This window comes from Leucoraja erinacea, chromosome 9, assembly GCF_028641065.1.
Source record: "Leucoraja erinacea ecotype New England chromosome 9, Leri_hhj_1, whole genome shotgun sequence".
Classification (NCBI taxonomy): Eukaryota; Metazoa; Chordata; class Chondrichthyes; order Rajiformes; family Rajidae; genus Leucoraja; species Leucoraja erinaceus.
The window spans coordinates 6920366-7167180 of record NC_073385.1 but is presented as its reverse complement, the minus strand read 5'-3'; the positions used below and the strand labels follow the sequence as shown (position 1 = coordinate 7167180).

General features: G+C 44.4%; 1 protein-coding gene across 1 annotated transcript; it reads left to right on the top strand.

The window, feature by feature from the left end:
• The first annotated feature begins 6683 nt into the window (after positions 1–6683).
• Positions 6684–214144, top strand: si:dkey-288a3.2 (protein phosphatase 1 regulatory subunit 37). The gene is made up of 11 exons (XM_055640097.1): positions 6684–7077; positions 18039–18136; positions 50197–50242; positions 53394–53494; positions 67082–67201; positions 69830–69980; positions 72974–73129; positions 76764–76876; positions 105335–105476; positions 109095–109261; positions 211766–214144. Exons 1-11 carry the CDS (start codon positions 6861–6863, stop codon positions 211979–211981), a joined length of 1527 nt encoding a protein of 508 aa, XP_055496072.1. The 5' UTR covers positions 6684–6860; the 3' UTR covers positions 211982–214144.
• The last annotated feature ends 32671 nt before the right edge of the window (positions 214145–246815 follow it).

The following is a 246815-nucleotide window of genomic DNA, read 5'->3' as shown; positions in this document are numbered from 1 at the left end:
TCCATAAAGACTCCTCACACCCTTGTAATGGACTGTTCGAACTACTTCCCTCCGGCAGACGTTACAAGGCCTTCTACGCCCGAACCTCCAGACTCAGGATCAGCTTCATCCCCAGAGCTATAGCGGCTCTGAATGGGCCCTGCTGAGTGTCCCCCACCCCCCATGATCTGTCTCCCTCAGATGGTCACGTCGCGCAGACACATCTGCACTTTAGTCTGAACTGTTTTACTGGTGTAATGTTATTTTTACAAACCATGTTTCTCGGGATATCTAAATCTAAATTTTATTAGTTATTTAAGTTATGACATCGGATGGAAGCTGCATACCCAAATCTCGTTGCACTTATGTGCAATGACAATAAAATATATTATTATTATTATTATTATTATTATTATTATTATTATTATTATTATTATTATTATTATGCTGCTTTAAATCAAAGATAGACACAAAATGCTGGAGTAACTCAGTGGGACATGCAGCATCTCTGGAGATAATTCTACATGTCCACCCCCTTTGATGTCTCATTCTCACACATTACACTTTATATCTGTATCTCCCTCTCCCCTGACTCTCAGTCTGAAGAAGGGTCTTGACCCAAAACGTCATCTATTCCTTCGCTCCAGAGATGCTGCCTGTCCCGCTGAGTTACTCCAGCATTTTGTGTCTATCTTTGGTTTCTAATATTCTAAGGTAGATACACACAAAATGCTGCAGTAACTCAGTGGATCAAGCAGCATCTCTGCAGAATAGGAATAGGTGACGTTTTGGGTTGAGACCCTTCTTCAGAGCTTCTGAAGTTGCTTCCTACGCATTTTGTCTACAAAAACTGAACTCTGCTTTTTTTGTCATTCCTACCAGTTGATGACCACACTTTTCCAGTGCCATGTCGTAGCCTATTCACTGTGCACGCAACATGCTCTGGATCTAATGCAAAATAAAGAAAGCAAATTCATATTTAATGTAGATAGACATAAAATGCCAGAGTACCTCAGCGGGACAGACAGTATCTCTGGACAGAAGGAATGGGTGATGTTTCGGGTCGAGACCCTTTTTCAGACTGAGAGTCAGGGGAGAGGGAGACCAGAAATTTGGAAGGGTAAGTTGTGAATGAGACAGATCAGCACAGGCGATGATCAAGGAAATGTAGAATTGTTCATTGTTGACTGAGGGTATATACAGTATATTCGCCAGGCTATATATATACAGCTTTAAGCACAGCTCAGAGAAATGTCACAAGGTATTTTTATTGAAATTATACTGTTACTTACAGAGATAGTGAAGTTCGCGACTACAAGCATAATCAGACAGGTTATAATGTTCGACCAAAGTGATGAAGCAACTCAGTGGACCAAGCGGTCATGTTGCAGTTGTATAAGACGTTTGTGAGAACGCATTTAGAATTTTGTGTCCAGTTCTGGGCACCATGTTATAGGAAAGATATTGTCAAGCTTGAAAGAGTTCAGAAAAGATTTCCGAGGATGTTGCCAGGACTAGAGGGTGTGAGCTATAGGGAGAGGTTGAGTAGGTCGGGTCTCTATTCCATGGAGCGCAGGAGGATGAGGGGTGATCTTATAGAGGTGTACAAAATCATGAGAGTGATAGATCAGGTAGATGCATACAGTCTCTTGAGGACCAGAGGACATAGATTCAAGGTGAAGGGGAAAAGATTGAATAGGAATCTGAGGGGTAACGTTCTCACACAAAATGGTGGGTGCATGGAACAAGCTGCCAGAGGAGGTAGTTGAGGCTGGGGCTATCCCATCGTTTAAGAAACAGTAAGACAGGTACATGGATAAGACATGTTTGGAAGGATATGGACCAAGCGCGGGCAAGTGGGACTAGTGTAGCTGGGACATTTTTGGCCGGTGTGGGCAAGTTGGGCCAAAGGGCCTGTTTCCACACTGTATCACTCAAGGACTCTATGACTCTAAACAGCATCTCTGGAGAAAATAAACTGGTGATGTTTGAGTCATAACTTCCCACCCGAAATGTCACCTGTTCCTTGCTTCCCGAGATGCTGCCTGACCCGCTGAGTTGCTCCAGCACTTTGTGTCTACCATTGGTGTAAACCAGCATCTACAGCTCCATCCTACACAGGTTAGGAGGGTCATTGTTAAGAGAGTGAATAGCGATGAGGAGCCATTTGAGGATGGAAATACAGAAGGGATGGATTAAATAAGAACAAAAAGTGCTGGAAACACCAAGTCAGAATACATTTATTTTGGAAATATTACCATTTTAGGTCAAAGTTCCTTCATCAGAATTGAGTTTAAAGTTACAGAGAAGATGGCGGGGGATGGATAACGTCACCTGTTCCTTGGTAGGTGATCCATTTGTGATATTGGCTCTGCTTTCCCCTCTCCACTAACATGGCCTGACCTGCTTGGCATTCCTTAGCAGTATCCGATCAGTGAGAGTGAAATCAAGAGTCAAGAGTGCTTTATTGTCATATGCCCCAGATACAACAATGAAATTCTTACTATGTAAATAGACACAAAATGAGGGAGTAATTTAGCGAGTCAGGCAGCATCTCTGCAGAATAGGAAAAGGTGATGTTTTGGGTCGAGACCCTTCTTCAGAGCATCTGCAGTCCTCTCCTGGACATTTTGTCTGCAAACACTGTACTCTGCTTTTCTGTCATTCCGATAGGGGGAGAAGGCAGGAACGGGGTACTGATTGTGGATGATCAGCCATGATCACATTGAATGGCGGTGCTGACTCGAAGGGCCGAACGGCCTACTCCTGCACCTATTGTCTATTATCTATTGTCTATTGACCAGATGTTAACCACTTTTTCTACAGTTTTCCAGTGCCATGTGCTAGCCTGTGCACTGTGCATGTTACACACTCTGGATCTAATACAAAGTAAAGATTTAGGTATGCAGGGATGATGGAGACATTGACGTGTTTTATTGGCCGTGGCATTAATGTGGTTGGCCCTGGATTAACTGTTGGTGATATAAACACCTGGAACCTTGAAGCACTTGTGTGTTTCCAGCATTTTAATTTAGTATTTCAGACGGCCTACTGCAAGTTTTTTTTTTAATTTTTATGGAGATATCAAATCTGGTGATTATTTACACCAGAATTAGCAGAGAACAGAGATCTTGGAAATTATCCATTTAATGCAGTTACAAAATTGGAAGAGGTCAGAGTGAGGAGGATGTTACAATGTAACAATGGCAGAATCAGATTCTAATATCCCTAGTTAATGAAAATTATAAACTGTGGATGCTGGGTTTCAAAATAAAATTATAAAATGCTGGAAATGTTCCACAGGCCAGACAGCATTGACCTGCTGAGTGTTTCTGGCATGTTTAAAACAAATAATTCCAATACCCATTTAAATTGTTTTTAATAACACTAAACAGCAGGATAATATTGAAAAATGTGATAATGCAGCAATTTGAAAATTAAATTCATCTTGTTTATCAAGTTCCTCTGTGTATCACCTACATACCGTGAAGTCTCACATGAGATATTATAATGCCCATGAATATTCGAAGCATGATGTTTTGCTTAAGCAGTTAGCACTGAGTTTCTGTCCTGGGCCTCCGCCATTGTCAGTGAGGCCAAATGCAAATTGGAGGAACAGCACCTCAGAATTTGCCTGGGCAGCTTCCAACCCAGTGATATGAATATTGATTTCTCTATCTTCAAGTAACTCTTACTTGATAAGAAGATTGAACATCTATTACTTAATAGAAGATTGAACATCCCCTCACTCTCCATCCCTCCCCCACCCTAGGCGTCGTACTAGTTTCACTGTTGTCCTGTTGAGTTTCACTGTCTGTATAACTCATTATCACCTTCCACCACAACCAACAATGGACCATTGTGGGCTCCACCTTTCCTTGATCATCGTTGCTTTTTGCATATCTTTCATTCATTTGTTCTATTTAGCTTCTATATCTCTTGTTTCTGTTTCCCCTGATTCTCAGTCTGAAGAGGTGTCTCCACCCGAAACATCACCTATTCCTTTCCTCCAGAGATGCTGCCTGACCTGCTGAGTTATTCCAGCTTTTTGTGTCTATCTTCAGCAGTGAGTTAAGTTTTATGTAAAGTATCATTGTTGCTTTGTAAAACATTGTGAAATTAAGATCAGAATGGTCTGTATCTTTTCATGTAAATTGCTAATTTTGTTCAATGGTTTTCTTCCAACTCCACTTTCTTCTGCCCTGGACGCCTAGATTTTAACCAATGGTGAAAACCTGCAAAGGGCCGGATCACATTCATTGTTGTGGCTTTGAATGGGCCACATGGAGACCTGAGCTGTAGATGTAAGAAGATAGACACAAAAGGCTGGAGAGGGACAGCGGGACAGGCAGCATATCTGGAGAGAGGGAATGGGTGACATAGAAACATAGAAACATAGAAATTAGGTGCAGGAGTAGGCCATTCGGCCCTTCGAGCCTGCACCGCCATTTAATATGATCATGGCTGATCATCCAACAGTATCCCGTACCTGCCTTCTCTCCATACCCTCTGATCCCCTTGGCCACAAGGGCCACATCTAACTCCCTCTTAAATATAGCCAATGAACTGGCCTCAACTACCCTCTGTGGCAGAGAGTTCCAGAGATTCACCACTCTCTGTGTGAAAAAAGTTCTCCTCATCTCGGTTTTAAAGGATTTCCCCCCTTATCCTTAAGCTGTGACCCCTTGTCCTGGACTTCCCTAACATCGGGAACAATCTTCCTGCATCTAGCCTGTCCAACCCCCTTAAGAATTTTGTAAGTTTCTATAAGATCCCCCCTCAATCTCCTAAATTCTAGAGAGTACAAAACAAGTCTATCCAGTCTCTCTTCATAAGACAGTCCTGACATCCCAGGAATCAGTCTGGTGAACCTTCTCTGCACTCCTTCTATGGCAATAATGTCCTTCCTCAGATTTGGAGACCAAAACTGCACGCAATACTCCAGGTGTGGTCTCACCAAGACCCTGTGACATTTTGGGTCAGGACCCTTCTTCAGACTGAGAGTCAGGGGAGAAGATATCTGGAGATATGGAAGGGGTAAGGTGTGAAAACTGATGGAGTTGGGGAGCAGGAGGAATTACAGAGGGGGGAAAGGAGAGAATGTGTTGCAGAACTCTCATCGGAGAGAGGAGGACAACTTCAAAGTAGGCATATCTTGAGGAGATTTCGCATTAGAGCAGATGAAATGTGTAGGAAAGAACTGCAGATGCTGGTTTATACCGAAGATAGACACAAAATGCTGGAGTGACTCAGTGGGACAGCCAGCATGTCTGGAGAAACAGAATGGGTGAGGTTTTGGGCCGAGACCCTTCTACAGACTGAGAGACAGGGGGGAGGGAGTCTCGATGTAACATTCAGTACAAGCAGACATTCAGGAGGAGGCCAGGGGAAGAATCTCTTGCCAGAATATCAATTGAATCCATCAAAGCTCAAGACATTATAGAATATGAGGACAGAGATAACAGCAGTTGATGAAATACAGTTTCAAAGGTTTTTGAAATTCACCTCAAAGAGTGGTGCTGGCAGTATCTTTGAACATTTTTAAGAAAGATACTTGATCAGCAAATAAGTGAAAGGCTACATGAGTAGACAGGAATGTAGAGCTGATGTTACTGTTAGATCAGCCATGATTTTATTGAATAGTGGTGTAAGCTTGTGACACCAGCTTGTATATGTTTAGTTTAGAGATACAGCGTGGAGAGAAGCCCTTCACCACTGAGCCTGTGACAATCTACAATCACTAATTCAATGTTATCTCAGTTTTGCATCCTACACACTAAGGACAATTTACAGAAGACAATTAACCTACAAACCGGCATGACTTTGGAATGTGGGAGGAAACCAGAGCACCCAGAGAAAACCCACGCGGTCACAATGGGAACGTTCAAACTCCATACAGACAGCACCCATAGTAAAGATTGAACCCGGGTCTCTGTGCTGTAAGGCAGCTACTCTACTGCTGTGCTAACATGCTGCCTGTAGGTGGATTCATATTTTGTTTTCCTTGTATTCTTTCAGATGAAGTCGCATTTCTCAATAAAACCTTATTGTAATGAGTCGACTCGAACACACAACAAGATAGAACACACGTTCATTAAATCTACATACAGCAAGGATCTGCAGACATCTCTGAGCTGCTACTCATTCTAACTAGCATATGCAGGCACTTGATAATATGAAGCACATAATAGGCGGAGTCGCTACTAACAAGCACTATAATGGCTAGTATGAAATAGCCAATCTACAGTTATGAAGTTTACGAGTCAAGTCAAGAGTAAAGAGTGCTTAATTGTCATACGCACTGGGAACTAAACAATGACATTCTTATTGGTAATAACTTTACAGGCACATTAACACAACACCCGAACTATTAAACATACAAAATGAATAATACAACATATGGTCCATACTACTAGGATAAGCAGACCATAATAGAGCAAGGGATGGCGTGTTCTCGCGTCAACGTGTCTGGATCGAGTTGTTGGTGGAGTGGGCAGCTGGACGCCCTGCACCACCCTGGGACTCAAGTGGACCAGGCGCTGCCTTAAACTAGCTTCAGACTCAGACGTAAAACTAATTGACCTGGGACATTCTACGTTTTGTCTCCCTCCCCTTTTGAATAATGGTGCCGCACTGGCTGTTTTCTAATCTAGTGAAACGCTCCCAGCTCTCGAGAGTTTTGGAGCATCGCCTATTTCACTCACCTCTTCTGTTGAGGCCATCTCCGGTGCACATAAAGGGGAAGGTGTGGAGCCTCACAGACAACTCAGTTCACCTGCTTCAGATTGATTTTAAATTATTAAAGAGAAGCAAAGGTATCACATGGAGAGTGCGGTGAAACTAGAGAGTGCCTGGCTGTGTTTTTTTTCCCTCATCAGACCATGAGCAATGAAATGAGCGCAGCAGAAGATGTCCATGTTGAAGATCGTCAAGCTCCCGTGCAGTTGGACAGCATGGGTGTCAAAGATGACTGCACCGGGCAACAAGAGAGAAGCCCAAACAGCAAGTGGAAAATTAAATCTAAAAAGCGGGTCTCGTTCCCTTCGGGAGAGGAGATTGTGTCGGGGTCAGTGGAGCCCTTGAATCCGTGGAAAGCTGGTAAGTACAGCACCCCTACCATACTAAGACTTTCGACTAAAATTGCATCAACCTTTACCAAACACCTCCAGTTGCAGCAAATGAGATTTGAATCCTCACCAACTTTTATTTGTATGGAAAGATGCAAAGTGCTGGAGTAACTCAGCGGGCTCAGGCAGCAACTCTGGAGAAAATGGAAAGGGGGACGTTTGGGGTCAGGACCCTTCAGAGTGAGGCCACACACAAACTGGAGGAACAGCAGCTCATATATCACTTGCGTATCTTACAGCCCAGCGCTGTGAATGTTGAATTCTCTAATTTTAAGTAACTTCTGTTAACACTCCTCTCCCCATTTAAGTCACATTGGTTGTTTAACCAGTTCCACAGTTTGCAAAAATGTATCCCTCTTGAGATCACACCTTTCCTAGCCAACAATTGGCCTACCGGAGCACCTCCCTGCCTGAGGTCATCTGTTGCCGGCCCTGATTTGGCCTGATCTTTTGTTGCCTCAAATTTGTTCTTTTCTCCCTAACCCCCACTCCTCACCCCATTTTCAGACTGAAGAAGGGTCCTGACCTGAAATGTCACCGATCCTTTTTCTCCAGAGCTGCTGCCTGACCCAATTTTGGACCCCATATCTGAGGGAGGATCTAGGAGGGTTTGTATGAGAATGATCCCAGGAATGAGTGGGAACCGAGATGAGAAAAAGATTTTTCACACAGAGAGTGGTGAATCTCTGGAATTCTCTGCCACAGAAAGTAGTTGAGGCCAGTTCATTAGCTATATTTAAGAGGGAGTTAGATGTGGCCCTTGTGGCTAAAGGGATTAGGGGGTATGGAGAGAAGGCAGGTACGGGATACTGAGCTGGATGATCAGCCATGATCATATTGAATGGCGGTGCAGGCTCGAAGGGCTGAATGGCCTACTCCTGTACCTAATTTCTATGTTTCTATGTTAACATATGATGAGTGTTTGACGGCACTGGGCCTCTTCTCGCTGACGTTTAGAACAATGGGGGGGGGGACCTCATTGAAACGTACCAAATAGTAAAAGGCCTGGATAGAGTGGATGTGGAGAGGATGTTTCCACTAATGGGTGAGTCTAGGACCAGATGTCATAGCCTCAGAATTAAAGGATGTTCCTTTAGGAAAAATGTTCCCCATGTTGGGGGAGTCCAGAACCAGAGGTCACAGTTTAAAAATAAGGGGTAGGCCATTTAGGATTGAGATGAGGAAAAACTTTTTCACCCAGAGAGTTGTGAATCTGTGGCATTCTCTGCAACAGAAGCCAGTGGAGGCCAATTCACTGGACATTTTCAAGAGAGAGTTAGATTTAGCTCTTAGACCTAATGGAATCAAGGGATATTGGGAAAATGCAGGAACGGGGTACTGATTTTGGATCATCAACTATGATCATATTGGATGGCTGTGCTGGCTCGAAGGGCCGAATGACCTACTCCACCTATTTTCTATGTTTATATGTTTCTATGAAGGAGATGAGGGGGAATGTCTTTAGTCAGAGGGTGGTGCATCTGTGGAATTCATTGCCACAGAAGGCTGTGGAGGCCAAGTCAATGGATATTTTAATGCTGGATTAACTTGTGTCTATCAAGGGAAACAGTGACGGGGTTGGGCCCGTGTGGATTTGAGGCACAGGGTCTGCGTTGATTTTTATTGAATATTCTCCAACATGTTGTTTTCTAATCTTACTCCAATATGCATGGATACAACAAACACGTCTGCAATTATCAGACATTACTACTATAGTGAACATGTCATCTTAGAAAGGCAAAGTGCTTGATTATGTTGCAGATAGTTTCTTCACAGCTCAAGGAAACATAGTACAAATAAAGTACTAGGGCGGCACAATACCACAGCAAGTAGAGGCACTGACTTACAGTGCCAGAGACCCAGGTTCAATCCTGACCAAGGGTGCTATCTCAATGGAGTTTACATGTTTTCATTATGGTCATGAAGTATTCAAGAGAGAGTTAGATTTAGCTCTTAGGGCTAACGGAATCAAGGGATATGTATAAACGGGTCCTTTTCACAATGGCAGGCAGTGACTAGTGGGGTACCGCAAGGCTCAGTGCTGGGACCCCAGCTATTTACACTATATATTAATGATCTGGATGAGGGAATTGAAGGCAATATCTCCAAGTTTGCAGATGACACTAAGTTGGGGGGCAGTGTTAGCTGTGAGGAGGATGCTAGGAGACTGCAAGGTGACTTGGATAGGTGGGTGAGTGGGCAAATGTTTGGCAGATGCAGTATAATGTGGATAAATGTGAGGTTATCCATTTTGGTGGCAAAAACGGGAAAGCAGACTATTATCTAAATGGTGGCTGATTGGGAAAGGGGGAGATGCAGCGAGACCTGGGTGTCATGGTACACCAGTCATTGAAGGTAGGCATGCAGGTGCAGCAGGCAGTAAAGAAAGCGAATGGTATGTTAGCTTTCATTGCAAAAGGATTTGAGTATAGGAGCAGGGAGGTTCTACTGCAGTTGTACAGGGTCTTGGGTGAGACCACACCTGGAGTATTGCGTACAGTTTTGGTCTCCAAATCTGAGGAAGGACATTATTGCCATAGAGGGAGTGCAGAGACGGTTCACCAGACTGATTCCTGGGATGTCAGGACTGTCTTATAAGAAAGACTGGATAGACTTGGTTTATACTCTCTAGAATTTAGGAGATTGAGAGGGGATCTTATAGAAACTTACAAAATTCTTAAGGGGTGGACAGGCTAGATGCAGGAAGATTGTTCCCGATGTTGGGGAAGTCCAGGACAAGGGGTCAGAGCTTAAGGATAAGGGGGAAATCCTTTAAAACCGAGATGAGAAGATCTTTTTTCACACAGAGAGTGGTGAATCTCTGGAACTCTCTGCCACAGAGGGTAGTTGAGGCCAGTTCATTGGCTATATTTAAGAGGGAGTTAGATGTGCCCCTTGTGGCTAAGGGGATCAGGGGGTATGGAGAGAAGGCAGGTACGGGATACTGAGTTGGATGATCAGCCATGATCATATTGAATGGCGGTGCAGGCTCGAAGGGCCGAATGGCCTACTCCTGCACCTAATTTCTATGTTTCTATGTTTCTATGTATGGGGAGACAGCAGGTATGGGGTACTGATTTTGAATGATCAGCCACGATCAAATTGAATGATAGTGCTGGCCTGAAGGGCTGAATGGCCTACTCCTGCACCTATTTTCTATGTTTCTATCTTTATGGTTTCCATCAGGTGCTATGGTTCTCCCCCTCCCCTCACATGCCAAAGGCGAGCGGGTTGGTTGGTTAAAAACCCCACTGTAAATTGCTCCTTATGTGTAGATGAGAGGTAGAATCGGACAATATGGAAAGAATAAAGATTAGATTATTGTCAACTTAGTCAAAATGGGTGGTTGATGATCAGTGCGGACCTGTTTCCATGCAGTATATATCTAACAAAAGTGAAACACCATCATTACACATCTAAACTCATGTTCCAAAACTGTATTCATTATGACAAGGCTTTTGTCGTCGTCTTTTGACGTGGGACGTTGCGGACTCAACCCGAAGAAGTGGGGCTTCTCGGACTCTGACAAGTACAACTGTGGAGAGGTACAGACAATGGCCCACCTACTGACTTGCGGCGGAGAGGCATGCACTGTGGACGATCTCCGCAGCGGCACAGATGCGGCACTGGCTGTGGCAAAGCGATGGCCAACACACGAGCGAGCGTTTATTTCAAGGGATTAATTATTTTGGTGCAGAGTAAATAATGTATCTGATCAGAAAAATTTTAGTTTAGTTTAGTTTACTTTAGAGATATGCGCGGACACAGGCCCTTTGGCCCACCGAGGCCAGCGATCCCCATTATTCTAGTACACACTACACTCCAGGGACAATTTACAAATTTTACCAAAAACCAAATAACCTACAAACCTGTATGTCTTTAGAGTGTGGGAGGAAACTGGAACACCCGGCGAAAACCTACGTGCTCACTGGAAGAACGTACAAACTCCGTACAGATAGCTCCCATAGTGAGGGTCGAACCCGTATCTCTGGCTCTGTAAGGCAGCAACTCTGCCGCTGCGCCACCGTGCCACCCTAATGTTGATTGTTTTTATTGTCAGATAACAACATATATTGATAGAGTGCAAGCCTTTAGTACTCACTTTGCAAAACATAATTATGAAGTATTTAGACATATGGTAAAACAGTAATGTGAGCTGTTGGAATGCTACACGCCGACACACTGAAAAATTATGAAACACAAAATGATTTGAAAATTAAAATCAACCTTACGCATCAAGTTCTTCTGTGTATCACCCAGATACACTAAACTCTCACTTGGGACATGATAAATAAATATTATAATGATGCTTGAATATTCAAAGCAAGATTTTTTGCTTTGGCAGTTAGCACCAATTTAGGTTTTTGATCAAGTAATGCAAAATAATTGTGAGACTGCAGCAAATTATACAAAATCCATATAAATGATTTTGACTAAATTGAAAGGTATAGCGAGTTCACTAATTTTCCCTTTAGCTGCTAAACTCTTCCAAAATATTGTCATATAAATCATTCTTTGCTGTTTGTATGTTTCATTGTTGACTAAGCCTGAGCGATCCCTTTACATATTTATTGTTAATTTTCTTCTGCAATTCTTTCTCCCCTTCTATTCCAGTGACAGATCGTTACATTGCTGGGTATATTGTTAACCCTCCAATGTCTTAACCCCGTGGTTCTTTATCATGACTGAGCCTCGCTAAGCGTGAATATGCCTGCTCAATCCTCCATGTATTTATTTCCAGAACAAGTCACTGAATAGCCACGTGGAGTAAGGATCATTGTTAATTTGAATCATATGGTCATAGGGTCATCCAGCAAGAACCAGGCCCTTCACTCAATGGGTCCTTGCTGGTGATGAAGTTCTTATCTGCACTAATCCCATTTACCACACTTCACCTGTAACCTTTTTATGCATTGGCAATTCAAATGCTCATCTAAGTCACTCATGTAGTATGTTCCAGTTTCGAACCACCCTGTGGGTGAAAAGATTTTTCTGCCACTTTCCTCCAAAGGTCTTCTTTCTTCCCATAAACCTTTGCCCTTTAGATACTCTGGTATGGGGAAATATTTTCTACTATCTATGTGTAAGAAGGAGCTGCAGATGCTGGTTTAAACCGAAGATAGACACAAAACGCTGGAGTAACTCAGCGGGACTGGCAGCATCTCTGGAGAGAAGGAATGGGTGACGTTTCGGGTCGAGACCCTTCTATTTCCTACTATCTATGCCCCTTATAATTCTGTGTGACCTTATTATGGCCCCTACTCTCTTTCACTCTAGGGAAACCAAACCCAGACTATCCAGTCTCTCCCCACAACCAAGAGGCTCCAGCCCAGGCAATAAACAGGCAAATCTCCCCAGCCCCCTCTCCTGTTCATTCACCTCCATCCTACGACGTGAGACCAGAACTGTTTGCACTGCAGCATTGGCCAAACCAATGTTTTATAACCAATGTCCTCTCCTCATTAGCCCAGGGATTTTTCAGTCATGTATTGAACTCCACACTCTTCCCATTCAGTCCCTCCTGCATTGATCTAAGTTGAGCAAGAATCAAGAATCTATCTCTGCCTTAAATATATCCATTGACTTGACCTATGCAGCCTTCTATTCCACAGATTCACCACCCTCTGACTAAAGAAATGTCTCCTCATCTCCTTCCTAAAATAATATCCTTTAATTCTGAGTATGATTTCTAGTTCTAGGTTCTCCCACTAGTGGAAACATCCCCCACATCCACTCTATCCAAGCCTTTCACTGTTTAAATGACAGAATGCAGCAGATTATCCTCTGAATCAAATCGTTGAGGTGAAAGACTGGAGAATATTTGGCAGTGACACTCCGTAACCAAAGTGGAAGAGAAAATCTGTTCCCCAATGTTGACTTCCTTCGTGTCCTTGATGAGTTGTAAGAAATGTTACATTTTGTACAATGTGTGGAGCATACAGGGATTCAAGACACACAAACTCTTGACACAATGCTGAATAGCTTTGGCACTTAGGTTTTCCAGCTCTATGGTGTATGAAGCAAATTTGTAGCAAGCATTACATAGTTTAGAAATTAAATAATTCAGAAAATTAATCAAAAACCAATTCCCTTAAATTATTCATTTATAAATCTTCATATTTATTAATTTAGTAATGCACTCAAATGAAATCGCAAATCAATGTATTAATTGATAAATATGCATATTTGTAAATTAATTTCTAGATTAATGCAATTCCCACTACAGCCTATTCCCATTATAATCTTTCAGTTATAAGTCTGCTTTTGTGGAAGACTATTGGAGCTTATCCCTCAGTCTTTCTTCTCATGACACATTTTCTCAATATGTTATGGAACATTTACTGTGGCATCGTAATGTGAAACATCCTTGATTCCCAAAACAAAAGGCATTCTTCCAGTGGCCACAGAAATCTGTCTGATTCATTGCTCAAAGTTTTATTTAACTTCCTTTAATAACTGAGGCAGAAGTTCCTTGAGATGGAAACACAGAACTCTTTATTTACAACTGTTCCCAGGCAACAACAGTCATAAATTATTAAAGAAAAGAAACAGTATCATGTTTCGGGCTAAAGGGAACTTCAAACCAAATCATTCCATTCACACGCCGCATCTCAGTTTTCTCATAAAATATATTTCTAAATTAAATGTATAATTAAGATTGTGGTCCCCTTGTGAGTGCATAATGTACTGCAATGAAAGGAATTACTCCAATGCTGGGCTTTACAGTAACTCCTCTTGATAGGATTGTTAATGTAACAATATAATCAGGGTATGTTATAAAAGTAATGGACTAATTAGGCTGTGGCAGTAATCTGCTGCACCAGAGATTTGCAATACTTCTCTCTCATATTGAAATCAATAGGAATAGTAAATATGTACAATGTACAACAGCATGTGGCATTGCTAGTTCGCTGTAGCTTAATTTCCAAAGTCCTTCACATGTAATCCATATCAGATCAAGAACAACTTGTTGTTACACTTTTTCCATTGTCATTTTTAATCACAGACTTCACTTTTAAACATGGGATTTTACCATATTTATATACAAAGTGCCAACAAGGTGTGTGTGTGTGTGTGTGTGTGTGTGTGTGTGTGTGTGTGTGTGTGTGTGTGTGTGTGTGTGTGTGTGTGTGTGTGTGTGTGTGTGTGTGTGTGTGTGTGTGTGTGTGTGTGTGTGTGTGTGTGTGTGTGTGTGTGTGTGTGTGTGTGTGTGTGTGTGTGTGTGTGTGTGTGTGTGTGTGTGTGTGTGTGTGTGTGTGTGTGTGTGTGTGTGTGTGTGTGTGTGTGACAAACAGCACACCAAAGAGACACAACTGTGTATGAGTCTGAAGAAGGGTCTCGACCTGAAACCTAAAAGATTTCCCCCTTATCCTTAAACTGTGAAACCTTGTTCCCGATGTTGGGGAAGTCCAGAACAAGGAGTCACAGTTTAAGGATAAGGGGGAAATCTTTTAGGACCGAGATGAGAAAAAGATTTTTCACAGAGAGTGGTGAATCTCTGGAATTCTCTGCCACAGAAGATAGTTGAGGCCAGTTCATTGGCTATATTTAAGAGGGAGTTAGATGTCGCCCTTGTGGCTAAAGGGATCAGGCGGTATGGAGAGAAGACAGGTACAGAATACTGAGTTGGATGATCAGCCATGATCATATTGAATGGCGGTGCAGGCTCGAAGGGCCGAATGGCCTACTCCTGCACCTATTTTCTATGTTTCTATGAAACGTTACCTATTCCTTTTCTCCAGAGATGCCGCCTGACCCGCTGAGTTACTCCAGCATTTTGTGTCTATCTTCATTATATATATTTATAGAAGATAAAGAAGATGGATCCTTTCATCAAACCATTCTATTAGAATCTCCGCAAACATGACAAAAATGGAATTTCAACCCACAAAAAATGCTGTTCTGCATATAATACTCTCCAAATGACTGTGAAATGAAATCTGTGTTGGACCACTGCTGTGTGTGCTGGTTTTGTTTTGATAATTCTGCCCATTCAGGTGGTAGCATTACCCTGCCTATAAATAGAAGATCCTTTTGCCAAAAAACTGTCAACTAGGAGTTATTCCAGCTCGCTTCTTGGGGGTGAATATACCTGCGAATGGATTAATTGAAACAGTTCCATCTTTTCACATGAACAAGTTGTATTTATATTGCAGTTTTAGTGTTGTTCCAAAAATAGTATTCCACTCCACTGTGATGCTGAAGTTGTGAGGCAAAGCAAAGAAACTATCTCAATTTTCCCAAGATAGTCACAAAATGCCGGAGTAACTCAGCGGGACAGGCAGCATCTCTGGAGAGAATGCATGGTCGACGATGGGTGAAAACGTCACCCATTCCTTCTCTCCAGAGATGCCGCCTGTCCCGCTGAGTTACTGCAGCATGTTGTGTCTATCGTCGGTTTAAGCCAGCATCTGCAGTTCCTTCCTACAGCTTATCAATGTTCCTATTGGAGGCAGTCTCATTCTGTTTGAGATCGATAATCAATGCCACCAAAGGCAGTGTCAAATCAAGAGTTGAAACATCTTGATTGATTAATACTTTAATATAACATGTGAAACTCTTTGTTTTGCATGCCATACACAAGGTGTGCAAAGAGTTGTCACGTAAAAGGCGCTGATAAAATTACAGAATTCAATGTAGTCCACAATGGTCCTACTTTGTTCTCCTCAGCTCCCCCACACTGGGAACCTGTTTGTTCTTGGCAGCCTGTCCTCGACCGACCTCCAGCATTCACTCCGTCTGTCCGTCCGACCTCCTTTTTTAGCAAAGGTGCACTTGACCATTTAAAAAGTGCGTAAATCAGTACTTTAATGTTTTGGGTCAAATACTACAAGATGGAATTAAATATGTATGAGTGACATTATCACATTTGATCAATTTAAAACCTGCCGAAGCAAAACACTTAGTTGCTGGAAAGTACTCATTTATCCAGCAGTATCAGAGGAGAGAGAAAGAGAGTTAATATTTTAACCCATGGATAGCCTTATATTGGAACTGGTGACTGGCAAAAGTTAGAGATAAATAGTAGTTTTAAGATGCAAAGTGGAGAGGAAAGAAAACAACTCAAAGATCTGTGAAACAGTGAAAGGCAGGTTTAGTTTAGTTTTGTTTATTGTCACGTGTACCGAGGTACAGTGAAAAGCTTTTGTTTGTGTGTTACCCAGTCTGCAGAAGACAATGCCTGATTACAATCGAGCCATTTACAGTGTGGATTGTGATGATGCGTGGCAAGTGCTAGTTGTGGAACAAGTAAAGAAAATATCCATTTTCATTTCAACTCATCTTTTATAAAATCTTAAATCCTGTTTACCATCTCAGATTTTCTAGTTTTGATTAAACAATAACTCTTTCTCTCAAACCAGATGCAGTCTGGCCTGTAGACCTTTTCCAGTATTTGCTGTTTTTTTGTACACTTTTCAAACCTCTTTGGAATATTTAAAAAATCTTTATAGAACATACAGGCACTCAGGCCCATGATGTCTGTGCTGATCACAATGCCAATTTAAATTAATCCCTTTTGCATGCACGTGATCCATATCTCTCCATTCACTGCATATTGATGCGCCTATATAAAAATCCTCTTAGTTGCCACTATTGTATCTACTTCCAGCATCACCCCTGGCAGCACGTTCCAGGCACCCACCCTAGGGTTGCCAACTGTCCCTTATTAGCTGGGATATCCCATATGTTGAGCTAAACTGGTTTGTCACCATATGGGACCGCCCTTGTCCCGTATTTGACTGCTACTACTAGGGTCGAGGGGACTGTCGGGTCGCAGCGCCGCGTCCGGCCCCGCCTCACCCGTCCCGACATAGTGCAGCCCATGGAGTGCAGTAGCAGCAGCAGCAGCGCCTCGCCTGTGGCCCCGTCGGTCGGCAGTCCAGCCAGCTGTCCGACCTTCGGACCTTCGCTTACTGCCGACACCACCACCCTCCTTCTCACCGATCATCGGTTCCCAGATGGATGGGGTGCCGGCCCCCGGGCTAAAACTCCTCAGTTGGCCCGCCGGCTGGGCTTTGTGTGCAGTCCAGCACCCGGGCCAACTCATCATTCAGCCAGCCACGGCCGAGTCGGTCAATGAATTCCCGTCGGGAATTTCTCTCTTATTTTGACCTTTTGTCCCTTATTTAGGAGTGAGAAAGTTGACAAACCTACCCACCACTCTCTGTGTAGGAAACTTCCTTCCCCCCCCCCCCATAATTCTTTTGAACTGTCCCTCTCTCACCTTGAAGCTATCACCTCCAGAGATCCCCTACGCTTTCTCCAGAGATAGCTATAACTTTTTCCAACCTGGGAAAAAATATTTTGGCTGCCCACTCTAACTATACTTCTTGTTATTTGATAAACTTCTATCAAGTCACCCCTCAGTCTCTGGTGCTCCAGAGAAAACAATCCAAGTTTGTCTGAAGAAGGGTCCCGAACCAAAACGTCACCTATCCACTTTCTCCAGAGATGTTGCCTGACCCACTGAGTTATTCCAGCAAGTTGAATGTGTGCACGTTTGTCAAATCTCTTCTTATACTCAAACCCCTCCAATACAGGCAGCATCCTGGAGAATCAGTTGCTGACCAAAGAGCCATCAAGTTGTTTAGTTCAGTTTTAGCTTGGAGATACAGCACAGAAAGAGGCCCTTCGGCCCACCAGGTCCACGTCGACCACTCATTAACACTATCCTACACACACTAGGGACAATTTTACATTCATACCAAACCAATTAACCTACAAACCCGCACGTCTTTGGAATGTGGGAGGAAACCAAAGATGTTAGAGAAAGCCCATGCAGGTCACAAGGAGAACATACAAACTCCGTACAAACAAGTACCCGTAGTCAGGATCGAACCCGGGTCTCTGGAGCTGCAAGGCAGCAACTCTACCACTGTGCCACCATGCTGCATGAGAATATTAATCTCTTTTTTTTTTGTTTTGCTTCAGATGCCTGTGTTACAGTGGAAGAAATCATCACATCTTACAACCTAAGCTGCAAGAAGCTCAATGTGCAGCCTATCCACAATCTGTTGACACAGTTGCAGGTAACTTCTGACAATTTACTCCACATCTTGCTCCATCAGGGATCATGAACCGTATTGAGGAAGAGGTCAACAGGAACCACCTTCGCCACTTTTGATGACCAGGTTATGACCAGGCCACATTTAGAGTATTGTGTTCAGTTATCGGGCACCGTGTTATAGGAAAGATGTTGTCAAGCTGGAAAGAGTACAGAGAAGATTTACGAGCTTGTTGCCAGGACTAGAGGGTCTGAGCTAAAGGCAGAGGTTGAGTAGACACTTCTATTCCTTGAAGTGCAGTAGGATGAGGGGTGATTTTGTAGAGGTGTATAAGATCATGAGAGGAATTGATCGGGTAGATGCACAGAGTCACTTGCCCAAAGTAGGTGCATCAAGAACAAGAGAACATTGGTTTAAGGTGAAGGGGAAAAGAACTAATAGGAATCTGAGAGGTAACTTTTTCACACATAGGGTGGTGGATGTATGGAACAAGCTGCCAGAGGAGGTAGTTGAGGCTGGGACTATCCCAACATTTAAGAAGCAGTTAGACAGGCCCATGGATACGACAGGTTTGGAGGGATATGGACCAAATGCTGGCAGGTGGGACTAGTGTAGCTGGGACATGTTGGTCTGTGTGGGCAAGTTGAGCCAAAGGGCCTGTTTCCACACTCTATCATTGTATGACTCTATGACTCTATTAAGTCAAGAGTGTTTTATTGTCATGTGTCCCAGACAGAACAATGAAATTCTTACTTGCTGCAGCACAACAGAATATGTAAACATAATAAATAATATAACGAAAACTCAGAAAAAACAGGACAAACAATAATAATAATAATAATAATAGTCTATTGTAGTTCAGAGCTTATGAGGTTGTAGTGTTTAATAGTGTTTAAGAAGGAACTGCAGATGCTGGAGAATCGAAGGTACACAAAAAAACTGGAGAAACTCAGCGGGTGCAGCAACATCTATGGAGCGAAGGAAATAGGCAACGTTTCGGGCCGAAACCCTTCTTCAGACTGAAGACCATCGGTCTGAAGAAGGGTTTCGGCCCGAAACGTTGCCTATTTCCTTCGCTCCATAGATGCTGCTGCACCCGCTGAGTTTCCCCAGCTTTTTTGTGTACCTTTGTAGTGTTTAATAGCCTGATGGTTGTAGGGAAGAAGCTGTTCCTGAACCTGGACATTCAAGTTCTCAGGCTCCTGTACCTTCTTCCCAATGGCAATGGTGAGATGAGTGTGTGGCCAGGATGGTGCGAGTCTTTGATGATGTTGGCTGCCTTTTTGAGGCAGCGACTACGATACGACTCTATTTAAACTGTTGCTTTTGAATTTTGTGGCAAGAGTATGGTTATGATGTTAGTTTCAATGGACGTTGCATTCCATGACCACTTTGTTCCCAAGCCTATGATCATTTTAAACTGTCTCGCGATCTGAGCGTCTCTGATAACAGATAATTGTCCCCTGGTTCTGGAGTCATCTGTCTCCACTGATAATCCAACCACATTAATCTGTGGTAATCTTTCCATACATGTAAACAACAATATTTTACTTTGGATACAAGAAACTGCAGATGCTAGTTAAAAAAAGGCCAACATAAAGTGCTGAAGTAAGTCAATGGGTCAGGCAGCATCTCCAGAGAAAATGAATAGTTGGAATTTCAGGACGGGATCCTTTTATATTTTACGTGGGAGAAGAATTTTGCCTCCTGGATTCCACAACCTTCAAGCACATCCTTCCTACATCTCCCCTCTCAAACTTCTAAACTCAAGTGAATTTAAACCTAATTGACTTAACCTCTCTTCATGTATCAGTCCTGCCATCTCAGAAGTCAGTCTGGTCAACCTCCACTGATCTCCCTCCTTTCCTCAGATAAGGAGACCAAAACTGCACACCCTACACAAGATGTAGTCTCACCAAGGCCTTGTATAATTGCATCCTTGCTCCTGCACCCGAACCCTCTCACTATGAAGGTCAGCATACGATTTAACTTCTTAATTGCTTGCCACATCTGCACGCTTACTTTCAACATCTGACGTATAAGAACACGCAGGCCTCATTGCAATGATCTATCATCATTCAGATAGTAATCTGCACGCCTGTGATTGGGATAGAAGTAGATAACCTCACATTTATTCATATTTTAACACAACTCCATTGCACTGTGGGGTAGAAATGCAAACACGTGGAGCCTCAGTGAACTGCTGGATCAAGTTAAGCTCCAAACTCTCATTCCATCCCTTCTTTCTGCATTTTGTTACTTTTACTACCTCCACACTTACCTAGGTATGGAATAGAATTATATTAAGTATTTGGTTCAAGTTGGGCCAGCCAAACCAGTTCAGTGCTTCACATATTTTAGAAAGTTTTGTTTAGTTTAGAGAGTGTTGGAGTGTTTTGCCCTCCCGGCAATACAGCATAGAATGGGTTCACACTGCACGTTTAGAGAGGTCATAAGATCATAAGTGATAGCAGTAGAATTATGCCATTCGGCCCATCAAGTCTGCTCCGCCATTCAATCATGGTTGATCTACCTCTCCCTCCTAACCCCATTCACCTGCTTTATCCCCATTGCCCCTGACACAAAGATGAGGATTGAACCCATGTCAATGACGCAGTGAGGCAGCAACTCTCAGGGTAATAGCATTTTCAGTATTGGATAGGAAAACATGGCAAGACCTGGGCTGAAGTTTGGTTTGGTTTGGTAGAGTTGTGTGTTGCATGTTCAGTCTTAAATTTACACTGTATTTTCATTGAACGTTTCTTGCCCTACGATCATCGGGATTAGCTCCCTGACATGATCATTCAACAATTACACCAGATAACTCTTTAATCAATAAAGAAGGGTCTTGACCCGAAACATCACCCATTCCTTCTCTCCAGAAATGCTGCATGTCCCGCTGAGTTGCTCCAGCATTTTGTGTCTAACTCTTTAATCAAGATGCCTTCCCTGGGATGGATACTGCAGACCCATCCCCACCCTCTCCACTTGATTACAATTATGTCTTAATAGTCATCAGTGCCTAAATCTGTCTTGGTGATAGACACAAAGTGCTGAGGTAACTCAGCGGGTCAGGCAACATCTCTGGAGATAAGGAATAGGGTCGAGACCTTCCTTCAGATATCAACCATCTCAGATAATCTTAAAATATATACCTCCAACCTGCTATTTGAGGATCTGCACAAGAATACATTTACACTTTCTATCCAATTATGAAAGAATTCAGACAACGAAGCAATAAACTAACAAAATAACAAAGGACAAAGGACATTTATTGTCATACACCAATTGGTGTAGTGAAATTTGAGTTGCCATTTGCAGCACACCAATAAAAATAACACAAAACATTAAAGAATTTAACATTAAACATAAAAAAAACATCCTCCCACAATGGTTCCCACTGTGGGGGAAGGCAACAAAGTCCTGTCCTCTTCCTCTTGTTCACCCCCTGGTCAGGCCTGTTGAGGTCTCCGCAGTCGCCGCGATGGCGGCCCGATGTTTTCAGGCCCTCTCGCCGGATGATGGAGGTCTGGCGTCGGGAGAACACTCTCAGCGGCTTGGAGTGCCCGGCTGCTTCCTCCCTGGAGACCGCGGCTCCCGAAGTCCACAGGCCGCGCTGGTCGGCGCTCCGATACTGGCGATCTCGGTGAAAGATCCCAGGCTCCGCGGTGTTTAAACCCTGGAGTTTGTTTATTGTTTATTGTTTATTAGCTCAAATTATTGTTAACACCAGGTATAATTAAACATTGAGCATGCAAATAATTAAATGCCAATAGAAAAATATATATATAAGAAGGAATTATAAAGTGGTGCGACATCAGGGATAAGGTACAATACTTTATCTCTAGCTGATTTTAAAACGAAGTGCACTGGACCAAAAAGGAATAGGGTCGAGACCTTCCTTCAGATATCAACCATCTCAGATAATCTTAAAATATATACCTCCATTGCTATTTGAAGGATCTGCACAAGAATGCATTTACACTTTCTATCCAATGCGAAAGAATTCAGACAACGAAGCAAAACTAACAAAGGTGTGCATAGGACAAAGGACATTTATTGTCCAGCACACCAATTGGTGTAGTGAAATTTGAGTTGCCATTTGCAGCGCCACCAATAAAAATAAGCCTAAACCATTAAAGATTTAACATTCAACATAAAAAAAACATCCTCCCACATGGTTCCCACTGTGGGGGAAGGCAGCAAAGCCCTGTCCTCTTCCTCTTGTTCACCCTGTGGTCGGGCCTGTTGAGGTCTCCGCAGTCGCCGCGATGGCGGCCCGATGTTTTCAGGCCCTCTCGCCGGATGATGGAGGTCTGGCGTCGGGAGAACACTCTCAGCGGCTTGGAGTGCCCGGCTGCTTCCTCTCTGGAGACCGCGGCTCCCGAAGTCCACAGGCCGCGCTGGTCGGCGCTCCGATACTGGCGATCTCTGTGAAAGATCCCAGGCTCCGCGGTGTTTAAACCCGGAGTTTGTTTATTGTTTATTGTTTATTAGCTCAAATTATTGTTAACACCAGGTATAATTAAACATTGAGCATGCAAATAATTAAATGCCAATAGAAAAATATATATATAAGAAGGAATTATAAAGTGGTGCGACGTCAGGGATAAGGCACAATACTTTATCTCTAGCTGATTTTAAACATACCTGAGAATAGTTGAGAATACTTGAGTCAGAGTATAGAAGTGAGATCAACCGACTGACCAAATGGTGCCACCACAACAACCTGGCTCTCAACAGCAGTAAAACCAAGGAGCTGATTGTGGACTTTGGAAGGGGAAGGATGAGGACCCACAATGCTGTTTATATCAATGGTGGAGAGGGTCAAAAACGTCAAATTCCTGGGTGTGCATATTTCCGAATACCTTTCCTGGAGCCAGCACCCTGATGCAATTATAAAGACGGCACATCAGCGCCTCCACTTCCTGAGAAGCCTACGGAGATTCGGCATGTCAAAGAGGATTCTCTTGAACATCTACAGGTGCACAGTAGAGAGCATACTAACTGACTGCATCATAATAATAATAATACATTATACATATGGGCGTCTTTCAAGGACTCTGAAGGACACCTTACAAAATTTAGTAAGCAGATTACAAAACATGTACATCAACAATACCCAATTCAGAGAGAGAGCAGCGGCAGCTAATCGCGCCAGCGTTCACTCTCCCTTCCAGCAGCCATCTTGGAAATGGAACAATCAAAACACATTTTAACATTGAACATCCACCAGAGTGACTCCTACACACTCACAGTGGTGGAAGGCAAAATAAAGTTCAAGTCCTTCCCCTAGATCTTCCTCGGTCGTGGGCCTCGAGCCCCCGTTGATGGGACGATCTTGACTCCCGTAGCCAGCGTTCAGGCCCTCCGCGTCGAGGCGCTCCACTCCCGCATCGGGGGGATGTCAGCTCCCCCGCGCCGGGCGATCGTATCTCACGTCGGGGCTAGTCGAGCCCTCTCCGCGGCGTTGGAGCACCCGACTCGGCCTCACCCGAGACTGCGAGCCCTTGATGTTAAAGTCTGCGGTGGTCACGGTGGGAGCGATCCCAGGCAAGCGACCTGCTCCGATGTTAAATCCGCGCCCTGGGGTGGGGGTCACGACAGTCCGAGGAGGCTTCCAGCTCCAGCGATTGTAGGCCGCAGCACCCGGAGAATGTGATCCGAAAATTGATCACATCTCCGGGAAGGTAAGAACATGAAAAAAAGTTTCCCCCACTCCCCTCCCCCCACATAAAACACATAACTATTATTATCATTGCACTATATTTGTTAATTTACTGAGTATGTGTGCCTGCGTATATATATATATATACATACAGTATATACACACCAAACATTTTTTCTCTGTTATGTACTAAGTTTACACATTCTGTTGTGCTGCAGCAAGCAAGAATTTAATTGTTTCTGGGACATATGACAATAAACCATTCTTGACTCTTGACTGAGTTGATATCAGTCGGTGAAGTTGATTTAGGATGAACTTTTTAAAGGGCCAACAATTGAACAGAGTTCACATCCTTCATGAGCGATGATGAGTGAATTGCTTGCATTGCCTTCCTCTGGGAAGAAAGTGTAAGCCCTTTAAGACATCAGGTTGCTATCCATTCTTCTTGGATCCTCTGCTCTTGGGAAAACTCGCTTAAACACTGACAGATGTAGATGGATTCACTTCTTTAAATCCCCATGACCTCTGAAAAACTGTGCTTCCAAGTGGTGTACTTATATTTGTCTATGAAATGGGTTTTAATTTAATTTATAATTTTATCGTAGATAATTTCTTTCTTAATTAAGAAATCTAGTTTAATGTTTCACCCTACCATGTGATAAAGAACTTCCATTATAAAGTCCACAACAGGAACTGCTCAACCAAGCCTGTAACTTAACTCAGAACCAAGGGATGACAAGTGAAGGCAAATAACTAAGTATTGAATTTCAGTGTTAAAAGTTAAACTGCATATGTTCAATTTCCTAGGAAATGTAACTTTAATTCTTTATGTGGATGTAGTTTAGTTTAGTTTATAGATAGAACGTGAAAACGGGCCCTTCAGCCCACTGAGTCCACACTGACTTGCGATCACCCTGCATTAGTTCTATCCGACACTCTAGGGACAATTTTTTACAGAAGTTAATTAACTTACAAACTGCATGTCTTTGGAATGTGGGATAAAACCCACATGGTCCAAACTCTGTACAGAGAGTACCATAGTCAGGATCAAAACAAGTCTCTGGCGCTGTACAGGAACTCTATCATTACTGTGTTGTCTACTGTACAGAGAGCACCCACTATCTCCAGGACTCGACCTACAAACATCGACCTCATTGGACCCTTAAGTCTCCTGTATCTGCACACTGTGCTGTATATAGAAAGAAACATAGAAATTAGCAACCATTCGGCCATTCAATTTCAAAACTGTGTTGTCTATCCCGTATCTGCCCCCATATGATCCCTAGATCTCTAACTCTCAATATAGCCAATTTCTAATTCAAATTCTGTGGCCCACAGTATCTCCAATATTCCTACGGTTTTATCTTCAATGGACTGTGAGCTGGGGATACCTACAAACATCGACCTCATTGGAGACGTTCAGACTATCCTTAATCGGACTTTACTGGAGTTTATCTTGCACTATTGCCATTATCCTGTATCTGCACACTGTGGACAGCTTATATAGTCTTTTCACTGGCTGGATAGCACGCAACACAAAAAACCTTTCACTGTACCTCGGTACACATGTCAATAATAAACTGGTAAACTAAACTAAACTAAACTAAACCGGAAGGTGAATTATATTCAATGAAATCAATGAAAAAATACATTGCGGGGAGATAAAAATGCTGGAGGAACTCAGCGGGTGAGGCAGCATCTCCAATCTGAAGAAGGGTCTCGAACCGAAATGTCGCCTATTTCGTCTCTCCATAGATGCTGCCTCACCTGCTGAGTTCCTCCAGCATTTTTATCTACCTTCGATTTTTCCATCATCTGCAGTTCTTTCTGAAACAAAAAACAAATTGTGGTCTTTTTTAACATGAAGCAACTTTAGAAAATGCTAGAAAAACCGTAATAACAACCATAATATTTCTTTCTGAAGACACATATATCATTGGCAACTGCAGCATTAATTATTAATCCCGAACTGCCCCGGAACTGATGAGGATATTAAGAGTCAGCAACGTTTAGTCGGCCTGGAGTCATAGATAGGCATCAGATTTGATCCACCCCTGAAGATGATTAGTGAATCAGATGGGGCGCATGTGTGGCAATCTGGAACTAGCTACCCTTGACGATTCAAGGGTTTACTTTAAATTTCATATTTTTTATTAATTACTTTAATTTCAAATCCACTGCTGCCAATTCGGGATTTGAACTCACATCTCCAGGGCAACAATCCAGAAACCTGTCTGGAATTTAACTATTACGTTACCATAATCTGCAGCTAACAGTTACTTTGTGAGCAGTGGATGGCTTCTTAAATAATATTGGAGGTTGGGAGAGAGATCTAGTTCTTCCCAGTGTCGATCTCACCGGAAGGTTGAGTAAAGGGGCTGTCCCACTGTATGAGCTAATTCAAGAGGTGTCCTAAATTTAAAAAAAATCTAACTCGTGGTAAGTACGTAGAATGTACGTAGCGGGTACGTCGGAGCTCGGGACGTCTCTTAGCGTCTCGTAACACAAACGGCAGGTACTCGGGAAACGCGGTAAGCTTGGGAAGACTCTTGAAGATTTTTCAACATGTTGAAAAATGTCCACGAAAGCCCCGAGTACCTACGAGCGGCTATTACCGTAATTCTCCAAGTTCGAATCAGGGCAAACTCGGGAGAACTCTTGAATTAGCTCGTACAGTGGGATAGCCCCATAAGGCATTAGCTTCAGCTACAGAGCACACCACTGGAGCCTTGTTCTGCATCTGATTGACTCCACACCATGTTCATAAGTTCATAAGTGATAGGAGCAGAATTCAGCAATTTGGCCCATCAAGTCTACCCCGCCATTCAATCATGGCTGATCTACCTCCTAACCCCATTCTCCTACCTTCTTCCCCATAACCCCTGACACCCTTACTAATCAAGAATCTATCTATCTCTGCCTTAAAAAAATATCAATTGACTGGCCTCCACAGCCTTCTGTGGCAATGAATTCCACAGATTCACCACCCTCTGACTAAAAGAATTCCTCCTCATTTCGTCCTTTTATTCTGAGGCTGTGGCCTCTGGTCCGAGACTCTCCCACCAGTGGAAACGTCCTCTTCACATCCACTCTATCCAGACCTTTCGCTATTCGGTAGGTTGCAACGTGGTACCCCTTCAGGCAGACGTGCACAATCATGCATGCCTGATGCGGGACACCATTTTGGAACTCTGAGGGGGCTCAGAACCACCACAATGCATGCACCATTGATCCCAGCCTCACCCAGAGAGCCTTCAATAATGCAGCAATCTCTCTTTATTCAGATTGACTTGAAACCCCCTCATGCCATGTTCCAGCCCCCATTCCTTTGACCCCGTGGCAAGAGTGTTACCTCTGAGCCAAGGTGATACTTGCTGCAAGCAGGTTTAAATTAAAGAATTGATATTAATTCTAGCAGTGTGAAAATGCACAATACACTTACCAATTAGAATATATTTTTAATGTCACGATGTACCGAACGGTGTTTTGCATACCAATTCACGCTAGCAGAAAAATAACCGAGTTCAGTGATTTTATGCCTTTGAAACTCCTGGCATAAAACAAGAATTCAGGTCTGAACGGGTGGCCAGCTTTTCACACACCTATTACCAGGAAAACGTGTTTCAGGCACTTGTATTTGTTCTCTTTGTGAGAGTTCTTCTACACCTGTGTTCAGGTTTAATGGGAGTTCCAAGCCAATAGCAGTTTTCTCACTCCACAGTCTAATCAGTGCATTACTCAATGTATCAAGAAATGTTCACACTGTATTATATTATCTTAGAAGTGCTAATGAGGGAACCAGGCAATAACAGGCTAAGCACATGTAGTTAAAGAGTGAGATCTTTGGGGAGATAAAAAATAGTGGATAATGTAATAAGCGAAATGAGAAACAGTAAAGCTGCTGGGAGAGACAGTATTTCAAATGAAATTATACAGATTGCAGATTGAAGAGAAGTATTAACACCTTGTTTAATGAGATAATCAGGGCTGAAGTACTCACAGTGGAATTGAATATAAGTCACCTCCTTTTCTTCCTCTGTTTCAACTCCAGTTTTGCTCCACCTTTGCATCCTGCACGTTCAGTTGTCCTTTCTTTGATATTAATTGTTCAAGTGGCAAGATTGCAAGTGGGGGGGGCTTGGTGAGGTGAATTCATTTTGTGGTACGTTGACAATAATGGGGAAGGAACAATGGAGGACCCGGCATGGGGGGACCGCTGTGAGGGGGGGGGGGGAGGTTACTTTGTCACTTTGTAAGCACCCTTCATGTGGTGACTATTTGTATACCTTGGGCAAATTATTTCACTGTTGACTTGTCACAAGTGACAAAAAATATACATTCATTCATTCATTTTTCAATTGCATCGCTACGAGGCAAATTCATTTCACTGTACCTTAGTTGGTGCATGTGAAGAATAAATTTGTATTGTATTAAAATTCATTCCATTATGTACAAAGCAATTCAAATACACGGTATATGCCTGAGGTTGAAGCGAATAGGATTTAAACAGAAAATGCTCCAAACTCTCTGTTGGTCAGGCAGCATCTGTGGAAAGAGAAACAGAGTAAACTTTTCAGGTTATATACCCTTCGTCAGAACTGGGAAAGAGAGCAAATAAGTTATTTTTAATTTACTCTACTCTCTACATCTGAAGCCTAGTTTTCCAGTTTGCATGGCTAATGTAGAGTCGTTCACCATGAAAATCTTCCTTTGAGTTTTTAGTGTTAGAGATACAGTGCAGAAACAGGCCCTTCAGCCCACTGAGTCCACGCCGACTGGTGATCCCCGCACACTAACACTATCCTACACGCATTCGGGGCAATTTACAATTTTACAGAAGCCAATTAACCTTCAAACCTGTAGGTAGATTAAAATGCTGGAGAAACTCAGCGGGTGAGGCAGCAACTATGGAGTGAAGGAATGGGTGACACTTCTTCAGGCCTGTAAGTCTTTCAAAGACTTCAAACCTGTAGGTCTTTGGCGTGTGGGAGGAAAGCGAAGATCCTGGAGAAAACCCACGCAGGTCATGGGGAGAATGTACAAACTCCGTCCAGACAGCACCCGTAGTCAGGATCGTACACTGGTCCCTGGTGCTGTATGGCAGCAACCATGCCACCCCAATTTGGATGGTCATTTTGTGCATTCTGATTAAAAAGACTCCTCAGTCGACAAGTGTTTTCAGTACTCATTTGCTCCAAACTTTACACAAAGTGACATTGGCCTTTTTTAAAGGTACCAAGCAAATGAAAGCTGTTAGACACAAAAGGCTGAAGTAACTCAGCGGGACAGGCAGCATCCCTGGAGAGAAGGAATGGGTGATGTTTCGGGTCGAGACCTTTCTTCTCGACCCAGAACGTCACCCAGGAAGAAGGGGCTTGCCCCGAAACGTCACCCATTCCTTGTCCCGTGGAGTTACTCCAGCATTTTGTGTCTACCTTCGGTATAAACCAGCATCTGCAATTCCTTCCTACGCAAATGAAAGCCATTGGTGAGTATGCCTGCACAAATCTCCAGCTGTGAATGACTATACAAGTTTAAACCAGTGAACCTTCCCCATCATCATCACCACTTTGATAATTTTTTTCCCCACGTTTGAAGGTTTTTAAGAAGAACAAATGGAATTTCAATACAATCCCTAAAACACCTCAACCATCTCCTGTCACTTACCTCAACCCTGTGTCTGAACTAACCATGCATACTAACACTAGCCAATAAAAAGTGGGGACAACTACATTTCTACATCTCTATGGATCGAGCGAAGGAAATGTCATTCTTATATGTGAAAAAGAAAAGGAAGCCCGATCATATAATGATTAAACACTAGGACCAATAAGAAATGTTCATGGGCAGACAACTACAGGTTTTTCCTACATCCTCTGCTGCTTTAGCCATGGACGAGACCCAGGACAGAGAGGTCAGGTGGGAGGGGGAGTTGAAGTGGAGTTTAGCTAGGTTATAAATTTCGGCGAAACGACGCCCATCCGCTTGGTGCTCTCTGATCTGCTGAACTTACTGACGCAATAGATGAGAGTTGGAAGCCAGGTTATTCTATCCCCTATTTTATGCAAGAGGTTTGTGGGAATAAGCATAATTTCCAAGGACATCTCTCTGGACTGAAATCCATTGCCTGGACTTGTGGGAATCCTATAATGCATCCTGCTTTGGACTTGCTCCTTGGGCTTTGACAAAGCCATAGGTGAGATCTTTAATTCAATGATTCAATTATACATTATTGTCACATGTACCTGGGGACAGGGAAATGCCTAATTTTGCACACAACCTGGTGAAATCATACAGCAAATCTCACCAACGCAGTTCACAAATGTCGCCACATTTTGGCGCCAATGAAGTTAGAAAAGTTCACTGAACAGTCCTATCTACTGAAGATAGACACAAGAAGTTGGAGTAACTCAGTGCACCAGACCGCATCTCTGGAGAAAAGGAATAGGTGACGTTTCGGGTTGAGACCCTTCTTCCTATCTACTGGCTGCCGCCGCCCCCCCCCCCCCCCCCCCCCCAACCCTGCTGGGACCCCCCTCCCCCCCCCCCCACCCCAGCAAGGACCCCCACCCATTATTGTTGGTGCCCCCCACCCCCTGCCCCGCCAGGTCCCCAATAGTTCTCATTGCCCCCCCCCCCCCCCCCCCCACCTCCTCCCTGCTGGGATCCCATTGTGCTTGGTGGGCACCCCTGCCGGGTCCCCTTCATTCACAGCAGTCTTCCCCTCCATGGACATGCAATGCAAGTGAGCAAGATCCTCAAAGGACCTGCAAGACAGCCACTCTTTAATAAGAATCACGGCCAGCATTTATCTCAGTAGGTCCAAATGCTTAAATGATTAGTTTTGTATAGAAATGCAGCGTACGAACAGGCCCCTTGGCCCACCGGGTTCCACGCCGACCACAATCACCCAGACACTAGTTCTTTCCTGCATACCAGGGACAGTTTACAGACACCAATTAACCTACAAACCTGCATGTCTTTGGAATGTGAGAGGAAACCGGAGCACCTGGAGAAAACCCACATTCACAGGAGGAACGTGTAAACTCCGTACAGTCAGCACCCGTAGCCAGGATCGAACCCAGGTCTCTGGCGCTGTGAGGCAGCAACTCCACCGCTGTGCCACAGTGCCGCCCCAGTGATTAAGTTTAACTCAATGCTTAAATTTCATAAATCCAGATTTAATCTGGAATTTATGCAGTGTGCATAGTTAAATTACTCACTTAAATTGAATTATATATAGTTCATGTCTAGAACATTTCTCATTTTCCATACTTTCTTGTGACAAAGAAGAGACCATGCAGGCTATCGAGTCTATGTTGGCTCCAAGTACATATTCATCAGTCCGATTCCCCAGTTAATTTCTCCGTAAATTATTCTCTTTCACTTATTCTATTCCACATTCTCAACAAACTCTCTCCCCCAACTGTGATTCCCCTGTCACCCATCCTTCTCAGGAGCAATTTACAGAAGTCAATTAACATGCCTACCAATGTGTAAGAAAGAACCGCAGATGTTGGTTTAAATCAAAGGTAGACACAAAATACTGGAGTAACTCAGCGGGCGAGGCCTCTGGAGAGAAGGAGTGGGCAACGCCGGATCGAGGAAGGGTCTTGGCCCGAAACATCGCCCATTCCTTCTCTCCTGAGATGCTGCCTCGCCTGTTGAGTTACTCCAGCATTTTGTGTCTACCTTCACCATGCCTACCAGCACAGCTTTATGACGTGGGAGGGAACTGGAGCACACAGTTAGCCACGTTAAGGCACATGGGATCTGTTTTGTCAATATTATTAGTTCGGGCGTCAGGGGTTATGTGGAGAAGGCAGCAGAATAGGGTTGAGAGGGAAAGATGTATCAACCATGATTGAATGGCAGGGTAGACTCGATGGGCAGAGTGGCCTAATTCTACTCCTATAACGTATGAATTTATGAACCCAAAATTGGCTTGTGATTAGAACTGCAGGGTTGTTTTTATGACTAGAAGTCTATAACCAATGTTTATGAGATCAGTGCTGGCATCTTAGTTATTCATCATATAGATAAATGACTTGGATAAGAATGTCTGTGGCCTGATAAGTAAGTTTGCTGATGGCATGAAGATTCAGGCCCATACGAAGCTTTTCAAAAAGGGGGGTGGCATGACAGGATTACAAAAAACTTAGTGAAATAATGTGCGCGCTGCGCAAAGCATGAAGTTTTTAGATGCTCTCTGATGCATTCTGAGCCTTATTTTGGAGCATTTTTGCACCAAATTTATGATCAATATTTCAGAAATGAACAGGAACCTGAGAGGTAGCTTTTTCACACAAAGGGTGCTGGGTGTATGTAACGAGCTGCCAGAGGAGGTGGTTAAGGCTGGGTGGGTGACATGTCACAGAGTGCTGGAATAACTCAGTGGGTCAGGCAGCATCTCTGGAGAAATGGTATAGATTATATTTCGGGTCAAGACCGTTCTTCAGTAATATTCATGATGTGACATGCATAGACATTCCTGAATGTTACCCAAACCATCATGAGCTACTTTGTTACGGTGCTTGCCCTCTCCTATAACATCTCTGCTGCCTTGGGTGATGCAGGACAGGACACAAGCTTTGGGACACGGTGTGAAGCTGTTGCCGTCTGTCCCAGCCTGGTAAAAACCTGGATGGTGTGGATTTGGAGAGGATGTTTCCACTAGTGGGAGAGTCTAGGACCAGTGGCCACAGCCTCAGAATTAAAAGACATTCCTTTAGGAAGGAGATGAGCAGGAATTTCTTCAGTCAGAGGGTGGTGAACTGTGGAATTCATTGCCACAGACAGCTGTGGAGGTCGTCAATGGACACAATTTTCAGGAGGAGATTGATAGATTCTTGATTGATGCGGGTGTCAGAGGTAATGGGGAGAAGGCAGGAGAATGGGTTTGAGAGGGAAAGATAAAGTCATAGAGTGATACAGTGTGGAAACAGGCCCTTCGGCCCAGCATGTCCCATCTGCACTAGTCCCACCTGCCCATGTTTGATCCATATCCCTCCGAACCTGTCCTATCCATGTACCTGTCTAACTGTTTCTTAAATGTTGTGATAGTCCCTGCCTCAACTACCTCCAGCAGCTTGTTCCATACACCTACCACCCTTTGTGTGAAAAACACACCCCACAGATTCATATTAAATCTTTTGCCCTTCACCTTAAACTTATGTCCTCTGCTCCTCGATTCACTTACTCTGGGCAAAAGACTCAACCATATCTATTCAAATCATGATTTTATACACCTCTCTTAGAACATCCCTCATCCTCCTGTGCTCCATGAAATAGTCCCAGCCTACTCAACCTTTCCCTATAGCTCTGGTTCTCTAGTCCTGGCAACATCCTCATAAATCTTCACTGTGCCCTTTCCAGTTTGATGACATCTTTCCTATAACATGGTGCCCAGAACTGAACACAATACTCTGAATGGGGCCTCACCAACTTCTTATGCAACTGCAACATGACCTCCCAACTTCTATACTCAGCCTGGCCCGCTGAGTTACTCCAGCAGTCTGTGAAACGTCACAGAACAGGGCAAGATTAGCAAGTTTGCTGGTGATACAGAAGTGAGTGGTTTTGCAGATAGTGAAGATGGTTGTGAAAGATTGCAGCAGGATCTGGATCAATTAGCCAGGTGGGCAGAGGAATGGTTGATGGTTGCATGGTTCCTTGAAGGTCGTGTCGCAGGTATATCAGGTGGTCAAAAAGTATTTTGGCACTTTGGCCTTCATCAGTCAGAGTATTGAGTATAGAAGTTGGGAGGTCATGTTGCAGTTGTATAAGACTTTGGTAAGCCCGCATTTAGAATATTGTGTTTAGTTCTGGGCACCATGTTATAGGAAAGATGTCAAACTGTAAAGAGTACAGAGATCCCCATCCTGGATCAGTCCAATCAGGGTAGTGTCATCTGCAAACTTGATAAGCTTGACAGAGGTGTCTGTGGAGGTGCAGTCATTGGCGTGGCAAGAGTAGAGGAGAGGGGACAGTACGCATCTTGCGGTGCTCCTATGCTGAGCGTTTGCGGGTCAGAGATATGCTTTCCCGCCTCACATGCTGCTTCCTGTCTGTCAGAAAGCTGGTGATCCACCGACAGAGGGGTTCAGGCACAGTCAACTCAAAAAGTTTGGAGCGTAGAAGCTCTGAAGAAGGGTCTCGATCCGAAATGCACCCATTCCTTCTCTCCAGAGACACTGCCTGTCCCGCTGAGTTACTCCAGCTTTTTGTGTTTATCTTTGGCGGAAAAATAAATGACGCAAGGAAGCTGCATAGGTGCGTTTGAGTGGGGAGAGAATGCAGCAGATGGGACATAATGTGGTAAAATGGGAGCTAGGAATAAGAGGAAAACAATTGATTTACTTGTAAATTAGCTATGTCTATTGGGCTCGTACGCTGGTACATAACAAAAACCTGCATCGCTTTGCTCAACTCTAGCGAAAGGCTTTCACCAGGACTACAAGAAGCAAAAGAAAGAACATTTCATATGCAGAACCAAAGTGCTGGAGTAACTCAGTGGGACAGGCCATCTTGCTTTTGGTGATGTACGACCCGATTTTACCCATATAGTTCTCTCCAGTTATGTCTGCCTGTCCCGCTGAGTTACTCCAGCATTTTGTGTCATCTTCGATTTGAAATGGCAATTGCAGTTCTTAATGTACACAAGGTAGATGCAGTTTTCCTTACAAAAGCTTTGGAGATTAAAAGCTCTTCATAGGTATGTTACAAAACCTACCTGAATCGTGGCTGAGCATCTGCCCTGCCCTGTGTGCGCGATTTTGGCGCTGTTTAGAGGGGGCGGGTTTAAAACGCGATTTTTACTAGGCTGTTCCAATCGAAAATGTTCAGCCTAGTAAATCATTAACGGAAAATCGCTGAAAGACCCCGTCGCAAAAGGTATTATTAGTTTTTTATGGCCTCGTATAATATTTTATAGTAGTTTTAAAAATCACTCTCTCAGTGACGCAACCTCTCGCAGCCCCAGGATTTTATTTCTCCAAACAATCCAAAGGTATGTACCTTTGTACATTAATGGGCTTGTATATAACCCTGTAAATAAAGTTTCACCAGTGAGTAGGATTTTGGGCTCTTTAAATCCCTGCAGTATTTTTCTGGGCCTTTGAGGGCACAAATCCAACGCAATGTGAACGTTCTAAACCAGCGCGTTCACAGGAACCCACTAGAAAGCTGATTTAAATTAACTTTAATTTACAGCAAATTAACACTAAATTCCTTCCATTTGGCCTATAAATTGATGTAAATGAGATTTAAAAATCATGTTTTATTGTGAATTATTTGTGAATATTATTTGGACACTTGGGCTATTTAAAAATGTTAATCATTTATTAAGAAATGGATAGATGTTTGAAGTTTGAAATTGAAGTTTGAAATTAGCTACAATTGGGAATTATATGCTTTAATTTCAGGTCATCCAAGTAAGATTATTTTATATTTGTTTCAGAATGCTTCATCTATGGCTGAAAATTTCATTCAGTTCTCTTAATTTTTGAAGGTTATGTGCTTTTGAGTGGGATCACAGCTTTTTTGCATGATAGACATAATGTAGGGAACATGGGAGCTAGAGTATAAAAGGAAAACAATTTTTTTACTTGTAAAAGTGAATTAGGTCTCAAATTGGGCTTATTGTACGCTGGTACATAACAAAAACCTGCATGGCTTTGTCAACTCTGCAAAAGGTTTTACCAGGAGGTACAAGAAGCACTAAAGAAAGAACAAGGCATATGCTGCTCCCAAACTGCTGGAGTAACTAAGTGAGACAGGCAGCATCTCGGGAGAGAAGGAATGGGTGATGATAAAAACCCCGAAAGACACCCATTCCTTCTTTCCAGGTTGATGTTTTAATTTTCTGAGTAACTCCAGCATTTTAAATTTCAAAATCTACGATTTAAGAAATAAATATATCCATTCCTGGTCCTTACAAAGATCCATTTTATTCTCAAGAGCATTGGACTATTTCAAGAGCTCTTCACAAATTACACATCGGTGTATCCCCACCTGCCACTGATGTACAAATTGGCGTAGAATCCCTAGACACAAATTTTGGAGTATCTCCACCACACCCTGCCCCCCCATGCCCAGTAGCGGAAGGACCCTAGGCTGTGGTCCTCCCCCACCGAGCCTTGGCGTTGGCTGCACCGAGCTTCAGTGCGTCCCTCAGCACGTACTCCTGCAGTCTGCAGCGGGCCAGTCGGCAACATTCCCCGACGGACATCTCGCTCCGTTGGGAGGTCAACAAAGCTCGGGCGGACCAAAGAGCGTCATTCACCGAGTTGATGACCTTCCAGCAGCATCACAGTCTCTGAATGCAGCCCTGGGAACAGTCCGTAAGTCACAGAGTGCTCTGTGACAGAGCTGTTCGAAATAAATCATGTCAGGGACACTTGCAAACCTCTCCAGACTGTCTTTGCAAATCCACACTCTGCAAAGAGGTGGGCAACCGTCTCCTCTCCATAGCAACCGTCCCGAGGGCAGCGTGCGCTGGTAGTGAGGTTCCGATGGTGCAGGAAGGATGTGACTGGGAGGGCTCCCCTCACCGCCAGCCAAGCCAGGTCTTGGTGATATTACATACCATGGGGGGGGGGAATGTTTTCCGTTAAGGGATACCAAATAAGGATTCACTCCAACCACCCAGCAGTCACACCGTAAAGCAAGGCATTGTTTTCACATGCAAAGTTCTTTGTAACAGCTAAAAATGTATTATTCTTATTGCAAGCTGAAAATACTAAAGGCTGTTTGTTACATTGCTTAATAGAGTATCATTGCACAAGTGTCGATGGAAGCATTTGCTTGTCAATGTCAATATCCTCCCGTAGTGTAACTAGCAACCTGTATTCTTAAAGGGACAGTGGTGTCTGATCTTTGTATAAGGCATTGATGAAGCCGCATTGAGAGTATTATGTTCAGTTCTGGGCACTTGTTATAGGAATAATGTTGTCAAACTTCAAAGGGTGCAGAGAAGATTTACGAGGATTTTGCCAGGGCTAGATGGTCTGAGCTACAGGGAGAGGTTGAGTATGCTGGGACTCTATTCCTTGGAGTGCAGAAGGATGAGTGGCGATCTTATAGAGGTGTATAAAATCATGAGAAGAATAGATTGGTTGGATGCACAGAATCTCTTGCCCAGAGTAGGTGAGTCGAGGACCAGAGGACAGAGGTTTAAGATGAAGTGGAAATTATTTAATAGGAATCTGAGCGGTGACTTTTTCTCACAAAGGCTGGTGGGTGTATGGAACAAACTGCCAGAGGAGGTGGTTGAGGCAGGCACTAGGCCAACATTTAAGAAATTGTTAGACAGGTACATGGATAGGACAAGTTTGAAAGGATAATTACCTAACATAGGCAGATGGGACTAGTGTAGCTGGGACATATTGGCCGTTGTGGGCAAGTTGGGTCAAAGGACCTGTTTCCACACTGTAAGACTCTATGACTATTACTGTGGGAACCCTCTGTCCACTATAACCAGGGTCGACTGCCTCAGAGGAAGTGGAAAAACAAAGTTCATTTGACTCACTCATGGGTAGGAAGATTAATCAGATTGATCATGTTTTATTTTATAATTTCATGAATATTAGGAGAATGAAAGATAATTTCACCTGACGTACATCTGTAAGGAGCTTGACAAGATAGGAAGTAAGAGAATATTTGGCATGGGCTGAAGAACCCCACATCTAGGACTCATAGTTTCCAAGCAACATTATCACGTGACTGAGTTGAGGACAATTGGCTTCACTGCAATTGAGAATCTCTGGAATTATCCACCTTTGAAGATTGTGGATGGGTAGTTATTGAGTATGTAGGAAAGACCAATTAATCGATCCTTGGAGTTTTGGGTTTTGACATAAGGAAAAGAGTGGAGTTGAACACATGTACAGTTTAGTTTATGGGTACGTGTATCGAAGTACAGTGGAAAGCTTTTGTTGCATGCTATCCAGTCAGCGGAAAGACAATGCATGATTACAATCGAGCCAATTACAGTGCACAGATACGTGATAAGGGAATTACATTTAGTGTAAGGTAAAGCTAGCAAAGTCTGATAGAATAGAATAGAATGCCTTTTATTGTCATTCAAACAAACAAAAGTTTGAACGAGAAGTGTGTTGGAAAGAACTGCAGATGCTGGTTTAAAGCGAAGATAGACACAAAATGCTAGAGTAACTCAGCGGGCCAGGCAGCATCTCTGGAAAGAAGGAATGGGTGACGTTCCGGGTTAAGACCCTTCTTCAGGGTATCGACCGGAAATGTCACCCATTCCTTCTCACCAGAAATGCTGCCTGTCCCGCTGTGTTACTCTAGCATTTTGTGTTTATATAAAGTCTGATCAAGAATAGTCCGAGGGTCACCAATGAGGTAGATATTAGTTCAGGACTGTTCTCTGGTTAAAGTTGAAATTAGCAACAGTGTTGAACGGCAGAGTAAGTTTCAGGACTGATTTATTTCTGCTTCATTTTCTTAGATACTGAGATGGAACTTGGCAGAATCATCGTCTCTTTCCTTCCACAGCTGCTGCCTGACCAGTTGAGTTCCCACAACTTTTTATTTCTTTGCTTAAAATGCCTGCATCTCCAGGCTCCTGTGTCACCATTGTACTCATTCCGAAGTCTGGGCCATTGATCTGAATGAATTGAGGCCTCACCGAGGCTGCTGATATATATATATATATATTTTAATTAAGTGAATTTGGATTTAAAATGATTACAATTAATATGAGGATGATCAAATAGAATCGCCCAGCTGGCGGCCTGCCGGTTTGACCATATGTGAATCCAGACTCACAGCAATGTTGCTGGTTTTTAATGGGTCCTGAAATGGCCAAAGAGTTTGAGGGTAATTTGTGACAGACAGCAAATAATGTCCTTCCCATGATGCCCACCTCTGTGAGTGAACAAAGAACCTAAGCCCCATTTATAGAACTTCCAAATACCTTGTAGCATTGTATTTATAGAAGGTATATAATGATTGGAAACGCAGTTCCGAAAGGTAAAACGATTTAGCTGGGATTTTCGAAATAAATTCAGCGATTATAAGTGAATGCATCTTTAAAAACCATTGCCCGCTTTATGTTTAACCTGCCATTTACTATTTGCAATATGACCAGCTGTGGGGAATGAAACATCAATAGACTTTTAGGCTTGGCACAGCTTGAAATAAACTTCTGAAAGTAGACAAGAGAAATCCTATTTTAGAGCAGTTTCAGTTTAACCACGGAATGGATCTGCTGTGAATTTAATTTAAATTTAAATTTAAAGCACAACATTAATAATTGTGTGTAAAGGAGACTGTGATATTTGATAATGCTGTTTTAAAGTCATAACTATGGAGGCCATTTTCATTTGGGATTGGATACAAATTTGTAAATGGAAATTTTATTAAATTTTCTATTCTCCTGTAGTCATTTAAAGAGTAGTCAGATGCAAGTGACTACTGCTAACAGTTAATTTGAATATAAATTACTTCATGATACTAGAAATGGCTGATATATTTTGTGACAGATTGTTGGACTCTAAATGCGCAGGGTTTGCACTTGATTGTCATCCTTGACTGACGCTCAGCCATAGCTAGTTTTGTGGTGTGAAATTTGTCACTTAGCGATCAAGTTAGCAGACAGAATATTGTGAGTGTGTGTTTGTGTGGGACTGTATGTTGGTGCGGGGTGGTAGTGGGGGTGGGGAGGGCCGTTAGTTGTTTGTGTGCGTATATGTTTGTGCGCAAGAGGGTGGGGAGTGTGAGAGACAAAATCAAAGCCGTCAAACTCAATCCTTGCCCAAGAAAAGAGTTTCAGAGCGATATGCCGTGCAGTAGTCCTAACAGTTAAAATAGTAGTCAGGAATCTGAATTGGAGAAGGGAATGGAAAAAAACATCGGTATGAGTTATTGAACCTTGGAAATTTGGTGTAGATTTTTTTTTAAGTCAATGACGTACTAACTACCATCTTGACAGATGACTACAGACCCATTTCACAAGACTTAACTGAAATTTACTGTACTAAGGTGGTTCCCGATTTAGTGTGAGGTTTTGCATACAACACTAAAGTAGTAGAAATATTATGATGGCCATTTAAAAATTTTGTGTACGTTTTAATTTTGTAATGATAAATTAAGTTGCTAATTTTGGCTCTGCTCTTTGTAGACACTGCAGGTTTAATTGCTAATTGTTAACAATGAATATATTTGCATAATAATAAGCTTCAAATTTACATCTTCAATGTGTTTCTTTCAAAGGATACATGATAAAAAGGTCATGTTGTTTAAATAATTCATGCATTATTGCAATAAAGAAGCTATTACTGTATGTGCCTGCATATATATTGACTTTTGAAGCAGAAATATTCAACCCTGTGGAGAAATTAATTTTTACAGCTTATAGCATGCTGGCGTGCATTTTACTGACTAAATCATCATTTTCTATATGAGATTTCTTTGAAGCTTACTCTCATAAGCAAGTTTAGGGATTCATTGTCATTCTGATCTGGCAACAGAGTCAATGGTGTCCACATTAGGAAAGCTGTATCATCAAGCCAATTTGAAGCAAGTCTCAATCCAGTTCCCGATGGACATGAATCCAATGCACAAAACTGTCCTGGTTTTGGCACTTAATTCATCAATCTCAGTCTGGGCTGCCAGAGAATAGAAGACTGAGAAGAATAGAGGTGTCACAAAGCTGCAGAACAGGGACATTTACGAGGTCATAATTAACATCAGTCAACCCTATTATACACCAAACTGGAGATTACATTATGTGACTGGAGCCTATCCATTATTTGGATGTATAATACCCTTAAGTGAGCAAAAATCTTGGAATTCCAACTGATATCTTCACAAATGTCTCTTCTCTCCGTGAAGTTAAGAAACCAATGATTAAATGAAACCTAGTTCACATAATTGTTTCCCAATTTGAACATGGTACCTAACCCTGGGAAACACAATCCCTACTTGGGACTATAGATTTTGGAAAATCACCCACACGAGAGATGGGTCTTTGGGAGGCATGTGAAATGTGTGGGACTTGGAACTACTAGTAAGTAGGCTGTTGTGCGGTTGGCAACAGGTCGTTGATTTTTTGTAATGGATGTATATACAAACGAGTCAAATAGGCAGAAAATTGAGGCTTTATGAATCAGATAATGAGACAGTTTTATACCTTTTTTTCACTGTCATATGCGCCATCAAACTATATGATCCTTTGTATGTGAACACACAGCAGTGAAATCTTTCTGTCAGCGGAAGGGGCTAAGTCACTAATACTTCCACAAAAGTTGTCAGTGCTTTATCATCTTCTGCTCATACTTCAATATGTACTTCAGCACATGTACTTCAGAATATGTACGGAGAGAAATGTCAGATGGGTTTACACCGTGTCAACTTAGGTAGGAATTATCCTAAAGGGAATACTGTTTCAATTTAATTGATAGCACCAGTGGGTTCTCTTACATGTTTTGGCATCATTAGCACCATTGTAAAATTGCTTGCATTGACATAGTTGCCATCCTTCATGTAAACACCTTATGTCAGAAAATATGCAAAGATTGCAGAAAGTTGTCATCAACATATTTTGATTAAAACCTTCCGTACACCTATGTACGGGAGGATGGGGTGGAAAACTGTGAAATATTGGAATGGATCATGTTACTGATTAGGCAAGGTGCTCCACAGAGATTTACCAGCTCATAAGTTTCAGTTTTGCGACTCATCTAAAAACCAGGAACTGTTTCTGAGCAGAAAGGAAAGTTGAGAAAAGTTTCAAAATAGAAGGGTACAAAATGTCAATGAGTTTCAATAAGACTAAGAGAGAGGGGGGCCGCTCATGGAGCAGAGGACAAATAATTAATAATTCAACTGTACATCTTAAAGCAGCGGGAATTGGAAATCCACTCTGTGAATGCATGGAGGACACAAATTCAACTATGGTTCAATAAGGAACTGAATGAGTATTTGGGGGAAATTAAAAAAAATCACAGAGCTATGGTGAAAGATCAGGGGAATGGGACTGCAAAGCTAAATGCTGACATAGTCAGCGGACCGAAAGCCTCCTTCTCTGCTGTAACAATTCCGTGATTTTATCGGAAGGAACTGCAGATGCTGGTCTCCATCGAAGATAGACACAAAAAGCTGGATGAACACAGCGGGTCAGGTCTCTCTGTCTCGACCTGAAACATCACCTACATCATTTTCTCCAGAGGTGCTGCCTGACCCGCTGAGTTACTCCAGCATGTTGTGTCTATCTTCTGTGATTTTATATATATTTTTCCTATTCTAGAAACAGTTGAACCCAGTAAAGATGAAAAAATGTTTAAGAAGGAACTGCAGATGCTGGAAAATCAAAGGTACACAAAAATGCTGGAGAAACTCAGCGGGTGAGCGAAGGAAATGGGCAACGTTTCGGGCCGAAACCCTTCTTCAGATGAATAAATGGTTATTTGAAAGATGATGAGTTAGAATAGAATAGTTTCTTTATTGTCATTGTAACATGAACCATGTACAACAAAATTTAAAAATGTCAGCCAGTCAGTGCACCATTCAAACATTTCTAAAAGCTAACGATACATACAAGGTAAAATATTAAAAGATAAACAACTAAAATAAATATCACGAAAATAGCACGCATACACACCCAACCCTCCATCCTTCTGTCGATTTCACAGTGTACCACAGTCCCTTAGTATGTCTCGCCCCTGCGTTCCTTGGCGGCTACATTTAGTGCTTTTATAGCAGTGGGGTAAAAACTGTTTTTTAGTCTGTCCTTGTCCTTGTCCTTGTAGATCTGTACCGTCTGCCTGACGGCAACAGTTCAAACAGGGAGTGTCCGGGGTGGGAAATGTCCTTTATGATACTCTGGGATTTTTTGGTGCAGCGGGAACTGTGTAAGTCCTCCAAGGTAAGGAGAGGGCAGCCGACAATCCTCTGGGCGTTGTCAATGGCCCTCTGGAGCGCTTTCCTCTGAGCCGCTCCAGAGTTGAGGTTGTTGGAGAGCAAATTGAAGGTGTCCCATTCACACTGCCGATCTTATACAGAAGGGAACTCAGGTTCTCTGGTGATGATGTGCATTGTTTTCCCACTGATGAGCAGATCCACAAGGTGATTTCATAGTTTCTGACAGAAGCATAACGCACGGTCAGGCTATTTTATCAAAGGGACAATGGAAAGGCAAACCAGAGACAATCATATGATGGTCACGTTCATTTGCTGATTGAACAAAGCTCATTGATGGAGTTTAAGAATCTGGCGTTTCTTCTGGATAGTGAATGATGAAGGACTCCACCACACCTCAGGAGTATTAGCAGATGGCTATGCTTTGAAAGGATTATGTGAAGAGATTTTATATTAATTTTATCGCAGAAAGGTAGGTTTTTATTAATCAAAATTGTGTTTCAATGACTTTACTTCAGCAGATTTACAGAAGATATTTACTTTAGTTTAGGTTAGTTTAGTTTAGTTTACCGTCACGTGTGCCGAGGTGAAACGCTTTTTATTGTAGGTTATCCAGTCAGAGGAAAGACTATACATGATTACAATCAAGCCGCCTATAGTGTACAGATACCGGCTGAAGAGAATAACTCATAGTGCGAAATAAAGATATTTCTGAGATCCATCAAAATGAATATTATTTCTGAATGTAGAGGCTTTTTTTTTTTTTGCTGTTACATCAAGTTCTGAGCTACCTTCACTCAATTTATCCATTTAGTAGTGATGCCTCTTGCCACCGAATAATATCTAGTGTGGTACTGGGTGAAGGTGCTACAACTGCAGTGAAGAAAGCGAATGGTATGTTAGCTTTCATAGCAAAAGGATTTGAGTATAGGAGCAGGGAGGTTCTACTGCAGTTGTACAGGGTCTTGGTGAGACTACACCTGGAGTATTGCATACAGTTTTGGTCTCCAAATCTGAGGAAGGACATTATTGCCATAGAGGGAGTGCAGAGAAGGTTCACCAGACTGATTCCTGGGATGTCAGGACTGTCTTATGAAGAAAGACTGGATAGACATGGTTTTTATACTCTCTAGAATTTAGGAGATTGAGAGGGGATCTTATAGAAACTTACAAAATTCTTAAGGGGTTGGACAGGCTAGATGCAGGAAGATTGCTCCCGATGTTGGGAAAGTCCACGACAAGGGGTCACAGCTTAAGGATAAGGGGAAAATCCTTTAAAACCGAGATGAGAAGAACTTTTTTCACACAGAGAGTGGTGAATCTGTGGAACTCTCTGCCGCAGAGGGTAGTCGAGGCCAGTTCATTGGCTATATTTAAGAGGGAGTTAGATGTGGCTAACGGGATCAGAGGGTATGGAGAGAAGGCAGGTACGGGATACTGAGTTGGATGATCAGCCATGATCATATTGAATGGCAGTGCAGGCTTGAAGGGCTGAATGGCCTACTCCTGCACCTAATTTCTATGTTTCTAACTGTGGGTGGTGTCAAGGATTATGAGGAATAAGTGGGAAAGTGGAGATGAAGCCATGATCAGATCAACCATGCTCTTATTGAATGGTGGAGCAGCCCGAGGGGCTGAATGGCCTATTCCTGCGCCTACTTCGCATGTACTTGGGTTTTTAAATGGACAAAGAAAAAGTTAGACTTGATCAGTGTTCGGCTGTTGAATTCCAGGCAGTTCTGAGGAAGGGTCCTGACCTGAGACGTCACCAATCGATTTTCTCCAGAGATGCTGCCTGACCCGCTGAGTTACTCCAGCAGTTTGTGTCTATCTGACGTTCCAAACGTCATGTGGGTATGCTGTGAAATTAGGGGTCTAATATTTGAACAAAGAACATAAAACAATACACCACACAAACAATTGTTTAAGAAGGAACTGCAGATGCTGGAAAATCGAAGGTGCACAAAAAAGCTGGAGAAACTCAGCGGGTGCAGCAGCATCTATGGAGCGAAGGAAATAGGCAACGTTTCGGGCCGAAACCCAGCTCCATAGATGCTGCTGCACCCGCTGAGTTTCTCCAGCTTTTTGTGTACCCACCACACAAACAAGCTCTTCAGCCCACAATGTCTGTACTGATCCTGATTCTGATTTCAAGTCTTATGAACATGGTCTCTACAGCTCTGCCTGTTCATGTCTCTGTATACATGCTTCTTAAATGTTGCTATTGCATCTGCTTAGATCATAAGATCGTAAGTGATAGGAGTAGAATTAGGCCATTCGGCCCATCAAGTCTACCCCGCCATTCAATCATGGCTGATCTATCCCCCACCATCCCTGGCAGTGTGTTCCAGGCACTAACTACTCAGTAAAAAAATTGCCACGCAAATATCCGTTAAACTTTCCCTTCCTTACCAGAAGGCAATGGCTTCCAATATTTGATATCTTCACTTTTCCTGAGGTAAAAAAATAGTCTATCAGGTTCCCCCTCAGCTTCTGACACGCCAAAAAAAAACCCATCCAAGTTTGTCCAATCTCTCCTTCTATCTAATACCCTTTATTCTTGCCAGCATTCTGGCAAACCTCTTCTGCAGCCTCTCCAAAGTCTTCTTATCTTCCCTGTGACATGGAGACCAGAACTGCACACGATACTCTAAATATAGCTTGACCAAAGTTTTATAGAGCTGCAAAATTAACCTTCCTGACCTCCCAGTTGCGAAATATTTTAATTCTCATTCCCACTTCTACACAGACATTTTTGTCTTAGGTCTCATCCATTGTCATCGTGAGGCTAAATGCACATTGGAGAAACAGCATCTCATATTTTGCTTGGGCACCTTACAGCCCAGTAGTATGACAATGAATTTCTTTAACCTCAGGTAGCCCCAGCATTCCCTCTCTCTCTATCTCTCCCCCATCCAAGTCACACCAGCTTCTCGTTATCACCCACCAAACAGCTAACAATGGCCTGTTTCCTTTATCATAATGACTTTTTTGCATATCTTTCATTCATTGTTCTTTATTTCTCCACATCATTGGCTGTGTCTCTCATTTCCCTTATCCCTAACCAGTCTGAAGAAGGGTCTCACCTTGAAATGTCACCCATTCCTTCTCTCCAGAGATGCTGACTGTCCCGCTGAGTGACTCCAGCTTTTCGCGCCTATCTTCGGTTTAAACCAGCATCTGCAGTTCGTTCCTACACAACTGACTTCCTGAATTTTATGATCAATGCATTGACTGATGAAGGAAATCTTCTGACTGATAGATGTGCTCGGGTCAGTGATGGTGGGGAGAGGGTTTTGAGAATGGTATTCAAATCTGCCAATTTATCCTGGACAGTGGACTCCACTAGGCCCAATATCAGACTTTCCCTGCATAAGATTAGACTGATACGATGAGAAAGTCAACTCGGAATAAATATTTTGCTTTACATTAATGTTTTGTATTATTTTGAAGTGTGTATGCATTATATTTCACATTTTAAAATTAATAATTTTAATTTTTTAATTTTAATGGTTTTCCATTACTTCTGAATGGCTGAAGATCGAGCTCTAAGCCTAGCTTTACCTTCCTGTGGGCCTGTCAAGGATATTTGGGGCAGTCTCCCTCCCGACTGTGCCACTTAGGGTCCTATGACTATCTGGGACACAGTTATAGCCCTGTCCCAAGGTACGAGTTCATTCCAAGAGCTCTCCCGAGTTTTAAACAAATCAAACACATGGTAAGCATGGAGAATGAACGTAGCGGGTACGTCGGAGCTCGGAGGCGTCTCTCAGCGCTAACGGCAGGTACTCGGGAAGACTCGCTAACGGCAGGTAAGCACGGGAAGACTCGTGAAGATTTTTCAACATGATGAAAAATGTCCACGAGAGCCTCGAGTACCGACGAGAGGCCATTACCGTAAATCTCTGAGTTCGAATCAGGGCAAACTCGGGAGAACTCTTGGAATGAACTCGTACCGTGGGACAGGGCTTTTACACTCCAGGATGTGATGTGTTGGTGGGATTGGCACTCTGCTTCTGGCCCAGATAAATAAAGGTAGTGATGTGTCACAATGGTGCAGCGTTAGAGTTGCTGCTTTACAGCGCCAGAGACCCGAGTTCAATCCTGACTACGGGTGCTGCCCATACGGGGCTTGTGCGTTCTCCTCGTGACCTGTGTGGGTGCTCCAGTCCAAAAACATACATGTTTTCAGGTTAATTTGCTTCGGTAAAATTGTCCCCTCATGTGTAGGATAATGTTTATGTACGCGGTGACCACAGGTCAGCATGGACTCAGTGGTCCGAAGGTCCGGTTTCCGCACTCTATTCTAAAGTCTGAAGTCTAATGGGCCTGTCCCACTTAGGCGATTTTTTAGGCGACTGCAGGAGACTATGCAGTCACCACATGTTCGTGGATGGTTGCCGGGGAGTTGCCTTCATGGTCGTGAGGAGTTCTAGTCGCAGCCTCATTATGGTCACCGTGAAATTTTCTACATGTTGAAAAATTAACGGCGACTAGAATGAAGCCGCCATGGAGAGTAGCGAGAATTCTCGTGCCGTAGGTGGGTCGCCAGGAGGTCCTAATGGGTTGCCAGGAGTTTGAAGGTTCTCAGAGGTTCTCGTAGGTTGTAGCTGGTGCTGACCAGTGAATTTCATGGGCTCATTGGGAAAAAAAGGTAAGCAGTAGTTTTCAGAGCCAAGGATAACCGACCGGTAATGTTAAATGTCCGCTGAGCTTCACAGCCGTTTATCTCTGGCTTCTTAAAAGTTGGCTCCACTCCTTCTCCCCCCTCTCCCCGCCTCTCTTAAAGGGCTTACCGTACACTGTGCTTTAGCCATCTTTTTACAGCGCTGACCTTCCTGTTCATTGTGGCGTGTGTCTGTTTCACCTTGGCTTTGTACCCTGTGAATTTTTTAGACAGTGCTTCTCCCCGCTTGCCCTGTCCCCCGCCTGCATAACGGGCTGGTGAAGGAAGCGATGTGTTAGTGTGTGTGTGTGTGTGTGTGTGTGTGTGTGTGTGTGGGTGTGTGTGTGTGTGCGTGTGTGAGTGTGTGTGTGTGTGAGTGCGTGTGTGTGTGTGTGTGTGTGTGTGCGTGTGTGTGTGTGTGCGTGCGTGTGTGTGTGAGTGTGCGTGTGTGTGTGCGTGTGTGTGCGTGCGTGTGTATGCGTGCGTGTGTATGTGTGTGTGTGCGTGTGTGCGTGCGTGTGTGTGTGTGTGTGATAAACAGCACACCAAAGAGACACAGCTGTGTATGAGTCTGAAGAAGGGTCTCGAACTGAAACCTAAAAGATTTCCCCCTTATCCTTAAACTGTGAATCCTTGTTCCCGATGTTGGGGAAGTCCAGAACAAGGGGTCACAGTTTAAGGATAAGGGGGAAATCTTTTAGAACCGAGATGAGGAAAACTTTTTTCACACAGAGAGTGGTGAATCTCTGGAATTCTCTGCCACAGAAGATAGTTGAGGCCAGTTCATTGGCTATATTTAAGAGGGAGTTAGATGTGGCCCTTGTGGCTAAAGGGATCAGGCGGTATGGAGAGAAGGCAGGTACAGGATACTGAGTTGGATGATCAGTCATGATCATATTGAATGACGGTGCAGGCTAGACTTGACAGTAGCCGGCAGTCTGCTGAAAAATGGCCTAAGTGGAACAGGCCGATAAAGATGCGATTGGCATAGCTGGGTGGGGAGAGCGAGACAGTATGATCCAGCTTATAGTTTTGCAAAATGGCATGCTATTCACTAGCTCAGTACTATGGAGATATGTTGAACTTAAAACATATTGTAGTTCACAATCTAGCACAGGCTTTCCAAGTCACATTGCACAGAGTGAGTTGGAATTCAGAGGATTCTATTTTAATAGAGAGAGAAAGAGTCAACAGTGTTTTATTGCCATATGTCCCAGAGAGAACAATGAAATGCTCATTTGCAGCAGCACAACACAATATAGATACATAGAAACATTAAAAAATAGGTGGAGGAGCAGGACGTTCGGCCCTTCGAGCCAACACTGCCATTCAATATGATCATGGCTGATCATCTAATATCAGTACCCCATTCCTGCTTTTCCCCCATATCCCTTGATTCTTTTAGCCCGAAGAGCTAAATATAACTCTCTCTTGAAAACATCCAGTGAATTGGCCTCCACTGCCTTCTGTGGCCGAGAATTCCACAGATTCACAACTCTGGGTGATTTTTCTTTCCTCATCTCAGTTCAACTGGCCTACCACTTATTCTTAAACTGTGACCCCCCTGGTTCTAGACTCTCCCAACATCGGGGACATTTTTACTGCATCCAGCCTGTCCAATCTTTTAAGAATTTTATGTTTCTATAAGATACCCTCTCATCCTTCTAAATTCCAGCAAATACAAGCCCAGTACACCCTTTCTTTCATCATATGTCAGTCCTGCCAATTAACTTGATGAACCTGCACTGCACTCCCTCAATAGCAATAATATCCTTCCCCAAATTAGGAGATCAAAATTGCACACAATACTCCAAGTGCGGTCTCACCAGGGTCCTGTTGCACAACTGCAGTAGGACCTCCTTGGTCCTAAACTCATATCCTCCTGCAATGAAGGCCAGCTTGCCATTAGCTTTCTTCATTGCCTGCTGTACCTGCATACTTACTTTCAGTGATTGATGTACAAGCACACCCCATGTCTCATTGCATCTCCCCTCTTCCTAATCTGACGCCATTTAGATAATAATCTGCCTTCCTGTTCTTGCTACCAAAGTGGATAACCTCACATGTATCCACATTATACTGCATGTGCCATGCATCTGCCCACTCACCCAACCTATCCAAGTCACCCTGCAGCCTCATAGCATCCTTCTGGCAGCTCACACTGCCAACCCACTCAATATAGTATACTGTAAACAACATAATAAATGAGAACAAAAAATTCAGTGTGTGTGTATGTACACAGACTCACATATATGCATACATACACACACACACACACGTATCTATATGTATATACATATGTGCATACATACGTGGAATTTTCTGCCACAGAAGGCAGTGGAGGCCAATTCACTGGATGTACTCTAGCGAGAGTTAGATATAGCTCTTAGAGCTAACGGAATCAAGGGATATGGGGAAAAAGTAGGAACGGGGCATTGATTCTGGATGATCAGACATGATCATATTGTATGGTGGTGCTGGCTCAACGGGCCGAATGGCCTACTCCTGTACCTATTTTCTATGTTTCTATATACATACATAAGAACACCCTTTATTAAAATGATAAACCAAGAAAGGTCAACAGACATACATTTCTGGTACAAGGGTGAAAGTAAATGGATCAGATGACACAACGAGAGAGGAAATTCCTTGCTAAGAAATAAAATCAAATTTCCACGTTCATTGTCAGAGTCGAACATTTTCAGATTTTACTTCAGATTTCCAGCATCTCAATTCCTGGAACAAAGCTTGTACGTACAACCTCCGCCTGAGAAGCAACTGTGCTATTAGCTCTGCCATGGTGGCATCGAATGAAGTTTGCCTTTCAGGTATATATTCCAAATATCATATCTCTTGTTTCATCTTTAGGAAATCACCGAGGTACAACACTGGATCACATGTTTAGATCTGAAGGGTAAGTTTGGCTGCTTGTATCTTCTTTGCCTCCACAGGTACAAATCAGCATAATATGGCCCGAATTTCCCTCTGAGTTACGTCTGCACTTCAAGCAGATCAGAGATGGTAAATAGCGGGGGATGGATTATTTGTGGCCACTCACCTGAAATCTGTTGAAATATGTCTGAGTGGGCAGCACTCAGCACGGTGGCGCAGTGATAGAGTTGCTGCCTCACAGCGTTTACAGCGCCAGAAACCCTGGTTCGATACCGACTACGGGTGCTGTCTGTACGGAGTTTGTATGTTCTCCCCGTGACCTACATGGGTTTTCTCCGAGATTGTCAGTTTCCGTCCACACTCCCAATATGTACAGGTTTGTAGGTTAATTGGCACGGTATAACGGTGAATTGTCCCTGGTGTGTGTAGGATAGTGTTAATATGCAGGGATCGCTGGTCGGTGCAGACTCAGTGGGCCGAAGGGCCTGTTTCCGCGCTCTATCTCTGTGAACTAAGCTAGACTAAAAAGGTCTGAACTTCATTTTTCAAAGGAAAACCATCAATCTCCTTTTAAGTTTAATGTTAAATTACCCCTTGTCCCGAGGTAATCTGGAGTTGATGAGAAAGAGGGAAATATAAAGAAATGGGATTCATCTAAGATTAGTGTAAATGTAGATTTCGTGGGCCAAAGGGCTTGTTACCGCGATGTCTCTCTCTATGCCTACGATTCAATGAGTGCTTTCACAGCCCTCTAAGGTAGAGAATTCCAAAGGTTCATTACTTTCTGAGGACCAAATATTCCCTTCATCTGGGTTTGGACACGCTAGAGGCAGGAAAGATGTTCCCGATGTTGGGAGAGTCCAGAACCAGGGGCCACAGTTTAAGAATAAGGGGTAAGCCACTTAGAAAGGAGATGAAGAAACACTTTTTCACACAGAGAGTTGTGAGTCTGTGGAATTCTCTGCCTCAGAGGGTGGTGGAGGGCGGTTCTCTGGATACTTTCAAGAGAGAGCTAGATAGGGCTCTTAAAGATACTGGAGTCAGGGGATATGAGGAGAGGGCAGGGACGGGGTACTGATTGGGGATGATCAGCCATGATCACATTGAAGGGTGTTGCTAGCTCGAAGGGCTGAATGGCCTACTCCTGCACCTATTGTCTATTGTCTATCTCAGTCCTGAGTGGCCCAAGATCCTGAGATTGTGATCCCTGGTTCTAGACGCTTCAGTCTGGAGAAACATCCTCCCTGCATCTGCTTGGTCCAACCCTGTAAACATTTTGATAGTTTCAGTGATCTCAAAAGATCATCTCCCATTAAGTCAAGTCTTGGGATTTCGACCAGTTTTCCCAGATCGCCCAATCTGTGCTTGGTTTCACCGATATATAGGAGTCCACGCTTGGAACAGCAGATACAGTCGATGAGGTTTTCGACAGTGTGAACTGTGAAGAGGATGTTAGGAGGTTGCAGGGTGACCTGGACAGGTTGAGTGAGTGGGCAGATGCGTGGCAGATGCAGTATAATATAGATAAATGTGAGGTTATCCACTTTGGCGGCAAAAACAAGGGGGCAGATTATTATCTCAATGGGGTTAGGTTAGGTAAGGGGGAGGTGCAGCGAGACCTGGGTGTCCTTGTACACTGGTCACTGAAAGTTGGCGTGCAGGTACAGCAGGCAGTGAAGAAAGCCAATGGAATGTTGGCCTTCATAACAAGAGGATTTCAGTATAGGAGTAAAGAGGTTCTTCTGCAGTTGTATAGGGCTCTGGTAAGACCACATCTGGAGTATTGTGTACAATTTTGGTCTCCTAATTTGAGGAAGGACACCCTTGTGATTGAGCCAGTGCAGCGTTGGTTCACGAGATTGATCCCTGGGATGGCAGGACTGTCATATGAGGAAAGATTGAAAGGACTCGGCTTGTATTCACTGGAGTTTATAAGGATGAGGAGGATCTTATAGAAACATATAAAATTATAAAAGAACTGGACAAGCTAGATGCAGGAAAAATGTTCCCAATGTTGGGCGAGTCCAGATCCAGGGGCCACAGTCTTAGAATAAAGGGGAGGCCATTTAAGACTGAGGTGAGAAAAGACATTTTCACCCAGAGAGTTGTGAATTTGTGGAATTCCCTGCCACACAGGGCAGTGGAGGCCAAATCACTGGATGGATTTAAGAGAGAGTTAGATAGAGCTTGAGGGGCTAGTGGAGTCAAGGGATATGGGGAGAAGGCAGGCACAGGTTATTGATTGGGGACGATCAGCCATGATCACAATGAATGGCGGTGCTGGCTCAAAGGGCCGAATGGCCTCCTCCTGCACGTATTTTCTATCTATGTTTCTATGTTTAGAGACGTAGTGTGGAAACAGACTCTTCGGCCCATCGAGTCCATACCGACCAGCGAATCACCCAACAATATCAGACACACTAGGAACAATTTTGCAACTTACCAAAGGCAATTAACCACTAAACCCGTATGTCTTTGGAGTGTGGGAGGAAACCGGAGAAATTCCACGGTGTCACGGGGAGAACGTACAAACTCCATACAGACAAGCAGCCGCAGTCAGGATTGAAGTCGGGTGTCTGGCCCAGTAAGGCAGCAACTCTACTGCTGCACCACTGTGCCGCCCTCTGGATGGCTTATTGACATCTCTGGATTGCTGGTGCAATGATAGACATGGTGGAGAAACACAGTACTGCAGATGCTGGTTCACTACTTGCTGGCCTTACTCAGCGGGTCAGGCAGCATCTCAAGAGAACATGGATAGGTGATGTTTCAGGTCAGGACCCTTCTCCAGACTGATTCTCATTCTCATGCTATTGTATCCCAAATGCATTGACAATTCCTCAATATTTTCCTTTCATCACTGGAGCCTGAGTTTGAATACAGTCAAAAATAAAGAGAAGAATCTCTCTCTGACAACTGTAAGATGTGCAAATTAAATTTGGCTTAGCATACTTAGATATAATTTTGTTGCTTGTGTGTGTGTGTGTGTGTATAAAGCTGTCTCAGATTAAGCTCTAATCATTATTAATTTACTAATCTTGTTTAGAGAAACCACACAAAAATAGAATTTGAGAATCGAGTCTCATAGGTGTTTGCTTTGAATTGAAGTTACGACGTTATATACAAATCTGTTGCTTAAATCTCTCATACGACTGTACACATTTATTTTCCAGGAGAAAAGTTAGACTATGAGAGCTGTGAAGCACTCGAAGAAATCTTCAAACGCATACGTTTTAAGATGATTAATTTGGAGTGGTCAAAGCTGCATGAGGATGTAAGGACATCGATAGTTTCCATTGATATGCTGGTTCCACTGTTGTTTCGACATGTACATTTAGGAAAGGTTTAGAGGCATATAAGTCAAATGTGGGCAACTCGGTCTTGGATAGTATGGACGAGTTGGGCCGAAGGAGCTGTTTCTGTTCTGTACAGCTCCAAAACTATACGATACTGTTTGCAACCGTCGTTTGTAGACCCACCAGTTGAGAAAAAAATGGATGTATAATGCTGCCGTAGCCCGATGGCACAATGTACAAATTTATCCCACTAATCAACGTTAAAAATCAAGGGACAAACCAGGCTGTTTTTTATTTTCTCTCCGGGCAACATAAGCTGTGAGTGTGGCTGGAAGGACTCTCACTCTCAATCCCTATCACTGACCTGAGCACTGACTCTGGGGTACACAAAAATGCTGGAGAAACTCAGCGGGTGCAGCAGCATCTATGGAGCGAAGGAGATAGGCAACGTTTCGACCCGAAACGTTGCCTATCTCCTTCGCTCCGTAGATGCTGCTGCACCCGCTGAGTTTCTCCAGCATTTTTGTGTACCTTCGACTTTCCAGCATCTGCAGTTCCTTCTTAAAGACTGATTCTGGGGTATGTTCCATTAACAAATTGTTGATAGTAATTGTCGTGGTTTAGAGACTCAAAGTTGAATAAGATGACACAGACACGGCGAATTCTTCAAGAAGACGAAAGCCTTTATTTGCAAACACCAGCTGGACCATTCAGAGATGACATCACCTGTCCATTCTCTAATTGCTCTCCGATTCACAGAAACACGCAGCTTTTATTTCACTCTTTCAGCCTTATCTCTGCTATACTATCTTTCATGCTGCACTCCTTTGCATCAATCTGTCTTTGATTCTAGTATTCACTGTCTCACCACCATTACGTCCGACTTTGGTTCAGTCTTATTAAACTTTACATTTCCCGTCCATATCTCGTCCCTCACTCGCCACTCTTAAAATGAACTTCCAATGTCCCAGCTTGTCCTGTCACCATTATGTTTCAGTTAAAGCCAAGGCTACACAAGCCAAGGCTACCCACACCATATTACATTGTTCCACACCAGGACATCTGAAATGTCCTCATTATTCAGGGAACGGGGGTTCCCCTCCTCCACCATAGATGAGGCTCGCACCAGGGTCTCTTCCATACCCCGCAACACTGCTCTCTCTCCCCATCTCCCCACTCGCAACAAGGGCAGAGTCCCCCTAGTCCTCACCTTTCACCCCACCAGCCGTCACATACAAAAAGTAATCCTCCGTCAGTTTCGCCACCTCCAACGTGACCCCACCACTCGCCACATCTTCCCATCTACCCCCATATCTGCCTTCCGCAAAGACCACTCCCTCCATAACTCCCTTGTCAATTCTTCCCTTCCCTCTCGTACCACCCCCTCCCCGGGCACTTTCCCTTGCAACCGCAAGAGATGCAACACTTGTCCCTTTACCTCCCCCCTCGACTCCGTTCAAGGACCCAAGCAGTCGTTCCAGGTGCGACAGAGGTTTACCTGCATCTCCTCCAACCTCATCTACTGCATCCTCTGCTCTAGATGTCAGCAGATCTATATCGGTGAGACCAAGCGGAGGTTGGGCGATCGTTTCGCCGAACATCTCCGCTCGGTCCGCAATAACCAAGCTGACCTCCCGGTGGCTCAGCACTTCAACTCCCCCTCCCACTCCGTCTCCGACCTCTCTGTCCTGGGTCTCCTCCATGGCCACAGCGAGCAGCACCGGAAATTGGAGGAACAGCACCTCATATTCCGCTTGGGGAGTCTGCATCCTGGGGGCATGAACATCGAATTCTCCCAATTTTGTTAGTCCTTGCTGTCTCCTCCCCTTCCTCAGTCCCCCTGCTGTCTCCTCCCATCCCCCCGATCAGTCTGAAGAAGGGTTTTGGCCCGAAACGTTGCCTATTTCCTTTGTTCCATAGATGCTGCTGCACCCGCTGAGTTTCTCCAGCTTTTTTGTGTACCTTACATTGTTACATAATGGTTTATATGTTTACACACAAAGATACAAATATATTTATTAAGAATACAGATACAAAAGTAAAAATAAGTAAAAATAAACAACTTTGTTTAGAGCCTTGATTACTAGATAATTGTTAAGTGCTGCAAAATTAACAATCACGTGAGTCTGAGAACAATAAGCTGATTACGTAAAATAGCTGACATCTGCTGGCTATGATAAATGTCTTAATTAATTCTTCTATAACTTCCATATAATGCAGACAAATGCCCCCCTGCTCTTGTGGGCTCCTGCACTATCCTCTTCTGGTCTTTCGGGCACACTGGGTGCTCACAGTAATTTCATTCCCTGTTGTGATGGACTCCTGATAATATCCTTCCCTGTTGTTTAGTTTAGTATAGTTTAGTTTAGTTAAGTTTAGTTTAGTTTAGTTTAGAGATACAGCACGGAAACAGGTCTTTCGGCCCACCGGGTCCACACTGACCAGCGATACCCGCACATTAACACTATCCTACACCCACTAGGGACATTTTTTACATTTACCAAGCCAATTAACCTGTACGTCTTTGGAGTGTGGGAGGAAACCGAAGATCTCGGAGAAAACACACGCAGATCATGGGGAGAATGTACAAACTCCTTATTATGGGGACAAAGGAAATGGCAGATGAGTTGAACAGGTACTTTGGATCCGTCTTCACTAAGGAGGACACAAACAATCTTCCTGGTGTACTATTGGCCAGAAGATCTGGGGTGACAAAGGATCTGAAGGAAATCCAAATTAGGCAGGAAATGGTGTTGGGTAGACATATGGGACTGAAGGCTGATAAATCCACAGTGCCCAATGGTCTGCATCCCAGGGTACTTAAGGAAGTGGCTCTAGAAATCGTGGACGCGTTGGTGATCATTTCCCAATGTTCTATAGATTCAGGATCAGTTCCTGTGGATTGGAGGGTAGCTAATGTTATCCCACTTTTTCAGAAAGGCAGGAGAGAGAAAACAGGGAATTATAGACCAGTTAGCCTGACATCGATGGTGGGGAAGATGCTGGAGTCAATCATAAAAGATGAAATAGCGGCACATTTGGATAGCAGTAACAGGATCTGTCCGAGTCAGCATGGTTTTACGAAGGGGAAATCATGCTTGATTTTAATCTTCTGGAATTTTTGAGGATGTAACTAGGAAAATGGACAATGGAGAGCCAGTGGATGTAGTGTACCTGGACTTTCAGAAAGCCCTTGATAAGGACCCACAAAGGAGATTAGTGGACAAAATTAGGGCACATGGTATTGGGGGTAGTGCTGACATGGATAGAAAATTGGATGACAGACAGGAAACAAAGAGTAGGGATTAACGGGTTCCTTTCAGAATGGCAGGCAGTGACTAGTGGGGTACCGCGAGGCTCGGTGCTGGGACTGCAGCTATTTACAATATACATCAATGATTTAGATGAAGGGATTCAAAGTAACATTAGCAAATTTGCAGATGGCACAAAGCTGGGTGGCAGTGTGAACTGTGAGGAGGATGCTATGAGAATGCAGGGTGACCTGGACAGGTTGGGTGAGTGGGCAGATGCATGGCAGGTGCAGTTTAATGTGAATAAATGTAAGGCTATCCACTTTGAAAGCAAAAACAGGAAGGCAGATTACTATCTAAAGGGTGTCAAGTTGGGAAAAGGGGAAGTACAACAGGATCTGGGAGTCCTTGTTCGTCAGTTAATGAACAAGGTGGCAGTGAAGAAAGTGAATGGCATGTTGGCCTTCATAACAAGAGGAGTTGAGTATAGGAGCAAAGAGGTCCTCCTGCAGTTGTACAGGGCCATAAAAAGTCCACACTGGAGTTTTGTGTGTAGTTTTGATCTCCAAATTTGAGGAAGGACATTCTTGCTATTGAGGGAGTGCAGCGTAGGTTCACAAGGTTAATTCCCGGGATGGCGGGACTGTCATATGCTGAGAGAATGGAGCGGCTGGGCTTGCATACGCTGATGTTTAGAAGGATGACAGGGGATCTTATTGAAACATATAAGATTATTAAGGGTTTGGACACGCTAGAGGCAGGAAACATGTTTAAGAATAAGGGGTAAGCCATTTAGAACGGAGATGAGGAAACACTTTTTCACACAGAGTTGTGAATCTGTGGAGATCTCTGCCTCAGTGGAGGCCAGTTCTCCGGATACTTTCAAGAGAGAGCTAGATAGGGCTCTGAAAGAAAGCAGAGTCAGGGGATATGGGGAGAAGGCAGGAACGGGATACTGATTGGGGATGATCAGCCATGATCACATTGAATGGTGATGCTGGCTCGAAGGGCCAAATGGCCTACTCCTGCACCTGTTGTCTATTGTATATTGCCAGTTCCCGTAGTCAGGATCGAACCCGGGTCTTTGGCGCTGCATTCGCTGTAAGGCAGAAACTCCACCGCTGCACCGTGAGTTTAGTTTAGATAGTCTATTATTGTCACATATACAAAGGTACAGTGAAAAGCGTTTTTGTTGTGTGTTATCCAGTCAGTGAAAAGGCTACACATAATTACAGTGAAGCCATCCACATTGTATAGATTTAGAAACATAGAAACATAGAAATTGGGTGCAGGAGTAGGCCATTCGGCCCTTCGAGCCTGCACCGCCATTCAATATGATCATGGCTGATCATCCAACTCAGTATCCCGTACCTGCCTTCTCTCCATACCCCCTGATCCCCTTAGCCACAAGGGCCACATCTAACTCCCTCTTAAATATAGCCAATGGACTGGCCTCAACTACCCTCTGTGGCAGAGAGTTCCAGAGATTCACCACTCTCTGTGTGAAAAAAGTTCTTCTCATCTCGGTTTTAAAGGATTTCCCCTTTATCCTTAAGGTGTGACCCCTTGTCCTGGATTATTGGATTAAGATAAAAGGCATAATGTTGAATGCAAGTCTGATCAAAGATAGTTTGAAGGTGTCAAATAAGGTAGATGGGAGGTCAGGACCGCTCTCCAGTTCATGAGAGGATGGTCCCGTTGCCTGATAACAGCGAAGAATAAACTGTCCCTGAATCTGGAAATATGCTTCTGGAGAAGAGGGAGTGACCGGGATGAGACTGATCCTGGATTATGCTGCTGGCCTTGCTGAGGCAGGGTGGGCTACTGCAGCTTCCTTCCCTGCCCCTGTGGAGTCTGACAGGCCCAGGACAGAAAAGGCAATGTGGGAATGGGGGTGAGGGGGTGGATCGTGTAAGGCGCAGGAGACTGAGCGGAGGTATTCAGTAAAATGATCGCCCAATCTGCACTTGGTTTTGCTGATATGCAGGAATCCACACCTCGAACAATGGATGAAGTAGATGAGGTGCAAGTGAACCTCCTCTGTAGATGAAGTTGGAGGAGGTGCAAGTGAACCTCTGCCTCACCTGAAAGGACTGTTGGGGTCCCTGGATGGAGAAGAAGGGGGGGGGGGGGTGGGGGGATAGGGACAGGGACAGGTGTTGCATCTCCTGCGGTTGCAGGGGAAGTTAGCTGGGTGCTTTGGGTGGGAAGGGACGAGTGAACCATGGAGTTGCGGAGGGAGCAGTCCCTGTGGAAAGCGGAAAGGGGTGGAGATGAGAAGTGACCAGTGATGGGATCCAGTCGGAGGTAGCGAAAATGTCAGAGGATTATGTTCTGTATGCGACTGCTGATGGAGTGAAAGGTGAGGACTAGGGGGGGCTCTGTCCCTGTTGAGACCTGTGGGAAGCGGAGCTGAGGGATATCGAGGAGACCCGTGTGAGGGCCTCATCTATGGTGGAAGAGGGGAACCCTCATTCCCAAAAGAGGCCCCAGATTTGTTCTGTACCTTTTCATACTTCTTGTTTCCCTCTCCCCTGTCTCTCAGAAGAATGGTCTCGACCTTCTCTCCAGAGATGCCTGCCTGAGTTGCTCCAGCTTTTTGTGTCTCTCTGGTGTAAACCAGCACCTGTAGTTCCCTCCTACACATCAGCTTTCACAATTGCTTCTGCACCCACACCGATTTTATTTTTGTCTTTAGGGGACCACTAGAGGGAGTCGACAATATATTAGTCGCGTCTGTCAAAGGAATTCCATTTCTGAAATGTCTTGTTTCAATGTGGATGAGAGCACCCGTACATAGCATGCAGTCAAAACAATAAAATGTGGTCAATACTCTCATATTCCCCAGTTCAATCTGTCTGCTGCCTTCCTTGTTTGTGATTTGGCAACTGAATAGGCTACTGGGACAGCATATCGAAGCCAATTAACCTACAAACCTGCGCATCTTTGGTGCGTGGGAAGACCCTGAAGCACCCGGAGAAAACCCATGCGATTACAGGAAGAATGTACAAACTCCGTACAGACAGCACCCCTAGTCAGGATCAAACACGGCTCTCTGGCTAAAAGGCAGCAATTCTATTGCTGCACCACTGTGCTGCCTCAATGCTTAGCTTGCACCTTTTCCCACAATATGGCACTGACAAGTCATCCTCATGTTCTTTTCCCCATCTTGGCTTCATGTGTCTGTGCACTTGTTGGAGGGTAGGGACATGTTTCGTCATGGGAGCAAGCTGTTGAGTTGTCGCAGGGGTGCTGTCCGTGAACCTCAAGGATAACAGTGTCACCTTACGTAGAGAAGCTCTAACTGGGAGCCCACTCATTGCATCCACATTCTGGTTATGTTGTCCACTCTTGTAGGTTTAGGTATAGGTTGATTATAGTCATGTACACTGAGGTATAGTGAAATGCTATCATGTCAGATCAGATAATACTACACTTAAATAATGTCTCATCCAGTGGTTCTTAACCTGGGGGTCGGGACCCTCATGGGGTTAGTTTTGGGATTTATCAGGTCATAATGAAGAGGTCATAAATAACTTATCTATTTGTTGAGCCCATTTTTAGGAACCTAACAAAGGTACATACCACATACATTATTTTGTTCGCGTATGTGCGTACATATGCCAAAAAAGTTAAGAACCACTGGTCTAATCAAACTCAAGTACAATAGGTGCAGTGTAGGAAAAGGTACATAGTGCAGGATGTAGTTCTCAGCATGTACTTCAGAACATTACTGTATGTCCTTGCTTATTACTCATACAGATGTCCATCTCTGCACTCAAGCTGAGACCATGGGAAGCATCCCTTTGGCCTCACCAAAAAACCCGGCAGACCCTTGTGGGCGGCAAAGCTCATAAAGTTCTAAACATGCAAGGATTTGAGGAATGTTGTCATTCTATAGATGATAGCTAAACATTTATTCATTGTGAATATTTTTTAATTTGCTTTACAAGGGGATTGAGATGCAAAGCAAACCGGCAACTCATCATCCTGTGCGCAACGTGACAAATTAACATCCAATGCATGGACGGCACAGAGGATCAGCAGCAAATAGACAATAGACAATAGGTGCAGGAATAGGCCATTCGGCCCTTCGAGCCAGCACCACCATTCACTGTGATCATGGCTGATCATCCCCAATCAGTACCCAGTTCCTGCCTTCTCCCCATATCCCTTGACTCCGCTATCTTTAAGAGCTCTATCTAACTCTCTCTGAAAGCATCCAGAGAATTAGCCTCCACTGCCTTCTGAGGAAGAGAATTCCACGGATTCACAATTCTCTGGGTGAAAAAGTTTTTCCTCATCTCCGTTCTAAATGGCCTACCAAAGTTGCTGCCTCACAGCGCCGGAGACCCAGGTTTGATCCTGCACAGAGTTTGGACATTCTTCCTGCGACCGTGTGGATTTTCTCTGGGTGCTCCGGTTTCCTCCCACATTCCAAAGGCATGATGGGTTGTAGGGTAATTGTCTTCTGTAAACTGTCCCTAGTATGCAGGATTAGTGTATGGGTAATCCCTGGTCAGCACAGACTCAGTGGGGCAAAGGGCCTGTTTCAATGCTCCATCTCTAAATTAAATCTCTAAACTAAACTAAACTAAACTAAACTAAACTAAACTAAAACATCAAAGAACAGGAGCAATGAGTTTGCTGAATCATATTGAGGAGAAAGTTATGGACCCAGCAGCATTTGCTTCAATTCTCGGAACATAGCACTTTGTCCAATTCCACATCGTTTTAGGATTCAGCGACTCATGTAGACTTTAAAACTTTGATTAAAGATGGCAAAAGGAGTCCAACATAGTTGAAGAAAGAAACAAAATGCTGGAGTAACTCAGCGGGACAGGCAGCATCTCTGGATAGAAGGAATGGGTAACGTTTCGGGTCGAGACTCTTCTTCAGCCAGTCTAAAGAAGGGTCTCGACCCGAAATTTCACCCATTCCTTCTATCCAGGGATGCTGCCCAGATGCTGCCTGTCCCGCTGAGTTGCACCAGCATTTTGTGTCTATCTTCGGTTTAAACCAGCATCTGCAGTTCCTTCCTCCAAAATGGTTGAAATGGTCCTGAGCAGTCCTTTAACTTTGTCAGGTTAGATAGATTGAGTATTGGCAAAGTTAACTTAACACCTCACAGAACGGAGTCCTTCAGCATGCATCTGATAAATAAGGTGGATGACATCTAGATTAGCAAAGGCACCCGTTTTTTTGCAAAAGTGAACCTGTTTTTGGAATCTGCAAAATACTCTTTCGAGATTCTCCTTGTGTTCCTGCTGTCAATATATCATCTAGCTAGGCTGCCACAGGTAGCAGACTATGGATCAAGTCATCTAAATATCATCACACCTCGAACTGATATTATCCAAAAATGAACCCTACTGGAATATCCAGGTTGGAATGTGGCTTTGAATTTTTGTTTGACTCAATCTACTGATAATCTTGTGAAATTATGACATTTATTATGATCTGTCTTTAGAACATAGACCATAGAGTATCACCTGTCTCTCTGTGCGTAATCCATATCCTTCCTATCCTCTTAAATGCTGCTATCCTATCTGTGATAGCAGTGCATTCCAGAGTTGGTGATTGAGGCGATCCATCTCCAAGCTGAGCAGAAGTTCATGTCAATTAGTTCTCGGAGAAGAATTGGGCCATTCAGCCCATCAAGTCGAGTCCGCCATTCGATCATGGCAATCTTTCCATCTCAAACCATTCTCATGCCTTCTTCCCATGACCCCATGCCACCCATACTAATTAAGAATCTCCGCCTTAAAAATGTCCATTAACTTGGCCTCCACAGCCGTCTGTGGCAATGGATTCCACAGATTCACCACGGTCACTGTGGCACAGCAGTAGAGTTGCTGCCTTATAGCAAATACAGCACCGAAGACCTGGGTTCGATCCTGACTACGAATGCTGTCTGTACGGAGTTTGTACCTTCTCCCCGTGACCTGCGTGGGTATTCTCCGAGATCTTCAGTTTCCTCCCACACTCCAAAGACGTGCAGGTTTGTAGGTTAATTGGCTTGGTAAATGTAAAAATTGTCCCTAGTGGGTGTAGGATAGTGTTAATATAACATATAACCATTACAGCATGGAAACAGGCCATCTCGGCCCTACAAGTCCGTGCCGAACAACTTTTTTTCCCTTAGTCCCACCTGCCTGCACTCATACCATAACCCTCCATTCCCTTCTCATCCATATGCCTATCCAATTTATTTTTAAATGATACCAATGAACCTGCCTCCACCACTTCCACTGGAAGCTCATTCCACACCGCTACCACTCTCTGAGTAAAGAAGTTCCCCCTCATATTACCCCTAAACTTCTGTCCCTTAATTGTGAAGTCATGTCCTCTTGTTTGAATCTTCCCTATTCTCAAAGGGAAAAGCCTGTCCACATCAACTCTGTCTATCCCTCTCATCATTTTAAAGACCTATATCAAGTTCCCCCTTAACCTTCTGCGCTCCAGAGAATAAAGACCTAACTTATTCAACCTTTCTCTGTAACTTAGTTGTTGAAACCCAGGCAACATTCTAGTAAATCTCCTCTGTACCCTCTCTAATGTGCGGGGATCGCTGGTCGGCTCGGACCCAGTAGGCCGAAGGGCCTGTTTCCGCAGTATATCTCTGAACTAAACTCTAAACCCTCTGACTAAGTGCAAAGAAATGATCAAACAGAGTCAAGGGGCAGCTGTCTCCCGCTTTTTTGTTGAAGCTACCCTGTATACTCCAGCATTTTGTGTCTATCTTTGGTGTCAACCGGCGTCGGCAATTCCTTCCTACACATTCTCCACAGTTCCTCACGGTGTCATCTGCCTTCGTTACAGGAACAAGTGGAGCAGCCCAGTCAGAAAAGTCAACCCCTTCAATGACACCTGCTTCTTCTGGTCTCCTCAGCTCATCCCGACTATCTTTCACACTTTTAGGCACGGCCTGTGCATTGTAGAAGCGAGGTGTAGCATCCTCCTTCAAGCAACCCACTTTTCGTACCTTGAATATTTCCACATTCCTCACAAAACACCTCTGAGCACTTGCCAAATGCATGTGTCACAGATAAACTCACCCTCGTCTTGCTTTACCTTTAGATGGATAGTTGCAGCCAAACCAAGTTGGATCCTTGCCCTGGAACAATTGCAACAGGGAGCTTTGGTTCACTGTCATTGCTTCCCGCTCCAACCTCACACATCCCTGTCACCTTGCTCCTTTCCTCAGTGTAGGTACCAAGCGAGGGAAACGAATCCTTAATTTCCACTTCACCATCTGCCAACGTTGCTTACATTCCTGCTCACATACCACCGAGACTGCAGCACCAGCAGTGTGTTCCATCGATACTCTCTTTCCTTCAGTACACCCTGACGTTCAGAAAAGGTCAGGAGAATTCTGACGGATGTGATCTGTGCAGGTCACCGCATCCTGAACCTGCTTTGCACGTGTAAAGTGCTGAATGCAAGGTGGTGAACCTGTGGAATTCATTGCCACAGACGGCTGTGGATATTTTTAAGGCAGGTGTTGACAGATTCTTGATTAGTACAAGTGTCAGGGGTTATGGGGTGAAGGCAGGAGAATGGATAGATTTGTCATGATTGAATGGTGGAGTAGACCTGATGGGCCAATTGGCCCAATACTGCTCCTAGAACTAATGAACTTATGAACTTATGTAGAACATGGAACAGTACATCGCAGGAATGGGCCTTTCGGCCCCCAAAGTCTGTGCCAAACCTGATGGCAAGTTAAACTGATCTCATCTGCCTGTACATAGTCCACATCCCTCTATTCCCTGCACTTCCATGTGTCTATGTAAAAGCCTCTTAAATGCAACTATTGTATCTGCCTTCACCACCACCCCGGGCATGGGTTCCAGGTCCCTGCCACTCTCTGTGTAAAAACACTTGCCGCGCACATCACCATTAAACTTTCCCCCTCTCGACATAGCCATGCCCTGTAGTGGTAGACATTTCCACCCTGGGAAAAAGGTTCTGAATATCCACCATGTCTATGCCTCTGATCATTTTATATATTTTTGCCAAGTTTTCCCTCAACCTCCGACATTCCAGACGGGATCACGTCTGAAGAAGGGTTTCGGCCTGAAACGTTGCCTATTTCCTTCGCTCCATAGATGTTGTCGCACCTGCTGAGTTTCTCCAGCACTTTTGTCTACCTTCGATTTTCCAGCATCTGCAGTTCCTTCTTAAACAGTCACGCCTTTTATTATCCTTTCCAATTGACTTTACGCTGCTCAGCTGCCAGAGTTTGTCACGTTCTTGCTTTTCCTTCGAACACGCTGCTGATGAACGTTCTTTGATAACACAGACCTTCGTGTGTCCGTATTCATTTGATCAATGTCATGCAGTATGCTGCCACGGAATAGCCCCATTCAGGACCGTGAGAAACACAACATAAAGCTTTTCACTGTACCTCAGTACACGTGACAATAAACTAAACTGATAACATCTCACCAAAGATGCTTCTTCTCTTTGACAAAGAATCTTATTAAAATGTTGGGTCTTCACTGCGATTGTTGTCTTTCCATGACTACTGTCTCCACTGCCTTGGAAATATAATACTCTGCTTGCAATTCAATTACTTCGCACTTTCCAGCATTATTTGCGGACACACACCTTGGATTCCACATCCCTTGTGATCCAGAAACATCTTCAAAATTTCATTTGGGTCACATATAATCCAGCGGTATAAACATTAAGTGAACACTCTCCCGACCCCCTCTTTTATCCCTTTCCCTCTCTTTCCTGTTCCTCCCAATGGCATTATATTTCACTCGTCGTCTTCCTTTACCTTTCCTCTTGTTGGTTGTCAAACACATTAACTCTTTCTCCCATTCCCACACTGACCTTTCTGTCCTGGGCCTCCTCCACTGTCAGAGTGAGGCCTAGCACAAATTGGAGGAACAGCACCTCATATTTCGCTTGGGCAGCTTTCACCCCAGCGGTATGAATATTAACTTCAAGAAACCCTTGCTTTCCCTCTCTCTCCATCCATCCCCTTCCCATTTCTCTGGCCAGTCTTACTGTCTCCGACTATATTTTATCTCTATTTGCTTTGGTTGTTACTTTCTCCCAGCTGTATATTTGAATACATTGGGCATGCAAACAAAACATTTCACTGTGCCCAGAAGTATTCCTATTCCTAACAATAATATATTCTACATTTTCCTAGATCTCCATTCCCTTTCCCCAGTTTTCACACCTTCACAATTCTTTATCTATCTATCTCGCTTCCCCCCCGACGTCAGTCTGAAGAAAGACCTCGACCCGAAATGTCATCAGAGATGACATTCTCGAAAGATCTCGACCCAAAATTCTCTCCAGAGATGCTGCCTGTCCCGCTGCGTTACTCCAGCATCTTGTGTTTATCGGTTTGTCAGCCTTTTGTTTCCTTTTCTTTTCTGGCCTTTGTCCTCCCATCAGCCAATCAACCCTCCCCCTTACTCCAGTATCCATCTATCACTTGTGTAGGAAGGAACTGCAGATGCTGGGTTTGCCCAGAAGGTGTAGCTGGGACATGTTGGCCGGTGTGGGCAAGTCGGGCCAAAGGTCCTGTTTCCATGTTGTATCACTATGATTCTATGGCTAAAATGCTGGAGTTACTCAGCAGGTCAGGCAGCATCTCTGGAGAAAAGGAATAGGTGACGTTTCGGATTGAGACCGTTCTTCAGACACTGAGGACTTCTTCAGGTCTGAAGAAGGGTCTCAACCCAAAACTTAATCTATTTATGTTCTATCCACCTATCACTTGCCAGACTTTATCCCACCCCCACCTCTTTTCATTCAGACCTCTGTTTGTTTGAATGACAATAAAGGCAATTCGTATTTGTATTTTTCCTGTTTTCTCACCCCTATCACCATCAGTCTGAAGAAGGGTCGCAACCCGAAACGTCGCCTAGCCATGTCCTCCAGAGATGCAGCCTGACCCACTGAGTTACTCCAGCACTTTGTGTTCTACACAAGATTCCAGTATCTGCAGTTCCTTATGTGGGGGCCTTTGCTTTAGAGGTACATCGCGGAAATAGGCCCTTCGGCCCACAGGATCCGCGCAGACCAGCCATCACCAGGGTCAATTTACAATTTACAATTTTTACTGAAGCCAATTAACCCACAAGCCTATATGGGGGTCACTGGTTACTGTGGGCCCGGATGGCCGAAGGGCCTGTGTTTCAGTGCTGTATCTCTAAACTAAACTTAACTAAACTAAATTAAACAACATTCAAATTGGACATTCCCACAAGGAAAAGTACAGCCCAGCAATTGAAAGGTATTTATCAGTTTAAATCTCTGATTAACATGACTTGACCTTGATTTCAGGGAGCCTCTGCGCTGTTTGATATGATGGAGTATTACGACTCAACACTTTGCCTCAGCATTTCCTTCAGCAGGACCATTGGAACAAGAGGTTGGAGAGCGGCAGCACAGCTGATTCGGACGGTAACACCACCATATATGTATAGGCAATAGACAATAGGTGCAGGAGTAGGCCATTCAGCCCTTCGAGCCAGCACCGCCATTAAATGTGATCATGGCTGATCATCTCCAATCAGTACCCCGTTCCTGCCTTCTCCCCATATCCCCTGACTCCTCTATTTTTAAGAGCCCTATCTAGCTCTCTTGAAAGCATCCAGAGGAAGATCCAGGCATTTGGATAGCAGTAAAAGGATTAGTCCAAGTCAACATGGATTTATGAAAGGGAAATCATTCTTGACTAATCTTCTGGAATTTTTTGAGGATGTGACAAGTAAAATGGATGAAGGGGAGCCAGTGGATGTAGTGTATCTAGACTTTCAGAAAGCCTTTGATAAGGTCCCGCACGGGAGACTGGTGACTAAAATTAGAGCACATGGTATTGGGGGTATGGTGTTGATGTGGATAGAAAATTGGTTGGCAGACAGAAAGCAAAGAGTAGGAGTGAACGGGTCCTTTTCAGAATGGCGGGCAGTGGCGAGAGGAGTGCCGCAAGGCTCGGTGTTGGGGCCGCAACCGTTTACCATATATATTAATGATTTGGAGGAGGAAATTAGGAGCAACACTAGCAAGTTTGCGGATGACACAAAGCTGGGTGGCAGTGAGGATGTTAGGAGGTTGCAGGGTGACCTGGACAGGTGGAGTGAGTGGGCAGTGAAGAAAGCTAATGGAATGTTGGCCTTCATAAAAAGAGGATTTCAGTATAGGAGTAAATAGGTTCTTCTGCATTTGTATAGGGCTCTAGTAAGACCACATCTGGAGTATTGTGTACAGTTTTGGTCTCCTAATTTGAGGAAGGACATCCTTGTGATTGAGGCAGTGCAGCGTAGGTTCACGAGATTGATCCCTGGGATGGAGGGACTGTCATATGAGGAAAGATTGAAAAGTCTAGGCTTGTATTCACTGGAGTTTAGAAGGATGAGGGGATATCAAATAGAAACATATAAAATTATAAAAGGACTGGACAAGCTAGATGCAGGAAAAATATTCCCAATGTTGGGCGAGTCCAGAACCAGGGGCCAGAGTCTTAAAATAAAGGGGAGGTAATTTAAGACTTCTTCACCCAGAGAGTTGTGAATTTGTGGAATTCCCTGCCACAGAGGGCAGTGGAGGCCAAATCACTGGATGGATTTAAGAGAGAGTTAGATAGAGCTCTAGGGGCTAGTGAAGTCAAGGGATATGGGGAGAAGGCAGGCACGGGTTATTGATAGGGGACGATCAGCCATGATCACAATGAATGGCGGTGCTGGCTCGAAGGGCCGAATGGCCTCCTCCTGTATCTGTTTCTATGTTTGTATGTTTTTAGGTTAACCTACGCTGCAATCCCTCATTAACAATAATGTCCTTCCTCAAATTAGAATTGATCAAATCCTTGATCAATTTCGTAGTAATCGGGCAGGAGGCAGGGTGGTGCGGTGGGAGAGTCGTTGCCTTGCAGCGCCAGAGGCCTGGGTTAGATCCTGACCACGGGTGCTGCCTGCACGGAGTTCATACGTTCCTCTTCAGACCGCCTGGGTTTTCACCGCGTGGAGAAAATCTTATGGATGGGAAAGGTAGAGAACGTAGAACAAATGCGAACAAGTGATCGATGGTCAGTGTGGATCTGGTGGGGCAAAAGCTGTCTCTGAACCTTCCTGAGGTCATCTGTTGACAGCCTCGATTTGTTCTGGTCTTTGTGCTGGAAAGAACTGCAGTGCTTAAATCGAAGACAGACACAAAATGCTGGAGTAACTCAGTGGGACATCCAGTCGGGACCCTTCTTCAGAATGACCATCTTCAGAATTAGCAGAATGAATAAGCGTCTCAACCCGAAACGTCACCCGTTCCTTCTCTCCAGAGATGCTGCCTGTCCCGCTGAGTTACTCCAGCAATTTTTGCCTATCTTCAAACTCAATTGAACGCTGCCCGATCTGGTCAATGATGTCCACACCCTGAAAACGAAAAGAAGAAAATTCCTTGATGGTGCCATCTTGTGAGATCAGTTTTACAAAATTCACTTGGTAAACCGTTTTGCTTTTAGACGGAAAATGCTGGAGTAACTCAGCGGGGTCAGGCAGCTCCTCTCGAGAAAAAGATTCAGGTCGGAACTCTTCTTCAGAATGACCATCTTCAGAATTAGCAGAACGAAGAATGGGTTCTGAGCCGAACCATCACCGATTCCTTTTCTCCACAGATGCTGCCTCACCTGCTAAGTTGCTTCAGCATTTTGTGTCTATTTTCAGCATAAACCAGCATCTGCAGTTCCTTCCCATGCAAACATTTTTTTTAGTCGGACGCCAAAAGCTGAAGTTACTCAGCAGGTCAGGCAGCATCTCTGGAGAAAAGGGATAGGTGACGTTCCGGGTCGAAACCCTTCTTCAGACTGAGTGTCAGGGGTAAGGGAAATGAGACATATAGAGTCATAGAGTGATACAATGTGGAAACAGGCCCTTCGGCCCAACTTGCCCACACCGGCCAACATGTCCCAGTGACCACTTGCCTGCATTTGGTCCATATCCCTCCAAACCTGTCCTTTATCGACACAGATGTTTTTATTTAGTTTGATTTCAGTCCATTTTGCTGCCTTCAATAAATGGATGATCTTTGCTTCCCCAGAGTAGCAGCTTGCAGGAGTTTGAGGCATCAGGAATCCCTTTGACAGAGCACTCCGCCTCCTACTTGGCGCGTGGACTGAAATTTAGCCGCCATCTGAGAGTGTTACGCTTGGATAACACTGGGCTGAGTGGCCGCTCGCTGATGCTGCTAGGTAAACGATTCAGTTCAACCGAGTGTCGTGCAGGGTAGCCGGCCTGCTGTGGGATCGGGCAATCTTGATCAGTGACCCAAAAATAAACGTGTGTAGGAAGGAACTGCAGATGCTGGTTTACACCAAAGATAGACACAAAATGCTGGAGTAATTCAGTGGGTCAGGCAGCATCTCTGGAGAAAAGGAATAGGTGATGTCTTGGATGGAGACCCTTCTTCAGACTCGTACACAGCTGTGTCTCTTCAGCACCTGCAGTTCCTTCCCCCCTCATACACAAACAAAAAAACACACATAAACATATATATTTTTAAAGTACTTCACATATATCTACATACGTGTATGTATGTATACGTGGGTGTATATACTGTATGTGTGTGGATGTGCGTATATATCATATATATATATATATTTGTGTGTGTGTGTGTGTGTGTATATGTACATATGTATATATAAACAGTATATATATGGTCTATAATGTAAAATGAAAATAGAAGCAGTAACTCCAATTTGTTCTTGATCTAATGAGGATTACATGTGAAGTACTTTGGAAATTAACCCTTGACAAAGTAGCAATGCCACATGCTGTTGTACATTGTACATATTTACTATTCCTATTGATTTCAATATGAGAGAGAAGTATTGCAAATCTCTGGTGCAGCAGATTACTGCCACAGCCTAATTAGTCCATTACTTTTACAACATACCCTGATTATATTGTTACATTAACAATCCAATCAAGGGGAAACTAGAGGAATGAAAAGGCACAAAAGAACAAATGAGTGAAAGGTATGAAAAGAACAAATCAAAGCCAGCAACGATGATCAAGGAAAGGTGGAGCCCACAATGGTCCCTTGTTGGCTGTGGCAAAAGGTGATAAAGAGTGGATGCAAACAGTGAAACTAAGCAGGACAACTCTAAGGATGGGGTTGGGATTCTGGCTGCCGGGAAGATTATTCCCAAGGCAGGCCTTTGATGAAACAGTCTCTGATATTGACGCTATCCAATCCTAGTTGTATGACTTGGGGGAGGATGCTGAGATGGGAAGATGCATCATAGATATAGGAATATAAATCAAAGCTACAGTACATGCTGAGGAATAACTTCTTGCATTTTTATCATAAAATAATATTAAACTCTTTAAATTCCAAATCAAATCATAAAAACAAATGGCTTTGTAAGGTAGGGAGTAAGTAGAATATTAAGGAGTATAATTAACGTCAGCAATGCACTATTTAATGCGGGCACGTAAAGATTATTGTAGTATTTTACAGCAATTGTTATCCTTTTGGTTAATGGCTCCATTCAAATTACGCGCAAAGAAATGTTATGTGACTATGTTATGCAATGAACTAACATGCCAGTCAAAGGTCAGTTGGTAGCATTCTCAGTCACAAAATGTCCCTATTCAGGAGCACGGAATCTGAGCTGACACTTTGAGGTAGCTACCTTGTTGGAGATGGCTTGTTTCAGACAAGGTGTTATACTGCGGCTCCATCTCCAGATGGTGATGAGTCAGAGTACAGAAGTGAGATCGATCGATCGATCGACTGACCTAATGTTGCCAGCACAACAACCTGGCTCTCAATGTCAGTAAGACCAAGGAATGGATTGTGGACTTTGGAAGAGGAAGGCCGAGGACCTGTCTATATCGACGGGACGATGGTGGAGAGAGTCAAAAGCGCTCAAATTCCTGAGCATGCATATTTCTGATCTTTCCTGGACCCAGCACCTGGATGCAAATATAAAGAAAGCCCAACAACGCCTCTATTTCCTGAGAGGATTGCAGAGTTTCGGTATGTCAGAGAGGATTCACTTAGAGAGCATATTGAGTATTTGCATCACGGCCTGGTTCGGCAACTTGAATGCCCAGGATCGCAGAAGACTGCAAAAAGTGCCCAGTCCATCACGGGTTCTGACCACCCAACTTCGAAGGGATTTACCAGAGTCACTGCCTCAAAAAGGCAGCCAGCATCATCAGAGACCCACACACTCATTTCACCACTGCCATCAGGAAGAAGGTACAGGAGCCTGAAAACTGTAATGTCCAGGTTCAGGAACAGCTTCTTCCCTACAGCCATTAGGCTATTAAACATTACAACCTCAAATAAGCTCAGAACTGCATAGACTATTATTGTTATTATTGCACTATTATTGTTTGATTGTTTTTATGGGTACGTATGTGTACCCATGTGTGTGTGTATATATATTGATTATGTGTATGTCTCCACGCACTGAATTTTTTTTCCTTGTTTATTATATTGTTTACAATGTTTACATATCCTGTGCTGTTGCAAGTAAGAATGTCATTGTTCTATCTGGTACATATGACAATAAAATACTCTTGACCTCCCAGTTGGATGTCAAAGATACCACAACAATAGTCATCGAGCTTTATAACACAGAAACAGGCCCTTTGCTATGACTTGTTCATGCTAATCACTTTGCTCACCTGACCTGGTTCCACCTGCCATCTCCTAGCCCATATCCCTCCAAACCATTGCCATCCATGTAACCATGTGCCCAAACCGGCCAACATGTCCTATCTACACTTATCCCACCTGCCTGCGTTTAACCAATATCCCTCTAAACCTGACCTATCCATGTACCTGTCTAAATGTTTCTTAAATGTTGGGATAGTTCGTGCCTCAATTACCTCCTCTGGCAGCTTCTTCCATACACCCACCCCCCTTTGTGTGAAAAAGCTACCCCTCAGATTCCAATTACATGTTTCCCCTGCACCTTAAACCTATGTCCTCTGGTCCTCGATTCACCTACTCTGGGCAAGAGCCTCCGTGCATCTACCTGATCTATTCCTCTCATTATTACATCATTGTTTGTAGGCATTTGCCGTTTGTAAATTGGTTGCTGCATTTTTTTACATTGCAAGAATGACAATTGTTTTTATTTGTGATCTCATTTTCTCTTTGCACATTTTGTGCAGTTCCTATAGTCATAAGGTTATGAGTCATATTTTCTTATGTGACTTCCCACAGTTTCTGCCCTGAAGATGAACCAGGTGCTTCAAGAACTTTACCTGGCAGACAATAACCTGAACAGCGTTCAAGACTCCATGTACCTGCGAGACCTGCTGGAGGGGAATGGTGCCATACGATTATTAGACCTGAAAAACAACTGCATCTTCAACTCGGGTAAATGCCAGTGTCAGAGAAACCAGAACTATTCATAGAGTCATGAGGACATTGAGGGGCGCAGCATAGAAACAGGCTCTTCGGCCTTTGTAACTGAAACCATTTAGCCACATAGAAACATACATAGAAACATAGAAGATAGGTGCAGGAGGAGGCCATTTGTATTGTATTGTATTGTATTCACATTTATTGTCATTGTCTCAATTTGAGACAACAAAATGAATTTCCCTTACAGGCAGTATATAAAAAAAAAAAAAATAAATAAATAAATGAATAAAATAATAATTTGGCCCTTCAAGCCAGCACCGCCATTCATAGGATCATGGTGGATCATCAGAATCAGTACCCCATTGCTACTTTCTCCCCATATCCCTTGATTACGTTAGCCCTTAGAGCTATATCCAACTTTCTCTTGAACACATGAGGTCAACAGCATTCTATGACTTAACAATTCAAATACTTGTTTAGTTGCTTCTTAAATGTGAGAGTACCTGCCCCTACCCTCCTTCATGCAGTGCATTCCACTCTTTGTGTGAAGAATTCTTCATTAGATCCCCTACACGCCTCCTGCATCTCACTTAAACCAGCAATCCTCCTGTTTTAGACACTTCCACCATGAGAGGGATAGATTATCCCAATCTATTCCCCTCATAATTTTCTATACCTCTATCAAGCTGACCCTCAGCTTTCTTCGCTCCAAGGAAAACAAACACTGCCTCACCACTCTTTTTTTTAATAATCGGTAGATGACTCTTTCCTAACTTTGGCAATCTTCCCTTTGGTACAAATTTTTGAGTTGGGTTTTCTTGTTTGGAATTGAACAGTCCAAACTTTAAGGCAGCACAGTGGTGCAGCAGGGAGAGATGCTGCCTCAAAGCACCAGAGACACAGGTTCAATCCTGATCACATGTGCTGTCTGTGTGGAGTTTGCCCAATCCCCCTCTCGCCGTGTGGGATTCCTCCGGGTGCTCCGTTTACACCCACATCCCAAAGATGTGTGGGTTTGTAGCCTCTGGAAATTCCACACCCCTCCCCCCAGGGAGTGAATGGCAAAGTGGGATAAGATAGAACTAATGAAAACGGATGGTAGACACAAAATGCTGGAGTAACTCAGCTGAACAGGCAGCATCTCTGGAGAGAAGGAATGGGTGACTTTTTTGGGTTGAGACCCTTCTTCAGACTGATGTCAGGGGAGTGGGCGGGACAGAGATAGCCGAACGATCGATTCATGGTTGTAGTCGACTTGGTGAGCTGAAGGGCCTATTTCCAAGTTGTGTCTTTCAATGAGTGGTCAGATGCACTTTCTGTCCATCACTCTGGTCAGGGTGTGTCAGATAAAATGTTTGTTTGAGCTGGATTACTACAATATTAATGGTAGTAGCTCTCTGTCATTGTGTAGGCCATGTCTTAGTTCCTAGTCCTAACTTCCATTCAGGCACACACAAGGTAGGCTGAAGCATCAGTGTAGCACTGAGGGAAGCTAAATTGCAAAAGTACATCTATTGGATGAGATATTAGATCAATATCCCTTTCAATCTCACTGGTGAATATTAATGCTGAAGAAGTTCATACGTTATATCAGATGTCCTCAACCAAAATCAATAAATAAGAGATATGTTGTGAGCGCATGCTGAATGAGAATATTTTAATCCATTTTTACACCACTAAAGTATTTTCCTAGCTGCAATGTCTATATGAAACAGTAATATTGTGAAAAGCACCCTCTCTCTCTCTCTCCCTCTCCCCTTCTTTCTCTCTCTCTCTTCTTTCTCTCTCTCTCTCTCTCTCTCGCTCTCTCCCTCCCTCTCTCTGCATCTCTGCTTCTATTTTTCTGCCTGTTTCCTTTACTGTTTCTTTCTCTCTGATGTCCTCAACCAAAATCAATAAATAAGAGATCGCATGCTGAATGAGAATATTTTAGTCCATGTTTACACCACTAAAGTATTTTCCTAGCTGCAATGGCTATATGAAACAGTAATATGTGAAAAGCACCCTCTCTCTCTCTCTCTCTCTCTCAGTTTGGTTTTGATGCAGTGAGACCATAGCTGGAGGGCACCCAGAGTCTGAGGAAGGGTCTCGACCCGAAACGTCACCCATTCCTTCTCTCCAGAGATGCTGCCTGTACCGCTGAGTAACTCCAGCATTTTGTGTCAACATTCGAGCACCCAGAGAAGACCCATGCAGTCACAGGGAGAATGTGCAAACTCCACACAGATAGCACCCGAGGTCAGGATCGAACATGGGTCTCTGGTGCTGTAAGTCAGCAACTCTGTTAAGGATCTTGCCATTAAATGAATACTTTCCTCTTACATTGGAATAAGAATGGGATTTTTCCTCATTATTTTTGTGTTATTAAGTCAATAAAATGAAAACTCACCATACAAAATAGTTAAAATACACTGTAAATCCCATTCTGTTTTCACTACCTCTGCATCCACTTGGTAATATTTCAGCAATGGATCAACACGTCATACTGTATTGAAAAGCACATTTGGTTATTCGTAATAATTTTTTTAGGATGGGAGGTATCAGACGTGGAATGGATGTTTCCACTAGTGGGAGAGTCTAGGAACAGAGGACACAACCTCAGAATAAAAGGATGTATCTTTAGAATGGAGATGAGGAGGAATTTCTTCAGCCAGTGGTGGTGAATTCATTGTCACAGATGGCTGTGGAGGCCAAGACATCAGGTATTTTATAAAGCGGAGATTGATAGATTCTTGATTAGTACAGGTGTCAAAGATTACGGAGAGAAGGCAGGAGAATGGGGTTGAGAGGGAAAAATAGATCAGCCATGCTTGACTGTGGAGGACAAGACATCGGGTATTTTATAAAGCAAAAATTGATAGATTCTTGATTAGTACAGGTGTCAAAGATTACGGTGAGAAGGCAGGAGAATGGGGTTGAGAGGAAAAAATAGATCAGTCATCATTGAATGTGGAGACCAAGACATTGGGTATTTTTTAAAGAGGAGATTGAGAGGTTCTTGATTAGCATGGGTGTCAAAGACTACGGGAGGAGAATTGTCGAGAAAAATATATCAACCATGCTTGAGTGGCGGAGTTGACATGATAGGCCCAATTTAGTTTTTTTAGTTTTAGGTTTAGAAATACAGCGTGGAAACAGGCCCTTCGGCCCACCGAGTCTGCACTGACCAGCGATCCCCGCACATTAACACTATCCTACACACACACGGGACAATTTACATTTATACCAAGCCAATTAACCTACAAATCTGTTTATCTTTGGAGTGTGGGAGGAAACCGAAGATCTCGGAGAAAACCCACGTGGTCACAAGGAGAATGTAGCAACTCTGTACAAACAGCACCCGTAGTCGGGATCGAACCTGGGTCTCCATTCTGCTCCAATGTCTTATGGTATGGCATAAGACATTGATAAGAAAAATATATCAACCATGCTTGAGTGGCGGAGTTGACTTGCTAGGCCAAATTTAGTTTTTTTAGTTTTAGGTTTAGAGATACAGCGTGGAAACAGGCCCCTGAGTTCAAAAAATAGATTGATGCATTGCATCGAATAATGCTATGTGCACTGTTATATCACCCTCGTTGTCTACAAAAAAAGGGCATTGGTTATGAGTAAGGTACAAAGGTTGACAAGTCAACTCTGTTTCTAGGACTGGAGGACATCTGTGAAGGCCTTAAAAGACAGAAGCAAGGACTGAAAACACTTATACTTTGGAACAACAGACTGACTCACAAGGGGATGAATCACTTATCTGCCATTCTGGTAAGTTAACTGAGTCAATAATAGCAATAATATTGCAGTATGCAGAACACGAATTGTGAGTAGTTCATTTATTAAGTTGTTTGCTGCGGCATATATTCCGTAGTTTAATTCTTATGATTGCCTGATGTGAAATTCAATGTGATGGTATTCATATCACTTTGTCTTTCTTGTGTGTCTCATTCTTGACATGAGATATACTTGACTTCCAGAGAGGCAAGCATCAAATTATGTGAAGTAATGAAACTAAGCCAGTCGGTGCTATTTGCTTTGTCAATTAATTATTTATTACACATTTATGGTACACAAATCGACAATTACTCCAACAAATATATGGCTAAATGTTGCAGTGAGAAACTGCAGATATTGGTTTATTTAAAAAACGGCACTAAGTACTGGAGTAACTCAGGGGGTCAGGCAGCATTTATGGAGAACATGGCTAGGTGATGTTACGGGTTGGGACCTTTCTTCAGTGATTGTTGATGGGGGGGGGGGGGGGGGGGGGAAAGGACAAGGCGTGGCAGGTAATAGATGAATATTGGCGAGGGGAGGGGGTTTGTTAGCCCGATGGTTGGACAAAGATTGTAGAAGGTCCGAGACAAAAGGACTGAAGAGTTGTGAATTGTGAAGCCAGAGGAAGGAATGGAGGGGGAGGGGAGAAATAGGTGCGAGTCTAGGTGGGGCACAAGAGTGTGGGGTGGGGGAGAAAGGGGAGAGGGAGGGGGGTTGTTAGAGGTTACCTAAAATTGGACCTGCAACCACCCATACACTAGTTCTATCCAACACAATAGGGACAATTTACAGAAGCCAATTCTCCTACAAACCTACACTTTTTTGCAATGTGGGAGGAAACCAGAGCACCTGGAGAAAACCCACATGGTCACAGTAACAGTAAAATGTACAAACTCCGTTCACAAAGCACCCGCAGTCAGGATCATACCCGGGTCTTTGGCTTTGTAAGGCAGCAAATCTATTGCCATGCCTCTGTGCCGCCCCACTTGAACGAAAATTCCTTTCTCCACAAATAGTTTCCCAATCCCTTTTATAATACCCTAATTGAACTTGCACCCATTTGAATATTTACAAATTGCCTTTGTATTGTAAAGTGACAAAGTAATGGAAAAGGGAAGGTAGGGAATGATTCATGCATTCAGAAGAGATTGGGAGAAACATAGAAACATAGAAATTAGGTGCAGGAGTAGGCCATTCAGCCCTTCGTGCCTGCACCGCCATTCAATATGATCATGGCTGATCAACCAACTCAGAAGTGGTGATCAAGGTGACCCATCTACACTGGTCACATCCGCCCGCGTTTAGACTATACCTCTCTAACCCTTTCCTATCCATGTATCTGTCCAAATGTATTTTAAATGTTGTTACGGTACCTGCCTCAACATCTGGCAGCTGTATTTGAGCAGATGATTTGATATATTTAAGGTGGAGATAGATACATATTTAACATATCGAAGGAATTGATGATTATGAAGAACTGGCACAGAAGAAGGGTTGAGGCTAGTATTAGATCAGCCATGATTTTGAATTCTCCCAATTTTGCTAGCCCTTGCTGTCTCCTTCCCTTCCTTAACCCTCGAGCTGTCTCCTCCCATCCCCCTGCCTTCGGGCTCCTCCTCCTCCCTTTTTCCTTCCTTCTCCCCCCCACCCCCCATCAGTCTGAAGAAGGGTTTCGGCCTGAAACGTCACCTATTTCCTTAGATGCTGCTGCACCCGCTGAGTTTCTCCAGCATTTTTGTGTACCTTAGATCAGCCATGATCCTATTGAATGGTGGGGCCAGAGTGAGAGGTGTGTGGCTCCTGTGTCCTTGTGATTACCCCATCTCCAGCCTGGTCAGTTTAACCTTCCAAGTTAATTTGTTGATAGGGGTCTCTGGGCATCCAGGATCTCAGACCAACTGATACTCATTAACCAAGCAGATTGAAAAATTACAATACTTGGAGTGCATGTGTGAATTTAATGGCATGTTCACAACTTCACAAGTGATAGGAGCAGAATGAGGCCATTCGGCCCATCATGTCTACTCCATTCACAATCATGGCTGATCTATCTTCCCTCTCAATTCCATTCTCCTGCCTTCTCCCCATAACCCTGACACCCATATTAATCAAGAATCTATCAATGTAGGAGGAACTGCAGATGCTGGTTAAAACCAAAAATAGACACAAAATGCTGGAGTAACTCAGCGATGACAGGCAGCATCCCTGGAGAGAAGGAATGGGTGGCGTTGCGGGTCGAGAATCTATCTATCTCTGCCTTAAAATTGACTTGGCCTCCGTGGCCTTCTGTGGAAGTGAAGGCCACAGATTCACCACCCTCTGACACGTCGGGTAACAGCAGCAGAGATAGAAAAGACTAGAAGAAAAATAGCTGGAGACAGAGAAGGAAAAAGAAGAAGAAAGGAAAACTTTTTAAAGTTTAATTTAATTTTAATCTTCAACAAAAGTATAAAACCTGAGGAAATGAGACACGACAATTGTAATGGTTAATTTTCAGTGCTAGAAAGGTTGATGGGGAGTAATTAACACTTATTATGTTGTTAAAAGGGTACTTACACTTCAAGTGACTTCATTCAACTTAACTTTCTCTGGTGAGTAACTCTGTTTTCCGCAGCGCAAGTACAGGAACGTAATGTCTGTCAATGCATTTCAGCGGAGATCTACTGCGGGAGGAACAGTACAGCCAACAAAGCAACTTTTCCCCTGTCCCCATTTAATCATGCATCTGTTCGTCTCTGAAATGCCTATGGCTTTTGCATGTTAAATAATTGCGGGAGCTATTGGCATCACTGCTATTTTGACAGCGGTCTCTGGGTCAGTAATTCAGGAAAGTAGCTGAAACGAGAGCCACACACTTTATCATCATTTTTTTCTTAATTAATGCGTTCCAAACCCTCGGAAACGAAGACATCTGCTTTCCCCGTACTTCTCCGTTTAATTGCAGAAAAATGGTAAGCTGTATTTGTCACTCTGTGAATTTCTCCAGTTTTAATTGAAAAACCCCTCTCTCCTGTTCTACTGCGCTCTGCTGACTGCCAGTTCAATTCACAGCAGAACATTTCACCACCAGTCTAACCAACATCAAAAGTACCAGAAAATCAAGGAACATTGAAGTGCAATTAAATGACAATGCGTTCATTCTTTGAATATCTTGCTCCAAATTCCTTGCATCTCCTCTCTGAATAATTGGACAAATGTCAATATACGGATGCCAGTTCTGTACATTTTAGAGACGAGTTTAATCTCCCCATTTGTTCCATCCTGATTGATTAATCACACAACCTGCTCTTGTCTGCAGGAGAAGAAAAAAAAACCCCTCTGGTTCTGACCTCGTGCAATTAAGCGCTAAGTACTGTAATTTGGGTGATATCGCCACTGCCAGAGAGCAGCTCATCAACGATATATTGGAAGAACCCCCTGCTGTGACTCGACATTCATGTAGAATCTCTGACAGTATCCGCTCCCCAGCTAAAAATATTCATTGATAAGGTAAAAAACGACCATGTAATCTGACAATGCATAAGGTGGAAGGGAGACAAATTAAAGACCCAGGGCTGATTTTTTTTAACACTAAATTGCAAGGCTTGCACATGGAAACACAAAATAAGAGCAGCCCTCTTCCGTACGGGTGCCATTTCCCTGTGAAGATTTTGATTAAATAATACATGCCTCATATAAAAGCGTCAAAGGCCAACCTTGTACTATGTGATTAGGAGAGATAAGCAGACATTCTTAAAGCTGTGATTATTGTAATTAGCTCGAAGTGTCAATTGAGTTCAAACGATGACACTTGTAAAGTGTTACTAAGGCATTTATTATCCTTATAAACAGTTATGCCTCCTGCTTCCAGTGCACAAACCAGACAAGAGGTTCTTCGTATTATTAAAGAATCCTTTTTTATGCAAGGATCTATTTATTTCATATCAGCTTTTTCTCCTAATAATGTTTCTTCAATTTTAATAGGGGTTGAAAGGACACGCCCTAACCAGTTCACCTCACTGTGTGCAGCTGAGAGTGATATCAGCTTTAATATCTTGCCTACACGTGTGAAATTTAGAAACTTATTAACCAAAATTAGCATGTAATAAAGGCAAGAGTCTGATAAAAACACAGAACATTAAAAATTACGAGTTCCTTTCACCTGAGTACCATGTGAAGGAAATCAAAGAATTACTTGCATTAATATGGTACAGGTACTTCAAATCATATTGCCAATGTGTCCAAATACTTGATATTATTTTAATGATGATACACAATTATATTAATGAAGAGATTTTTTCATCTGTAAGTTAAATAATTTTGACTTGATTGACGTAATTATTTTCTAAATAAGATTAAAAGCTCTAAAGGTCCATTTTAATGTCCAACAATGGGAAAATATATCTAGCAGCACCCATGGTCTCTACAATCTTGTAATGACCTATTATAATGATAATTTTGAGTTTACAGTGCAGATTCTATGTGGCAATATTCTTGAAAAAGTATTGAACAAGAATTGATCATTGACTGCAGAAAGGCTGCTCCCTTATAAGTGCTCAGTATTATTTCTATAGATTTGAATTTTTCCTCACTTTAGTTGGTTTTAGTTTTACACTGGTACTAGAACATAAAATGAAGAACAGTGTAGCACAGGAACAGCCCGCAATGGTTGCGTCAAACATGATGCCAAGTGAAAGTGATCATGATCCATATCCCTCTATTCTTTGCACTTCCATGTATCTTCCATCTAAAACCCTCTTAAATGCCACTATCAAATCTCCCTCCACAACCACCCTTGGCAATGCTACCAGGCCCCCATCCCTTTCAATGTAAAACATTTCCCCCCACTTATCTTATGGCTATTCCCACTAGTGTTGAACATTTCCATCCTGGGTCTGCCCTGACAATACCTATACTCCTATCAAGTCTTCCCTCAAACTCCCACGTTCCAGAGAAAATAATCCAATTACAATAGGTAGAGCAAAGGGGAAGATCGAGAGTGCAGAATGTAATTCTCAGCACTATAGTGCCTCAGTTCAATAGACAATATCCAATGTCCACAACAGGTGCATCACATGGAAGGACAATTCAGAAGCCCGTTAACAAAGAAGAAGAAGCTCTCATTGAGTCTGGTGGTGCGTGCTTTCAAGCTTCTGTACCTGAGAAGAAGGGACAAGTCTTTGATTATGCTGGCTGTTCTTCTGAGGCAATATGAAATGTAAATGGAGTCAATGGTGGGAAGTCTGGTTTGTGTGATAGGCTGGGCTACATCTGCATTTCTCTGCAATATCTTGTACTCTTGGGCAGATTTGTTGGATGCAACCTGACTGTATACTTTCCATTGTGCATCTGTAGAAGTTTGTACTAGTCATTGGAGACAAGTCAAATTTCCTCAAGCTCCTCGGCATACAGAAGCATCAATGTAATTGGTCCATGATGGAAAATTGAGGAGGGATTGGAAAGGCAAATGTTTGGGCGGGGACCCTTCTTCAGACTGGACTTTTCTTCAGAAGCCTGAAGAACGATCCTGACTGAAAACTTTGCCTGTCCATTCCTTCCGCAGATGCTGCCTGCCCCGCTGAGTTCCTCCAGCACTTTGCACTTTGCTCCAGATTCCAGCATCTGCAATCTCACGTCTCTCCATTCTGTATGTCATCACTCTTTTAACAAAGTGCATCGCCGAAAATATTCAATTCTTTTTAAAAAGTGACTTTAATGCAGCATTTTAAAACAATGTGATGCTGCATGCCGTTAGGAGATTTAAGGGCGATGACTAAAGGCTTGCCAAAGGAGAGTCATAAAATCAGAATGCAAGTGGAAGGATGTGGGAAGAGAATATCAGACCTCGGGTTCTTGACAGCTGATGTTTGCACAAAGGAGGAGCAATTAGGTTTTATGATGATCAAAAGGAGTGGAAATATCTTTAAGGATTAGAGGGCTGCAAGGAATTATGGAGATGTGTAGGGGCAAGCCGACTAATAACTTTGATAAACAAGAAATAGAATAATAAACGGTGGCATTTAAAACAAAAATATGAAGGGATATGGGGGTTAGTGCGGAAAACATCTGTACAGTCTTATGGAAGTGAGCCCACAGTATATGTAAAAAGAGGTTTGGAAAAATCCGTTCAAAGAGCTTCACACAATGACCTTGTTTTGGGTGGGGAGAAAGCAGGGAGCGAGGAGAGGCTGGACAAGGTGTGGCATGTAATAGGTAAAGACACTTCTTAATACTGATGTCCATGGCAAAGATGAGGTGATGGCAACCTGGGAATTGAAAGTAGTCCCCTTTTTTAAATGAGAAAGGACTACAGTGCAAATTGTGACACCAACCATTTGCATTTACTTCATGGCAGCTGTACTCCTTTAATTCAGTCTATATCTTCGTGGGTCTTCGAACTTATTGGTTCGCATAGCTTCAACCCATTTCATCCCCTAACTGAAGTAGAAACTGTGACTGGGTTCGAAAGGATGATTGCCTTTGTGCGATGGAAGTGCAATGGAAGAGCCAAGGTTCCTGATGCGATTGTTAGGTCTGTCCCAAACACAGCCAAACATGACCTTGGCAGGAGAGCGAATGGAGGAGAAAATTCCCACTCGGATATTCCCAAACCTGTGCAGATCAATGGAACCTGCTGGTCACAGCCTAAGGGAGGCTTATTTGGGAATCTCAACTGAGCTCGTTTGTCCTGTATATTCAACACATAGAGTGAGATGTTTTTTTTCATGTTGAGGGATATGGGGACAGTGAGAGAAAATGCCAGATTGGAATAGTTCACTCATAATAGATCTAGTAAACATCCAGTCTCTAGTCCAGAGTAGAGGAATCGAGACCAATAGGACGTCGGTCAAAGTCAATTTTATTTGTCACATGCTCCCGAAGGTGCAGTGAAATGAATTTGCCAGCAGCGATACACTTAAAAAAAGAACATCCAATACACAATAGAATTTAACACAAACATCCACCAAAGCATTCTTCAATGTGGTGGAAGACTACAAAGTTCAGCCAGTCCTCCTGCTTTGTTCATCCGTGGTCGGGGCCATAGACCCTGCGTAGTCGCTGCTACGGATGGCCTGATGTACAGGCCCTCTCATTGGGATGATCAAAACTCCGACGTCGGGAGGTCAAACACACTCTGTGACTTGGAGTGCCCAAATCGGCACTTTCCTACAGGAGACCGCGGCTTCAGAATGTTATAGGCCGCAGGCCGGCGGACGGAGTTCTTCTCCGGCGATCCCCGGCAAGTGATCCCAGACTCCAGATGGTAGGGGTCACAGTTTAAGGATGAGGGGGAAATCCTTTAGGACAGAGATGAGAAAAACATTTTTCACACAGAGAGTGGTAAATCTCTGGAACTCTCTGCCACAGAATGTAGTTGAGGCCAGTTCGTTGGCTATATTTAAGAGGGAGTTAGATGTGGCCCTTGTGGCTAAAGGGATCAGGGGGTATGGAGAGAAGGCAGGTACAGGATACTGAGTTGGATGATCAGCCATGATCATATTGAATGGCGGTGCAGGCTCGAAGGGTCGAATGGCCTACTCCTGCACCTATTTTCTATGTAAGTCCACGCCCCGCCCACGGCTACAAGCTCCGCAGACCACAGCCACATGATGCCAAAGTCGGTTGGAGCACTCCTCTCTGGCGACCACTGGCAAGAGTTGGCCCGCTCCACGATGGAAAAGTCCACGGTGCGCCCGCTGCTGAAGATCCAGGCCCGACTCCTGGAAAGGCCGCTCCAATCCATGCAATCCACATGGAAAACGTCGCCTCCCCATTGAGGAGGCGACCGAAAGTGCCCCCCCCCCCTCCACCACCCCCCACACAAGACACACTAAGAGACACCTAAACAAACATTTAGACACACCAAAAAAATTTAAAAAGCCAAAATAACGAACACGCTGCTGGCAGGGCAGCCGGCTCGCAGCGCCCCCACCGACCATCAGGTGAGAGGGGAAGGATTTAACAGGAACATGAGGGGAAACGTTTTACACAAAGGGCGGTGTTTGTATGGAACGAGCTGCCAGAGGAGGTAGTTGAGGCAGGTACTATCATAATGTTTAAGAAACATTTATGCAGGTACATTGGTAGGATAGATTAAGAGGTATATGGTCCAAACATGCAGGTGGGACAAGTAATAGGATATCCTGGTCAGTGTGGACATGTTGAGCCAAAGGGCCTGTATCCACGCTGTATGACTCTATGACTATAATCTTATTAAATAGTGCTGAAGGCATGATGGGCTGAATGGCCTGCTCTGGCTTCTATTTCTTATGTTCTTAGAAAAAAAGAACAGAATAGCCCATCCAGACATGAAATGTGATCTTGAATGTTGAAAGAAGAACAATTGGCAGCACAGGCTATTTCTTCTTTCACATGCTCTGACACAAATGTGCCTGTCTGTGCTATGTTAGTTTGGAAACCTCTCTCTCTGACTCCACAGCCAGATTTGCAAGAGCATTTACAAGAGCAAGAGCAGTTGGAATTGCAAGAGCATTTACTATAACAGCTGAAGTCCTGGAAGTTATATTGTTTACCTCGGCGGCAGTGGGAGCCTGGGCGGCAACATGGGCCTTGGTGGCGATTGCAGCCTTAGTGGTGGTGGGGCCTCATGGTCAATGAGCGTGAGGGGGGAGGGGAAGACAATGGGGACCCGACGTGTGGGGACCGTCATGAGGGACGGTGAGAGAACAAAGGGTGACCCGGTATGGGGGACCCGGGGGGGGGGGGGGGGGGGGGGGGGGTGGTAGCACTCTAGTTTAGAATCCTATGCCCAGGGGATAAGTCTGTGTTTGTTTGTTTGTTTGTTCATTTGCTCCGGTGAAGGCGCTGTGCACATGGCAGCCAGCCAACAGTCGCTCGTCTTTAACTTTTTGTTTTCACTTTTGATTTCAAGATTTTGTGTACCTTGTGTGTTGTGACTGTCAGCAGACCAATTTCCCTCCAGGGATGAATAAAGTTTTACCATATCGTATCGTATAGTATTGCCCCTCTGAGAGCAGAGAAAATGGGCAGGCTGCACGGGGGGGGGGGGGCACACCAGTGGTAGAGTTGCTGCCTGACAGCACCAGAGACCCGCGTTCAATCCTGACTATGAGAGGTGTCTATACAGAATTTCTATGTTCTCGCTGTGACCCTGTGGGTTTTCTCCGGGTATTTCGGTTTCCTCCCACAATCCAAAGACGTACAGGTTCGTAGGTTAATTTGCTTTGTAAAACTGTAAAACTGTCTCTAGTGTGTAGGATAGTGTTAATATGCGAGGCTTTGCGGGTCGGTGCAGACTCGGTGGGCCGAAGGGCCTGTTTCTGTGCTGTATTTCTAAAGTCTAGTCTAAAGCCTGTCTGACTATGACTATTATGATACACCCTACCCCAATGGAAGTATTGGAATTCATCAATCAATAGATGTGCTGGAAGAGCATTTCGTTTTTTATTCACTGCCAACCTGAGAATAAGAAAAAGAAGCTGCTGAAATTTGCATCATAATTAGGGCTTGGGAGAGGATTCCTATGGAAAAGATGTATCAGTACTTCCAGTCTCTTATATTCAAATATGATCACAATGCATACAGTCTATTGGCACATAAAGTAAGTTTGAACATAGGCTAAAATATTTTTTTTAATTGTGATTTTTTGTTGTTGTATGGTGTGTTTTTATTGTATTTACTTGACAACACAAGAGTAATGGACAAAAGATTCCATTCTTATTACCATGCTGGAAATAATTGTAGCATTGTAATAACAGCATTGACATACAGAGGGATCTTGGAGTCCAAGTCCATAGCTCCATGAAAGTCGCAACGCAAATAGATAGAGTGGTGAAGAAGATGTCTGATATGTTTCCTTCCATCAGCCGGGGCATTGAGAATAAGAGCCAGGAAGTCATGTTGTTGCTTTATAGGAGTTTGGTTAGTCTACACTTGGAGTATTGTGAGCAGTTTTGGTTGCCGCATTGCAGGAAGGATGTGGAGACCTTGTAGAAGGTTCAGAAAAGGTTGACCAGTGTTGCCTGGACTAGAGGGTATTGCCTATAAGAAGAGGCTGGACAAACTCGGATTGTTTTCTCTGGAGCATCATAGACTGAAAAGAGACCTGATATATCATTATAAAGTGTATAAAATTATTAGAGGCATTACTTAGGGCAGCAAGTCAGAACCCTTTTCCCAGGGTGGAAATGTCAAAGTCTAGAGGGTTTAGCTTTAAGGTAAGTGGAGCAAAATTTAACAGATGTGTGGGGAAAGTATTTTTTTTACACAGAGAGTGGTAGGTACCTGGAATGCATTGCCCGATGTAGAAGTGGAGGGAAGTACAATAGAGGATTAAAAAGGGTTCTTGTTAGACGAGTGGATATATAGGGAATGGAAGGATATGGATCATTGTGTAGGCAGAGGAAATTAATTTAACTAGACCTTATGTTCATCACAGATATTGTGGTCCAAAGGGCCCTGTTCCAACACTGTTTTGTTCTCTGTTCTAGGTTTACTCCAAATATGTCCATCCCATGAGAGGAAATAGATTGGCTAGATGCACAGAATCGCTTGCCCAGAGTAGGGAGAATCGAGGACCAGAGAACATAGGTTCAAGGTGAAGGGGACTTAATAGGAATCTGAGGGATAGTTGAGGCTGGGACTATCCCAACGTTTAAGAAGGTTAGACAGGTACATGGATAACCATATAACCATATAACAATTACAGCACGGAAACAGGCCATCTCGACCCTTCTAGTCCGTGCCGAACACAATAATCTCCCCTAGTCCCAGTTTATACGAGTTAAAAGGACCTTGTCATGGGAATGGAAGGATATGGATCATTGCGCTCAGACCATAACCCTCCATTCCCTTCCCATCCATATAACTATCCAATTTTTTTTTAAATGATTTAAAACGAACCTGCCTCCACCACCTTCACTGGAAGCTCATTCCACACAGCCAACCACTCTCTGAGTAAAGAAGTTCCCCCTCATGTTACCCCTAAACTTCAGTCCCTTAATTCTCAAGTCATGTCCCCTTGTTTGAATCTTCCCTACTCTCAGTGGGAAAAGCTTTTCCACGTCAACCCTGTAACAGGATAGGACAGGTTTGGAGGGATATGGGCCATGCATAGGCAGGTGGGACTAGTGTAACTGGGACATGTTGGACAGTTTGGACAAGTTGGGCCGAAGGGTCTGTTACCACACTGTATCACTCCGTGACTCTATGACTCTATCACTTCCCCGCCCACCATTTTGATTGTAGTTGTGTAAAAGATCAAAATGTTAACTTTACCATGCGTGCTTTAGTATCTGCATGACAACTGCAGAGTGCCTTGGTTATATTATGCAGGTCTGAGAGGAAGAGGTCTTCTCTTCACAGGTGTGTGGCACTCCATATATGTTCGAACAAAAAGCCTTCAGGGGGACATTTACCAATATTTAAGTTTGCCCCATTGTGTTTCCCCGTCTGTATAATTAGCACACTTACAACACTCTGTGAGCAAAGATCATGTGCAGCAGATGTGCTCAATTAAGACTTTATGAGAATTTATTTAACAAATAAGTCAAATAATGAGCAAAAGGGGATGAGGCATTGTTTTCCATCAGCTGGAGTATGGCACATTATTTCGTTAATGGAAGCTTTCCAAGAGCTTTACTTTCCTTATTTGCCATAAGTTTTGAAGCAGCTTTAGCCCGAATTTGCAATTATCTCCTGAGGCTACGAGTTGAAGAAGAAAATCTACCCTCGAGTTGTCTGCAGTGCTGTACATGATTTTACCAACCTTACCAATCACACTTAATGAAGAGACATTTTAAGCCATCATTCTGACCTGCAGCCCAATTAGTGGTTGAGTTCTGAATGAGCTTAACCAGATTTTGCTTAATATCAACTTTAATCTTATCACCAGACTACTACATTATGTATTACATATGGTGAGCTTTCCATGTTTATTAGATCGCATGTCATTTTAGTTGTGCAGTCTTATTTCGATGGAGCCCAGCAGGATCCTTGCAACATTGATAAGATACATGGACACATTTAGTGTCCTGCAATCACATATATATTCAATTCCGATTCGGTTAAATATAGAAAAGGAAATCATTGTTTTTAAATAACAACGAAAGTATTGAAAGAAATATGAAGTATGAACAGATAACAGATAACAGATAAGCCTGGAAATTGTAACGTCCAGGTTCAGTAGCAGTGTTGTCCTACAGCCATCAGGATATTTTACTTCGGAGTCACGTGAGTGACTACGTGAAGAACCCCGCCAGGACTCATGTGTGTCATATCGCTACACGCATTGCAACGAGTCACAGCAGGGGGAAACGACGTTCCCCTTAGCGGCAGAATTTAAAAGCCGGGCACAGCAGGTAAGGAGACTTTACGTTCCTTCCACTTACTATTATCACAGGTGGAGGCATGGACAGATCCATGAAAAACAAGAAGGCTGTGAAAAAGCTGGCGGGGAGAACCGCGGAGTTGCGGGCAGCCAGCAGCAGCCAACAGCACACCAATCTCCCGTAATGGGAACAGCTGTGCCCGACTTCGCTCCCGCACCGGCCAAATCAACACCGTGGCCGGGCTGTAAAGCGAAGCAAATAACTGACAGAGTCGTTGACTCCGATGAGTCCGACTTTGAGCAGCCGCGAGCGGCCAGTGCCCGTGAGCATTGGGGCCGGTTGGAGCGGCTTGAGGAACAGGAGCAGCCGCGAGCGGCCAGTGCCCGAGAGCATTGGAGCCGGTTGGAGCGGCTGATGGAGCAAATGCTCCAAAGTGACAGGCTCCGGGAGATGGAGACTAGTCACAGTGGGCAGCTAGTAAGTCCTACAGCAATACCTCTTGTAGGGCTGCACAGTGCTTCTCCCTCATCAGAGGGGAGTACGGGGGGTCAATTCTGGGCTGACCCTGAAGAGGGGTGTGCAGAACATACTCCTAGTGTGCATGGGGTGCAAGAAAACAAAAACCTATTGGATATGGTGTCCCAGTTCATTCAACCTGACCAAACTGGCCAAAACCTGGAACCTAAAATAGCTGCAAGTATCGACTACATGTCATTCAATCAGCTACAAGGACAGGCATTATTGGACACCGCAGCAAGACACTTACCACCAGGGAACTGCAAATCACTGAATGTTCCCAGTGTCAACCAGTGTATTTGGAAACATGTCGGAGCATCAATCAGAGCCAGGGAACTACAAAAAGTTCTGAAAGTCCTAACAGCGGGAATTATGGCTTTCGCCCGCACAATAAACGAAAAAGACATGACACAAGATCAGCAGGATGCACTGGCTTTATTTTGCAACTCCCAATACGAGTTAAATAGTATTAGGAAGAGTGCCATCCAACTGGCTTTAGACCCCAAATTTGCAGGCCTGTGCAAACCTGGAACCTCCAAACCACCATATTACTATTTGGAGGTGACAGAGCGGCATTCTGTTGGGGGACACCCCCTGGTAACTAAACTCATGAGGGGCATTTTTAATGTTAATCCCCCAAGAACCAGGTACTCCCAAATATGGGATGTGAGCATTGTATTGACCATGTTAAGAAACTGGTCTCCAGCTACAGCTCTGTCCCTATAGAAACTGACTATGAAAACAGTCATGCTGATGGCCTTGGTCACGGCACAAAGGGTCCAGTCACTGCAGAAACAAAGGCTGGACAACATGACTACTTCATCTGGAAATTTAACTTTTCACATCAATGAATTAGTCAAACAGAACAGATAGGGGTCAGCAGGCCTAAAAATAGAATTCAGGGCCTACCTGACAGATGATCGTCTCTGTATTGTAACACACTTGCTATTATATATGGAGTATACTAAGATCATCAGAGGCAAAGAAATGGCACTCTTAATCAGCTACAAACAGCCACACAAAAAAGTGACAGTCCAGACCATCTCGAGATGGCTAAAACAGGTCCTAATAAAGGCTGGAGTAGACACTAACATTTTTAAATCTCACTCCACCAGGGCTGCAGCTACATCGGCAGCTATGAAGTTGGATGTTCCTATGGACCAAATCCTCAAGACAGCAGGATGGTCAACGGAGAAAACTTTCCAACGATTTTATAACAAAACAGTAATTGAACCTGGAACATTTGCAGAAACAATTTTAAGTTCTGTAATATAATTTGGTGTTAATAAATTCATCGTTGTTTTTCAATATCGTATTGATGTCTAATAATGTTAAAATTATTCTCCCCATAATCAAGGCAGATGTGATGCATGGACTCATTTCCGCGGCATGGAATCACAGAGCTTTAAAATCTTCACGTAGTCACTCACGTGACTCCAAAGTAAAATAGTAAGATTAAACGAGAACTTACCATTTCGAAGTTTGATCATTATTTTATGAGGAGTACGTTGAGGGAATACGCGCCCGCTCCCACCCTTGATCATATACTCAACTGGTATCTTCTTCTCTAATCTTACTATGTTTAGTCATTACAGTTATCTGTGATTTCACACCGTTGCTTTGAAGAATGACACGCATGCGTCCTGGCGGGGTTCTTCACGTATTCCCTCAACGTATTCCTCAAAAAATAATGATCAAACTTCGAACTGGTACGTTCTCGTTTAATCTTACTATTAAAAACTACAACATCCAAATAGGCTCTCTCCTCTTAGGCTCTGCCCCCTTTCTGCATTCCACAAGACATCCTCTTGCTACATTTGTCTCAGTTAGGCAGAGTGCGCTGTTTATAACGCGGATGTGATGATAATGAGTTTGCAATGCAGTTACGGTGCAGTTTGTTCCCACGGCAGGTTGAGAATGGGTTGACTTCTTTTCAATGCCTACAATGAGAAAAAAAAGTTATGTGATATATCTTAGAAACAAAACCGTAGGAAATAGAACAGTACAGCACAAGAACAAGACGCTCCAGCCGCCAATGTGTGTGACATTCATAACAAGAGGAATTGAGTATAGGAGCAAAGAGGTCCTTCTGCAGTTGTACAGGGCCCTAGTGAGACCACACCTGGAGCATTGTGTGCAGTTTTCGTCTCCAAATTTGAGAAAGGACATTTTTGCTATTGAGGGAGTGCAGCGTAGGTTTACAAGGTTAATTCCCGGGATGGTGGGACTGTCATATGCTGAGAGAATGGAGCAGCTGGGCTTGTATACTCTGGAATTTAGAAGGATGAGAGGGTATCTTATTGAAACATATGAAATTATTAAGGGTTTGGAAACGCTAGAGGCAGGAAACATGTTCCTGATGTTGGGGGAGTCCAGAAGCAGGGGCCACAGTTTAAGAATAAGGGGTAAGCCATTTAGAACGGAGTTGAGAAAACACTTTTTCACACAGAGAGTTGTGAGTCTGTGGAATTCTCTGCCTCAGAGCGTGGTGGAGGCCGGTTCTCTGGATGCTTTCAAAAGAGAGCTAGATAGGGCTCTTAAAGATAGCGGAGTCAGGGGAAATGGGGAGAAGGCAGGAACGGGGTACTGATTATGGATGATCAGCCATGATCCCATTGAATGGCGGTGCTGGCTCAAAGGGCCGAATGGCCTACTCCTGCACCTATTGTCTATTGTCTTTGAAGCCATGACCCATTGAGTTACTTCAGCATTTTGTGCCTATATTCGGTGTAAACCTGCATCTGCAGTTCCTTCTTACACATAATGCCTAGACCATTTCTTACCAACCTACACATAATCTATGCGTCCATTCCCTGCATCCCCATGTGCCTATCCACAAGTCTCTCCAAAGCCACTATCGTATTTGCCTCAACCACTATTCCCAGGTATGAGTTCCAGGCACGCACAACCCTCAGTGCAAGGGCTCCTGCAATACCCTCTCTTGCCTCCTTCAAAAACCTGGGATAAATCCCATCAGGTCCTGTGGATTTATTCACCTCACTACTCTTCACAATGCCCAGTACCTTCTCCTTCTTAGCCTCAAGCTGCCCATGCAAGTTGTTGTGGGAAGGAACTGCAGATGCGGGTATATACCGAAGATAGTCACAGAGTATTGGAGTAACAGATGCTGCCTGACCTGTTGACTTACTCCAGCACTCTGTGTCCATTGCGTGCATACTAGTATTCTCTACATTGACCTTGTACCCTCCATGGCCTTTGCCATGGTGATAAACAGATGCAAACTACTCACCTGCATCCGCAGATTCCAAGCACAACTTCCCTTCTTTATCTTAGAGCTGTCCTACCTTCTTCAACACCAATAGTGTGTCAATGATAGTTCATCTTCAACAAGCTATTACTTTGGTGTAGGAAGCAGAGCTGAGAATGTTACCTTGGAATTTATGCATAAAAACGTGGAGCTGCAACTCAGTAAAAACTACCAAGCCTTGTGGGATGGGACCGGTGTATATATTTTATTAAGCCTCAGCCAGTATTGGGCATTGTGAGACCCTCACTGAACATGCACTGTGTGTGTGTGTGTGTGTGTGTGTGTGTGTGTGTGCGTGCGTGTAGGTGTGTGTGTGCGTGTGTGCGTCTCTGTGTGTGTCTGTGTGCATGTTTGCGCGTGCAAATGTATGTGTGTTTGCCTTGTTGGCAAAGACAAACAACTGCAGCAGATGGGTCTCAAGAAAATTAAACTTTTATTTTAGATCGCAAATTTCACATCTCTAATGCGTAAAATAAAGTATGTTATTTTTAACCCCCACTTGCCATGCATGCAAGCGCAGTGCAAGGTCCTTCAAACTATCCATGTACTCCAGAGGGGTTGCCTGACCTGCTGACTTACTCCAGCACTTTGTGACCTTTTGTTCATCGACCAACATCTGCATTTCATTGGTTCTACATATTGAATATTACTATCCATCTCTTTGGTGACCCTCGGACGATCTTTGATCGGACTTTGCTGGCTTTACCTTGCACTAAATGTTATTCCCTTATCATATCCCGGCGACGGCACTGGCTCAGCGGCAGCGGCGACCACCGGCGGCAGCGGTACCGGCTCGGCATTGGCGGCGGCGGAGCTGCGGGTCGGAGGATGGCGGTGCAGCGCTGAAACTCCGGTAACTGGAGCTGGGTCCGTTGCGGAGCTGCGGGTCTGTGGAGCGGCTGCGGGCGGCGGCGCTGAACTTTCCATCGGGAGCCTGGGATCTCCTGATGAGATCGTTAGTTGAGCTCCATTTGGCGCGACCCTGTCGGCTCCGGAAGCCACGGTCTCGAGTAAGGAGGCTCGACTATAGGTGGACATGGAGATGGGACTGGACTTTGTGCCTTTTCCCCACAATGGAACCATTGTGGGGGGATGTTTTGATGTTGAAACTATCTATCACTGTCATGTTGTATTATTTTTTAATGTGCTGCATGGCAAAAATAATTTCACTACACCTAGGTGTATGTGACAAAATAAATAATTTGAATAATTTGAATTTGAATGTATCTATAATGATACAGGATTATAATCATGTATTGTCTTTCTGCTGACTGGATAGCTGGATAGCATGGTTGCGCAGTGGTAGAGTTGCTGCCTTACAGCGCTTGCAGTGCCGGAGACCTGGGTCGATCCTGACTACGGGTGCTGTCTGTATGGCGTTTGTGCGTTCTCCCCGTGACCACATGGGTTTTCTCCGAGATCTTCGGTTTCCTCCCACACTCCAAAGACGTACAGGTTTGTAGGCTAATTGGCTTGGTATAAGTGTAAATTGTCCCTAGTGTGTGTAGGATAGTGTTATTGTGTGGGGATCACTGGTCGGAAGGACAGGATGGGTCGAAGGGCCTGTGTCCACGTTGTATCTCTAAAACACGCCCCCCCCCCCGAATCAGTATGAAGAAGGATCTTGACCCAAAATATCACCTATTCATGCTCCCCACAGATGCTTTAAGGTGAGGGGGAAAGATTTAATAGGAACCGGAGGGGTGCCTTTGTCACGCAGAGCGTGGTGTGTGAATGGAACGAGCTGATAAATGAGGTAGTTGAGGCAGGTAGTATCACAATGTTTAAGAAACATTTGGACAGGTACGTGGATACGACAGGTTTAGAGGGATATGGGCCAACACAGGCAGTTAGACCTAGTGTAGATGGGACATGTTGGTCGATGTGGGCAAGTTGGGGTGAAGGGCCTGTTTCCACACTGTATGACTCTATGACCCTTCCTGATCTGCTGAGTTAACTCCAGCATTTTGTGACCTATAGTGTATTAATCATCATCATCTGTGGTTCCTTTTTTTTTACTAAACCCCTCAAATAGCATTTAGATTCCTAATTTAAGCACCGTTGTCCGATAAGGAAATATTGCTTTGTAAATAAGCTAAAGTTACCAGAAAGTGAAAGCTGACGACTGTGGAAACCAAGTCAATGGATATTTTTAAGGTGGAGATTGACAGATTCTTGATTAGTAAAAGTGTCAGAGATTATGGGGCTATGGCAAGAGAATGGGGTTGAGAGGGAAAGATAGATCAGCCATGATTGAATGGCGGAGTAGGCTTGATGGGCTGAATGGGCCTAATTCGGCTCCTATAATTTACAAACTTATGAACTGCCGGGCTGAATGGACTGCTGACTGTTGCGGACTCTGTGGTCTGCCTTTTGCTGCTCCTAGAACATAAACATCTGAGCGGAGTTTGGTCATCAAGGAGGTTTGTGCATTTTCTTCTAGCCTGTTGGGTGTGTCTGCAACACACCACTTGCATAGTTCAATCAAGATGGTGGCTGCAAAACAATCACAACAGTGACATGAAAAGCCTCTCAAATCACCATGGCTCCTGCCGGCTCAGATGTGACAATTAACTACATACATTCAATTATATTTATTTGTGCATAAATTACACATGTCATTTCTGAAACCAATTTGCCCTGGGACCTTCAATTTGCTCTTGATTGGACAGGTGAAGACTCTTCCAGTTTAGTTTGGAGATACAACGCAGAAACAGGACTTCGGCCCACCAAGTCCGTGCCGACCATCGATTCCCGCACACTTATGCTGTCCAATGCACACTTGGGACAATTTACAATTACACCAAGCCAATTAACCTACAAACGTCTTTGGCGTGTGGGAGGAAACTGGAGATCCTGGAGAAAACCCACACAGGTCACGGGGAAGAACATACAAACTCAATACAGACAAGCACCAAAAGCCAGGATCGCACCCGGGTCACTGGCAAAGTAAGGTAGCAACACTACCGCTGCCCTGTTTAACTTCAACTGGAAAGTGACTCCCCAAAAGAGCTTCATTCCCTCTGATTCCCTCTGATTAAGGGCGGGTGCCTTGGGAACGGGCGTTCACAGTCCTCCAACTTGTGCAGCTGAAAGGGCAACTTAAGGATGAGAGAGTAAATGGATTCACTGCCTCAACAAAATTCTGGGCTGATAGTGTGCAGATGAGTAGCACAGAATGATAAGTGGCCCTGCAAAGGTTTTTTACATCAGAAACAACAGCTCAATCCTCCGTATTTCAGGCACTTACTGGTTATTTTAAATTCCAGCATTTGCAGCTTTTTATTTTTTATGTTTAATTAAATGGGCTCTGTTTATAGCAGAGGGAATGGTTTAATGAGTGAGCACCCCAGGCTCATGAGTACCCCTGCTGATGCCATAGACTGCTAAAACTACTCCCAGGATATAGCAGCATGATACGAGGTTTTAGCTGTTTAAATGGGGGGGAGCTATATGACAAAAATGAAATACCATCTCATTCAACAGGAGATGCCATAAAATCTAAATATTTGCACAAGCACATAGGTCATATAAATAAGCGGCGTGGCAGACATTGGGAATTGATAACTATTTATCAATTTATTTTCTGATTTTGTCTGCATTTTTTTTTTGCCGCGCCAACCCAGACACACAGAAGTTAGTCGCCGAAAATAGGTTGTAAATCTGAGCGGATCGTTGCTTGCGAAAACAAAATATTGCACATGTACCAGTTTAATGCAAATTAGATGTCTGTAATTAGTTCTAGAGTGGTAATTTAGTCACAAAAATAATTATTCAAAACCTGTTTTTTCCAATTAATGCCCAAGACTGGAAAGTCTGGTTTGCTCTTACCCCCTCCCTAAAGAAAACAAAAACACTGCGCTAATATATCATTATATCATCCAAACAAACTTTTCAATAGCCAGGTTGTGAAGAAAATGTTGCAAAATATGTTTCACATGAAGTATTTCCTAAATGCTGTTCTGAGTGGGAAAGATAAGGAAGATGATCAGGATAATGTTGGGTTACAGCCAAGATCTTAACATGGCAACTTGTTCTCATGGTTTATAGAATCCAGGAAGAATATTCCCAGGTTTTTCCAGAATTTGGATAATGGGAACTTTGGTTTCCCCAGAAATTAGTGGGATTAGTTTATCAGGTGGCGTGTTCTTACAATGATTTAGGTGTAGGAATGAACTGCAACTGAAATTGGATTGGATTGGATTGGATTCCTTTATTGTCATTCAGACCTTTCGGTCTGAACGAAATTTTGTTGCCTGAAGTCATACATATAATAATAAATAACAAAACATACAATAAACACAAATTAACATCCACCACAGTGAGTTCACCAGGCACCTCCTCACTGTGATGGAGGCAAATGTGTAAGAAGGAACTGCAGATGCTGGTTTAAACGGAAGATGGACACAAAAAACTGGAGTAACTCAGTGGGACAGGCAGCATCTCTGGAGAGAAGGAATGGGTGATGTTTCAGCTCAAGACCCTTCTTCAGACTGGTATGGGATAAGGGGAACGAGAGTTTATAGATGATGATGTGGAGAGATAAAGAACAATGAATGTAATATATGCAAACAAGTATTGATGATAGAGGAAACAGGCCATTGGGAGCTGTTTGTAGGGTGAGAACGAGAAGCTGGTGCGACGGGCGGGGGAGGGATAGAGAGAGAGGGAATGCCGGGGCTACCTGAAGTGAGAGAAATCAATATTCATACCACTGGGCTGTAAGCTGCTCAAGCGGAATATGAGATGCTGTTCCTCCAATTTGTGTTTAGCCTCACTCTGCCAATGGAGGAGACCTAGGACGGAAAGGTCTGTGTGGGAATGGGAAGAAGAATTAAAATGTCGGGCAACGTGAGGTCAGGTAGGTTCAGGTGGAACACCTTCGCTCAGTCCGCCTGAACCTACCTGATCTCCCGGTTGCCGGACACTTTCATTCTCCTTCCCATTCCCACATAGACCTTTCTGTCCCTGGTCTGCTCCGTTGTCAGAGTGAGGCCAAACGCAAATTGAAGGAAATGCAGCTGCTGGTTATAACGCTGGTAAATAGACACAAAATGCTGGAGTCATTCAGCGGGTCAGGCAGGCAGCGTCACTGGAGGAAAAATTATAGTTGACGTTTCAGGTCTGAAGAAGGGTTCAGGGTTGAACCCGGGCTTCTGCTGCTGTAAGGCAACAACTCTACCGCTGCGTTCAAGAAGGAACTGCAGATGCTGGAAGATCGAAGGTACACAAAATTGCTGGAGAAACTCAGCGGGTGCAGCAGCATCTATGGAGCGAAGGAAATAGGCGACGTTTTGGGCCGAAACCCTTCTTCAAACTCTACCGCTGCACCACCGTGCCACTCCCACTCTTTGAGGAAGGATGTTTCAAAGATTCACGATGCTCTGAGAGAAAAGACTTCATCTCTGTCTTAAATAGAAAACCATTTGAAGAATGATATCTATTCCAAGGAAACAATGTTTCTGCATTCACCCTTTCAATTCTCCTCAGGATATAATATATTCCAATCAAGGTCATTCTCACTCCAGATGATGCAATCCTATATTATACAATTTAACTTCATAAGACAACCCTACTCCCGTCAATTATCTCTGCACTACTTCCAACGCATCAATATCTTTTCTTTAATAATTGCCACAGAGACGGCGGTGGAGGTCAAGTCATTGGGTATTTTTAAAGTGGAGATTGATAACTCCTTGATTAGTAAGGGCTTCAAAGTTTATGGGGAGAAGACGGAGGAATGGGCTTGAGAGGTATAAATAGATCAGCCATGATCGAATGGTGGATCGGACTCAATCGGCCGAATGGTCTAGTTCTGCTCCTATGGCTTATGTTCTCATATAGATCGATACTGAACACATACATGACTCCAAGTGTGATCATATCCTTGTAATTGAAAAACATAGCCTCTTTCCTTCTGTGTTCAATTCCCTTCACAATTAATTTTGACATTCATTTAGTTTTCCTAACGTCTTTCTATACTTTCACACAATCCCTTTGCAAATCATGCATTAAGGACTCCAGACCACTTTGCGTCTCCGACCTCTATAATCGTCATCCATTTAAATAATATACTTTTAATTTTTTTTGTGTCAAAATGAACAATTTCATGTTTCACGACATTAAACTCAATTTTCCAGATCTTTGCCCAGCCATTTAACTTATCTACATCCCTTTATAGCCTCTTGGTGTCCTCTTCACCACTTAATTTCTGACCTATTTTTCTGCTATCAGCAACATTTAGCAATCATATCTTTGGTGCAATCATCCAAATGATATATATATATAAATTGCAGAAAAACTGAAACTCCAGAACTGATCTCAGTCGCGCTTCACTTATTATAGCTTGACAACCGGAAAAAAGATTCAAGTGCAGGCAGAGGAGATAAGTTTAACTTGGCATCATGATCAGCATGGCCATTGTGGACTGAAGGGCCTGTTGTTGTGTTGCACTGTTGTATGTTATAACTACTCTCTGCTGCCAGTGGCACGGTAGCACAGCGGTGGAGTTGCTGCCTTGCAGCGCTTACAGCGCCTGAGACCCGGGTTTGATCCTGGCTACGGGTGCTGTCTGTATGGAGTTTGTACGTTCTTCCCCTGACCTGCGTGGGATTTCTCCGAGAACTTCGGTTTCCTCCTACACTCCAAAAGAAGTAATTGGTTTAGTATATAAAAATGTTTAAATTGCCCCCAGTGTGGGATAGTCAATGTGGGGCGATCGTTGGTTAGTCAACAAACAGAGACTCCAGCAGAAATAATGCAACCTCAGTTGCCGCAGCATGGCGCCAATCCAGGAGCATGCGCCCTTTAGGGCAGGCATCAATGGATGTCGAACCAGTTCACTTCACGCTACTGCAGCTGAATGTAGAAGGCCCAGGGGCGGAAAACCCGGGGGGGGGGGGGCAGAGGGGACACGCCAGTCCTTTATCCTCGCCACCATATTACCTTCTACATCAGTAACCTCTGCTGCCTCAAACGCAAGAAGAAGAAGAAGCTGGTCAGTGCAGAGTCGGTGGGCCGAAGGGCCTGTTTCCGCGCTGTATTTCTAAACTAAACTAAACTTTTACCAGCCAGTCCTTTATCCTCGCCACCATATTACCTTCTACATCAGCAATATTTATTTTCCACAATAAACTTTGATACGGCACCTTCTCAAATGCCGCTTTTGGAAATCTGGAAAAAAATGTTTGTCTATCAGTTCTTTATCCATAAAGCATGTTATTGCTTCAAAGAACTCTGATAAATTGGTCTAACATAATTTCCCTTTCACAAAACCAAGTTGACTTTGCCTTCCTGACTTAAATTTATCCATGAGGTGCAATAATGCCTTTAATAATAGCGTTGAATATTTTTTTTTTCTGCAGGGAATCTAAACCAACCTAGTTTCCTGCTTTCTGTTTCCCTCCCCTTTGATTGAAGGTGTTATATTTGCTATTTTGCAATCTAATGTAACCTTACCCAAATCTACAGAATTTAAGGGGAATGTTAGCACATGGTATCAACACTATCATGAGCTATTAAGTCTAAGTCTCGAGACTGAAGTGCATTGTAATCCAAAAGCTTGTAATCAAACAGCTTCAACCATTTGCTCAGCCGCACTGCTTGGGAGATTTCATTCAGAACAGTACAACAGTACAGCTCAGGAACATCTATCGAGCCCACATCGCAAGATTCGATATTGTTCAGCCAGAGATGAACACACTTTTTCGGCATCTGCACTATAGACATGGAGATCGGCAGATATGCATTGGTTTTCCAGTTTGGGGCATTTCAGCAGGTTTTCCATTGTTTGTGGTTCAATACCATATTCGCGGGTGACATCGTTGGAGTTATATCCCCACTTGTTTAGAGACATAATGCCATCTTACCTGCCTACATGTGATTCCTATCCCTCCATTCCCTGCATATCCCCATGCCTATTAAAAAGCCCCCTAAACACCACTGTTGTATCTGCCTCCATTACCACCTCCGAATATTTACCTGTGTCCCTCCCTCCCTCCCTTCCAACTTCTGAACTGTAGCTTTTTCTGGGAAATGACTTGTACATCCAACCATGCAGGCCATCCCCTTAGTTTTCAGCATAAACACGAGGAACTGCAGATGCTGGTTTACAAAAAAAGACACAAAGTGCTGGAGTAACTGAGTGGGTCAGGCAGCATCTCTGGAGAACATGGATAGGTGACATTACGGGTCAGGTCCCTTCTTCAGAGGCTTCTTATATTGTAACCAATCTTCTGACCTGCTACCATTTAAAAAAATATATATTATTAAAAAAATATATTATTAAACCTGGATGATGGATCTTTGGAGTTTTTCACTTGTTGCAATTTATCATTGTTGTGCATTCTGAAGGATCTCTATATCTACCTGCCACTGCATTTTGATTTTTTAATCTGATTTGCCAGCTCACTTTAGCTAATGGCTAGTTTTCACGGGGCGACTTGACGCAAGATGTAGCCAGAGTGGAGTGGTCGTGGTCTAGCACGATATCACACGATATAACGGGGGTAGAGTAAAGAGTTCCCACGGTACTCGGCAATTCTGTCATTTGTGCGAGTGACTTGTCCGTCTCCCGATCTTTCCCGAATGAACATCGTGGACTGTAGTGTAGTTAATCACGTGGCACAAATGATGTTACTTTGTTGTCACACACTATATTCGTTTTTTTCACCCGAGCTCTTTAATGAGCTGAAGAATAATCTGTTTTTTTTTAGACAAATGTTGTTTGGTGTGATGCACCTTCTCTCAATATGTGCAAGAAGTCGTCTTTTTATTTTGTCAAATATGAATAAAGACTGTATCTCACATTGACCGTGATTATTGTGTTATTTTATGATCTACTGAGAGGTGAAACTTTCAGTCTGAAGAAACTTTCAGCCCGAAACGCCACCCGTTCCTTCTCTCCAGAGATGCTGCCTGTCCCGCTGAGTTGCTCCAAGCAACTGGTGTCTATCTTCAAAGGACTGACCAGGACTGCCTCTCTCTCTCTCTCTCTCTCTCCCCCCCCTCTCTCTCTCACACAGGCATGAATGGAGGAACTCCGCGGGCCAGGCAGCATTTACGTTCCTTCTCTCCAGAGATGCTGCCTGTCCCGCTGAGTTGCTCCAAGCAACTGGTGTCTATCTTCAAAGGACTGACCAGGACTGCCTCTCTCTCTCTCTCTCTCTCTCTCTCTCTCTCTCTCTCTCTCTCTCTCTCACACAGGCATGAATGGATGAACTCCGCGGGACAGGCAGCATCTACGGAGAGAAATGGACAGCGACCCATTCTTCAGGCTGCCTTATGTCTCCCCCCCCACCCCCCCCTCACCCCAACTCTCACCCACACACGCGAATGCTGGAGAAACTCAGCGGAACGTTGTCTATTTCCTTCGTTCCATACATACTGCTGCACCCGCTGAGTTTCTCCAGCATTCGCGTGTGTGGGTGGGAGTTGGGGTGAGGGGGGGGGGGGGGGGAGAGACATAAGGCAGTCTGAAGAATGGGTCGCTGTCCATTTCTCTCCGTAGATGCTGTCTGGCCCGCGGAGTTCCTCCAGTCATGCCTGTGTGAGAGGGAGGGAGGGAGAGAGAGAGAGAGAGACAGTCCTGGTCAGTCCTTTGAAGATAGACACCAGTTGCTTGGAGCAACTCAGCGGGACGGGCAGCATTTCTGGAGAGAAGGAACGGGTGGCGTTTCGGGTCGAGAGCCTTCTTCACACTCTCCCTCCCTCACTCTCACACAGGCATGAATGGAGGAACTCCGCGGGCCAGGCAGCATTTACGTTCCTTCTCTCCAGAGATGCTGCCTGTCCCGCTGAGTTGCTCCAAGCAACTGGTGTCTATCTTCAAACGCCTGACCAGGACTGCCTCGCTCTCTCTCTCTCTCTCTCTCTCTCTCCCCCTCTCTCTCCGTAAATGCTGTCTGGCCCGCGGAGTTCATCCATTCACGCCTGTGTGAGAGGGAGGGAGAGAGAGAGAGAGACGCACACACAAGGTGGATGCGAAATCTTACCTGCCTGTTTCAGTGACAGACACCCACCGCCAGTAAATGAAGACACCCCCATCTTTCAGACAAAAAGAGACACACTGACATTAATGAAATGCTTAGCTAGTTTTATTAGATTTGTATGTAAATAGCAAACTGGCTGGATTCACTCTATCCAACTTCCGGGTTCACCGTTGGCAGGAGTTCCCACGGTGACCGCAAGAGTTACTACCGATATCGCACGGGACACTTCGTTCATAAAATGTTGCAATGCTTAACCACAAGTGCACAAGACATTCTTGGACAAATTCAAACATGTTTGAATTTTCTCCCGAGTACCCAAGGTACACGATTACATGCCGTTAGCGCCACGGTGGTCCACGAATGCCGTACTGTTACCGCACGAGGTTCCCACGATGTCAAACTCTGGTTACCTCTTGCGTCAAGTCGCACTGTGAAAAGGGGGTTTAACTCTGCATTTGTGCTCTTACAAGTTACAAGACCTACAAGTTCCATTATGTAAGTGTAAAACACAGTGGCGCAGCGGTAGAGTTGGTGCCTTACAATGCCTGCTGTGCCGGAGACCCGGGTTCGATCCCGACTTCGGGCGCTGTCTGTACGGAGTTTGTACGTTCTCCCCGTGACCGCGTGGGTTTTCTCAGAGATCCCCGGTTTCCTGCCACACTCCAAAGACATATGGAGGTACATAGGTAAATTGGCTTGGTAAATGTAAAAATTGTCCCAAGTGTGTGTAGGATAGTGTTAATGTGCGGGGATTGGTGGACGGCGCAGACCCGGTGGGCCGAAGGGCCTATTTCCGCGCTGTATCTCTAAACTCTAAACTCGTCTTTAAGGTAAATAATTAAGTTATTCAACTGTTATCAATCAGTCCGTCCAATTGCCATCGATGGCAATAATTTGTGAAGGTAAAGTCTCGAAATTCTGTGTAAACTCCTTTTGTAATTTTGAACAAGAGTTCATTTAGGATTAGAAAATAGACACAAAATGCTGGAGTAACTCAGCAGATCAGGCAGGAAAAGGATGGAGGAAAAGGATGGGTGACATTTCGGGTCGGGTCTGAAGAAGGGTCCCAACCCGAAACGTCACCTATCCTTTTCCTCATAGAGATGTTGCCTGATCCTCCGTTACTCCAGCACTTTGTGTCTATCTTTGGTATTTACCAGCATTTGCAGTCACTTTCGACACACTATTTAGGATTAATATTAGTCTGGGAGTACCTCGCCCTGTTAAGTTCAGAAACTAAGCAAATTTGGGTCTGTCATATATTTGGATAGGAATACCAGATGAAGTGTGTACCAGGGGATGAGATGGCTGGTATGAGGGCAGTACCTCTGCCACACACCCCACCCTCCGCACCCACAAACCCACCCTCACCACCTCCTCCAACCTACCCCCCACCCCTCACTCATAATTCTCCAGCTGTTCGAATGAAATTCAAACTTATATTTCTGGATCATTTGTAAAAGCCCTATTGATATGGTGTTAGTGGCGGTGCCTAACGGCAGCGGTTCGACTACAGTCGTCTGTCTTTTTTTATTTTTGTCTTGATAAATGTATGTCTTGAGTTAGTTTTTATTATTTTTTTTAGCTGTGTATATGTGGGGGGTGGTGGGGGAGGTTGTGGGGGAAACCGTTTGAATCTCTTCCCTGTGCGGGGACCAGACTATTCCCTGTCGGGTCTCGGATGTCGTTGGGCCTAACATCGTGGAGCCGGCGGTGACCTCCGGCCGGGACTAACCTGAGGGCTCCAGTTGCAGAGCCTGCGGAACTGACATCGCGGAGCTGGCCAACTTCGGAGCGGGAAGAGCTGTGGTGGCGTGCGGCTGCGACCCGACTTTTGGAGTTCGGAGGCACCGGCCGCAGACCCGGTGGACGGGAACATCGGGAGCTCGCAGGTCCCTGGTGGGAGACCGCTTTTCCGAGCTCCGCAACGGCGACTTCTCCCGCTGGAATCGCGGGTTTAAGGACATGGAGCCGGGGCCTAACATCGCCCGGCGTGGCTTAAACGGCCTCAGGACTTACCATCGCCCGCCGGGGGCTTTAACATCGGAGCCCCAGTTCGCCTCGACACTGCAGTTGGACTGCTGGACCACGGGAGAAGGAACAAAGGGAAGAGATAAAGACTTTGCCTTCCATCACAGTGAGGAGATGTTGGAGACTCACTGTGATGGATGTTTATGTAAACTGTGTTAAGTGTGGGTCTTGGATTGTTTTGTAATGTAAAAAACCGTAGAAATGGAATTTCGTTCAATCGTAGGTTTGAATGACAATAAATAGCATTCTATTCTATACTAGTAACGTAAGCACTATGCTGTCTTGTCCTTGTGTGTACTTCTATCTAGCATAAGTGCGAGCACTGTTTTTAATTTCTGTATTGTTTCCCTGTTAGCCTAAATTAAGATCGCTGGAAACACTGAACCTAGGCCGTAATCCACTCAGCAATGAGGGAATTCGTAGACTTAAAGAAGGATTGATAGCCAATCGATCAATTACACGATTAGGATTGGCATCGACGGCAATAACTTGTGAAGGTAACGCTCCTTTCCTCCTTTTGCAATTTTAAACTTGGAGTTTATTAAGGATTAGAATATAGTTTAGTTTAGTTTAATTGCGGGGTTCGGTGAGCCGCGGGACTGTTTGTACCATCGCCCGGTGGGGTATCGCCTCAGCGCAGAGGGAGAGGAGGAGGGAAGAGACTGCAGCACCTAAGATTTTTGCCTCCACCACAGTGAGGAGGTGCTTGGAGGACTCACTGTGGTGGTGTTAATTTGTGTTTATTGTTGTTTATTATTGTATGATTGTATGTATGACTGCAGGCACGAAAGGCATTGAATGACAATAAAGGCATTCAATTCAATTCAATTCAATTCAATGTGGATCAAAGTACAGTGACAAGCTTTTGTTGTGTGCAAACCAAACAGCGGAAAGACAATACATGATTACAATCAAGCCATTCACAGTGTACAGAACATGATAAAGGGAATAACATGAATAACATTTAGTGCAAGATAGAGTCAGTAAATTCCGACTGTTCTCCAGTTGTGATAGATGTGAAGTGCTGGAGTAACTCAGCGGGTCAGGCAGCATCTCTGGAGATAGTAGATGGGTGATGTTTTGGGTGTGGACCTTCTCAGGGCCCAATCCGAAATGTCACCCATCCTTTTCCTCCAGAGATACTGCCTGACCCGCTGAGTTACTCCAGCACTTTGTGTCTATTTTTGGTATATACCAGCATCTGCAGTTCCTTTCTACACACAATTTGGGACTAGTTTTAATCTGGAAGAACCCTGCCCTATTCAGTTCAGAAACTAAGCAAATTCAAGCCTGTCAAGTATTTGGATGGGGATACCAGGTGGAGCGTATACATATAGAGGAGATGGCTGGTTCAAGGGCACAGTCTGTCAAAGGTTGCTGCTGATCTTGCAGCATCTAAGGTGGCTGAATAGTGGCAATGACCTTGGGGCCATTTTAGGAACCTCTCTATCTCCCTCCTGTTCTCCATCTCCGCAGGTTCTGGCCCAGTACAATGGTGTCATCTGCAAACTTGTAAAAGGAAGACATGCACAGAAAGCTGGAGTAACCCAGCAGGTCAGGCAGCATCTCTGGAGAAAAGAAGTAGGTGCCGTTTCGGGTCGAGACCCTTCTTCAGTCTGAGAGTCAAGAGGAACGGGAGATATAGATGGTACTGAGGTCAATTGAATGAAAGATATGCAGAATGCAATGATAATAAAGGACACGTGGAGCCCACAATGGTGCAAAGGTAGTTAGTTAGTTATGACACTTCTCAAGAGTCAGAGATATACAACATGGAAGTAGACCTTTTGGCCCAACGTCCTCATGCTGACCAACTTGCTCAGTTTAGTTTAGTTTTAGTTTAGAGATAAATCACGGAAACAAGCCCTTCGGCCCATCGAGTCCGCACCGACCAGCAATCCCCGCACTTTAACACTATCCTACACTCGGGACAATTTGATGATACCAAGCCAATTAACCTACAAACCTGTACGTCATTGGAGTGTGGGAGGAAACCAAAGTTTTCGGAGAAAACCCATGCAGATCACGGGAAGAACGTACAAACTCCGTACAGACGGCACCCGTAGCCGGGATCGAACCCGGGTCTCTGGCGCTGTGAGCGTTGTAAGGCAGCAACTCTACTGCTGCGCCACCGTGCCATCCACTGCTTAACCAAGTTAGCCCTGCCAGTCAGTGCCTGGCCCATGACCATCCAAATCTTTCCTATCCATGTACCTGTCCGTGAGTAAGTCACATCAGCAAGACACAAAATACAGCAGATGCTTCAAAGCAGAATGACTGGCAATCGACATATCAGGTGTCAAACCTGAGATACATTTGGATGAGATTGCTCCGTATGTTCTTCTAAGAAACAACTTAAAACAAGGTAACGCCACATTTACATTAATTAGCAAAGCAATTTTTAATTGACATTTTACCTATATCGCACAGTCAGAAATCAACTCATCAATGTCTCTCATAGCTAGTGTCTTCTTGACTTGAAACACTAACAGCGTCAGGGCTAATAGGTTGATAATAAACTGCAAATACACAACTCAAAACACTCACAATCAGTCAGGAGGCAACTGAGTATCACGGTTTCTCCACAAGGTGAAGCATTACAACTACCGGCACTACATCGCGAGGATCATCTTACATTGGGCAAAAGAAGGTTGGCTCGAATCACACCTCCTGCAGGTCAAAAGGTTGTTCGTTCACTGCTTGTCTCAGCAACACATCAATGATCGGCAGATTACTCAACTAACATCCAAGGTTTGCTACTTCTAAAAGCACGTATCAGCAGATATAGGAACAGCTTCTTCCCCATCATCATCAAATCTCTGAACGGTCCTCTCCCAACCTGCCGCACCTTGACACTTGCACTTTTAAAAATCTGCACTTTCTCTATAGCTGAAGCAATATGACGCTGTAACACCATATTCTGGTACATATTATTTGCAGTACCTTGTATAAAATCATGAGAGGAGTAGATCGGTTAGACGCACAGAGTTTCTTGCCCAAGGTAGGGGAATTGAAAACTAGAGGGCATAAGTTTAAGGTGAGGAGGGAAAGATTTAATAGGAATCTGAGGGTTTTTCCACACAAACGGTGGTGAGTGTATGGAAGAAGCTGCCAGAGGAGGTAGTTGAGGCAGGCCCTATCACAACTTTTAGGAGACATTTGGACAGGTACATGGATAGGACATGTTTAGAGGGATATGGTCCAAATGCAGGCAGGTGAGACTAGTATAGAAGGGACATGTTGGTCAGTGTGGGTATGTTGGTCCGAAGGGCCTGTTTCCACACTGTATATGACTATGATTATCTGTTATATTTGTGTATGACTTAATTGTACTCAAGCACAGTATGATTTGACAGGATAACACACATCCAAAGTTTGTAACTTTACCTCGATACACGTGACAATAATCCAACAGTGCCAATACCAATGGTGTTGAACATAACTCATGAGCCACATCAGAAAAGCTACTGCTGTGTTGGATTTTGGCTCACCAATAAAGAGTACCTGACAATATATTTCCAAGTCAGCAGGTTGTGAGAATGGACGAGGAACTTGCAGGGAGGTCACACGCTGGCATTCTTGGTAGTACAGATCCCAGACTTGGCAGGGGTTGCCTGAGATGGACAGCACAGTGCCGCAGCGGTAAAATTACTGCCTTTTAGTGCCAGAGACCCTCGGTTCGATTCTGTGTATGGGTGCCGTCTGTACAGAGATTGTACGTTTTCCCTGGGCACTCTGGTTTTGTCCTACAATCCAAAAACATACAGGTTTGTAGATTAATTTGGCTTCGGTAAAAATTGTAAAATTGTCCTTAGTATGTAGAATAGTGTTAGTGTACGGGGATCGCTGGTTAGCACGGACCCGGTGAGCCGAAGGGCCTGTTTCCACGCTGTATCTCTAAACTAAACTAAACTAGACTAAACTAAAAACTATGGAGAAAATCCATCAGTGCATCTTGCAAATGTTACATACATATTGCATGAACAAAGGACATAATGTGTTGGGTGGTGTGTGGAAATTGTGATCAAGCAGGCTGATTTACCTGGATGTTGTTGATCACGTTGAGTGTACTTGGATTTTAGCTGTCTTTAAATTTGATTGTAATTAACCTTTAGGAGCTATAGCCACAGCAGAATTCCTTGTCGAGAGCTCTGGAATCCTAAGGCTGGATCTTCGACGGAACAGAATAAAGACCGGAGGACTGATGGCCCTCACTCTGGCCATGAAACTAAATCGGTCGCTGGTCCAACTGGATTTGGACAAGGGACCAGTGGGTGAGAAAGTAAGTAGATACCACTTGACCAAGAAATAATGTTTAGATCTGAATCACTCCAGCTATAAGTGCACTGTAAAACATACTTCGATAAGTTGTTTGATATCATCAGATGCCATTCCAGGAGCTGATGGGAATAAGGTGTAAGTGGTAAACATACCACCAAAGATAGACACAAAAAAGCTGGAGGAACTCAGTGAGATAGGCAGCATCTCTGGAGGGAAGGAATGGGTGACGTTTCGGGTCGAGACCCTTCTTCAGACTGGTTAGGAATAAGGGAAACGAGACATATAGATGTAGAGATATAAAGAACAATGAATGAAAGATATGCAAAAAAGTAACGATGATAAAGGAAACAGGCCATTAGTTAGTTGTTTGTAGGGTGAAAAATGAGGAGCTAGTGCAACGGGGGAGGGGGGGGGGGGGGGGGGGGGGGGGGGGGTAGAGAGAAAGGGGAATGCCGGGGCTACCTGAAGTGAAATAAATCAATATTCATACCACTGGGCTGTGAGCTGCCCAAGCAAAATATTGGATGCTGTTCCTCCAATTTTCATTTAGCCTCACTGGACAATGGAGGAGACCGAGGACAGAAAGGTCTGTGTAGGAACTGGAAGAAGAATCCAAGTGTCCAGCAACCGGGAGATCAGGTAGGTTCAGGCGGGCTCAGCAAAGCTGTTCCGTGAAACGATCGCCCAGTATGTGTTTGGCCTCGCCGATGTATAAGAGTCCACATCTTGAACAACGGATACAGTAGAGGTTGGAGGAGGTGCAAGTGAACCTCTGCCTAACCGCAAAGGACTGTCGGGGTCCCTGCAATACCACCAACCTGGAGTTGACTTTGGACCTATTGGTTGAATTTCTGGGAACATTTGAAATGTGACATGAAGAATCTTGGAGGAGTGGTGCTTTATTTTATCTCATTCTTTCGCAGCCCATTGTATTCCTGTGTCTTGCAACGTGGCTCCATCTTGGGTGTTATTGAAATGATAACAATTATTTTGATCACAATCCCCAGAAATGTCTTGTTTGGCAGACCAGGCTACTCCTTTCATTGCCCACTATCAACAAGCTCGTAGTCTAAGTGGGAAATGTCATCTTAAGATCCCCATTAAAGAAAGGGGTGCGGATTCCCCAAGATGATATTGTGGTTGAGAACCAGTGGAGATACTTGAAACATTAGGATGATTTCATTGCACTTGAGAAAGATTTTTAAAATGGAAAACATTTTCATCGGGCAATTGAGCTTGTTAACTCCCTTGATAGACATAAAATGCCAGAGCAACTCAGCGGAACAGGCAGCATCTCCGGAGAGAAGGAATGGGTAACGTTCCTTCTCTCCAGAGATGCTACCTGTCCCTCTGAATTACTCCAGCATTTTGTGTCTATCTTCAGGATAAACCAGTATCTGCAAGCTTTTCCACAAATGTTTACTCCCTTAATTTTATGAAGTCAATAATAATGTATTTTTGTCTTGAATTCTGACTATAAGCGATGGTAAACAAGTTAGAAGTTCCCTAACTTGGCCATGTTGGAAAGTTACTTACTTAGTCATAGCCAATGGATGAGTTAATGGCCATGATGTGTGTCAATGGAAAGTCAATGTTGAGATTTGTAAAGGAAGAGTTATAATGAGAAAGCAGACTTGTGGGATTACCTCCATACCACTATGACAAAGCACAGACATGGCCTCAAGGGATCCAAGGAACTATGTTGATGCTTTTTCTCGTATGCTTCATTGCTCCTACTTTACTCATTAATGGCATATATCTGAGTAAAATAACATCGCTATGAAGGTTTCCTACGTGTGAACTAACATTGAATTAAAAATGTAACTTATGGAAGGCACATTGTATGCTTGCTTTCATCATTTGTGGCGTAGTGTTTAAGACTCAGGAAGTCGTCTTGTAACTTTATACAACTTTGGTAAGATCACATTTGGAGTGTTGTGTGTAGCTCTTATTTCCCCATTACCGGATGGATAGGGAGTCTTTGGAGAGGTTGCAGAATAGGTTTTCTCAGATGCTGCCTTGATCCCGACTACGGGAGCTATCATAGAAACATAGAAACATAGAAAATAGGTGTAGGAGTAGGCCAATCGGCCCTTCGAGCCTGCACTGCCATTCAATATGATCATGGCTGAACATCCAACTCAGTATCCCATCCCTGCCTTCTCTCCATACCCCCTGATCCCTTTAGCCACAAGGGCCACATCTAACTCCCTCTTAAAAATAGCCAATGAACTGGCCTCAACTACCTTTTGTGGCAGAGAGTTCCAGAGATTCACCACTCTCTGTGTGGAAAATACTTTCTGTCCTGTCTGTACTGTACTGTCTGTATAGAGTTTCCACGTTCTCCTTGTGACCTGCGAGGGTTTTCTCCGAGATCTTCGGTTTCTTCCCACACTCCAAAGACATACAGGTTTGTAGGTAAATTGGCTTGGTATAAATGTAAATTGTTCCTAGTCTGTGCAGGATAGTGTTAATAAGCGGAGATCGGTGGCCGGTGTGGACTCGGTGGGCCAAATGGCCTGTTTCCACGCTGTATCTCCACACTAAAAAACAAACGTTTAGTTCATTAGCTTATTGCCGCATTCATTAGTTTAGTTTACTTTCGAGATACAGTGTGCAAACAGGCCTTTCGGCAAACAGTGTCTGTGCCAACCAGCGATCACCCCGAACACTAATACTATTCCACACACTAGGGAACATTTATAGAAGCCAATTAACGTACAAATCTGCACATCTTTGGAATGCAGGAGGAAACTGACGTTCCCAGAGAAAACCCACGTAGTCACAGGTAGAACGTGCATACTCCACAACGACAGCACCCGTAGTCACGATCGAACCTGGGTCTCTGGAGCTGTAAGGCAACAACTCTACTGCTGCGCCACTGTGCTGTCCTTCCTATAAAGTAAAAATGTGCAAACTCCACACAGACAGAAACGAAGTGCTGCACTCTCCTGCATAGTAATAATCAAGTGCTTCTCGATGTTGTGCATTGTTTTGCTTCCTATATCATAGGTTGCCTTTTCATACATGAGAATCCCTATAGACATATAAATAACTAGACCAAGTGGGACCCGTTAGGACCACCACTCACCGATAGCCCCCAACTGCGCAGGCAGGCGCGGCTCATTTCCCCTCATCCCCAACACTCCCTCCCTCTCCACTTCACTCTCCCTCTTCTCTCCCCTCTGCTCCTCCCCTCCACCACTCCCTTCCTCGCCTCTCCCTCCCTCTCCTTTCCCCTTCCCTCAGTCACTCCCTACCCTCAGTCACTCCCTCCCTCCCTCCCTCACCTCTCTCACCTCCCTACTCCCCTTGATGTCATTGTGAGGTGGAAGCTGCTGTTTTTTTTAAATGTAAATGAGATCCCATTGTGATGTCACTGTGGGGTGGAGAACTGCCGACGGGGCAGTTTATGTAAATTACCATTGTGACGTCATAGCTGCTAACTGCCACTGCAAGTTCAAGTGATTTTTCTCAAAGTGCGGTTTTGTAAAGTTTAAATGTGAATAACTTGTAAAATATAACATTAATCTGAATTAAACTTGGTAAAAGCACAACACAGGACATTTGTGAGTAAGGTGGTCCAAATATTGTAGTGCTATCATGTATCGTTTTGGCATGGTTCCGGGCGCACTCAGGCAGACATGCAGACACACACTCACACAGACAGACATACATAGAAACACAAACAAGATGAGAGTTTTAGTAATATATAGATATTTTGAATGGCAAACTAAATCTATGCTGTTCGATTGTTGAATAGCTATTTGTATTCTGTATTTTTTCAAGGGTATTTTTGTCATATGCATGAACCGGAAAGCAATGAAATTCTTGCTTGCTGCAGTTACTCACATTAGATGCAGTTATTCACATTAGATGCAATAACAACAAAAATATATACACAATAAATTATCAGTTATTCTGAGGAAATTAGACCATAACAGTGCAAAAGCCACATGGAGGCAGAAAAATGATATTCTTTTGCACAGCTTGGAGTTCTGTCACCTTTTCAGTGCAGTCAATGCACATTGTAAGTCTGAAGGCTGAAAATTCAACATTAGTTTGAAACTACAATACCTGTATTTCTTTACTGAAATGCCATCGACTATATTATTGCAACACAACAGGAACACTGTGACACCTGAGGTTATTTACTTTTTAAGGATTGAAACGACTGAAATGTTGAAGCAAAATGAATTGTACATTGATCTGCAATTATAGATATGATTTCAATGGATTTCCAATCGTGGTGGTCTCAGTGGTGTACATGTCAAACACATACCCATAAATGTGTGATTTCTATACATTCCCATGATTAAGCAAGAAGTTTCTAAGGAATTCCTGATGTTGGATCCCTGGTTTGTCTCTTGTTATTTTGTTCTTCTCAGTCTGGGCGGCACGGCGGTGCAGCGGTAGAGTTGTTGCATTAGAGTGCGGTGACACTGCAACTTATTTTTATTGTGTTATCTATACTACCAAGCACAGCCACACGCCTTATTATGTCAACTGAGGTTGCTAAATATTTGCCTGAAAAACATGGGCTGCACCACATCTTCTCCATCCGACCTACAGCTGTAGGCAGTCCCTGAGAGAGGGCATGTCCCAAAGCTATCATTACACATGTTTTCATTTGCAGTGGCTTTTCGCAGCTGTACCCTATGTCTTAATGAAGGCACCAGACAGGCACCACTGTCCTCTCTGTTAAACAACAACAACAACAAAAAAAGAACTTATTGAGTTTAAGTAATTACAGTTCTCCGCTTGCAGTTGCCAAGCAACCTAAACTCTGAACAATTAGATTTGTCGCCCTCCCTAAAGACTGCTGGGATATTACCAGCCGTTAAGCAACAAGCTGACCCAATATAGAGAGCCCCAGGTGAATTCCTCAGATCAAAATAAAAGGAGAAGCCAGCTTTGTTTCATTATAATTATACAATAGTTTAATTAGTCAGACACAAAATTATTTCTTTACAGATCTAGAAGGATACTGTTAACCAGCATTTAAGTAATATTTGATCAGTTTGGCGTTGCCTTGACAGTTAATGCAGTGGTCTAACACTACATAGGCTACTGGGCAGGTTGGTGATTGTACTTTAGTTTAGTTTAGTTTAGAGACACAGCGCAGAAACAGGCTCTTCGGCCCACTGAGTCCACACCAAACAGTGATCCCCCCTCATTAACACTACCCTACACACACTAGGGACATTTTGTTTTACATTTATACCAAACCAATTAACCTACAAACCTGTACGTCTTTGGCGTGTGGGAGGAAACTGAAGAAAACACACGCAGATCACGGGGAGAACGTACAAACTCTGTACAGACAGCGCCTGTAGTCAGGAACGAACCCGGGTCCCTGGCGCTGTAAGGCAGAAGCTCTACCGCTGTGCCACCGTGCTGCCCTTTGTGCGCGGGTGAAATCACATGGCAAATGTTGACCCACACCATATTGAATCTGAGTCTTCATCTAAACCTTCTCTAAAACAAAAACTAAAACTTAAAGCTAAATCCCAATGACAGCCAGGTATCTATATTATATTGTGTAAAATCTACCAATTCAAAAAGACTCAGATGCCTGTGGTACACTTTCCCACTTCAGTTGCCCGTTCTCCAGCTCGATAGAAGTGCACAGTGACAATTTCCAAACTCTCTTCTGAGAGTTGATGAGGAAAGGGAGATTTGATAGTTCAGAATTGAAGTTGTCAATGTTTTACTTTAACTTTGGGTTCACATGTAATTTATCAGCGCTGGATTTAAACCACTGCAAGTCCAAGGTCTGGCTTCAGAAGGATATCTGAACCTCAACTTCATTCTGGATTGTCTTCAAGGTCAGGTAGAAACAAGAACATGCAGATGCTGCTTTAACAGGAAAAGACACAAATGGTTGGAATACCTCAGCGGTTTAGGCAGCATCCCTGAAGAACATGGATAGGCGACTTGGTGTTGATCAGTCTGAAGTGGGTCCCGACCTGAAACATCACCATCCATGTTCTCCAGGGATGCTGGCTGAACTGCTGAGTTACTCCAGTACTTTGTGTCTTTTCTTGTCTTCAAAACTAGTGTCTTTCCTCTTCCCTTTCCCATTCTTCTTTCTCTTCCTCTTCTTCTTTCGATCTTCTTCCTCGCCTCCACCACTTGGGATCGAAGATGGCTTCTTTAAACTCCACCTCGGTGTTTCTGGTGTGGCTGAAGAGTCCCACATAATCTTCACCATGTGGGCCATCAGCGATAAAATGTAGTGAGCAGCACCAATCTTTGCACATGTTCCTTTTCAACTTTGCACATGCCTTTGACCCTGTTAACCAAGAAGCTTTCTGGAGAATCCTGCTTGAATTCACCTTTGCTCTGGAATTCTCTGTCTACTGCAGGGTACATCCAAGCTGTGACTCTGACCAACAAGCCAGTTGTACAGAATGGGATCAACAAGACTGTTTGATCAGACCCACCCTCTCTTCAATCTTGTGTTTTGAAGAAGGATCTTTAACCAAAAACGTAAGCTCAGTTTCTCTTTCCTCAGATCCATTCCACAAATACTTTCAAGTATTTTCCATTTTTACTACAAATTTCCATCGTTATTTGGTTTTCATTTGATTTGATTTTCATCCTCTCATTGTAATATATGAGTTGCTATATTGTAACTCACCTCCAATAAGAAGAATGTATACATAATGATATTAAAAAAAACCCTTCATCCTTGGTTATATCTGCTCCAAAAGCAAGGTTTGAAGAAGGGTCTCGACTTGATCCACTGAGTTACTCCAGCATTTTGTGTCCAAGGTTATCTGAACTGCAGACATCAATTTACAGTGTGTGGATGGAACCGGTACATGTGCACATTCCAGAGGGTGATCCTCTGTATGTTATTCTCAACCTCTACATTACACTATACAATAGGACAGGTGTGAATCTAACTGTCCAGATGACAATGGCCCTCCACCATCCCAGTCCCCTCAAACTGTACTTCACACAAGCAATCACGTTTAGTGGAAAATACAAAGGTAGACCAAATGCTGGAGAAACTCAGCAGGTGAGGCAGCATCTAAGGAGAGAAGGAATAGGCGACGTTTCAGGTTGAGACCCTTCTTCCGAAAATACATATCACTTTTCAATTACAGGAACAAAAGATGACATACTTTGTTTTGCCTAGTTAAAATACACTTGCATCTTCTTAAGTTACAATACCATCGTATGTGAGCATTGAAATCAGAAAACCTGAAATAATTTATATTATTTGGTCTGTATTATATTATTATTGGCTTCTGAACCATACACAAAATACTGCATTTAGCGCATGTTATTCATGTGCTTAAGAATTCATCATAGAGTCATAGACTCCATGGGGCAACACGGTGCCATAGCAGTAGAGTTGTTGCCTTATAGCACCAGAGACCCGGGTTCGATCCTAACTCCAGGTGCTGCTTGTACAGAGTTTGTACGTTCTCCCTGTGACTTGCGTAGGTTTTCTCCGGGTGCTTCAGTTTCCTCCCATGTAGGCTTGCAGGCTAATTGGCTTGGTGATATTGTAGAATTGTCCCTAGTGTGTAGCGTGTGCTAGTGTACATGGTGATCGTTGGTCGGCGTGGACTCTGTGGGCCAAAGGGCCTGTTTCCGCACCATATCTCTAAACTAAACTAAACTAAGACGTATCATGAGTTTCTCCAGCAATTTTGTGTACCTTCGATCTTCCAGCATCTGCAGTTCCTTCTTGAACAAGATGTATCATGTTGGTGACCCTTTAAAAATAGGATTACAACGATTTCCGGAAAATGTTTGCCATTTTAGTTTTGAACAAGTTAATGGTGCAAGGACGTAAGCACAAATGTTGACTGACTATTTAAGTGGATTAAGTTAGATAGAGCTCATAAAGATAGTGGTCAGGGGATAAAGATAGTGGTCAGGGGAACCGAGAAGGCAGGAACGGGATACTGAACGTGGACGATCAGCCATGATCACAGTGAATGGCGATGCTGGCACGAAGGGCCGAATGGCCTGCTCCTGCACCTATTGTCTATTGTCTATTGATTATAATGGGCGAAGGGCTGCACCGACTGCTGTGCACACTGCTGAGGTGAGGATAACATGAACAATGACCTTGCACAAAATAAAACCTCCAGCTGGGAGCTCACAGTCACGGACATAGACACGGTGCAACAAATATCCTGTTGAAGAAGGAAGAGAAATGGGCAACAAAAGTATCGCTCAAATCCTCCACCCATCACGAATGTAGTATTTCAGAATTCCCATTAAACTGCCTCAGCTATTCAACAATAAAAGAAAGCCTCTTCCAAGGTGGACATTTTTTTTTTTTTATACCTCCTTGCCAGCTGTTTTTCTGTCATCCAGATTTAATATGCAATTGCATGTATTTGCATATTAAAGGACTAATTAACTCCTGAGAGCATGTGTGTGAGAGTGGTAATAATTAGTACAATGGTCGCCGGGGACCCATCTCTGGTGCATTCTTTGTGGAATCCAGTGTCGTGCGCTGCTCTCTTGGAGTTAGTACTGACCATGTGCAGTTTGTAGTTGCCTTTGTTCCCAGGCGCTGAGGGGCTGTACTGCATACGACTCCTTTCTTGTACTTTCCGTCTCTTTGAAGTATCTTGTCAGATCTCGCTGAATGCCTGACATTAAGCCAGCTGCTAAAACTCTGGCAGGCTACCACGGCAAGTGGAAAAGAAAGAAATCCCACTTTTGGTGCATGCTGAACATTCTCTGGCAACCGAGGAGTCTCAACGCCCCTATTCCATGAAGAACACCCGTACAACACATTAATAGTGAAAGGCCTGGATAGAGCGACTTGTTCAGCTTTGTTTAGTTACGTTTATTGTCACGCTCACCGAGGTACAGTGGTAATCCTTTGTTGTGAAAGGCTAGGATAGAGCGAATGTGGAGAGGATGTTTCCACTAGTAGGAAAGTCTAGGACCAGTTTAGTTTAGTTTATTGTCACGTGTACCGAGGTAGCGTGAAATGCTTTTGCCGCGCGCTAACCAGTCAGCAGAAAGACAATACATGATTACAATCAAGCTATTTACAGTGTGATAGGATGGTTCAGATGCCTGATAATAGAGGCCAGAGGGTATAGCCTCGGATTTAAATGAATTACCTTTAGAAAGGAGATGAGGAGTTTCTTTAGCCAGAGGGTGCTGAATCTGTGCAATTCTTTGCCACAGGCGACTGTGGGGGCCAAATCAATGGGTGTTTTTAAGGCAGAGTTTGGCAGAATCTTGATTAGTACAGGTGCCAGTGGTTATGGGTGACTGGAGAATGGGTTTGAGACGGCAAGATAGATCTGCCACGATTGAATGATGGAGTAGACTTGATGGGCCAAATGGTCCAATTTTGCTCCTGGAACTTATGAACCTATTTATGTTTGAAATATCTGCTGGAGTTAGTTTTATTTCTAAACAATATGAATGGGAGAAATCAGGATTTTTGATGCCTTTATGATAGGGACTTAATTTGTCATTGTACAAAGATGAAAGGTCCTTAACCTGAACGTTACCCCCTGATTCTTTCTCCACAGTTGCTGCCTGACTTGTTGAGTTTTTCCAAGCATGTTTCTTCTTTTCATTTTGGATTTTCAGCAGCTGCTGGCTTTGGTTTTGTGTAATGTAAAGCATGTTTTTCACCTAAGTAAGAAGAAATGAACAGAAATAACCCTTTCAGCCCTTTGTGCCATTCAATCAGAGATCTTTCAGTCCCTTACAAAACATGCTTCGCTTTTCTAGGTGGTTTCCCAGTGGACCGTCAGGCTATCCTTGATCGGACTTTGCTGGCTTTGCCTTACATGAAACGTTATTCCGTTATCATATATCTGTGCGCTGTAAATGGCTTTCTGCTGACATGGTTAGCATGCAACAAAAGCTATCCACTGTATCTCACTACACGTGACAATAAACTAAACTAATCTTCATTTGGAATGTTCATCGTTTAGAGCACCTATATAGCTTACAAAGATTGTAAGTCTTTTATCTTATTGGACCCAGAGTTAGTTAATGGCAGCCAAAGGGAGAAGTTGTGACTTTGCGACAGGTCCAGAGGTAGTGATGATGATAGAGGTGAAGGTGAGTTGTGGATGGGAGGGGTATGTGGTTACAGGCTTGGAAATATCAGCTATGCATCTAACTCCCATTTACCTTTAAGTGACTTCTGCCGGTAATGTGTACCTGGACAAGAAAAGGCGAGAGTTTCACTTTCAAGAAGCATGCCAGCACTTAGTTTTGTTTAGTTTGGAGATACAGCGTGGGAACAGGTCCTTTGGCCCGCCAAGTCTGTAGAAACCAGTAATCCCCGCACACTAACACTATCCCACACACACTCGGGGCAATTTACAATCTTACCAAGCCAATGAGTGTACAATTAATGTGTCGTTGGGGTGTGAGAGGAAATGCAGGTCATGGGGAGAATGTACAAACTCCACATATACAGCACCCGTAGTCAGGATCGAACTCGTGTCTCTGGCGCTGTAAGGCAGCAACTCTACCGCTGCGCCACCAATCGAACTGGGCTGAAAGGCCTGTCCCTGTGCAGTTTGAACCATAGAAGGAATGGAACAACATAGACTTCTTCAGTACTTTCATACCTCCAGACTGTCTAAGTGACTTACAGCCATCTGTAAGACTTTGTGATAATGTCAAGATGGGGAACATGTCTAAGAAGCAAGTACAACCACCAATGAAGCATTGAACATATATATTCTTGTGTTGATTGAACAATACCAGGTAGAATACCTCTGGCACTACAAGGAAATCCTGCTGTAGAATATTTTACTTCACTCTGAGAGGGAAGACAAGACCTCAGGTTGATGTCCCATCTAAAAGCCAGCACCTCCAACATTGAAGCTCTCTCTCGGTGATGCTCCAACATCCTTGGAATCAAATTTCAATGCAAAAAGTTTCTAAAGAAAATGGGGCTGCGTTCTCATAATGAATGATTGAAGACAACATCTCATCACCTGATCTAGATTTAATTTAAAAAAAACATCCACTATATGTAGTTTGCTGAGGATGAGGTCAGGTTTTAGACTTTACTTTAGAGATGCAGCATGGAAACAGCCCCTTCCAAGCCAACCATCGATCACCCATGCACACTAGTTCTATGTTCTCTACCCCTTACACACCAAAGGCGATTTAGAGTCCAATTAACCCAAATTAAAGGAAGTTATTTTAGGAAGGGCTGAGGATAAATGTATTTAGTCAGAGGGTGGTGAATCTGTGGAATTCTTTGCCACAGAAGGCTGTGGAGGCCAAGTCAGTGGATATTTTTTAAGGCAGAGATAGACAGATTCTTGATTAGTACAGGTGTCAGTCAGTGAGGATATGGGGAGAATGGGGTTAGGAGAGAGAGATAGATCAGCCATGATTGAAAGGCAGAGTAGACTTGACGGGCTGAATGGCCTAATTCTACTCCTATCACTTATGACCTATGAACTTATGAACCTACAAACCCACACGTCTATGGGATGTGGGAAGAAACCGGAGCACCCGGAGGAAACCCATGTGATGCCTTATCATGTATATGTACCCTGTGAAAGGCTCGATTGTAATCATGTATTAGCTTTCCGCTGACTGGTTAGCACGCAACAAAAGCTTTCCACTGTACCTCTGCACAAGTGACAATAAACTCAACAGAAACTGATCAAAGTGAGAACGTGCAGACTCCACACAGATGTCACCCGAGGTCAGGATCGAACCCCGAGTCCCCAGCACTGAGAGGTAGTAGCTCTACCAGCTGCCCCACCGAGTCGCGCCTACGTGTTCACAGACAGAATGTGCAAACGTGCAGGTTAAGATCAACTCGGGCCCCGGGAGCTGAAAGGAAGCATCTCAAGACTCAAGAGAGTCAAGCCAAGAATGTTTTATTGTCACATGCCCCGGGTGGGACAATGAAATTCTTACTTGCTGCAGCACAACAGAATATGTGAATATGTAAACATAGTACATAACGGGGGAAGAGAAAAAAAAAGCTCAATAAATAACAAATATAGTGCAGTAATAATATAGTCTTTTGCAGTTCAGAGCTCAGAGCTTATTTGTTGCTCTGTTTAATAGCCTGATGGCTGTAATGAAGAAGCTGTTCCTGAACCTGGACGTTGCAGTTTTCAGGCTCCTGTACCTTCTTCGAAGGGCCGAATGGCCTACTCCTGCACCTAATTTCTATGTTTCTATGTTTCTATGTTTACCGATGGCAATGGTGAGATGAGTGTGTGGCCAGGATGGTGTGGGTCTCTGATGATTTTGGCTGCCATCCCCGACAGAGGCAGCATCATTCCACCTTACGTTCATCCAAGGGTTGGTCTTGTAGCTGCCACCTCTGATGTTAGCTACCAGGTGGATAACCCTTCCTCAAATGCACTTGGTGCTTTCTCTGCCACGTGTCTTAAATCTGAAGACTCCAGTGGCCACTAAGTGAACACTCGGCGAGATCAAGAAAGGTTAATTGCATCGGAAATGTCCTCGTTCTTCAGGGAACGGGGATTCCCCTCTGCCACCATAGATGAGGCTCGCACCAGGGTCTCTTCCATACCCTGCAACACTGCTCTCTCTCCCCATCCCCGCACTCGCAACAAGGGCAGAGTCCCCCTGGTCCTCACCTTTCACCCCACCAGCCGGCAAATACAACACATAATCCTCCGCCATTTCCGCCACCTCCAACGTGACGCCACCACTCGCCACATCTTCCCATCTCCCCCCATGTCTGCCTTCCGCAAAGACCGCTCCCTCCGCAACTCCCTTGTCAATTCTTCCCTTCCCTCCCGTACCACCCCCTCCCCGGGCACTTTCCGTTGCAACCGCAAGAAATGCAACACCTGTCCCTTCACCTCCCCCCTCGACTCCATTCAAGGTCCCAAGCAGTCGTTCCAGGTGCAACAAAGGTTCACCTGTATCTCCTCCAACCTCATCTACTGCATCCGCTGCTCTAGATGTCAGCTGATTTACATCGGGGAGACTAAGCGGCGGTTGGGCGATCGTTTCGCCGAACACCTCCGCTCAGTCCGCAATAACCTACCTGAACTCCCTGTGGCTCAGCACTTCAACTCCCCCTCCCATTCCCAATCCGACCTCTCTGTCCTGGGTCTCCTCCATTGCCAGAGTGAGCAACACCGGAAATTGGAGGAACAGCACCTCATATTCCGCCTGGGCAGCTTGCATCCTGATGGCATGAATGTTGAATTCTCCCAATTTTGCTAGCCCTTGCTGTCTCCTCCCCTTCCTTAACCCTCGAGCTGTCTCCTCCCATCCCCCCGCCCTCGGGTTCCTCCTCCTCCCCTTTTTCCTTCCTTCTCCCCTCCCACCCCCCCATCAGTCTGAAGAAGGGTTTTGGCCTGAAACGTCGCCTATTTTCTTCGCTCCATAGATGCTGCTGCACCCGCTGAGTTTCTCCAGCAATTTTTTGTGTACCTTCGATCGTCCAGCATCTGCAGTTCCTTCTTGAACACAAAGGTTAATTGCCTTTCAGGATGTGGCTCAGATCTTTGACTTTGGACATGGAGAGGTTAATTAATGATTCTGAAACTTTCTGTTCCTGTAAGAGTTTTGCTCGATTTCTGAAGGAGAGTTTGTCAGAAGCTTTGCCTAGAATAAGCTATAAAAATAGACAGTAAAAATGTGATATTGTAGTGTGGCACAGAGTGTGATGCTCACATGACAAGAATTGCCTGCACATCTATTATTTTTACACCCTATCCACCTCCTGTGCATCTCCATGGACTTGGCCTGCAATGACTTTTATTAACACAGCTCATGGCCTCGGAGTGACCCAAAGTATCTGACATCCGATCCGGTGCATTTGTAGTCATTGTTGAAACAATGGAAACTTGGCAACAAAGCATTGAAGAGGAGGCTGGTAGAATCAACCAGCAAGTCTGAAATAGATTATCCGGTTAGTTTAATTATAGTTTTTGTTTATTATCACGTGTCCGGAGGTACAGTTGAAAAGCTGTTTGTTGCGTGCGTGCGGAAAGACGATACAATATTACAATCGAACCATCCACAGCGTAGAGATACATGATAAAGGAAGTAACATTTAGTGCAAGGTAAAGTCCAGTGAAATCCGATTAAAGATAGTCCACGGGTCTCCAATGAGGGAGATAGTAGCTATTAATGGTTATTGATGTTAACAACCAGGATTTCTGTGACTGCCATGCTCGTTGAGAAAAAAGGCATTACTAAATCAAAGATAGACTCCAGACGCGCTGTTTCGTGAAGGTGGCAACATTAACCCTCATACACAATAATAGGGGCAGGAATTGAGCATTAAGTTCAGATGGAGGCAGAAGGATGTGCAGCTGCTGGTTTACAAAAAAAAAAGATGCAAAGTGCTGGAGTAACTCAGCCGGTCAGGCAGCATCTCTGGAGAAAATGGATAGATGACGTTTCGGATCCAACCATTTTCTCCAAAGATGTTATCTGACCCGTATGAGTTACTCCAGCATTTTGTGTCTATCTTGGGTATAAAGCAGCATCGGCTGTTCCTTTTTACTGCATTGCTAAGTCAACATGGGGAACTTTGTTGCCCTCCTATGAGGTAGAGACCGTGGGGAAAACGAGTCAAGGGTCTGGAGGCTAGATGATTTAATGGTCATGTGCACCTTGAACTGAACAATTAAATTCTTACTCGCTGCAGCTTTACAGGCACATTGAACAAAACTACAGCCCAAATAAACCACCGGAGGTTGCAGGTGGTTGCCGGAGGTTGCAGGCAGTGGAAGCAGGTGGGGAGACTGACAAAAACCTGCGGGAACCTCCGGCAACCGCACGGAAACCTTGGGTGGGGCGCAAAGTCTCCAGAGGTTTCCGTTCAGGTTTCCTAAGTGGGACAGGGGCATTATGAGGCGGGGGGGGAATGAAAACCTTGAAGAAAATTGACGAGCAATCAGCTTGACAGAACAAATTGAGAAGATCTTGGAGAACTCAGAGGGCAAGGAAGCATCTGTGGAGAGAATGGACATGGGGATATTTTGTGTTTGAAGGCACAAAGTTCTTCAGCTTGCAGGAGGGATCCGACCCAAAATGTCTCCTATCCATTCCTTCTATGGATGCTGCCTGGCCTGCTGAGTTACTTGGCATTTGCATTTTTGCATTTTGCTCAACATTCCAGCATCTGCAGTTACTTGATAGACACAAAATGCTGGAGTAACTCAGCGAGACAGGCAGCATCTTTGGGGAGAAGGAATGGGTGATGCTTCGGATCGAGGCCCTTCTTCAGAAACGTCACCCATTCCTTCTCGCCAGAGATGCTGCCTGTCCCGCTGAGTTACTCCAGCATTTTGTGTCTATCCTCGGTTTAAACCACCATCTGCAGTTCTTTCTTCCACATTTCGTCTGCAGTTCCTTGCATCTGCAAGAGAAGATCTTGCTTTAAAATGTTTGTAGTATTACAAAGTGCCTGTTGATGGCGCTATTGATCCTTTGGCTACCATTGAATTGAGCGCTGCCACCAAATGGCATATTGTATAACTGCAGCTGAAATATACATTGTTTATTGGAGCTATTTGTATGCATACCCATGAATTTCTACACTCGTCTTGGAATGTTAAACATCACAAACTGTACGGCTTGAGTCTATAGCAATCAAAGCATATTGATGTCAGTGCTAAATATTAAATTGATTGCATTGTTGATTTAATAGATCACAGTAAAAAGGAAACTGCAGATTTAAGTGCATTGATGTTATCATGTACTTATTGCAAAACAATTGGGGAAACAGTGGTTTTAAATTTTTATATTTATTTGGTTTCAATGCAATGCACACAGTGCCATGCATTGTGCCATCATTTCAACGATTGGATTATGTAAACAAATCTATAATCATTTTCTCAAATGCCTTTTCACGGAGACGGAACCTATTTATTGATGTTTGCATTTACGCAGAATGTTCTTGAATTTCTGAAGACATTAAAATTTGAGAAAGATTTCCCCGTCGACAGAGATGAAGTTTTTTTTATGAGATTGGGAAAAGCCATACGTTGTCAAGCTGGAAAGGGTACAGAGAAGATTGACGAGGATGTTACTAAGACTCGAGGGCCTGAGCTATAGGTGAGAGGTTGAGCAGGCTAGGACTTTATTCCTTGGAGCGCCGGAGGATGAGGGGTGGTTTTACAATGTATAAAATCAGGAGATGAATAGATCGGGTCGATGCGCAGAATCTCTTGCCCAGAGTAGGTGAATCGAGGACCAGAGGGCATAGGTTCAAGGTGAAGGGGAAAAGATTTAATAGGAATCTGAGGGGTAACTTTTTCACACAAAGGGTGGTGGATGTATGGAACAAGCTGCCAGAGGAGGTAGTTGAGGCTGTGACTATCCCAACGTTTAAGAAACAGTTAGACAGTTTGGGGGGATATGGACCAAACACAAGCAGGTGGGACTAGTGTAACTGGGACATGTTGGCGGGTGTGGGCATGTTGTGCTGAAGGGCCACACCGTATTACTCTATGACTCTATAGAGGTGTATAAGATCAGGATAGGAAAAGATCGGGTAGATGGATAGTCCACACTGACCAGTAATCCCTGTACACTAGCACTATCCTACACACTAGGGACAATTTAAAGTCTTCACCAAAGCCAATTAACATACAAACCTAGAGTTTTACAGTGAGGAAACAGGCCAACTTACCCACACCGGCCAATATGTCCCATCTACACTAGTCCCACCTCCCTGCATTTGGCCCCTATCCTCCAAACCTGTCCCATCCATGTACCTGTTTAAATGTTTCTTAAACAATGTACTAATCCCTCCCTCAGCTACCTCCTCCGGCATCTTGTTCAATATACCTACCAATACCGGTCTTTGGAATGTGGAAGGAAACCAGAGCACCTGGAGAAAACCCACGAAGGTCACGGCAACAACATACAAACTCCATACAGGCAGTACCCATAGTCAGGTGTGGGTATCTAGCGCTGTAAGGCAGCAACTCTACCACCGCCCCACTGTTCCGACCATGCTTATATTTTCAAGGAACTGAAGGGAAAGTGTATCAACATTTAGCTCAGTGCTATAACGGCTGCTGATTATTCTTGAGAAATAGAAAATGTTAGAAATCAAACATGACATAAGTTGCTCAGAGTGTGCGAATAAGATGGAAGGAAGATCACTGAAAAGATGAAGAGAAAATGGATGATAAAATTGGAGGTGGTATTGGCTGAGAGAGATCGAGAGAGAGAGGGTGAAGGCTCGTTAAGAGGAAGATAAATTGTACCAATTAACCCCCCTGATCTCTATTCCATCCTGGTAATTTCTATTTGTTTCCCCTCACCTGCCCGTTCTCAGCTAATTAAAAATATTTTTTTGAATCCTCCCTTCCTATTTCTGACGAAAGATCACCAACAGGACACATTGCACCTTCCACAGATACAGACTGACTGGCTGCGTATTTCTAGGATTATCTGTTTTCATCTCAAGCTGGCTCCCAATACCGTTGTAGCAGATAATTGCACTGAAAGATTTAATTTGATATTCCACTGTGTCTCTTTAAGTTTGAATGAATGAATGAATGAATGAATGAATGAATGACTGAATGTATGATTGAATGAATGAACGGATACTTTATTGTCAAATGTGACAAGTCACAGTGAGATTCTTTGATTTGCCTCCTCATGGTAGGCAAAGAGTCGCTACATTAAGGGCACCAACAAAACTTACAAATTATCCCACGCCAGGTCCTCGAACCCGTGGCGAGAGGAACACCCCCTCCAAAGGTCCTCTTTCTGCACTGTATCTCTAAACTAAACTAAACGCTAAACTAAGGCAAACTAAACAGCTTGAAATCAGGTGCCTTAAAACATAGAGACATGGTTTGGTGCAATAAATCAAGCCACCAGGTTGTTTGATGCTACCTTCTCATCATAGGAGCATGTGGTTAATGGGCTTGACCTTTGTCCTAATTATTGTAAATAAGGCATTTGGGCTGAAATATCTGTACGATTGTGCTCTTATCGAATATTGACGTGTTATTCTTCTTCTTGCGTATGGCGTGCACAGCCTAAAGTTGTAGGACAACTTGTTCTATTTGATCTTATTTGATTGTGCACACCAGGTTGATTGCATTTGCCGAAACAGGGCGGACCACGTGTAGGTTGCAATCTCCCACCCCACATGTTATTCAATATCAAGATCTCACATCTATCTATCTATCCATCTATCCATCTATCCATCTATCCAAAGAAGGGTTTTGGCCCAAAAAGTTGCCTATTTCCTTCGCTCCATAGATACTGCTGCACCCGCTGAGTTTCTCCAGCACTTTTGTCCACCTTCGATTTTCCAGCATCTGCAGTTCCTTATTAAACACATCCATCTATCCATCTATCCATCTATTACTAAAACTCTCATCTTGACCACTTCCTGTCTGCATTGTAACTAAATTTGTGCAAAATCGATTCTTGATAGCGCTACGATTTTTCGCCACCTTACTCACCATTCTCATCTGCTGCAAGTCAAATAAGACTTGTTCCGATCGGTGAAATAGTACAAAAATTATGAAGGTTTTGAAGGTCCCCCCACAGCCCCCCTCCCCCACACACACACACCCCTCACACACCTCCCTCCACCCACCCCCCCAACCCCCCCCCCCCCCACACCCCCACACCCCCCCTCCCACACACCCCCACACCCCCTCCCTGACAACCCCCTCCCCCACACCCCCCCTCCCACACCCCCTCCCACATCCCCATCCCCAACACCCCCCTCCTCCACACCCCCGCCCCTCCCCCACACCCCCTCCCCAGAGTGGTAGGGAACAATGCTTTGGGGGAACGGGTTGCATTGGGGGAACTGGTGAGTGGTGGAATATTACGTTGGGGAATGGGTTGTGTTGGGGGAACCAGGCCTCCCATGTGACTGGGACCTAACGGGTCCCACTTAGTCTAGTACCCTTTATTTTTCAGTTCAGTTTAGTTTATTGTTGCATTTACCGAGGTGCAGTGTAGATCATTGTCACTCATGTTATGAGTCATACTTTGTAGCTACGCCCACTAGTTTAACAGAAAGCTTCTCAGCCCTTTCTCCCTCACTCTTGAGTTACGTATTAAGATGAAGTTACCTATGCTGTAATGCTAATAAAGTCTTTGGATCTTAATCACTGTGTGACCTAAGTTATTCCAACAGCAGAAGCTCAACATGGTGTCAGAAGTGGGATGCTGTTGTTGATGAGGTGCCAAGCTGTTACATACTGCACAGGATGCCACATTCTTGGTAATGAAACAGGGACTGCATAGCAGGCAGAGGGGCTGAAAGAGAACAAGACCCCAAGGTCGCTTTGCTCGTTAATGGCAAGAACTTTTATCTGAAAGTTGACACAGGGGCCAGATGTAAAGTGATCTGTCTAGCTCTGTTGAAAAAGTTACGAAAAACAGAGACTGTCACTCCTACGGCTGCCTCCCTTCTCCCACTTGCAGGAGGTCCAGTGCACCCTATCGGTCAAGTCGAGTTACGTTGCTGTCTTAACTCACGTGTCCACAACCTGAGTTTCTATGTTGTTCATGAGGATGTGCCGTCTCTGTTGGGTGCCAACGCTTGTCACGACCTGGGACTTGTCTCTTTTAGCCCTTCTATTTGTCATCTGACTACAATCTGTGACTTTATCCAACAAATCCAGACACAATACAAAACTTTGTTTGACGACAAGCTGGGCAGGCTGCCTGTTGAGTACACAATTGCCATTAACCCTGAGATAATCCCAGTGGTCAGCCCAGCACACAAGATTCCGCATGCTATGCGGGACTGTGTTCAAAGTGAACTCAACAGAATGGTGTCTCTAGGTGTGATTGCTCCCGTCACTGACCTCGCGGATTGGGTCTCCACCATGGTTGTGGCAACGACGATGAATAAAGATGAAATACGGATTTGTATCAACCCTAAGGACTTAAACACAGGCATTAAACAACCTCACTATCCCATGTGCACAGTAGATGAGATTGCAGCGCAGATGGCTGAGGCCACAGTATTCACTGTACTAGATGTCAAGAGTTCATTCTGGCAGATTTCGCTAACACAACTCCTCCAAGTTAACCACCTTCAGTGCACTGTTCGGGCGATACATATTTCTTTGCATGCCTTTTGGCATAAGCTCTGCCAGTGAAGTGTTTCAACAAGCTATGGAGCAGTTGTTTGTAGGTTACCCATGCTCCATTGTAGTGTGGACGAACTGTCGAAAAGCAGGATGCTAATCTGACAAAGGTCCTGGATCGCGCCAAGGCCATTAACCTCAAGCTAAACCCTCAAAAATGCAAATTCAGGGTAAGTGAGGTGAAATACAGAGGCCATGTGTTCACTAAGGACGGCCTAAAAACTGATCCGGCGAAAACCAGTGCCATCAACGAGCTCCCAGTGCCCACAGATGTGCTCAGTCTACAAAGATTCCTTGGCATGGTGAACTACTTGAGCAAATGTATTCCGGACTTCAGTGACATATCAGCGCTGTTGCGCCAACTTACACACAAAGACACTGTTTGGACCTGGCACGAGCAACAGCATTCGACATTCTTAAGCAGCAGATGTCTTGTGCTCCTACTCTCACTTATTTTGATCCTAAACGACCGGTCACACTGACTTGTGACGCTTCACAACACGGACTAGGCGCAGCATGTCTTCACGATGACGGTAGAGGCAATAAGCCTGTTGCCTATGCCTCGGTGCACTATGACTGACACAGAACAACGATATGCCCAAATTGAGAAAGAGCTACTGGCGGTTGATTTCGCCTGCAAGAAATTTAACGACTTAACCTTCGGACATACGGTCACGATTGAAACTGACCCCCAACCTCTGATCATCATCTTTAACAAACTGATTCATGCCTCTTCAGCGCGCGTACAGCAGATGCTGCTACAACCTCAAAAATATGACATTGTTCTGACCTACAAACGTGGTAAGGATATGCACTTGTCTGACACTCTCTGGTGTGCACCCCAGAAGACCTGTGAGGATCCGTCCTCGCCGGATGATGACTTTATTGTAATGACTGTGTCCTTTATTCCCTCGTCCTGTGTGGAGGATTTGTTGCCTCACACTGCTGCTGACTGTACCTAACGGTCACTTGCCTCCTTCATTAAGCTCCGTCTTGTCTCCTGGCCAGACAAACTCAACAACATTCCGCTGCCAGTTCGGTCTTTCCTTGCTGTCCGCGAAGAGCTAGTTCTGCAGAATGGCATTATTGTAAAAGGACATAAGGCTGTGATCGCTGTTTCGTTGCGCAGCATGGATGTTGACGCTGTCCATGCAGGGCACCCAGGCACCAAAGCCACCATACTACGGGCAAAAAACATGGTTTACTGGCCTGGCATGGCCGAATACATCACCGAGAATGTGGCGTCCTGTGCAGTGTGTAACAGCTTGGCACCTCATCAACAAAAGCAACCACTTCTTTCACATCCAGCTCCTGCTCTCCCATGGTCTACAGTGGCAACTGCCTTGAATGGCTTGGCAAGCAGTGCCTGGTACTTGTCGATTCGTATTCTGGATGGTTTGACATTGATTTTCTTAGCAGCCCCACTTCTCACAGAGTAGTTTCGAAGCTTGCTTGCCATTTTGCCGACCATGGAACTCCGTGCATACTGTTAACTGATAGTCAATTTACCAGCCAACACTTCAAGGAGTTTGCTGCACGCTGGTGTTTTCGCCACATCACCAGCAGCCCTGACTATCCACAGTCAAGTGGATTAAGGACTAGCTGAGCGGGCTGTCGAGAGTTCAAAAAAGCTAATGGAATGATCATACAGAGCTAATTCCGACGTGTACATGGATCTGCTTAACCTACGCAACTTCTCTCGCGACCCCATTTTGGCAGGCCCGAGCCACGGTGCCTGTGGTGGATGAGGCATTGAACCCACAGGAGGTTCCACCATCGGAAGTCCAGTTCAGGTTACAAAAAAAGCGTGACATTCAAAAACAGTGGTATGACAAAACAAGTAAGCCACTGCCACCATTAACCAAGGGGCAGGTGGATCGTTTGCAAACTTACAAAGGCCATGACCGTATCGGTGTAATTTCTGGAACTGCTTCAGAGCCACGCTCATATCTGATGGCGGCACCTACAGGCGTAATGGACAACATATCCAGCCTGTGAATGAGCCGACTCTACCTCCGTATTATCCAGACCGTACAAGTGTACTGCCATCCGTGTCCAGCGGCATTGATCTGCCTACACCAGCACAACAATCCACTTCAGGAGCGGCTGTTTTGCCAGTGGCGACGCCCGCTCCGTCTGTGCCACAGTCCCCTGTTTCATCACCGGGAATGCTGGTTCAATCTCCGTCACCCGTGAAGCCACCGGCTCTATCCTCGGTGGGGAAAAACGGAGATAGTTTATATCGCACACGTGCTGGTCATGTTTGCAAGCCCACCGCGAAGTACCCGGGCTATGTATGACATTCCTTCAGCTTATTATCAATTGCTATGCATGCCTTATTTAGTCAATGATTTTGTACTGACATTGAATTCTTTAAGAGGGAGGATGTAGATCAGTGTCACTCATGTTATGAGTCATACTTTGTAGCTACGCCCACTAGTTTAACAGAAAGCTTCTCTGCCCTTTCTCCCTCAGTCTTGAGTTATGTATTAAGATGAAGTTATCTATGCTGTAACGCTAATAGAGTCTTTGGATCTTAATCACTGTGTGTGACCCAAGTTATTCCAACAGCAGAAGCTTGACAGAAGCTGAAAAGGTTTTGTTGCATGCTAACCAGCCAGCGGAAGGCCAATATATGATTACAATCGTGCCATTCGCAGTGTACAGTTACATAATAAGGGAATGACGTTTAGTGCAAGGTAAAGCCAGTCAAGTCCGATCAAAGATAGTCCGAGGGTTCTTGATGAGGTCGACAGCAGTTCAGGACTGCCCACTGTAACCAGAGAGCAATTCTGAACTTTACTAAACTTATCGTATTTCTCGGCGTCGAAGACGCTATTTTGTACCCAAAACTAAGGCCCGAAAATGTACCTTTTGGAGGCCGAAGGTTAGATTGTTAGCCAAGAAAGATGGACTTGGCCATCAAGAACAATGTTGCTGTACTGAGGGATAGCCATGTCTGTACCTCATTGCTGGCAGCTGATTTACATTCTCTGGTTGGGTGGCGAGGTCCAGTGTCACCCTTGCAAACATTTTGCTGATGGCGACATTCGACAAGGACTCCGGACCGGTCCCTGGGGCGGGAAGATGGTGCAGCTTTCCGCCACGGAAGCAGGAACAGTGGCCGTCCGCTGGAGTGGAGTTGACCGAGCAATGCCACTCTCGTAGCGATTAATCTTGCAGCTGGGCTAATAAACCATTGGAGGTTTTCGTAACATATATCCTTATACAGGAATTGAAACTGCAAGGTTTGCTTGGGTATCTACTGCATGGTGAATGGGAAAATATGTTTTTTGATGTCTCTTGTATGCAAAAAATATGCAAAGTTATCCCTAACACAGTGAAGGCAATAGACTTGTACTTCCTTCGTCCCTGCCTAAATGGAATATGACGTTGTTTTTCTATGCCTTCGGCTTGGCAAGACTCACGTGGGCAAATTAAATAACCACTGCTGGATTCCACTTAATGCCATCGGTAATCCAAGTGTTCAGTTAATACGAGTTCCCAACAGCTTTGTTTTATAATATGCTCAAGGCCTACAGGGTAACTTTCCAGCAAAGCTACAAAACAAATACGAGGACAATAGGTAGCTAACTGTGAATTATACAGGGGTGGCTCGGTGGCGCAGCAGTAGAGTTGCTGCCTTACAGCGTCAGACACCCGGGGCTCGATCCTGACTGTTGGTGCTGTCTGTACAGTTTGTATGTTCTCCCCATGATTGCGTGGGTTTTCTCTGGGTGCCACGGTTTCCTCCCACGCTCCAAAGACGTGCAGGTTTGTTGGTTATCTGGCTTTGGGAAAAATATTGTGAATTGCCCCTTGTGTGTGTGATAGTACTAGTGTCTGGAGATCCATGGTCGGTGCAGTCTCAGTGGGCTGAAGGGCCTGTTTCTGTGCTGTATCTCTAAGCTAAAAAAAATTAAATGAAAACAAATACAAGGACAATAGTCAAGTCAAGTCAAGTCAAGTTTATTCGTCACATACCCATACGAGATACAATAGGCAGCTATCTGTATATTGGAATGCAGAAATTCAGCCTGATGTCTCTGATAGTGCTGTAAACCACTCACAGTGGAATCTGAAGAAGGGTTTTGGCCCAAAATGTTGCCTTTTTCTTTCGCTCCATAGATGCTGCTGCACCCACTGAGTTTCTCCAGCACTTTTGTAAACCACTCACAGTTCAGGGTTGTCTTGAGACTCTTAGCCAGTTACTTGCTTTCTTTTTCAAGAGGTTTCATCTCTCATTCACCACCAAAACTACTTTTAGTTTAGGTTAGTTTTTTTAATGTGGGGATTCAGCGAGGAAACAGACCATTCGGCCCACCGAGTCTGTGCTGACCAGCGATCCTCTCGTACTAGCACTATCCTACACGCACTGGGGGCAATTTACAATTTACAAAACTGCCTGACTTTGGAGTGTGGCAGGAAACCAGTGCTCCAGGAGCAAAACCCACGGAGAGAATGTACAAATTCTGTACAGGCAGCACCGGTAGACAGGATCCAACCTGGGTCTCTGGAGCTGAAAAGGCAGCATGATGGCGCAGAGGCAGAGTTGCTGTCTTGCTGCGCTGGGTTCAATCCTGACTACGGGTGCTTGTCTGTACGTAGTTTGTACGTTCTCCCCGTGACCTGCGTAGGTTTTCTCCGAGATCTTCTCTTTCCTCCCACACTTCAAAGACGTACAGGTTTGTAAGTTAATTGGCTTGGTATAAATGTAAATTGTCCCAAGTGTATGAAGGATGGTGTTAATGTGCGGGGATTGCAGGTCGGTGTGGACTCGGTGGGCCGAAGGGCCTGTTTCCGCCCTGTATCTCTAAACTAAACTAAACTAAACTCTACTGCTGCGCCATTGTCAGGGATACATGTCTGCTAACAATTCCTTACAGGAGTAACATCCACTGACTGGCATAACTGCCCCTGTAACTGTAAATGCAGGAACACAGTGGCCCTGAGGCAACGAACATCATCTCTACAGCAAGGCAATAGCCAACTGTGAACCATCACACATTCTATGTGCTGTAAACTTTAACATGCAAAGTTTAGAAAAAAAGAGTAAATAACATGTAAGAAGGGAAATAGGTTTTCCTCGCAGAGATTCATGTGCAGGAAATGCAGGATCAGCCACTGCGGAGTCGTTCCTTTATCTTCAGTCAAAGCTCCTTTCAGTGTACAGTTCTGAACTGGAAGTGAGGGATTGCTGAGTTTAACCTTTATTGCGGTCTGTTATCTTGCAGTTAACAGACAGAAGGACCGAGATAACAGCCCGATCATTGTGTGAAGAAAATTCAAGCAATTTATCAACACCACCAATAAACATGCTCCATCTGCATTGCTCTTCTTAATATAAACAGCACTCTCTTAAAATTGGATGCAAGTGTCAGAATGGACAGCAGCACACAAAACAATTTGTGTGATTTACATTGTGATAATTGTTGCTTATTATGTATAACCAAGTGCTTAATGTATGGGCACAAGGCTTTACTAACACAGCATTATGCAAGGAGGCATTTAACAATTTCATCTTTCTTCTCACTCCCAATCCCTCTTGCAAGCCCACTCAAGATGCCACTCGTTTCCCCGCCTCGCTACCTGGAAAGAAACTGCTGACTTTCTCTCCCACTTACCAGTTCAACAAGGACCCCACAGACGATGTCCCCCTCACACTGAGTCAAATGTTGTAGATTTGCTTCTTCTGCCTGACCTCTGCTGACTTTACTTTAGAGATACAGCGAGGAAACCGGTCCTGCGACGGACCAAGTCTGCGTCGACCAGCGATCACCCATCCATCCTGCACTGTGGGGGCAATTCAGAGAAGCCAATTAATCTATAAACCTGTACGTCTTTGGAATATGGGAGGAAACTGGAGCACCAGGAGAAACCCCACGCGGTCACAGAGAGAACGTACAAACTCCGTGCAGTCAGCACCCGTAGTCAGGATCGAACCCGGGTCTCTGGAATTGTAAGAGCATCGTCAGTGGAATCTCTATTCTGATAGTGACGTTTTGGGTCGGGAGCCTTTAGATTTTACACTTTATAGATACAGTGTGGAAATAAGCCCTTCGGCTCACTGCAACCAGGCAGACCTGTGATCACCCCATACTATCCTACACACTAGGGACGACTTTTTTACAATTTTACCGAAGTCAATTTTTGAATTTCAATTTGATGCCTTTATTGTCATTCCGACCTTTCGGTCTGAACCAAATTACGTTGCCTGCAGTCATACACAGTAACAATAAATAACAAAACATACAATAAACACAAATTAACATCCACCACGGTGAGTTCACCAAGTACCTCCTCACTGTGATGGAGGCAAAAGTCTTAGTCTCCGTCTCTTCCCTCCTTGTTCTCCCCCTGCGCTGAGGCGATCGATCCAGGCCGAAGTTGCCGCTCTCCAGTCCAGCGGACCTCCGTGGTGATGTCGCCGCCGCCGAAAGCCGGAACGCCGTCTCCGCTCCGCCACAGCTGCAACAGCTCCGAGTCCCGCTGCAACAGCTCCGAGTCCCGCACCCTCAGCTCCCACCTACAAACCTGCACGAGTTTGGAATGTGGGAGGAAACCAGAGCACCCGGAGAAAACCCATGTGGTCACAGGAAGAAGGAACAAACTCTGTACAGACAACCCCTGAAGTCAGGATCAAACCCTGTAAGGCAGCAACTCCATTGCTGCAGTGCCGTGATGCCCTTGTGTGACCTGTGCTGACTCTCTCACTCATCCTACTTCAACAAGCACCTTGCTGACTGTTCTTAAGCCTCATTACTCATTCTGTTCTTGAATGAATGAATAAGTTTATTAGCCAAGTATGTGCACATACAAGGAATTTACCTTGGTCCTTCGCTCACAAGCAGCAACACAATATACAGTAACAATTAAGAATGACACATAAAACATTAAACATTAATAATAAAACATTACAGTTTAAACATGTGAATGAAATAAAATACCAGAGAAAAATGAGGCTTCAGACTTTTGGTTATTGTGTAGAGCTACTACTCGTGGAAAAAAGGCTGTTTTTATGTCTGGCTGTGGCAGCTTTGACAGTCCGGAGTCGCCTTCCAGAGGGAAGTGATTCAAAGAGTTTGTGTCCAGGGTGAGAGGGGTCAGAGATGGTCTTGCCCGCTCGCTTCCTGGCCCTTGCAGTGTACAGTTCATCAATGGAGGGAAGGTTGCAGCCAATAACCTTCTCAGCTGATCGGACGATTCGCTGCAGCCTCCAGGTGTCGTGCTTGGTGGCTGAGCCAAACCAGACCATGATGGAGAAGGTGAGGACAGACTCCATGACGGCAGTATAAAACTGGACCATCATTGCCTGTGGCAGATTGTGTTTCCTCAACTGCCGCAGGAAGTACATCCTCTGTTGTGCCTTTTTGACTATGTATTCGATGGTGGCCCCCCACTTAAGGTCCCTGGAGATGATGGTTCCCAGGAACTTAAAAGACTCCACAGATGTGACTGTGGTGTTGTTGATGGTGAGTGGGGTGAGGGGAGGGGGGAGCTCTCCTAAAGCTCTCCTCAATTCCACTGTCTTAAGAGCATTGACCTCCAGGTTGTTATGAAGGCACCAGGAAGCCAGCTGTGTCACTTCCTGTCTGTATGCAGATTCCTCCCGGTTTGTGTTTTCCACATACTTGAGAAGCTCGACAGAGGAGTCTGTGGAGGTGCAGTCGTTGGTGTAGAGAGAGTAAAGGAGAGGAGAGAGTACGCAGCCTTGCGGTGCTCCTATTCTGAGGGTCTGCGGGTCCGAGATGTGCTTTCCCAGCCTCACATGCCTCCCAGCCTCTCCATTAAGTCTCCCTACTGCATCTCTCTGATTATAGAGAGGGAAAATTGCTTCCTACTGCCAGAGAAAGTCCATCTTCACATTCATCAGCTGGGTGACACAGTGGCGCAGCTGGTTGAGCCCCTGCTTCACAACTCCATCCCGGTACAACCCTGACCTCCGGAACTGTCTGTGCTGAGGTTACACCTTCTCCCTATGACAGCATGGACTTAGAGACATGGAATCACACAGTGTGGAAACAGGCCCTTTGGCCCAACTTGCCCACACCGGCCAACATATCCCATCAGCACTAGTCCCACCTGCCCGCCTTTGGCCTATATCCCTCTGAACTTGTCCTATTCATGTACCTGTCCAAATATCTCTTAAACGCTGTGCTAGTACCTGCCTCTGTTACTGCGGCAGCTCAGTCCATACAGCTACCAACCTTTGTGTTATAAAGTTGCCCCTCAGTCTCCTATTAAATCTTTCCCCCCTCACCTTAAACCTATGTCCTCTGCTTCACGATTCGCCTACTCTGGGCAAGAGTGCATCTACCCGATCTATTCCTCCCATGAATACCTCTGCTTTCCTCCTACATTGGCTGGTAAAGCCAATTAGCCAATGCAACTTGCCTGTGGTATCGGTGGGTGGTGGAATCTGGGAGATGTTAATGGGTCAGAGGGTGGTGAATCTGTGGATTTCTTTGCCACAGAAGGCTGTGGAGGCCAGGTCCATGAATATGTTTAAGGTGGAGATAGAAAAATGCTTGATTAGTACAGGTGTCAGAGGTTATGGGGAGAAGGCAGGAGAATGGAATTAGGAGGGAGAGATAGATCAGCCATGATTTAATGGTGGAGTAGACATGATGGGCCGAATGGCCTCCATCTAAGTCATCAGAAAATTTACAAGATATGGAATATGTATACTATTCATTGTAACTTCAATTGTAAAAACATTGAGGTTTTGGACAAGGTCTAAAACTTGTGACACACAAGAATTTTCACTTGATATTGTTAAAACCTCTTCTCTGCACCTTGCAGTTTATCAGAGCTCCCTGTGGAATGGTATTACATTTCATTCTGTTATTCAAAGTACGATGCAGAATGTATACCTACTATATTCCATTTCAAATCCTTCCGGACGAACCTCATTAAAAAGATTACTTTACAATCTATTTGAAATATTTAAGATAAATGAATGAAAATTGTTACTTTTCCCCCGTACAAGGTTTGCACTGCAAATTGCCAGAGTGGAAGGTTTCAGTGGGAACTTCTGCACTTACGACGTCTGCTTCAGGATTCTGTCACAAGAGAGGAAGAGACGATTTATATTTTCGAATCACAGCATGGTCGGAAACGCATGCATATTTTCAAAGATAAGCTGGCAGTCGGAGGATTCAAGATTATTAAAATCTCTAAGTAGGAAGGGGACAGGCAAACGCACTCTGCTTCTAATTGAGTGCTTTAGACAGCCATGCCCTGTCATTATTGCTATCTGGGCATTTGTTACGTGCACAGATTGTGCGGTGAGGTCCTGTGGGGATTCCAGCTAATGGGCATTGGCCGTTGCATATGGCCTTGGACAGATTTAGGGGAGGGGAGGGTGGTGTGGCGGGGGCAGAGTGTTGCCTGGCTGCTGTGATTGCTGTCACAATGCTTGCCACACACCTGATGTCTACCTGTGGGCAGTGCTCCCAGCAAAGGGGACGGTGGGATTGCTGCGTGTCCTTGAATAAGCAGCTGCGCGCCCTGTGCTTTCCACGGTTTTTTCTGCGCGGGGCCGCGGAAACCGGTCACCAAGCTGGCGGCAGTGGCGGGCTCCAAGTAATAATGGATGGGATTTATATAGCGCCTTTCTAGATACTCAAGGCGCTTTACATCGCACTATTCATTCACTCCTCAGTCACACTCGGTGGTGGTGAGCTACATCTGTAGCCACAGCTGCCCTGGGGCAGACTGACGGAAGCGTGGCTGCCAATCTGCGCCTACGGCCCCTCCGACCACCAACAATCACTCACACACATTCACACACATTCACACGCAGGCAAAGGTGGGTGAAGTGTCTTGCCCAAGGACACAACGACAGTATGCACTCCAAGCGGGATTCGAACTGGCTAACTTCCGGTCACCAGCCGAGCACTTAGCCCATTGCGCCACCTGTCACCTACTGTTCTATTCTAAGTACTATTCTCACGGACGTTCACACTTCTTCGCAACATTCCTGACCAGCGATCACGCAAACAGCCAGGGCGGCATCCGGTTTGCTCACGCAAATGCAGGAAGGAACTGCAGATGCTGGCTTGAACCGAAGATAGACACAAAAAGCAGGAGCAACTCGGCGGGACAGGCAGCATCGCTGGAGGGAGGGAATGGTGGACCTTTCATGTTGAGACCCTTCTTCAGGTGTCTTGCTCACACAAGTATCAGATCCGGCAATGCTTTTACCAATGCACAAGTTCACAAGGTATAGGAGTAGAATCAGGCCATTTGGCCCATTGAGTCCACTCCGTCATTCAATCATGGCTTATCTCTGCCTCCTAATCCTACCCCATAACCCTTGACACCTGTTCTAATCAAGAATGTGTCCATCTCTGCAGTGCCATCCATTTGAGTGCATGTTAATATCTTTGACTGAATCTGTCTCAACATATCAACACGTTACCAGTAAAGTAACAAAGGTCATCTCATTTGTTTTTAGTTTTAGTTTAGTATTTTAATTTTAGAGATCCAGTGTGGAAACAGGCCCTTCGGCCCACCGAGTCCGTGCCGACCTACCATTCCTCCATACACTAGTTCTATCCTACACTCTAGAGGCAATTTCAGAAGCCAATTTACTTAGTAACCTGCACATCTTTGGGATGTGGGAGGAAACCAGAGCACCCGGAGAAACCTATGCGGTCACAGGGAAAACGTACAAACTCTGTGCGGAGAGTGGCCGAGATCAGGATCGAACCCAGGTCTCTGCCGCTGTGAGCCAGCCACTCTACCGCTGTGCCACTGTGTCCATTTAGACCCGGCAAATCTTTCAACCTTGGTTGCAATATATAAGCACTGCAAAACTTGAGTTTACCCCCAGATTCAGCAGCATATGATATTTATTTACATTAGTAGAATTGATTTTTAGCTTCTGGTGAAAAGGGCATTGAGCCATTAGTTTACAGTGGTGCAGTATTACAGTTGCTACGTAACAGCTCTTACATTGCCGTTGGGACCCGGGTTCCATCCTGGCTACGGGTGCTTGTCTGCACGGAGTTTGTACGTTCTCCCCGTGACAGCATGGATTTTCTCCGAGATCTTCGGTTTCCTCCCACATTCCAAAGACTTACAGGTATGTAGGTTAATTGGCTCGGTGTAAATGTAAATTGTCCCTAGTGTGTGTAGGATAGTGTTAATGTGCGGTGATCGCTGGTCCGTGCGGACTCGGTGGGCCGAAGGGCCAGTTTGCGCGCTGTATCTCTAAATTAAACTAAACTAAACAGAGTTGATTTTTGATTTAAAGCAATGTCGTACAAAGTACCATGTTCTCATGAGCTGCTATCATATGTTGGCTGTGTGGGAAAGTTATGATTTCATGGGGTTTCACCAGCTGGGAATACATATTGGAATTTCCGGTGACTGTCCGAATTCACAATATGCACCCTCTGCGGGAGAATCCCAGGGCCGCCAATTTATAGAATTGCCTCTCTCTTGACTGATAACAGGCAAGGAAACTCCACCAGTTAGCTTACCAAACATGGGAGTCGATGGCCCTTTTATCCTGCTCTGCTTTGCTCTCGAGTCTTTCCATCTCATTCCAATGTAGAAGCATAGAAACATAGAAAATAGGTGCACGATTAGGCCATTCGTCCCTTCGAGCCAGCACCTCCATTCACTGTGATCATGGCTGATCATCCAAAATCAGTACCCCATTCCTGCTTTTTCCCCATATCCCTTGACTCAGTTAGCCCTATGAGCTAAATCTAACTCTCTCTTGAAAATATCCAGTGAAGTAGCCTCCACTGCCTTCTATGGCAGAGGATTCCACAGATTCACAACTCTGGGAGAAAAATACATTTTAATCATCCTTCCCAATTTGTGCAGATTCTCAACTTCGATCGGTTATTTAAGACCTTGAATATAATTTTGTAAATATAAGACAGCTGTCTTAGCTGCCCTGTAATGGGGGGGGCAAGTTACCAATTCTTCAATTGCAAATGACGGTAAAATATAGTACCCGTGGCTGATAAATGTGCCCCAGATTTGATTGTGAAGCTTTATTAATTGCGGCATAGAAGATGAAAGGTCATGAGGGTTTTGGAGCAATTTAGGTTCTGGGATAGAGATGTACTTTAACGTACTCAAACCAACTCCCCCCACCTTCCAATTTAACATACTGTGCAATAGATGCAAGGCAGCAGCCTTAGGTTATCAATCTCTTATGATAACTTATTTACATAAGACTCTCCACAGCAATCATTTAAAGTTGGCAGTGCGATGTCACATCCGTCGGGACCAGGGTAAATCTTGCAAAAAGATATGTGCCTCATTACTTGGTGACTTGCTGCACTGAGGACATATTCGCTGCAGCGATTCCATCGCTAACCATCCAAATCATGCACTGAGCAACATGCAGGCTTCTTGCAACACTATCGCAGCGTAATCAGAGTTGCTGCAAAGCGGCAGGAAACATCGGAAGCGTTCGGAAGATTAGAGCCCCGGGAAACAATGCCTCGGCTGCAATCACTGGGACTCTGACTTGACTCTTTGCACAGGCCCATCACTGATTTACCGGCAACCGATGGTCCTTTAATTGTGGATGCAGATGAGACCATCACCCAAACCAATCTCCCTTCCATTGACTCCATTTACACCTCGCGCTGCCTCGGCAAGGCCAGCAGCATAATCAAGGACGAGTTGCACCCCAGCCACTCCCTCTTCTCCCCTCTCCCATCGGGCAAACGGTATAGAAGTGTGAAAACGCACACCTCCAGATTCAGGGACAGTTTCTTCCCAGCTGTTATCAGGCAACAGAATCATCCTACCACAACCAGAGAGCAGTGCTGAACTACTATCTACTATCTACCTCATGGTGACCCTTGGACTATCTTTGACCGGACGTTGCTGGCTTTACCTTGCACTAAACGGCATTTCCTTATCATGTATCTATACGCTGTAAACAGCTCGATTGTAATCATGTTTTGTCTTTCTCCTGAAAGAATAGTGCACACCTGGAAAGCATGCAACAAAAGGTCATAGGTTTCAGGTGAAGGTGAAAAAATGGAATAGGAATCTAAGAGGTACCTTTTTCACACAACGGGTGGTGGGTGTATGGAACAAGCTGCTAGAGGAGGTAGTTCAGGCTGGAACTATCCCAACATTTAATAAACAATTAGACAGGTACATGGATAGGACAGGTTTGAAGGGATATGGATTAAACGCAGATAGGTGGGAGCAATGCAGCTGTGACATGTTGGCCGGTGTGGGCAAATTGGGCCAAAGGGCCGGTTTCCACACTGTATCACTCAATGATTAAAAGCTTTTCACTGTACCTCGGTACATGTGACAATAAACTAAACTAAACTGAACTGAGCCTTTCATCGGGACAAAGTTACGCGGAAACAATTCTCAACAGCTGCAGTATACGCGAGCGCGCTCCCGTCTTCCCCTTGTCTTTGGGATGTCTGTGGAATACTTTTATTCAGGTTTCAAAAAAAGTCTGATTGGGAGTGTGTGTGTGTGCCTCAGGATTGCGAGATGCCCGTTTCGAGATAGAGTGAGTGGGCCCGGCTCGGGGACAGACGGAGAGCACAGCAAAGCAGTCCCTGAACAACAGCCCAGCTGGGTTTGCTGTGCGCTTATACTTGAAGCCATGCCCCAAAGACTGTCTCTCATGTCTCCCGTCTTCTCGTTTCTGTTCTCTGGACAAATCGACATGTTGAGCGGGGGCAGCACCCCACGATATTATTACTGTTGAGTCTTCCCCGAGGTGTCGTGGTCCTAACTCAATGAAACACCAGTGAAGGGAGGTGCCCACTTGATAACCCCAATAATATACTCGCATCTAAATGACCAGTTTTATTTGAATGAGCTATTTAACATGTGGGTAGCTGTTTATTGTATTTGGAGTTATTTATTGTCATTAGCACAAGTTGGCATATTCAGTTAGATGGTTAGACAATACTATTGGCTTGGCTTTCTTGGTTGAGCGCTTAACCTGGAGTTATAGCACAAGTACTTTGTGTTTTGATTGTAAGTTATAATGAATTATTATTACGTGACCTCTGTTGGTCCAGCAAACCGGATAATGCGGCAAACTAAACAAAACTAATTAGTGGAAAATAATGTTTTTAATTGACCTTCATTGGTTAGGGAAGGAAATCACCTTTGCTTATCTCTTTGCTTTCTATGTGAAGTCTGATTCACTAGAGAGTCTTTTAGTTTAGTTTCGAGATACAGGCCCTTCGACCCACTGAGTCCACGCCGACCAGTGACCCCCGCACAGTAACGCTATCCCACACACACAAGGAACAACCTCCAATGTTACCGAGCTAATTAGCTTTCAAACCTGTGGCGTGTGGGAGGAAACCGGAGATCTCGGAGAAAACCCACGTGGTCGAGGCAAGAACATACAAACTGCGTACAGAGAGCACCCGTAGTCGGGATTGAACCTGGATCTCGGGCGCTGCAAGCGCTGTAAGGCAGCACCTCCAACGCTGTGACACTGTGCCGCCGTTTAGAGATGCAGCATGAAAACAAACCATTTGGCCCAGAAAGTCCACACCGACCATCAATTCCTGTTATCCCGTTTTCTTGCCCACTCTTTATACACCAGGAACAACTTACGGAGGCCAGATAACCTATTGCATGCCATTGGGATGCTGGATGGCCATGGCTTAAAGGTGAGAGGGGCAAAGTTTAAAGGAGATGTGCAGCGTAGGTTTTTTTACACAGAGGGTGGTGTGAGTGCTCAGAACGCACTGCTGTATTCAGTACCTGGAAAAAACCCACACGGTCACAGGGCGAATGCTCAAGCTCCACACAGGTAGCACCCGAGGTCGGGATTAAACCCAGGTCTCTGGTGCTGTGAGGCAGCAGCTCCATGGCTGCGTCACTGTGCCATCCACTAAAAAAGCCAATCAAAGACTTCAGTACAGGTCATATAGTCACAGTCATAGCGTTATAGTCTTATAACATGGAAGCAGGCCCTTCAGCCCAACTTGCCCACACCCCACCCAACATGTCTCAACTATACTAGTCCCACTTGCCTGTGTTTAGCCCATATTTATCTAAACCTGTCCTTCCATATAGCTGTCTGGGTGACAATGTAATATTTGGATTATATTATTGGAAAAGAATGATAAGGAAGAACTGGTGGAACATGTGTATCTGGATTTTCAGAAGGCTGTGGAGAAGGCTCCACACAGGAGGTTGGTCAACTCCATGGGAATCATCGGTTTGCAGAAACAAAGTGGACCATTATGTCCACTCCACACTGTTGTCATGGGAAGAACGTATAAACTCTTTACAGACAGCACACGTAGTCGGGATCGAACCCAGGTCTCCGGTGTTGAAAGGGCTATAAAGCGGCGACTCTACCGCTGCACCACCCAAATATGGACAATCGGTGCCTGCCCATTAATATATTCAAAATTATTCATATATATATATAATTATGTATATATAATTATGTATATATAATCTGTGCTGTATCTCTAAACTAAACTAAACTGATATATATATATATAACCATATAACCATATAACAATTACAGCACGGAAACAGGCCATCTCGGCCCTACAAGTCCATGCCGAACAAATTTTTTTCCCCTTAGTCCCACCTGCCTCCACTCATACCATAACCCTCCATTCCCTTCTCATCCATATGCCTATCCAATTTATTTTTAAATGATACCAATGAACATATATATATATGACTAACCCGACTGTAGTATGTATATATGTATATATATATATAACTGCAACAAATCAGGAAGGTACCAGCACTTACCAGCAAACCCCCAATGCCGGCAAACCCCTTATCTCATGAATGAATAAAAATTCTTCATTAGTACAATCCTGTTGCTCAGTGAAGAGCTCAGGATCTTAATGGATCTATCACTAGGACTGATGGTCATAAATGTAATTCATTCATCGCATGCTTGCAATATTTGCATCGAATTATGTTGTGCATGGTACTGGGTATTCAAACCTGCACACAATGGGCAATGACTCAGTTTAAGTGGGTGTATTGTAATTGAGGTCATTTGTAACACCAGGAGCGAATACTATTGAGACGGAAAATATTGAAACGCTACAGGAGTATCAGAAATTATTAAAAATAAAACTACTGTTTCTTAATGATTTCACAGCAGCAACTGTTTGGCAAATTTTACAAACTGCTCCTGATGTAAGTATTTTAGGTTTAGAGCTCTCATAATACTCAGCCGAAGCAATAATACAAACCTGAGTCCACTTCTTACTGCAGAATATTTTTCTTGAAAATAGAAACAAAATGCTGGAGTAACTCAGTGGGACAGGCAGCATCTGTGGAGAGAAGGAGAGATGGAATAGGTGACGTTTTGGGTAGAGACCTTTCTTCAGGCTCAAGAAGGGTCTCGACCTGAAATGTCACCCATTCCTTCTCTCCGGAGATGCTGCTTGTCCCGCTGCGTTACTCCAGCATTTTGTATCTATCTTTGATTTAAACCAGCATCTGCAGTTCCTTTCCAACACATCTTGTCTGACTATTTTACATGAGCGACTTCACAATACGTATATATCTGTGAAATGAATGGAAACTGCGATATAAAATAGATTTCCTATTCATTGCTTTGCTTATTATTGCTGAAATGCTGGGGATGCAAATTCAAATATCATAAAATCCTTCTCTATCCTGCCTTCAAGGGTTTGTTTTGTCTATTTTTTTGTTTGATTTACGCAAAGCCCAGCAATTTAGGAATATGAAATACAGCGCTCCATATTGTACATGCAGAATAATAGCGGGTGCGGTAAATTACAAGGCAGTTATTCAATCAACCCATACCGATATCGTTTGAGAGGTTTATAACCATCATCAGAGTTCCCAATATCGAATTTCTGCTTTTGATTCACAAAGCTATTAATTTTCCACAAAAATAACCTCTGCTTTGGAGTCTGTGCGATTTTAAGTGCCCAGCACCGAAGGATGGTTCAAAAAAGCCAAAGTGCATTGATTGCATTATTGGCACCGATAAGGCTTGCTTAAAGACATTAAATAAATTGCACTGTGCTATAGCCACCATAGATGACAATACATGCGCTCTCACCACTCAGAAAAGTGGTGACTCTTGTGTACCACCTAGGTGAGTTCTGCTGTACAATTTTACCCGGAATGTACGCAAAACAAAGCGTTTCTCCGCACCTAGGTACTTGTGAGAATAAAGTAGCATTGAATGAAAGGCAACAAGGCTGATAATTGTGAAGGGTCATTTGCGGCTTGCTTCCCGGTTTGTTTCAATGAAGGAAATGCGTGCTGCTCTAAAGAGGGCAGGTTCCCCCAGGTTTTCATGATGTCAGTGACATGCTGCCGTTCCTCCTCATTAGGGTCTCTTCCACGAGCTATCATTGTTTGCTGAAATCAATCCATGAGGTGGCTTTGCAGAGTCTGTACCCTGCTGTGCGACGCAGTGCAGTAACCGGGATTGTCACGCCGATCCTGGCTGCATTTGCGGCCATGGAGGGAAGCTAATTGGATTTGTTGTCACCTCTGAAGCTGCCAGGAGCACATGTCTAGTTGGGTTACAGATGAAGACATCACCGATACAGGCTTGGGGACGTTTCAGCTGCTCCCAGTGTTGCTAATGGAGTGGTGTTGATTTACTGTTTGAGCGAAAGCAGCACAAGCAAGCTGTTCACAGGATCTAATCCAACTAAAAGAAAGAAAAGGATTAATGCGATACAGTGACTTACTGCAGTGCTGAGGGTGTGCAGTGTCAGAGAGCCCTGCTCACACTAACTCCACAAGCTAAGGGTTGATAGCCATTCATACATAATAGTCTGACTTTTCATGGCGGGTCTGGGATCTATCGCCTGGGTCTGTAAAACTCAAGTTTAGGTCTGGCATGAATTACAGACAGTTCACACTTTAAAATGGGCAGTCTGTGCCCATAACGCTGATGTAATTCACAAAGCTGCCGTGGGTTTAACTAACGACTGACACAAAAAGCTGGAGTATCTCAGCGGGTCAGGCAGTATCTCTGGAGAAAAGGAATAGGTGATGTTTCGGGTCGAGGCCCTTCTTCAGACTGAGATTCAGGGGAAAGGGTAACGAGAGATATAGAACAAATGGATGAAGGATATGCAAAAAAGTAATGATGATGAAGAAGACCTAGACCATTGATAGCTGTGGTGTAGGTGAAAACGGGTTATAGACAATGAGACCCAACAAGACAACTTTGAAGTCAGTTGAACGACCTGGGTGGAGGAGGAAAGAGAGAGAGAGTTAACTAGTTTTGAACTGATTTGAATGAGGAAAATGACAGGAAGAGTTAACAAAGTTTGTTAACTTGAATTAACAGCTGTGGTTCACATTGTTTTTGATGCCGTTTCCTCAGTTGGTAGTATCTGGGCAACTTGAGTTTGGTTTATTGTCACGTATACCGAGGTACAGCGAAAAGCTTTTGTTGCGTGCTAACTAGTGAGATGAAAGACAATACATGATGACAAGTGAGCCATCCATGATTACACATGAGATTACATATGATTACCAGCGAGCCATTCACAGTGAACAGATCCATAGTAAAAGGAATAACTTTTTCGCACGATAAAGCCAGTCAGGGTCGGAAAACCCAGGGGGGCCAGAGGGGACACGTCCCTCCCCTATGTTTTGAGAGGTTGGGGACATCCCCCCCCCCCAAGTTTTTGTAATCCCAATTTTAAAATCTCCACTTTTAGCCCTGGATTGAGCCTCCGAAGCCTCGCGCGTGTGTGTGAGTGTGTGCTTGCGCGCTTGGCCGCCAAAAAATAGTGTCCCACGTCCCCTCCATGTTTTGATAGCGAGTTCCGCTCTTGAAGCCAGTAAAGTCCAATCATACATTCTACCTTTGTACTGAGTCTAAAGAAGAGTCCTGACCTGAAACATCACCTTGTGGCGCCACCCGGTGGCTAGACCACTTACCAGGCGAACCCTCGGCAGTCGGGGGTAGGGTCACGTGACCGGGTAATGGCGGGAAGGAGTTGTCACGAGGTATAGGGGTGTGCCCTAGTATATATAATGAACCCCGGGTCAACCTTTTCCCATTCCCGTGTGAGTTCTCTTTGCTTTGACAATAAAGATCTCTTTAATTCACCACGAGTAGCTTGCTTATTCGCCCGACGTAACCTATCCATGTTCTCCAGTGATGCTGCCTGACCTGCTGAGTTACTCCAGCACTCCGTGATCATTTTATTGTAATCCAAGCAGGTCCTAGTTTCTATTTTGTATCCATTTAGTTTTTCATCCTCTCTCTCTGGGTCTCTGTTGAATATCCCGTACTTTGAGTGCTCGCCGCTGTTCAAAAGGTCAATTTTCAGGCAACTTCTTCATCAATCTGGCTGCTTACATGCAAAAATAACCAGTTGTTAGTTGGAATTCTGTCGGATCAACCTAAGATACACAAGGAACTGCTGGAGGCTGGAATCTTGAGCAATGCACAAGGCGCTGGAGGAACTCAGAGGGTCAGGCAGCATCTGTGGGGGGAACGGACAGGAGATGTTTCCGATCCCGAACCAAAACGTCGCCAGTCCGTTATAATAGATAATAGATAATAGATAATAGACAATAGATGCAGGAGTAGGCCATTCGGCCCTTTGAGCCAGCACCCCCATTCAATGTGATCATGGCTGATCATCCACAATCAGTATCCCGTTCCTGCCTTCTCCCCATATTGGAATGACAGAAAAGCAAGAGTTTGCGGTGTTCCCTCTACAGATGCTGAGTTCCTCCAGCACTTTGTGTTTCAGATCGAATGAGGAGCTCCTCCTGTAGAAAGTGTCAAACTTTTTCCTCTGACACAGACAGAACCCAACTTACTTTTCAGCTTGAATGTTACTGAATTACTTTGTGTAGGAAAGAACTGTAGATGCTGGTTTAAATCAAAGATAGACACAAAAGGCTGGATTAACTCAGCGGGACAGGCAGCATCTCTGGAGAGAAGTAATGGGTGACGTTTCGGGTCGAGAGCTTTTTTCAGACTGATGTTGGGAGAAGAGGGCAGGACAGAGATAGAATGTAGTCAGAGACAGTGAGACTGGTGGGGAGAACTGGGACGGGAGAGGGGATGGAGAGAGAGGGAAAGCAAGGGCTACTTGAAGTTAGAAAAGTCAATGTTCATACCGCTGGGGTGTAAGTTACCCAAGCAAAATACTTTGCGTAGATGCCAGCACCGTTTGCAGTGTGCTGGGGCCCCTGCTTTGATTGCAGATCAGGGAGCAGGGATGATGGATTGTGTCATATCTCAGCAGAGCGGAAGGAAAATTGTGGCCTGGGTCTTGTTTCAAGGGAGTTCTTTGCGTCATAGAGTCAAGGGGTCATGCAACACAAAAACAGGCCCTTCAGCCCAAACTCTCCAATGCCCCATCTACATATACATGTAGCTCTACCTGCCCACACTTGGCCCATATCCCTCTAGACCTTTCCTATCCATGTACCTGTCAAAATGTCTTTTAAATCTTGTTCTTGTACCTGCCTCAACTAATTCCTCTGGTAGCTCGTTCCATATACGCCCCACCCACTGTGTGGAACAGGTTGCCCTTCAGGCTCCTATTAAATCTTTCCCGTCTCACATCAAAACTATGTCCTCTGGTTCTTGATTCTGCAAGTTAATAGAACAATTCTGTTAATATTACTCTACTCTGGGTAAAATTAAACTCTGTGCATTTACCCTATCTTTTCCCCTCATGGTTTTATGCACCTTTATATGATCACCCCTCATTCTCTTGTGTCCAAAGGAATAAAGGCTTAGCTTGCCCTACCTCTCCCTTTACTTCAGGCCCTCAAGACCTGGCCACATCCTCGTATCGTAGTACCATCATACCATTAGATATAGTTCCTGCACCTAAAGCTGGAGTAACTCAGCGGGTCAAGCAGCATCTCTGGACAAAAGAAACGACTTAAGTTTTGGGTCCGATCTCTTCTTTTGACCTGAAACGTCACCTGTTCCTTCTCTCCAGAAATGCTGCCTGACCCGCTGAGTTACTTCAGCATTTCGTGTCTATCTTCATTGTAAACCAGCATCTGCAGTTCCTTCCTACACATCTTCCTACACCTCTTGCATCAATCATCAGCAAACCGCTCTAATATTGTATGTATTCTGAGGCCTTATATTCCTGCCTTTGTCTCGGTTATTTACTGCTACGCCCACTGTGTATCTCAGAACTAGTCCTACCCCAACTCATCAGCTGCTGAAATCCACTCTCTGCCTTTCATTTACCTCAGACTTGAATGACTTGAACTTGTTTTCTTAGCTGGACAGTCATTTTGCACCCCCTGTAAATTTGAGGTCATCCAGATCTACGCTGACTGTGTGCTAAGCCTCTACACACCCCACAGTTACCAACCAACATAATGTCCCATCCAGCAATATCCCAATTTCAAAAATGTTCTTCCATCCTTCTCGAATGTTCTGGCTTTCCATCCTTCTTTGTGCTCCCAGGAAATGCACCCATTAGATCAGAAGGTTGTGTTTAGATTCTACCCCTGGGGACAATAGACAATAGGTGCATTCGGCCCTTCGAGCCAGCACGGCCATTCAATGTGATCATGGCTGATCATCCACAATCTGTACCCCGTTCCTGCCTTCTCCCCATATCCCCTGACTCCGTTATCTTTAAGAGCCCTATCTAGATCTCTCTTGAAAGTATCCAGAGAACCGGCCTCCGCCGCCCTCTGAGGCAGAGAATTCCACAGACTCACAACTCTCTGTGTGAAAAGGTGTTTCCTCATCTCCGTTCTAAATGGCTCACCCTTTATTCGTACCAGGGCCAAATCTTCTACCTGCGCATCAACACTTCCGTGGGTCTTACTGTGTCTGTTCCTCGAAGTCCAACAGCCATGTTGGTGTGACCTCACGCTGGCAGCAATATCTACTGTTAGTCACAGGATTCAAGAGGCAATTTGAACTTCAGCAGGGGATCCCACCTCTCAAGCTGATAAATTTGCCTCGATTTCTGCCAGGTCAAACCTTTCAGATATTGTGGATGCGTTGATTCCAATGAGATGTGGCCGTTACCAGGAAAACAGTAAATAGGCTTTTCCATTTGAACACGTTGAATTGTGTTTTAGGTACCTGTAAATGTGTCTTGCTATTTCATACAGGCACACGACAGATTTTCCGGCAACTTATGGTCCGGCACTTCCTTTAATACGGAAAAATTAATTGTAGGTGGCACACGCTCTTTCAAGATTCAAGATTCAAGATTCAAGATAGATTTAATTGTCACATGTGCCTGATGGCACAGTGAAATGAATTTCCATACAGCCATACAATAAAAATCAACAGGACACAACACACTATAGGGTTTGACATAAAACATCCCCACACAGCAGAATCAAAGTTCCCCACTGTGTGGGAAGGCACCAAAGTCAGTCTCTTCCTCCACTATTCCCCGTGGTCAGGGCCTCCCCGTGCCCTCCGCAGTTGCCGCTACGGGCGGCCCGATGTCCCCGCCGGGGTGTTATAAGTCCGACGTCGGGGCTGCGGGACGTCCTCAGCGGCGTGGACACAGAGTCGGCCCCCTCCTACCGGAGTCTGCGGCTCCCAAAGTCCGCAGGCCGCGCCGGGTGGAGACTGCTGCTGGAGACCCTCTGCAAGGTGTCCCAGGACTCCACGATGACGGATGTGTGTCATCATCCTGGAAGAGTCCATTGTTTGGAGAGAAAGAATAGGTCTTCTTCTCCTTGCATATGGCATGCACAGTTTAAAGGTGTAGGTCAACTTGTTCTATTTGATCTTGTTTGTGCACGTATGGTTGATTGCATTAGTCGAGACAGGGTGGACCACACGTAGGTTGCAATCTTCCACCCCAAAGAATGGATGACGTTTTGGGTCAAGTCGTGTCTTCAGACTGAGGAAGGGTCTCAACCCGCAACGTCACCCACTCCTTCTCTCCAGAGATGAGACGCTCCCTGTCCTGCTGAGTTGCTCCAAAATGTTATGTCTACCCATGGCGTAAACCAGCACCTGCACAGAGTTAATTATTTATGTATTTGGTAATTGTTCATTCTTTATTTAAGCTTCTAGCAGTCCACGGTCCTTTCAAGACAAGGGAGGGGAATAATTAGTGGGTCAGAGGTGTGTTGTTGAATTATTATTACATGACCTCTGTTGGTCCGGCATATGGATAACCCGGCAAGGTTCTGGGACCAAGGGTGCTGGAAACTCGATGATGTGCCTGCAACCTTATACTTTTTAATAACTCTGCTTTTGAATGACACTCTCAAAGACACCTTCAATTTCAGTGTGAACATTTTACATTGATGACCAACCATCGGATGTTTCTTTGATTTGAAACATCCACTCTGGTTCTTCTTCCACTGATATTAGAGCATAAGGTCAAAAGTGATAGGAGAAGAATTAGGCCATTCGGCCCATCAAGTCTACTCCGCCATTCTACCGGCTGATCTATATCTCCCTCCTAACCCCATTCTCCTGCCTTCTCCCCATAATCCCTGACACCCGTACTAATCAAGCATTTATCTATCTCCTTAAAAATATATCAATTGACTCGGCCTCCACAGCCTTCTGTGGCAAGGAATTCCACAGATTCACCACCCTCTGACTAAAGATATCGTGGGCCGAAGGGCCTGTTGCTGTGCTGTACTTTTCTATGTAGAAATCTACATTCCAACCATGACTACATGACTTTGTGATACAGGCACCTTGTGGTTTTGTGGGTTTATGCGCTTGAAAAGCAGTGCATATATCAAACAAATACCAGGCACTGCAGGAGCCTACACTGTCATCCGGCCTCAGGCGTAAATCTGACTGCGTTATCCCGAAAATAGGAGCACGTAAACTAATCTTCAGTAGTAATTAGACAAGCGTGTTATTCTAAAAATGCGGAAATCATAGAAACATAGAAAATAGGTGCAGGAGTAGGCCATTCGGCCCATCGAATTATTCCCCACATCCCCAGATCCCTTGATCCAAGCACGCATGAAATGCAGGGTGCTTGCACTAATGAAAAACATATAAGGACATTTTTCGTGTCTTCTGACCTAAATTTATCCTATAGACTAAGTTGCTTAAATAAGCTGTTTGTATATAATGACAATTTTGTATGATATGTACATTACAACCATGACTACATTATAAAAGCAAGTAAAGCTCCTTGAGACACCTTGTGTTGCTATTTAATACACACATTTATTTTAGATTACGCTGCTTTCCATATGGAATGGCAGAGGAAGGTTCCAAACTTTAGACTATTGTTTATTTTCATGTACCCTGTTATAACGATTCGATGAAACCTGGCAAAGAGGAATTAGCAGCACTAGCAATGGCCCAAGAATCGCATGTAAAGAGCCCATCTGGTCCAACCAACGAAAAATACTCCAGCTTCCCAGCTCTTGATTCATTGCTCTTGGAAGGGTGTGACCATTCAAGAGTTTGAGTATTTTATAGACTGTGAAGAAGTTTCTGCCTCGACCACCCCTTTACCCAGTGTGTTCCAAACCCCCATCATTGCTTGGACGAAGAACATTGTGTTTTTCTCAAATTGGCTCGATTTCTTGATCTCACTGCTAAAGGTAAGAGATCCTTACTGTTAGCTCCATCTAGGTCTCTCGTGGTTTTATGCATCTTTACTGAGAAGTTGGATTCATTTGCACACTATATTCTAATAAATTATATATAAAAACTGTTTTATAGTCATAGAGTGATACAGCATGGAAACAGGCCCTTTGGCCCAACTCGCCCACAGCGACCAACATGTTCAAGTTACATTAGTCCCACCTGTCCATGTTTGGCCCATATCCCTCCAAACCTGTCCTATCCATGTACCTGTCTAGCTGTTGGCTAAACATTGGGATAGTCCCAGCCTCAACTACCTCCTCCAGCAGCTCGTTCCATACACCCACCACCCTTTGTGTGAAAAAGTTATCCCTCAGATTCCTAGTCTTGGTTCTTAGTTCTTGGTTTCTTGGTCCTCCAAAATATTCCAAATGGAATTTAAACTGGAGGTGGTGAAGGGAGGGCTTAATCCAGAAATGGTTATCAGGAAGAAAGAGCTAATTTAAATTTAATTGCATCTGGTTATTAAATCTTTTCCCCTTCACCTTAAACCTATGATTCAACTACTCTGGGCAAGAGACTCTGTGCATCTACCCGAACTATTCCGCTATTTTATACACCTCTATAAGAACACCTCTCATCCTCCTGTGCTCCAAGGTTAGTGTCCCAGACTATTCAACTTCTCCCTATAGCTCAAACCCTCTAGTCCTGGCAACATCCTTGTAATTTTCTTCTCTGTATCCTTTCCAGCAGGCTTTACATTGTGGTAGTGATCATTTCTAGATTGATTCGTAATCATTGTATGCCTGGAACAGGCACTTCTGGCCATGATTCATATTAGTCAAGCAAACCTTTGTCTTGGTCAATCACACATGGGGCTTATCTCTACCACTGCCTGTAGAGATTGAAGCTCGAGAAAGAGAAATCTACAATCTTTCTTATTAACTCGCAATAAAAATGAGGAGCATATGACGCAGGGGTTGGGAATGAGACTTCTGATCTTACATTGACGTCTTGCACACAACATCTCCCAGTCTCACTTTCCAATCACCAGCATAATGTTATATAATTGACACAGCTTCTTTTGGTAAAGTGCTCACAATCAATGTTTTACCAACCTGCACTCGTCCCACCTGCCCTTGCTTGGTCCATAACCCTCTAAACCTCTCCTAGCCATGTCCACACGTATGTGACAACAGACAGTTTCACGTGCACTTCATCTCTGTTGCATCTTGTGCTCCCAATGTGGCCTCCTGTGCATCAGCGGGACCAGGCGCAGACTCGGCAACCGCTTCGCCGAACACTTACGCTGGGCCCGCCTAGGCCTGCCGGATCTCCCGGTTGCTAACCATTTTTAACTCCCCTTCCCATTCCCATACTGACCATTCTATCCTGGGCCTTCTCCATTGCCAGAGTGAGGCCACACGCAGACTGGAGGAACAGCACCTTATATTCACCTTGTGTAGCTTACAAATCAATGTTATGAACACTTCATTGTCATTGAATGTCAATGAATTCTCCAATTTTAGGTAGCTAGAGACAACCCGTTCTCCCCCTCCCCCTTCTCCCCCACCGACCTCCCTCCCACCTTCTCCCTTTCTCCCCGCCGTTCCTGTGCCTCACTTTGACTCACGGTGATTTATCCCCTTCCCCTTCCCCTTCCTACACATTCCTTCCTCTGGCTTCACAATTCGCAACTCTTCAATCCTTTTGTCTCACACCTATTTTTCATCTATGGCCTTTGTCCACCCATCTGCCTATGAAAACCCTTCCTCGCCTGTGTTCAACTGTTACTTGTCACGCTTAGTCCTGCCCCTCCTCTCTTCTAGCTTTCATTGCCCTCCCCTCCACCCCACAATCCACTAGGGGGCGCAGCATTGATGGCAGCCTCTGCCTACAGTCTGTCTGTTTTTCTGACTTTTTTAAAATTTTTAGTCTGTTTAAAAATGTGTTTTGGAGATTTCTTTAGCTTTTCTATGTGGGGGAGGGGGTAGGGTAAGGGGGGAACCGTTCCCCAGTCACTTCCTGGTGAGGACCCGACTATTCTCCAAGTCGTGTCCTCGCCCACCTCCTAGCGGCCTACCACCTGGATTGGAGCGGCCTTTCCTGCCGGGGACCTGGACCAGAGCTTCAGCAGCGGCGGCGCAGCGCTGGATACATCGCGGGGCGGGCGATGCCTTACCTGGATCTCCGTTGAAGCTCCGGAGTGTTGGGCCTGCTGCTTCAACATCGGAGCTGTGGTTCGTAGAGTTTCCCGTGCAGGTGGTGCTGACTTCAACATCGCGGAGTCCTGGGGCCCTTTGCCGAGGGCCGTCAGCATTGAATCTCTGCCCAGCGCGGCCTGCGGACTTCAGGAGCCGCAGACTCCGGTAGGAGGTGGCCCATTCGGATGTCCAAGCCACTGAGGATGTCCTCCAGTCCCGATGTCGGACTTCCATCACCTCGGAGAGCGGGCCTGAACATCGGGCCGCCCGCAGCGGCGTTAGCGGGGGGTTTGGGAGCCCCCTGACCATGGGAGGACAACAGAGGAGGATGACTGAATTTTGGAGCTTTCACTCACAGTGGGAAACTTTGATCCCACTGTGTGGGGATGTCTGTGTTAAAGACTATCGTGTTCTGTGCTCTTTATTATTCGTATGGCTGTGTGGCAACCACACATTTCACTGTACTAATTGGTACATGTGACAAATAAATGTGTCTTGTATCTTGTAATCAGTCTGTGCCAAATCTGAAGCCACAATAAACTAATCTCATCTGCCTGTACATAACCATATCCCTCCATTCCCTGCACATCCATGTGCCCATCTAATAAATCTCTTAAACACCACTATCACATATATCTGCCTCCACCGTCACCCCGGCAAACAATACCACTTAATCCAGATGGGAAAACAAATCTTATGCAAAGAGCTATTATGATCTGGAATTTATAAGATCATAAGATCATAAAATCATAAGATCATGTGATAGGAGTAGAATTAGGCCATTTGGCCCATCAAGTCAACTCGGCCATTCAATCATGGCTGATTTATCTCTTCTAACCCCATTCTCCTGCCTTCTCCCCATAACCTCTGACACCCGTGGAAGGATTGTGGAAGCAAAAATAACGATGGCTTTCAAAATGGAATTGGATAGTACAAGAGAGTACGGAGAGTGGTGCCAATCAGGAACGTGTTGCCAGGGGTGATGGTGGAGTCAGATATGATAGTGGCATTTAAGAGGCTTTCAGAAAGGGAATAGAGGGATATGGATCATGTACAGGTGGATGAGAACAGTTTAACTTGGCATCATGTTCAGCATTAACATTATGGGCCGAAGGGCCTTTTCCTGTGCTGTGCTGTTCTATGTTCTTGGTACCATTAAATAATTTTTCTGGTCCACAGGAAAGAATGAGAGAATCAGACCTAGTGTATGACTCAAAAGGGTTGGACGGGCACGATGGGCCAAATGGTCTTCTTCAGTGTCAACATGATATTAGTATTCCGATTCCAGTCAGTATATTCTGAATAGAGGAGAGAATCTGGATTTGACGTTTTAACCAAAATGGACGTTTCTTTGAATTAAACTAATTCAAATTGAATAAAATGTGCACTGTTGTGAGATTGAAATGTCTATTATTGCTGGAGAACAGGGAAGGCCAAGTCTGTCAGGTCTGACAGTCAATAGCATGTGAGCCAATTATTATCCTGTATGATTCAACAAACTAGCAAAGAATACCCTTTTAGCTTGTAACATCAGCTCATTACAGAAAATGAATATTTCTTACAATTGACATGTTAATAAAATTGTTCCATTAACCTGAAATACCCGAGCAGAGCAGCTAAAACAACACCAACAGAGAAAATGAAAGATTCATTGTCCAAGCAGTTTATAGTACCAACCCACTATTGAAGGAATTGAAAAATTGCTGTCTACAAATAGTGGGTGTACCTCAATAATGTTCTAAGGCTGTATAAATGTTCCTCAAACAATTGTTTCAAATTTCAATTTAAATAGATAGCCAGTTACTTCTGAATCATTCCTCTACAAAGGACATACTCCACTGGGTGGGACAGTGGCAGATTTGCTGCCTTACAGCGCCAGAGACCCGGTTTCGATCCTAACTATGAGTGCTCTCTATATGGAGTTTGCATGTTCTCCCCGTGACCTGCCTTGGTTTTCTCCGGGTACTCTGCTTTCCTCCCACATTCCAAAGACGTACAGGTTTGTAGGTTAATTTGGCTTCTGTGAATTGCGATTTGGACCTGTTAGTGTACGGGGATCAATGGCTAGGGCACACTCGATGGACCGAAGGGCCTGTTTCCACGCTGTTTCTATAAACTAAACTAAACTAAACCCCACAGATGTGCAGGTTTGTTGGTTAATTAGCTTCTGTAAATTGTCCCTAGTGTGTAGGGTTGAACTAGTGCATGGGGATCGCTTGTTAGCATGGACTTGGTGGGCCGAAGGACCGGTGTCCACGAGATTTCTCTAAACTAAACTAAACTTGATCAATGCTTCGTAATCTTAAGTAGCGATGTGCTGCAAGTTACAGACTAATAGAGAACAACAAAGAGATAACCAATGACTATTGGTGCCGCGGTAGAGTTGCTGCCTTACAGCACCTGAGACCCAGGTTTGATCCTGACCATGGGTGCTTGTCTGCACGTAGTTTGTACGTTCTCCCGTGATCTGCATGAGTTTTCTCAGGGATCTCCTGTTTCCTCCCACACTCCAAAGACGTGCTGGTTTGGAGGTTAATTGGCTTGGCATCAATGTTAATTACGTATAGGCTAGTGTTAATGTATGGGGATAGCTGATCGGCGCGGACTTGGTGGGCCGAAGGGCCTGTTTCTGTGGCGTATCTCTAAAGTCTAAAGCATGTTTCCTTGCTGTATAAGGTCAATGGTCAGCACACCATTCGATGGACCGAAGGGCCTGTTTCCGCACTGCATTTCTAAACTACACTAAACTAAATTTCAAAGATGTGCAGGTTTGTAGGTTAATTGGCTTCTGCAAATTGTCACCAAACTAAACTAAAAACTAAACTATAGCAAGGCTATATATTCTGTGGTGCTGCTGCAAGTAGGAATTTCATTGTTCTATCTCAAACATATGACAATAAAGCACTCTTGACTTTTAACTCTTGAACAATGAAGAGATAGCTAACCATATATTGCAGTACTGTGGTAGGTACTGAACAGACTGGGGCTATTGAAGGAGGAACTTGAGTTGCTGGTTAATCAACCAGAAGCAATTCAATTTGGTGTTAATTAATGTCTCGTCGACAAAAGCACTGGAGGCAACGTTATGGAGAAAGAAATAAGCTGTTTCAACTTCCCAATTTCATTCTCAGTTCAGAAAAATATGAAGGATGTGGGAAGGAACTGCAGATGCTGGTTTAAACCGAAGATAGACACAAAAAGCTGGAGCAACTCAGGGGGACAGGCAGCATCTCTGGAGACCCAAAACATCAGCTATTCCTTTTTCTCCAGAGATGCTGTCTGTCCCACTGAGTTACTCCAGCATTTTGTGTCGATCAGGATAATATGATGTGCTCCTTTGTTTTTAGAGGCATTTCCCGATCGAAAAAGGTGAATACAATTATAACCTAACCCACCAACACAAAAGCAAGGCTGTTGAGTTGAAAACCAATGTTACACACTGTGCAATTGTGTTGTCCACTCAATATAATGATGAGCAAAGTTGAATTGCACGCCCAACCCTAGCTTATGACACGATCTGAATAGTTTTCCAACTGCTGATTACGTTAAAATTGCTCCATTAAGTTTGATTTCGGGTAGAACCAAAAGGCAATTTATTAAATGATTATATTATTACATGTTTCTATTAGACTCTATGTTCCCTGTGTAAGGTCTCGGGTGAACTGTATGCTTCCTCTCCAGAGCTATCCACGACCAGCCTGGTTGAAGTTTCAGTAATTTGTTCATTTCAATATATATCCTTCAGTTTAATGCTTAATTCAAAGCTCATTTATTAATCTGTCTCAGATAATCTCTGTCATTTAACACTACAGCGTTAGTGATCTTGAAGTCTCAATTGTGAAATTTTAATAAGTAGTTCAATAAGTTGGCATTAGTATGCCAGTTGAATTTATCCAGGGAAATCTACCCTTGAAATAACTACTTTTTTCCTCATTATCATTAGGAAAACAAAGTCACTTTGTACCATCACACAAAATAAGCTGTTCCAAGCTCCTTACCCAGTCCTTCTGAGGGTATTGACCCATACTGGACCCTGCCTAGGTCCACCTAGCACGACCATACACAAGTGGCAATGTTAATGCTGATGAGTTTACAAGAATGATCTCAGGATTGAATAGGTTAACATATAACCATATAACCATATAACAATTACAGCACGGAAACAGGCCATCTCGACCCTTCTAGTCCGTGCCGAACACGTATTCTCCCCTAGTCCCATAAACCTGCATTCAGACCATAACCCTCCATACCCTCTGGAACTCTCTTCCACAGAGGGTAGTTGAGGCCAGTACATTGGCTATATTTAAGAGGGAGTTAGATGTGGCCCTTGTGGCCCAGGGGATCAGAGGGTATGGAGAGAAGGCAGGTACGGGATACTGAGTTGGATGATTAGCCATGATCATATTGAATGGCGGTGCAGGCTCGAAGGGCCGAATGGCCTACTCCTGCACCTAATTTCTATGTTTCTATGTCTATACCTTTCCCGTCCATATAACTGTCCAATTTATTTTTAAATGATAAAATCGAACATGTCCTCCACCACCTTCACTGGAAGCTCATTCCACACAGCTACCACTCTCTGAGTAAAGAATTTCCCCCTCATGTTATCCCCCCCCCCACGCTAAACTTCTGTCCCCTAATTCTCAAACACATGTGGCAATGTTTATTTGAATCTTCCCTACTCTCTCAGTGGGAAAAGCTTACATATGATGAGCATTTGTTGGCACTGGGCCTGTACTCGCTGGAGTTCAGAAGAATGAGGGGGGATCTCATTGAAACATACAGAATAGTGAAAGGCTTGGATAGAGTGGATGTGGAGAGGATGTTTCCACTAGTGGGAGAGTCCAACTTAGGCGATTTTTCCAACGACTGTCATAGTCGCAGCAGGTCGCCGAAAAATCAGCGACTGGACCCCCCCAACGACAATATCTACGACAATATCTACAACAACCTACCTCCTAGTCGACATTAAGCTACGGCAAGTAACCGACATTAGGCGACCCATTAGGACGTCCACCTACGACCACACCTACGACAACTGACGTCCACCCGCGACAAGCTACGACTGTTCAGTCGCCGGTACCTGTCAAGAGAAGTCAACCCACGCTCATTGGCGTCAAGCCAACTGTCACCGAAAAGTTTTGAACATTTCAAATTCTAGTAGTGGCCAGAAAAATGCTACGACTCTTTGGGCGACTGAGGAGACTACTCGCGATCATACTGGCGACACCCCGGCGACTGGGTGGCGACAGCCTAGTCGCCTGTAGCTGCCTATAAAATCGCCTATGTAGGGCAGGCCCATAGAATAAAGGTTAGAATTAAAGGACCTTCTTTTAGGAAGGAGATGAGGAGAGATGTATTTAGCCAGAGGGTGGTGAATCTGTGGAATTCTTTGCCACAGAAGGCCGAGAAGGCCAAGTCAGTGGATATTTTTAGGCAACGATAGATAGATTCTTGATTAGTATGGGTTATGGGGAGAAGGCAGGAGAATGGGGTTAGGAAGGAGAGATAAATCAGTCATGATGGAATGGCAGAGTAGACTTGATGGGCCGAATGATTAATTCTACTCCTATCACTTATGACCTTATGAGTGTAGGTCTCACCATGGTCTCACCAGGTCTCAATGGCTGAACACCTTCACTCTAGGCCTACATGATCTCCCGGTTCCCAAACAATTTAATTCTCTCTCCCATTCCCACACTGACCTTTCTGTCCTGGGCCTCCTCCACTGTCAGCGTGAGGCCCAGCCCAAATTGGAGGTTCAGCACCTCATATTTCGCTTGGGAAGCTTACAATTCATTTGTCTAACTTCAAGTTTTTCTCTAACTTGAAAAACTTGTTTTCTCTAACTTCAAGTAACCCTTGCTTTCCCTCTCTCTCCATCTCTCCCCCATCCTGGTTCTCCGACTAATTCCACTGTCCTCCTGATTTAATATTACTGACTGCATGCTGTGTTGCCACCTTCCCCTCAGCAAACAATGAACTATTCTACATTTCCTTATTATCAGCTGCCTTGATCAGTCATTGTCACACCTTACCCCTCCATATCTCTAGACTCCCCTGACTCTCAGTCTGAAGAAGGGTCTCAACCGGAAACGTCACCCATCCCTTCTCTCCAGAGATTCTGCCTGTCCCGCTGAGTTACTCCAGCATTTTGTGTCTATCTTCGTTGTAAACCAGCATCTGCAGTTCCTTCCCACATATTAGATCTCACCATCCCAGGCACATCCAAAGTTATCTTCACAGGGTTGTTATTGCCCAGCCAAAGACGGAGCACAGATCTATCCTGACAAAGAGTCTCAGCCAAAAGCCACAGATTTCACAGTGTGGTATTTTTCATTTAAAGAACGCCTCAAAGTGCTGGAGTAACTCAACGGGTCAGGCAGCATCTCTGGAGAACATGAATAGATGATATTTTGGGTCTGGACCTTTCTTCAGGCTGATTATAGGGAGGGGATAATAAAACCTAGAAGAGAGGAGAGGCAGGACAAAGCATGGCAGGTAATAGGTGAACACGGGGGGTGGTGGGGGTTGGATCAGCAGATGGTTGGACAAAGGCCAGGCCTCAAGGAAAAAGGTGAGAGACAAAAGCGATTGAAGAGTTGTAATTGTGAAAGCAGAGGGAGGAATGTAAGTGGGGGGGGGGGGGGGAGGGGGGGAAAATAGGCACGAGTCCAGGTAGGGCACAGGGGAGGGAGGATGGGGGGGGGGGGGGGGGGGGGGGGGGTACAGCAAAAAGCTTCCGTTGAGTGCTAACCAGTCAGCGGAAAGGCAATACATGATTACAAACGAGCCAGTTACCGTGTACAGAGAGATACATGATAAGGGATCATGGTTCAGGTAAGAAACGTTACTGCAGGAGTAGAGGTTTAAGAGTGTGAAGCGATTGTAATATGTGATGGTGGATCTGCTTCTGGGGTTAGCACGCAAATAGTCGCCCGGGTTGGGCGCCATCTTGGAAGCAAGGGCTTTTCAACCACTTTTAAAGTGACGGCCTTAATGTGACCATGCAACCGACTTCCCAAAAGTATTTTGATGAAAGGATGGAATATATCGTTTTAAAAATGTTGTACATTTCCCTTACTTTTGCTGTGTTAAAATTCGACCTGAATGATTTTCAATGAAATGAGCCCAGAGAGATCGCAAAAAGACAGGTGTCGTTGCCACATCCCATTGCCAGAGTGAGGCCATACGCAAACTGGCCGTACAGCGCCTCATATTCAGATCGTATAGCTCACAGCCCAATGGTATGAGCACTGAGTTATCCAATTTTAGGGTACCTCAAAACAACCCACCCCTTTTGTCTCCATCACCCACCTGCTCCTTCAACTTTTTCTCCCCCCCCCTTCACCTCTCGTTCCACCAACACTCCATCCTCTGGCTTCACATTTCGCAACTCTTCAACCCTTTTGTCTCACACCTTCTTTTATCGCCGGGCTTTGTCCAGCCATCTGCCGACCAAACCCCCCTTGCCTGTGTTCACCTGTTATCTGCCATGTTTTGTCCTCCCCCATTCTCACTTCCTCTTTGTTCCCCCCTCATGCAATCAGTCTGAGGAAGGATTGGAGGGGTGTGGGCCAAATGCAGGCAGGTGCGACTAGTGTAGCTGGGGCATGTTGGCAGATGTGGGCACATTGGGCTGAGGGGCCTGTTTCCATCCTGTAAGGCTCCATCACTCTAAGGGCTCCGACCCAAAACGCCACACATCCATGTTCTCCAGTGATGCTGCCTGACCCATTGAGTTACTCCAGCACTCTGTATCCTTTTCTTTTTGCAAACCAACATCTGGAGTTCTTCAAGAAGGAACTGCAGATGCTGGAAAATCGAAGGTACACATAAAAGCTGGAGAAACTCTGAAGAAGGGTTTTGGCCCGAAATGTTACCTACTTCCTTCGCTCCATAGATGCTGCTGCACCCCTCTGAGTTTCTCCAGCATTTTTGTGTACCTTCTGGAGTTCTTCGTTGGACTGTCATATGTTGATAGAATGGAGCGACTGGGCTTGTATACTCTGGAATTTAGAAGGATGAGAGAGAATCTTATTGCAACATATAAGATTATTAAGGGATTGGACACGCTAGAGGCAGGAAACATGTTGCCGATGTTGGGGGAGCCCAGATCCAGGGGCCACAGTTTAATAATAAGGGGTAGGCCATTTAGAACAGAGATGAGGAAAAACGTTTTCACCCAGAGAGTTGTGAATCTGTGAAATGATCTGCCTCAGAAGGCAGTGGAGGCCAATTCTCTGGATGCTTTCAAGAGAGAGTTAGATAGAGCTCTTAAAAAAATAGCAGTCAGGGGATATGAAGAGAAGGCAGGAACGGGATACAGATTGTGGATGATCAGCCATGATCACAGTGAACTGCAGTGCTGGTTCGCAGGGCCAAATGGCCTACTCCTGCATCTATTGTCTATTGTCTATTGGTTCCATCCTGGGAAATATGTCAGATCACAAAGTACATTCTCTATTGTAGACACACAAACCACACTACAGTAGTTGAGGCAAGCACAATAACAACATTTGGGCAGGTGCATGGATAGGAAAGGTTCAGTGGGATATGGACCCAAATGTGGTGAATGGACCAAGCTGAGATGGGGCATTTTGGTCAGCATTGAGGTCATGCTGTAGACCTGTTTTTGTGCTGTATGATCCATGAATATAACTATTTGACTCATTATTTCTGTGATTTCAGAAAAGTGTTTTTTTTTAACATAATCTCTCTACAGCTCTAGTTCCAAACCTATTGGGTCATATCTCTTCAAGCACCTTTCCATGTAAATGCTGTGCCGTTACCATTTTTTTCAAACAGCAAGCTTTTCTGACCATTTCCCCAATTAACTCAGATCTAAAATAAAAATCGAAAGTGCTCGAAATACTCAGCAGGTCAGGCTGTGGAGAAAAAACTGAGATAATAGCTCAGGTCAATGACCTTATAAGGTCAGAGTCACACTACAGAGAAATAGGACCTTTGGCCCAAGGAGTCCATGCCCACCATCAAGCCGCCATTTTCACCAATCATACGCAAATCACACTTTATTCTCACCTGCTTCCACTCAATGCCTTCCCACTCCACCAGATTCAACCTCTAACTTACACACTGAAAGCCATTTACGGAGAAGGCAGGAGAATGGGGTTAGGAGGGAGAGATAGATCAGCCATGATTGAATGTTGGAGTCATCTTGATGGGTCGAATGGTCTAATGCTACTCCAATCACTTTATGACCTTACACAAGCTAATTAATCTATCAACACAGATCCAGAAAGGTAATTGACCTGAAATGAATGAATGTATGAATACGTTTATTGGCCAAGTATTCACATACAAGTAATTTGCCTTGGTGCTCCGCCCGCAAGTAACAACATGACATAAAGTGACAGTTCGGAATGACACATAAAACATTAAACATTAAACATTGACTATAGTTCTCCAGAGATACGGCTTGACCCGCTGAGTTGAGTTTAGAGATACATTGTGAAAACAGGCCCTTCGGCCCACCGAGCCCATGCTGACCTGCAATCCCCACACACTAGCACTATCCTACACATTAGGGACAATGTACAATTTTTACCAAAGCCAATTGACCTTCAAACCTATACCTCTTTGGACTGTGGGGGGAAACCGAAGATCTCAGAGAAAACCCACGCAGGTCACGGGGAGAGCATACAAACTCCGTACAGACAAGCACCCGTAGTCAGGATCGAACCCGGGTCTCTGGCGCTGTAAGGCAGCAACTCTACCGCTGTGCCACCGTGCCAGCACTTTGTATCGTTTTTTTGTAAACCAGCATCTGCTGTTCCTTGTTTCTACCTGCAACTTTACTTGGTTTTCAAGAACTTAAATCCATGCCTCCTGGTACCTGAATTATCAACCAGAAGTGGCGAGCTGACTGACTATTAAAAGATGTGGCTCTAAACCCTCCCCAGTGACAATACAAATTCAACAAGCTCAACTACAAAATCCATAATTTGAGTGTTAAATGAGCGCGACTCCGGAGCAAAATGGACAAAGATTCCTCAGTTCGGATCAAACACAATTTCTCCAGTTGCCTTAAAAAGCGTTTTCCTCAAAGGTAATAAACTCCAGCACTCATCTGCTCACACATCACGTGGCCAGGTATAATGCAGTCTCATTTCCAGGAGTACCTGGCGGCCTTCCCGACGTGCCGTGGCCTCCGGTGCCTGCCCAGAACGTTCGTCGCTCGATGGGTCCTGCGGACAACGGCACTGGGAACTCGTCCGAAGGATCGTAGCACCGCGCGACCATCACAGGGGCCCGTCAAAGGCTCTCCGGAGCCCGATCGAAGGCTCATTAGTCAGCGGGACCGGCAACCCAGCCAAAGGTTCGTCAGGTGGCGGGACTGTTAACCTGCTCGAAGGCCCGTTGGACGGCAGGGCCGGAGGAAGTTGGAGACGTCGAATGAGAGGAACGTGGGCCGGTTGGAGGGTGAACCGGGGTAACACCTCCAACGCCTTCAAGGTCGCCTGCAATAAGAGTCCCAAGGACTCGACAATGGCCAGACGGGCCGACCAGACTTTGGAGTTTGAATAATGGCGCCAAAAATGGTGGCGCCCATATTGAATTGAATTGAATTTCCTTTATTGTCATTCAGACCTTACGGTCTGAACGAAATTTCTTGCCGAAGTTTCGAAGATCAGAGCATATGTGTAATAGATACAAAAATAACTTGACTGAGGAGTTGCATATGTGACAAATAATGCTCTTTTGACTATTGATGACTGACTACCTCTGGCAACAGGCAGCAATAATCCCACTGCTGTGCCTATGACATGTACAGAATGAAACAATGGGCCAGATCTTTCTGTATCTGACCTTAACTGGGAGTTACCTTCCACAATCCCCACTTGCCCACAACTTACTGGAAGATGAGGGCTGAATCCACTGGGTCTCTACACTCTCAGCTCCGATGGTAACGTCTATACAAGATCAGAGCATCTGGCTCCGTGCAACGGCACAGTGGCGCAGCGGTAGAGTTTCTGCCTCACAGCGCCAGAGGCTCAGGTTCGATCCTGACCTTGGGTGCAGTCTGCACGGAGTTTGTACATTCTCCCTGTGACCGGATAGGTTTTCTCCCGGTGCTCCAGTTTCTTCCCACACTCCAAAGACGTGCAGGTTTGTAGGTGAATTGGCTTCTATAAATTGCCCCTTGTGTAAGATGTGAAACTGGGGATACATAGAACAGTAGGTGTGATCGATGGTCAGCACGGACTATGTGGGCCAAATGGACAGTTTCCGCACTGTATTTTTAAACTGAACTAAACCAAACTAAACTAAACAAATAGCAAACTAGAAGTCAGAAAATGTCTGGTATGGGGAGGAATGCAATTGACAGAGCATACTGGTCTTCCACTAATATTCAAACTTTTTACGGCTTTTTCAGAACTGGGCGGCATGGTGGCACAGCGGTAGAGTTGCTGCCTTACAGCACCAGAGACCCGGGTTCGATCCTGACTACGGGTGCTGTCTGTATGGTCTCCCTGTGACCGTGTGGGTTTTCTCCAGGAGCTCTGGTGTGTGTAGGATAGTGTTAGTGTGCAGGGATCGCTGGTCAGCTGCTTAGTTTAGTTTAGTTTACTTTAGAGATACAGCGCGAAAACAAGCCCTTCGGCCCACCGAGCCCGCACCAGCCAACGATCACCACACACTTATACTAACCCACACACACCAGGAGCAATTTACATTTATGCCAAGCCAATTAACCTACAAACTTGTACGTCTTTGGAGTGTGGGAGGAAGCCGGAGATCCCAGAGAAAACCCACGCAAGTTACGTGGAAAACGTACAAACCCCGTACAGCCAGCACCTCTAGTCAGGATGGAACCTAGGTTTCTGGTGCTGTAAGGCAGCAACTCTGTCGCTGCCACCGTGCCACCCTTGCTGTACAAACTAAACTACACTGGATACATTTAGAAATAATTCGTCGAAAGAAACATGGAGAGACAAGTGATGAAACATGGGAGAAATAAAATCCATGAGGCACAGAGACAATCGTCAAAAAAGCCATTCTTTGGAAAGTGAACCTAAATATCACACAAGTGACCAGATATCATTACATGAAGTAATGCATCAAAAAATTATTGTAAGAGATTAATCTTATTCATTGCTATTTTCCCACCTACAGAACTATAACGCATGTCTGCTGAAGATATGAACATTCTACCTTTTTAACATTCACAGAATTTGTGAGATAAAACTGAGCTATGAATAAAATGCTTCCGCATGGGGTCACACACGTGACCAGTCATGTTTCACCTCTGACCCTAAACAAACATTGTCTGCATGACATATAAAAATGTCACTTGATAAGCCAAAAAAAAAAAAAAATATGAATCATATATATACACAGGACAAAACAATATACGTGTTTCTAGCTTTAGGTTCCTGGGAGTCAACATCTCCGATGACCTCTCTTGGACCCACAATACCTCAACTCTGATCAAGAAGGCTCACCAGCGTCTCTTCTTCCTGAGGAGACTGAAGAAGGTCCATCTGTCTCCTCAGATCCTGGTGAACTTCTACCGCTGCACCATCGAGAGCATCCTTACCAACTGCATCACAGTATGGTATGGCAACTGCTCTGCCTCCGACCGGAAGGCATTGCAGAGGGTGGTGAAAATTGCCCAACTCATCACCGGTTCCTCGCTCCCCTCCATTGAGTCTGTCCAAAGCAAGCGTTGTCTGCGGAGGGCGCTCAGCATCGCCAAGGATTGCTCTCACCCCAACCATGGACTGTTTACCCTCCTACCATCCGGGAGGCGCTACAGGTCTCTCCGTTGCCGAACCAGCAGGTTGAGGAACAGCTTCTTCCCGGCGGCTGTCACTCTACTCAACAACGTACCTCGGTGACTGCCAATCACCACCCCCCCCCCCGGACACTTATTATTATTTATTCAAATCATTTGCTATGTCGCTCTTCCAGGGAGATGCTAAATGCATTCCGTTGTCTCTGTACTGTACACTGACAATGACAATTAAAATTGAATCTGAATCTGAATACTTTCAGAATTAGAAGAGATGTATTCCACAATTTTCCCATATTTTGGGGGGGGGGTCACACACGTGACTAAGAATGGGGCCCCAAAAGTGAAATGATGGAAACAACAACCTGCTTTCCTCTTTGCCTCCTAATCTGCTGGTCTGGAACCCCCCCGGTGAGATCAATGGGGTCCCAGCTTCAGCACCCGGTGAATGCAACAGCGGAGGGAGGAACAGATGCAGTGCCATCTGTCACTCAGTCAGTCTCGGACTTCGGCATTCAACAGCACACAAGCGGAATTCTGAGACACAGGGAAGTTTGACCAGCGAAACACATCGGAATTACTAACTCCAGCCAGGAAGATATGTCCCGACATCTTTTCCCCCTGATGTACAAATATACCTCATATGAAATCAGGCAACCGAACCACTCTTATCAACAACTAGAGAACGGTCCTGAGCTACTAACTGCTGGACTTCTTTAGAGACCCTCGGACTGTCTTTCATCAGGCTTTGCTGGACTTTACTTTGCACTAAACATTATTCCCTGTACACTGTGGATGGCCCCATTATAATCATGTGTTGTCTTTCCGCTGACTGGTTAGCACGCAACAAAAGCATTTCATTGTACACGAGGTAATAAACTAAACTACAAACTTCAAACAATATTTTCTAGTTACTGTATCTCATGCTGACAAATAAGCCCAAGAGGGCACATTTAGTTTAGTTCAGTTTAGTTAGTTACAGCGGGGAAACAGTCCCTTCAGCCCACCAAGTCCACGCCAACCAGCGATCCCCGCACACTAACACTACATGGCTGATCATCCACACTTAGTAACCTGTGCCTGCCTTCTCCCCATATCCCTGGATTCTGCTAGCACCTAGAACTCTATCTAACTCTCTTTTAAATTCATATAGTGAATTGGCGCCTGCAGAGAATTCCACTAATTCACAACTCTCTGGATGAAAAAGTTTTTACTCATCTCAGTTTTAAATGACCTCCCCTTTATTCCAAGACTGTGGCCCCTGGTTCTGGGCTCCCCCAACATTGGGAACATTTTTCCTGCATCTAGCTTGTCCAGTCCTTCTATAATTTTATATGTTTCTTTGATCTCCTCTCATTCTTCTAAATTCCAGTGAATACAAACCTAGTCTTTCCAATATTTCCTCATATGACAGTCCCGCCATCCCAGAGATTGACCTGGTGCAACGATGCTGCACTACACAATCAAGCCGTCCACAGTGTACAGATAAAGGATCAAGGGCACTACACTTAGTGCAACACAAAGTCTGTTAAGTCCAAATAAAAGTTGTTCAAAGGTCCCCAATGAGGTAGATGAGAGGTCAGTACCGCACTCTAGCTGGTGAGAGGATGGTTCAGTTGCCTGATAACAGCTAAGAAGAAACTGTCCCTGAGTCTGGACGTGAATGTTTTCAAACTTCTGTCCCTCTTACCTGATGGGACAGGGGAGAATTCCAAGCTCTGAGGCTGAACCCAGGTCAGCTGACCCTGACCCAAGAACAGAGGACCCCTAGTAGTCAAAGGAGAAATCAACTGCTGGAATGAAAAGTGATAGAACTTTATACCCGTCCAAATTACTTAAAAAAAAATATTGTAATTGTACTCACCTCCACAGCTTTATTCAGTAGTTCATTTTATATTCCCACCACTTCTGTGTTGAAAAAGTTGCCCTTCAGATCCACGTTTGTTCTTTTCCCTCTCACTTTAAATCCCTACCCTCTAAACTGGGGAACGAACTCTGGCTATTCATGTTATCCAAGGCTCTCTTCATTTTATGCACCTCAAGTTTTCCTACCTCAGTTCGCTACTTTTCTACAAACTGCACTAAATACTTTGGCACTGGCCAAAAAAATGACTTTAAATGTATCAGGAAGAAATTGCAGATAGAATAGAATGCAATTTATTGTCATTCAAACCTAGGTACTGGTTTACCCCAAAGATAGACACAAAATGCTGGAGTAAAGGGGCTGTCCCACTGCGGTGACCTAATCTGCGAGTTTTGAAGAGTTTGCCCTTGACTCAAACTCGCAACATGGTCGACACGTGGTCCTAGGAGGTCCTATGAGGTCACCGGAACTCTCCTTCAGGCTCGAGGGAAGTTCCCGCACGCTCGCAGCCTCAGTTTAGTCAATGAACAATTTTAAGCATATTGAAGAATTTTCCGCGAGCAAACATTGGTCGGCATGGTTTGTTTGAACTCATAGTGCAGTGGAGTGGGGTCACTATTTAGTTACAGGCAGTCGAGGGCAGCCGTAGGCAATCTCCTTCACTGACCGGGCATTTTAATTGGCTCATTGGAGTTTTTAGGACCAAGGAAAACCGACCGGTAGGTTAAATGCCTGTTAAACTTTATTATAAGTTGCCTGTCTTCTTAAAAGTGTCTCCACTCCTTCTCCCCCCCCCCCCCCCTCCCCTGCCTTCTCTCTCCCCTCTCTCCCCCCCCCCCCCCCCCCCCCACCTCCCCGCTCTCTAAAGGACTTACCATACACTGGGCAATTTTACAGAAGCCAAAAAAGCTCAATGTCCATGGTGGAAAACCATCGATGTTTGGTCAATGCATGATTGGTATTCACACCTGGAGGTGGAGTTTGGTTGCAGCGCAGAGCTCCCAGAAGTGGAAGTGTTCTCCTTTAGTTTAGTTTAGAGATACAGCGCGGAAACAGGCCCTTCGGCCCACCGATTCGCCGCCGACCAGCGATCACCCCGTACACTGGCACTATCCTACACACTTAGGCAATTAGCCCACAAGCCTGTATGTCTTTGGAATGTGGGAGGAAACCGGAGCATCCAGGGAAAACCCACGCGGTCATGGGGAGAACGTGCAAACTCCGTACAGACAACACCCATAGTCAGTATGGAACCTGGGTGTCTGGCGCGGTAAGGCAGCAACTCTACCGCTGCACCAACATGCCTCCCCTGGCATCTCCTGGCCAGAGCTCACCTTAGCCACACAAAGTGGCCTCATGCATGTGCTGGTTTCTCCTCCATCCTGGGAGGATTTTGCAAATCCCTTCACCGCATTGCTGTAGCACAAACCCACTCTTTCCAACAAGGCTGGCACTGGGACGCAGCGGTAGAGTTGCTGTCTTACAGCGGCAAAGTCCCGGGTTCGATCCTGACCACGGGTGCTGTCTGTACGGAGTTTGTACGTTCTTCCCGTGACGGCGTGGGGTTTTTCCGGGTGCTCCACTTTCCCCCCACAATCCAAAGACGTGCAGGTTTGTAGGTTAATTGGCTTCAGTAGTATTATAAATTAGGATAATGCTAGTGTATGGGGTGATTGCTGGTCGGTGCGGACTTGGTGGGCCGAAGGGCCTGTGACAGCGCTGTATCTCTAAAGTGTAAAGTTCCCCGCAATTGAAAGAGCGCTGACTGTTTGTGGTGTGGTCCTCCTCCTGCTACTTCTAGGGTCAGAGCCATGATCAAAAGCTAAAACTAACATGAGTAATTTGGCCTTCAAAGTCCGCTCTTCCTGTAAGAGGGCGGAATTACACAGGGGACTCCATTAGCATTGCATTTATAAGTTCATAATATATAGAAGCAGAATTAGGCCATTCAGCCCATCAAGTCTACTCCACAATTCTGGCTGATCTATCCTTCGCTCTCAACCCCATTCACCCAGACTCTCCCACGTGGAAACTTTCTCTCCGCACCCACTCTCTCCGAGATTTTGATTGGTATAAGGCAATTCTACTATCTTTCTTAGTAAAGTTTGATTTAATTTAAATAAAATTGCTATTGTCATCGTAATCCTCGGAAAATTTCTCGGGTCGAGTTAATGTTTCAGCTCAGTGACTTTTAATCAGAGCAGATGAAAAATTCCAATCTGAAACATAAAATCTGTTTGTCTTTCTTCCGATGCTGTCTGGCATGCTGATAATTTCCACCATTTTGTGTTTTATTTCATTTGGTTAGCTCCTCTAAATATAATGATGTACGATTTAATTTTTAAACTGAAGTTCAAAAGAACAGCTTGGTGACACAGTGGAGGAGTTGCTACCTTACAGCACTAGAGAACCGGGTTCGAATCTGACTACGGGTGCTGCCTGTACGGAGTTTGCACGTTCTCCTCGTGACTGTGTGGGTTTTCTCTGGGTTGTCTGGTTTCCTCCTACACTCCAAAGACGTACAGGTTTGTAGGTCAGATGAAAGGTTTCAACCCAAATGTTGCCTATACCTTTCGTCAGAGATATTGCCTGACGCGTTGAGTTAGTCCAGCATTTTGTGTCTATCTTTAGTGTAAACCAGCTTCTGCGGTTCCTCCTTACATAGGGTGCTGAGGTTAATTGGATTTGGTAAAAATAAATTGTGAATGATCACTAGCTGTAGTGTAGATAGTGTGAGTGTGCAGGGATTGCTCCATGGGTGAAGGGCCTGTTTTTGCACTGTGTCTCTAAACAAAACTAAACTAAACTAAAGGTTTTAGTGTATGGGCATCGCTGGTCGATGCAGCATCAGTGGGCCGAAGATCCTGCCTCGGCAAGGCCAGCAGTATAATCAAGGACGAGTCGCACCCTAGCCACTCCCTCTCCAATCAGACAATATAGGAGAGTGAAAAAGCACACCTACAGATTCAGGGACAGTTTCTTCCCAGCTGTTATCAAGGCAACTGAACCATCCTACCATAACTAGAGATGTCCCGAATTACTGCCCACCTCATTGGTGACCCTCGGACTAACATTGATCGGACTTTACTGGCTTTACCTTGCACTATACGTAATTCCCTTATCATGTATCTATACTGTAAATGGCTCGATTGTGATCATGTGAGGTTATCCATTTTGGTGGCAAAAACAGGAAAGCAGACTATTATCTAAATGGTGGCCGACTAGGAAAAGGGGAGATGCAGCGAGACCTGGGTGTCATGGTACACCAATCATTGAAAGTAGGCATGCAGGTGCAGCAGGCAGTGAAGAAAGCAAATGGTATGTTAACTTTCATAGCAAAAGGATTTGAGTATAGGAGCAGGGAGGTTCTACTGTTTTGGTCTCCAAATCTGAGGATGGACATTATTGCCATAGAGGGAGTGCAGAGAAGGTTCACCAGACTGATTCCTGGGATGTCGGGACTGTCTTATGAAGAAAGACTGGATAGACTTGGTTTATACTCTCTAGAATTTAGGAGATTGAGAGGGGATCTTATAGAAACTTACAAAATTCTTAAGGGGTTGGACAGGCTAGATGCAGGAAGATTGCTCCCGATGTTGGGGGAAGTCCAGGACAAGGGGTCACAGCTTAAGGATAAGGGGGAAATCCTTTAAAACCGAGATGAGAAGAACTTTTTTCACACAGAGAGTGGTGCATCTCTGGAACTCTCTGCCGCAGAGGGTAGTCGAGGCCAGTTCATTGGCTATATTTAAGAGGGAGTTAGATGTGGCCCTTGTGGCTAAGGGGATCAGAGGGTATGGAGAGAAGGCAGGTACGGGATACTGAGTTGGATGATCAGCCATGATCATATTGAATGGCGGTGCAGGCTCGAAGGGCCGAATGGCCTACTCCTGCACCTAATTTCTATGTTTCTATGTTTCTATGTATTGCCTTTCTGCTGACTGGTTAGCACGCAACAAAAGCTTTTCACCGTACCTCGGTACACGTGACAATAAACTCAACTGAACTGTATCTGCACAGTATCTCTAAACTTAACTAAACTAAGTGCAATAGATTGTGTAGGTGGACATTTTAGCGGTGGCAGTTAATACCATATGTCCAGTATTCAAGATCAGAATTCCATGCAATCAGTTGCTGTTGGTTTAATTGTTCTCGTTCTGAATGCATCTCATTTGCAAATGGAACAGGAACCATGTTAATGAAGTTTGACTGTATGTCATCCACAATCAGGCCTGAGACCTGTGCCACATACAATAATGTCCCCCGATTACTGACTCCTGCCCTTATTTGATCCCCTGTCGGTGTCTGCCCAGGACAAGCTGTCACATCCCGGCTTTGCGCAACTCTCCCTCCCATCATTGCTGCAGCTGTAGGCTGACTCTATCCTCTCCGCGGCGTAACGGGGCCAGATCCACCCCGTCCCAATTGCGTTTCATTTGCAAGGCTTTGTCCCAGGGGGTGTGCAGCCCTGGTGATAGGCAATAATTACCTGGCCCAGGTTCAGTCCTTCACCAGCTGGCCAGGGACATGCTCTGCTCACACCAGGCCTCTCTGCACTGTCTGCCATTTCCAGTTAACTGGACAGCTCAATCAACGGCAGCCCCAGCCAGTGGAGGGATTGAACAGCGAACAGTTTGAAGAAATTAGCTTTCAATTGCACATAACCAGGAGGAGGGCGGGCGGGGGGGTGGGGGTTGGAAGGAGGAGGCTTCAACTTTTTTTTCCACACAACTCATTTGCAGTCTGGATGAGCAGACGTGTGCTAATTTTGTAGCTGATTTTTTTTTATCTCCTTCGTGAAAATACCGTGTTAAGCAAAGCTGTTTGCACAGATACCCAGTCTGTATTAAAGAGCTGCAACTAAACAGGGGGCTCATAATCAACCGTTTAGAAATGCCAGCAAAGAGTGCACAGTTTTTAAAAGTAGGGACCACTCAGTGCTGGCACGGCACGGCACTGCATGTTCACCTACATCTTTTTAGGTTAGAAATACATCACGGAAACAAGTCTTTCCACCTGCCGAGTCCATATCGAACATCGAACACAAGTTCTTCCTGGTTCTATGTTACCTCACTTTCTCGTCATAGAGTCACAGTTACACATAATGGAAACGGACTCTTCTGCCCGCTGAGTCCACGCCAACTATCGATCGCAAGTTCTCACTATTTAGATGTTTCTCTTCTGTGGAGTCATAGAATCATAGAGTTATAAGGCATAGAAACAGGCCCTTCGGCCCAACTTGCCTATGCTGACATGGATGCTAGTCCCACTTGCCTGAATCGAAAGAAGGGTCCCAACCCAAAAAGTCATCTATCCATTCCCTCCACAGACGCTGTCTGACCTGCTGCGTTACTCCAGCACTTTGTAATCCTTTGGTGCTTGACTTTGTATCACAGAAAAGTAGGCTTTAATCTCGACCAGACTATAGCAACTATATTAGATTGCTAACGGTAGTGTCCTGCTGCCTCCTTTACTTGCCTGTGGCTACAATAGCCATGCTCCCATCGCTACTATCAACAATCAAACTAAAGGTCTCTCCTCATGTCCAGTGATTCCGTAACTCTGGTAGATCATTTATTTTCTCACAAAAGTATACAAAGTGCTGGAGTAACTCAGCAGGTCAGGCAGCATCTGTGGAGAACATGGATAGGTGACGTTTCACAGAGTGCTGGAGTAACTCAGCGGGTCAGGCAGCATCTGTGGGATAGGTGAACAGAGTGTTGGATAACTCAGGGGTCAGGCAGCATCTGTGGAGAACATGGATAGGTGACGTTTCACAGTGCTGGAGTAACTCAGCGGGTCAGGCAGCATCTGTGGAGAACATGGATAGGTGACGTTTCACAGAGTGCTGGAGTAACTCAGCGGGTCAGGCAGCATCTGTGGAGAACATGGATAGGTGACGTTTCACAGAGTGCTGGAGTAACTCAGCGGGTCAGGCAGCATCTGTGGAGAACATGGATAGGTGACGATTCTGGTCGAGACCCTTTATCAGATTCACATTTCGGGTCGTGAACCTTCTTCAGGCTGATCAGAAGATAATTTCTTTTTTTTCCCCAGTTCACCAGACAAGGTTCACCAGAGAAGGACCAATATTAAATGAATAGTGGATAGACACGAAATGCTGGAGTAACTCAGCGGGACAGGCAGCATCGCTGGAGAGAAAGAATGGATACCGTTTCGGGTTGAGACCTTTCTTCAGCCTGATCAATGGACCATAGACAATAGGTGCAGGAGTAGGCCATTCGGCCCTTCGAGTCAACACCGCCATTCAATGTGATCATGGCTGATCATCCCCTGATTAGAAGGGTCTCGACCCGAAACATTACCCATTCCTTCTCGCCAGAGATGCTGCCTGTCCCACTGACTTACTCCAGCATTTTGTGTTTATCTTCTGTTTAAAACAGCATCTGCATTTCCTTCCTACACGTTAAATTAATAGTTTCCAGAGGTGAATGGGTTGAGTTGGTTACTCTGTGTGCCCCTTAACCTCTGACCTTCAACCGCTTGGGTCTGTGCCCCTGAGATTGCATTTAGACCTGTGCCACACCTCAAAGATACCATCCGCTAGCTCTTGCCCTGCCTTTATTGATGATTTGCCCTCAGCGCCATTCCTCCTGGCTGCTCTATCAACGAGTACCAATGCTCCCAATAACAATGAGTTGGCTGAGGCTTTGCCACAAACAGTGAACCTTGATATGTATTGGAGGCATATCTATCTCCATGACACAAAGATGCCATTGCACAGATAACAGTTCACACTTGGCTGCTGTTCATCAGTCTAGTTTAGAACCTTTCAGGGCAGCACGGTGGTGCAGTGGTAGAGTTGGTAGATAGAGCTTTTATGGCTAACGGAATCAAGGGATGTGGGGAAAAAGCGGGAACAAGGTACTGATTCTAGATGACCAGCCATGATCATTTGAATGGCGGTGCTGGCTCAAAGGGACGAATGGCCTACTCCTGCACCTACTTTCTATGTTTCTATGTTTACAGCACCAGAGACCCAGGTTCAATCCCGATTACGGGTGCTGTCTGTAGGGAGTTTGCACGTTCTTCCTGTGACCGCGCGGGTTTTCGTCGGGTGCTCAGGTTTATTCCCGCAGCCGAAAGATGTACAGGTTTGTAAGTTGATTGGCTTTGGTAAAATTGTAAATTGTCCTTAGTTCATAGCTTAGCCCTGGTGTACGGGGTGATCGCTGGCCGGCGCAGGCTCGGTGGGCCGAAAGGCCAGTTTCTGCGCTGTATGTCTGAAACTAAAGCTAAGTTGCTGGTATACCACCTTGGAGCGTTCCATCACGATGAAAAGCACTGTACCTCAATCAGAGTGGAGAATTTATAACGAATTTAAAAAAAGATGAGAGTTCAAAATGACTCGGGTTACTTTAGAGAGGGTGGTTACTCTTCACCTAATTAAGGCGGTGAAAGAAAAGGACTAAATGCTGGAGCAATTCAGTGGGCCAGGCAGCATCTCTGGAGAAGATGGATATGTCTGAAGAAGGACCCCGACCTGAAATGTCACCTATCCATGTTCTCTGGAGAGGTTGCCTGACCCGCTGAGTTACTCCAACACTTTGTGTCCTTTCTATGATATTGTGATCTTATTTTTGAAATTCCCAGCCACCGTCACTGGTTCACCCTATTCAAAAGGAATGTAGGCAGCTGGGTTCCTTTCCAAACTACCAATTAATCCCAACGTTTAACAAAACACACAGCAGGGAGACCAAGGTTGCAGTTGTAGCCGTACAGTGCCAGAAACCCAGGTTCCATCCTGACTCGACACAGAATGCTGGAGTAACTCAATGCTTCTCTGGAGCACAGGAATAGGTGACGTTTTGGGTTGAGGGCCGTCTTCAGGCTGAGAGACAGGGGCGAGGGAAACTAGAGGTATGAAAAGTTACAGAACAAATCAGAGCCGGCACCGATAGCCAAAGTGTCCACAATGGTCCATTGTGGAGGAGGCAATAACAAGGTGATACGAACAGTATAACTAGCAGGACAACTAGGGTGGGGGAGGGACACAGAGAGAGAGTAAATGCAAGGGTTACTTAAAATTAGAGAAATCAATGTTCATACCGCTGGGTTGTCAGTTGCCCAAGTGAAATATGAGGTCTGTTTCTCCAATATGGGGACCGTGCGGAAGGGCAGTGAGGTAAAAGGCTTGGCCATGATCTTACTGAAGGACAGAGCAATAAAAAGTTCAATGGTCTATTCCCATTGCCAAGAGTCAAGTGTTTTATTATCATATGTCCCAAACTAATTTTCCCCTTCACCTTCCCTGGAACATTTGCCAGCCTTGCCGATTGTGCTTGCATCGTGAGGAACAACATTAAGTTCAGTACGTAACCCTGTCCCACAGCATAGCGTTGTCGTGTCATACAGCGGGAAACAGGCCCTTCGGCCCAACTTGCCCACACCAACCAACATGTCTGATCAATACTAGTCCCACCTGTCTGCATTTGGCCCATATCCCTCCAAACCTGTCCCATCCACGTACCTGTCTAAATGTGTCCTAATGGTTGCGATAGTAACATTAAGATACAGAGTGCGTTTGAATACAGTCATCTGGCCTACAGAGTCTGGAAAGTGTCATTACTGGTCAAGCAGAGGAAGGAGAGAAAGCTTCCGAAATCCAAGGTTGCGTACACGAGCAAGATAATCCGCAGACTGTTTCCCCGAGCTCACCCAAGGGCTGGTGAACGTGTTAGAAATGTCTGTTTTCATTCGGGGCTTCACAGTGAAGCTACACTGTGATCACCACAGCGCAAGGCTTCAGATGGAGCAGCTTGAGAGCAATGGAGAGTTGAGAATCTGTCGCTAAATGACAGGGGACTTGGTTCGTGAGTGACAAATGTGTGGCCTTTCACGTGTAATCAACAGAGTGATGTCATTTTGTGGCACTGGGAGATCGCCACATCCTTTACGTTAGACTTCAGACTTAAGAGATACAGCGCGGAAACAGTCCCTCAGGCCCACCGAGTCCCGGGCCGACCAGCGATGCCCGTACACTAACACTATCCTACACACTAGGGACTATGTACAATTTTTACCAAAGCCAATTAACCTACAAACTGGTAAGTCTTTGGAATGTGGGAGGAGACCAGAGCACTCGGAGAAAACCCATGCAGGTCACAGTGAGAATGTATAAACTCTGTATAGAGAGCACCTGTAGTCAGGATCGAACCCGGGTCTCTGGTGCTGTAAGGCAGCAACTCTACCGCTGTGCCACCGTGCCGACCTTTACTTTCCTTGCTGTCACAGTTCCTCTGCTTTTATTCGCGAGAGAAGCCAGTTCATTGGATCTAACGGCATAAAACTGGCCCCTCGACCCACTGACCCATTTACACTGGGGACGGCAGATGCTGGTTTATGAAAAAAAGACCCAAAGTGCTGGAACAACTCAGCAGGTCAGGCAGAATCCCTGAAGAACATGAACAAGCAAGATTTCAGGTCAGGACCCTTCTTCAGACTGGGGAAGAGCCCCAACCTGAAACATCGTCTGCCCATGATCTCCAGAGATGCTACTTGACTCACTGAATTGCTTCAACATTTTGTGTCTTTTTTTGTGTGACCCATTTAAACTAATCCCTAATTAGACCCTCCCGAGTTCTGCATGATTTTACTTACCCAACGACTTACCCAATTCCCGTCTCTGCTACAGCACTGTACGACACTGTACGAGGGGGGATAGGGAAAACATTAACAACATCAAAGTAACCATCCCTCCTCAGACTCAGCCTGGTCTGGTGTAGATCGATAAAATGAAGACGGAAGTAACTGCAGATGCTGGGAATCTTGAGCAGAACGCAAAGCGCTGGTGGAACTCAGCGGGTCAGGCAGCATCTGCAGAGGGAATGGACAGACTATGTTTCGGGTCAGGACATTTCGCCAGACTGAAGATGGACACAAAATGTTGCAATAACATCAGCGGGACAGGCAGAATCTCTGTAGAGAAGGAATAGGTGAGGTCGTTCATTCCTTCTATCCAGAGACGCTGGCTGTCCCGCTGAATTACTCCAGCATTTTGTGTCTGCCTTCGGTGTAAACCAGCATCTGTAGTTCCTTCTTTCACACTTCTTCTGACTGATTGAAGAAGAATGAATCAGTTCGAAGTAGGGACCAGACCTAAAACGTCACCTGTCCATTCCTTCCACAGATGCTGCCTGACCCATTGTGTTCTTCCAGCACTTTGAGTTTTGTTGTGGGCAGGTGATTATTACTGCAGTGAAGGTGAGCAGGTGGGTTTGAGTTTACTGGTCGCAGATAGTCTTCCAAAATTTAGGATCAACTACTGCTCCGCATTTTTTGTGAGAGCACTGAAGTTTAATCTCACTAAAACTTGTAATGAGTTTGAGTGTAAATGAGGAAAGAAGTGATTTTCTCTCAGGCACATGTAATGAAAAGGTTGCGAACAGGTCTATTCACTGCACTGCTCCAGGAACCATCATTCACTGCACAAGAAAAGACCCAATTATTATTCAAAAGGTATTTTTAAGACCCTGTAAAATCCAGATTTTTTTTTTTTTGTTTCTCTGTTAAGCCTAATCTTTTGCATCCAATTTCACTATCCTTTAAAAAATAAGTAACTCAATTTACAGCTGCACAATAAAGGACAAGTCATGCTTCAGAGAATTGCTGATCTCTTCATTTTAAGGCCAGCACTGACATCTAGAGGTGAACGAAGGAGGTGCAGGACATTCTTAACCATTTCACAACCACAGTAGTGATCTGGCTCCATGAATGAAAATAATACATGTGTATTCCCCCAGCTGACTTCAGCTTTAAAAACCAAAAAAACAAAAACAAATGATTACATAGATAAATAAATAGGATTGTAAACAACATCATTATGTAGGGAGAAACTGCAGATGCTGATATACACTGAAGATCGACGCAAATTGCTGGAGTAACTCAGCGGGTCAGGCAGCATCTCTGGAGAAAAGGAATGGGTGACGTTTTAGGTCGAGAATCTTCATTGGACTCTGACAGACATCATAATCATAAATCATAATCATAATCGTACTTTTTAGCCAAGTATGTTTTGCAACATATGAGGAATCTCATTTGCCATACAGTCATACTAATAATCAATCTCTTCCCTTCATTGGTTAGAAAGAGGAGAGTTAATCCTGTTATCAAGAAATCAAAGTGCTGGAGGAACTCAGCAGGTCAGGCAGCATCTGTGGAGGGAATAGATAGATAACATTTTGGGTCGGGACCCTTCTTCTGATTCAGGAAGGAGGACTTAGAAAATCTGAGAAATGGTGCCAACCCGAAACATTGTCTGAGATTATTGTTTATTATAACTGTCAGATCCAATAACTAAACAAAAAGTGACAATTGCAACTTTAAGGACATAAAACGGGTGTCACAATGATGTAAGAGCTGCCTTACAACGCCGGAGACCCAGGTTCGAACCTGACTACGGGCGCTGTCTGAACGGAGTTTGCATGTTCTCCCTGTGACTGCGTAGGTTTTCTCTGGGTGCTCCTGTTTCCTCCCACACTCCAAAAGGTGTACAGGTTTGTAGGTTAATTGGCTTTGATAAAAAAATGTAAATTGTCCCTAGTGTGTGTAGGATAGCGCTGGTGTACGGGATGATCGCTGGTCGGTGTCGGCGGACTCGGCGGACCGAAGGGCCTGCATATCTAAAGTCTGAAAGTAAAGTCGAAATCCTTCAATTAAATCGTTAAATAATTGATCAGCCATAATCATGTTAAATGGCAGCGCAGGCTCGAAGGGCCGAATGGCCTACCCCTGCACCTATTTTCTATGTTTCTATTAATTGTTTGTTTTTTAAGGAAGGCGAGATTAGCCATTCTCTGGACCACAGAGCTCACACAAACCTTCGACAGACAAAAGTAAATATATTGACAGCGGCCTCTCTCTCTCTCTCTCTCTTGAAAATATTTACGCTGCTTTGAACCCAGATGGGCCTGGGCGACATCACCTCTGTGCCCACATGCAGAATGCGATACCCAAATCCTCCAGCATCCCCCAAATGAGGGCTGCCTCTATGGAGAGAAGCCTCTAGTTTGATCTCTATTAGACTCAGTAGCCTGGCTAACAAAGAGAGCCCAAGCCCATGGCAAGGTGCCAGTGGAGACCGTTGCCTGGGGCACAGGCAGCTGCCTGCGTGGGTTAGATAGTCTGAACCACAATCAAAGCACACTCCCATCATGGGCAAAACCTCCTGCAGCTCTTCTCCCCCTCCTCGGCCATGTCCGCAAATACCCCACAACCATTCCCCGTCACCTCAGAAAATACATCTCTGCGAAAAGTCTCCCCCTGTGAAATTTTGGAATGATTCTGTTCTCGTAGGTGAAAGGGTTATCTTAATTCTTCCGATCGTATTAGTAGTCATGATATGTAGAATTATGCACACATAATGGCAGCAAGAGAACATAAAATGTAATCCATTAGTCGGAGAAAACATTGGGGCACTCTGAGGACACGATGTGACATTATATTACACCAACTTTCCACTGCTTTTGATTATGCAAGAGAGTAACTTTAGTCAGAGATTCAGATATAACCATAAAGCAGAGAGACAAAGCCCGAGTGCTTAATGGTTTGGCATCTAAATCCTAAAAAATAACCACAGTAATAGCGTTTCATCTTGTGCCATCAATTACATATATATATATATATATATATATATATATATATATATATATATATATATATATATGTGTGTGTGCATATATATATATATATACCTCTAACACGTATTACAGTCCTGGTTCCTCAAAAGCAGTGTTCAATGATGGGCAGAAATGAAATGGTATTGATCGAAAATTGTGAGAGACTCGGTTGCACTGTCACTGTTGAGGGATAATCCTAGCCTTTAATTAACGGGGAAGCTCTAACAAAAAGGTGCCTGCTCTTTCAGGGTGAGGCTTACGCCACCCACTATTGTTCGAAACAGAAGATGAGAGTTTGTGAAAAGACTCGCTCTTTAAAAATTTATTATTGGCCTCAGGTCCCGTATTCCGCAATCCTTAATTACGGTTTTGAAATCATGATCGATTTAAAAAAAAATAAACATGCCGTAGACCCGGGTTGGATCTTGACTACGGGTGCTGTCTCTATGGAGTTTGTATGTTCTCCCCGTGACTTGCGTGGAATTTCTCCAACACTCCAAAGCCGGACAGTATTGTAGGTTAATTGGCTTTGGTAAAAATTGTAAGTGCACTTGTTGTAGTTGTGTGAGAGTAGCTAGTGTGTGAGGTAGGTTGATCATTAGCTCACACAGAGGCCTGGTGAATCTCTGCATTGAACTCTCTGCCACAGAGGGTTAGTTGAGGCCAGTTCATTGGCTATATTTAAGAGGGAGTTAGATGTGGCCTTGTGGCTAAAGGGATCAAAATGGGGGGATAGAGAGAAGGCAGGTACGGGATACTGAGTTAGGATGATCAGCCATGATCATATTGAATGGCGGTGCAGGGGGTCGAAGGGGAACTTCTTTATGGCCTACTCTTGCACCTAATCTCTATGTTTCTATGTTTCTATGTAAATTGTCCCAAGTGTGAGTGTGTGAGTGTGTGTAGCTAGTGTGCGAGGATCGCTGGTCAGCGCTAGCTCGATGGGCCGAATGGCCTGTTTCCGCATTGTATCGCTAAACTAAACTAAACTTCCACAGATGGACCATAGAAAGCATCCCATCCGGATGCATCTCAGCTTGGTATAGCTATTGCTCCACCCAAGATCGCAAAAAATGACATAGAGTTGCTAACGTGTCCCAATCCATCAAGCAAACCAGCCATCCTCCTATCGATGCCATCTAAACATCATGCTGACTTGGGAAAGCAGCCAACATCATTAACGACCATTCACACCTCAGTCATTGTCTCTTCTTCTTTTCCCCATCAGGCAGAAGATACTAAAGCTCCAAATCACCTGCAACCAGATTCAAAAACAGCTTCTTCCTCGCTGTTATCAGACTCTTGAACCAACCTCTCATCTGTTAAGGATGAATTCCCAATCTTCCCATCTACCTTGCTGAAACTGAAACTTGAAACTTTTTTATCTGCACTTTCTCTGTAACTGTAATGCTATTTCCTGAAGTTTATGCTTCTGAGGTTGCTGTCTATTACAGAAGTTTAGATTTCAGTCAAACAAAGATTTCTGAACCAAAACAATGTTATAATTTTTCTCCAGAGATGCTGCCTGAACCGTTGAGTAGCTCCAACACTGTGTGTCTATCTATGGTCTTGTTGAAGTTGGGAAGAAGAGCCCAATGATCATATGCTTCAGTTAATGAGCCAACAACAGCTTGAGCTTGGTCTTTAGCTGCCCGTGAATGCAATATCATTCACACACTGCACCTTGACCCGTGAGGTTCGGATGACCTTGGATCTAGAGTGCACTTGTTGTAGGTTGATCATTAGTTCTGAAGGTTCCATTAGTTCTGAAGATTTCACGTTTTCACATCACATGATCATATTGAATGGCGGTGCAGGCTCGAAGGGCCGAATGGCCTACTCCTGCACCTAATTTCTATGTTTCTATGTTTAAGTGAGATGTAGCACTGTGATGGAGAGAATCAAATGATGCAGCCTTGTTTAACACCACTTTAGTTTAGTTTAGTGAAACAGCATGGAAACTGGCCCTTTGGCCCACCGTGTCCACGACGACCACTGATCACCCGTACACTAGTTCTATCCTACACCTTAGTGACAATTTACAGAAGCCAATCAACCTACAAACCTGCACGTCCTTGGAATGCGGGAGGAAACCGGGGCACCCAGAGAAAATCCACTTGTGTTGGATCCTGACCTCGGATGCTGTCTGTGCGGAGTTTGTCCGTTCATCCTGTAGCTGCATGGGTTTTTTTCAGGTGCTCTGGTCTCCTCCCACATCCAAAAGATGTCTGGGTTTGTAGGTTGATTGGATTATAGCGGGGGGAGGTGGATGGGAAAGTGAGATAAGAGAACTAGTGTCAACGGATGATTGGTGTTCAGGGTGGACTCAGTGGGCCAAAGGGCCTGTTTTCTTGCTGAGTTTTTTCACACCGAGGGTGATGGGTGTGTGGGCGGAGCTGCCAGAGAAAATAGTTGAGGCAGATTCAATTACAAGATTCATAAGATCATAAGTTGTGATAGGAGCAGTATTAGGCCATTCGGCCCATCAGGTCTACTCCGCCATTCAATCATGGCCGATCTATATCTCCCTCCTAACCCCATTCTCCTGCCTTCTCTCCATAACCTCTGACACCCATACTAATCAAGAACCTATCTATCTCTGCCTTAAAAAATATCCACTGACCCGGCCTCCACAACCTTCTGTGGCAAAGAATTCCACAGATTCACCACCCTCTGACTAAAGAAACTTCTCCTCATCTCCTTCCTAAAGGAACGTCCTTTAATTTTGAGGCTGAACTCTTGTCCTAGACTCTCCCACTAATGGAAACATTCTTTCTACATCCGCTCTATCCAGGAATCTATTGATTCATAAAGACATTTGGACAGATACATGGTCAGGAGAGGTTGAGAGGGATATGGGTCAAAAGTGAGGAAATAGGGCTTGCTTAGTTTGAGCGTCTTGGTTGGCATGGATGAGTTGGGCCGAAGGGCCTGTTTCTGTGCTGTACGACTATGACTTTGTGAGGCGATTTATAGCTAAAGTGATTCTTTTGAAGCGAGTTTAAGTGCGGTAGAGTGCATGGAGGGGGCGCCCAATACTGCTGGAGCTGCAGTCTGTTGGATGACAGTGGAGGTGGGGCCCCAGTGTGTGTTTACAGGCCCCGACTGTTTCAACCAAGAAGCTGAGTCAAAGAGAAAGCAGAATGAGGAACAGCGGGAAGGAAAGAGAGGCAGGAAAGGCAAGCAGAGCAGGGGGAAAGGAAAAGAAAAACATGAAATAGGGACATACCTGAAGAAACACAATTGCATCACAGGAGACAAACAAGCTGATGGAGATGAAAAAACAGTTTGTCAGAACATAATTGTCAGGCTGCAGAAATGCAGCTCGAGGTTGAGCCGTGCATCGTTACAATTAAAATAACCAGAGTTAGAACAGGGATAAAAGGAACTGCAGATGCTGGGATACAAAGAAAAAAAAGCACAAAGTGCTGGAGTAACTCAGCAGGCCAGGCTGCATCTCCAGAAGACATTTCTGGTCAGATTTCAGACTCCAAAGAAGGGTCGTGACCCGAAACGTCAACTAGAGTTAAGTGTCCATGCTGGGAACCAAAAAAACTGGAGTAACTAAGCAGGTCAGGAAGCATCTGGAAAGACATGGATAGGTGGCGTTTCAGGCCCAGACCCTTCTTCAGACTCTGAACAAGGGTCCCGATCCGAAACATCACCTGGGGTCAAGTGTAGAACAGAGACACAAGCAACTGCTGATGCTAGTATACAAAAAAAAACACAAAGTGTGTAGTAACTGAGCAAGTCAGGCAGCATCTCTAGAAGTCATGAATAATGATAGTTCAGGTCAGGACGCTTCTTTAGACTCTGAAAAATGGTCCTGACCTGAAACGTCACCTATTCATCTTTTTCTTCTTGTGTATGGCGTGCACAGCCTAAAGTTGTAAGACAACTTGTTCTGTTTGATCTTGTGTTTGTGCACGCCAGGATGATTGCATTCATCGAAAGAGGGTGGACCACGTGAAGGTTGCATTCTCCCACCCCCATAACCATGTCTTTCAGAGATGCCGACTGACCTGCTGAGTTACTCCAGCAATTTTTTTTTTAAAGTGTAAAATACATGCGTTTAATGCAATGGATTTTAACCAACATGCGGCAGTCACTTGTGGGAAGTTGTTTTGCTTTTTTGGGCTGTTTCAATATCCTAAAGGCAGTGTGCTCCATCATGGTGTGATATGGCAGTCCCACTTGCACAGACTATGGCTATCCAACCACTGGCCTGGGCTACTGTGAGCCGGCCCAGGGAGTTGAAGCTGTTGTAATGATCCTTGAATTAGTTTAGAGATACAGTTTAGTTTAGATATACAGCACAGAAACAGGCCCTTCGGCCCACCAAGTCTGCGCCAACCAGCGATCCCCACACGTTAATACTATCCTACACACACACTAGGGCACAATTTACATTTATACCAAGCCAAGTAACCTACTAATCTGCACGTCTTTGGAGTGTGGGTGGAAACCGAAGATCTCGGAGAAAACCCACGTGGTCATGGGGAGAATGTAAAAAACCCCGTAGAGGCAGCACCCATAGTCGGGATCGAACCCGGGTCTCCGGCGCTGCAAGCGCTGCAAGGTAGCAACTCTACCGCTGCGCCACCATGAGGGATATGGGGCTGAGAGGTGGAAATGGAATTAGCTTGGCTATTCAACCATCACTACTATGTATGAAAGACCTGGACAGAGTGAACATGGAGTGGATGTTTCCGCTAGTGGGAGAGTCCAGAACCAGAGGCCATCGCCTCAGAATAAAAGGACGTACCTTTAGAAAGGAGATGAGGAGGAATTAATTTAGTCAGACGGTGATGAATCTGTGGAATTCATTGCCACAGACGGCCGTGGAGGATAAGTCATTGGATGTTTTTAAAGTGGAGATTGACAGATTCTCGATTAGTACGGGTGTCAAGGGTTATGGGGTGAAAGCTCAAATCGGCCAATCGATTTCAGGAATTGATTATTTTGGCTGCCTGGAGGTATGCAGTGCTGAATGACTGCGGGCGATTTCTAGATTCGATGAGTGCTGAACCAAAAACATTTCCCAATGTTTTGATTTCATAAGCCTTCTTGTGATTTGTTCCACCCCAGTCATTTCTTCTACTCCCCCACTTCCGTTGGGTAGAAAATACGGAGGCTTGAAAACACGCACCACCAGACTCGCGAACAGCTTCTGTTATCAGGCTCCTGAACTAACCTTCCTTAAGCTTGGGTACCGGCAGTCATCTCTACCCCATTGCGGACATTGGACTCTGTGTCTGGTGAGAAACCATAGACACAGTCTATGGACCTCATGTCCACAATGCTGAGAACTATCTTCTGTACTCTGTATCTTCTTACCTTCGCTCTACCTCTTGTGCTTGAGTTTGATTTGACTGTATGTATAAGGTCATAAGTGGTAGGAGTAGAATTAGGCCATTCAGCCCATCGTCTACTACGCCATTCAATCACGGCTGATCTATCTGTCCTAACCCCATTGTCCTGCCTTCTCTCCATAACCTCCGACACCTGTACTAATTAAGAATCTATCTATCTCTGCCTTAAAAATATCCACTGACTTGGCCTCCACAGCCTTCTGCGGCAAAGAATTCCACAGATTCACCACCCTCTGACTAAAGAAATTCCTCCTCATCTCCTTCCTAAAAGCATATCCTTTAATTCTGAGGCTATGACCTCTAGTCCTAGACTCTCCCACTAGTGGAAACATCCTCTCTACATCCACTCTATCCAAGCCTTTCGCGACTCTCTATGTTTCAATGAGGTACCCCCTCATTCTTCTAAACTCCAGTGAGCACAGGCCCAGTGCTGACAAACGCTCATCATAGGTTAACCTACTCATACCTGGGATCATTCTTGTAGTTATGTGTAATTCTTTGTAATTCTTTGTAATTCTTGTATTTATGTATAGTTTTAGTTTGATCTGATTGGAAAGAGTACAGAACAAGGCTTTTCACTGTACCTCAGGTGCACATGGCAATAATAAGCCTAAACCTGTAACCTAACGGAGAACTGTGCGGTGTCCCTTACACAATGGCTTCCCCATTTTCTGAGTGGGCGAGGAGGCACTTGTTGGCATCAATAATTGAAAAGATTAAAAAAAAAAAGGAGTGAGCTGTCAACTTTTATTAAACCCTAAGCAGATGGCTTAATTTTGGTTTTTAAGATTCAAGGCATGTTCCCCCACTCACCCCTGCCAGAGAACTCATATTTTTGGCTGTGCAGTCATGCTGCAGGTGATGTCATTAAGACACAGTCGCAGTTGGAGACAGCCTGAGCTGTCCCTGGAACCACACAGTTGCCCCAAATGGACAGTGGGACAACACGAAGCCTTTAAAATGATTAGTTCAGAGCAAGCTGGGACTGCCTGCATTGCGTTTATTAGCCAAGGAACCTCACAGATCCTGGGCGGGACTGAACTGATGAGTTGGCAACAGATAGGCCATGCTGGGACTCAACTTATGTGACAGCCACTAAATTAACTGGACTGCGGTAAACGTCAAGCAATGATCAACGGTTAATCCAGCATTTAGTAATGCAATATTTCTCGCAGTCTGTTGCAGCGTTGTGTACGAGTTGATATTAATGAATGAGTTCATCTCGCTGGGCAAGAGGTGGAAGTTTATCGTTTCCTAAAGACTTCATTAGGAAGCTTTTTTTGCTTCTTTTGTGCCCTGTCACAAGTGATAATAGTTTCGGATAACTTGTATGCAAACACTGGATTTGAGATTTGACCCCAGGATTTCACAAATGGTTTGTGGACTCTCCGCGGTTATGATGAGCGTAATTAAAGGTTTACGACCTAAGTGTAAAATAATTGGGTTCTGACCGTAGAGAGAGAAAAGAGAGTTTAAAAACAAACCTTACAGTTTTCACCTCCCCTCAAAGAACGGATCTAATTTTTAATGAAATCCTCGTAAATGTGTTCCTGATGTGGCTAAATGCCGCAGTTATTACACGTAATGCACAGAGCTGCAGGCTGCTTTCTAGTTAGCTTTAAGTCGCCTTTATTTCCTGTACTGACCGTGGAACGTTGGCGAAGAGATCTCGGCTAAGTTATTGGTATCTAACCTTAAACCGTGGCAAAACAGATGATGCCCCTGAAATGTATCCTCTTTGGTTTATGCACTGATGTGACGATGTAGCAGTAGTTTTTGTGCAAAGTTCCCGGGAATTAATATCAGGGCGTGTGGAACTTTAACACTCATGTGGGCAAACAGTCATCACCTCAGTGTAATGCCTTCATTTGAAGGACACCACCTTCAAGATCACAGCACAACAACAGGTGTTGTGTGCTCAAAACCCTTCGCAGAGGGCCCCGAACCCATGACCTCCGAGCTTCGAGGTAAGAGTCCCACCAGCTGAGCCAAGCTGACACTTAACATAGCCAAAGCTGTCGACGCAATGTCACAATAACAACAGCAATCAGTGTCAGTCTGTGGTGGTGAACTGAGCCAAGGCCGCTAAACCATGGGGAGAGATCGGGAAGACAGAATTGAATCTGCACACAGCAGAGGACAAACGGCAGAATGACTCATCGATCACCGTTTAATAGAAAACAAAAGAAAACGGTTTGGAAACGTACGTGTGATTTCTGACCAAATCTTTCCATGACATATTGGGAGAGGTTTATTCGAATTGTGTACATACATCATTATCATTTGACTGAAATAAGATCACTAACAAAATGGCACTTGAAAGAATTAGCTTGTGGTGGACGTTATGCAAGCCAATAATAGCAACAAGACCTGTAATGGCCATATTGGGGCCAGATCAATGTGACGTCACTCCATCTTTGGTGGGGGTAAGGGATAGTGCAAATCATTCTTTTACATCTGATCATGGCCATCACTAACGTCAATTTGTTGGGTCAAATGATTAGTTTTCAAACTGTTACTTCAGTGCAATTTTCCCTTGTTGTTCCTTGGATTATCACCTATTCCATGCTGGGGTGTAGGCCCTGTCAAGCCCACGCCGAGCAAAAATACTCCAAAATTTCCAAATGCAACCACATCCAACATTTTCCAAGTCATTCACTGAAAAGCACTTATTCAAAGAGGTTTCTTGACGAAGGGATACAGACATTGTAGCCAAGGGCAATGCTCAAGGTCATAAGGTGATAGGAGTAGAATTGGGCCATTCGGCCCATCAAGTCTACTCTGCCATTCAACCATGGCTGATCTATCTCTCCCTCCTAACCCCATTCTCCTGCCTTCTCCCCCATAACCTGTGACACCTGTACGGATCAAGAATCTACCAATCTTCATCCATCAACAGTTGACGTTATGAAAGTGGTGGATAGGGGCCATCTAGAAATGCTGCAGTCTGTTTGAGGTGAACACCACCTTGCTGTGTAGTTTAAGTTCCAAGGTTCAACCCCAAGGTTCCTAGACAGTCACGAGGCAAGAGTGTTTTATTGTCATGTGTCCCAGAAAGAACAATGAAATTCTTACTTGCAGCAGCACAACAGAATATGTAAACATAGTACACTGGAAACTATATAATAAACGAGGGGAAAAAAAAGTTGTGTTGGTATATTTACACATACTCACAAGTACACATACAGTATATATAGACAATGAGCAATAGACAATAGGTGCAGGAGTAGACCATTTAGCTCTTAGAGCCATTCAATGTGATCATGGCTGATCATCCCCAATCAGTACCCTGTTCCTGCCTTTTCCCTATATCTCCTGACTCCACTATCTTTAAGAGCCCTATCTAGCTCTCTCTTGAATAGATCATATATACACTCACACATATGCACACACCAAAAAACAAACAATAATATTGCAGTCTCAGTCACACTCGAGAACTGACAATATTTTTCCAAGTCAGGATGGACACAAAAAGCTGGAGTAACTCAACGTGACGTTTCGGGTTGAGACCCTTCTTCAGACTTTCCAAGTCAGGCATTTGTGTGGCTTGAGGGACAGTTGTCACACAGCATTCATCATCTTCCAAAATCTTCACAGTTCATGGAAGCACAAGGTCATCCAACACAGAGTGCAGTCCGCATCTCCCATCTACCTCAAAGTACTTGGAGTGCTTTGAAATTTCTTTAATCGGACTTTAGGAGGGTCAGGGGGTATGGAGAGAAGGCATGTACAGGATACTGAGTAGTTGGATGATCAGCCATGATCACATTGAATGGCAGTGCAGGCTCGAAGGGCCGAATGGCCTACTCCTGCACCTATTTTCTATGTTTCTATGTTTATCTTGCACTAAAAATCATCTTCCACTCGTATCCTTTATCGTTTATTTGGGCAGTGGACAGCTTGGTTGTAATCATGTACAGTCTATTCTTTGACTGGACAACAAAAAGCCGGGTGGCACAATTAGCACAGCGGAAGAGCTGCTGCCCTACAGCGCCAGAGACCTGGGCTCCATCCTGACAATCCTGGTTCTTGTCTGTACAGAGTTTGTACGTTCTCCCTGTGACCTGCGTGGGTTTTCTCCGGGATTTCCAAAGATATACAGGCTTATAGGCTAATTGGTTTGGTTTAATTGTAAATTGTCCCCAATGTGTGAAGATCATGTTAGTGTGCGGGGATCGCTGGTCGGGAACACTTGGTGGACCTGTTTCCAGGCTGTATCCCAAATTAAACTAAACCAAAAAAACTACATCTGTACTCATTTTGGCGGCGTAACTCGCCTGTTGCAGCGGCCCCTACAGCCTGTCTGTGTTTTTTTTATTTTTTGTCTAGTTAAATGTAGTCGTTTGTGTTTTTTAATAGTGTTTTTAGCTGTGTATGTGTGGGGGGCAGGAGGGGGGGGGGGGTGGGGGAAACTTTAAAAAAATCTCTTCCCTACACGGGAGACCAGACCTTTTTTCCCCGTCGGGTCTCCGTTGTCGTTGGGGCCTAGCACCGTGGAGCAGCCTCCAACCGGAATGACCTGGGGGCTCCAGTTGCGGAGCCTGCAGAGCTGCGGACCTACTCACCATCATGGGGCTGGCCGGCCTCGGAGTGTGGGGAGCGGTGGTGGCTCGCTGCTGCGGCCCGACCCCGGAGCTCAGAGGCTCCAGCTGCAGGCCGGTGGACTGTGACATCGGGAGCTCGCGGGTCTGGGTGGGAGACCGCTTTTCGGAGCTCCCGCAACGCAACTTCTCCAGCCCGTGTCGCTGGGTTGGAACGAGCCGGAGCGGGGCCGTACATTGAATTGTGTGTGTGTGTCTTGTAGGAGTTATCTTTGTTTGTATGGCTGTGGAAACGGAGTTTCATTTGAGCCTCACTGAGGTTCAAATGACATGGAATAAAATATTGTATTGTATTGTATTGTATGACAATAATAATCTAACCCTTCAGCCCATCTCATTTATGCTGACCATCAAGCACCAATCTGACCCAATCCCATCTACCAGCTCTTTTAGAAAGGAGGTGAGGAGGAACTTATTTAGTTAAAGGGTAGTTAATCTGTGGAACTCATTGCCACAGAGGGCTGTGGAGGTCAGGTCAGTGGATATTTTTAAGGCAGAGATAGTAAAATTCTTGATCAGAACGGATGTCAAGGGTTATGGGGAGAAGGCGGGAAAATGGGATTAGGAGGCAGAGATCAGCCTTGATTGAACAGCAGAGTAGACTCGATGGGCCGAATGGCCTAATTCTACTCCTTTAACGTGAACTTATGAACTCTTAGAGTTGCAATGCACAGAAGAGGCGAGATATCCATAATTTCCATGCTGGAAAAAAGATATATTAAGTAGTGGGACCCTTGTAACAGCACAACAAAGAGAAAGCAAAGCCCTTTAGGACCTGAATGTTCTCTGGAGAAAAACAGTACCCTGCAAACACAACCTAGCTGGAAACTGTGACCATTTGCTGATTAATTTGGTTTTCCTTTCAGGCAACATATTTTCACCATGACGCAGGTTTGTAAATTATACTGTGCAAAAACAATCAGCATAAACACTGTGGAACAGCAGTATCTAACGTACCTTAACTCAGCATGATTCAGAGTTTGAATGTAAATAGTCAATTTTTTTCACAGCTTGTAATGTATTAATTGGTTTGGTTTCTCAAAATTGTTGTTACATGTTCACTAAACGCCGCATACTAAAAGGAGAAATTAAAATGAAATTAAGATGAAGCAAAATTATGGGGAGGACTGAGACATGCAAATACTTTAAAACACTGCGCTTTCATCTCAGGAAACAAGCCAGGAATGGTGCCTCAGGTACAAGCTGCTTTCTGTAATAGATGTCGAGTGCCTTAAGTAAAATAGCTGTGGACTCTTTAGATCCTTATCCCTCCATGTATCCCGAGTTTATAATGCAAAATCTATGCTTAACGTAAGCATCATCATTTTGTTACAACAGCTATCTGCCTCTCATTTGCAATAAAAGATTGGACCAATCTATCTGAATTGTGTGATCGCTGTAATGATGCATTTCCATATTGTCACTGCTATTAAATGGCTCCTCAGCTTATGTTACAGAAACCAACCAAGTACCACTTCATTCGGCAGGGGGATGAATTAAGATGGAGGAATTACTTTCGCCAGGGGGTGGTGAATCTGTGTTCTTTGTCACAGAGAGCTGTGGAGGCCAAGTCAATGGATATTTTGAAGGCAGAGATAGTTAGAACCTTGATTAATACGGGTGTCAAGGGTTATGCGGAGAAGGCAGGAGAAAGGGGTTAGAAGGGAGAGATAGATCAGCCATGATTAAATGGCGGTAGACTTGATGGGCTGAATGGCCTAATTCTGCTCCTATCACTTATGACCTTATGAATGCAAGGTGTGGTATCATTCTGATCTCTGAGGCAGAACTGTATGGAATTAAGAGACTTGAACACATAGATCCCAGGTAACACTCCAGTGTGTTCCTGAGGTAATGCTTCTTATTTAGAAACATAGAAACATAGAAATTAGGTGCAGGAGTAGGCCATTCGGCCCTTTGAGCCTGCACCACCATTCAATATGATCATGGCCAATCATCCAACTCAGTATCCCGTACCTGCCTTCTCTCCATACCCTCTGATCCCCTTAGCCACAAGGGCCACATCTAACTCCCTCTTAAATAAAGCCAATGAACTGGCCTCAACTACCCTCTGTGGCAGAGAGTTCCAGAGATTCACCACTCCCTGTGTGAAAAAAGTTCTTCTCATCTCGGTTTTAAAGGATTTCCCCCTTATCCTTAAGCTGTGACCCCTTGTCCTGGACTTCACCAACATCGGGAGCAATTGGCTATATTTAGTTTAGTTTAGTTTATTGTCACATGTACCGAGGTACAGTGAAAAACATTGGTTGTGTGCTAACCAGCCAATGGAAAGACAATTCCTGATTACAATCGAGCCATTCACAGTGCACAGATACAAGGTAATGGGAATATCGTGAAGAGGTACAGAAGTGTGAAAACGCACAACTCCAGATTCAGAGGCAGTTTCTTCCCAGCTGTTATTAGGCAAGTGTACAGATATATGATAAAGGGTATAACATGAATATCACTTAGTGCAAGGTAAAGCCAGTAAAGTCCGATCAAAGATCGTCCGAGGGTCTCTAATGAGGTAGATAGTGGTTCAGGACAGCTCGCTAGTTGTGGGAGTTGGGGGAAGCTGTCTTTGGCTGGCATGTTAATCTCGAAGCTCCATCTTCCCTCTCAGGTGAACGTAAAGGATTCCAAGGCTCTACTTTGAAGAAGAGCAGGGGAGTTATGGTCCAGCTGATAGTTATCCTCCAGTCAACATCACAAGAGGTCAGAGGGTGATTATCCCATTATCATTTACACCGAGAGCTCAGTGTACATTGAACCTAGAATATAGAACAGGGCAGCACAGGAACATGCCCTTCGGTCCACAAAATAGACACAAAATGCTGTAATAACTCAGCAGGACAGGCAGCATCTCTAGGATGGAAGGAATGGGTGACGTTTCGGGTCGAGACCCTTCTTCAGACCACACTGACCATGGTGCCAATCTCTTCAAGGACCTTTCATTGCCAACGTGCTGGATCCCATGGGATGTAGTCATTTGGACCAATCGCTCACTTCAGATGCCCATGTCTTTATAATCTACGCCATCGGTGCTCTCTCTTTGTTACACCTGCAAATATTCAATGAAATTGGTCTGACCTCTCTGTAACAAAACCTTTCTATCTATATTTGACACATCTATGCTTTCCAGCATAGATTAATCCCGTCCTTCAAAACCTTTTTCCAATAAGTTCCCTACCATTGACATTAAACTCACAGACCTGTGATTAATCGTCTTAACTCTGTGCTTTTTCTACGGTAAAGGAACTACATTGACTGTCCTCTGGCTTCATACACAGGTTTCCCATTTGTTTCCGAATGTTCTCCGCTACTCTTTCATCAAGTAGACACGCAATGCTTTGGGATTTTCCTTGGTCTTGATATCTGATGCCTCCTCTTTGCCTTCCCCATTTTATGTGGCCATCCTACACTTTCTGGATTTCTCTGATTTCAAGTAAATCCTGCATTCCCTCCCTTTGCCTCTCTCCCTCAACCTCGTCATCCTACCAATCCCACTGTTTGCATCCTTGTATCTCTCTTGTCATCACACCTTCACTAGCCAACAATGGGCCGTTATGGGCTCCACCCTTCCCAAGGTCATCTGGTGCCAGCCCTGATTTGTTCTACACTCTATTCGTATTTCACTGTACCTTAATTGGTACCTATGACAGTAAACTAACCAAGAAACCTTGAAACCTTGTTACAAAAGGGAATAAGGTTTCTGATCTGGGAATAACCGTGCATAGTTCCTTGAAGGTGGAATCTCATATAGATAGTGTAGTAAAGAAAGCTTTTGGTATGCTAGCCTTTATAAATCAGAGCATTGAGTATAGAAGCTGGGATGTAATGTTAAAATTGTACAAGGCATTGGTGAGACCAAATCTGGAGTATGGTGTACAATTTTGGTCACCCAATTATAGGAAGGATGTCAACAAAATAGAGAGAGTACAGAGGAGATTTACTAGAATGTTGCCTGGGTTTCAACAATTAAGTTACAGAGAAAGATTGAATAAGTTAGGTCTTTATTCTCTGGAGCGCAGAAGGTTAAGGGGGGACTTGATAGAGGTCTTTAAAATGATGAGAGGGATAGACAGAGTTGATGTGGACAAGCTTTTCCCTTTGAGAATAGGGAAGATTCAAACAAGAGGACATGACTTCAGAATTAAGGGACAGAAGTTTAGGGGTAACATGAGGGGGAACTTCTTTACTCAGAGAGTGGTAGCGGTGTGGAATGAGCTTCCAGTGGAAGTGGTGGAGGCAGGTTCGTTGGTATCATTTAAAAATAAATTGGATAGGCATATGGATGAGAAGGGAATGGAGGGTTATGGTATGAGTGCAGGCAGGTGGGACTAAGGGAAAAAAGTTGTTCGGCACGGACTTGTAGGGCCGAGATGGCCTGTTTCCGTGCTGTAATTGTTATATGGTTATATGGTTAAAAGATTGGCTATGCAGAAAAAAGGTATATTTTGTTAAGGCCTCTTTCTCCCTCTTCCTGACAAGGGATTTCTAAGAAATCCAGGAATTTCATATAACCATATAACAATTACAGCACGGAAACAGGCCATCTCGGCCCGACAAGTCCATGCCGAACAAATTTTTTTACCCTCAGTCCCACCTGCCTGCACTCGTACCATAACCCTCCATTCCCTTCTCATCCATATGCCTATCCAATTTATTTCTGCACTGTGATTAACCCTTCGTCTCCTCTTCTTGTTCTCTCATAGATAAGGAACATTCTTTTATCTGAATCACAGAGAACATATAACAAAATGAACAAGGGTTGCAGGAAAAACCTCAGACTGAATTTCACCCCAGCTTATTTTTGTATTATAAGTTTCAAAAACTGTGGGACATGCAACTTGTTTCATTTCCTCATCTGGTACACTATTTAACCCATTTGCTTCAAATTCTTTGCACGTTTCTTTGGCAGGTTGGAACCAGCTTAGGGCAATGCATTGGTCTTTCTGATCCTGTTAGAAATCTGCTTTCTTCTGTTTGAGATACGTTGGTTAATGGCCGTTTTAAAATGATGCCACAGGGTGTTTAAATGCAGCCACATTAACCAGTGCCCTGCCAGAGAAAATTAAACCTTTTCAAGGTATACCTTGATTTATATGGAGGAAAGTGGTGGCTAGATCGGTGAGTTTTGATAATAAACCTAAACTTTTAGCGCTTACAGGATTAAACACTAATAAGGAAACAGCAGTCATAACTGGCTCAAGCTCTTTGATGCAAGACCTAATGCAGTTCGAGAACATATCTGCAATCACTTTGGTCAGTTAAGATAACTTCATTTCTGATTAGGAGTCCTAGAGTTATACAGCGTGGAAACAGGCCCTTTGGCCTAACTCATCCATGCTGACCAAGATCAGATTCAGATTCAGATTCAAACTTTATTGTGTAGTGTACAGTACAGAGACAACGAAAAGCAGTTAGCATCTCCCTAGAATAGCGACAAAGAATATGGGCAATAGGTAAATATATTTACGTGCATTCAGTCATAGTAATGCAATTATTTGTTTTCCTGGTGGAAGGAGTGTCCGGGTGGGTGGGGTGATTGGCAGACACCGAGGTACAGTGTTGAGTAATGTAACAGCCGCAGGGAAGAAGCTGTTCCTGGACCTGCTGGTCCGGCAATGGAGAGACCTGTAGCGCCTCCCGGATGATGGGAGGGTAAACAGTCCATGGTTGGGGTGAGAGCGGTCCTTGGCGATGCTGAGCGCCCTTCGCAGACATCGCTTGCTTTGGACAGACTCAATGGAGGGGAGCAAGGAACCGGTGATGCCCCATTTAAGCTAGTGCTATTTGCCAGCTTTTGGCCCATATTCCTCTGAACTTTTCCTATCCGTGTACCTATTCAAGTATCTTTTCAATGCGGTTATAGTACCTGCCTCAACTACCATGACTGAAAGCTCGTTCCAAATACCCACCACCTTGTGAATAAAAAAGTTGCTTCTCGGGTTCTTATTAAATCTTTCCTTTTTCACCTTAAAGCAGTGACGTCTGGCTCTTGATTCCCTTCCCTTGGTAAAATACGGTGTAGTCAGCCTATTAATGCCTCTCATGATTTTATTCAAATCTATCAAATCACTCCATTAGCCTTCTGGCCTCCAAGGAATAAATTCTGAGTTTGCCTAAACTCTCCCTTTAGCTCAGACCTTCGAGTCCTGCCAATATTCTTGTAAATCTGCTCTGCACTCCTTCCAGTTTAATGACGTATGGCAGGGTGACCAAAACTGAATGCAATATTCCAAATGCAGCCTCATCAACGTTTTGTACAACCGGAACATAAGAGTGTAGGAGGGAACTACAGATGCTGGTTTAAACCGAAGATAGACACAAAAAGTTGGAGTAACTCAGCGGGACAGGCAGCATCTCTGGAGAGACCGAATGGGTGACGTTTCTGGTCGAGACCCTTCTTCAGTAACATAACTTCAGTGTCATAAGAGTGTATTGATCAGGCACATAAAGTCTTCAAAAAATATCTTGTATAAGCGAAGAAAGACACAAAGTGCTGGAGTAATTCAATGGGTCGGGCAGCATCTCAGGAAAACGTGGATGGGTTGGGCCCCTTCTTCAGACTCAGTTGAAGGGCGTGTGAAATGTTTTGAATGTAGGTCGGAAGGGACTAGACAAGGGGGATAGATAGGATGAAATCATGAATCTGAAAATTGAATCTGAAATCATGGTTTTTGTGATGTGTTCTATGGGACAGGAGCAGGCAGAAATAACTGGTGTGCCAGGGGCAGTCCTGTTTGTGGATTTTGGGAAAAAGATAGAACTGGGCAGTCTGAAGAAGGGTCCCGACATGAAACATCACGCATCCATGTTCTTCAGATATGCTGCCTGACCCCGCATAGTTACCCAGCACGCTGTGTCTTTTTTAGTAAACCAGCCTCTGCAGTTCTTTGTTTCCTCAAGCATAAGCAATGCTGAAGCAATAGATAATGTATTGAGATAGAAGAGGCTGCAGATGCTGGAATCTTGAGCAAAATATATATTGCTGGCGGAAGTCAGCAGGTCAGGTGGCATCTGTGGAGGAGATTGACAGATGATGTTTTGGGGTCTTGATTATTACAGGAGCATGTAGAGGACTCTTTTTGCAAAAAGGGAAATAAGTCAAACTGAAGAATAGTGTTTGTTAAAATGTGGAAACATTAGAGATTCTCTTTGATCCTGTCTACTGGTGCTGCCTGTGTGGAGTTTGCACGTTTTCACTGTGACCATGTGGGTTTCCTCCAGGTGCTCTGGTTCTCATGCACATCCCAAAGGTAGTTAAAATCAAATTGTAAGAAATGTGGGCGGCACGGTGGCGCAGCAGTAGGGTGCCAGAGAGACCTGGGTTTGATCCTGACCACGGGTGCGTGGCTGTATGGGGTTTGTACATCCTCCCCGTGACCTGCGTGGGTTTTCTCCGGGATCTCCGGGTTCCTCCCACATTCCAAAGAAGCACAGGTTTGTTTGTTAATTGGCTTCAACAAATTGTAAATTGTCCCTAGTGTGTAGGATAGTGTTAGTGTATGCGGATAGCTGGTTGGCGCAGACTTGGTGGGCCGAAGGGGCTGTTCCCACGCTTTACCCCTATTCTAAACTAAACTAAAATATAATCCGCTTGCCATTTACCATTCTACTGAACGTTGGGAATTCCATCCATCCGTTCAATGCATCATTATCTTAAGGATAAAGGGGAAATCCTTTAAAACCGAGATGAGAAGAACTTTTTTCACACAGAGAGTGGTGAATCTCTGGAACTCTCTGCCACAGAGGGTAGAGGCCAGTTCATTGGCTATATTTAAGAGGGAGTTAGATGTGGCCCTTGTGGCTAAGGGGATCAGGGGGTATGGAGAGAAGGCAGGTACGGGATACTGAGTTGGATGATCAGCCATGATCATATTGAATGGCGGTGCAGGCTCGAAGGGCCGAATGGCCTACTCCTGCACCTAATTTCTATGTTTCTATGTTTCTATCAGCAGTGGTTGGCTTAAAGCTGAGGGGCCAGATGTGAAATGTGTCCTGACTCTAAGCTTAGGATGTTAGAGAGGGCAGAGGCAGAGTGCGAGTGTGTATGACCCTACATATGATCTCCCAGTGCTGTCTGTACCTTTGAATCTGGGCACCAGAGAAAGCTGGACTTTCCCTACAGGTCCATCTGCCAGCCATCTGTCTTAACTGGCTCACTAGAGAGGTGGTTCGCCATTTAGAGAGAGGCACCAACTTTCATTTTGTGTTACACACTGCCTAAATGACCAGAATAAGAAGTTTTTATCTTCATTAATTGTCGTGGTGGGATTTGAACTTATGATCCCAGGTTGTTAGGCCCGGTTGAAGGTTCTCAACAAAGTGATGATGGGTGATTGCAACACCCCATCACCAAACAAACCCGCCAATAACATGTGTCCTGAACTTTCATTCAAAGTTTATTGGAAAATAAATGAAATTCTTCCCTTTAATCTGAAGATATTAGACGAGGCATTTTTTCTCTGCAGTTCGTGGGTTAATAACGAAACCGCACTCTCATAAATCATACACCACATCGTAGCAGATTCACATGACTCTTTTAATGTAACTTTATTGAAGCAAACTGGAATTTGGAAATTTTGCCTTGAAGGGAAAAAATTAAGCCCTTCACGGATTCTTACAAAAAGTCTGCGTTAGCTCGTGGAACGATATATTTACCAAGGTGAGATTTCTAGCAGCAAAAAGTGCAGGTCTATATTTTAATAGTGTCTGTTAGTCCAGGAGTCAGACCTGATTTGCAAACATCTTTCCGTTCCCTTGCTAAGAACAGAAATGATTATTTTGCCTCTTTAAAGCGTAAACAATGCAGTAACCGTGGACTGTGGTTGGACCGTGCTGAGATACAGGCAGGAGGATCAAGAGGATAGCTGAGTACCACGACGTGTTTTCTCACAACCAATGTTGCCTGATAAGCTAATTACAAACTAAATTAAAATCGCCATACCTTATTAAAACTAAATTAATAGGAAGTATGGATTAAAAAGGGGGGGGGGGGGGGGAGGAAAGAAAAGGCGCTCGTTTGAGGTGCGGCAGATTGACTGAGGAGTTGGAAGGTCTGCTTTTCCTCCATGCATGCTGTAGCTGCCTTGGCATGCTGTCTCGGAGCTGGCTGAGCGCAGCTGGTGGCGATATTCTTGGCTGTAAAAGCATTGCTTGCCCTCTGCCTCTCACAGGGAGCGATTCTGTTGAACTGTCTCATCCTGACATTTTCATCATCAATCTCTTCATTAGCAGCCTGGCTACAGACAGAGCACACACGCAGGCGGCAGCCCTTTGTCACATCCCAAGGAAGTACCAGCTTTGGAAACCCTTGTTACTTTTGTTCCTCTACTTCTTTCCATTGCTGCCGGGGGTGAGGTTGTGGATCCAGTTTTGCGGGTGTGTTTGGGAGCCAAAGAGATGGAAACCTATGTAACCGGGAAACAAAATAGACTAACACGCAACAGACACCGTTCTTGCACTAAACTCTAGTTACGTTATTCCCTTTATCATGTAACTTGTAAACTTCGAGTGGCTCGATTGTAATCATGTATTGTCTTACCGCTCTCTGCAACATAAGCTTTTCACTGCACCTTGGTACGCACGACAATAAACTAAACTAAACTCAAATATAAATAATCAGTCTCCTTTCGAAAAGCTTCCTAGTTTCAACAAACCCAATCTCTTGCATTTACTTTTTCTCATACTGCCACACTGATATACAGTCAGTACATTTGCTTTAACATGCATCTGTCTTTAAGTTAAGTGGCAATAATTCACGTGTATCAAACGGACTTTGTCAGAGATAAATGTGTCACAAGTGTATTATATTGCTCAGGCTTCTTTTCTGGTTTACTTTAAGTTAAGCGAAGTTCAAGATTGTCTGAGCAATATAATATTCTAGTGATACATTTCTGCCAATGTCCTTTTGACATGCGTGAAATGTTACCACTTAAGCTTAAGTCTGGGATGGAAGGAACTAGAACTTCATTACTAAGATTATTTCCAGTGTCCAGTCCACTTTGATTTAGTGCAAGTTGCATTCAAACCACTTTAGGAGATATGAATGGGCTCAAGAGAAACCTTGGGAACGGGAGATGGAGATGGAGGCTAGATGGGAACTTTGTCCCTGTCTCCACAAGCAGAATCTCAGCAAAAAGCCTGAGTCATTATAATGGCACATTGGGCGGCACGGTAGAGTTACTGAATACAGCGCCAGAGACCCGGGTTCGATCCTGACTATGGGTGCTGTCTTTACGGAGTTTGCACGTTCTCCTCGTGACCTGCGTGGGTTTTCTCCAGGCGCTCCGGTTTTCCTCCCACACTCCAAAGACGTACAGGTTGGTAGGCTAATTGGCTTGTCCCCAGTGTGTGTAGGATAGTGTTAGTGCGCGGGGATCGCTGGTCGGTGTGGACTCGGTGGGCCAAAGGGCCTGTTTCCACGCTGTATCTCTAAAACTGAATTAGAAATGACTAAAACTAAAACTCCCCCCTTTTTTATCAATAACACCAATGGTAATTGTGAAGATAATATTGTTACCAGCAACAAATGTAACTATCGCAGTGAAGCAGCACAGATAGTAGAAATCCAACTACACGGGTTCAATCCCAACCTACAGTGCTGTCTGTGTGGAGTTTGCATATTCGCCCTTTGGCTACATATGTTTCCCCCAGGTGATCCCGTTTCATCCCACATCACAAAACATTCAAGCTGGTAGGCTGATTGCCCCACTTTCATTACGCACCCCTTCTCACATCACCCACCCCTAATATACTCAAGAGAGAGTTAGATTTGGCCCTTTGGGCTAAGAATCAAGGCATATGGGGAGAAAGCAATAACGGGGTACTGATTTTGGATGATCAGCCATGATCATATTGAATGGCGGTGCTGGCTCGAAGGGCCGAATAGCCTACTCCTGCACCGATCTTCTATGTTTTTATGTCACTGCTCTCGATAGCCACCCCTTCTCTCAATTGTACAGAGATTGTATGTCTGTACGCAGTTTCTAAAGGGCCTGTCCCACGATGCGAATTTACCCAAGAGCTCTCCCGAGTTTAAAAAAAAAATCAAACTCGTAGTAAGTACGTAGAATGTCCGTAGCGGGTACGTCGGAGCTCGTGGATGTCTCGTAGTGGCTCGTAATGCTAACAGCAGGTACCAGGGAAACGCGGAAACTCGTGAAGTTTTTCCAACAGTGTGAAAAATGTCCACGAGTAAAAAAATACTTGCGATGAAAAAATTGTTTCTTTTTACTCGTACGAGCCCCTACGTACCCGCCACGTACATTACACGAGCTCGAATCAGGGGAGGCCTTGGGAGAACTCTTGAATTACCTCGTACAGTGGGACAGGACCTTAAGTCTGTACAGAGTTTGTATGTCTGTACGGAGTTAGTTTGTTCTCCCTGTACCCGCGTGGGTTTTCTCCGGATGTTCCGGTTTCCTCCCATGCTCCAAAGATGTGGCAGGTTTGCAGGCCGATTGGCTTCTGCAAATTATAAATTGTCCCTAGTGTGTAGGATCTTGTTCGTGTGTGGGGTGGTCACTGGTCAGCGCGGACTCGGTATCTCCAAAGTCTAAAGTAAATTGTAATCACCCACCGCTCCTCTCATCACCCTTCCCTTCGCTCAATACTCTCCTACTCTCAGCACCATTCACTACCCTCAACTCCCTCGGAAACCACAACACCCTCCCCTACCATCAACACCCCGCCCTACTCCCAACACCCTGCCCTGCTTACCCTCGCCTACTCTCCACACCCTCTCCTACCACCAATACCCCGCACCCCGCCCACTCTCAACACCCACACCAATTATCAAGACACACTCTCTTTCTCTCCACGCCATCTCTTGCATCACTGGCATGGCGGGATGGAACAGCATGGGGTCCGAACAGCAGCACTTGAATATTCAGTTTACTTTACCTGACATGCAAAAATGCACCAGTGACATAGAAACAGATCAATAACATGATCAAAAATCTCATCTGTAAGATTGGGTAATTAAGTCCCAAGTCTCCACTGCTGGTCAGGGATATTAATCCATGGAGATGCACATAGAGTGCAGTAGTTGGGATTCCTAATTTTCATTTAACCTCAATTTCCGGCCAATGGTTCAATTGTAAGTTATAACCTTGCGTGTAACGTGAAGCCATCAATCTATTGACAAAAGAGTTTTACGATTTCTCTACTCATTGCGTCTAAAATAGATTTCCCTCCACCTCGTGAATTGAGCAAAGATGAGAATTTTAAAGCGCTATTGTTTTTCGAAGACAACTCCCGGACTAAGAATATAAACTCTTTAATATTTAACCAGTCCTCTATATAAGATGCTAAAGCTCACATTGCCTGCCCTGGAGAGACTCACTGGGGGATCTCAACTTAATTTATGTTTAAGCTGCACTAAATTCAGATTTGCCCATTCATCTAATTGTTCGACACCATATATTTCTGCACAATCAGTTTTTCAGTGGCAAGGTGATTTAAAACAGGTTACATTTCAGCTTTTCTTACGTTGCACCATATGTTGTACTTTGATTCGCAATGAAGGCAAGACGTCAGAAACCTATTGGCGATTGCCAAGGCTGTGAATGCATTCCCTTCGTATGTGTTAGTAAACAAAAGAAGGTCATTCCAGAGATAAATGAAACTAAGGCAAATTAATCCAAGTTCTGTGGCGTGTACATTATAAATAAACTATTTGGACCTTTGTGTATGTTTGAAAGTCACATCTGAAAATACACTCTTGTCATCAGGAGTGGCACAGTGGTAGAGTTGCTGCCTTACAGCGCCAGAGACCCAGATTCAATCCTGGCTATGGGTGCTGTCTGTACGTTCTCCCAGTGGCCCCGTGGGTTTTATCCGGGTGCTCCGGTTTCCTTCCACAAAGACGTACAGGTTTGTAGGTTAATTGGCTTTGGTAAAATTGTCCCTAGTGTGCAGGATGGTGTTAGTGTATGGGGTGACCTCTGGTCGAAGCGGACCCGGTGGGCTGAAAGGGCTGTCACCGCGCTGTATCTCTGAAGTCTAAAATCTAAAGGGAAGTGGGGTTCAAGGAGTGAGTGGAGTTTGTGTGTAAGGACTGGTTTGGTGTCACATTTGTCAATTTGGCCCAGTGTAAAAAAAAAAAAAAATAGAAACATAGAAAATAGGTGCAGGAGTAGGCCATTCGGCCCTTCGAGCCAGCACCGCCATTCACTATGATCATGGCTGATCATCCAAAATCAGTCCCCTGTTCCTGCATTCTCCCCATATCCCTTGATTCCGTTAGCCCAAAGAGCTGTATCTAACTCTCTCTCGCAAACATCCAGAAAATTGGCCTACACTGCCTTCTGTGGCAGAGAATTCCACAGATTCGCAACTCCCTGGTTCTGGACTCCCCCAACATCGGGAGCATTTTTCCTGCATCTAGCCTGTCCAATCCCTTAAGAATATTATATAACCATATAACAATTACAGCACGGAAACAGGCCATCTCGGCCCTGCAAGTCCGTGCCGAACAACTTTTTTCCCTTAGTCCCACCTGCCTGCACTCATACCATAACCCTCCATTCCCTTCTCATCCATATGCCTATCCAATTTATTTTTAAATGATACCAACGAACCTGCCGCCACCACTTCCACTGGAAGCTCATTCCACACCGCTACCACTCTCTGAGTAAACAAGTTCCCCCTCATGTTACCCCTAAACTTCTGTCCCTTAATTCTGAAGTCATGTCCTCTTGTTTGAATCTTCCCTATTCTCAAAGGGAAAAGCTTGTCCACATCAACTCTGTCTATCTCTCTCATCATTTTAAAGACCTCTATCAAGTCCCCCCTTAACCTTCTGCGCTCCAGAGAATAAAGACCTAACTTATTCAACCTTTCTCTGTAACTTAGTTGTTGAAACCCAGGCAACATTCTAGTAAATCTCCTCTGTACTCTCTCTAAGATCCATAAGATCCCCTCTCATCCTTCTGGTGTAGATGGGACATGTTGGGTAGGTGTGGGCAAGTTGGGCCCACGGGGCTGTTTCCATGCTGTATGACTAGTTTGGTTTATGATTGTCACATGTACCAAGGTTCTGTGAGAAGCTTTTGTTTGCATGCTGTCCAGTCAAAGAAAAGACTATATATGAATACAATCAATCTGTCCACAGTGCATGGATAAAGAGTACAACATTTAGTGCAGGATAAAGTCTGAGTGGAGATAGTTCGAAGAACTCCAGTGAGGTAGATTGGAGGTCAGGGCTGCACTCTAGCACTGAAATTAAAAAATACATAAGTATTTATTTTAATTAAAAAATCGATGATCCATGTGACTCCATGAATCTGTGACTCTCAATGCCTCTAAAATTGAATGCAGAACCCATCGCGAGCACATTTGATTGAGATGTGAAACAAGGGAAGTGTGGTATTGTGAGCTGACTGGGATTTGGTTGAAAAGACTGACTTATAGGAACATTTGTAAAATTTGAGACCTTTGGCTGTCAATCAGGCGGTAACATCTTACACTCACTGGGAATGAGAGCATAACATTGGTGTGAAAGTGGATGCATGGATCTGCTGAAAATAAAATAAATCTGAATTTAGTGTCCACAATAAGGTCGTAAGGTCATGTGACAGGTGTAGAATTCGGCCATTCGGCCCATCAACCATTCTACTCCACCATTCAATCGTGGCTGATCTATCTCTCCCTCCTAACCCCGTTCTTCTGCCCTCTCCCCATAAGTCATTGGATGCGATGGGCTGGAAAAGTCAAACACTTTAGGAGTTTGCAAGTCTGAGGGATTTAAGGAATCAGTTTTAGAGGGAGATGGACATGCTACAGTGAAGATGATGATAATAAACTTGTTGAAACATGGAGAGCTCAGGGCAAGATGCGACATTAGTGACATTAGATGACTTTGCGTTGAAGGCATAAGTCCTGCCCTCAAACTTACTACTAATTTTCCAATGTCAAATTGTTTTTTGCATGTACATACACAGACGTTTCTACCACTCTACCCAAGCTATTTGCATTGCGGCTCTATTCTGTACATTGATCACGGTATGTTCAATAGTTTCCAGATCATGATCATTCTTGAAACTTAGAAAATTCTTAAAGGGTTGGACAGGCTAGATGAAGGAAGATTGTTCCCAATGTTGGGGAAGTCCAGGACAAGGGGTCACAGTTTGAGGATAGAGGGGAAATCCTTTAGGACCGAGATGAGAAAAAAAAAATTCACACAGAGAGGGGTGAATCTCTGGAACTCTCTGCCACGGAAGGTAGTTGAGGCCAGTTCATTGGCTATATTTAAGAGGGAGTTAGATGTGGCCCTTGTGGCTGAAGGGATCAGGGGGTATGGAGAGAAGGCAGGTACAGGATATTGAGTTCGATGATCAGCCATGATCATATTGCATGGCGGTGCAGGCTCGAAGGGCCGAATGGCCTACTCCTGCACCTATTTTCTATGTTTCTATGTTTCCCCATCCTATAATCTACCCTAAACCCGTTCAATCTGATAAAAATGATAATTCTACATAAATCATATTTAGAATGTCCCAGTCTGCTCTGTAACCCTCCCATGCTCAATATGCCCATTTTTTACTCTACGCAGCCACTCTAAATCTAGCACTTACTTTTTCCAATTCAAGTAATGTTTAACCTTCATCATTCTGCACCACAATCAGGTATTAACAGCCTCTTCTTTACTCTTGTCAATATATGTTCAATCTGCGACATTTTTGCCCAAATTCTGATCCATTCTACATTTTTCACAAATCTAGAACAAGCTAACCTCTTCTATATTCCTTCCAAAATATGTACAATCTTTCCCCTCAATCGTATACCCAAATCAAAATGGACCCACCTTATTCTACACTAAAATTATTTTCAACCTGCCCTGTGTTATACTCATCTCAAAAATGCTCCAGGTGGTCTATTCAACATTCTAAGCAAGTTATGTTAAATCAATAACCAGATGACCATTGGACATAGGAGCAGAATTAGGCCATTCAACCCATCAATTCTGCTCCACCATAGCGATCTATTTTTCCCATGATCCCATTCGATCTATCTCAATCCCAATCTGGGATAATCCCATGCTCAATCCCATCCCATCCTGACGCAAGTTGAAACCTATTAGATCTTTCGTACTGTATACTATTTGCAAACAACGCTTAAAATGTCCCATGGCTGGGACGGTGTTCTGGCGGTGGTGGCCTGAGTCCGGGGTTCGGCCGCGGGCCAGCGGCTGCGTCTGCAGAACTGGTGGGCGGCAGCTTCAACCACCCCGGGCCGCGGTGTTTGAGCCGCGGGACTGTTTTTAATATTGCCCGGGGAGGGGGGTATCGCCCCAGTGCAGAGGGAGAAGAGGAGGGAAGAGACTGCAGATCTAAGACTTTTGCCTCCATCACAGTGAGGAGATGCTGGGTGGACTCACTGTGGTGGATGTTAATATGTGTTTATTGTTGTTTTATTGTATTGTATTATATGTATGACTGCTGCAATTTCGTTCAGACTTCGGTCTGAATGACAATAAAAGGCTATCTATCTATCTATCTATCTATCTATCTATCTATCTATCTATCTATCTATCTATCTATCTATCTATCTATCTATCTATCTATCTATCTATCTATCTATCTATCTATCTATCTATCTATTCAATACCCTAGTCATCACCTTTAACCTGCCTCTAATCACATTCAATATGGCCCTTTCTGCACTACATTAAAACCAATTCAACCTGACCTTTTCTATATTTTATCCAACTATTTTGTACTGTTCCCTGGGTAATGGTCAATAAACGTCAGATTATATTTCATTTCATGCTCTATCCAATCCATGTTCAAGCTAATCCCATTCCTGAATTTCCCAAATTGTGCTCAATGTGTCCAAGTTGTTCCCAAAGCACCATCAATCTGTGATATTAGGTCAGAAGGTCATAAGTGATAGGAATAGAATTAGGACATTCAGACCATCAAGTCTACTCCGCCATTCAATCATGGCTGATCTATCTCTCCCACTTAACCCCATACTCCTGCCTTCTCCCCATAACCCCTGACACCCGTACTAATCAAGAGTCTGCCTCTCTGTCAAATATCCATTGACTTGGCCTCCAGAGCCTTTTGTGCATGCTAGTCAATCAGATCAGATAATACTGTGAATTAACACAATCAAGTCAAATTTAAGTACAATAGGTAGAGCAAAGGGTAAGATGCAGAGTGCAGAATATAGTTCTCAGGGTTGAACTAATGAAAGTTTATTCAGCTGAAATGAAAAATTAGCATCAGCCTTCATAGATGCTGCCCAATAATTTATATGATTCTTTTTTTGGTTGCAAGGAGATCTCCTTGATATTCCTCACTTATTCTCCCACTTCCTTCTCATCAGCACCAATGAGCAGGAGTTGCTGCATCTCAATATTAATTGTCATGCAAATCCCTTCTCGTCGCTGCATCTTGTTACATTTACATTTAGCTAATTGGGCCGTTTTCATGCTGAAAGAAAGCGCCGTGAATAAAACAAAATGTGACAGAGGAAGGCTGTCAGCTTCAATCTTCCTCACCTGCACGCATACAACCAGTCCTCCCTCTGTGCACTGAAAGACACAGAAAAGCAATAAAAAGTAAAACTGATAAATACCACGGAGTGGGCTGTTTGTTCGCTCGTAATGGTCTGCATCCGCATCAGGGTGAAACGATGAATGGATCCACAACACTGCCCCTGAATGCTGCGATGGAAGCTGGCAACCAAGTCGTGCTGAGTTTGTATTTTAGGCGCTTGTCCATGGCTGGCCAGCATTTAACAAGGGTGACCCATTCCCACTCGCTACTGGTGAGCTGCACAAAACACCATATAACCATATAACCATATAACAATTACAGCACGGAAACAGGCCATCTCGACCCTTCTAGTCCGTGCCGAACACATAATCTCCCATAGTCCCATATACCTGCGCTCAGACCATAACCCTCCATTTCCTTCCCATCCATATAACTATCCAATTTATTTTTAAATGATAAAAACGAACCTGCCTCCACCACCTTCACTGGAAGCTCATTCCACACAGCTACCACTCTCTGAGTAAAGAAGTTCCCCCTCATGTTACCCCTAAACTTCAGTCCCTTAATTCTCATGTCATGTCCCCTTGTTTGAATCTTCCCTACTCTCAGTGGGAAAAGCTTTTCCACGTCAACTCTGTCTATCCCTCTCATCATTTTAAAAACCTCTATCAAGTCCCCCCTTAACCTTCTGCGCTCCAAAGAATAAAGCCCTAACTTGTTCAACCTTTCTCTGTAACTTAGTTGCTGAAATCCAGGCAACATTCTAGTAAATCTCCTCTGTACTCCCTCTATTTTGTTGACAGCCTTCCTATAATTAGGCGACCAAAACTATACACCATACTCCAGAATTGGCCTCACCAATGCCTTGTACAATTTTAACATTACATCCCAACTTCTGTACTCAACATCCTACTCAACACGACGCCTTGTTTTAGCAGAATGTACATTTCAGAACTCTACTAACATGCATTTTTTTTTTTTCTTTTGCTTCTCTCCTTCGCAGGAAGGCTGGTTGATCGAAACTCAGAAACTGTTGCAGGTTAAGATTGCAAAATGTTGCAAGAGGAACTCGATCGTGAATGGAACGCAGCTGGAAGCGGGGACGAATGAGGCGACTCAAACGGGCGTATCCCAGGGTAAAAGGTCAAATAGAAAAACCTGGGATCGCCCTGTTAGAACTGAAGTGAGTTTGAACGAGGATTACAAGCACGGTTCATAAAGATGCGGCAATAGTTGGGCACCACTGCGTACAAAGACAATGTAGAGATAACTAAATGGAGATCCAATGCAAACTGGCAACATTTCTGCAAACTCGTCAAGTCCAGACACTTGGTGCAAATTGTTTTTTTTTATGGATTATAAAATTCTCTGCAACACGTTGTTTTATCGATGGTACTTTCTTTCAGCATGAAAATTACCCAATTAGCTGGGCATAATTTTGTAAGATTACGTTTGCGCTTTCTTCATACATAATTTTGATGCAAAAAATATGCCACGTGCAAACACAATGTGCAAACAAAAGACCTATTTAAAACCGGTGTCACTGGACGTTGATAGATGGCGTCGGCAGTTTTCAAACAATTATACCTTAAAGTGCTTTACCTTTCAATCACAATTCTGTAACTTTGTGAGATACTAACTGTGTAAGCTCATTTGTGAAATAAAAGTGGTATCCAATCAATGGGTTCTGAGAATCCTCAATTTATTGATTGAGTGAGATAGCTCTCCAGATCCATCAGTGGAGAGATCAGAAATGAAATCAATACTGACTCACAAGTAGTCATATTAACCATTAAGCCGTCACACTCATTTGTGAAGCTAACGATGTTGCCACAAGTAAAATACTGCAAAAATGCTGCAAATCAGAAGGTTAAAACCAAAGAATCAACATTGGGAACATTCAGTTTAGGCAGCATCAGTGGAATGAGGAACATTCTTCAGGGTTTCCACCCGAAGCATCGCCAATTTACTTCACTCCATAGATGCTGCCTCACCCGCTGAGTTTCTCCAGCATTTTTGTCTACCACCAATTATTTCGTTTAGTTTAGTTTAGAGATACAGCACGGAAACAGGCCCTTCGACCCACCGAGTCTGCGCTGACCAAGCCAATTTTACCAAGCCATTTACCAAGCCAATTATCCTACAAACCTGTACGTCTTTGGAGTGTGGGAGAAAATCAAAGATCTCGGAGAAAACTCACGCAGGTCACGGGGAGAACGTACAAACTCCATACAGACAGCACCCGTAATCGGGCTCAAACCCGGGTCTCCGGTGCTGCATTCGCTGTAAGGCAGCAACTCTACCGTGGCGTCACCGTGAAAGCAGCAGAATTAGACCATTCGGCCCATCAAGTCTACTCACCATTCAATCATGGCTGATCTATCTCTCCCTCAACCCCATTCTCCTGCCTTCTCCCCATAACCCCTGACACCCGTACTAATCAAGAGAGTCATTGTACTAGTTTCACTGTCATCCTGTTAAGTTTCATTGCCTATATAACCCGGCCCACAGCTAACGATGGAAGGTTTTCTTGATCATTTTTACATACCTTTCATTCATTTGTTCTATATCGCTTCATATCTATATATTACTAAAAGTCTGATCTTGACCGCTTTTGGCCCACTGTGCTGCAATTTCTGAGAGAACGCCACCACCTATGGCCGCCATTTTTGGCCACCTCGCTCATAGACCCCCTCCGCCTTCTGGGACCAGAGGATTTTTCCCATCGATGAAAAATCAGATAGATATTAATGTTTTTACAAACGTTGCCATTCTCTCTGCTGCCCCTGCTGGAGGGAGGGGGAGGGACTATAAAATCAGGAAGTGCTGTGCCTCATTCAGTCTCTGCAAGATAGAGGAAGCCATCTATCTGAGCTCTGAATAACACTGAACACATGTTTACTCAACTGTGAGTGTCCTTAATGTTTGAAAATGAAAATATGGTTGGTTTGAAGTAAAAAGGCACTGCCTGCAAATGGTTGTTTGGGGGATTTGGGTTGAAGTAAAAAGGCACTGCCTGCAAATGGTTGTTTGCCTAAACTTGACAACTTCCTGTTTGCACTATATTGATTTTAGAACGCTACCACTTACAGCTGTGATTTTTGGCCTTCTTACTCAGTTCTCCTCCTCTCATCAGGTGCAGAGGATTCTTCTCATCAATGAAAAACAAAAGTGTTATTAGTGTTTAAAAAATGTTGAGAATCTCTCTCCTGTCAATCACGCCATGAAGGCCACACCTTTTCCGGTGGGAGGGGGAGGGATTATAAAACCCGGACGTGTGGGCGTGGCTCAGTCTCTGCATAATGGGGGAGGGAGAGGTCACGACTCTGAGCTGTGAATCAACTGAACACACTGAATGTCTACTGTGTGGTTTTATGGCGGTTTTTATGGTGGTTTCACCCTGCTTGAAATAGTATGAAACTGCATTTGAATTTGGTGGCCTTGCACAAAATGATAATGGATTTTTCAAGAAATAGCCGTAGTCCAACTGCCAGCACCAAATGGTATGAGTGAGCTGCCATTTGATCAGGCTTGTGGGACTGAGCTGCCATCCCCAAGAAATCCATATGGTCCACAACTGTCCTTGACTTTGGTGGCCTTGAGACCAGTAGAAGTGTAGGAAACTGAACCTGAATTTACCAGCGCTCCCCTGCTTCCCCACCCCCCCCCCACTGCCACCAATATTGGAATTGGTGGAGAGGTGGAATATTGTGTCGGGGAACCAGCCCTCCAATGTGAACATGGGACCCAACGGGTTCCACAGTCTAGTCACCATCTATATCTCTCGTTTCCCTTCCCCCCGACACTCAAGAAGGGTCTCGACCTGAAAAGTCACCTGTTCCTTTTCTCCAGAGATGCTGTCTGGCCTGATGAGTTACTCCAGCTTTTTGTGTCCATTTTCGGTTCGAACCAGCATCTGCAGTTCCTTCCAACAGCTATGTTGCCTTAAATGGGTACACTAGGGAACAACTCTTCCTTTGAAAATCTTTCAATCACAAAGGATTTTGTACAAGACTTCAGCGAGGTATTATAAGGAAATGTGCGCACTGTGGCTAAGATGATTGCAATTCTGCCCTAAGACTTGTGCACAGAATCTAGGCGGACACTTCAGTTCAGTACTGACAGAGATTGACTCTGAAGGCTGAAGAGCTACTTTAACTGAAGGCGGCAATTTTTATTTTGAAGCTTACCCTCTCTGTTTCTGAAAGATGATAACATTAAAAGATCACAGGGCAGAAATGAAAAAGATCAGTGCTTCTTCTGCTGTCTGAGCCAATATCTGTCCCTCGATCAATAACACAAAATAAAACAGATGATCTGATTATAATCATATTGCTGCCAATGGAAATGTGCTATGCACACATTACCATAGCAACAATGATGACTCTCCAAAAGCTCTTCAGTGGCTGTAAAATACCTTGGGATGATCTGAGGTGTTAAAGGTGCTATATAAATGCAAGCCTTTTGGTTTAGTTTAGAGATACAGTGCAGAAACCGGTCAGTGCCCACCGAGTCTGCAATGACCAGCGAAACCCGCACATCAACTCTACACTACACACACTAGGGACAACTCACACTCCTACCAAGCCAATTAACCGACAAACCTGTACGTCTTTGGAGTGTGGGCGGATACCGAAGATCTCGGCGAAAACCCACGCAGATCACGGGGAGAACGTGCAAACTCCGCACAGACAGCACCTGTAATCGGAATCGAACCCATGTCTCTGATGCTGCAAGCGCTGTAAGGCAGCAACTCATCCGCTGCTCCACTGCAACCCCCCTTTTCTTTTATCTTTTCTTCTGCCGGACATGAAAATCTGTCAAATACTGGAACCAAAAGCGATAATTAACATTCAAGATAAGCCGTCCAGTAACGATGTTTCATCAGGGCCAGGGGAAGTTCACAATGCTCTGATCCCACTGGGAGGGATAGTCCACACAGAGTCATAGTGTCACGCAGTGGGGGAAACATGACCTTCGGCCCCACAACTTGCCCATGCCGACCAACATACTCCATCGACACTAGTCCCACATGCCTTTGCAATATTTTTCTTCCTACTCCATCTAATACCCTACTCCAGTTGCATCCCAATGTTTTACCTCTAAACCTTCTCGAAATGAAACCATTCTGTTGCTGGCACCTGGACCTACAGTGTAGGAAGGAACTGCAGATGCTGGTTTAAACCGAAGATAGACACAAAAAGCTGGAGGAACTCAACGGGACAGGCAGCATCTCTGGAGAGAAGGGACGGGTGACGTTTCGAGTCACGACCCAAAACATCGCCCATTCATTCTCTCCAGAGCTGCTGCCTGCCCCGCTGAGTTACTCCAGCTTTTTGTGTCTATCCTGATAATAGTATGTCTAGTTTAGTTTTAAAGATCATTTGCTTCATCTAGCTTGGATTTTATTAATAACTGCAGTGTGTTGTTACGTTGTCTCTTGCCTTTAGCCAAGGTATCTCCTTCTGACTCTACCTCCATCAGCTTCTATAACTTGGGTAATCCCTCACTGACATTCTTTAGTGATAGGAGCAGAATTAGGACATTCGGCCCATTAAGTCTACTCTGACCTATCTTTCCCTCTCAACTCCATTCTCCTGCCTTCTCCCCATATCCCCTGACACACATACTAATCAGGAATCTATCTATCTCTCCATATAACCATATAACAATTACAGCACGGAAACAGGCCATCTCGACCCTTCTAGTCCGTGCCGAACACATAATCTCCCCTAGTCCCATATACCTGCGCTCAGACCATAACCCTCCATTCCCTTCCCATCCATATAACTATCCAATTTATTTTTAAATGATAAAAACGAACCTGCCTCCACCACCTTCACTGGAAGCTCATTCCACACAGCTACCACTCTCTGAGTAAAGAAGTTCCCCCTCATGTTACCCCTAAACTTCAGTCCCTTAATTCTCAAGTCATGTCCCCTTGTTTGAATCTTCCCTACTCTCAGTGGGAAAAGCTTTTCCACGTCAACTCTGCCTATCCCTCTCATCATTTTAAAAACCTCTATCAAGTCCCCCCTTAACCTTCTGCGCTCCAAAGAATAAAGACCTAACTTATTCAACCTTTCTCTGTAACTTAGTTGCTAAAACCCAGGCAACATTCTAGTAAATCTCCTCTGTACTCTCTCTATTTTGTTGGCATCCTTCCTATAATTAGGCGACCAAAATTGTACACCATACTCCAGAATTGGCCTCACCAATGCCTTGTACAATTTTAACATTACATCCCAACTTCTATACTCAATCCCTTAAAAATATCCAGTGACTTGGCCTCCGAAGGCCTCGGTGGCAATAAATTCCACAGATTCACCGTACTCTGACTAAAGAAATGCATCCTCATCTCCTTCCTAAAGGTACGTCCTTTTATTCTGAGGCTCTGGCTTCTGGTCCTAGGCTCTCCCACTAGTGGAAACATCCTCACGTCCACTCTATCCAGGCCTTTCACTTTTCGGTAAGTTTCAAAGAGGTCCCGTCCTCCCCCATCCTTCTAATCTCCAGCGAGGACAGGCCCTGTGGCGTTAAATGATTATCTATAACTCCTCAATCTGGGTATCTCCTGCTGACTTTGCCCCCAGCTTTTCTGAAGGTCCGTCACTCATTCTGTCCTGGGCACCCACTGCTGGCATCTCCCTCAGTCCAGATCAGGACCCAGAAGAAGGACATTGCTGCAAATGCTGTTCCCAGGTTTAACGTTGTGAAGCTGAACTACACACCAGAGAGGAGTAATTGCTTTAGCATGGTCCCATATTCCCAATCTCACCAGATATTGCTATCTGTAACACTAAGAACTACCTAAAAGTAATATTAATAGAACCCACTGTAGGACACAGTTTTCATTTTATTTTCAGTCTCAATCACCTTAGTTAATGTGTTGTTTTTTTTTAATCACTGTTGTACACTTTGCCTCACTCGTGAGAAATGTTGAAATCCCACATCAAGTCATGCATTCAAAATAATTCACATTGAATTTTTATTTGAAAGCCGTGGTGCCTATGGCCTGATTTGCCAGGTGTACTACAAGGCATTTGCGCAGTATATTTTGTTTTATTTGTACTGCTTGTGACGGTCGTTTCACCCAATGCATTGGAATAGGTTTGCTGTTGTGTGTCAATGGAATTACATAATGTGGCAAGTAATTTGCACAGTGCATTGCAAAGGAATTACAATCGCATGTGAATATGCAATAGTGATTTGCACAATGCATTGGATTGGCTTTGTATTGAGTGTTTGGAATGGTTTTATATGTTGTTAACTGAATAGATCTTGTTTTGCATTGTGCGTTTGGCTGGATTTGTTCAGTACAATTCATTGGAGATTGCATTACGATCTTATTGGATTTCTATGGTTGGGATGTTTCATCAAAGTCCTACGGTGCATTTCATTAGATGTGTATATTGCTTGTCATTGCATTTTCATGGAGCATTTAATTGAATTTGGACAGGGCAATTTCATTGAATCTTCCTGAGGATTTGTACTGTAGCCATATGGTGCGTTTCCTTGAATGTGGTGTGCTATATTTGGGATATGCACATGTTTGCATTTGCAAAAAATATGTGTTGATGTACTTTGTTCCTTTTAGATGTACAGTATTTCTTGGGATTTGTGTTATTCATTCCGTCAAAAGTGGATTTGTCTGGAGCAATAATTGAAAAGAGAGTGTATAGTATATCTTGCGGGCCAAAGGGCCTATTCCTGGGCTGTATTGGTCAATGTTGGATAATGTCTCATCATCATCGTTGAAAGCATCAACAGGCACGGTGCCTTGCAATGCTATGTATGACAGTGATCGCAACTTCTACTGAAGTGTGGTTGGCCGTTGGCTCGCTAGGTGCTCAACCCCCCTTTGACAGGTCTTGATTTTGGTCCTGCTGGGGGTCCACAGCCCCCTCCTCACCTGGCAAACCAGGTGGGGGAGACCTTTTTTAGTCTCCGACTATCCAACCCTGGAGCAGGTAGCACGGGATTACATGGTACCCGTGGCCGGGGGAACTCCCCCCGACCTGACCATGTCTCAGTCTGATAACTTCTCATCCAAACTTTAAAGAGTTATGAATTAAGGTGCTGACTAATGTCAGGGAGGAAAATCAAGTAAAAGATGCATGTTTGATGCGATGGACGGCAGTAAACATCACTGTTCGAGACGAGTATTGGTCTAAAGTGAAAGAAGCGATTACAGGATGAGGAAAACACAAATAAAAACATTGAGAAACGAGGAACTGCAGATGCAGGTTTACCAAGGAAAGTCACAAAATGCTGGAGTAACTCAGCGGATCAGGCAGCAGGTCTGGAGAACGTGGATGAGTGGCGTTTCGGGTCAGGACCCTTCTTCAGACTTTGAGTCCTTACCCAAAATGTTTACCTGTCCATGTTCTCCAGTGATGCTGCCTGACCCGCTGAGTTACACCAGCATTGTGTGTCCTACCAAAGAAAAAAATGATCTTGAGAAAATCTCGTGCTGGCTCTGGAGTCCTTCACGACACCCAAAGGTTCGGAAGGGTTCTCCCATTAATGCAAGCCCTTTCTTGTATCTCCTGGGTTGCTTCATCCCATTGTAGCACATGAGGAGAACCCAGAGTAGGTGGATCAACAACCAGAGGTTTAAGGTGAGTGGGGAAAGATTTAATAGGAACCTGAGGGGAAACTTTTTCCCGCTGAGGATGGTGGGTGTGTGGAACAAGCTGCCAGAGGAGGTAGTTGAAGCAGGGACCATAACGGCCTTTAACTGACATTTGGACAGGTACATCGATAGGAAAGGTTTAGAGGGATATGGGCCATACGCAGGCAGGTGGGACCAGCGTAGATGAGGCATCTTGGCCCACATGGGCAAGTTGTGCCGAAGGGCCTGTTTCTGTGCTGTATGACACAATGACTATGATTCTAATGGCTTGTCTCGTGGCATTTGTACAGTAAGTCTGGGTATCATTTCACTGGAGTTGCTTGAATTTGTTTTTGATCTTGTAAGGGGTGTTATAATAGTTTTCTACAATGCATTTTATTGGCTTTCGATGCTGATCATTTGGACTTCATTGAACTTGTTCATTGCGTATCATTGGATTTATACATTGTTTTAAATTTTGATTCCAGATTTAAATTGCACGGTGCTTTTCATAGGGTTTGTACATTCTAGTTTACCACAAACATGCTGTGTGTTTTATTGATTGTTTGCAGTCTCTTTCACTGCTCTTCTTCATGGGGTTTGCATCATCGATGTACATGTACAGTTCACTCTTCAAGTTGCCAACCAATTATTCCTTTAGTTGAAATGTGAATTTTGCTTGGCTTGTGCCTTACGTTTCACTGGGTTTATATGGAGCATTTTATGGGATTTGCACGGTGCGTTTTGTTAGATTTATGTGCCGTATTTGATTAGATTTGCATGATACTCTTTCCGCCATCTTACATGTTAGAAACATAGAAACGTAGAAATTAGGTGCAGGAGTAGGCCATTCGGCCCTTCGAGCCTGCACCGCCATTCAATATGATCATGGCTGATCATCCAACTCAGTATCTCGTACCTGCCTTCTCTCCATACCCCCTGATCCCTTTAGCCACAAGGGCCACATCTACAGTAACTCCCTCTTAAATATAGCCAATGAACTGGCCTCAACTACCCTCTGTGGCAGAGAGTTCCAGAGATTCACCACTCTCTGTGTGAAAAAAGTTCTTATCTCGGTTTTAAAGGATTTCCCCCTTATCCTTAAGCTGTGACCCCTTGCCCTGGACTTCCCCAACATCGGGAGCAATCTTCCTGCATCTAGCCTGTCCAACCCCTTAAGAATTTTGTAAGTTTCTATAAGATCCCCTCTCAATCTCCTAAATTCTAGAGAGTATAAACCAAGTCTATCCAGTCTTTCTTCATAAGACAGTGCTGACATTCCAGGAATCAGTCTGGTGAACCTTCTCTGCACTCCCTCTATGGCAATAATGTCCTTCCTCAGATTTGGAGACCAAAACTGTACGCAATACTCCAGGTGTGGTCTCACCAAGACCCTGTACAACTGCAGTAGAACCTCCCTGCTCCTATACTCAAATCCTTTTGCTATGAAAGCCAACATACCATTTGCTTTCTTCACTGCCTGCTGCACCTGCATGCCTACCTTCAATGACTGGTGTATCATGACACCCAGGTCTCGCTGCATCTCCCCTTTTCCCAATCGGCCACCATTTAGTTGGGTTGGGTTGGGTTGGGTTGCATTAGGTCATTACATTGCATTTGATCAGATTTGGGCTTGCAGTTTAACACACAGGTGTCGTCAATTCTATGGGGCGGACTTAATCTGTTTGCTGCACTGCCGTGGTTTATTGCTTTGGTTATGCACGGACATTTCCAGAGGATTTACTCATGCATTCTAATACTTTTACCATGGTTTCGACGGGTTTGCAGTGTGCTTGCAATAATTCAATTGCCGCTTCACTTTTGACCGTAAGGTCATATGGAATAAAAGTAGTATTAAGCCATCTGGCCCATCAAGTCAACTCCGCCAAGAAATCCACAGATTCACCACCCTTTGACTAAAGAAATGTCTCCTCAATCCTTTCAAAAAGAACATCCTTTAATTCTGAGGCTATGACCTGGGACTCCAAAACTCCGTGAGGTTTCTGCTGATTTTTTTTTCATATGTCCCCAGGGAAACTACTCAAAACATCTGGAACTGACGTTTCCCAGAGCATCCATCCAACCTTCCTCTTCCTTTACAGCAGGAGACCTGTGAAATCCCTGCAGGATTCCCTAAGGGATCACCTTAGCAAGGAATGTTCTCTTGAATGCACATATCCTGTGAAAAGAAGATAGATATTTTCACACAGGATTACCACTTTATCTACCTGGGACACCACTTTCAGGGAACTGTCCACCTGTACCAGTACATGAATACTCAACAACATTCCCCAGGGCCCTACCATTCACTGTGACCTTCCTGCCCTGGTTTGACCTCCCAAATTGCAACACCTCTCACTTACCTGCGTTGAACTCCATTCGCCACTCTTCATCCCACTTGCCCAATTTAGATTTAATGATTGTAGAGATACAGGTCCCTTGGCCCACCTGATCCACGCCAGCCAGCGATCAACCCGTACACCAGCACTATCCTACACTCTAGGGACAATTTAACCAAAGTCAATTAACCTACAAACACAGTACAAGTCACACGGAGAACATACAAACTCCATACAGATAGCACCCGTAGTCAGGATTGAACCCAGGTCTCCGGTGATGTAAGGCAGGGGTTCTACCGCTGCACCACTGTGGCCCCCTCATGCCACTGTGCCGCCCTTGATCAAGACCCTGCTTAATTTTTGTTAACCATCTTCACTGTATATGATACCAGTCTACTTTTGTGTCGTCAGATTGTGTAATATTAAGTGGGGTTAAATATCTGTGCAGAAACTCCTCTGGCACATGTTCACAATGATACCAGGGAATCCTTTGTGCCCACATCATAATCCAGAGGACAGGATCTCAGTTTAATACCTCACATGGAAAGACAGAGGCTCCAGTGGAGAAGCTTCCCCCTAATTCTAGTTCTGTTAAGATGAACTTATTGTCACGTGTGCCGAGGTACAGTGAAAAGCTTTTGTTGCGTTCTAACCGCTTCGGCGGTAAGACTATACATGATTACAATGGAGCCGAACACAGTGCACAGACACATGATAAATAATGTTAAGTACGTTTAGTCTGCTCTGGGACATCACCATGAACTTTGGCAGTGAAGCCTCTGAAACTGGCTTAGACTTTGTACTTTAGAGATACAATGTGGGAACAGGCACTTCGGCCCAGCAAGTCCACGTCGACCAGCAATTCCCCCCCACTCCCCCGTACACCAGTACTATCCTACACACTGGGGATAATTTACAATTTACTGAATCCAATTAACCTACAAAACTCCACGTCTTTGAAGTGTGGGAGGAAACCAGAACATTCGAAGAAAAGCCACGCGGTCACAGGGAGAACAATCAAATTCCACACAGACAACAGCCAAGGTTAGTGTTGCAAAGTATTTGCAAACTATTTAGGAATGGATTATGAATGAAATCCATTGGAATTGCGTGCTGTATGTTTTCCCGCATGATTCATTGTTTTTGATTTGCAGGCAGACAAAAACAAGGACAGTAAAAAACAGTTTTTACCCCCCCACTGCTATACATTTGCCGCCAAGGAACGCAGGGGCGATAGGGTTTTGTCAAAGTTGCAGGGTGTTGCAATGCACTTTCATGAGTATTATTTAGTTACTTTATTTTTTACTGCATGTTATCGTTAGAGAAATGTGGCCAGACTGTTTGCTTAATGAACATGACAATAAAGAAACATTAGTTTTATTCTAGACAACAGCCAGTGCAAAGTCTTTTGGAGTTAAATGTGGACTCGTTGTAATGTCTGTTTGACCAAAAACATGTTGCATAAAAGTTGCAGTGTTGCAATCCTTTGCGGTTTGATGATGTTATATTCATCTTAATGACAATACTGGAGTTAATGTGTCTCTTGCATAACATGGTCCTTTGATATATTCATTGACAATACTAGTGCATTGACTGATTCCTTTGAGGCTCAGTACACACTGCAACTTGCTGCTTCCCTTTGAATGTAAACAATGGCGGCACGGTGGCGCAGCAGTAGAGTTGCTGCCTCAGAGCGCCAGAGACCCGGGTTCGATCCTGATTACGGGCGCTGCCTGTGTGGAGTTTGCCCGCTGCAGAAGTGTCTTTCGTGCTTGGCCACGGTAGTGTATAGGATAGTGCCAGTGTATGGGGGTCGCTGGTCGGCACGGACTCGGTGGGCTGAAGTGCCTGTTTACGCGCTGTATCTCTAAGATGGCCTGGAGTTGTGCGGAGTGGGGGTGCCACTCACTGCTATATCACCACCACATAAGACGCCAACATTTCTGTATCCAGAACAAACCTAAATCTCCCTGTAATCGGGATAAACCCTGGGTCTCTGGCACTGTAAGACAGCGGCTCTACCACTGCGCCACCGTGCCGACCAATATCACTGCTACCAATTTCCCTTGATGGTTGTGAATGGCCCGTGACCAAGCAACTCTTCAGAAGGCATAAGACCAAAATAAACCATTTGTCCATTAAGAAATAACTCCCAAAGAACAAATAAAACACTAATACAGTTAGAAACATGGCTGCAAACAGATATAATTGAACAGAAAATTGTGGCCTATAATTTTCTTCTTTTTCGAGCCATGCAAAACCCCCCTCTCAATTGAATGGACTCACAGGTTTTATACCAGACCTAGCCTTGTACATTACCCAGGAGCAGTTCATCCCAGCCATTAGTCACATCTTGTAAATAACTTTGAAGAAGGTATTGTCTGCTGCAAATATGAACCTTTGTATCAAATTTTTTTTTTTTTTGTATCAATTTTAAATCCATTATTTAAAATATGGATAACAAAGCTGAGACCAGTCACCCCGGCCCCCAAGCATATTTACAATGATATCATTAAATTAGTTGGAATATTTATTCTTACCATTTGAGGTCACTGTCACTTTATCATTTAATGCAGTAGGGACCGTTTGCCTCCTTGTGGCCGTTGCCGGTAATGCACAAGGTGTCACTGCTGAGGTGAAACCAGTTCTTACATTTCTCCAGAGTCGAGGATTCTCCCTGACTATTTATTTTCTTGCTTAACTGGAAAATGACAATGATCAGTGAGCCTGCAGCTCGTAATTATTACAAGAAACTGATAAGAAGGATTCCATCCTGAAGGGTCACCCATCCTTGTTCTCCAGAAATGCTGCCTGACCCGCTGAGTTACTCCAGCACTTTGTGTGTCTGAATCAGATGTAAACTGATCAATAAATTGTTTCCAACTAAATAATGATTCTTATACACAGTCTTAGGGACCCAACTATCACCATCCCATTCCTGGGCATGTGAGTCTTCCTGTAAAACCAGGGGCTTAAGTACTAACTGAAGACTGGATGCTTGTCCCCATCTACATTCCCCTTTTCACCATCATCCATCCATATCCTATATTGAGGCTGGGACACCAGCTCGTGTCTTGGCACTTGTGTCCCATGCAACTAGAATCACACAGTTGCTATAATGCGGATGGATCATTGATGGTCGGCATGGACATGCTGGGCTGAAGGGCCTGTTTCTGTGCTGCATGAGGCTATGACTCAAAGAGGATTATCTCAAGGTATTTCCTTAAACAGCCGCAAAGTGACAACCGGGAGAAATATTCAACCTTATTCTCCTAAATTGACCCATTCTAGAGTTCCGTTTAGTCTAGCTTAGTTTAGTTTAGAGATACAACGCGTAAACAGGCCCTTCGGCCCACCGAGCCCGCACCGACCAGCGATCACCCACACGCTAGCTCTGTCCGAGTGTGGGAGGAGACTGGAGCACCTGGAGGAAACCCACACAATCACAGGCAGAACGTACAAGCTCCATACAGAATACAGACAGCACCTGTAGTCAGGATCGAACCTGGGTCTCTGGCGCTGTAAGGCAGCAGATCTACTGCTGAACCACCATGCTGCCCTGTTACAGTGTTACGGTTATATTACATTTCATTGCATTCACTTTATCTCTTCTCAAACCCGATGCAAGGCCAAATAAACAGTTCTCTTTGGGAGATGTTGGAATGCTGGAATCTTGTGTAAAACAGAAAGTGCTGGAGGAACTAAGTGGACCATTCTGGTCAACGAGACAGCCTAAGGAATTTGATACATTTGATATATATGTTCCAATAATGGCTGTTTGCCATGCTTAATAAATGTTCACCTAAGATTAATTTTACCCCATCAGCTTAAATGAATGGGAAAAGACCAGCCTAATAATAAGCATGGTCTCTTGCTGACACCTGCTGGTCATGAAAGAAAATTACAGGTTAAAATATTAATCGCAAGGAGTGCTGCTATTTCACACCATTGTCAAAATGACCCCATAATCTTTAGAGAAAAGGAACGGGTGACATTTCGGGTCGAGAGAGATGCGGGCTGACCCGCTCAGTTACTCCAGCTTTTTTGAGCCTATCTTTAGTTTAAACCAGCATCTGCAGTTCCTTCCTGCACCATAATCTTTTGAGTATTTTCCCTTGCCCATCAATCTCAAAGGCACTTTGGCAGGACAAAATTAAGATCGCTTCCAGGTTTTCCACAACTCTCACTCCGACAATCAGTCTGAAGAAGGGTCCCGACCAGAAACATCACCTATCCATGTTCTCCAGAGATGTTGCCTGACCCGCTGGGTTACACCAGCATTTTGTGTCTATCTTTGCGAATTGTTCAAGTTGAATTTACTCAGACATGGTGGGCCAGACCAGAGCAAAATTAAAATCAAACAACTTAACTTAAGTGCGATTTCTATATAAGACAAAAGATTTTCAACCTCATACAATCCATGGGTCAGAGTTCAAACGTGTTCAGTGGCTGGGAGACAAGAGACAAAGGAAAGTTACTTTTTCAAAATAATTACTTCATTTTAATTTAATGATTTTTAATCTTTGTTTGTTTTTAAATGTGCATTTACTGCATCACAGAAAGACCAGTAAATTCTGTTAGGTTAGACAAGCACACCTCTTCAACCCTCACCCTGAACACCGACCGGCGTTCCACAGGGCTGTGTGCTGAGCCCCCTCCTCTACTCCCTCTTCACCTATGACTGCACACCTGTACATGGTACTAACACCATCATCAAGTATGCAGATGATACAACGGTGATTAGCCTCATCAGCAACAACGATGAGCTGGCCTACAGGGAGGAGGTCCAGCACTTAGCAGCATGGTGCGCTGACAACAACCTGGCCCTTAACTCCAAGAAGACCAAGGAGCTCATTGTAGACTTCAGGAAGTCCAGAGGCGGCACGCACACCCCTATCCACATTAACGGGATGGAGGTGGAACGTGTTTCTAGCTTCAGGTTCCTGGGAGTCAACATCTCCGATGACCTCTCTTGGACCCACAATACCTCAACTCTGGTCAAGAAGGCTCACCAGCGTCTCTTCTTCCTGAGGAGACTGAAGAAGGTCCATCTGTCTCCTCAGATTCTGGTGAACTTCTACCGCTGCACCATCGAGAGCATCCTTACCAACTGTATCACAGTATGGTATGGCAACTGCTCTGTCTCCGACCGGAAAGCATTGCAGAGGGTGGTGAAAATTGCCCAACGCATCACCGGTTCCTCGCTCCCCTCCATTGAGTCTGTCCAAAGCAAGCGCTGTCTGCGGAGGGCGCTCAGCATCGCCAAGGACTGCTCTCACCCCAACCATGGACTGTTTACCCTCCTACCATCCGGGAGGCGGTACAGGTCTCTCCGTTGCCGAACCAGCAGGTCCAGGAACAACTTCTTCCCGGCGGCTGTCACTCTACTCAACAATGTACCTCGGTGACTGCCAATCACCCCCCCCCCCGGACACTCCTCCCACAGGAAAAACACTATGACTGTATGCACGTAAATAGATTTATTTATTTAAATCATATTCTATGTCGCTCTTCCAGGGCGATGCTAACTGCATTTCGTTGTCTCTGCACTGTACACTGACAATGACAATTAAAGTTGAATCTGAATCTGAATCTGAATTGGATCCAGTGGTGATCCAGTGGTGATCCAGTGGTGATCCAGTGGTGATACAGTGGTGGTACAGTGGTGGTACAGTGGAGATACTGTTGTGGCACAGTGGCGCAGTCGTACTGGATGGCTTAGTGACACTTCAGTAGAGTTGCTGCCTTATAGACCCAGAGACACGGGTTCAATCCTGATTACGGAGTTGTTGTCTGAACAGAGATCGCACGGTCTCCCTGTGACCGTGTAGGTTTTCTCCAGTTGCTCTGGATGCAGGTTTGTAGGTTAATTGGCTTCTGTAAATTGTCCCCAGTGTGTAGGATAGAACTAGTGTCTGGGTGATCACAGGTCGGCGTGGACTCGGTGGGCCATAGGTTTGTTTCCACGCTGCATCTCTAAAAACAAGAAGAAACACTGGAACTTTCTTTAATAAAGAACCACTTTTAGATCTTGGGACGTTATGTTGCAGTTGTACCAAGTCATTGGTGAAGATGCACTTGGACTATTGTGTACAGTTTTTGTACCCTATTTTAGGAAAGATGTCACTGAAGTCCAAGTGCAAGGAAGATGTACAAGATTCGAGATCCAAAATCAACAAGACTCAAAGGCTTCAGGCTTGTATTAATTTTCCACCTCCCATCTTGAGCCAAATGTCCTCTCGTTCCTGATTCCCCAACCCTAGGAAAAAGACTGTGTGCATTCACCCCTATATATAGCTCTCATGATGTTTTCTCCTCGAGTAGATCACCCCTCGGTTCCGTAGGCTTCAAGGAATAAAGTTCTTCCCTGCCTAACTTCTCCCTTCAACTCAGTCCCTCGAGTCCTGGCAAATTTCTTGGAAATCTCTTCTGCACTCTGTTCAGCTTAATGGTATCCTCCCTATGACCTGTGTAATTAGAAGAAGAGTTATCGAATGGATTGGGAATATGACTGGAAAAATAGGATAGGAATGATACTCTAAGAGGTAACCGGTGGTATCCAATGGGAATCTGCACTGGGCTCTTCAGGATTTCCAAAGTCTACAGAGTGATTTAGGCCATTTGGAAGAATGGGCTGAAAGATGGCAGATGGAGTTTAATGCTGATAAATGTGAGGTGCTACACCTTGGCAGGACAAATTAAAATAGGACGTACATGGTAAATGGTAGGGAATTGAAGAATACAGTTGAACAGAGGGATCTGGGAATGACCGTGCATAGTTCCTTGAAGTGGAATCTCATATAGATAGGGTGGTAAAGAAAGCTTTTGGTATGCTAGCCTTTATAAATCAGAGCATTGAGTATAGAAGCTGGGATGTAATGTTAAAATTGTACAAGGCATTGGTGAGACCAAATCTGGAGTATGGTGTACAATTTTGGTCGCCCAATTATAGGAAGGATGTCAACAAAATAGAGAGAGTACAGAGGAGATTTACTAGAATGTTGCCTGGGTTTCAACAACTAAGTTACAGAGATAGGTTGAATAAGTTAGGTCTTTATTCTCTGGAGCGCAGAAGGTTAAGGGGGGGGACTTGATAGAGGTCTTTAAAATGATGAGAGGTATAGACAGAGTTGATTTGGATCAGCTTTTCCCTTTGAGAATAGGGAAGATTCAAACAAGAGGACATGACTTCAGAATTAAGGGACAGAAGTTTAGGGGTAACATGAGGGGGAACTTCTTTACTCAGAGAGTGGTAGCGGTGTGGAATGAGCTTCCAGTGGAAGTGGTGGAGGCTGGTTCGTTGGTATCATTTAAAAATAAATTGGATAGGCATATGGATGAGAAGGGAATGGAGGGTTATGGTATGAGTGCAGGCAGGTGGGACTAAGGGAAAAAAGTTGTTCGGCACGGACTTGTAGGGCCGAGATGGCCTGTTTCCATGCTGTAATTGTTATATGGTTATATGGTTATAAAAGGAGGCTACAGATTTTTGGTTATTTGGATTTGAGTATCAAATGGGGTTGGAACGAGTGCAGGATGACTTCCCAAGTGCACCAGAACTTCCACCAGGAATGCAAAGCCAGCATCAACCGGCAGATCAACATGGAGCTCTATGCCTCCTATGTCTACCTGTCCATGTCTGCATACTTCGATCATGATAATATAGCATTGAAGAATTGTGTGGCACGGTGGCGCAGTGGTAGAGTTGCTGCCTCACAGAGCCAGAGACACAGGTTCGATCCTAACTACGGACGCTGTATGTACGGAGATTGTACCTGATGACCACGTGGGTTTTCTCCAGGTGTTCCGTGTTTCCTCCAACATCCCCAAAACGTGCAGGTCTTGTAGATTAATTGGCTTCTGTAAATTGGCCCTAATGTGGAGGATATAACTAGTGTACGGGTGACCTCTGGTCGGTGAGCCAAAGGGTCTGTTTCCACGCTGTATCTCTAAACTAAACAACAACATAGAAGGAGGCCCTTTGGCCCAACAAGCCTACGACAGTTCATGGATTAATTGAGTTGTGAGACAACAACACCACTCGCTCTACAAGTTATCCTCCTGTGCCTTGGAGACTCCTCGCAGTGTAGATTTAACAGAAAGATACCTGTCCCTAATTTATACGTAGAAATCGCACAATCTAGGGATGCCGTCTTTGGTTATTCATCCATGCTTAGAATATGGAACATAGATCAGTACAGCACAGGAACAGACCCTTGGACCACACCATCCATACCAACCATGATGCCAAGGCCAACTCTTATCTGCCTGCACATAATCCATTCCCTGCATATCCAAACACCCAAATGCCACTATGATATTTGTCTCTACCATCTCTTGGCAGCACATTCCCAGCTGCTCTGCACATTCCCAACTTGCTCTGCACATCTCCCATAGCATTTGCCCCTCTCACCTCAAAGCTATAGTATTTGATATTTCCATCTGGGAAAACAGTTCTGACTGTCTGCTCCATCGACGCCTCTCCCAATGTTATATACTTCCCGCAAGGTCTACCCGCAACTTCCGACCTTCCAGAGGAAACAATCCAAGTATGCCATACCCGTTCTTGTTGCTGATGCCCCCTTATCCAGGCACCCTGGCCTCAGGTTCTCTCAGTGTGGAGCTTGTACTTTCTGCCCATTACTCTCGTAGGTTTATGCTGAGGGACCTCCCAGGTCCAAAAAATGTGCTGCCAGTAAAATGATCCACTGTGAGTTGCCCTTCAATATATGTTAGTGGGTAAAGCATCTAATGGGGTATAACCGTGCATAGTTCCTTGAAGGTGGAATCTCATATAGATAGGGTGGTAAAGAAAGCTTTTGGTATGCTAGCCTTTATAAATTAGAGCATTGAGTATAGAAGCTGGGATGTAATGTTAAAATTGTACAAGGCATTGGTGAGACCAAATCTGGAGTATGGTGTACAATTTTGGTCGCCCAATTATAGGAAGGATGTCAACAAAATAGAGAGAGTACAGAGGAGATTTACTAGAATGTTGCCTGGGTTTCAACAACTAAGTTACAGAGATAGGTTGAATAAGTTAGGTCTTTATTCTCTGGAGCACAGAAGGTTAAGGGGGGACCTGATAGAGGTCTTTAAAATGATGAGAGGGATAGACAGAGTTGATGTGGAAAAGCTTTTCCCTTTGAGAATAGGGAAGATTCAAACAAGAGGACATGACTTCAGAATTAAGGGACAGACGTTTAGGGGTAATATGAGGGGGAACTTCTTTACGCAGAGAGTGGTGGCTGTGTGGAATGAGCTCCCAGTGGAAGTGGTGGAGGCAGGTTCATTGGTATCATTTAAAAATAAATTGGATAGGCATATGGATGAGAAGGGAATGGAGGGTTATGGTATGAGTGCAGGCAGGTGGGACTAGGGGGAAAAAAAAATTGTTCGGCATGGACTTGTAGGGCCGAGATGGCCTGTTTCCGTGCTGTAATTGTTATATGTTATATGGTTATCTAAGGGGGGTAAGTTGGAGAGAATAAGGGAGAGTAAGGGAGGGATCCAGGGAAAATAAGGAGCTGGGGGATGGGATAGATGAGAATGTTCCCTTGGGAGCTGAAATATAACTGAGGGACAGAATAACTGAGGGACCGAACTGAGGGACTTCTGTGTCATGATCATAAGGTCATAAGGGAGAGGAGTAGAATTAGGCCATTCTTCCCATCAAGTCTACTCTGCCATTCAATCGTGGCTGATCTATCTCTGCCTCCTAACCCCATTCTCCTGCCTTCTCCCCATAACCTCTGACACCCGCACTAATCAAGAATCTATGCTCTGCCTTAAATATGTCCACTGACTTTGCTTCCACAACCTTCTGTGGCAAAGAATTCCACAGATTCCACAGTTGCTGCCTGGCCTGTTCAATTCCTCCAGAACTTTGTTTTTCTGCTCGAGATTCCAGCATCTGCAGTCTTTTGTGTCCCCATTATTTCCAATAGATGGGAAGATAATTACAAAGAACATGTTTAACAAACCAAAGGAAGATAAGAAATGATGAAGAAATAAGGATTTGAAATGATAAAGATTTTTAGTTCTACTTTGCGTGAATTATTAAATACTTCAGAAGAACACAGGGAAATAGGAGCAGGAGCAGGTCACTTCATAAGATCATAAGATCGTTAAGTGATAGGGGTAGAATTAGGCCATTCGGCCCATCAAGTTTACTCCATCATTCAATCATGGCTGATCTATCTCTGCCTCCTAACCCCATTCTCCTGCCTTCTCCCCATAACCTCTGACACCCGCACTAATCAAGAATCTGTGCTCTGCCTTAAATATGTCCACTGACTTTGCTTCCACAACCTTCTGTGGCAAAGAATTCCACAGATTCACCATCACTTAACCCTTCCAACCTGACCAAACAGAGACTTTCCGATTGTTTTTGCTGAAACCTTACACTCAGTCCGTCTTGACCTACTTGATCAATCTGCACCTTAAAAATATCCATTGATGTGGCCTCCACAGCCTTCAGCGGCAATGAATTCCACAGATTCACCACCCTCTGACTAAAGATCACTGCCCTCTGACTAAACTTGCCGCATACCCCAAAGTTATATCCATTAATTAAACGGCGCTGACAGCCTAGACCACCGAGAGAGAAAAAAAAATATATGGTTTTCAAAAACCCTGGATTTTTAATGGAACATTAAAACTCACCTTCAATTGCAAAACACTTAGCCTTCGTAAACTAAAGTGACCTATTACAGCAAATTAATTCTCTTCCGGTTAAATCTGGTAACTTTTGTGATTTTTTAAAAGGTTGCTTTCAGGGATCTCTGTGATATAATGCCAGGGTAAGTGCAAGCAAATGGGCCTCATTGCTGAGAGAGAACAGTCTTCATGTAAGTGGATAAACCCCACTATTCATTAGGAATAGGGACAGTATTTTCGAACAGAAATTATTTCAGGGGATTTGGACAGATTGATGGCATTATATTTGATTTAATTTAAGGTGCAAATGAAAACATAAAAACTGAAGTCAAGTGCTTTTTTCACACAAGTGGAGCGATTGATTTAATTCATTTTCAAATGTTGCTGTTTCAAAATTCAAGCATTACTGTTTCATTATACACCAAATTAAAAAATAAACACACATTTCACTATTGCATTATATTTTAAAATATAACATGATCTTGGTTATGCGAGCTATGAGAGGGATAGACAGAGTTGATGTGGACAAGCTTTTCCCTTTTTTAGGGAAGATTCAAACAAGAGGACATGACTTCAGAATTAAATAGAAGTTTAGGGGTAATATGGGGGTTAACTTGTTTACTCATAGAGTGGGAGCGATGTGTAATGCGCTTCCAGTGGAAGTGGTGGAGGCATGTTCATTGGTATCATTTAAAATAAATTGGATAGGCATATGGATGAGAAGGGAATGGAGGGTTATGTTTTGAGTGCAGGCAGGTGGGACTAAGGGGGAAAAAAAATTGTTCGGCACGGACTTGTAGGGCCGAGATGGCATGTTTCCGTGCTGTAATTGTTATATGGTTCCTTACCATCAAAGTTAGCACTTCATCTTTTGTTTAGTTTTTGTTTAGAGATACAGCACAGAAACAGGCCCTTCGTCCCGCCGAGTCCGCACCGACCAGCGATAGCCGCATTAACCTACACACACTAGGGGCAATTTACATTTATGCACAGCCAATTAACCTACTAACCTGCACGTCTTTTGAGTGTGGGAGGAAACCGAAGACCTCGGAGAAAATCCACACGGTCACTGGGAGAGCGTACAAACTCCGTACAGACAGCACCTGTAGTTGGGATTGAACCCGGCTCTCTGGCACTGCAACCGCTGTAAGGCAGCAACTCTACCGCTGCGCCACCAAATGCCAAGAGGTCCGAGTCCATGGAATAATCCTGCACTTTCTGTATGTAACAGGGACTGAGTTTGCAAATTCTATCCATGGCGAATCTATTTTAAATCAAACCTTTTGTAACTGGTTAAAATAATAGATGATGAGCAGTGGAGGGAAGTGGAGGTGCAAGGTGGCGCAGCGGTAGAGTTGCTAACTTACAGACCCGGGTTCGATCCCGACTATCGGTGCTGTCTGTACGGAGTTTGTACGTTCTCCCCAAGACCTGCGTGGGATTTCTCCGAGATCTTCGGTTTCCTCCTACACTCCAAAACCCACGCTGGTCACAGGGCGAATGAACAAATTCTGTACAGACAGCACCTGTAGTCAGGATCGAACCCGTGTCTCTGGCGCTGTTGGCCTGTAACTCAACATCTGCGCCACCGTGCCGTCTCAATACAAATTGTGTTTATTAAACACATTCCTGGTCCTGGCTGTACTGTTCTAAAGCTCCTTGCCGCCTATAAATTTGTGTCGATGTGAAGCCGCTGCTGTTTTGTGGACAAACCTCTCAGTTGTTAGCGGTTAACATGCCAGATGTCTGTGCAATCTGTGAGTTTGCTACTCTTGAGCCAATACATGCAGGGAGTACATTCGAATGATTCAAGTCAGTATACGTCTGATGATGTGAAATATACGTGCTAATGATGCACATTCCACTTCTAATACAGTATTATGAAAAAAGACATGGTGCCCCTCCCATCCCAAGCACCAACCCTGGCATAAAGATGTGTTTCTGATACATTGCATATGGAGTATATCTTCTGTTGTGGTTTTAAATACATGATAGATTGGCACAAGTTCAATGGGAGAGTTGAACTAACAATCTGTGACATAGTTAGATTAATTTAGTTTAGTTTTGTGATACAGCATGGAAACAGGCCGTGATTCCCTGCACACTAATGCCCCCTGTTGCACTTTGGAAACCTGAACGGAAACCTCTGGAGACTTTGCACCCCACCCAAGGTTTCCGTGCAGTTCCCGGAGGTTTTGGTCAGTCTCCCTACCTGCTTCCCCTACCTGCAACCTCCAGCAACCACCTGCAACCTCCGGGAACCGCACGGAAACCTTGGGTGGGGCGCAAAGTCTCCGGAGGTTTCCGTTGAGGTTTCCTAAGTGGGACAGGGGCATTACACTATCCTACACACTGGGGCCAATTTACATATACACCTAGCCAATTAGTGAAACAAACCTGCATGTCTTTGGAGTGTGGGAGGAAACCGGAGCACCCGGAGAAAACGCACGCAGGTCACGGGGAGAACGTTCAAACTCCGTACAGACAAGCACCCACAGTCAGGATCAAACCCGGGTCTCTGGCGCTGTGAGGCTGCAACTCTAACATTGTGCCACCTTGCCACCGTACTTTATATTTCAATCCCATTCTGCTAGTGGTGAATTTTTACTTCAAGTAGTTCCATCAATCTAGAGTGAAAGTATTGGGTTAATGTAAAAAACCAACTAGTTTAACAGCATTGAATTGTGGATGTACCTGCAGCCTAATGGCATGGAGTCCAGCTACCAGCCGGCCAAAATAATGGCACACCACTACTTTCTCAAGGGCAATAGCTTAGTCAGAGATGCTCCTTTTCCTACAATGAATTAAACAAAAAAAAAACCTTGTTTCGGAGGGCTTGCTTTAAATCAAAACTGTTGCAGATTTGGCCACAGTGGATCATGTATCTACATACTGTGGATGGCTCATTTGTAAACATGTGTTGTCTTTCTGATGACTGGTTAGCACACAACAAAAGCTTATCACTATACATGTGACAATAAACAAAACTAGACTAAACTAAACTGGATGGCGTCCGTGTTGGGTAAGGGGAAATGTATGTGGATCAGATCATATCAATTGGAGCTCCATATCCAATTTATGGCATCAGAGAGGGATACAGTTTGGAAACAGGCCCTTCAGCCCAACTTGCCCACACCAGCCAACATGTCCCAGCTTACACTAGTCCCACCTGCCAGCTCCTGGTCCATATCCCTCCAAACTTGCCCTATCCATGTACCTGTCTAACTGTTTCTTAAACATTGGGATAGTCCCAGCCTCAACTACCTCCTCTGGCAGCCTGTTCCATACACTCACCACCTTTTGTGTGAAAATGTTACCCCTCAGATTCCTATTAAATCTTTTCTCCTTCACCGAGAACGTGGACTGTAGCTTGCAAATTAGTGGGATATAAATTAAATCCGACGAAACGGCTGATATAAAGTATTGTCTGAAAGGTTATGGTCCTCCTGGGTGTAATGTATAAAACCTCTCCCGCCGTGAGAACATGTGCGATTTGCAAATCAGTCAGAAATCAATCTCATGATATTGTTTATTCATGCATTTATTATCAAAGGAACAGGTGCAAAGTCACAAGGGGCCAGAGATATTTCATAGATGTAGGAATATCCCTGCATAGTATATTCAGACCCAACATAACAGTGTTTCTATTGTGAGTCCTCCCTTTCTTAACTCCTGCCAGCTGTATCTCTGTGACCATTTAGGAAGATATAGACAATAGACTTCAGGTGCATGGGGTAGGCCATTCGGCCCTTCGAGCCAGCACCGCCATTCAATGTCATCATGTTGATCTCTGGAAATCCAGATTTAAAATTGACCTTTCAGAACAATTTCATACATTCATAAGCCATAGGAGCACAATTTGGCCATTCGGCCCATCTCGTCCACTCTGTCATTCAATCATGACTGATCTATCTTTCTCCCTCAACCCCATTTACCTGTCTTCTCTCCATTACCCCTGACACACTTACTAATCGAGAATTTAAAAATATCCATTGACTTGACCTCCGCAGCCATCTGTGGTAAAGGATTCCACAGATTCACCACCTTCTGACTAAAGAAATTCCTCCTCATCTCCTTTCTAACGGTAATCCATTTATTCATGGAGCTGTATAGCAAAGGAATAGGCCTTTTGCCCAACAATATCTGTGCCGAACCTGCTGCTAAAATAAACAAATCCCATCTGCCTGCATTCACATTCCTTCAATCCCTGCATATCCATGTTCCTACCTAAAAGCCTCTTAAATGCCACTATCATATTTGCCTTCACAGCCACCCCCCAGCACCATGTTCCAGGCACTCGCCACCCTCTGTGTAAATCTCCTTTAAACTTTGTCATACCCTTTAGTCTTCGACATTTTCGTACATTTTCATACTTTTATCGGGTCTCCATTCAACCACTGACGTTCCAGAGAAAACTTTGCACGTGTTTTATTACCGTGTACACCAAGGGAGTTGGATGTGGCCCTTGTGGCTAAAGGGATCAGGGGGTATGGAGAGAAGGCAGGTACAGGATACTGAGTTGGATGATCAGCCATGATCACATTGAATGGTGGTGCAGGCTCGAAGGGCTGAATGGCCTACTCCTGCAGCTATTTTCTATGTTTCTATGTTTTCAGTCTTGCATTTATCATTAATCTTCAATAGTTCCAATCCCAGGAACTTCAGTTTTCCACTTACCATTCCTAGCCATAAATCCTACATATCTTTAACAGCTTATGTACACAGATGCTTCACAGGGGATATCTTTTAGATTTTTGTTCTCTAATTTCATCTTGTTGAAAATCATTTATATACTAGTTCTACAACCTTGATGCTGAATGGCCTACTCCTGCACCTATTTTCTATGTTTCTATGTAAGGAGCCAATGTTACTTGCCTGGACCACACGGCCATGCGATCTATCCTTCACTATTTCCCGTACCCCTCCGAGACATACCCTTAATTTGGATTGAAAAGGAAGCCATCCTCGATCTTGGGGAATGGCATGAGGATAAGATGAAGGATGAATTTTCCGTTGACTATTTGCGATTTTATTATGAGAATTTTTCTTTCAAACGACTAATCAAAAGAAATTGGAGATTATTGTTGACAATAACGCAGACAAGTACTTTAATTCTCCCATTTGTTATTCCAGTGCTTGTTGTTTCAATGTTGTCGTTAACCTGTTCATTTTAAAAAGGGTTCGAATCTACTGTTATTATACAAGAGACAGAAATGTCACAGAAACCCATTATAACTTGCTGTGCTCACTCACCGGAATTAATTTTCAGCTTCATCTCTTATAAAGTTTTGAAATACAATTGCTTCTGATGCACAACAGGTTAATGATACCATAAAGGAGGGAATGTGACAGGTAAATGGCTCAGCACAATTCTTCAGCTAAGCTCAGTTTCAAAGGTTTAATTTTGAAGCTATTGCTTACAGTGACGTCCCTCATTAGTCCTGCGTGAATCTTTATTCATTTTAAATAGCTGAATTATGTTTATGCTGCCCTCTGCACGGCTTCTTCACAAACTGCATTCCCTCCTTATCATAAGCCATCGATAGGAACGAGGACAAATTTCTTTAGTCGGAGGGTGGTGAATCTGTGGAATTCTTTGTCACAGAAAGCCGTGGGGGCCAAGTCAATGGATATTTTTTTAAGGCAGAGATTGATAGATTCTTGATTAGTACGGGTGTCAGGGGTTATGGGGAGAAGGCAGGAGAATGGGGTTAGGAGGTAGATCAGCCATGATCTACAAACTTAAAGTACACGGCATTGGGGGTTCAGTATTGATGTGGATAGAGAACTGGCTGGCAAACAGGAAGCAAAGAGTAGGAGTAAACGGGTCCTTTTCACAATGGCAGGCAGTGACTAGTGGGGTACCGCAGGGCTCGGTGCTGGGACCCCAGCTGTTTACGATATATATTGATGATCTGGATGAGGGAATTGAAGACAATATCTCCAAGTTTGCGGATGACACTAAGCTGGAGGGCAGTGTTAGCTGTGAGGAGGATGCTAGGAGACTGCAAGGTGACTTGGATAGGCTGCGTGAGTGGGCAAATGTTTGGCAGATGCAGTATAATGTGGATAAATGTGAGGTTATCCATTTTGGTGGCAAAAACAGGAAAGCAGACTATTATCTAAATGGTGGCCGTCTAGGAAAAGGGGAGATGCAGCGAGACCTGGGTGTCATGGTACACCAGTCATTGAAAGTAGGCATGCAGGTGCAGCAGGCAGTGAAGAAAGCGAATGGTATGTTAGCTTTCATAGCAAAAGGATTTGAGTATAGGAGCAGGGAGGTTCTACTGCAGTTGTACAGGGTCTTGGTGAGACCACACACCTGGAGTATTGCGTACAGTTTTGGTCTCCAAATCTGAGGAAGGATATTATTGCCATAGAGGGAGTGCAGAGAAGGTTCACCAGACTGATTCCTGGGATGTCAGGACTGTCTTATGAAGAAAGACTGGATAGACTTGGTTTATACTCTCTAGAATTTAGGAGATTGAGAGGGGATCTTATAGAAACTTACAAAATTCTTAAGGGGTTGGACAGGCTAGATGCAGGAAGATTGCTCCCGATGTTGGGAAAGTCCAGGACAAGAGGTCACAGCTTAAGGATAAGGGGGAAATCCTTTAAAACCGAGATGAGAAGAACTTTTTTCACACAGAGAGTGGTGAATCTCTGGAACTCTCTGCCGCAGAGGGTAGTCGAGGCCAGTTCATTGGCTATATTGAAGAGGGAGTTAGATGTGGCCCTTGTGGCTAAGGGGATCAGAGGGTATGGAGAGAAGGCAGGTACGGGATACTGAGTTGGATGATCAGCCATGATCATATTGAATGGCGGTGCAGGCTCGAAGGGCCGAATGGCCTACTCCTGCACCTAATTTCTATGTTTCTATGTTTCTATGATTGAACAGCGGAGTAGACTTGAGGGGCCAAATGGCCTAATTCTTCTCCTATCACTTATGACCTTATGATAGCATAAAGAAGGCGATTTGTTATTTGAAAATGGAAAGCACTGCTGCTACTGGGAATAATTTAACAGCATTTTAGAAATGTTTTAGTTCACACAGTAATAGGATGTATATATGAATTGATGGGAATATGAGCAGAGCAGTAAGCAGCAAGAACGTGCATATATTTTGAGTATAGCTCTGCAGAGCTTTGCTTTCAAACCTGTCTTTTCATTTTACAAATGGTGGGGTCATTTATAGTTTATATATACAGTGTGGAAACAGGCCCTTCGGCCCACTGAGGCTATGCTAACCATCGATTACCCGTTCATGCTAATTCTATGTTGTTCCACTTTTTCATGTACTCTCTACACACCTGGGCAATTTACAAAAGCCAATTCACCTATAAACCTTCATGTTTTTTTTAGGGATGTGGAGGAAACCAGAGCTCTCAGAAGAAACCATTGCGGTCACAGAGAGAACGTGCAAACTCCACGCAGACAGCACCCGCGGTCAGGATCGTAACCGTGTCTCTGGCACCGTGAGGCAGTAGCTCTATCATCATTTCTATTTTAATTTCTAATGTCCAACACTAGCTATAGTTTCCCTTTTTTCTCACTTTATAAAAGGATTCTGTTCCCAGTGATGGTGTCTGAAAACTTAGTACAGATCTATCAATTGCACACTCTGCCACCCTGCTTCTTGTAAGGACTGCATTCCATTCTCTCAGCTCCGCCAACTCCACGTTTCTGTTCTGATGATGAGATTTTCCACACCACTGCCGTGGAAATGTCTTCCTTTTTCCATCGAAGATAGACATAAAATGCCAGAGTAACTCAACAGGTCAAGTGGCAGCTCCGGAGAAAAGGAATAGGTGACGTTTTGGGTCAGGACCCTTCTTCAGACTTCTTTTTCCTTCACCATGGCTGTGTCTCTACCACATTTGCCCGGACTCTCAAGAACCATATAACCATATAACAATTACAGCACGGAAACAGGCCATCTTGACCCTTCTAGTCCGTGCCGAACACGTATTCTCCCCTAGTCCCATGCACCTGCGTTCAGACCATAACCCTCCATACCTTTCCCGTCCATATAACTATCCAATTTATTTTTAAATGATAAAAATGAACCTGCCTCCACCACCTTCACTGGAAGCTCATTCCACACAGCCACCACTCTCTGAGTAAAGAAGTTCCCCCTCATGTTACCCCTAAACTTCTGTCCCTTAATTCTCAAGTCATGTCCCCTTGTTTGAATCTTCCCTACTCTCAGTGGGAAAGGCTTATCCACGTCAACTCTGTCTATCCCTCTCATCATTTTAAAGACCTCTATCAAGTCCCCCCTTAACCTTCTGCGCTCCAAAGAATAAAGCCCTAACTTGTTCAACCTGTCTCTGTAACTTAGTTGCTGAAACCCAGGCAACATTCTAGTAAATCTCCTCTGTTCTCCAAGAAGTCTGAAGAAGGTTTCTAACCTGAAACATCACCTATCCAAGTCCTTTCAAAGGCAGGAGTAGTTCGTGCCTTAACCAACCCCTCCAAGCCCCGACATTGTAGTGGCTACAAATTCTACCAAATGGTAGTCATTGCAAAGTATGGGTGGAGCGAGGGATAAATATGCCCAAATACAATCTGTATTACACTCTGGGATTCTGGAATGCAATGATGAGCACAGTTCCAAGGCCAATCAGTCCACCAGCTAGGCCTCAGCTCACCGATATGCGACTGGATCCTGAATTTTCTGACGGAGCGACAGCAGGCAGTGAGACTGGGCCCGCACCTGTCCTCCACTATCACCCTGAGCACCGGCACACCACAGGACTGTGTACTGAGCCTCATGCTCTACTCCCTCTTCACGCACGACTGTGTTCCTGCATTCGACACCAACACCATCGTCAAGTTTGCAGACGACACAACAGTGATTGGGCTGATCACCGACGGTGATGAAACAAAATACAGAGCGGAGGTGCAGAACCTGGCGGACTGGTGCTCATGTAACAACTTGTCACTAAACACCTCCAAGACCAAGGAGCTGATTATCGATTTCAGGAGGTCCCATAAAGGAGAATACGCCCCAATCTCCATCTACGGGGACAGTGTGGAGAGAGTGTCCAGCTTTAAGTTTCTGGGCATTCACATTTCAGAGGACCTCACATGGTCCACCAACACCGCTGCGCTGGTCAAGAAGGCACAGCAACGACTGTTCTTGCTGAGAACATTAAAAAAGTCTGGTCTGTCCCAACAGCTGCTGACAACATTCTACCGCTGCACCACAGAGAGCATATTAACTTATGGCATCTCTGTGTGGTATCTCAGCTGCACGGAGGCGGAGAGGAGAGCTCTTCAGCGCGTCGTCCACAGAGCGCAGAGGATTATTGGGACACAGCTACCAGCCTTGGAGGGCATCTACCACACACGGTGCCTCAGGAAGGCCGTCAGCATCCATAAAGACTCCTCACACCCTTGTAATGGACTGTTCGAACTACTTCCCTCCGGCAGACGTTACAAGGCCTTCTACGCCCGAACCTCCAGACTCAGGAACAGCTTCATCCCCAGAGCTATAGCGGCTCTGAACCGGCCCTGCTGAGTGCCCCCCACCCCCCCTGGACTGTCTCCCTCGGATGGTCACGTCGCACAGACACATCTGCACTTTAGTCTGTTGAACTGGTTCACTGTTTTACTGTTCTTTTTGCAATCCATGTTCTCGGGGTATCTAAATCCAAATGTTATTAGTTATTTAAGTTATGACATCGGATGGAAGCTGCAAACCCAAATCTCGTTGCGCTTATGTGCAATGACAATAAAATATATTATTATTATTATTATTATTATTATTATTATTATTATTATCTGCCCTAAATCCATTGGCTTATTCAAGTCACACAAGACTAAATGTAGTTGTAATCCCAAAAAAATTGTTATCAATTATTATTATGGGGTACAGACTTATCTAAAGATGGCATGATGGTTCAGATACTTTCACTATGACTCGAGTGTGGAAACAGGCCCTATGGCCCAACTTGCCCACACCGGCCAACGTGACCCAGCTACACAAATCCCACCTGCCTGCGCTTGATCCATATCCCTCCAAACTTGTCCTATCCATTTACCTGTCTAACTGTTTCTTATATTTTGGGATACATCCAGCCTCAGCCATGATCATATTGAATGGCGGTGCTGGCTGGAAGGACCGAATGGCCGACTCCTGCACCTATTGTCTATCTCCTCTGGTAACTTGTTCCATACACCCACCACCCTTTGTGTGAATGTAGCTACAATGAGCGAATGAGTTTTATTTAATTTAAAGATACAACATGAAACCAGACTCTTTGGTTGTCCACTCTGACCACCCATTCACACTAGTCCTAAGTTATCCAACTTTTGGGTCCCCCTCCCTTTACACCTTGGGTAAGTTTGTGGAGGCCAATTAACCTACAAAACCAAACACCTTTGGGATGTGGGGGGAAACATAAGCACCCGGAGAAAAGCCACAAATTCGCACGGAGAACTTGCAAACTCCATATGGATAGCACCCGGGGTCAGGATTGAACTTGGGTCTCTGTGAGGCAGTTGCTCGTCCAGCAATATTGATGTTCCACAGTGGAAAACATTAAATATCCCTGTGCAGGAAGGACAAATAGAGTTTGGGCAATAGGGCCAGTGTACGTTGGATGATCAGCCATGATCATATTAAATGGCGGTGCAGGCTCGAAGGGCCGAATGGCCTACTCCTGCACCTAATTTCTATGTTTCTATGTTTATGCCTGTATCAGAGATCGTTCGATGTACCCTGCAAAGACACAGGCATAGCTGGGGCCCATCCCAGTGGGCTATGCCTTGGATTTGGAGGAAGTGGGATGAGTCAAATGATAAGTTGTTGAGGAAGTTGATAATTAAAGATTTGCCATTTACAAATTATAATCTCGCAAATATGTGTTGTTTTGTAAATGAATCCTTGATCAATATAACTGAGAAGACTTACCGCAGAATTTCATAAGAACAAAGTGTTAGGAGTATCAGTTCTCCTGCCTCCCCATAACCTCTGACCCATACTAATCAAGAATCTATCTATCTCTGCCTTAAATATATCCACTGCCTTGGCCTCCACAGCCTTCTGTGGCAAAGAATTCCACCGATTCACCACCCTCTGACTAAAGAAATTCTTCCTCAGAATGCCCTTTAATTCTGTGGCTAGTCCTGGTGGAAACAATAGACAATAGGTGCAGTAGGCCATTCAGCCCATCGAGCCAGCACCGCCATTCAATGTGATCATGGCTGATCATCCCCAATCAGTACCCCGTACCTGCCTTCTCCCCATATCCCCTGACTCTGCTATCTTTAAGAGCCCTATCTAGCTCTCTCTTGAAAGCATCCAGAGAACCGGCCTCCACCACCCTTTGAGGCAGAGAATTCCACAGACTCACAACTCTCTGTGTGAAAAAGTGTTTCCTCATCTCCGTTCTAAATGGCTTACCCCTTATTCTTAAACTGTGGCCCCTGGTTCTGGACTCCCCTAACATCGGGAACATATTTCCTGCCTCTTGCGTGTCCAGACCCTTAATAATCTTATATGTTTTAATAAGATGCCCTCTCATCCTTCTAAACTCCAGAGTGTACAAGCCCAGCCGCTCCATTCTCTCCACATCCACTCTATCCAAGCCTTTCACTATTCTAAATTTAAGTAGTCTTTGAGGAAGTGTGCATCCTCCAAGAGTCATTTCTACATAAAACTATCTAATATGGTTGGAAGTGGCACACAATTCAACTCCCACTGCAGAAGTAATTTTATTGATTTAAACATATTATCCCATTTCAGAGATACAGAATTTATTGCAGTATACACTGAGTGCAAATCTACTCAAGTTAAGTGAAAAATGAAACACTATCCAATATTTCTTGGAGAATGTGAGTGTAATGTGATACATTCAGAACTTGTTCTTGGTTTTTGTAAATAAAGCAAGGGAAAATTGACCATAAATTTGCTTACGATATCGTTCAATGCACATTCTTATTTTATAATCATCATACTATTCCACTTTATTTCAATGCTGGAGGGCCTTAGCTATAGTATGCAGGAAATAACTTGAACATGCTTGAAAATGTCAGCAAATTAATAAAGTCATTAATAATCTGCCAACAATTTATAATGGAAGAATGATATAAATTTGAAGGTCTGAAGAAGGGTCTCGCCCCAAAACGTCATCTATTCCTTCTCTCCATATAGGCTGCCTCACCCGGCTGAGTTCCTCCAGCATTTTTGTCTACCTTAAATTTAAAGGTAGGTCTCTAGGGAGGCAGGAGAAGAGACGGCCACATTTTCTCTTGTCTAATGCTGGACCCTTGCTGCATAAAATGCAGCTTTTTCACTTAGTTTAAAAGGTTAACCATTCCTTTTCTACACATTAGCTCTTGAGATGGGGTTAGGGACGGACAGGACAAAGAGACGTTCTTGGTTGCATTGGGGATAAGTGTATATCGGTCGATGGGTATTTGGGGGTAGTTGGAGAGAAAAATACAACTAACAAAAAGCAATGAGATGAAGACAGTTGGAGAATTATATTACAGTCAAATAAAATGGGTGGCACTTTGGCATGGCGATAGCGTTGCTGCCTCACAGCGCCAGAGACACGGGTTCGATCCCGACTACGGGTGCTTGTCTGTATAGGGTTTGTACGTTCTCTCCGTGACCGTGTGGATTTTCTCCGAAACATTCAGTTTCCTCCCACACTCTAAAGACGTACTTGTCTGTTTGTAGGTTAATTGGCTTGGTATAAATGTAAAATTGCCCCTGGTGTCTGTCGGACATGTGCGGGGATCGCTGGTCGGTGTGGACCCAGTGGGCCGGGAGGCCTGTTTCCATGCTGTATCTCTAAACTAAATTTATAAAACTAAACTAAACTAAAAATTGATAATGGGTGAAATTCAGTCCTGTGATATGCTCCCGACTGTCTTAAACAGGGGGCAAAGTGCTGAGACATTACCAGCTGCAAACAGCTGCCTGTATTTTCATTCTATTGTAAATGTCCCTGATACTCGGACGTATTAATACACAAAGAAAATTATTTAAAAAATAATATTTAAGGTCACCAAAACCAAAAGCACAAATTTGTAAAAATATTAAAATAAATCGATGTGCTGCCCGAATCTCCTTTATTTCTGAAATGGAAATGGAAATGGAAATCATTTGACAGATTCAGCTGTCAGAACCACAGCCCATCGCTGGTCTCAGGGTGTCTAGTAATAAGGGGGGCAGAGTGGCACAGCGGTAGAGTTGTTGCCTTATAGCGCCAGAGAATCGGCTTCAATCCTGACTATGAGTGTTGTCGGTACAGAGTTTGTACAATTTCCCTGTGACCACGTGGGTTTACTCCGGATGCTTCAGCTTCCTCCCACACTCCAAAGACATACAGGTTTTTAAGTTAAATGGCTTTGGTAAAAATTGTAAATTCTCCCTTGCGTGCAGGATAGTGCCAGTGTACAGGGTGCTTGTTGGTCGGCGCGGACTGGGCGTAGGTCTCACCGAGGGGCTTATTTTCACTGAAATTTAGGATGAGAGGAGATCTTATGGAAACATATAACATTCTTAAGGGATTGGACAGGCTAAATGCAGGAAAAATGTTCCCCATGTTGGGGGAGTCCAGAACCAGGGGTCACTGTTTAAGAATTAGGGGTAGGCCATTTAGGACTGGGATGAGGAAAACTTTTTCGCCCGGAGAGTTGTGAATCTGTGGAATTCTGTGCCACAGAAGGCAGTGGAGGCCAATTCACTGGATGTTTTTAAGGGAGAGTTAGATACGGCTCTTAGTGCTAATGGATATGGGGGGGGAAAGCAGGAACGAGGTACTGATTTTAGATGATCAGCCATGATCATAGTGAATGGAGGCGCTGGTTCAAAGGGCCGAATGGCCTACTCCTGCACCTATATTCTATGTATCTATGATTCCGACGGCTTGTTTCTGCACTATATCTCTGGTCAAATCTAATAACTGGCCAATTTTGTGTACTCTGGGGACATTGCCCCGAGGAAAAGGCAAGTTATTTGTTTAAAAATAATTTAACTTCACATTAATATCTTACAAATTTGCACTTTTAATTTCAGTTACCTTAAATGTTAGTGCTTTTTAAAAAATCATTTGCGTCAAGCTTTAGCATGTCCAGGTGACAGACATTTACAATACGGTGAAAATGAATACCGCATCAGCAGCCACTTTGCTCCCAGTTTAAGACAGTCATACAGTCATAGAGTGATACAGCACAGAAATAGGCCCACACCGGCCAACATATCCCCTACACTAGTCCCACCTGACTGCGTTTGGCCCATATCCCTCCAAATTTGTCCTATCCATGTACCCGTCTAACAGTTCCCCTCTACCACTGGAGTCCAACAATGTTATGCTATTCACTATCCCAGGAAACTATATAAATTAATTTTCTCCCAATATATACTCTTCTCCTTTTGAACAGCCATCATTCGAGACATCTTCCTAGTTTCCTTCTCTCAACAA

Bases quoted from the DNA above. Each gene is read 5' to 3' on its own strand.
- si:dkey-288a3.2 (XM_055640097.1), top strand. From the start codon at position 6,861: ATGAGCAATGAAATGAGCGCAGCAGAAGATGTCCATGTTGAAGATCGT. The intron at 18,137-50,196 runs GTAACTTCTGAC...TTTCATCTTTAG, and splicing joins ATCTGTTGACACAGTTGCAG to GAAATCACCGAGGTACAACA. The intron at 69,981-72,973 runs GTAAACGATTCA...GACTTCCCACAG, and splicing joins CCGCTCGCTGATGCTGCTAG to TTTCTGCCCTGAAGATGAAC.